This window comes from Drosophila bipectinata, chromosome XL (genome assembly GCF_030179905.1).
Source record: "Drosophila bipectinata strain 14024-0381.07 chromosome XL, DbipHiC1v2, whole genome shotgun sequence".
NCBI classification, from domain to species: Eukaryota; Metazoa; Arthropoda; class Insecta; order Diptera; family Drosophilidae; genus Drosophila; species Drosophila bipectinata.
The window spans coordinates 6,329,612-6,570,447 of NC_091734.1; the positions used below are offsets into that span (position 1 = coordinate 6,329,612).

Below are 240,836 nucleotides of genomic sequence, written 5' to 3' on the forward strand. Positions count from 1 at the left end.
GCAACAACAACAAATGTACACACACGTTGCGGCATCAGCAGCCGCAACAACAACAACTGATAAGACGTCTGCATTTCAAATGTTTACACAAGATGGACATGGAAACCCTTTAAAGCACTCAGAGAAAAAAAGATATTAAGTTTTTTAAATAATATAATATTTAGATATTTGATATTTAAAAGATACTTTGATCTAAATTTGAATTAAAAATTATATATTTTAAAACCCTAAAATACTCCATTATTTTCCCTCAGTGTAGATATCAAAAATCGAACTAAAGTACTGAACTTTTGTTTGTTGTTTGGCTATGGATCGGATACGATCGGCTCGGATTGGTTTGGATTGTGTGAAGAACATGATAGTTTATGGTTTATAGCTATCTAAATATACGCCCGTGTGTGTACTTTTCAGTCCGACTGTGGGGTTCTTCCTCTAAGTGCAACCGAGAAGTTTACATTAATCTGTGAGTGGCCCCTATAGGGTGGGCATGGGGATGGGGTTTGGTACTATTACTGGTACTGGATTGGCATTGAATTCGAAATTTCCAGACGACGGGAAGTTTAAGTTTACTTTTTATAGTGGGGTGGGGGGTGGTTTGGGGGATGAGGTGTGGGGAGGGTCGGTCTCCTGGATACAATTGTTACATTAAAAATTCTCATCAGGTTCGAAGAGCAAAACATTTCTAAAATATTAATGACTTTACAAGGAAGAGATTATATTTTTCTCACTAAATTTCTCCAAGTGTAGTCTAGTGCCAATTCTATGTACAATTTTCCAGCATAGAAAACAAACAATAGGTTTTTTTCGTTTTTATTTTCTTGGAATTGCTATTTTTCCAAATGAAAAATTTCGATTCAACAAATGACCCGCACTTTGACCCTTTGAGTGAATGAAGGGGGAAGAGTGTACGGGTTCGTTGATTAATTAAGACTACGAAATTCTGACGTATTTGACCCGCACAGATGTTCTGAGGGGGGGCTAGTTGGGGGGGTGGTGTATGAGTCTTACTCATGCGTACATTTTTTTTTATTCGATTCTACGCATAGAATTTCTGAATCACATTCATATAGTTTTCTTCTGAGTGGCTCCAGTATCCAGAAACTATGCACACATTACTATACTATATATATACGTCTGTATATATACATACATACATATCCGATTGGATAGTTGAGATACACAGACGCCTTTTGCCGAAGAATTGAAAAGTTTTTAGTTTCGAAAAATACCCGGAGAGGTGCGTACAGGGCTACAGAGTATAAATTTTCATTTTACGGAAAATGTAAGATTAGATTTAATTTAGGTACGGTACCAGTCACCCGAGATATCATTGATTACTTGGGTAAGTTTCTTGGGAAATTGTTTTTCTTCTGTCGCCACAATTCTTCCAAGCTTGATGGCTTTTTTTTTTTTTAGGAAAAATAGTTAGTTAGTTGGTATCCCTAGTTTGTGTATTTGGAAATTCCAAAAAAAAAAAATTGAAAACCGGGAGATCAATGGGGTAAGAGAGAGGGAAATAGGGCAGACGAGTGAGATGGGGTGGTGGGCGGCGGCGGCGGCGGCGGGTGGTGTGTGGTGGGTCGAGAGGGAGTGAAAGAAACAACAAGCTTCGCACCGAATAGGAACAATGTAAACAAAGTTCCCATTCCACAGGCAAATTACCAAATTACCCGATGATGAAGTCAATTGTTGTATAAAATAAAAATTTTGTGTTGTTGCTGCGATGCTCCTCCCGATATATTGTTATTTTTCTACAGAAACAAAAAAAAATTCGAATAAAATTTAATTCAATTTATAAGAAATAATAGAGATAATAGTGACTAATATACAAAAATAGGAAACGTTTAGAAATAGTCTTGTTAAAAAAAAACTTTATGAAATAATAGAACTTAATGTTTTTACCTAAACACTTTAGTTCCTATTACTATTTTATCATACTTTTTTAAAAATATCTTTCTTAACCAAAAAAAAACTTTTTTTTAAAAGAGATAATAAGGTTTATTACGGGATACATGTTCTAGAAATAATACAACTGAAGATTTTTACTATAAAACTAAGATTTTCTATTTAAAACTTCTTAAAAGCGTCAGTTATTGTCTCACAGTAGCTGAATTTCTCTTCGAACTTCTTAAAAGCGGTCATTTATCTCACCAATGCGCTGATTTTCTCCCCTTAACTTCTTCAAAGTGACCTTTTATCCCTTATACATGGTCCTTTTTAATATGCAGTTTTTAAAGCCAAAGAATAGGTTTTGCCAAGCCTTTAAGATTATTTATTGCTTTAAAAATGCCATTATTTTTGGGGTTTCTTATTAATTATAGTTTTACTTAAGGGGATTTGGTATTTTTTTTACAGTGTAATGTTTCTCTGGTGTCCAATTGTTGTTGTTTCGTTTTGTTTTCCTTTTTCGAAAGTTTTTCTAGTTCGCCTGCTGCTTAGACTGGCTGTTTCTTTTTTTTTTTTCTCCCCAATATTTTGTACGGTTTCTCGCTTGGCTGCCTGCCCCAACCATGCCTCCCTCGCCCTCCCCCAAAATTCACAATAGCCGATCCTCACGCCAGCCCCCCCCTGCCATTGGCTATCACCTCCTCCTCTGGCGTATTTTTTATGGGGTGGGGATGGGTGGGATATGTGGGATGTGTGTGAATGCAGAGAATTCAGTTTTAGTACAAATTCGGCGCAGGAACGAGCAACGCGCCCTCTTTCCGACCACAAAGTACCACGCGATGTTCCCACCCAGACCGACCGATCATCTCCAGCTTCCGATCTCCATTCCGATAGCCGCTCACACCCTTCCGGATGCGATTGTCAGGCCGGCTGATGTTGATGCTGATGATTCCATGATCCTGGACAGTCTTGACTTGGAGGCGGATGTCGATGATAGCCGCAAGGAGCTCTTCGAAGGCTACTCGGATGAGCTGCTCACGTTCGCCTGGCTGGCCTGCATAGTCTTCATTATTGTGGGTGTTCCCGGCAATCTACTCACCATCATCGCCCTCTCCCGTGGCCGTCAGACTCGCAACTCCACCGCCATTTTCATCATTAATCTGTCCTGTTCGGATCTCCTCTTCGGATGCTTCAATCTTCCCCTGGCCGCGTCCACATTCATAAAGAGGGCCTGGACTCATGGCGATTTTCTGTGCCGATTGTTTCCCATGTTGCGTTACGGTTTATTGGCCGTGTCATTGCTTTCCGTCTCACTGATCACCATCAACCGGTACATCATCATCGCCCATCCCCGCCAGTACCCCAGGTGAGTGCTCCCGAATCCCAGATCCCCCCATCCAAATCCCCAAGCCATTAAAACCAAAAAGTGTGGACGGAATTTTCGATTTTGAATTTTTATTTCTCAATAATGTTATAGGATCTACCAGAGACGGTACTTGGCATTAATGGTGGCCGGCACATGGATCACCACCTTCTCCATCATGATACCTACCTGGCGTGGTGTTTGGGGGCGCTTTGGTCTGGACGATAGCATCGGATCCTGCTCCATCCTCCACGATCGCTACGGCAGATCCCCCAAGGAGTTCCTCTTCATTGCGGCCTTCATGGTGCCCTGTATTTGCATTGTCATCTGCTATGCCAGGATCTTTCTGCTGGTGAGGAAGGCGGCGATGCGGGCCGGCATGGCCAACAAGAGCAATCTCAGTGAGGTGACAACCCCCAGCTCCCAGAACCAGTCCCAGGCCATGGCTATGCCCAAGAGGCCGGAGAAGGCGAGTACTTCGAGTGGAGAGGTCCAGGCGAGTCCCCAGCAGGAGCCGCGACCCTTTGTGGTGGAGGAGCACTTGGCCTACATCGATGACAATGCCTCGGCGAATAGCCTGCCCATATCCTACAGCATTCGGAGGCGGGAACAGGACCAGCAGCAGCTACCCGTGGACGTCAATGTGGTGTTGAGAGAAAAGGAGCGGGAACGTGAAAAAGAGCTGGAAAAGATTAGCCTGGGAAGGAGTCAGACCCAGCTGGAGCTGAATAAGAATTCCGGGTAAGTCATAGCCTCTTTTCGTATCACTAATATTGACCCGTAATGCCCTCTCCAGTAAAAATCCCATCACCACTTCCCTGCGCACTTCCTTCACCCGGTTCAGTCCCCGGAAATCGCACTACGCCTCCATGGGCAATACCTCGAATGCCTCCTCCATATATCCCGGCAAGATGAGCGCCAAGGATCGGCGACTCCTCAAAATGATACTCGTGATCTTTGTGTGGTTCGTGGTCTGCTATCTGCCCATCACGGTCGCCAAGATCTGGAAGAGTGCCACGGAAGTGCATTGGTTTAATATCGCCGGCTATCTGCTCATCTATCTGACGACCTGTATTAATCCATTGATCTATGTCCTGATGAGTTCGGAGTATAGACGCGCCTATTGGAATCTCCTGCGCTGTCACGGAGCTCCCGATCCCCACAAGCAGAGGCTGGCGAATGCCAAGAGGAAGCACCTGGAATCGAATCGTCAGGCGAAGGCCGCAACGTGATTCCCGACGTTGCTTCCAATTCATAAAATATATATCGTCATTGCCTTGAAAGTCCTCCGTCCGCAGCAGGATATATGATATAATATACTATAATACTATAATATATATAAAATATATAAAGGTTGTATATCAGTAGAGATTTTAAAGCCTACTTTTTGGCATACAAATAAGTGTTATCAAATCTCCAAGAATTTCTCTAAAAATCTCTAGAAAAACTCCCAAAATTTTAAAAACCTTCCTCTCTAGAGAACCAGATCATATCTAGTCACCCATTCAAAATATGAACCTATATCCCTTCCTATATACATATACCATATCATATAAGAAATCGAAAACTATAATGCTTTTTTTTTTTTATACCAAATGACTTTAATATCTGGTTTACATTTTGAATTCCATGTTTAAGAACAATCGATGTTTTGTTGATTTTTTAGTTTTTTTTTTTTGCTTGTCGCTAATTATTGTACCAATACATAATGGATATATCCATATAGGGATATATCCCATCCTATGTCCCCGAATAAATGCTTCGAATAATTGATATATGTAGTTACGTTGTTCTTCGTTTTTTTTTTCTCATTGTTTTTTTTTAGCCAAAAACCCAGTCCACAGGAGGAGGGGGTAAAGGGGGGGTAGGGCATTATAATATAGTAGTGTATAGTGTTATCATAAGTAGAGCTATAGCTTAACGCTATTATTATCAATATACATATTGTATATGTCTGCGTGTTAAACGTACGAAACTTGGACTACTTAATACTAGTAACACAACTAAATCTTGCAATATTACGGTTCGGTATTGATTCTGCTCTCTCCTTCCTCCCGATAAATATATAATATATATACCTATATATATAAATATATATATGGTATGGCTTCTACGCGATCGATCGATGTATGTATATGTTTGTATACGTACGTTCTATTTACACTCAGAAAATCGAAAGGATATTGAAAGGATAATTGAACTTTAAAAAGTTTTTCTTCTTTTTTTAAATTAAGTTTATAAAATTTTATATAACGGCAGTTGTTTTTTTTTAAATTAAATGCTTTATGTTTTCTTTTAAGAACTTTAACCTGCTATTTGATTATTTTTGTAGTTTGACCTTTTTGATTTAAAAAACTTTCTAAAAAAACATAAAATTCTTTAAAAACAAAAATTGAGATCTTTAAATAGAATTTGATGAAATTTCTTCTGAAAAATTCTCTGAGTGTACCTGCTAGTTGTATATATGTATGTATAAGTGTATATCGTATCGTATAAAGATCAAATAATTCATAATTGCGATTGCGAGCTCTTAATAAAATAGTTCTCGGATTAGGATCTTCCTTCAGCCTCCAGCCTCCAGCCTCCTAGCCAGACTCCAGATGCTCGGACAGCTCCAGGATGGGACTCTCGCTGAGCGGCTTCACCAGCGACTGCCAGTTGGGCGCAAAAAGGCTGAGCACTGGCGTGGATGTCTAGAGAGGATCAGGATGGTAAGTTAATGGATTTTGGGAGGATCTTACTCCACGCTTACATGGTAGTCACCATCCAGACTGGCCACTGGCTTGCACTTGACCGCCGTGGGTGTGCCCGGGGTTGTGGACGGCGGTGCAGTGGATGCGCCAGTGGTGCCTCCACCGCCGGATACTCCGCCACCACCGCCTACGGCTCCGCCGCCAGCCCCTCCGTTCGGCATCTGCTCCGACTGACTGATGTAGGTGGTCTTCAGGTTCATCTGGCTGAAGGCGTGTGTTCCCGGCATCGTCATCGAGTGCTGTAGTCTGGGTGTCCCACTCCTCGGACGCTCCAGCAGCGCCAGTTCGTAGAGCTCCTCGGCCAGATGGGATTCCGGGGCCGGCGCCGGTGGCGGTTGGCTGGGCGGCGGATGCCCAAAGTGATGCTGATGGTGGAGCTGCTGCTGTTGCGGATGTGGCGGCGCCTGCGGATGATGATGATGGTGATGCCTTCCGGCCAACTGGGCCTCCAGGGCGTACTGTTTCTGGAACAATTGACGCTTCTGCTGCAGCAGACGATGTTGCAGGAGTTGCTGTTGCAGTGGCGGCTTCTGCATCGGTGACATGGGCATGGCCACGCCCACCCCCACGCCAACGCCCACACCCAGAGGATGATGGGGATAGAGACCGGGTGGGGGCGGCGGCGGGGCATAGCATCCGTGTCCGTACAGATCCCCGCCAGCTGCTGCAGCTGCCGCGGCTGCTGTTTCCAGCATTAGCGGTGGATGATACAGAGGATGATGCTGCTGGGCCTGGAGAGGATTGTGATGATGCGGATGGGACTGATGATGCGCATGCGGCAGAGTCAGCAGCGGATGGTGTTTGCTGGGCAAGGCATAGAATTGACCATTTGGGAATTGACAGAGTTCCTCCAGCCCGTAAGCAGCCGGATGGTGTGATGGATGATTGGGGTGATGGGGATGTCCGTGGACGTGTCCGTGACCATGCCCGTGGACGTGGGCGGCCTCCTGCTGCAGCTGCTGGATCTCCAGCCACCCATGCCGCCTGGCCTGCTCGTGGCGATAGCTTCCGTAGACCCGGCTGGTGCCCAGCAGAGATCCGGAGCTGAGGAGACCCTGGGCCACTAGCCCATCGCTGGCTCGCCGTCCCTCCCGGAAGTGTATGGGTGAGCGCTTGTCCAGGAAGGGTGCACTCGCTCCTCCTCCTCCTGCTCCATTCGGTGGAGGCGGAGGTGTGGGATTTGGAGTCGGCGTCGATGTGGAGCTGGGAGTCAGGCCCAATCCCAGGGCCAGGGCACCCGGCATGTGGATGCAGGAGTTGTGACTGCCGTAGAGGGATCTCTCCGAGGAGTGTTCCGAGGACATGGCCGCCGGTGAGGCGGAGGCCGGCGTGGGCGTGGCCAGCATGGAGCTGGAGCCCATGCAGGAGGGCAGGCTGCCCTTTCCGGAGGGCAGGGCGAAGTCCAAACTGTCGTACGGGCCGCTGCAGTTGCTCTTCGAGGAGCCGCGGCTTAGATTCTGGCTCAAGGACTTGGAGTAGCTGCCCGCGCTGCCGGCAAGGACTCCGCTGGAGCTGCTGCTGCTCGCATACGACCGCATCCGATGGCTCTGGCCGGAGGCAGTGGCTCCAGCTAGGTGGGTCAGATCACTGCTGGAGTGGGAGCCGCTGGGCCCACCATTGGAGTTGCCAACGCCTCCAGTTCCGTCTCCAGCCCCTCCTCCTCTAGCTCCAGCTCCTTCCTCCTGACCCTTGCAACCCTTTGCGTCCTGGGAACCCGAGGCTGGATCATTTCCCTGATCTGTCTCGCAGCCCTCATCCGTGCTGGAGCTTCCTTGGGCCAGGACCTTCTTCTCATAGCGACTGGAAAGGATTCGGAAGCTTTAGTTTCATTCTGACAAGTCCAGGACTTCCAATTACCTGTCTCCGTTCGTCTTCGATTCGTTCATCTCCTGGCCGGAGTCTCCGCCACTGCCATTGGTGCTGGGCAGGTGCCCACGACGTCTACTCCGTTGCTGGATGGGATTAGGAGAATTAATATGGAAGACCACTTATATGGAAGGAATGAAACCTACCTCAACAGGGAGAGGACTCTCCTGAAGAGTCTGGAACAGTTTGGTGGCCTCCGCGGACATCTTGTAGCGGAAACTCTGGCCCAGATTGGCGGTGGAGTCGAAGCTGCTGGAACTGGACATGGCTTTTATTGTCTTGCTGCCGGGTTCACTTGGACAGGAACCAGGACCTACTCCGCCGGACACAGAGCCTGACGCTGATCCTAGTCCTACGGCACTGGATGTGGGGGTAGTCTCCGGCTTTAGTGGAGGTTCATCTTTGCCTTCAGCGATGGCCGTTGACTGGAAAGGATTCAGGAAGGTTATCGCCAGGAACCTGGAGAGGACCTAGGGCTCCCGTGTACTCACCTGTTGCAATAGTTGACGGCAATCCTCGGTGCTCTGCTTGATGATGTACTCGCTGATGGTCTGATGCAGTTGCTTGGAAACCAGTGGGATGCCAGGTCCTCCTCCGCCACTGCCATCCATCATCTCTCGGCAGCGCATGTTGGCCAGCGAGGGATTCTGATCGATGCTCAGGGAAATGGCCACCGGCCGATGGCTTCGCGGCGAACTGGAACTCAGACTGTGTCGTCCCATCCGGGAGGATCCAGTGCCCGCGGATGTGGAGCAGCTGGAGGGAGCGGGCGAGGCAGCTGCCGGCAGGGGAGTGTATCGCATGGGAAGAGGTATTCCGCCGGCGCCAACCATTGACTCCAAGTCCCCGCCAGGCGCTGCTCCGTTCAGATACCCGGCCAGATGGGCGTGGGCGTGGGGCAGGGGCAGAGGTAGTCCTCCGTATTTGGCAAAGTAGGCTGCCGCTGTTGCCGGATCCAGAGCTCCGGATCTTTCACTCATCAGCACCGCCGTCTGGTGGCGGTTAAGTCTTTTGTGAGCCTGATCCTTGGCCAGGATCGAGCTGGTGGATATTGTCTTGGATTGGTTTTGTGGTTCCTGCTTGGAGCTCTTATAGAGCATGCGACTGGCAGCCGAAGCGGAGGCGGAACCAGAGGCCGATGCAGATGCCGAGGAGGAAGTGGATCCAGACCCCGATCCAGCTCCATTGCTCTGCTCTTTCTTGTGGCTAACCCGATCCTGCAGGAGCAGATAAATGGCCGCCACGTGGTCGTAGGTGTTCTTCTTCAGACTCGCCCTCGTCTTGTCCGGACCGATACCCACATACTCCGCCATTATCCGCAGGATGTCCTCGCTGGGCTCCAGGCTGGACTGCCGGTCCGCTCCCAGGTTGTACTTGGCTATCAGGACGTGCTCCAGCAGCTCCGGGCACATCCAGCGATGCCGCTTAATCTGCTCGATGGTGTAGCGCCGTGTCGGCTCCAGGACCAGCATCCGACGGATCAGGTGCTCGCACTCGGAGCTCATGAAGAACGGTATCCGGAAGCGGCCGGACAGCACTCGATCCCGCAGACTCTGCAGCGTGGAGCCATCAAAGGGCAGGGCGCCGCACACCAGGACATACAGGACTACGCCCAGGGACTGCAAGGAAACAAAGGAATCATTAGTCCATAGTCTGCATGTCATATCTTCGGCCGTATCCATCCGATCCTTAAGAGGAATACCTTAAACGATTCTGAAACGATTCTCCACAATCCTGCATCAAAACCTCAAAATAAAATTTCCGATCCCATTTTTTCAAAATTTCCTGATGGACCCCTTACCAAAATGGGGAAAATCAGAAATATCAAAATATGGACCTTGGGAATGCTATATCTCGGCCAATATCTATCCGATTCTTAAAAGGAATACCTCAAACGATTTCTGGGACGATTCTCCACAATCCTGCATCAAAACCTCAAAATAAATTTTCAGATCCCATTTTTTCAAAATTTTCTGATGGACCCCTTACCAAAATGGGGAAAATCAGAAATATCAAAATATGGACCTTGGGAATGCTATATCTCGATCAATTTTCACCCGATTCTTGAGGGGAATACCTTAAACGATTTCTGGAACGATTCTCCACAATCCTGCATCAAAACCTCAAAATAAATTTTCGGATCCCATTTTTTCAAAATTTTCTGATGGACCCCCTACAAAAATGGGGAAAATGCAGAAATATCAAAATATGGACCTTGGGAATGCTATATCTCGGCCAATATCTATCCGATTCTTAAAAGGAATACCTTAAACGATTTCTGGACCGATTCTCCACAATCCTGCATCAAAACATCAAAATAAATTTTCGGATCCCATTTTTTCAAATTTTTTTGATGGACCCCTTGCAAAAATGGGGAAAATCAGAAATATCAAAATATGGTCCTTGGGAATGCTATATCTCGGCCAATATCCATCCGATCCTTAAGAGGAATACCTCAAACGATTTCTGGGACGATTCTTCACAATCCTGCATCAAAACCTCAAAATAAATTTTCGGATCCCATTTTTTCAAAATTTTCTGATGGACCCCCTTCAAAAATGGGGAAAATCAGAAATTTCAAAATATGGACCTTGGGAATGCTATATCTCGGCCAATATCTATCCGATTCTTAAAAGGAATACCTCAAACGATTTCTGGGACGATTCTCCACAATCCTGCATCAAAACCTCAAAATAAATTTTCAGATCCCATTTTTTCAAAATTTTCTGATGGACCCCTTACCAAAATGGGGAAAATCAGAAATATCAAAATATGGACCTTGGGAATGCTATATCTCGATCAATTTTCACCCGATTCTTGAGGGGAATACCTTAAACGATTTCTGGAACGATTCTCCACAATCCTGCATCAAAACCTCAAAATAAATTTTCGGATCCCATTTTTTCAAAATTTTCTGATGGACCCCCTACAAAAATGGGGAAAATGCAGAAATATCAAAATATGGACCTTGGGAATGCTATATCTCGGCCAATATCTATCCGATTCTTAAAAGGAATACCTTAAACGATTTCTGGACCGATTCTCCACAATCCTGCATCAAAACATCAAAATAAATTTTCGGATCCCATTTTTTCAAATTTTTTTGATGGACCCCTTGCAAAAATGGGGAAAATCAGAAATATCAAAATATGGTCCTTGGGAATGCTATATCTCGGCCAATATCCATCCGATCCTTAAGAGGAATACCTCAAACGATTTCTGGGACGATTCTTCACAACCCTGCATCAAAACCTCAAAATAAAATTTCGGATCCCATTTTTTCAAAATTTTCTGATGGACCCCTTACCAAAATGAGGAAAATCAGAAATATCAAAATATGGACCTTGGGAATGCTATATCTCGGCCAAAATCCATCCGATTCTTAAAAGAAATACCTTAAACGATTTCTGGGACGATTCTCCACAATCCTGCATCAAAACCTCAAAATAAATTTTCGGATCCCATTTTTTCAAAATTTTCTGATGGACCCCCTACAAAAATGGGGAAAATGCAGAAATATCAAAATATGGACCTTGGGAATGCTATATCTCGGCCAATATCTATCCGATTCTTAAAAGGAATACCTTAAACGATTTCTGGACCGATTCTCCACAATCCTGCATCAAAACATCAAAATAAATTTTCGGATCCCATTTTTTCAAATTTTTTTGATGGACCCCTTGCAAAAATGGGGAAAATCAGAAATATCAAAATATGGACCTTGGGAATGCTATATCTCGGCCAATATCCATCCGATCCTTAAGAGGAATACCTCAAACGATTTCTGGGACGATTCTCCACAATCCTGCATCAAAACCTCAAAATAAAATTTCCGATCCCATTTTTTCAAAATTTTCTGATGGACCCCCTACAAAAATGGAGAAAATCCAGAAATATCAAAATATGGACTTGGGAATGCTATATCTCCATGCTATGCTATATCTCTATGCTATATCTAAAATAAAATTGCGGATCCCATTTTTTCAAAATTTTCTGATGGACCCCCTTTAAAAATGGGGTCTATGTCAAAATATGGTCTTTGGGAGGCTATATCCCGGCCCATACCCTTCGGACCTTTAAGCGGAATGTCTTAAACACTTCGTATTTAGATTCCCTAGAATTTCCCAAGGAAACTCACCCAAATATCAATCTCCGGACCCGTGTACTGCTTGCCCTCGAAGACCTCGGGAGCGGCGTAGGGCGGGGAGCCGCACCACGTGGCGAGAAGCTCGCCGGGCTTGAAGTGATTGGAGAAACCAAAGTCCGCTATCTTGATGTTCATGTTCATGTCGAGGAGCAGGTTCTCCGCCTTGAGATCCCGATGGACGATGCCCTTCTTGTGACAGTACTCCACCGCCGAGATGATTTGCCAGAACTTGTAGCGGGCCGCCGACTCGGACATGCGACCATACTTGGCGATGTAATCTGGAGAGGATCAGGAATAAGTTGGATGGAGTTTCAGGTAAGTGGAGTACCACATAAATACCAAAAATTTCGCCTTGACTGGCATACTCCGAGACGATATAGATCATGTTTTTGGTCTCCATGACCTAAGAAATGAAGAGGGGAATATAAGAGATTTCTGGAGAGGATTAGGAAGTCGTGAAACCTACTTGGTAGAGCTTGATGATGTGGGGATGTTTCAGTCGCTTCATGATCTCCACCTCGCGGTAGACCTTCTGGAGATTTGTCTGGTCTAGTTGGGATTTGTCGATGATCTTGATGGCCACCTCGTTCTTGGTGATCCTGTGCCTGGCCAGCTTCACGACCGCAAAGTTACCCTTGCCGATGGTCCGTTCGATGTCGTAGAAGCCTACGCGCATGGGTTCCTTAAGCTTACCACTGGCTGCAGCTGCCACTCCGATACTAACCCCACCTGCCATTCCGACGGTGGAGGATGAGGGTCCTGGTGTGGCGCCACCGCTGGCGAAGAGCTTCTGGGCCAGGAGGGCATCCTTGCAGGCCACCAAAGCGTCCAGCGACGGGGCAGCACCACTGGTGTCCACTAGCACCGAACTCCGATTGGCCTCAATCTTGGAACGGTTTTCCTCCGGCGGTGTGAGGCTTTCCCCTTCGCGTTTTCCATTCTGTTTTTCCGGCTGCTTTTGTTTCTCCTGCTTTTGTTGCTTCTCCAGCTTCTCCTCCGGCGGCTGGCCGTCCTCGGACTTGGAGGGACCAGCTCCACCGCCTCCGGCATCCTCGCCAGCGGACGCCGTCTCGCAAGCGCTCATTTTCCGACTGCGCCGCCACCCTTTGGCCGATTCCGGCGGAAGCTCACACGGCGAAGCGTGGCGAGCGTAGCAGAGAGATCGAGTGAGAGTTTGAGATCGGGTTCGTGATCGAGACCGAGACCGAGATCGGGGTGATGGTGCACATGCTGGCAGTGCATGCAGGGAATGCCCGGAGCTCAAGTACCTCCTGCCCCATGGCAGAGATCCTATAAAAACGGTACTATTTATTTAAATAACTATCATAGTTAATAAAACTAAAAATAAATAAGAACTAAACCTAAAAACACACTTAGAGTGTGCTCGAGAGTGAGAAAGAAAACAGCGGAGCTTAGCTTAGAGGGGGAGAGATAGAGGAAAAAGTCGGCGCTTGATAAGAGATTAGCTCAGCTTGTGCGTGTGTGTGAGTGTGTGGGTGTTTGTGCATGTGTATGCCTTGGCTTTGAGCCGTTACAAGCCTCCCACCACTCTCTCTCTCACTTTCTCGCACTGTGAAAGTGATGTCACATGGATTAGAAATGGAACTAAACTAAAAGCTAAAAATATTTTCTAATTAAAAGTAAAAAACAAAAATAGAAATATTTTTTATATTTTTTAGTCTTTTTTTAACTAACTTGTTATAAAATTCACTTTTAAATCATTTAAAAATAACAAAGAAAACTCAAAAGCATAATAACAAAATGGCCACCGACACTTCCGCTAACAAAATGGCTGTTGGGCAGCCATAAAACCGCCAAATGCGCCATCACTATGCTTCTGTGTGTGTGTGTGTGTGTGTGGGTCGTGTGTGCGTGGGTATGTGTGGGTGAGTGTTGGTGAAAAATCAATAAGCAGAGCTGCCGCATCGCGGAAATCAAAACGTTCGCCTTGGCAGCACTTTCAAAGCCAACCATTCTGGTCAGGTCTTATCCCTGATTCACCTCTCTGTGGATGCACTGACTCCTTCAAAGGACAACCAACTCGAAACGAACTTTTCCTACGCACACACACACTACTGCATATTTGCAAATTACCGTTAAACGTGGAAACGTAGCCGGTTGTGGGTTAAATGAAGAGAAATCTTGAGCGTAAGAGGATCTTGGAGAGAGCTGATTCCCGGATTCCGGATGGCTATGAAGATGAGGCGAATTTTGTTGTTGTTATTATAACTGGGTCCGCTTCACAGTTCCATGTCCATGTCGATATCCATTTCCATGTCCGTGTCTATCTCCAAATCCATGTCGTTCGCGACTGCGAATGCGGAATGCGAATCCGAATCCGAATGCGAGTGCGACTGCGAAATGCCGTGGTAACGTGGCTGCCTCCAATCCCGAGCTGCGTCCAACTGCGTCCGTCAGCTCACCAGCCCTCCCACCCCCGGTGGCAGCAAGAGGGTTGCCTAGTGTCTGTTGTGTGTGGCATTCAATCGGGGCAAAGGGTTGCCGAGTGCGCCCCAAAATGGATGCACTGAGCATGCGCCAACATGCGTGGGAGCACGATTTGCATGCCCCATGCTGAACAGAATTCAAACTTGGCGCCCAAATCCCTTCAAGATTGAAAGACTTGTATGTTCCTTCGGTTATTCTCACACATATATATATTTTTTTTTAATAATTATATTATCTCCGCATTCGCGTTACGTCTTATGGAACAAGTTAAAAATTAATATTTTGTACAGTGACGAGACTACCCAGCCACGAGTCTCGTCCTAAAAATTCCAATTAATAATCCCTATATACACGGACCGATACAACATATGTCTCACAATAGCATACAAAAAAAAAAAACAGGCTAAAAGCTCTTATTTCTGTCTGGTTTTAGGTCTCTATCGAGTTCTTCCACCCGAGCGTACGTCCCTGGGAGTTGTACTCCGTGGGATGAGTTTATGCCGCTGGGGATTGGTCAAGTCATTTTTCGCCTTCCTCTGACTGTCGAAGGCCATGTCTCATTTCTCTGACTGCTGCAGTTCCTGGTCTTCCTGGTTATCCTCCTCGCCATAACAGCGACGCTTAAAGTCTCCAAAGAGATCGGGACGCGGTTGCAGGGCACCTCCTCCCCTCTGATTATGATCCACACTCACCGACTGGGTGGTGTTCCTACAAGTTTCAATTATACATGAGATTATGCTTAAGGATTATAAGGATTTCCCACCCACCTGGTCTTTGTCAGCACTGTGCAGCCCTGCTCCATGGCCATGGTCAGGGAGTAGAGCGTGGCCAGGTTGGACAAACTATCCGGCTCGTATAGCTCGATGTCTGGCAACCGAATTTGGGTCTGTCGTGGATCCTGCAAGAATTTGGCCAGTCTCTCGTTAACTCCGGACTTGATACTAAACCCTGGTCTTTCGCCATTGATGCGCCGGCAACCGGCACGTATTTCGCGCACCTCCTGTCCCTGAGCCTGACCGGGTGGCGACGAGGAGAGGAAAGGATTCGATGTTTCGCCGGACATCTCGCTTTCGATTTGACGCGGAGCTGCCGAATTGGTTTCCATTTCCGAGCAAGCACTCTGAATCTCAATCGGCTCGGAGCGTGACAAGTCCTGTAGAGATTCCGGTAGCTGGACAGCTGGAGATTTCGGAGGCGGTGGTGCAGGTTCGGCCATTGCACTTGCCCCGGCTTCTGTGCCCGACATTAGAGTGTCATCCTCGCCGATAGTGTCATCGGAGCGTATTTGTGGCAGCAGCGACTTCTTGGTCAGCTTCCGTTTGGGATCGTAGCGAGCTCCTGGACCGAATTCATTGCCCGGCCAGTCGGTCAACTCGTCGTCGCCCTCGCGATCCGTATCATGGCGACGATGGCCACCGGTTTCTGCCTCGCTATCCGAGCTGGAGCTCAATGAACTGGAGCTAAAGTCATACAGTTCGCTGCACTCCATGGACTGCGATTGAGCTTCCAGCGGAGTTTGGAAGCGACGGCGACGATGCCCGTGAGTCTTCACCTGCCCCGGAGACTTTTTGCAGTGCTGTCGTGGAGCAGATGGCGGCGAGCTAAGCAGCAGGGCATCGATATCGGTCACAGGCACAATGGTATCCATTTTAAACGAATCCAGGTTAGTGGAAACCTCGTCAATAAGATTATTTTCACCGGGCACATCTTTCGCCTTGGGCAGTTCTTCCATCTCCTCCATGTGGCCCTCCTCCTTCTCTTTATCCTTGTTGTCAGTCTTTTGATTGGTTTGCTGTCCCTGGGCAGCCATGCGATTAATCTTCGAGAGCAGTCCCTTATTAAGCGGCAACAGGCGATCGCTCAAGGGCTTCGATGTTGAGGAGTAGCTACGCGGACGCATTCTCTGCTGGTGCTCGGCCTGATTGTGCTGGGCATGCTGCTGCTCAAGTTGCAGTGAGAAAAGTTTACCGGTGTCGTGTTCGTGATACCGGTCTCGATTGGAACGTTTACGTTTGCCACAAAAAAACAAATGCGAACGATGGTGTCCATCGACTTTAAGCAAACGTTTACGTATAGTTCCGGTTGCGGTGCCACTACCGAGCATTCCCGGCTGCAATGGCGATTCCGTGAAGCAGTGAGGCGTGGCATCTTTGCTGAACTCAAACTCCATGGACATCCGTTTGATTTTTCTTTTTCGGCGTGAATTGGGTTTGTAAAATCTAAAAGACAGGGCGGATTAAATTACAGTATGTTAAAAAGTATTTTGAGCTGCCCACCTGGCTGGGCTGAAGGTGGTCTCGTTTAGGGAATCCGATTCTAGGGCGCCCATGCGCAGGGGCAACTTTGAAGGCAACCTCAATGGCAGCATCGCAGCTGCCTTTTCATCCGAGTCGCTGGCTGGCAGCTTTAAATTATGCGTGTCCAGGCCATCCACGTTGGCACTTGGGTGGTGATGATGGTGGTGGTGGCCATGGTGGCCGCCCAAGGCATTCAAGTCCGTGGGACTACTCGACGAATCCTCTGTAGGCTGGGGAGCACAGGCTGAAGCAGAAGGATCTTAGCTGGGGGAAAAACACTGGAGGGAACCATCTGGGAGATATGAGACTTACGCAAATTGCCCGTTGAACGGGTCCTGCGACGCGAGCCCCACCTACCGACGCCACTGGCCCTGTCCATAAGCGAGGTCTCCTCGAGGGCCAGCGTAAGGTCGTGCGAGAATTGATCCATGTTGCCGATCAGATCCGCTATCCGACAGTCCGCCTCTCAATTCCAGAGCATTTATTTGTTATTGCACGTGCGCAGAAATCGCAATATAAAAAAAAAAAATTGAAATGCAAACTTTTTAGAGCTGGAAGCAACATCGATGTGACATCGTTATACCGACTACCAAGTTTTAGGAAAAAATCGATAGACTTATCGAGTTAGGGCCAGTCTTACCACTGGGCCATCTCTAGCCAAAACAACAAACAGCTGATAGCAGGGAGCCAATTGGAAGTATTTTGTGATTTCGCACCGCTAATTCAAAGTCTTCTCCCGGATTTTAGGATGTCTGCCCTGCGCCGTGACGTGTCTCCCTTCTTCCAGCGCCTTCGGGCCTTCCTCCTGGGTGTGAGTATACCGAGCGGTTTGAGTTCTGAAGCCCAGAACGATGAGAACTCTTTGTTATGTAAGATGGAAATAGATTCAGTGACCAATCCACCGTTTTGCCTTACAGCGGGAGCACAACTTGGCGCTGCGCTTCGAGGATGGTTTGGCTGAACGCACCCAGCCCCAGCCAGTGCTCCCCGATGGACCCTCGCACCTGTTATCGGCCAACTACTATTGCCAGCGTGATGGTCGCCGCGAGGTGATTCCCCCCATCGATCTGGTGGCCCAACAGCAGCAGTTGGAGGCTGAAGCCGCCGGCGCAGCTAAGGCATCGACCAGCAAGCTGCCCACTCCCGGCAAGGTGTACTCCTGGGACTAAAGTCCTCAGCCCCATCGAGGCAAAGTCCTACTTTTTTTTTGAGTTGTATCTTGAGACGGTTAAAGCTAATATATAGAATCCATTCAAATCAGTTATCTTTTTGATTTTTTATTGGAATATTTACAGAATTTTTTAACTAAAAACTACCCATTTCCCATAAATAATACTCTTAATAGACCCGCGGCTTGATGCCCACATTAATGCCAGTAGTGGAGCGCAGGATAACGTTCAGAACCGGCTTGACCTCCTCGCCCAGGGGCAGGAATTCAAAGTGCCGGATCAGCTTGCTGATGGTGCTCTTCATCTCCAGCATGGCGAACTTCTGACCGATGCAGTTCCTCGCGCCCGCCGAGAAGGGTGTGTAGGCGAAGGGATTGATCTCGCCCTTGTTCTCGAAACTAAAACGCTCCGGTTTGAATTTCAGTGGTTCTGGGAAGAGTTCCGGATCACGCTGGGCGTGATAGATGAGGATAAGGATATCTGAATTGCCAGGAATAAGCTTGCCATCTGTGGGGAGGGAAAATGTCATTTTAAATCCAGTTCCTTGGAAGAATAATCCCTTTGGACTTACCCAACATGGTGTCCTGGTTGATGTGGCGTCCGATCATCGGCACCGAGGGATACAGTCGCAGCGACTCCTTAATCACCATCTCCAGGTACTTGAGTTCGCCCAGGATCTTCATGTCGACCGGCGTGGACTTGTCATCGCCAATCACGTCCCGGATCTCCTGGAAGACGCGAGCCTGAGCCTCCGGATTGCGGGCCAGCAGATAGCAGGTGAAGGCTATGCTGCTAGTGGTGGTGTCATGGCCCTCGAACATGAAGGTGTCCACCTCCTCGCGAATGTCCTCGTTCGTCAAGGGAGTGCCATTGATGGTGGACTGCAGGAGGACATCCAGCAGGGCCATGCGTCGCTTCTGACCCACATCGTTCACCAAGATTTCTTCCTTGCCTTCGGCAATGGACTTCTGGAGGAGATCTCTGCGTTCTGTGATCACCTTGTTGGTGAAATCGTGCATAGACTTGACGGCGTTGTTCAGCTTGGCGAAGAGTTTCGGATAAAAGATTCTCATGGTGGCGTCCACACGCTGGAGGGGATTCATGAAGCGTTCCGCCAGCATGCTGGAGGCACTGAAAGGATATTTTTCATTTCATTTATTAAGGACATGGTTTAGGACTTAAAATGTGGGCTATACTCACGTCGTCACCGACTGAACGTAGGGGAAGTCGGGCTGGAGCTGGGCATTGATCTTCACGCCCATGGCCGTCTCGGCGATGATGTCCATGGCACAGAGGCAGGCCACCGGGAACATGTTGATCACCGTCTTGCCGTCCGCCCGGCTATACAGCTGCTGGGCCATGATGGCACTCTGCTGGTCGAAGACCTCCACGAAATCCTCGAGGATCTTGAAGTGGAAGGCGGGCGTAATGGTCTTGCGGCGATGGAACCACTTCTTTCCGGTGCTCAGCAGCAGACCATCACCCAGCCAGTTAACCAGCAGACCGTAGAGGTTGTTCTTCTGGATGGTCTGCTGGCTGCTCATGATAGCTTCAATCATTTTGGGACAGGCGGTCATGAATCCGCGTTCCCCAATCATTTGAATTTGGATATTTTTGCCATGTTCCTTGATCAGTCGGAACTGAAGATCAAAAACAGCTAAATGGATAAAATTATAAGATTATACTTTGAAGGACAATAGACTGATGGGTTAACCTACTTTTGGGATTCTCGTTGATAAGCATGGGGGCATTGCCCACCAAAGGATAACGCTTGGGTCCTTTGAATCCGGCGGCGGCAAACATCTGGTTGTGGCGCTTATTGCGCAGATGATCCCAGACGAGGACGGCCGTCACCAGCAGTGCGAAGAGCTCCAAATACATTGTGACTACCAACTGGAAATCGGTTCTATCTGATTGCGAACTTTGCGACAGACTGGCTGGTTTCGCTTTCCGGCGGCCCTGTTTTGTAGCCGGAGCCGGGCTGCGATAAGGCGTCACTATAATCAGCGGACTGCTGTCACCCAACCAAGGTAAAGAGGTCCAAAATTTGGGATAAAAATTAGGTATTTTATGATTCCCATATCTCTTTATATACATTTATAGTTTTTTCTTTTTTAAAAACTCTATTCGAGGTTAGTTTTTAAATGGGTTTTTTGTATTTTATTTATGAATGAATTGGAAAACCCCTCCATCATCATGATGAAGCTTTTCCCGCTCTATCATGTATTCATATTTTATGGGGGCTAACGGTTTAATAGATAGAGACTAAAGGTAAACAAAGTTAATAAAATAAAATATAATTACTTAAGAATAGATTTATTTTCTCAGTTCTTAAACTAGTATCTTGAACTTGGAAAAACTAGTTTAACTGGGTCTCTCAATGCAGTAATTACTTAAATTACAAATATACTCTCAAGTAACTTAAACTTAATCTATAAATAAATAAACTACTAACTTTTATAGTATATGTTTTTATTTTTTTACAAATCGTTTCTCCAAGTTCCAAGATTAAAGTGCATTTTTATGATAAAGATCAGCCATTTAAATGGAATTCCTTAAGATAACATTATCTTTATCAAAATATTAGAACATATTAGTTCTTTTATGTTTGTCTTTATTTTTTAAATCCAATACAATTTTATTTGCTAACTAAGCATGATATGGTATGCCTGATAAGGGTTTCCCCCTGCCTGGTAATCATGATTTGGCCAAACCCAACCCATAACCAAGAGATTATCGAGATATTGGACTATCTTGTGGTTGGAATTACAAACCATTACATGTCTGATAATAAAAATAACAATACTTTTAGTCAGTCGACCATAAAAATCAATTAAATCTTTTATTTTAGATGTCAGGGTTAATAGTTTTTGGGTTCGTTATTAATTTATAAAATGGTTCATTCATGTTTAACAACAGGAACTCTATTAGGTAGAGTTCGATTATCTCTAAAGTGACTTCCCCCCAATTTAGAAAATCAATATAATGATTCTATATAGAATTTCGAAAACCGCTTACTAAGCATGACCCGTGAATTTAATTTTATGAACTTCATGGTGACTGAACAGTCTATAGAATCTAGATTAGAGATATACTATATCCGAGCCATCAAAACTTTCGCCTGATTCTTGGCACCCCCGACAGAGTCCGCTTCGGAGATCGATAAGCGCCCTCAAGTGTGTGGGGCTCTCTTAGAGGCTAGACTAGCTCTCTATGGCTCTCTTTCTTTGTCTCTTGGGGATCTCCAAGCCAGTGGGGGGGTGTGTTCAAACAAGATTGAGAGCGACGGAGATTAGGGTCAGTGCAATAGAGTGAGTCTGTGGAGGTGGACGTGCTCTGATTTCAGTCGTGGATCACCCGTCGTCTGCTGCACATAATGTGGGGTGTTATCGGCCTATTTCTGGCGGCGTTTGCTGCACTGCTGCTCTGGGACTACCTCTGGAGGAAGCGGCGCAATGACATGCTGCACTACATGCCGGGTCCCCGACCGCTGCCCCTTCTGGGCAATGTTCTCATGTACCGCGGTTTGGATGCTGAACGTGAGTCTTCTCCAGATGTGCTTTAATCTTTAAATAATAAATAATATTAATAATTATGAGTGGATTTTATTTAAAAAGAACTATTAATACGAAATCCAAAACGAAGCTTTAAAAAATATCTAGTATAAGATAAATATAAGATGATTTATCGATAGACTTATCGATATTCTCGTTATTCTTTAAATGAAAGTTTAAACTTTATCTTGATGGACTTTGGGAACTTGACTCTGTTTATTCATTTATTTTAATCCGAAATCTTATCTTTAGAAATCATGGACTTTGTGGCCAAGAACCAGGCCAAATATGGTAGAATCTACAAGGTCTGGGTCATCCATCAGTTGGCCGTTTTCTCGACGGATCCCAGGGATATTGAGTTCCTCCTGAGCAGCCAGCAGCATATAACCAAGAATAATCTGTATAAACTGCTCCACTGCTGGCTGGGAGAGGGTTTGCTAATGAGCACTGGAAGGAAATGGCACGGACGCCGGAAGATCATCACTCCCACGTTTCACTTTAAGATTCTGGAGCAGTTTGTGGAGATCTTTGATCAGCAGAGTGCTGTAATGGTGGAGAAACTAAAGTCCAAGGCGGATGGGAAGACTCCCTTCAATATCTTCCCGGTGGTGTGCCTCACGGCTCTGGATATTATAGCAGGTGAGGTCCAAGAAGAAGTCCTATCGAGTCATCTATTTATTAATAATGTCTTCTTTTTCCAGAGACCGCCATGGGCACCAAGATTAATGCCCAGATGAATCCCAATCTACCCTATGTCCAGGCTGTCAATGAGTAAGTATGATTCTATAGTTCCTTTAATCCTTTATTAATAAAACTATCCGATCCCACAGTGTTACCAATATCATGATCACCCGGTTCATCAATGCCTGGCAGCGCGTTGACTGGATCTTCCGTCTGGTCCAGCCCAAGGAGGCCAAGCGACAGGACACGGCCATTAAGATAATGCACGACTTCACCGAAAACATCATCCGGCAGAGGCGACAGACTTTGGTGAGCTCCCAGGACCCGAGCTCCTCCTTGGAACTGGTGGATGATCTGGGCCAGAAGCGCCGCATGGCCCTCCTGGACGTCCTGCTGCAGTCCACCATCGATGGAGCGCCACTGAGCGACGAGGATATCCGGGAGGAGGTGGACACTTTCATGTTTGAGGGCCACGACACCACCACCTCGGCCATTTCCTTCTGTCTGTACGAGATCTCGCGGCACCCGGAGGTCCAGAAGCGCCTCATCCAGGAGATACACGAGATCCTGGGGGACGATACTCAGAGACCGGTCACGCTGCGGGACCTGGGAGAGCTGAAGTACATGGAGAATGTGATCAAGGAGTCCCTGCGCCTGCATCCGCCAGTACCCATGATCGGTCGTTGGTTCGCCGAGGATGTGGAAATACGTAAGTGTGCCTTCTAGAATGTCCCTGAAGTCTTGCTCTTATATACTGGTATCCCCACAGGTGGCAAGCGCATTCCGGCTGGTACTAATTTCACCGTGGGAATCTATGTGTTACTCCGCGATCCGGAGTACTTTGACTCGCCGGATGAGTTCCGACCGGAGAGGTTTGAGGCTGATGTGCCGCAGACTCACCCCTTTGCCTATATACCCTTCTCGGCGGGTCCCAGGAACTGTATTGGCCAGAAGTTTGCCATGCTGGAGATGAAGAGCACTATTAGTAAGCTCCTCCGTCACTTTGAGCTTCTCCCCCTGGGTCCTGATCCGCGTCCTTCCATGAACATCGTTCTGCGGTCCGCTAATGGCATACATTTGGGTCTGAAACCACGTTCCGCAGCTGGAGAGGATTGATCTGAAAGATTTTAGTGTCTGAAATGATGAATTAAAGTCAAGCTGACCTCAGGGAATTGTAAATTTTAGAGCTAAAGTCTTATAATCGATTTTAAAAACAACTTCAATGTAAATATTTAAAAAATCCGAGTTATAATTATAATTTAAAGGAGGTTCTACCACAAAAAGGTGGATAGTTTTCGTGGACCTTGTAGACCGTTTCTAATAGGTCATTAAAACCATTAATGATACGTATCATCATTTAAAATATATAAACTAAATGAATCAAAGTAGTATTCATTAAAACTAGAGTTATCTCTATTAACCCAGTTCCAGGTGTACCCATGAGTACACGAATAGTTTACTTTCCACCTTATCTGGGTACCCTCTCTTATCCAACGGGCCTTGTCATTAAACAATGTTTCTTGTTGTTTCTGTTTTTTTAATTGATTTTCCACTTAGTACCGACTGGCCGGCCAGCTGTTTCTCGCTGGGATTGTGCCTCTCGCTTCACCTGGTGCCCCATCATCGCTGCCGTCTTTGTCGCGCATACCAGAGGCGCATTATTTGAATCGCATTGCTTACATAAACCATCTATATGCTATATATGTCCGGTGGCATTGTATAAATAGGTTTATCGCCGCTTGGGTTAATCCGCGTTAGTGGAGCTAGTGGTACTAGTGATAACCGCCAAGTGGGTCCATGCATTCCTCCAGCTGATACCGTGGACTCAACATGCTAGTGGCCTGGCTGCTGGCACTTCTTGTGGCCCGCGTGGTGGCCTGGCTGATACAGTTGGCGGTACAGGAGCTGCGACATCCGTTGCGCGGTGTAGTGCCACATGTCTCCAACATACCAGTGGTGGGATCCGCCTGGCAGATGCGCTCCTTTCAGCCGGACAGTAGGCATCAACATCTCATTATCCTATTCTCTTAATTATTTATTCTTCTTAGATTTACATGTAAAGTTCGCAGAATATGTCCAGCGATTTGGACGCAGCTTCATGGGCACTGTCTTTGGACACTGTGTGGTGGTCACTGCCGAGCCGCAGTATGTGGACGCACTGCTTCACAGCCAGCAGCACCTGAGGAAGGGCACTCTGTACGGCGCCCTCCGTGGCTGGCTGGGCAATGGACTGCTCCTCAGTCGTGGCGAAGAGTGGCGCACGATGCGCAAGATCATAACGCCCACGTTTCATTTCAGCATCTTGGAGCAGTTCGTGGAGGTGTTTGACAGACAGAGCCGGGTTCTGGTGCAGCGACTGGAGCCTCTGGCTGACGGACAACAGGTGGTGAACATCTATCCCTACGCGGGACTGGCAGCGCTGGATATCATAATGGAAACAGCCATGGGTATTCGAGTGGAGGCGCAAAAGGATGCCGATTCCAAGGTGGTTCAGGCGGTGAAAGAGTAAGAAGAGATCCTAGAACTGTACACTTGGAATATAATGTATTATTTTATATCCACAGCCTCACCAACATCCTGGCCACTCGGTTTATGCGGCCGAATCTCCTGCCACTCTTCCTTTTCCGCTGGTTCTGGCCCAGCGGCTACAAGAAGCAAATCGAGGGCGTACAGTGCCTACATCAGTTCACCGACACCATCATTGAGCAGCGCCGCAAGTTGCTGGAGGAGCATGCGAATGATCCTAAGACGGGGAAACACCATGCCCTCCTGGATACACTGCTGCGGGCCACATGCGAAGGACAACCTCTGACGGACAGACAAATCCGCGACGAGGTCAATACTTTCATCTTCGAGGGCCACGACACCACCACCTCGGCAGCTTCCTTCTGTTTGTATCTGCTCTCTCGGAATGAGGATGTGCAACAAAGACTGTTCGAGGAGCTGAAGCAGCATTATGGCCAGGATTTGGAGCAGCAAGTGGTCTACGGGGATTTCGCCGCCTTGCCTTATTTGAACTGCGTGGTTAAGGAGGCACTGCGTCTATATCCGCCAATTCCAGCGGTGGCCCGGTTTCTGGAAGCAGATTTGGTGATAGGTAAGTGTCATGTTTAAAAAAATAAGCCTTTCAAAACAGGTATTACCTTCCATTCCAGATGGCGGTTATATTCCCGCCAGAACTAATGTAGTTGTGCTGCTCTGGCAGCTCCTCCGCGACGAGAAACTCTTTCCAGATCCCCTCACTTTCCGTCCCGAACGACATTTGGATGTAGAGACATCAAATCTGGCGGCCTATAGCTATATTCCCTTCTCCGCGGGTCCCAGGAACTGCATTGGCCAGAAGTTTGCTCTGCTGGAGATGAAAACCATGGTGATTCAGCTGCTGAGGAACTACCAGTTGCTCAATCTTGGCCCGGACGTAGAGCCCTCCATCAAGATTGTGTTAAGATCACGCAGTGGTGTCAATTTTGGGCTCAAAAGGCGGGAATACTGACTTTAAAGTTTATTTTGTTTTGGTTTTACCGGCGATAACAAAAGTTATCGATATCGAAAAAGCTTTGACTTTTTTTTGGCGCAAAAGACAGCTAATTTGAAAACATCACTCTTTAATTGTAAATAAATTAAATATATATTATTAAAATCATCTGACTCACAAAGCAAAACAAGAGTGTCAGCTTAAGAGAATATGTAAATAGTTTATGTAAGCCGTTTAATCTTCAATGTTGATAAGAAATATAATTAAAGATGAACTGATTAACACTATTCTATAGATTTTGCTTGAAAACAAAGTAGGTCATTGCTTTTCTGCTCACATAGCCTTTCTGTGACTTTTGAAAAATTCTTCCTTGATATTATCTAAAAAATATTAAGAATATTTAAAAGGTATAATTCATAAAATATTATTCCAAAAAATAACATAAAACACAAAGCTTTCTTTTGAGCTTCAATCAGCTGATTGCCTATCGAAGCAACTGTTGAATTCGCGGCTACGGTTTCGGGAGAGTTTTCCGGGTCTTCTTCATTCTCCGAGAGCACCGTGGGGTCTGCACTTGGAATAATGTGTTTCCAGCGCTACCTGGCGCAAGTCCGGACCACTTTGGGTCGGGTGAGTATCTCCTGGTTCCCAATCAGGACCCAAACACTAATAGGGTTTCTTTTTCAGCATCTGACAGAGGCTTCCCCGGCAGCTTGGGCTGCTGTACCGTCACATCCTAACCGGAAATTGCATCTAGTGCTGGGTAATGAATCCTGTGACCTCGATTCGGCCGTCTCCGCCATGACCTTGGCCTTTATTTACGCCCAGCGGTATCGGGAGCACGATTATGTGCCAGTGCTGAACATTCCTCGCCGGGATTATCCCCTGAAAACCGAAGTAGGCCATATGTTTGGCAAGTGTGGTATATCTGAGCCGGTTCTCCTCTTCCGCGATGATCTGCCCAAGGAGATGACCCACGATGTTAGCGTTATTCTCGTGGATCATCATGTGAGTTCGCTGGCGCCAAATGTGACGCAGATCCTGGACCACAGGCCATTGGATGATGGTGCTCCAAACTATAAACTCTTGCCCGCCAGCTGTGAAAAGAATATAGACCCCACCGTGGGCTCCTGTGCCACTCTGGTCGCGGAGCGTTACTTGGCCCAGAATGAGCCACGATCTCGTAACGTAGCAGAGCTACTCCATGCCACAATTGTCCTGGATACCATCAACTTTTCGCCAACTGCCAAGAGATTCGGTCCGCTAGACCAGCGCATGGTGCAGAACCTGGAGTTGGAGCTGGGTCTGGCCGAGGACCAGCGTCCTCGGCTGTTTGATGAACTGGTGGCCGCCAGAGCCGACATCAGCAAGCTCAAGCTGACGGAAGTGCTGCGGAAGGATATGAAAATGCTTTCCACTGATCGTCAGGAGGTTCCCCTCGCGGGAATGCCCATTCTCGTAAGGGATTTTGTGGACAAAAGCGGCGCAGAGAAGGCTGTGAAGGAGTTCGCCGCAAACAGTAATCTCCTAGTGATCCTGGGCATGTATGTGAACCCCAAAGACGGCCAAGTACAGCGCGACGTGGGCCTTATCTCTCTCTCCGCCCAGAGCCAGCTGGTAGATCGCGTCAGGCAGGCTCTGGTGAAGTCCCGCGATCCGGATCTACAACTGCGACCTCACGACGTGGAAACCCACTTCATGGGCGGCTGTTTCCTGCGTCAGGACAACGTGCAGGCCACCCGAAAGCACATCCTGCCAATTGTGAAGGAAGCGCTGCTCGACTGGGAGGCGGAGCATTGCTGCGACTGTGAGGAGGTCATCTATTTCAAGGAGAAGCCCCAGCTGGGCCTCTAGTAGAAAAGACTTGGGTACATCTTTAGTACACCCACTCCCAAAGGAAGTGTTCTTGTTTAATTAATAGAGTTATGTACAGATCATACATGGGTAAAAGATTAAAAAAAAGAAGCTACATTAATAGACAAACTACAACTGTGGCTCGGTCTCCTCGGACCCTTCCTCCTCGCCCATCTCATCGTCGGCGCACTCTAGCGTCATGTCCTCCATCATCTCCTCTAGATTAATCTGGGGAACATCGCTGCCACCAGGTTGCAGATCGATGGGCGCCGTCTTGTTGCTGTCACGATAGATATTGATTTGGCCACGCAGATCCTCATGATCCTCCAGATCGTCGAGGAACTCGTGGTAGTCGTGCTTGCTGCGCTCATCTGTTGCCTCGGCTGCCAGATGCTTGATCTTCCACAGGCGCTGGCTGAGACGCGTTTGGCGATCGTAGTGCTTGCGCACAAGAATCACATCGGGAACTTGCTCGGGCGACAGCTTCTCGAACTCTGGGTCGTTGATGTTCGCCTCGCCGGTGTTGTAGCCCATCACAGAGTCGCCAACCTTGAGCAGATGACCCAGGTGGGAGCGTGTGTGAATGGGGTTGTCGTTGATGCCCAGTTCCGAGGAACGCACCACCCAAATGTCGCAAAGAGCGTGCTTGAAAGATATCTGGCCTTGTCCAGGATAGGTTTTGCGGTCCTTCTCCATGATGACATCAATGTCCATCACCACATACTCCACCAACTGTTTGGGATTACAGATAGCCTCAAAGGGAGCTCTGTAAAAAGTAAGTTAATCATTAATCCTCTAAAGCAGCAAGGATAATTCGGATACCCACCTGAAGTAAACCTGTGAAGTGAGTTCTGCAATCTGTGCGGTCAGGGGATCAATCAAATGAATGCTACTGGAGACACGGTTTACCAAACAGACAGGCGAGAGGTTTCCTAACTGATGGCGCAGCTTCTTGGAGAGACAAACAGCACTGTCTTTGGATACCGGTGCAATCTCATAGGACCAGTTGTACTTGTAGTTATAGTTGTTGCTGTGGATATCGTGCGAGATGAGACGCTTCGAGGTGGTGACCTTGCCGGGCACCATAGTCTGTAGGAAGTCTACCATGCGCCGGGCATGGTTTTCGTTGGCATAGAAGAAATCCAGACCACCGTGCTCTGGCTTGATGCCCAGTGTGTTCTCGTGGGCCTTGTGCTTGAGAATCAGCTGCTCCAGATAGTAGAATGTCTTCTTGTTCTCTGCCCGCTGGCGCACTTGCACCAGACAGCGCCAAAAGTCCTTGGCCTCAGTGCGATGGCAGTCATTGCACATCTGATTCTGAACTGTGAACTCCACGACGAATACCTGTTGCAGTACAGTGCCTCCGGTGATTTGTCCATGAACTGTCAGCTTCACCTTGATGCGCTTCGAGTGCTGCTCGGTCCAGATGAAGCCAGCGTCCACCAGTTTCACCTCCTTCAGACCCTTGAGCTTCTTGAGGCAGACGGCCAGGAGCTCGCGGGACTCGAGGGATGCCTGGATCCATTCGTTCGGCGGCTGGAGGTAGCGTTCGCAGTTGCGACAGAAGTGCAGTACCGCCTGCTTGGGTATGTTCTCGGTAATGTCGACATGGTTGCGCAGACAAGTGACGCACATGTTGGCCGGATTCGATTGGATGGGCACGCCACACTCGCAGCAGAGGATCATGGTGTTGGCGACTCCACTCTTGATCATATCCCCGCCGCCCAGCGGACTGACGCCCTCGTAGTCCTGATCCATTTAGTCCTGGTTAATTCGAAACGCAATAATTTCACAATTCCTTTCCAATAGAGTTTGTCAACACGTGTGGATCTCTGGTGATGGCCTAATAGCGATGTAGGGAACCTACACTATTTCGATAACGATTTTTGGAATTTGGATGGTGGTGTAAAACCAACAAATGTGTATAAAACAACTGAAACATAAACTAAAATCGTTTTAGTTTATGTTGAATTTAATAACCAGTAGACTGAAACAGTTTAAAACATAAAATTCTTTGAAGTAAATATCGAAGATGTTCTAAATTTATCGATAACACATCCGCTACCTCCTTTGGCCACTCTCTCCTCCCTATTTATCTGATTGAATAAAAAAAAACAGACGACCCTTTTTAGAAAGACGGGAATTCCTGGATTTCCGCCATGCAGAAGAAACCCATCAACGCCAACTCTCTGCTGGACAAGCTGCACCGCGGCGCCGTCTATGCCTGCATCGGAGTGACCCTCTACGGAACGTATATTCTTGGCATGCGCTATTACCACTACTACACGGTCATCCGGCCGGAGAAGCAGCAGGCGGAACTGAAGCTATTGGACGAAGGGGCCGCCGACAAGGCCAAGGAGTTGAAATACTAAACACCCCGTTCCTGCATCCCATTTTTTTTGTTTATGTCTGTTAAGAGCAATAAATCGTAAGGAAATGTCGTCGATTTGTTGTTGTGTAACACCAATGAGCAGCTGTCCAGATATCCAGCGCAACGAGCTGCCCGCCGGGGATGGTATATCCAAGATCTGACCCTGGTGGCCAATAACAATAAGCCATTAACCGTAAATCACAACGGCCACAATGGGAAATCAATCAAACAGGCCCCCAGCCCGTCGTCTAGAATTAGCCAAGAATTATAATTTAACTGGCAATCAAAAATGTTGTCATCTCCGATCGTGACCAGTCGTCAGATCCGTTGGCTAAACAGCATAGCTTCCGCTTGCCCAACTGGCTGGCGGGCTGCCTAACTAAAGGGGGGCACCTTGTTTATAAGCATGCCAAAATTACTTGGTTACTTTTCATGCCCTCGGCGGATAATAAAACTTAAAAGGGTTTCCATTTCAAAGGAGGTTTTTAATTTGATTTATTTTGAAAAGATGAAGTAGGCTGTGCCCCCCCCTCGCAAGTAGGTAATGCATTCTCGCGTGCATTCACCCCATCCAAGTCATCGGATTTGAGCATTAATATTAAATGCTGCCAAAGCAAGCCCACTACTAACAATGGATCCAGCAAAGTTGCCACCCACTTTTCGATGACGAGAGACGTCGCCGGTTGTGAAAATGCGCGCTTGCATTACAGATTCATTACAGATTCGGAATCGTCGCTTTTCCATGCTCCATTCAACAATGTTGCCGCCGGCGTTGCTTCATTCATGGCCTGGCTCACCTCTGCTCCTCCGCTATGGGTCTGGGTCTGGGAATGAGAGTGCCAATGGGAGCGGTTGCGCCGAAGCGGGAGCTGGGGCGGCACTGGGCTTGCAATTGCCACTGCGGTCAAGGTCGTTCTTCATAATGGCAGCAAACGGAAATGATGGGACGGAGGTTGTTCCAAATAATAAATACCTAGTTTTTAAGGAATTTACAAATATGGTTTAAAATAGTTTAAGGAATCTTTGTATTAAGGTCTTTATTTTTTATATAGTTTTCCAAACCTTATAGAAGCTTTTAACCCAGTCTAGTATACCCTTCTGTCTCAGCCCAACAGTTCCCAACAGAAATCGTGCAGTTTGGATATTCTTTCGATAAGAGTTTGCAATGGAAATGATCTGGCAGAGATCGCAGCTCGCCGACTCGACGACTGGCTGCCTGGCAGCTTAATTAAAAATGCCAAAATGCTGTAAACGTGCAATTGTTCATAATTTGTATATAATGGTGTGTATATTGTACATGTGGCATCCAACCCACAACCCAGCAACCCTTCCACTGCCACTGCAATTCCCACGGGGCTTGTGGCATTTTAATTTCTGATTTCGAATTTGGCCCAGCTTCTGGGCCTCTATAGTGGTCTCTGGGCTTAGGCAATGCCCTGCCACGCCCACGCCCTAGCTGGTAATGGGATCTGGGCGGGGAGTGAAAGTGTTATACGATATGTACAAGTGCTGTACAAGTGATTGTGGAACGCATAAGTTGCATGTTGCATGTGGATCGTATTGCTTTAACGGAAATATAAAAAAATGGAGGGAAAAAAATATGTAAAAATATTACTCAATTTTCTGAACTAAAACTTAGAATTTCGTTTGTGATTGCAATTATAACAGATATCGTTAGTTGCCACGCCCACTGCTGGTCGCCGGATGAGCGTCTGGCTCGCTGGCTGAATGGATGGATGGATGGATGACCTTTTGGCTGGCAACATAAACAATATTCGATTTCAAGTCCTCAACCCGTCATGCATTCAATTCAGATGCAACAATCGCTGCTGCTGCTGTTGCTGATTGTTGTTGCTGTTGCTGCTGTTGTCAGTTTGCATAATTGCTAACTGTAGCAGCTCAGTAACAATAACAAGCCGGATTGGGGTATATAAAGCCTGGCCAACTGTCTGCCATCAACAAACCTTGCCGGTCATCCAACTCGTCAACTAGCAACATCTGCAGCAGCAACCCGAAGCAGCCTAAACCCTAAAACAGCAGCAACATGAAGTTCTTGGTAAGATTGGAGACTAATCATCGCAAGGATAATAAACCAAAGGATACAAATTGTGTTCAAAGTGCTTGGAAAAGGAGTTTTTGAAACATGAACTCCAGAATCCTTTTTTTTTGAGTGATTATCATAAAGGATACTTAAAAGCTTTCAAAAGTGAAAGGACATATTGGAAATATTTTTTTTAGTGTTTTAAAAATGATATAATATTTTAAAAGGACAAAGCCTCTTAAAAAGTGATCCTAAAATCCCAAATTATATTCCCTTAATATCTCCACAGTGCACTTTCGTTATCCTGGCCATCTGCCTGATGGGAGCCTGGGCGGCAGTCTCAGAGCCCGCCCCTGTAGAGGCCGTAGAACCCGAAGTGGCCTCCGCTTTGGGCGAGAAGAAGACGGAGAAGCGCGGAATCTATGGCTTTGGCTATGGACACGGAGGATATGGAGGCTACGGACATGGACACTATGGAGGATTCGGCTATGGCAGTCCCTACTATGGAGGATACGGCTACGTGCATGCTCCCTACTATGGTGGCCATCACGGCTACTATCCTTACCATGGTCATGGTCACTATGGATTCTACTAAAAACAGAAAAAAAAAACAAAAGAAAATGAAAGGCAGTACAAGGATCATCCCCTCACGGATCATAATGTATATTTTTTTTTCGATCGCTTCATGTTCATTGCTGCACCATCATAACATTAAATATATGTTTCATTTTTTTTCGTAAACTATACACTCAACAAATAAATGTCCTTAAAAAGCTTAAGACTAAAGGTATTTTTTAATAGAACTTCTATAACTTTATACCAGATCCCATCCCATATCCGATAGTGCTTGGAAAGTGATATCTAGAATAGTTTCCAGATCTGGCAATACGTCGCGATTAACTGTTAATAACTTCCATTAGACGCCCAGATTATTTTCTGGAAGATACAAGAGCTTGAGGAAAGAAAATTGGGAAAAATGCTAAAACGCGATCTTCAGAGCATCACCCTGAAGCTCTCCGATCTCAAGGAGTACGAGGTGGCCCGCCAGAAGCGCAAGAACAAGGCGCAAGGCCCTCGACCCCGGCTCTCCATGGATGCCCTGGCCAGCGACGATATACCCTCCACTTCGGGCACGGCCACCAGTTCCTGTTCCCGAACCTGCACTGCAACTGGCACTGAATCAAGTTCTGGATCAGGTTCTGGCTCTGGATCGGGATCTATTTCTTTGTCCGGTTCTGGTCCACGATCGGAGACGCCTTCATCGGCATCCTACACGAATTCTACCACGCCCACGGGCATTACCCAGGAGGAGGTATTCCGGCCCTCGTCGGCAGTTACGGGCACTACTTCCGGATCAATGGACGATGTCAGTGTGGCCGCTGTTGTGGATGACACGGACACCATTGATGAGCTGAGCGACGACAACTGGCAGGATCTGAATGCAGAAACCAATACGGACACCAATGATACCATCGAGGAGGTGATCGAGGAGGAGCAGGAGGTGGAGGGTCGCGAGGAAGGGGAGGAGGAGGACGATGACGAGGAGGAGGACGGAGCCAGGGGAGGCATCTAAATCGAATCCTCATCCTGGGATCCAGTCTCTCTTTTTTCATTACATTCCAATTCACTTTATTCATTCAAACTTATTCACATTCCAATTAATTACTTAAACATATATTTATATCTTATTTATCAACACATTTTGTATACGATACCTTTCAGGTACATTAAAATATTAATGCATGCAATCCATTCAATTCTTGATACTATATTTTTAAAAAAATATTAGAAAATATCGAAACCCTCGGGAAAACATGGATAATGATACTTCCATCCCTTGCGGATGCTATATCTCGGCCAATATCCATCCGATCCTTAAGAAGAATACCTCAAACGATTTCTGGAACGATTCTCCACAACCCTGCATCAAAACCTCAAAATAAAATTTCGGATCCCATTTTTTCAAAATTTTCTGATGGACCCCCTTCAAAAATGGAGAAAATCCAAAAATATCAAAATATGGACCTTGGGAATGCTATATCTCGGCCAATATCCACCCGATTCTTGAGGGGAATACCTTAAACGATTTCTGAAACGATTCTCCACAATCCTGCATCAAAACCTCAAAATAAAATTTCGGATCCCATTTTTTCAAATTTTCCTGCAAAAATGGGGAAAATGCAGAAATATCAAAATATGGACCTTGGGAATGCTATATCTCGGCCAATATCCACCCGATTCTTGAGGGGAATCCCTTAAACGATTTCTGGAACGATTCTCCACAATCCTGCATCAAAACCTCAAAATAAACTTTCGGATCCCATTTTTTCAAATTTTTCTGATGGACCCCCTGCAAAAATGGGGAAAATCAGAAATATCAAAATATGGTCCTTGGGAATGCTATATCTCGGCCAATATCCATCCGATCCTTAAGAGGAATACCTCAAACGATTTCTGAAACGATTCTCCACAATCCTGCATCAAAACCTCAAAATAAAATTTCGGATCCCATTTATTCAAATTTTTCTGATGGACCCCCTGCAAAAATGGGGAAAATCAGAAATATCAAAATATGGTCCTTGGGAATGCTATATCTCGGCCAATATCCATCCGATCCTTAAGAGGAATCCCTTAAACGATTTCTGGAACGATTCTCCACAATCCTGCATCAAAACCTCAAAATAAAATTTCGGATCCCATTTTTTCAAATTTTTCTGATGGACCCTGCAAAAATGGGGAAAATCAGAAATATCAAAATATGGACCTTGGGAATGCTATATCTCGGCCAATATCCACCCGATTCTTGAGGGGAATCCCTTAAACGATTTCTGGAACGATTCTCCACAATCCTGCATCAAAACCTCAAAATAAAATTTCGGATCCCATTTTTTCAAAGTTTCCTGCAAAAATGGGGAAAATGCAGAAATATCAAAATATGGACCTTGGGAATGCTATATCTCGGCCAATATCCATCCGATCCTTAAGAGGAATACCTCAAACGATTTCTGGAACGATTCTCCACAATCCTGCATCAAAACCTCAAAATAAACTTTCGGATCCCATTTTTTCAAATTTTTCTGATGGACCCCCTGCAAAAATGGGGAAAATCAGAAATATCAAAATATGGTCCTTGGGAATGCTATATCTCGGCCAATATCCATCCGATCCTTAAGAGGAATACCTCAAACGATTTCTGAAACGATTCTCCACAATCCTGCATCAAAACCTTAAAATAAAATTTCGGATCCCATTTTTTCAAATTTTTCTGATGGACCCCCTGCAAAAATGGGGAAAATCAGAAATATCAAAATATGGACCTTGGGAATGCTATATCTCGGCCAATATCCACCCGATTCTTGAGGGGAATCCCTTAAACGATTTCTGGAACGATTCTCCACAATCCTGCATCAAAACCTCAAAATAAAATTTCGGATCCCATTTTTTCAAATTTTCCTGCAAAAATGGGGAAAATGCAGAAATATCAAAATATGGACCTTGGGAATGCTATATCTCGGCCAATATCCATCCGATCCTTAAGAGGAATACCTCAAACGATTTCTGGAACGATTCTCCACAATCCTGCATCAAAACCTCAAAATAAACTTTCGGATCCCATTTTTTCAAATTTTTCTGATGGACCCCCTGCAAAAATGGGGAAAATCAGAAATATCAAAATATGGTCCTTGGGAATGCTATATCTCGGCCAATATCCATCCGATCCTTAAGAGGAATACCTCAAACGATTTCTGAAACGATTCTCCACAATCCTGCATCAAAACCTTAAAATAAAATTTCGGATCCCATTTTTTCAAATTTTTCTGATGGACCCCTGCAAAAATGGGGAAAATCAGAAATATCAAAATATGGACCTTGGGAATGCTATATCTCGGCCAATATCCATCCGATCCTTAAGAGGAATACCTCAAACGATTTCTGGAACGATTCTCCACAATCCTGCATCAAAACCTCAAAATAAACTTTCGGATCCCATTTTTTCAAATTTTTCTGATGGACCCCCTGCAAAAATGGGGAAAATCAGAAATATCAAAATATGGACCTTGGGAATGCTATATCTCGGCCAATATCCATCCGATCCTTCAGAGGAATACCTTAAACGATTTCTGGAACGATTCTCCACAATCCTGCATTAAAACCTCAAAATAAAATTTCGGATCCCATTTTTTCAAATTTTTCTGATGGACCCCCTGCAAAAATGGGGAAAATGCAGAAATATCAAAATATGGACCTTGGGAATGCTATATCTCGGCCAATATCCATCCGATTCTTGAGGGGAATCCCTTAAACGATTTCTGGAACGATTCTCCACAATCCTGCATCAAAACCTCAAAATAAAATTTCGGATCCCATTTTTTCAAAATTTCCTGATGGACCCCCTACAAAAATGGGGAAAATCAGAAATTTCAAAATATGGACCTTGGGAATGCTATATCTCGGCCAATATCCATCCGATCCTTCAGAGGAATACCTTAAACGATTTCTGGAACGATTCTCCACAATCCTGCATTAAAACCTCAAAATAAAATTTCGGATCCCATTTTTTCAAATTTTTCTGATGGACCCCCTGCAAAAATGGGGAAAATGCAGAAATATCAAAATATGGACCTTGGGAGTGCTATATCTCGACCAATTTCCATCCGATTCTTGAGGGGAATACCTTAAACGATTTCTGGAACGATTCTCCACAATCCTGCATCAAAACCTCAAAATAAAATTTCGGATCCCATTTTTTCAAAATTTCCTGATGGACCCCCTACAAAAATGGGGAAAATCAGAAATTTCAAAATATGGACCTTGGGAATGCTATATCTCGGCCAATATCCATCCGATCCTTCAGAGGAATACCTTAAACGATTTCTGGAACGATTCTCCACAATCCTGCATTAAAACCTCAAAATAAAATTTCGGATCCCATTTTTTCAAATTTTTCTGATGGGTCCATCAAATGGGGAAAATGCAGAAATATCAAAATATGGACCTTGGGAATGCTATATCTCGGCCAATATCCATCCGATTCTTGAGGGGAATCCCTTAAACGATTTCTGGAACGATTCTCCACAATCCTGCATCAAAACCTCAAAATAAAATGCTATATCTTGGGACCTTGGGAATGCTATATCTCGGCCAATATCAATCCAATCCTGAAGAGGAATACCTCAAACGATTTCTGGAACGATTCTCCACAATCCTGCATCACAACCTCAAAATAAAATTTCGGATCCCATTTTTTCAAATTTTTCTGATGGACCCCCTGCAAAAATGGGGAAAATCAGAAATATCAAAATATGGACCTTGGGAATGCTATATCTCTACCAATTTCTATCCGATTCTTGAGGGGCATACCTTAAACGATTTCTGGATTCATTCTCCACAATTCTGCATCAAAACCTCAAAATAAAATTTCGAATCCCATTTTTTCAAATTTTTCTGATGGACCCCCTGCAAAAATGGGGAAAATCAGAAATATCAAAATATGGACCTTGGGAATGCTATATCTCGGCCAATATCCATCCGATCCTTCAGAGGAATACCTTAAACGATTTCTGGAACGATTCTCCACAATCCTGCATTAAAACCTCAAAATAAAATTTCGGATCCCATTTTTTCAAATTTTTCTGATGGACCCCCTGCAAAAATGGGGAAAATGCAGAAATATCAAAATATGGACCTTGGGAATGCTATATCTCGGCCAATATCCATCCGATCCTTCAGAGGAATACCTTAAACGATTTCTGGAACGATTCTCCACAATCCTGCATTAAAACCTCAAAATAAAATTTCGGATCCCATTTTTTCAAATTTTTCTGATGGACCCCCTGCAAAAATGGGGAAAATGCAGAAATATCAAAATATGGACCTTGGGAGTGCTATATCTCGACCAATTTCCATCCGATTCTTGAGGGGAATACCTTAAACGATTTCTGGAACGATTCTCCACAATCCTGCATCAAAACCTCAAAATAAAATTTCGGATCCCATTTTTTCAAATTTTTCTGATGGACCCCCTGCAAAAATGGGGAAAATCAGAAATATCAAAATATGGACCTTGGGAATGCTATATCTCGGCCAATATCCATCCGATCCTTCAGAGGAATACCTTAAACGATTTCTGGATTCATTCTCCACAATTCTGCATCAAAACCTCAAAATAAAATTTCGAATCCCATTTTTTCAAATTTTTCTGATGGACCCCCTGCAAAAATGGGGAAAATCAGAAATATCAAAATATGGACCTTGGGAATGCTATATCTCGGCCAATATCCATCCGATCCTTCAGAGGAATACCTTAAACGATTTCTGGAACGATTCTCCACAATCCTGCATTAAAACCTCAAAATAAAATTTCGGATCCCATTTTTTCAAATTTTTCTGATGGACCCCCTGCAAAAATGGGGAAAATGCAGAAATATCAAAATATGGACCTTAGGAATGCTATATCTCGGCCAATATCCATCCGATTCTTGAGGGGAATCCCTTAAACGATTTCTGGAACGATTCTCCACAATCCTGCATCACAACCTCAAAATAAAATTTCGGATCCCATTTTTTCAAATTTTTCTGATGGACCCCCTGCAAAAATGGGGAAAATCAGAAATATCAAAATATGGACCTTGGGAATGCTATATCTCTACCAATTTCTATCCGATTCTTGAGGGGCATACCTTAAACGATTTCTGGATTCATTCTCCACAATTCTGCATCAAAACCTCAAAATAAAATTTCGAATCCCATTTTTTCAAATTTTTCTGATGGACCCCCTGCAAAAATGGGGAAAATCAGAAATATCAAAATATGGACCTTGGGAATGCTATATCTCGGCCAATATCCATCCGATCCTTCAGAGGAATACCTTAAACGATTTCTGGAACGATTCTCCACAATCCTGCATTAAAACCTCAAAATAAAATTTCGGATCCCATTTTTTCAAATTTTTCTGATGGACCCCCTGCAAAAATGGGGAAAATGCAGAAATATCAAAATATGGACCTTGGGAATGCTATATCTCGGCCAATATCCATCCGATTCTTGAGGGGAATCCCTTAAACGATTTCTGGAACGATTCTCCACAATCCTGCATCAAAACCTCAAAATAAAATTTCGGATCCCATTTTTTCAAAATTTCCTGATGGACCCCCTACAAAAATGGGGAAAATCAGAAATTTCAAAATATGGACCTTGGGAATGCTATATCTCGGCCAATATCCATCCGATCCTTCAGAGGAATACCTTAAACGATTTCTGGAACGATTCTCCACAATCCTGCATTAAAACCTCAAAATAAAATTTCGGATCCCATTTTTTCAAATTTTTCTGATGGACCCCCTGCAAAAATGGGGAAAATGCAGAAATATCAAAATATGGACCTTGGGAGTGCTATATCTCGACCAATTTCCATCCGATTCTTGAGGGGAATACCTTAAACGATTTCTGGAACGATTCTCCACAATCCTGCATCAAAACCTCAAAATAAAATTTCGGATCCCATTTTTTCAAAATTTCCTGATGGACCCCCTACAAAAATGGGGAAAATCAGAAATTTCAAAATATGGACCTTGGGAATGCTATATCTCGGCCAATATCCATCCGATCCTTCAGAGGAATACCTTAAACGATTTCTGGAACGATTCTCCACAATCCTGCATTAAAACCTCAAAATAAAATTTCGGATCCCATTTTTTCAAATTTTTCTGATGGGTCCATCAAATGGGGAAAATGCAGAAATATCAAAATATGGACCTTGGGAATGCTATATCTCGGCCAATATCCATCCGATTCTTGAGGGGAATCCCTTAAACGATTTCTGGAACGATTCTCCACAATCCTGCATCAAAACCTCAAAATAAAATGCTATATCTTGGGACCTTGGGAATGCTATATCTCGGCCAATATCAATCCAATCCTGAAGAGGAATACCTCAAACGATTTCTGGAACGATTCTCCACAATCCTGCATCACAACCTCAAAATAAAATTTCGGATCCCATTTTTTCAAATTTTTCTGATGGACCCCCTGCAAAAATGGGGAAAATCAGAAATATCAAAATATGGACCTTGGGAATGCTATATCTCTACCAATTTCTATCCGATTCTTGAGGGGCATACCTTAAACGATTTCTGGATTCATTCTCCACAATTCTGCATCAAAACCTCAAAATAAAATTTCGAATCCCATTTTTTCAAATTTTTCTGATGGACCCCCTGCAAAAATGGGGAAAATCAGAAATATCAAAATATGGACCTTGGGAATGCTATATCTCTGCCAATATTCATCCGATCTTTTGGAGGAATAGCTTGATCTGTCCATTGTTTTATTCTACACTTTCACGTACTTGAACCTTGAACCGTTGTCCGCGTTAATCGGATTTATTTGAAGTGCCCGACTATTGACTCCAACAGGTGGAAGAACAAGTGCAACAAGTGGTTGCCAGAAGCTGTTCGAGTTCCCCGTTGGCGTGTACGAACACTAGGACTCACACGTAATCCCCGCCAGAGGTGCCTGTAATCCCCAACAGATGGCAAAGTGCCACCCACCTTTATGATTATATTTTTTCTTCTTTGATTCTAATGGCCGTGTAATCCCAGTCCCAAGCCTCGAGTGCTGATGCAACGTGATTGAACGAGTGCCCACGCCAAGGAGATGGGCGGTGGCATGTGGCAGGGTGGTGGTCTACTGGTGACCCCCTTGGTGGCCGCGATATATCCTATAAAAAGCTTCCAACGGAAAGCCTGCAAAGCTCACTGACGCAGCGGCGCTGCATTTTGAAACCGGCTGGCAAAGCTCCGGCTGGCCAAAAACCAAAACCAAAACACCAAACACCATCATCCTGTCGAGGTCGGGTCTCCGGCCCGGTTACGGTTTCTGTTTACGGCTAGCGGCATTGTTTTTTTTCGCCATTCTACGGGCGCAACGGTCGCTAATTACGGCCGTTTTGTTGTCCGCCGGAGTTGGCTTGCCAAGTGGGATTGCCAATTAATTACGTGACCGCATTCGATTTTTATTTTTCATTTTTCTTCTTTTTTTTGTTTTGTTTTTAAAAGTGAGAGGACCCCAATTTCTTTTTGGGTTTGATGACGTTGACAGTTCCGTATCTGAGAATCTTGTGTCCGTGACCTGCAAGGATCGACCAGGATGTGGTAGCCGGACAAAGCACGTGCCGGTTGAAAAGTGTATGAAAAAATGAGAGATTAGAAAAGGTGAGTGCAAGATAGTCAGTTTTGTGGATAAAGGATGTTTATCCTTTTCTGCCTTTTAAGGATTTTTTTTATATTATTGATGGGGTTTTTATGGTATTGTAGTTTTATTTATTTAAAAAGTTAAGAATAGATATTTTAAAGTACATTTTTAAAAGAAAGAACTCAAATATTATAGAGAGGCTTGCAAAATCTTTAGTTTCAGGAACCTGTATCTAGTATTTTCCAGGAATTATAGGACAAAGACTAACATATTTTAAAATTCTTTTATAAAATATTATTTAAAACTTTTTCTATATTTTATATAACAAGAAATCTATTCTATCTATTATTTTATAGTTTAAGAAGCTTAAACAAGATTCTCTATCCTCCGTTTCGATTGGTAAGGATGTCTTAGGTATGTTTATTTGACTTTATACCCAAGAATCCTAGCCAGTGCGAAAAGGCGGATACCTTTCTCCAGCAGAGACTCCATTATCCTGTGTATCGCCCATGTCCTGTCCCAGTGCATCGATATAACCACCTGTCACACACACACGAGACGCGCCACGTGCAGCTCTGCCACAAAAAAAAAGAGGCGGAAACAAAAGGTACAAAGTGAGCTGAACAAAAAAAATCGAGATAATATAATAAAAGCAAGGAAGTGAAAGTGAAAACTAAAGTACAGTGTACAGTGTTACCTCTCAATGGAATATAATGTCCTGGTACTTTGTTTTTGGCAATTCTTTTTGATATTTTACTGTAAACTCTGGTGTTTTCGGTCGAGCGCGCATGCCTTTCATTAGCCGTGCATAATTAGCGTTCACACACACCATCACACACTCACACATACCGTCACACACACTGTCACACTCACGTGGCAGAAGGAGGCCAAATGCGCCACACCTGAGGCTGAAAAATTAGCACTTGACACGAGATCCAAGATTACAGAGATAGATCGCATATGATTGCCAGCATTTGTTATAAGACTAATTAAATTTAAATGGTTTTTTGTTGTTTTTTGGGTAAAAAAAAACAATTTAATAAAAAATAGGAATTAAAACACAAACAATAAATTTCATTTGTTTTGTTTTTTAATAAGAAACTTAACCTACAGTAAACAAAAGGATAAGTGTATCTTAAAATCTGTCCTTATGGAAAGAAAAAAAGTATAGCATACTTATGGGGGACAACAATTTGGTTAACCCATAAATGTCTAAAATAAGCTTAGAATCCAAATTTCTATATAATTCTTATTAAATAAACTTAAAACTGCTTAAAAACATATAATATATGCTTAAATAAACTCTATTTCTTATAAAATATACCTAAAAATTCTTAAATAATACATGTACTATACTTAACAAGAATAAACTTACTAGTCTTAATACTAATTATAAAATAAATGTAAAAAATATATAAATACGTAATATATCTAGAGTAAAGTTGTCTTAACAAGACCCTATATGGCCCACCCCGCCTGTAACTGCAGTACCTTTTAGGCAGAAAGTGTTGCAGTGCTATATGTGTCTGTGTTTGAGTGTTTGAGTGACTGGGCATATCTGATTGCCGCCTCAACAGGTTGCCAAAGGAGTTGGCCCGCCTAGGAGGCCATCTGACTGCCAGGGGCACAGGCCCCGCCCCCCGGATCGACTTGGCCTGCAATATTAATGCCGCCCAAACGAGCGAGAACGCGAGCGCCACGACGAGTGCATGTTAAACAGAAGGCGGCGGCAGTGCAAACGACCCCACAGACACAGATACTAATATCTGAGATACGGTTCTACCTCTTTGACCTCCGGCCCGCCCCAAACCCGTTCTTGGGGAGGCTTACTTTTCGCGGCCTTTGCACTTGGCATTTGGCTTTTTAACCAGTTCTTCTTATACCATCTATATATGTAGTCGGCTTTTAGGCTGCGGCCTGAAAAATGGCAATGCGGCATGTAGTTCGTGTTGCTCGCTTCCTCGCTCGCTTTTCCGTGTCCTTTAAGCCGTGAAAAGTGCCAGCAAAACAAAATGGCCGTTGGATGATAGTTGTTTTTTGTTTTGTTTTTGTTATATTCTGAATGTCAATCTCGTTTTGTCAGCTAATTTGCATTTGCATGCATTTTCAAGTTGGCACATTATTATGGCATCGCCTTGGCAGTTCAATTTTCCCGACTTCTGACTTTGACAACAATCAGTCGAGGTGAGGGGAGTACCTTCTGTCTTATAATGGCCTCCCCCCCACACCAGAGCCTCAAACATAGACAATTAAATCAATAGTTTGCCCTAAACTGGGTAATATAATCGATTTGAAAGGCCTCCGTGGGGATTACCAGGTACTAGATATAAAAAGGTAAAAATAAAAGGTTTTTTTGAAGAATTGGTAAGAAAATTAATATTTTAAATTCAGTTTTAATTCAAGCTGCATAATATAAAATATTAAATTAAGCTTAAGAAGGTTCAGAGCTAAAAACAAACTATAATATCTGAAGCTATATGGTTTATTTAAAGATATCTCTTAAAGGTTTAAAGATAGAATCAATACGCGATACTTATCTATCTGTTTTTATCTTCATTTCTATATCTTTAAGATTCTCTTAATAGATCTACTAAATTATTCCCGAAATTTAAAGTTCTATCTCCAGGTAGAACCTTTGAAATCCCCTCCATAACCTCATACACTTGGCACTCTCCAATCAAGTTTGATTACGAGGTTGGTGAATGCACCTATTAACACTCTGGCGCAACCAAAAAAACCTCGAAATTAATCCATATATGTATATAGCTAAAAGGTATTTGACATTGATAAGACAGGTCGTTGTCCAGTATATAGTCTAGAATCAAAGACCGGATCAGAAGTACTATATATCTAAGCTTAAGCCAATGGAATTTTACACTTGAAGAGCGACTCGGTACTCGGGTCTAATTTTATTTTTTGGAGATCATAGGATCGGATCGTAGACCCTGTGTGTAATGGGTGAGTTGTGGGCTGAGATTCGGGATTATCATAACACTGTTGGGCATTGTTTCAACTTCGCTCGAGAGTAACAAGAAATAGAACGAATAGAAATAGCGAAGTTGAAACAAGTGGCCCAGTCCGAGTCCGAGTCCGAGTCCGCATCCAATGCGGTTAAAAATAGTAAGATGTGTTTTTATAAATAACTTGAAGTACCCGGGTGCTTGCGTGCTAGAGTCCGGGAGTCAGTAGCGGAATTAAGATTCAGTTTGTATAGCCGTGGATACACAGCTTAGCCGCCACTTGATTCCACACGGTTCCGGGCAGTGGGTTGCAGGGTGGCTCTTGTGTGCCCAACCCAGCTTTAATCGCCGCAATGGATAAGTTGAGAACTCCAAGTTCACGTAAACAGGCCGTTCCAAAGGCATAGGCACTGTGTAAGAGAGAACCGACCAAGATAGCCTTCTTCAGCAGGCTACCCCAGGAGATTTTCTCAAGATTCATTGGTGTTGGTGGCTCTTTTAGCGGCAACCTGCGTAGTCGCTTCGGCATACCCGACACCTGAGTGGAGGCGGTTTTCTTCGGAGCATCTGGATTTGATTTTTTTGCAACCTCAGTCTGGCTGCCCAGGGTGACCTGAGTGGCGGCGGCTTTTTTCGGAGCATCTGGATTTGATTTTTTTGCAACCTCAGTCTGGTTGCCCAGGGTGACCAATCGCCTGTCACAGCAGCCCACGGCCAACTTCACCGCCTTGGCCTGCATTTCATCGGCATAAAAGTTCCAGGGCGGCGATTCGTCCTCCAGCTGTGGAACGTCCTGGGCGTCGATCCATTGCAAGACGTCTTCCGGGTCCAGATTCCCCGAAGATCCTTGGTCCATTTGATCCATCACCAATTTATTAAAATATACGTTTTCTAACCGAAAAGCAATACTGAAGAGTATCTGAAAGTTAGGAAAACAAAAAAAAATATTCCAAAAAAAAATTTTAAAGTATAAAATATGTAAAAATTAATTTTCAACTTACATGTTTTACTTCCCAGATGATTGTGAGAATGAAGTTTAGGTCTGAATGGCATTTGATTTTTAAATTTTGACATTAAAATCAAAGGTATCCCATATTGCCATACATTATTAAGGGTTGAATTCTATAGAGATCCAGCCCTGGTGCTCCAGAATCCACCATCCATAATCCATTGTGCTATCATCGAAATTGTAAATGGGGCGTGGCAATAGCTGGCACTATGCGGAATTAATTCCCAGTCCCGTTTTCCGGCCTTATCAATATGCCCATTCAATTGGTTATCAATATTGTCGCCTAACTAAATAATAATACTCATAAGGGGGTTATTAGTGATAGCATGTAGTGATAGGTTGGTGGTGATCATCAGCATTCAGCATTACGATCCGATCACGGGTTAGACTATGAGAATATTCATCTTCAACCTGTGACCGATCGGGGTCTTGAATGTGTATTTATAGCATTTATTTGCTCAGCAAATTATGCGATCAGTGTTAGCCGATTTCCAATGTTGATCCATAGATGCGATGACTCTACCAGCTTCCAGTTTCAAAGGGGGGGCATGATCAAGAAGCGAAAGTTTCATATTTGTATGCTCTAATTGGTTCCATATTCTTTGGGGGGTATGATTGACTTGTGGCTTTTATAATTCTCAAGTGGTTTTAGTATTTTTGAGGGATAAGAAACTTGTATTATAAAACACAAAAAATATATTTTTAAAACCCAATAAAAAATTAAAAGATTTTCTTTCATTCTCAGCTAGTTCAGGGCATTTTGTTTACATTCTTAGGGTCTGAAGCCCACTGTGCCTTGTACTTCTCCCATGGATACAATTTAAAAAAGGAGATTTGGTCAAACCAACTTAAAAAAAAATAAATATTAAATTAATATTAATTAATAAAATTGTTAAGCCCTAGTTTCTTATAATTAAAATATTTTTTAGGGTATCAATAATCCGAAAAAGAAATAGTCCCCACGATTTTTGTTTATTTTGATTTCGTTTCACGCACTAAGCTTAAGGCGAACAAAAATTTGTTAATTAATATTTAACACTAAGCCCAGATAGGTGTAAGCAAAACCCCCCTCCATACCTCCCACCCCCCGCTTTAAGCCAAATCACTCCAACCTCTTGGCCACCAAAATTGGCGTGTTATTTGCTTTCGGACAACAAAAAAATGGCAACAAAAAATGACAAACAACAACAAAATATATGAACAAAATCGTGGACTGATAAGATTTTCTATAATTCGATCACTCTGTGTGTCTCTCTTGGTCCCTCTCTTAGTCGCCACTGCTCGGCACCCGTTACTCCCCCCTTTTTTGGAGCACCCTTCTGGCTCTGGCTCTGGCTCGCTCCCTCCCATCCTGGGCCGTGTGTTTTTGTTGTATGCTCCAAACTGATAAGAGTTCTAGCCGGAGCGGTGAGCGGTCGTATAATGAGTGGCAGTCGGGAGAGAGAGCATTTCGTGGTCGCCGTTCCTCGAGCGCTGCTTCTTCCTCTTCTTCTTGGCAGTCGCCGCCGTATTGCACGGCACAGAGTTCGCATTTTTCAATTTTTATTCGGCTGCCCGCTAACAACGAATTCGGTTCGACTCGTCCCGCTAAAAATCAAAAAAAAAATTCTAAAATTCAAAAAAAGAATTCTTTTTCCAGAAAACAAAAACACCCAAGAATATATGAAACTATGAAATAAAGTAGAAAAGGGATTACAAGACCCCATAAACCGTTAGGCCATAAAAATAATAGAGTATCGTAAAAGCTCTATAGAAAGCGCGTGCAGTTTTGGTAATCGATGATACGGTTTTGAACTCGTGCAATCCCGTAATCTCTATGGCCGGACAATTGCAACTGTAACCTACAAAAACAACATAAATTGTCAACAAAGTAATTAAAAAGATTCGCCAACTCAGGCAAAAAAACAAGAACAACAACTCTTTTGAAAATCCAAAAAAAATTAATAAAAAAGAGAGTGCGTCAAGTGCAATAAATTAATTAAGAAATAAAAGCAAAGCATTTAAGCATTATTGCCAAAAGGTAAGTCGTTTGGATCAGATAAGAATCATAATTCTTCTCATCCACTCGAAAAGAGATATACATACATCTATCCTATCTCCCGAAATGCAATTATCTGGAAAGTTATTTAGAAAAACATCCACAACCTAAATGTTGAAACTATTTTTAACATTATTTGGTGTTTATTTTGTTTTATATTTTTAGTTTTTTGGTTTTGTTGGTTCTTCTATCTGCTAGCTGTTTGTGTGTTTCTCAGAAGAAAGCGAAAGTGCATTCGATTTTATAAATACTTCATCCCCCTTATCATTCAACAAGTGGCCGTGATTCCTTGGGAGGGGTCTTCGATATTTATATTGATTTTTATTATTGACTAAATCGAAGGTGACAAGAATCTTGAGCAATTGATTGATTGGAGGTGGCAAGATTACACACTCATTATAGAAACAAGGGTTTAGTCCCGGGCTTATGGTGTAAATATTTTGTAGAGATTTGTATACCCTTTTCCGAGGGTATTTATCAATTTTTGTGTTAAAGTGTGGGATTTTTGTATAAAAGACATATTTTTGTCTAAGATATTTTGTATATTTCTTTATTAAAACTTTTTTGATAAGCCTTAGGCATCTGGTTAGAAGCCAATAATAGCTGTCCGTTATTCTCTTAATTTTAAAGTTATGGTCTTAATTTTTGTAAAAGACATTTCTGCGATTATAAATTGTATATAATTTTTATTAAAACTTCTTCGATAAACCATTTTATCAGCTTAGGAGTCTATAAAAGCCTGTCCGTGTGTCCGCCAATTTGTCTTTTTCGGCTTTAGACCCTGATTTTTAAAGCTATAGTCTTCAAATTGGGTATCCTAGCTTATTTCCTTGCTAGAAATAGATAATTTCACAGATGTTATATAAATAAAAACCCTATTTTTTTTATTTGTCATATTTAAAGCTAGAATCTTTTAGTAAGAGTATTTTAATTTTGTCCCCTCTAAAATCTCATCATTTTTCGTGTGAAAACCAGGTAATCCTTGGTGGAAGTTGGATTTTAGTTTTGGTTACAGATTCCTTCTAAATTTCCCTCCCCTCTAAGGGAAAGTCATCCACTAAAGTAACTGCAAGGCCAAAGCAATTAAAAATCTCTGACCGCAAAAGCTGAAATTCATTTAGTGACAAGCAAAGTGAATTAATTTCATAATAAACTCAGCCAATGACCGACAAAGGAAGGGAAATGAAATAAAGATGAACTTTAAGATTTAAGCAAGGATACCTTTAAATATATGTGTTGTATATATTCAGGAATAAAGAAATATATGTATATTCCATAATGTTCCCTCATCCTTGCCCTTGCATGTGACATGCAAGTGTTATCTATAACTTTTGAAATGATATATATTTTTTGTTATTTTGATTATTATTTTCTGCTGGATGGTTCAATGGACTTTTGTGAACCATTTTAGCACCAACAACAAACAACAATAATCAAGAAAATAAGACACAAAAACCAAACAAAGCCAGCTAACACGTAATCGGGTTGCTATTGGTATTAAATTCTTTTCATATATGTATGATGTTTGCTGATATTGCATTTTGGTTATTGCGCATATTTCAAAAATTATTCATATATAGGTAGGTCAAGGGCAAAGTCTGTTTCATGATATTAATGGATGATTAATTTTGGATAAAGTGTGAAATAAACAATTTAAAGGGGCGGCTATGGGCAGTAAACGATTAGAATTCACTTGGTAACTTGACACTTAGTCTTTATAATGAATTACTCCTCTGTAACATAACTTAGAATATCTGTAGCTTATTATCTTTTTGTTTTTCCACAACATTTCCATTTAAATGTATAAACTAGAGTAAACTGCAATCAGTGTCTAGAATTGCTTTGTTGCTTTCGGAAGTGGGCGGACCACGCGGCGTATACGCAATATTTCCTTTGTCGGTAAACATTTTCTAATTTTTCTAATTAAGTCTAACGATTTGCCAGATTTAATTTGTAAACTGAGGAGACTGCGTGAATGTCAGGGCTAAATAGATTTGATTTGTTTCTTTTTTTTTTTAAGATTTAATTGTTGCTGATTGCATAAAAGAACGAAAAGCCGACAAATAAATAAAAATGAATCATCATACAATCGAGTTGGAGATGCGTTTCCGTTGTGATTTGATTCTGCTCTAAGACAGCCCCCCCCCGCTTTGTGTTACGCCCCTGTTCGTGTTTAATCAATTTAAGGTTGAGTTTAGCTTTTGTTCTTGTTCGAATAACAAACAATGGCTCTGGCATATGAATATGAAATACTTTCCGATATTTCCATTGGAAAAAAGTGTGTGATTCCGTTTATCATGTCACAATTATCATTTGCTTTTTTTCTTCAGCTGCCGCTGTTGGTGCTGCTGGTGCATTGTTGCAACTTTTACGCTTTTGTTTTCACATTTCATCCAGCAATAACAACCAAGAGATATATGCACTTATTCGTATATATATTATATCCTATACGGTCCATATCTGCATATCCGAAGAAGCTCGAACAATAAAGCACAAAACAATAAACGAAAACAATTCACACCTGGCAACAAAGTGATTAGAGTTGTCTGTTCACAATAAAAATGTTTTCTTTTTATTAAATTATTTATGAAATTATTTATTAAATTATAAAAATATATTTTAATAGTAAAGGCTTCTAGAAATAAAGGTCTTGGAAAATGAGTATCTAGGCAAGCCAAATAAGTTGTAAAATTTTTAAACAAGTCCTGAAATGTTAGAAAACTTTTAGAAAATATTTCAAAAATAGCGATTCTTTAAAATTATTTATTTTAAAAGCTAAGAAATTTATTTAAAATTTGTATACCTATTATTGTATACTGAATTTAATATTATAACTATTTTTTTTAATAATCTAAAGTATGTGCCTGGAACTTCTTTGTGTTCGTGATTCTTGCGCCGTATAAACACTGATCGCTGGGGGGTCTGAACGCCAAGCAGATCAGTTCAGCTTGAATCCGCCGTAGTCGTCGGACGTAATTATTATTTTATATATACACAAATAAAATAAAAATATATATATAGAAAAATAAATATATATTTTTGAGCCAGGCCTGATAAGCCACGTTCGACGTGATATTCTCCGGCCCACCTCCCCTTTCTCTCTATCTCCATCTCTTGCTTTTCCCCTATACCCATCCCGCTCTTCGGCTGTAGCTCCCTCTCTATCCATCGGAGCCCCTAGTTTTTGTTTTGTTCGAATCGCCGGACAATGGAATTGTAAACGGAATCTGCCAAATAACTTTTTGCTGATTACGTCTTATGTACGACGGACCAGGAGGCGGGGGGCGGCGCCAGGAGGGGCAAGAGGGGTGGCGAGGTAAGGTCCATGGGTTGGCCGAGAAGTTCAAGGGGTCACCCGCCAGCCTGATAACCGCTTTGATTTGGTTTAGCTTCGCCTGACGTCGCCCCATCCAGCCCCGAGGGTCTCCTCCGCCGTTCACTTTTTCCTTGAGATGTGCAATGATCCCGGGTCTCCATAGACCCATAGACCCGTATACGGTTCTAAATTTAACACTTATTTGCCTTCGTACAGTGTATTTGCTATATCGGCACAATGCTAACCCAGCTTTTCTTTTGTCACAAACAATGACGATGCTGAATCATATTCCTAGACATGGGGATTTTCTAATCGGTTCGAAAGTCTTCTGGAAATAATAGCTATATATGGAGGTGATGGGCTGTATATGTTTTACAATTAAAGAGGGAATTAATAGCTTATTAGTATATGATATCCGGTACCTTTCTTATACCCTGTACAAAACAATATATATATTTCTTTAATTTAATTAAAAAGCACTAAACCACTAAGGCACTCAAGACTAAAAACAAGCACTAAATATTATCATCTGCAATTAATAACTTTAATAACCCAAGGTGATAACAAATTAACACCAAACAGCACTTAAAAATAATATAAACTTTTTATTATAATTATGCTCCCGACATTAAACCATTTTTTGAAATAGCTCTCGAATAATCTACAAGTCTTGGAACGCCCTGACTAAAAAAAAGTGTCCATAGAAACAATCTGTTTTGGATTGTCTTTTGGGTTTCGTGATAAGAATTCCAAACAAAATAATTTTTTAGCAAAAAATAGACAACATCCTCTTCATCACGTGTTTTCGAGTCAGTGGCTCTAGTTTCTATATTTTTTTTTAAATGTTTTTATTCCACCAGACAGCTGCTAATTGCCACACAAAAACTAACCCCTCTCGCCTGTTCTTCATTTTTCAGTTTGCAACATGCAACAGAGCTAGGAACAGCATTAAGCTCACACCCACTTCCACAGGAGTAGGAGGAGAAGGAGACCTGGTGTGGACGTAACCAGAGTATTTTAGCCCGGGGGCTATAGTCATCACACCAAAGCATACAAAATGGTACACGGACCGCCGGCACGCAGAAAATCACAGCAGCAGCAGCAGCAACAAAATGCTCCATGCGAAATGGAGCTGGAGCCACAGCCCACTCCGCCGGACGGAGGATGGGGCTGGGTGGTGGTCTTTGGCTCCTTTATGATCCACATTGTCAGTAAGTATGGGGGACCAATTATTCAAGGGGCATGATGGATTAGGTTATTCCAGGGGGAGTTTGGTTTTGTATGATGGAGGAGGTATTAGAGAGAGACTAACTGTTTATGTTTTCAAATACTAATACCTGGTACTTTTGAGAGTTTATTTTGGTTTTTATATAGTAGAAGTTTCTTTAAATTTCTATAAATAGAGTTTCTGAAAGTTCTGGGCTTAAGAAATAGTAGAGTTAGCTGAGGAATTGAAGAATTACTCTCTTAAGAAATCAAAGTATTTAAGCCCGGTACTTTTATAAACTTCTTAAGAAAATTTTACTCCTAAAGAAAAAGAAATATAAAAACTTTAAAAAGGGGACCTCGACCAGGTATCATCAAGTCGCATCCCCTCTTAGAACTCAACCCTTTGGTTTTAGTTTTCAATTACGACATGACTCTGTGTCCAGTGACTTTGTGCGTGTCCGGGTGAGCTTCTCCCCTTTTTTTGGGAGGAAAAAGCCAGCCACAGTGACTGGAGTTCTCCCACCAAAAAATGTGGAACAAGAACACCTTTAGGAGTGCCATAAATCAAGTCCCATTTGCCTTGGACTAACCCGGCAACAACCCGCCTCGATCGGCGGGACATCGTAAATATTTTGGGCCAAAACTGATGGAACTTAATCTTTGGAAATCAAAATGCTTAGCACCGGAAAGATTAAGCCGGGCCGTGGTCCCGGACGACAAGGTCCACTAATATACTCATATACTGATATAGTCTATGAATTTACGAGAAGTCGCGGTGGGAGTTGGGCCACTTCAGCGGTGCAACTATCAATTGGATGATAATTGTGTCCAAGTGCCCACGGGCAGGTGATAATCTTATCGCCACGAAATAACTATACCGATACTATAACTATACCTCCTAATACATAATGGCTGATAAATGAATTTTTTTTATTTGGAAGCACGTAATTAATTGGCCAACTAAACTGATTTATGACAACTGCCAGTTGGAGATCCAGTTAAAACGAATTATTTTTGGTTTTCAATATCAGTAATCCAATGAATACTCTTTTATTTTATAGCCGATGGCATGACCTATTCCTTTGGCATTTTCTACAATGAGTTTCTGGAGTACTTCAACGAGGGCAAAGGTTATACGGCCTGGATAGCCTCGATAATGGTCGGTGTGACCTTCTCATCGGGTGAGTAACTATATTTATTATCTTTTTAGAGGTTCTAAGAACCAGAAACTAGATTATAGATCTAGAACTAGATCTGTCCTTTTCTCCTCTTATTGAATAGCTTATTAGCTGGATAGATCGGCTGACTATATCCTGTCTCTTCCTTTCCAGGACCCATTAGCTCTTCCTTTGTGAACCGCTATGGCTGTCGAGCCGTGACCATTGCTGGGTCCATTCTGGCAGCCAGTTGCATCATCGTCAGCATGTTCGCCCAGAATGTCCTCACCCTGATCATCACCATTGGCTTCGGCACGGGTCTGGGCTTCGGTCTCATCTACCTGCCGGCCATTGTCAGTGTGACGCAGTACTTCGAGGCCAAGAGATCCCTCGCTACGGGAATCGCTGTCTGCGGCTCGGGATTCGGCACCTTTGTCTTTGCCCCGTTGACAAAGTATCTCATCGAGAGCTTTGGCTGGCGGGGAGCCATGCTAATCATCGGAGGGATCGTGCTGAACTGCATCATTTTCGGAGCAATGTTCCGGCCACTGGAAGTGGAGGTGGGACCTTCGCAGACGCCGCCCAATACTCCGAGTACTCCCAATCTGGGCAAGAAGTCGGCCATCATTGATGAGAACACCACGCCGGCAGAACTGGAGCCGCTGAAGATCTTACCTAAGACGGATCAGTACTTGCAACTGCCGCAGGGCGGGGCTGGAACAGGAGCCGGAGCAGGACTCTGTCGCTCCAATAGTGTGGGCCACAACCTGAAGCCCACTAGTCTGGTGAGTTGTGGGATTAAGATATCCTGATCTTATAATCCTTATATATCGTTTCCAGAACAACAACTCGAATGGAGCCATCAATGGCCAGGGACCCACCACCCTGGTGACCCCGCCCACTGCCGCAGCGGTGACCAAGAGCACCAGCAACGATGACATTGCTCGTAAGTGCCACAGCCAGTTGCAACTGACTCCGCTGAGGGATGCCCATCGGAGTGCCAGTGGCACTATGTACCGCCCAGATGCCCTCTACCAGGTTTGGATATACTCCTACTTCTTGCATAATCTTATATTCTATTAAAACCTTTTTTTTGCAGGGTTCCCTTCACAATATCCCCGATTATGTGAGTTCCAGGAACGATCTGAACAGGTCCATCTCCGGTTCGGGGGTTATCAAGCGTTATGGATCACTGCGTCAAAGCAACAACATATCCCAAAGTCAGGTGAGTTGTGAGGATGTTAAGGATTGGTCTTAGAAGTAGGATTAGGAAGTCTTTTTGTTTAGAGCCTTTTAATTACTTTTTCATTTGGTAATTTTTATTTTGAAAAACTATAAAGTAAGATATTCTAAAGAAACCGTAATAGCCTCATACCCAAGAGAAATCCCTTATTATCGATGAGCCCGTAAGTCTCAGCCAAGCAGCCCACAAGTAGCGTCCCAGGGCTCTCAGTTTATGGCGAAGATCTATAAAGCAGCTGGGTAGAGTCTCGGGATTTGCGTCAAGGTATATCTGGTTGAAGGGTATTCCAAAAGCCAAAGATTAGAAGCGAGAAGATCAACCATTGAATAAAAATAGCATACCAAGTTGGCTTCTAATGGTGTCTGGATTTGGCGGAGCAGACGGTCCTCCATTTGGACATTATTATACTCCTTGGAATAGTGACTACGCAGCCAATTACCCCACACCATAGCAAACTCCATTATGTTTGTAGAGAAGCTTTGGATATAATTTGTAATTATTTCTAGTATATTTCTCCGGAAGGGTTATGCTTCTGTATCTGGCAAAGCCTACTACGAATGAACTATAATTATTAAAAAAAAAAATGATTGGGAAAGTTATTCTTAAATCTAGATTTTAGAAGAACTCTTTTAAGTAACTGCCCCAAAGCCAGCGTAGAATCTTGTAGAGCAGAAACAGACGTAGAGCCTGGTACAGGACAACCTTGCTGCAAAGGAAGATATAGATAAAGTATCATTCTTAGAAGATTCCTCTATCGGGACTCACATTTTCAAAATACGTTGCGATCGCTTTAGGGTCCTGGGATCCTCGTGAAGTAAATGGGTTCGAATACTATGCACCATGTCCCTGCTGGCTCTGACTACCAAGGAATTAATATCCGGGTGATTAAATGCATCCAAGTGGAACTCAGTACTGCAAGGAAGAAAAAGGATATTATAGAAAAGAAAAGTCTAGAAAAGGACATCAATATCTACCCCTTGTTTTCATTGGTTAAAGTCTCCTTCTCCGTAACGCCAGGACTCTCGTAATTATTAAACATGAAAGGCTGCATAACCTCCAGGGTCTGATAGGCCTTCCTCACGATGCCCATGAGGACTGGCTTCTGGCCGAAGATCGTCAAGAGACCATCGACCAGAATGGCCGGCAGGATCTGTTTGGTAAAGACCAGGAAGAGGTACACCCACCTCCTGTCCGTGTAGTGACATCCGGGTATCATCAGATTCTTTTCGAACGCGGCATCGCCCCACAGATCAAGGATGTCCATCTGCTCGGCAACCTGGGTGAAGGTGTGAGGGACGTGGGTGCAGGACGAGGACATGTAGACGGGCAGCTCCTTGGGGGCATCCTTCTGCTGGTAGAGGTCCGAGCCCTTCTGGGTGTAGCACAGCATGCTCTTGATGCCCATGTCCTGGGGCGTAATGTCCAGACGGATGTCCCGGCCCAGGTAGACGGTCTTCAGGATTCCAGCTCCCACCAGAGCAAAGAGACCCATGGCCCCCATTAGGGAGGGCGAGAAACCAGGCGAAGGATCATCCACAGCAAAAAGGACTACGTATTTGGAAGTCCTTAGTGATGTTTTTGTTTTTCCAAAAATAATAATTACCAATGGAAGGACGATAGACTATCAGGGGCAGCCGATGGCGGTAATCGTTCACCAAGGACTCTGCCAGGTTCTTCGTGAAGGTGTAGGTGTTCGGAAAACCCACATGTAATCTAAAATGTAGGACTTATTACTCCCCAAAACACGGATCTCTCAGTGTACGTACTTGCGGGTCAGGGCATCGAGTAAATTATCATCGCGGACTTCGTCCAAAAGCCTCAGGCAAAGTTTCCAGTCCATGGGTGAAGAGTAGTACTGCGGAGAGTCCAATGAAATACACTCGAAGAAAACTAGATCTTAGATAGTACTACCTTTGGTTCCACCCTCTTCAAATACGGATTACTGTAGAAAGTCGAGACGTGCACGAAAATCCGTAGCCTTGGCAGCTGCTCGGCAAACTTCAGGGCCTCCAGGGTACCGGCCACATTCAGCCGGAGGGCCACCCGCAGTGGCTCGTCGAAGCGCACCGTGGCGGCGCAGTGATAGACCACGGACACGCCCTTCATCTGGGCCAGCCACTCTGGGTGGATGCCCAAACCGGGGTGGGAGACATCCCCGGGCACGGCCACCAGCTTGTCGAGCTCCTGCGGCCGCTCCTTGGCCAGGACATGGAAGATGGTGGCCTGTCGGAGTCGGGTGAGGCGCTGTTCCGCCGTAAACTGTTTCTTGGGCCGGAGCAGGACGTAGATCCGACGCACCCGGGTGGACCGAAGCAATTTCTCGATGAGAGCCTTGCCCACCACACCGGACCCGCCGGTTATGAAGATCTCGGAGTCCTCAAAGAACTCCACCACGTTGCACATTCTGTGTGTCCTGTATAGCTACTTGTGGTCTCAAGTGGTGTCTTCCTACTGAAGGCACATTCTGTTCATCACTTGGTTTTTTTTAGCGAAAAAATAATTTGAATTACATGAGCTGTGGAGCACTTACCCTTAAAACTTAATATTATTTCCATGCTAATTCTGGGCACGGGCTTAAAACTTATTTTAATTTATTTTTAAATGGGCGTGGGCTTGGGCTTCTGTTGGTCATAGTAGTTGACTTAGTAACCCCCTGATTGCTTGAATATATTATGTATGTGCTCTTTAGGTTTTGTAAAATAATTTATGTTAAATAAATAACAGAAACCATCTATGAGGTTTCAGGAAAGGATAGTCTAAGAAAGGATAGTCTTTTCAAGAGTTTGAAACTTCTTTTTTTTAAAGGCCATATTATTCTTCAAGGCCTTACCATTTATTTTCTTTATTTAAAATAATACTTTTATTATTCTAATCCCCTTCAGGAAGTAGCCAAATGCTGCGGCTGCATCACCTGCTCTAAGGAGACTCGCGACACCTTCGCCGAGATGATGAACTTCTCGCTGCTCAAGGACGTGGTCTTTGTCATCTTCTCCGTGTCCAACTTCTGCACCAGCATCGGCTTCAATGTCCCCTACCTGTATGTGGCGGCCTATGCCGAGATCCTGAAGCTGAGCAAGTCGGAGGCCAGCTACCTGATTGCCACCATCGGAGTGGCCAACACAGTGGGCAGGATAGTGCTGGGATATATCTCGGACAAGCCCTGGGTGAATCGTCTCCTCGTCTACAATGTCTGCCTGACAGCCTGCGGTGTGGGTGAGTATTGGATTCAAAAGATTTCTATTCCTAATCTTTACTGATTTCGTGAATTATTTTTAAAGCCACTGCCATGGTGCCATTGTGCCTGAACTATCAGACCCTGACTTTGTATTGCGTGGTCTTTGGCTTCACCATTGGCGCCTATGTGGGTCTCACCTCGGTGATCCTGGTGGATCTCTTGGGTCTCGATAAGCTCACCAATGCCTTTGGCCTTCTGCTGCTCTTCCAGGGAATCGCCAGCTTTATCGGCCCACCCATTGGAGGTAAGATTTGTTTTTGATTTTTCCCTCTCAAGATAATACTAATATTGTGATCTGTAGGTTGGTTGTTCGACCTCACGGGGTCGTACTCCCCGGCATTCCTGATGGCCGGACTGATGATAGCCATCAGTGGCCTCGTGATGTTCGTCATTCCGCCGCTCCAGCGTTTCCAGGCCCGTAAATCGGAGCAGAAACATCACGCCGAGCACCTAGCCTTAAGTTAGTTATCCTCCGGACAGGACTCCCTATCCTTTCGGTTTTTTTTTTTTTATAAAACCATCCCTGTTTTTTTTTTGTTTTTGTACCATAAACTATAAAGATATATAACATCTTGCATACGATTAGTTAAGGCCCTAGACATCATGAGAGATAATTTATGTAAAAGAAAAGATATGTGTGTCTGTTCTAGAGCAATTATAGTTATCCTGATACGACTGTGCGTGTATATAGTCCTCCAGCCATTATATATATATATATGCGCCATTAAAGCTTTTCCACAAAAAAAACGTAGAGTTGTATTGGAAATCGATTCGAGGGAAAACCACATATGGTTTTAAATATTTCAACAGGCTAAGTATACGACTAAATGGGGAACAAAAAAGTTGCTGGAGAAGAAAAACGTTTTTTTTTTTGTAGCTAAAAATAAAATATAAATTTAAACTCTAATTGTAAATCAAACGTATTTTTTTATATATACTCTAAATGTGTAAAGAAAACCCAAACAATAAACTTTATTCGTTAAACTTTGTAAAGTCAAGGCAAGTCTTAGGAATTCTTTATGGCTACTACTACCAGTAAGTATATTCTTTGAAAGAGAAATCCCATTGATAAATATCCCCATTCTTTAGTTTTGCTTATAAAGTTTAAATAAATTACATTTATAATTGTTCCTCGACTGGTTGCCAAAACAAAAATCAAAATTTGTCAAGAAAATCTCAAGATCTCTGAACAGAAATCTTTGAGGCTGGTTGGCTTTCTAAAGAAATATTCTCATGAAAAAAAGGCAGAGGCATCTCCCGAAAGGGTAAATAAATTCTTTTTTAGGTACATACATTAAGATATTTATTTTTGGTATTCCCTTAATTAAAAATAGAATAACAAGAACACTCACTTTCACTCAAACGACAACACTCACTCACTCACATAAAAAAATTGAAAAAAAATTGTATTTATTTATATTATTCACAAGTGGAGGGCACAGGCTCGTCACTGGATCTCCCCGGTGATGAGTTTCTTGAGAGTGCACTCGCCAGCCCCGAGTTTGTGGAGAATGGCCAGGATGTCCTCCCGGTAGCGATCCTTGTGGGCCACCTCCTCCGGCGTGTACTGCTCCGGATCGAAGCGCGTCATCCGCCAGATGACATTCAGCTTGGCCTCGATCAGGACATAGTTCGAGGGGGGACAGAAGCGCGGACACAGGTCGTTGATGAAGTGGATCATGTCCCGGACACTGCTGGTATTGATCCGGTTGTTGATCGTGTTCAGGGCAAAGTCCTGGTATCGGGCCATCTTCGAGTGCGGAAAGACGTTGTTGCAGGTGATGCACTTCCAGTCCGGCTGCAGGGTCCGGGTCTGGACGGGAATCACCAGGCCACGGCAGCCCTGCTCCCGGCAGAACAGCGCCGACAAGTAGGTTCCATTCTCCTGGAAAACATGATCCAGAATAAGGCTATGTAGTGAGTGCGAATCGAAAATCTACTAGGGGGTTCAATCACCTCCGTCTGTTTCCGAGGTTTGTTTTTTTTTTTTTTTTGTGGTCAAAATTAGCATAATGGAAATTTTTGGGGGTTTTCGGTTTTGTTGAGGGGGTGTGTGCATATATTTATATAGATGTCTATGTGGGTAGGTTAGTAACCCCAAATAAAACTAGGGGCTTGTAGAACTTTTCAAGTGCTTTGTGGTTTGGGTTAGTAATAGGGTTTGAAATTCTTGTTTTTTTATTTTAGTTTTATATTTTTTATTAATAATATTCTGAGCCCCCTGAGCCTATATATATTTAAATTCCAATTTCCAGCTCTATTATCTCTTGGGATTATTTGTTTTTCTATATTCCTGATAAGAAGGTCTAAAGAATACTATATATTCCCCATCACAAATTCTTTTGTTTATTTCAAAGTAATCTTTAAAGAATTAAAAAAAAAACTAAGTATAGCTGTTAAAGTATTAATTAGAATTTTTTATGACTAACACTATTTAACCTTCCCATTCACTATTAATTCGATTATTATGCCTTGATGGTCGGCAGACCCCCTTTGAGCCACTTAGGGCGCCCATGGGACGCGGCTCATGCAAATCATAGAACTAATTTAATTAGGGAAACGCATTTGTGTGGCAGGTAGAGGCCATTATTCAACTTATCCCGACGACTCGACCGCAGAAACTGGCTAAGACCAAAGGCCAGAGAAGCGCCAAATGGCCGAAAAGATGAAAACTAAAAGCCCAAAGTGCTCTCGACATGGTCCATTATGAGCATAAATAGCTATATATGCTTGTAGGTACAAATGGATCTCTATCTCTGGGATATATATACCCATATCCCATACATTATGTAGTCAGCCGCGAAACGAAAATCAAATTAAAAGAGAGAGTGCCACGTTGACATCGATGTTGGCCAAGAAATTTGGCCAAAAATTCAAGTAAAATTAAATTTGTGTGTGTTGTGTTTTTTTTTGAGAATTTTTAAGATATGGCATGTGTGACAGAAAATATGTAGCTTTTTTTGAATAGAGTGGGGGTTTTAAGGGGTTTTGATAAGGTTTTTAAATAATATTTAAAGTAAGGACGAAAAGGAAAAGGTTTTTCCTTAAGAGGAGTAGCGGGAATCATGCAGTTCAGGAGGAAGCTAAAAAAGCCAAGCTTTGTTGTTAAAATTTATATATATTTAAATATATATATATATATATATATATATATATAGTTTATCAACAAAAAATTTAACAACTTTAAGGTTAATATTAAAAAAAGCAAAAAAGCGCGGGAATAAAATAACCAAGTCTTCAATAATCCCAATCTCCCCTCTCTAAACAGATCATAGAAATCCCATCCAAAGGACAAACCCCAAAAGAAGTAATATATATCCAGAACTCACTGTATTATCATTACACCGGACACAGTCGCAGGTAAAGTGTTTCGTCATCTTGAGAAAGATGTTCCTGGTGAGGTTGCCCCAAAGGATCTTGGTGTAGGTGGTGGTTATCTCGCCACCCTTGGGAATGTCCCGTGCCGCCCGCACCACCGCCAGAGTACCATTATCGAAGTAGTGACTGGCATTGGGAGTGCACTCGTGATTCATGATCGCCGTCAGCGGGAAGAGTCCACGAAGGAGGACCTCATGGCCGCCAGAACGGCAAGGTGCCTCAAAGGCGTTCGTGTTAAGGACACCCACGATTCGGAATAGCTGATCCATGAAATTTCGATCCGTGGTGGGAAAGTTGCGGAAACACTGGGCCGCCTTGATGATCTCCTGGCGGTAGCCGCGCTCCGCATTCGCCTGCATGGCGTCCACCAGATGGCGCGGCTCCTTGGCCAGGTGGAAGACCCGCACCGCTGTCAGGATCCTGAGGGAGAGCGGATTCACTTGCTCTAGTTCCTCGTCCGCGTCCTTGGGCTGCCAGCGCCGGAAATGTTCGCATTCGGCGCGATGGATTTCCGCATCCGAGCAGGCGGCACAGACGGGCAAGGTGCAGCGGTGGCGACACAGGAAGCCACTCTGTGGCAGCATCTGGTGGCAGCAGACGCACGAACTGAGCTGCCCCTTGCGGGCTGTGGGTCCGGTGACGAGCGCCCGTTCCCGGAAGATCAGCTCGCCGGCGGCAATGTTCCGGGTGGCGAACACCCCCCGGCCGGCCACCTTTGAGGAGTTAATGGTCCAGTTGGGCTCCTCCTCGCGCAGATCACCCAAATGGCTGTCTATCAGCGCGGCCAGTTGCTCGGCACTGGTGTCCTTGTCAGGAGCCATGTGCGCCACCATGGCAGCCGTGGTGTCCATGTCCGCGAGGGGTGAGGAAATACGGATATACGGTTACGGTTACGGTTACGGACACACGATTACGGACGGAAGTGCGAGCCAACCAGAGCGACGCGCGTTGGGTCGGCGAGTGATGATGTCTCGCGGTCTACAAGGGAATTGCTGCGACAGCAGCAACGCCGGCAGCAACAGCAGCAGCAGCAGCAACACCAACAGCAACAGCAACAGCAATGCCGGCAGCAACAGCAGCAACATGAGCAGCAACAGCAACAGCTAGTGAGACAGCAATAACAACAAAACGTTTCATATCTACAACATGACCAGAAGCAACAACAACAACAACAACAACCAGAGCAACGCTTATGACGTGAACGCCGACGCCCTCGGAGAGCATTAAATACAGCAGAAACCAGGAGGAAAGGGGGCCACTAAGATACTGGTAAGTATGGCAACTATTCATACCCATTACTTGGTGGAGGAATTATATACCAGAAATACTAGAAGGAAGGAATACTAGAAAGGATCAATTTCTTAAGTCGCAGGACCTTTAGTCATGGAACATTAAAAAAAGTTGAACTAAGAATATGAGCTTCTTATTTTTATTTAAAAAGAACCTTTGTTTTCTTCGTCCTTTGTTCTTAATATAATTTCTAAAGTTTTCTATACTATACTAATATACCTATACTATTTATAATCTCTCTCAATAACTCTTCAAATATTATCAATAATATTCTATCTATAAACACTTTTATAAAATCCACATATTCCCTCTTAAGTCTAGTCTAGTACGAGGTATAAAAAACACAAATTAGAGGCAGCAAGCTAGAGGGTGAGGTTAAAAGGGGGGAGGCTAGAACAACAGCAACAAAAACAACAAATAAAAACAACCACAACAACAACCACAGGAAAAACAAGCGCCATAGGAGACAACAACGACAAAAGTCAAATATGATTTTTTCCAAAAGCACACGCACACGGGAAAAACACACATTTCCCAAAGTTCCGATTTTCAAAATCAAAAATGAAGAATTTTAATATTTAGAATAAAAGATGAATAATTTAAAAAAAATTACACAATTAACTAATAAAGATTTCTAATAATTATAAGAATAATTAAGAGAGGAAAAAGCTCAAACACATAACTTATTTTCGGAGTTATGAATCGAGAAACTTTTCGATATAAATTCTTTTAAAATAAGTATATATTGTTTTAAGCTCCTTAATTGATTTCTCTTCTTAACCTTTTTATAAAGAATCTTAACAAACATCTCAAAAATAATTTCAAGAAATCGAAGAGAAATGGGAATCGGGAATGGGACGGTTGTACTTGAAGTGCTATATGCCACTGGGACGTCGCAAAGCGGATTTTGCTTTCGACTCTTATTCAATTTGTGCTTGAGTTGTTGCTGCTGCTGCTGCTGTGGTTCCCATTGTTGCATTCAATTGGATTTGAGGAGGGGGTGGTGAGGTGAGGAGGTGTGAGGCAGCACCTCAGAGGCAGCACGAGGCAAGAGGCAAGAACCATTGATGCAGCCCAGTCATTCACTAATCAAAAAGCATTTTCCGCTGTCAATTTATATGGCGAAACACCTCAGACGACGGATGGGCTATCAGTGGCTACTCCAGCGCCTCCATCTGCCCGGGAGGAGGCAGTACTCCACCTCCTGGTCTATCACATTTCCCTGCCATGTGATGTCTGCGGTTATGGATGGCATAAAGTGGAAGCTATAGAGGGACAAGCCCCCAACCCAAACCCAAACCCAAACCCGAACCCAACCCAATCCAAGCCCACATGGCGCCATCACCCTCGGCAATCTGAGCAGCTGGAAAAATTATTTGCCGAGATGCAATGCCACCAATAAAAGGCGTGGCACTAGCCCACATTAATGCACTGTAAAAAAATGTAGTAACCAAAAATAAGAACATTTTTAAAGTTAAAATAATAAATTTTTGGAACAGTGTAAGTAACTCAATAGAATCCATAGAAAAATAGTATAATTATTAGGTTTCTATATGGTATACTAAAATTAATTATAACCTATCACTTTCACAATCTCTCCGGGCATTATCAATATTGGGGTTTTTTTTTTTGTACAGTGAACTCTGGCTAAATGTGCGTGTGGCTGGGACATAAATTAAGACATCGCCGGGCGAGGAAAAATAAGTTGCGTGTCGGGGACACAAAAAAAAAAAAAAAAAAATTGGGTACAATGCCATGGGGAAAAAGCAGGTGAGAGAGCCATGACACGTGACCAGGTGGGGATGGCTCCATTTACCGGTGGTAACAACTACTCTTACCCCCCCTCCTTTCGGCCCTTACCTCGTTTTCCGGATCATTTTCCGGCGCGACTGTCACGCATTGTCACATGTCAGCTTAACCTTCTCCAAACCCCGAAAATAACAGTCGTAACTCAGTTGTAAACCTTTATGGGGTCTCGTTTTCACAGGGGACACTATAAACCCATAGTCTCCGTCCGGATTCCACACCCACATGGCTTTATTTTAAATCTATTTTCACTTTTTTAAGCGAATTTTATTGCCCCAATCGAAGGAAATTAAAACTGGAAATAGTTCTTAGTTTAAAAGAAAAGATATATCCCCGACATATCCAGTTCTTAATAGTATGGATATATAAAAATATATAACATTTTTTATTACTTTTTAATTAAAAAATGAAAAAATACTTTCCAATTCCGCTTTTCGAAAACGAAAACTATCTGGCAAGCGAAATACTCGAAAAATTTGAAATGTTTTTCGGCTTTCTGAGGAATTTTTGTGCGCAAAAATATATACATATGTATGTGTTTTGTATATTTGAACAACGTCAAAGAAAATATAGATTTTTTTTTGGGGAATAAACAAAAAAAAAGAGGGCGGGGCAGGGCAGCCGATCTTTGACAGAAAATTGTAGAATTCTGTGCCAGCTGAAGCGTTGGAATGAATGAATGCAGTGGGTTGCTAGTCTTTATATACATATCTGTGTATTTTTTTATTATAAAGAATGGGAGTACTTGAACTAGTAAAAAAAAAGGTGCAAGGGAGGAGAAAAGGGGTGTGGCATCTCCATTTTTAATTGGAAGTTTGCCAAAAAGTAAAAGTCTTAAAAGATCAATGCAAAAAATATGAAAACAAACAAGTGTCATTTAGTTAAAAAAAATATGGGTTTTGTTTTTGAAAAACTTTCAAGGTTTTGAAAGTGTCTAGAAAGTTGACTCTTTTGTGAGTATTTTTCATGATTTTTTAACTAAAACGTTTTTGTAAATTTTCAACACTACTCACGGGTTAATCCTTAAAGATGATTTTACATTTTTTAGAATAATTTTTTCGGCCAGCTGCCTTGTTTCAATCATTCACTTGGCCTTTGATTAATTACCCGACGTATTTTGGCTTTAAAACACATAAACACGCTACTAACAGGGGCGTAGTTTCCAAAGGGGATTCAATAATAATAATAATAAATTAAATAAAAAATAAATAAAAATACATATATTAAAACAAGCCACAAAAATTGAAACCCCTTCCTCTACTACGCCCTTGTTTTTAAAACTTTGTATAACGAGCACATCTATTTTAGTGCATCGATTGCGACACACTCTCCGCCACTGCCTCAAGGGATGCAGTTTTCCGGACTCACCGTCGGATCCTGGCAGCGGACACAGTGGCACATGAAGTGCTTTGTCATACCGAGGAACATCTTCCGGGCCAGCGTGGACCAGAGGAGCTTGGCGTACGACATGGTGATCTCGGCACCGGACGGAATTCGTTCCGCGGCGCATACCACGATCGTCTCACCGTCCTCGAAGTGATGGGCGGCGTTGGGAGTGCACTGATGGTTGAGTAGCCCGGCCAGGGGGAACAGGGCCCGCACCAGGACCTCATGTCCTTCCACTTGACTCCGGCTCTCAAAGGCGTTCGTATTGAAGGCGCAGATGGTGCGATAGAAGTAGTCCAGCATGTCCTGCTCCTTGGGGAAGTGATGAAAGCACTCGGCCGCCCTCTGCACCTCCTTTATGTAGTACCGATCAGCATTCGCCTGCATGGCGTAGAGAAGCTTCCGCTGCGGCTCGTCCAGGAAGAAGCAGCGCACCACGCTGAGGATACGCAGGGCACGCGGCTCGATCCGCTGCGTATCCAGAGGCTGCCACTTCCGGAAGAGCTTGCACTCCAGCTGATGGCGATCGGAGTTACGGCACTCCTTGCATACCGGCAGCCCGCAGCCCGCCGGACAGAGAGCATCCACATCCGTGTCCCCCGGAATCAAACAATAGCACAGGGTACAGGTGCGCAGATTTGTGGATCGATGGGCAGTCGGTCCCACCAGGAGAGTGTGCTCCCGAAAGAGCTCCTCCCCGGGCGCTATGTCCCTGGTAGCGAAGATGCCCCGCCCGGAGATCGGGGAGTCCGCCACCTGCCAGGCCGGGTCCCGCGGCCGCAAATCCCCCAAATGAAGGTCTAACAGTTCGGCCAGCTCCTGGGTGGAGGCACTTATCGTCATCTGCTGCATCGGCTGGATCTTTGGGCGCTGCTCCTCCGGATTCTCACTTGGCTGCTCCGACATTTCGTGATTGGATAACCGCAACTCTCTTCCGATAAAAAACTAGGTGTACCAAATGAAAAAACAAAAAAAAAAAAAGTGTCTCACTCTCCGCCGGATGATTATCGGAACACAACTGACCGTCGCCGCAGATGGCAAACTCTCTAATTTTCCGACTTTTCCCCGATCGCTCTCCGATTCCGATTCCGATTTGCGATCTACGATCTGCTCAATCGGCCCACCATGGAGTGCCCGGCCAAAAATAGCCGTAATGGCCCTGCCGGCTCTCGGATTGCCCGCTAATTTTTTTCTTGCTGGACTTGCCGTTGCGGTTGGAAACACAAACAAATCCCAACCGGAACATGTAAATTAAACAACAATTTAGAAACAAATACCATCCTATACTCCCGCCTATAGGCATAGCCTATAGACACTTCTTTATACACGAAATCTAGGCATTAAGCCTTAAGGAATTTTAATTTATTTCATTTTTTAAGGCCTATTTATATTTCAAATAGGCTAAAAAAAGCATATTGCTCCTGGAAAAGCGCTTCTCCTCCGCCATGAACTGCATCACATCGTGAACGTTTACGTTTTTGTTTCGCATACGTTGTAGACTACCCGGTGGTTGGGCACCTGAGGGTTGTGCCCCTTGGCCAGCGACAGGAGGCTTCCGTCCAATAGCATTGAGAGCGGTAGTATTAATTGCATCCATTTTCATACTGGGAATGTTCTGACCTCGGGAATCCCGTTTGCGATGGAAGTCATCATCTTCATCGGGGGATCCACATTGGGCCTTTTTCAGATCATTCAGAAAGTTCATCGTCGGTCGCATTTCGTTCAGCATGATACACCTTTTGTCGTTGAATAAAAAATAGCTAGTCCGATGTTCGCACTGCTCTATAGACTTTTGAACCGTAAACTTCATAAATGTCTCCAAGCCGGCCATGAACCCTTCAATAAGCGGATCATCACATTCGATTTTGAACTCCTCGTCGGGGCATTCTTGGCCCAAAACCCTCAATAGCCGTTTTAGGACACAACTACGATTGAAAAATGAAGGTCTAGCCTTGGATGTGCTGGACGAAGTATCCGGAATGGGGAGATCCTTGATCAGGAGCAGAGCGCCAGCATAGGGCTGCATAGGCACTTCGATGCCACGCTCCGCCATTATCTGGAGGATAATAGCGATAGTAAAAAAAAAATATATATTCGACAAACAAATCACTCACCCAGGTTGACAGCTGCTGTTTGCCTATTTTTCGCCAGGGCTGCCAAATGGCAATAATTAAAATATATATAATATTTGATTATTTTATTTTTCGCCAGGGTTGTCAAATGCCAATAATTAATATATCTATAATATATGATAAATTTATTATGTAATAATTAAAAAATAATAAATTATTTCCTAAGCGTACCCTTACAAAATTGTGGGTTTTCCCAGTTTTCCCACTTTTGCTCCTTCGGATGGCCATAGCTCTGCCAATTTGTATCCGATCAGGATATAAAGTACCATTTAGTAATCAGCGAACCAAGAAGCGACTTTCCTTATTCAAAACATTGCCTAAATATCGTTTTTTAATTTTTCGAATTTTTTCCTAGGGGTACCCTGACAAAATTGTGGGTTTTCCCAATTTTCCCACTTTTGCTCCTTCGAATGGCCATAGCTCTGCCAATTTGTATCCGATCAGGATATAAAGTACCATTTAGGATATAAAAAACCATTTAGTAATCAGTGAACCCAGAAGCGACTTTCCTCATTCAAAACATTGCCTTAATATCGTTTTTTAATTTTTCGAATTTTTTCCTAGGGGTACCCTCACAAAATTTTGGGTTTTCCCAATTTTCCCACTTTTGCTCCTTCGGATGGCCATAGCTCTGCCAATTTGTATCCGAGCAGGATATAAAGTACTATTTAGTAATCAGCGAACCCAGAAGCGACTTTCCTCATTCAAAACATTGCCTAAATATCGTTTTTTAATTTTTCGAATTTTTTCCTAGGGGTACCCTCACAAAATTGTGGGTTTTCCCAATTTTCCCACTTTTGCTCCTTCGGATGGCCATAGCTCTGCCAATTTGTATCCGATCAGGATATAAAGTACCATTTAGTAATCAGCGAACCCAGAAGCGACTTTCCTTATTCAAAACATTGCCTAAATATCGTTTTTTAATTTTTCGAATTTTTTCCTAGGGGTACCCTCACAAAATTGTGGGTTTTCCCAATTTTCCCACTTTTGCTCCTTCGGATGGCTATAGCTCTGCCAATTTGTATCCGATCAGGATATAAAGTACCATTTAGTAATCAGCGTAAACATTGCCTAAATATCGTTTTTTAATTTTTGGAATTTTTTCCTAGGGGTACCCTCACAAAATTGTGGGTTTTCCCAATTTTCCCACTTTTGCTCCTTCGGATGGCCATAGCTCTGCCAATTTGTATCCGATCAGGATATAAAGTACCATTTAGTAATCAGCGTACTCAAAAGCGACTTTCCTCATTCAAAACATTGCCTAAATATCGTTTTTTAATTTTTCGAATTTTTTCCTAGGGGTACCCTCACAAAATTGTGGGTTTTCCCAATTTTCCCACTTTTGCTCCTTCGGATGGCCATAGCTCTGCCAATTTGTATCCGATCAGGATATAAAGTACCATTTAGTAATCAGCGTACTCAAAAGCGACTTTCCTCATTCAAAACATTGCCTAAATATGGTTTTTTAATTTTTCGAATTTTTTCCTAGGGGTACCCTCACAAAATTGTGGGTTTTCCCAATTTTCCCACTTTTGTTCCCTCGGATGGCCATAGCTCTGCCAATTTGTATCCGATCAGGATATAAAGTACCATTTAGTAATCAGCGAACCCAGAAGCGACTTTCCTCATTCAAAACATTGCCTAAATATCGTTTTTTAATTTTTCGAATTTTTTCCTAGGGGTACCCTCACAAAATTGTGGGTTTTCCCAATTTTCCCACTTTTGTTCCCTCGGATGGCCATAGCTCTGCCAATTTGTATCCGATCAGGATATAAAGTACCATTTAGTAATCAGCGAACCCAGAAGCGACTTTCCTTATTCAAAACATTGCCTAAATATCGTTTTTTAATTTTTCGAATTTTTTCCTAGGGGTACCCTCACAAAATTGTGGGTTTTCCCAATTTTCCCACTTTTGCTCCTTCGGATGGCCACAGCTCTGCCAATTTGTATCCGATCAGGATATAAAGTACCATTTAGTAATCAGCGTACTCAAAAGCGACTTTCCTCATTCAAAACATTGCCTAAATATGGTTTTTTAATTTTTCGAATTTTTTCCTAGGGGTACCCTCACAAAATTGTGGGTTTTCCCAATTTTCCCACTTTTGCTCCTTCGGATGGCCATAGCTCTGCCAATTTGTATCCGAGCAGGATATAAAGTACTATTTAGTAATCAGCGAACCCAGAAGCGACTTTCCTCATTCAAAACATTGCCTAAATATCGTTTTTTAATTTTTCGATTTTTTTCCTATGGGTACCCTCACAAAATTGTGGGTTTTCCCAATTTTCCCACTTTTGCTCCTTCGGATGGCCATAGCTCTGCCAATTTGTATCCGATCAGGATATAAAGTACCATTTAGTAATCAGCGAACCCAGAAGCGACTTTCCTTATTCAAAACATTGCCTAAATATCGTTTTTTAATTTTTCGAATTTTTTCCTAGGGGTACCCTCACAAAATTGTGGGTTTTCCCAATTTTCCCACTTTTGCTCCTTCGGATGGCTATAGCTCTGCCAATTTGTATCCGATCAGGATATAAAGTACCATTTAGTAATCAGCGTAAACATTGCCTAAATATCGTTTTTTAATTTTTGGAATTTTTTCCTAGGGGTACCCTCACAAAATTGTGGGTTTTCCCAATTTTCCCACTTTTGCTCCTTCGGATGGCCATAGCTCTGCCAATTTGTATCCGATCAGGATATAAAGTACCATTTAGTAATCAGCGTACTCAAAAGCGACTTTCCTCATTCAAAACATTGCCTAAATATGGTTTTTTAATTTTTCGAATTTTTTCCTAGGGGTACCCTCACAAAATTGTGGGTTTTCCCAATTTTCCCACTTTTGTTCCCTCGGATGGCCATAGCTCTGCCAATTTGTATCCGATCAGGATATAAAGTACCATTTAGTAATCAGCGAACCCAGAAGCGACTTTCCTCATTCAAAACATTGCCTAAATATCGTTTTTTAATTTTTCGAATTTTTTCCTAGGGGTACCCTCACAAAATTGTGGGTTTTCCCAATTTTCCCACTTTTGTTCCCTCGGATGGCCATAGCTCTGCCAATTTGTATCCGATCAGGATATAAAGTACCATTTAGTAATCAGCGAACCCAGAAGCGACTTTCCTTATTCAAAACATTGCCTAAATATCGTTTTTTAATTTTTCGAATTTTTTCCTAGGGGTACCCTCACAAAATTGTGGGTTTTCCCAATTTTCCCACTTTTGCTCCTTCGGATGGCCATAGCTCTGCCAATTTGTATCCGATCAGGATATAAAGTACCATTTAGTAATCAGCGAACCCAGAAGCGACTTTCCTTATTCAAAACATTGCCTAAATATCGTTTTTTAATTTTTCGAATTTTTTCCTAGGGGTACCCTCACAAAATTGTGGGTTTTCCCAATTTTCCCACTTTTGCTCCTTCGGATGGCCACAGCTCTGCCAATTTGTATCCGATCAGGATATAAAGTACCATTTAGTAATCAGCGTACTCAAAAGCGTATTTCCTCATTCAAAACATTGCCTTAATATGGTTTTTTAATTTTTCGAATTTTTTCCTAGGGGTACCCTCACAAAATTGTGGGTTTTCCCAATTTTCCCACTTTTGCTCCCTCGGATGGCCATAGCTCTGCCAATTTGTATCCGATCAGGATATAAAGTACCATTTAGTAATCAGCGAACCCAGAAGCGACTTTCCTTATTCAAAACATTGCCTAAATATCGTTTTTTAATTTTTCGAATTTTTTCCTAGGGGTACCCTCACAAAATTGTGTGTTTTCCCAATTTTCCCACTTTTGCTCCTTCGGATGGCCATAGCTCTGCCAATTTGTATCCGATCAGGATATAAAGTACCATTTAGTAATCAGCGAACCCAGAAGCGACTTTCCTTATTCAAAACATTGCCTTAATATGGTTTTTTAATTTTTCGAATTTTTTCCTAGGGGTACCCTCACAAAATTGTGGGTTTTCCCAATTTTCCCACTTTTGCTCCTTCGGATGGCCATAGCTCTGCCAATTTGTATCCGATCAGGATATAAAGTACCATTTAGTAATCAGCGAACCCAGAAGCGACTTTCCTTATTCAAAACATTGCCTAAATATCGTTTTTTAATTTTTCGAATTTTTTCCTAGGGGTACCCTCACAAAATTGTGGGTTTTCCCAATTTTCCCACTTTTGCTCCTTCGGATGGCCACAGCTCTGCCAATTTGTATCCGATCAGGATATAAAGTACTATTTAGTAATCAGCGAACCCAGAAGCGACTTTCCTCATTCAAAACATTGCCTAAATATCGTTTTTTAATTTTTCGAATTTTTTCCTAGGGGTACCCTCACAAAATTGTGGGTTTTCCCAATTTTCCCACTTTTGCTCCTTCGGATGGCCATAGCTCTGCCAATTTGTATCCGATCAGGATATAAAGTACCATTTATTAATCAGCGTACTCAAAAGCGTCTTTCCTCATTCAAAACATTGCCTTAATATGGTTTTTTAATTTTTCGAATTTTTTCCTAGGGGTACCCTCACAAAATTGTGGGTTTTCCCAATTTTCCCACTTTTGCTCCTTCGGATGGCCATAGCTCTGCCAATTTGTATCCGATCAGGATAAAAAGTACCATTTAGTAATCAGCGTACTCAAAAGCGACTTTCCTCATTCAAAACATTGCCTTAATATGGTTTTTTAATTTTTCGAATTTTTTCCTAGGGGTACCCTCACAAAATTGTGGGTTTTCCCAATTTTCCCACTTTTGCTCCTTCGGATGGCCATAGCTCTGCCAATTTGTATCCGATCAGGATAAAAAGTACTATTTAGTAATCAGCGTACTCAAAAGCGACTTTCCTTATTCAAAACATTGCCTAAATATGGTTTTTTAATTTTTCGAATTTTTTCCTAGGGGTACCCTCACAAAATTGTGGGTTTTCCCAATTTTCCCACTTTTGCTCCTTCGGATGGCCATAGCTCTGCCAATTTGTATCCGATCAGGATAAAAAGTACTATTTAGTAATCAGCGTACTCAAAAGCGACTTTCCTCATTCAAAACATTGCCTAAATATGGTTTTTTAATTTTTCGAATTTTTTCCTAGGGGTACCCTCACAAAATTGTGGGTTTTCCCAATTTTCCCACTTTTGCTCCTTCGGATGGCCATAGCTCTGCCAATTTGTATCCGATCAGGATATAAAGTACCATTTAGTAATCAGCGAACCCAGAAGCGACTTTCCTTATTCAAAACATTGCCTAAATATCGTTTTTTAATTTTTCGAATTTTTTCCTAGGGGTACCCTCACAAAATTGTGGGTTTTCCCAATTTTCCCACTTTTGCTCCTTCGGATGGCCATAGCTCTGCCAATTTGTATCCGATCAGGATATAAAGTACCATTTAGTAATCAGAGAACCCAGAAGCGACTTTCCTTATTCAAAACATTGCCTAAATATCGTTTTTTAATTTTTCGAATTTTTTCCTAGGGGTACCCTCACAAAATTGTGGGTTTTCCCAATTTTCCCACTTTTGCTCCTTCGGATGGCCATAGCTCTGCCAATTTGTATCCGATCAGGATAAAAAGTACCATTTAGTAATCAGCGAACCCAGAAGCGACTTTCCTTATTCAAAACATTGCCTAAATATCGTTTTTTAATTTTTCGAATTTTTTCCTAGGGGTACCCTCACAAAATTGTGGTTTTTCCCAATTTTCCCACTTTTGCTCCTTCGGATGGCCATAGCTCTGCCAATTTGTATCCGATCAGGATATAAAGTACCATTTAGTAATCAGAGAACCCAGAAGCGACTTTCCTCATTCAAAACATTGCCTAAATATCGTTTTTTAATTTTTCGAATTTTTTCCTAGGGGTACCCTCACAAAATTGTGGGTTTTCCCAATTTTCCCACTTTTGCTCCTTCGGATGGCCATAGCTCTGCCAATTTGTATCCGATCAGGATATAAAGTACCATTTAGTAATCAGCGAACCCAGAAGCGACTTTCCTTATTCAAAACATTGCCTAAATATCGTTTTTTAATTTTTCGAATTTTTTCCTAGGGGTACCCTCACAAAATTGTGGGTTTTCCCAATTTTCCCACTTTTGCTCCTTCGGATGGCCATAGCTCTGCCAATTTGTATCCGATCAGGATAAAAAGTACTATTTAGTAATCAGCGAACCCAGAAGCGACTTTCCTTATTCAAAACATTGCCTAAATATCGTTTTTTGATTTTTCGAATTTTTCCCTAGAGGTACCCTCACAAAATTGTGGGTTTTCCCAATTTTCCCACTTTTGCTCCTTCGGATGGCCATAGCTCTGCCAATTTGTATCCGATCAGGATATAAAGTACCATTTAGTAATCAGCGAACCCAGAAGCGACTTTCCTTATTCAAAACATTGCCTAAATATCGTTTTTTAATTTTTCGAATTTTTTCCTAGGGGTACCCTCTCAAAATTGTGGGTTTTCCCAATTTTCCCACTTTTGCTCCTTCGGATGGCCATAGCTCTGCCAATTTGTATCCGATCAGGATATAAAGTACCATTTAGTAATCAGCGAACCCAGAAGCGACTTTCCTTATTCAAAACATTGCCTAAATATCGTTTTTTAATTTTTTTGAATTTTTTCCTAGGGGTACCCTCACAAAATTGTGGGTTTTCCCAATTTTCCCACTTTTGCTCCTTCGGATGGCCATAGCTCTGCCAATTTGTATCCGATTAGGATATAAAGTACCATTTAGTAATCAGCGTACTCAAAAGCGACTTTCCTCATTCAAAACATTGCCTAAATATCGTTTTCTAATTTTTCGAATTTTTTCCTAGGGGTACCCTCACAAAATTGTGGGTTTTCCCAATTTTCCCACTTTTGCTCCTTCGGATGTCCATAGCTCTGCCAATTTGTATCCGATCAGGATATAAAGTACCATTTAGTAATCAGCGAACCCAGAAGCGACTTTCCTTATTCAAAACATTGCCTAAATATCGTTTTTTAATTTTTCGAATTTTTTCCTAGGGGTACCCTCACAAAATTGTGGGTTTTCCCAATTTTCCCACTTTTGCTCCTTCGGATGGCCATAGCTCTGCCAATTTGTATCCGATCAGGATATAAAGTACCATTTAGTAATCAGCGTACTCAAAAGCGACTTTCCTCATTCAAAACATTGCCTAAATATCGTTTTTTAATTTTTCGAATTTTTTCCTAGGGGTACCCTCACAAAATTGTGGGTTTTCCCAATTTTCCCACTTTTGCTCCTTCGGATGGCCATAGCTCTGCCAATTTGTATCCGATCAGGATATAAAGTACCATTTAGTAATCAGCGAACCCAGAAGCGACTTTCCTTATTCAAAACATTGCCTAAATATCGTTTTTTAATTTTTCGAATTTTTTCCTAGGGGTACCCTCACAAAATTGTGGGTTTTCCCAATTTTCCCACTTTTGCTCCTTCGGATGGCCATAGCTCTGCCAATTTGTATCCGATTAGGATATAAAGTACCATTTAGTAATCAGCGAACCCAGAAGCGACTTTCCTTATTCAAAACATTGCCTAAATATCGTTTTTTGATTTTTCGAATTTTTCCCTAGAGGTACCCTCACAAAATTGTGGGTTTTCCCAATTTTCCCACTTTTGCTCCTTCGGATGGCCATAGCTCTGCCAATTTGTATCCGATCAGGATATAAAGTACCATTTAGTAATCAGCGAACCCAGAAGCGACTTTCCTTATTCAAAACATTGCCTAAATATCGTTTTTTAATTTTTCGAATTTTTTCCTAGGGGTACCCTCTCAAAATTGTGGGTTTTCCCAATTTTCCCACTTTTGCTCCTTCGGATGGCCATAGCTCTGCCAATTTGTATCCGATCAGGATATAAAGTACCATTTAGTAATCAGCGAACCCAGAAGCGACTTTCCTTATTCAAAACATTGCCTAAATATCGTTTTTTAATTTTTCGAATTTTTTCCTAGGGGTACCCTCACAAAATTGTGGGTTTTCCCAATTTTCCCACTTTTGCTCCTTCGGATGGCCATAGCTCTGCCAATTTGTATCCGATTAGGATATAAAGTACCATTTAGTAATCAGCGTACTCAAAAGCGACTTTCCTCATTCAAAACATTGCCTAAATATCGTTTTTTAATTTTTCGAATTTTTTCCTAGGGGTACCCTCACAAAATTGTGGGTTTTCCCAATTTTCCCACTTTTGCTCCTTCGGATGGCCATAGCTCTGCCAATTTGTATCCGATCAGGATATAAAGTACCATTTAGTAATCAGCGAACCCAGAAGCGACTTTCCTTATTCAAAACATTGCCTAAATATCGTTTTTTAATTTTTCGAATTTTTTCCTAGGGGTACCCTCTCAAAATTGTGGGTTTTCCCAATTTTCCCACTTTTGCTCCTTCGGATGGCCATAGCTCTGCCAATTTGTATCCGATCAGGATATAAAGTACCATTTAGTAATCAGCGAACCCAGAAGCGACTTTCCTTATTCAAAACATTGCCTAAATATCGTTTTTTAATTTTTCGAATTTTTTCCTAGGGGTACCCTCACAAAATTGTGGGTTTTCCCAATTTTCCCACTTTTGCTCCTTCGGATGGCCATAGCTCTGCCAATTTGTATCCGATCAGGATATAAAGTACCATTTAGTAATCAGCGTACTCAAAAGCGACTTTCCTCATTCAAAACATTGCCTAAATATCGTTTTTTAATTTTTCGAATTTTTTCCTAGGGGTACCCTCACAAAATTGTGGGTTTTCCCAATTTTCCCACTTTTGCTCCTTCGGATGGCCATAGCTCTGCCAATTTGTATCCGATCAGGATATAAAGTACCATTTAGTAAACAGCGAACCCAGAAGCGACTTTCCTTATTCAAAACATTGCCTAAATATCGTTTTTTAATTTTTCGAATTTTTTCCTAGGGGTACCCTCACAAAATTGTGGGTTTTCCCAATTTTCCCACTTTTGCTCCTTCGGATGGCCATAGCTCTGCCAATTTGTATCCGATTAGGATATAAAGTACCATTTAGTAATCAGCGTACTCAAAAGCGACTTTCCTCATTCAAAACATTGCCTAAATATCGTTTTTTAATTTTTCGAATTTTTTCCTAGGGGTACCCTCACAAAATTGTGGGTTTTCCCAATTTTCCCACTTTTGCTCCTTCGGATGGCCATAGCTCTGCCAATTTGTATCCGATCAGGATATAAAGTACCATTTAGTAATCAGCGAACCCAGATGCGACTTTACTCATTCAAAACATTGCCTAAATATCGTTTTTTAATTTTTCGAATTTTTTCCTAGGGGTACCCTGACAAAATTGTGGGTTTTCCCAATTTTCCCACTTTTGCTCCTTCGGATGGCCATAGCTCTGCCAATTTGTATCCGATCAGGATATAAAGTACCATTTAGTAATCAGCGAACCCAGATGCGACTTTACTCATTCAAAACATTGCCTAAATATCGTTTTTTAATTTTTCGAATTTTTTCCTAGGGGTACCCTCACAAAATTGTGGGTTTTCCCAATTTTCCCACTTTTGCTCCTTCGGATGGCCATAGCTCTGCCAATTTGTATCCGATCAGGATATAAAGTACCATTTAGTAATCAGCGTACTCAAAAGCGACTTTCCTTATTCAAAACATTGCCTAAATATGGTTTTTTAATTTTTCGAATTTTTTCCTAGGGGTACCCTCACAAAATTGTGGGTTTTCCCAATTTTCCCACTTTTGCTCCTTCGGATGGCCATAGCTCTGCCAATTTGTATCCGATCAGGATATAAAGTACCATTTAGTAATCAGCGAACCCAGAAGCGACTTTCCTTATTCAAAACATTGCCTAAATATCGTTTTTTAATTTTTCGAATTTTTTCCTAGGGGTACCCTGACAAAATTGTGGGTTTTCCCAATTTTCCCACTTTTGCTCCTTCGGATGGCCATAGCTCTGCCAATTTGTATCCGATCAGGATATAAAGTACCATTTAGTAATCAGCGAACCCAGAAGCGACTTTCCTTATTCAAAACATTGCCTAAATATCGTTTTTTAATTTTTCGAATTTTTTCCTAGGGGTACCCTCACAAAATTGTGGGTTTTCCCAATTTTCCCACTTTTGCTCCTTCGGATGGCCATAGCTCTGCCAATTTGTATCCGATCAGGATATAAAGTACCATTTAGTAATCAGAGAACCCAGAAGCGACTTTCCTCATTCAAAACATTGCCTAAATATCGTTTTTTAATTTTTCGAATTTTTTCCTAGGGGTACCCTCACAAAATTGTGGGTTTTCCCAATTTTCCCACTTTTGCTCCTTCGGATGGCCATAGCTCTGCCAATTTGTATCCGATCAGGATATAAAGTACCATTTAGTAATCAGCGAACCCAGAAGCGACTTTCCTTATTCAAAACATTGCCTAAATATCGTTTTTTAATTTTTCGAATTTTTTCCTAGGGGTACCCTCACAAAATTGTGGGTTTTCCCAATTTTCCCACTTTTGCTCCTTCGGATGGCCATAGCTCTGCCAATTTGTATCCGATCAGGATAAAAAGTACTATTTAGTAATCAGCGAACCCAGAAGCGACTTTCCTTATTCAAAACATTGCCTAAATATCGTTTTTTGATTTTTCGAATTTTTCCCTAGAGGTACCCTCACAAAATTGTGGGTTTTCCCAATTTTCCCACTTTTGCTCCTTCGGATGGCCATAGCTCTGCCAATTTGTATCCGATCAGGATATAAAGTACCATTTAGTAATCAGCGAACCCAGAAGCGACTTTCCTTATTCAAAACATTGCCTAAATATCGTTTTTTAATTTTTCGAATTTTTTCCTAGGGGTACCCTCTCAAAATTGTGGGTTTTCCCAATTTTCCCACTTTTGCTCCTTCGGATGGCCATAGCTCTGCCAATTTGTATCCGATCAGGATATAAAGTACCATTTAGTAATCAGCGAACCCAGAAGCGACTTTCCTTATTCAAAACATTGCCTAAATATCGTTTTTTAATTTTTCGAATTTTTTCCTAGGGGTACCCTCACAAAATTGTGGGTTTTCCCAATTTTCCCACTTTTGCTCCTTCGGATGGCCATAGCTCTGCCAATTTGTATCCGATTAGGATATAAAGTACCATTTAGTAATCAGCGTACTCAAAAGCGACTTTCCTCATTCAAAACATTGCCTAAATATCGTTTTCTAATTTTTCGAATTTTTTCCTAGGGGTACCCTCACAAAATTCGAATTTTTTCCTAGGGGTACCCTCACAAAATTGTGGGTTTTCCCAATTTTCCCACTTTTGCTCCTTCGGATGGCCATAGCTCTGCCAATTTGTATCCGATCAGGATATAAAGTACCATTTAGTAATCAGCGTACTCAAAAGCGACTTTCCTTATTCAAAACATTGCCTAAATATGGTTTTTTAATTTTTCGAATTTTTTCCTAGGGGTACCCTCACAAAATTGTGGGTTTTCCCAATTTTCCCACTTTTGCTCCTTCGGATGGCCATAGCTCTGCCAATTTGTATCCGATCAGGATATAAAGTACCATTTAGTAATCAGCGAACCCAGAAGCGACTTTCCTTATTCAAAACATTGCCTAAATATCGTTTTTTAATTTTTCGAATTTTTTCCTAGGGGTACCCTGACAAAATTGTGGGTTTTCCCAATTTTCCCACTTTTGCTCCTTCGGATGGCCATAGCTCTGCCAATTTGTATCCGATCAGGATATAAAGTACCATTTAGTAATCAGCGAACCCAGAAGCGACTTTCCTTATTCAAAACATTGCCTAAATATCGTTTTTTAATTTTTCGAATTTTTTCCTAGGGGTACCCTCACAAAATTGTGGGTTTTCCCAATTTTCCCACTTTTGCTCCTTCGGATGGCCATAGCTCTGCCAATTTGTATCCGATTAGGATATAAAGTACCATTTAGTAATCAGCGTACTCAAAAGCGACTTTCCTCATTCAAAACATTGCCTAAATATCGTTTTCTAATTTTTCGAATTTTTTCCTAGGGGTACCCTCACAAAATTGTGGGTTTTCCCAATTTTCCCACTTTTGCTCCTTCGGATGGCCATAGCTCTGCCAATTTGTATCCGATTAGGATATAAAGTACCATTTAGTAATCAGCGTACTCAAAAGCGACTTTCCTCATTCAAAACATTGCCTAAATATCGTTTTCTAATTTTTCGAATTTTTTCCTAGGGGTACCCTCACAAAATTCGAATTTTTTCCTAGGGGTACCCTCACAAAATTGTGGGTTTTCCCAATTTTCCCACTTTTGCTCCTTCGGATGGCCATAGCTCTGCCAATTTGTATCCGATCAGGATATAAAGTACCATTTAGTAATCAGCGTACTCAAAAGCGACTTTCCTTATTCAAAACATTGCCTAAATATGGTTTTTTAATTTTTCGAATTTTTTCCTAGGGGTACCCTCACAAAATTGTGGGTTTTCCCAATTTTCCCACTTTTGCTCCTTCGGATGGCCATAGCTCTGCCAATTTGTATCCGATCAGGATATAAAGTACCATTTAGTAATCAGCGAACCCAGAAGCGACTTTCCTTATTCAAAACATTGCCTAAATATCGTTTTTTAATTTTTCGAATTTTTTCCTAGGGGTACCCTCACAAAATTGTGGGTTTTCCCAATTTTCCCACTTTTGCTCCTTCGGATGGCCATAGCTCTGCCAATTTGTATCCGATTAGGATATAAAGTACCATTTAGTAATCAGCGTACTCAAAAGCGACTTTCCTCATTCAAAACATTGCCTAAATATCGTTTTCTAATTTTTCGAATTTTTTCCTAGGGGTACCCTCACAAAATTGTGGGTTTTCCCAATTTTCCCACTTTTGCTCCTTCGGATGTCCATAGCTCTGCCAATTTGTATCCGATCAGGATATAAAGTACCATTTAGTAATCAGCGAACCCAGAAGCGACTTTCCTTATTCAAAACATTGCCTAAATATCGTTTTTTAATTTTTCGAATTTTTTCCTAGGGGTACCCTCACAAAATTGTGGGTTTTCCCAATTTTCCCACTTTTGCTCCTTCGGATGGCCATAGCTCTGCCAATTTGTATCCGATTAGGATATAAAGTACCATTTAGAAATCAGCGTACTCAAAAGCGACTTTCCTCATTCAAAACATTGCCTAAATATCGTTTTTTAATTTTTCGAATTTTTTCCTAGGGGTACCCTCACAAAATTGTGGGTTTTCCCAATTTTCCCACTTTTGCTCCTTCGGATGGCCATAGCTCTGCCAATTTGTATCCGATCAGGATATAAAGTACCATTTAGTAATCAGCGAACCCAGAAGCGACTTTCCTTATTCAAAACATTGCCTAAATATCGTTTTTTAATTTTTCGAATTTTTTCCTAGGGGTACCCTCACAAAATTGTGGGTTTTCCCAATTTTCCCACTTTTGCTCCCTCGGATGGCCATAGCTCTGCCAATTTGTATCCGATCAGGATATAAAGTACCATTTAGTAATCAGCGAACCCAGAAGCAACTTTCCTTATTCAAAACATTGCCTAAATATCGTTTTTTAATTTTTCGAATTTTTTCCTAGGGGTACCCTCACAAAATTGTGGGTTTTCCCAATTTTCCCACTTTTGCTCCTTCGGATGGCCATAGCTCTGCCAATTTGTATCCGATCAGGATATAAAGTACCATTTAGTAATCAGCGAACCCAGAAGCAACTTTCCTTATTCAAAACATTGCCTAAATATCGTTTTTTAATTTTTCGAATTTTTTCCAGGGGTACCCTCTCAAAATTGTGGGTTTTCCCAATTTTCCCACTTTTGCTCCTTCGGATGGCCATAGCTCTGCCAATTTGTATCCGATCAGGATATTAAGTACCATTTAGTAATCAGCGAACCCAGATGCGACTTTACTCATTCAAAACATTGCCTAAATATCGTTTTTTAATTTTTCGAATTTTTTCCTAGGGGTACCCTCACAAAATTGTGGGTTTTCCCAATTTTCCCACTTTTGCTCCCTCGGATGGCCATAGCTCTGCCAATTTGTATCCGATCAGGATATAAAGTACCATTTAGTAATCAGCGAACCCAGAAGCGACTTTCCTCATTCAAAACATTGCCTTAATATCGTTTTTTAATTTTTCGAATTGTTTGAATTCGGGTTTTTTTGAATGGGTTTGTTTAAATCTCTGTCATTTTCCAACCGATCGGGAAGCAAAGTGCCATTCCTGAATCAGGACCTTGTTGTCCTTCGAACTGCATCATAGAATTTTCGTGAAATCCGGATCCACATCGTAAATGGCGATGCTGATTCTTTTCTAAAATATGATGGCCGGTCGAAATGTTGTTTTTGGATTTCGAAAATCCTTTGATGCAGATCGAAGGATGCTTATGTCCTGATTCAACAATTATATTCCATGCTAAGATCGGTTTAAAAAAGACCAAGATATAAGCAAACCAAAGATGGAAATAAGTTTCCAAGCCAAATTTCGTTACCATTCGATCTTAACTTGGCCAATACCAGATTTTAATAGCCATATGGACGGGTCGTATTTTTCTGCATTTTATGACACCCCACAATCCGGGCTTAGATGCCAAATGGCAGAGTTATTCACAAAAAACAGTCACGGATTTAACTTGAAACTTTTCAAAAAGCTTTGGCGGGCGGGAACTTTTTTGAATTTGAATTTAAATGAAACGGATCGTATTTTGGATCCACAGGCGCGGGCGGGAAACTTATTTTTTGAATTTGAATTTGAATTTAACGGATTTCGATTAACTTACAATCCACACATGACCCACATAGGATCCACACAGGTCCCACATAAGTTCCACACAGGCCCCACATAGGATCCACATAGGTCCCACATAAAATCCACATAGGATCCACATACCACCAAAGACACGAACCGGTTCAGCCAAGACACCACCCACGTGGATCAAAGCTCAACCCGTGACGTCACGGACTTTCGAGGCTGAACATTTTTAAGTTTCCGGCCGCTACCAGGCTCGGAGTACCAGGCGAACAGAAACGCATAGTAGGTGGATTCTGTTTTTTGAAACTGTTTTTTGTGAATAACTCGGCCATTTGGCATCTAAGCCCGGATTGTGGGATGTCATAAAATTCAGAAAAATACGGGCCATCTACCTGGCTAACAATGTCTGGCATTAGCCAAGTTAATAAGGAGTGGCTAACAAATTTGTTTTAGATATTTATTTTTAAAAGTTCGTTTGTTTATAACTCGGTCATTTTCCAACCGATCGGGAAGCAAGGTACCATTCCTGAATCAGGACCTTAATGTCCTTCGAACTGCATCAAAGGATCTTCATGAAATCCTGAAATGGCGATACTGATCCTTTCCTTAAATATGATTTTCGCTCGACACTTTGTTGTTGGATTTCGAAAATCCTTTGATGCAGATCGAAGGATGTTCATGTCCTGATTCCAAAATTATATTCCATTTTAAGATCGGTTGGAAAAGTCCCGAGATATAAGCAAATCCATTTATAGAAATATATTTCTAAGCCAAATTTCTTTACCACTCCGTGTTAACTTGGCCAATACCAGATTTTGTTGGCCAGTTAAATGGGCCGTATTTTTCTGCATTTTATGACATCCCACAACCCTGGCTTAAATTACAAATGGCCGAGTTATTCACAAAAAACTGTTAAAAAAATAGAATCCACCTACTACCTGTTTCTGTTCGCCTGGTACTCCGCGCCTGGTAGCGGCCGGAAACTTAAAAATTTTCAGCCTCGAAAGTCCGTGACGTCACGGGTTGAGCTTTGATCCACGTGGGTGGTGTCTTGGCTGAACCGGTTCGTGTCTTTGGTGGTATGTGGATCCTATGTGGATTTTATGTGGGACCTATGTGGATCCTATGTGGGGCCTGTGTGGAACTTTTGTGGGACCTGTGTGGATCCTATGTGGGTCATGTGTGGATTGTAAGTTAATCGAAATCCGTTAAATTCAAATTCAAATTCAAAAAATAAGTTTCCCGCCCGCGCCTGTGGATCCAAAATACGATCCGTTTCATTTAAATTCAAATTCAAAAAAGTTCCCGCCCGCCAAAGCTTTTTGAAAAGTTTCAAGTTAAATCCGTGACTGTTTTTTGTGAATAACTCTGCCATTTGGCATCTAAGCCCGGATTGTAGGGTGTCATAAAATGCAGAAAAATACGACCCGTCCATATGGCCAAGTTAAGATCGAATGGTAACGAAATTTGGCTTGGAAATATATTGCTACAAATTGGTTTGTTTATATCTCGGTCTTTTTTAAACCGATATTAGAAAGGAATAATTTTTGAAATCAGGGCATAAACATCCTTCGGTCTGCATCAAAGGATTTTCGAAATCCAACAACAACATTTAGACCGGCTATTATATTTTAGAAAAGGATCAGCACCGCCATTTTCGATATGGTTCATGATTTTACGAAGATTCTATGATGTAATTCGAAGGACAATAAGCTCCAAATTCTGGAATGGTTTTGTGTTTCCCGATCGGTTGGAAAAAGACCGAGATATAAACAAACCCATTGAATTACCAAAAACCCGAATTATTCAAACAATTATTCGAAAAATTAAAAAACGCCATTGAGGCAATATTTTAAATGAGGAAAGTCGCTTTTGGGTTCGCTGATTACTGAATGGTACTTGATTTCCTGATCGGATACAAATTGGCAGAGCTGTGGCCATCGGAAGGAGCAAAAGTGGGGTAATCAGGAAAACCCACATTTTTGTAGGCTGACCCCTTGGAAAAAATTCGAAAAATTAAAAAACCATATTAAGGCAATGTTTTGAATGAGGAAAGTCGCTTTTGAGTACGCTGATTACTAAATGGTACTTTATATCCTGATCGGATACAAATTGGCAGAGCTATGGCCATCCGAAAAAGTGGGAAAATTGGGAAAACCCACAATTTTGTGAGGGTACCCCTAGGAAAAAATTCGAAAAATTAAAAAACGATATTTAGGCAATGTTTTGAATAAGGAAAGTCGCTTCTGGGTTCGCTGATAACTAAATGCTACTTTATATCCTGATCGGATACAAATTGGCAGAGCTATGGCCATCCGAGGGAGCAAAAGTGGGAAAATTGGGAAAACCCACAATTTTGTGAGGGTACCCCTAGGAAAAAATTCGAAAAATTAAAAAACGATATTTAGACAATGTTTTGAATAAGGAAAGTCGCTTCTGGGTTCGCTGATTACTAAATGCTACTTTATATCCTGATCGGATACAAATTGGCAGAGCTATGGCCATCAGAAGGAGCAAAAGTGGGAAAATTGGGAAAACCCACAATTTTGTGAGGGTACCCCTAGGAAAAAATTCGAAAAATTAAAAAACGATATTTTGGCAATGTTTTGAATGAGGAAAGTCGCTTCTGGGTTCGCTGATTACTAAATGGTACTTTATATCCTGATCGGACACAAATTGGCAGAGCTATGGCCATCCGAAGGAGCAAAAGTGGGGAAATCAGGAAAACCCACAATTTTGTAGGCGGACCCCTTGGAAAAATTTCGAAAAATTAAAATACAATATTTTGGCAATGTTTTTAATGAGGAAAGTCGCTTCTGGGTTCGCTGAGAACTAAATGGTACTTTATATCCTGATCGGACACAAATTGGCAGAGCTATGGCCATCGGAAGGACCAAAAGTGGGGAAATCAAGAAAACCCACAATTTTGAAGGCGGACCCCTTGGAAAAATTTCGAAAAATCAAAAAACGATTTTTTGGCAATGTTTTGAATGAGGAAAGTCGCTTCTTGGTTTGCTGATTACTAAATGGTACTTGATTTCCTGATCGGATACAAATTGGCAGAGCTATGGCCATCGGAAGGACCAAAAGTGGGGAAATCAGGAAAACCCACAATTTTGTAGGGGTACCCCTAGGAAAAATTTCGAAAAATTAAAAAACCATATTTAGGCAATGTTTTTAATGAGGAAAGTCGCTTCTGGGTTCGCTGATTACTAAATGGTACTTGATTTCCTGATCGGATACAAATTGGCAGAGCTATGGCCATCCGAAGGAGCAAAAGTGGGGAAATCAGGAAAACCCACAATTTTGTAGGGGTACCCCTAGGAAAAATTTCAAAAAATTCAAAAACGCCATTTAGGCAATGTTTTTAATGAGGAAAGTCGCTTCTGGGTTCGCTGATTACTAAATGGTACTTTATATCCTGATCGGACACAAATTGGCAGAGCTATGGCCATCGGAAGGACCAAAAGTGGGGAAATCAAGAAAACCCACAATTTTGAAGGCGGACACCTTGGAAAAATTTCGAAAAATCAAAAAACGATATTTAGGCAATGTTTTGAATGAGGAAAGTCGCTTCTGGGTTCGCTGATTACTAAATGGTACTTTATATCCTGATCGGACACAAATTGGCAGAGCTATGGCCATCCGAAGGAGCAAAAGTGGGGAAATCAGGAAAACCCACAATTTTGTAGGCGGACCCCTTGGAAAAATTTCGAAAAATTAAAATACAATATTTTGGCAATGTTTTTAATGAGGAAAGTCGCTTCTTGGTTTGCTGATTACTAAATGGTACTTGATTTCCTGATCGGATACAAATTGGCAGAGCTATGGCCATCGGAAGGACCAAAAGTGGGGAAATCAGGAAAACCCACAATTTTGTAGGGGTACCCCTAGGAAAAATTTCGAAAAATTAAAAAACCATATTTAGGCAATGTTTTTAATGAGGAAAGTCGCTTCTGGGTTCGCTGATTACTAAATGGTACTTGATTTCCTGATCGGATACAAATTGGCAGAGCTATGGCCATCCGAAGGAGCAAAAGTGGGGAAATCAGGAAAACCCACAATTTTGTAGGGGTACCCCTAGGAAAAATTTCAAAAAATTCAAAAACGCCATTTAGGCAATGTTTTTAATGAGGAAAGTCGCTTCTGGGTTCGCTGATTACTAAATGGTACTTTATATCCTGATCGGACACAAATTGGCAGAGCTATGGCCATCGGAAGGACCAAAAGTGGGGAAATCAAGAAAACCCACAATTTTGAAGGCGGACACCTTGGAAAAATTTCGAAAAATCAAAAAACGATATTTAGGCAATGTTTTGAATGAGGAAAGTCGCTTCTGGGTTCGCTGATTACTAAATGGTACTTTATATCCTGATCGGACACAAATTGGCAGAGCTATGGCCATCCGAAGGAGCAAAAGTGGGGAAATCAGGAAAACCCACAATTTTGTAGGCGGACCCCTTGGAAAAATTTCGAAAAATTAAAATACAATATTTTGGCAATGTTTTTAATGAGGAAAGTCGCTTCTGGGTTCGCTGAGAACTAAATGGTACTTTATATCCTGATCGGACACAAATTGGCAGAGCTATGGCCATCCGAAGGAGCAAAAGTGGGGAAATCAGGAAAACCCACAATTTTGAAGGCGGACACCTTGGAAAAATTTCAAAAAATTCAAAAACGCCATTTAGGCAATGTTTTTAATGAGGAAAGTCGCTTCTGGGTTCGCTGATTACTAAATGGTACTTTATATCCTGATCGGACACAAATTGGCAGAGCTATGGCCATCGGAAGGACCAAAAGTGGGGAAATCAAGAAAACCCACAATTTTGTAGGCGGACCCCTTGGAAAAATTTCGAAAAATCAAAAAACGATATTTAGGCAATGTTTTGAATGAGGAAAGTCGCTTCTGGGTTCGCTGATTACTAAATGGTACTTGATTTCCTGATCGGATAGAAATTGGCAGAGCTATGGCCATCCGAAGGAGCAAAAGTGGGGAAATCAGGAAAACCCACAATTTTGTAGGGGTACCCCTAGGAAAAATTTCAAAAAATTCAAAAACGCCATTTAGGCAATGTTTTTAATGAGGAAAGTCGCTTCTGGGTTCGCTGATTACTAAATGGTACTTTATATCCTGATCGGACACAAATTGGCAGAGCTATGGCCATCGGAAGGACCAAAAGTGGGGAAATCAAGAAAACCCACAATTTTGAAGGCGGACACCTTGGAAAAATTTCGAAAAATCAAAAAACGATATTTAGGCAATGTTTTGAATAAGGAAAGTCGCTTCTGGGTTCGCTGATTGCTAAATGGTACTTGATTTCCTGATCGGATACAAATTGGCAGAGCTATGGCCATCGGAAGGACCAAAAGTGGGGAAATCAAGAAAACCCACAATTTTGTAGGCGGACCCCTTGGAAAAATTTCGAAAAATCAAAAAACGATATTTAGGCAATGTTTTGAATGAGGAAAGTCGCTTCTGGGTTCGCTGATTACTAAATGGTACTTGATTTCCTGATCGGATACAAATTGGCAGAGCTATGGCCATCCGAAGGAGCAAAAGTGGGGAAATCAGGAAAACCCACAATTTTGTAGGGGTACCCCTAGGAAAAATTTCAAAAAATTCAAAAACGCCATTTAGGCAATGTTTTTAATGAGGAAAGTCGCTTCTGGGTTCGCTGAGAACTAAATGGTACTTTATATCCTGATCGGACACAAATTGGCAGAGCTATGGCCATCCGAAGGAGCAAAAGTGGGGAAATCAGGAAAACCCACAATTTTGTAGGGGTACCCCTAGGAAAAATTTCAAAAAATTCAAAAACGCCATTTAGGCAATGTTTTTAATGAGGAAAGTCGCTTCTGGGTTCGCTGAGAACTAAATGGTACTTTATATCCTGATCGGACACAAATTGGCAGAGCTATGGCCATCCGAAGGAGCAAAAGTGGGGAAATCAGGAAAACCCACAATTTTGTAGGGGTACCCCTAGGAAAAATTTCAAAAAATTCAAAAACGCCATTTAGGCAATGTTTTTAATGAGGAAAGTCGCTTCTGGGTTCGCTGAGAACTAAATGGTACTTTATATCCTGATCGGACACAAATTGGCAGAGCTATGGCCATCCGAAGGAGCAAAAGTGGGGAAATCAGGAAAACCCACAATTTTGTAGGGGTACCCCTTGGAAAAATTTCAAAAAATTCAAAAACGCCATTTAGGCAATGTTTTTAATGAGGAAAGTCGCTTCTGGGTTCGCTGAGAACTAAATGGTACTTTATATCCTGATCGGACACAAATTGGCAGAGCTATGGCCATCCGTAGGAGCAAAAGTGGGGAAATCAGGAAAACCCACAATTTTGTAGGCGGACCCCTTGGAAAAATTTCGAAAAATTAAAAAACAATATTTTGGCAATGTTTTTAATGAGGAAAGTCGCTTCTGGGTTCGCTGAGAACTAAATGGCACTTTATATCCTGATCGGACACAAATTGGCAGAGCTATGGCCATCCGAAGGAGCAAAAGTGGGGAAATCAGGAAAACCCACAATTTTGTAGGGGTACCCCTTGGAAAAATTTCGAAAAATCAAAAAACGATATTTTGGCAATGTTTTGAATAAGGAAAGTCGCTTCTGGGTTCGCTGATTACTAAATGGTACTTGATTTCCTGATCGGATACAAATTGGCAGAGCTATGGCCATCCGAAGGAGCAAAAGTGGGGAAATCAGGAAAACCCACAATTTTGTAGGCGGACCCCTTGGAAAAATTTCGAAAAATTCAAAAACGCCATTTAGGCAATGTTTTTAATGAGGAAAGTCGCTTCTGGGTTCGCTGATTACTAAATGGTACTTTATATCCTGATCGGACACAAATTGGCAGAGCTATGGCCATCGGAAGGACCAAAAGTGGGGAAATCAAGAAAACCCACAATTTTGAAGGCGGACCCCTTGGAAAAATTTCGAAAAATTAAAAAACGATATTTTGGCAATGTTTTGAATGAGGAAAGTCGCTTCTGGGTTCGCTGATTACTAAATGGTACTTTATATCCTGATCGGACACAAATTGGCAGAGCTATGGCCATCGGAAGGACCAAAAGTGGGGAAATCAAGAAAACCCACAATTTTGAAGGCGGACCCCTTGGAAAAATTTCGAAAAATTCAAAAACGCCATTTAGGCAATGTTTTTAATGAGGAAAGTCGCTTCTGGGTTCGCTGATTACTAAATGGTACTTTATATCCTGATCGGACACAAATTGGCAGAGCTATGGCCATCGGAAGGACCAAAAGTGGGGAAATCAAGAAAACCCACAATTTTGAAGGCGGACCCCTTGGAAAAATTTCGAAAAATCAAAAAACGATATTTAGGCAATGTTTTGAATAAGGAAAGTCGCTTCTGGGTTCGCTGATTACTAAATGGTACTTTATATCCTGATCGGACACAAATTGGCAGAGCTATGGCCATCGGAAGGACCAAAAGTGGGGAAATCAGGAAAACCCACAATTTTGTAGGCGGACCCCTTGGAAAAATTTCGAAAAATTAAAAAACAATATTTTGGCAATGTTTTTAATGAGGAAAGTCGCTTCTGGGTTTGCTGAGAACTAAATGGTACTTTATATCCTGATCGGACACAAATTGGCAGAGCTATGGCCATCCGAAGGAGCAAAAGTGGGGAAATCAGGAAAACCCACAATTTTGTAGGGGTACCCCTAGGAAAAATTTCAAAAAATTCAAAAACGCCATTTAGGCAATGTTTTTAATGAGGAAAGTCGCTTCTGGGTTCGCTGAGAACTAAATGGTACTTTATATCCTGATCGGACACAAATTGGCAGAGCTATGGCCATCGGAAGGACCAAAAGTGGGGAAATCAGGAAAACCCACAATTTTGTAGGGGTACCCCTAGGAAAAATTTCAAAAAATTCAAAAACGCCATTTAGGCAATGTTTTTAATGAGGAAAGTCGCTTCTGGGTTCGCTGATTACTAAATGGTACTTTATATCCTGATCGGACACAAATTGGCAGAGCTATGGCCATCGGAAGGACCAAAAGTGGGGAAATCAAGAAAACCCACAATTTTGAAGGCGGACACCTTGGAAAAATTTCGAAAAATCAAAAAACGATATTTAGGCAATGTTTTGAATAAGGAAAGTCGCTTCTGGGTTCGCTGATTGCTAAATGGTACTTGATTTCCTGATCGGATACAAATTGGCAGAGCTATGGCCATCGGAAGGACCAAAAGTGGGGAAATCAAGAAAACCCACAATTTTGTAGGCGGACCCCTTGGAAAAATTTCGAAAAATCAAAAAACGATATTTAGGCAATGTTTTGAATGAGGAAAGTCGCTTCTGGGTTCGCTGATTACTAAATGGTACTTGATTTCCTGATCGGATACAAATTGGCAGAGCTATGGCCATCCGAAGGAGCAAAAGTGGGGAAATCAGGAAAACCCACAATTTTGTAGGGGTACCCCTAGGAAAAATTTCAAAAAATTCAAAAACGCCATTTAGGCAATGTTTTTAATGAGGAAAGTCGCTTCTGGGTTCGCTGAGAACTAAATGGTACTTTATATCCTGATCGGACACAAATTGGCAGAGCTATGGCCATCCGAAGGAGCAAAAGTGGGGAAATCAGGAAAACCCACAATTTTGTAGGGGTACCCCTAGGAAAAATTTCAAAAAATTCAAAAACGCCATTTAGGCAATGTTTTTAATGAGGAAAGTCGCTTCTGGGTTCGCTGAGAACTAAATGGTACTTTATATCCTGATCGGACACAAATTGGCAGAGCTATGGCCATCCGAAGGAGCAAAAGTGGGGAAATCAGGAAAACCCACAATTTTGTAGGGGTACCCCTAGGAAAAATTTCAAAAAATTCAAAAACGCCATTTAGGCAATGTTTTTAATGAGGAAAGTCGCTTCTGGGTTCGCTGAGAACTAAATGGTACTTTATATCCTGATCGGACACAAATTGGCAGAGCTATGGCCATCCGAAGGAGCAAAAGTGGGGAAATCAGGAAAACCCACAATTTTGTAGGGGTACCCCTTGGAAAAATTTCAAAAAATTCAAAAACGCCATTTAGGCAATGTTTTTAATGAGGAAAGTCGCTTCTGGGTTCGCTGAGAACTAAATGGTACTTTATATCCTGATCGGACACAAATTGGCAGAGCTATGGCCATCCGTAGGAGCAAAAGTGGGGAAATCAGGAAAACCCACAATTTTGTAGGCGGACCCCTTGGAAAAATTTCGAAAAATTAAAAAACAATATTTTGGCAATGTTTTTAATGAGGAAAGTCGCTTCTGGGTTCGCTGAGAACTAAATGGCACTTTATATCCTGATCGGACACAAATTGGCAGAGCTATGGCCATCCGAAGGAGCAAAAGTGGGGAAATCAGGAAAACCCACAATTTTGTAGGGGTACCCCTTGGAAAAATTTCGAAAAATCAAAAAACGATATTTTGGCAATGTTTTGAATAAGGAAAGTCGCTTCTGGGTTCGCTGATTACTAAATGGTACTTGATTTCCTGATCGGATACAAATTGGCAGAGCTATGGCCATCCGAAGGAGCAAAAGTGGGGAAATCAGGAAAACCCACAATTTTGTAGGCGGACCCCTTGGAAAAATTTCGAAAAATTCAAAAACGCCATTTAGGCAATGTTTTTAATGAGGAAAGTCGCTTCTGGGTTCGCTGATTACTAAATGGTACTTTATATCCTGATCGGACACAAATTGGCAGAGCTATGGCCATCGGAAGGACCAAAAGTGGGGAAATCAAGAAAACCCACAATTTTGAAGGCGGACCCCTTGGAAAAATTTCGAAAAATTAAAAAACGATATTTTGGCAATGTTTTGAATGAGGAAAGTCGCTTCTGGGTTCGCTGATTACTAAATGGTACTTTATATCCTGATCGGACACAAATTGGCAGAGCTATGGCCATCGGAAGGACCAAAAGTGGGGAAATCAAGAAAACCCACAATTTTGAAGGCGGACCCCTTGGAAAAATTTCGAAAAATTCAAAAACGCCATTTAGGCAATGTTTTTAATGAGGAAAGTCGCTTCTGGGTTCGCTGATTACTAAATGGTACTTTATATCCTGATCGGACACAAATTGGCAGAGCTATGGCCATCGGAAGGACCAAAAGTGGGGAAATCAAGAAAACCCACAATTTTGAAGGCGGACCCCTTGGAAAAATTTCGAAAAATCAAAAAACGATATTTAGGCAATGTTTTGAATAAGGAAAGTCGCTTCTGGGTTCGCTGATTACTAAATGGTACTTTATATCCTGATCGGACACAAATTGGCAGAGCTATGGCCATCGGAAGGACCAAAAGTGGGGAAATCAGGAAAACCCACAATTTTGTAGGCGGACCCCTTGGAAAAATTTCGAAAAATTAAAAAACAATATTTTGGCAATGTTTTTAATGAGGAAAGTCGCTTCTGGGTTTGCTGAGAACTAAATGGTACTTTATATCCTGATCGGACACAAATTGGCAGAGCTATGGCCATCCGAAGGAGCAAAAGTGGGGAAATCAGGAAAACCCACAATTTTGTAGGGGTACCCCTAGGAAAAATTTCAAAAAATTCAAAAACGCCATTTAGGCAATGTTTTTAATGAGGAAAGTCGCTTCTGGGTTCGCTGAGAACTAAATGGTACTTTATATCCTGATCGGACACAAATTGGCAGAGCTATGGCCATCGGAAGGACCAAAAGTGGGGAAATCAGGAAAACCCACAATTTTGAAGGCGGACCCCTTGGAAAAATTTCGAAAAATCAAAAAACGATATTTAGGCAATGTTTTGAATAAGGAAAGTCGCTTCTGGGTTCGCTGATTACTAAATGGTACTTTATATCCTGATCGGACACAAATTGGCAGAGCTATGGCCATCGGAAGGACCAAAAGTGGGGAAATCAGGAAAACCCACAATTTTGTAGGCGGACCCCTTGGAAAAATTTCGAAAAATTAAAAAACAATATTTTGGCAATGTTTTTAATGAGGAAAGTCGCTTCTGGGTTTGCTGAGAACTAAATGGTACTTTATATCCTGATCGGACACAAATTGGCAGAGCTATGGCCATCGGAAGGACCAAAAGTGGGGAAATCAGGAAAACCCACAATTTTGTAGGGGTACCCCTAGGAAAAATTTCGAAAAATTAAAAAACCATATTTAGGCAATGTTTTTAATGAGGAAAGTCGCTTCTGGGTTCGCTGATTACTAAATGGTACTTGATTTCCTGATCGGATACAAATTGGCAGAGCTATGGCCATCCGAAGGAGCAAAAGTGGGGAAATCAGGAAAACCCACAATTTTGTAGGGGTACCCCTAGGAAAAATTTCAAAAAATTCAAAAACGCCATTTAGGCAATGTTTTTAATGAGGAAAGTCGCTTCTGGGTTCGCTGAGAACTAAATGGTACTTTATATCCTGATCGGACACAAATTGGCAGAGCTATGGCCATCCGAAGGAGCAAAAGTGGGGAAATCAGGAAAACCCACAATTTTGAAGGCGAACCCCTTGGAAAAATTTCGAAAAATCAAAAAACGATTTTTTTGCAATGTTTTGAATGAGGAAAGTCGCTTCTTGGTTTGCTGATTACTAAATGGTACTTGATTTCCTGATCGGATACAAATTGGCAGAGCTATGGCCATCGGAAGGACCAAAAGTGGGGAAATCAGGAAAACCCACAATTTTGTAGGGGTACCCCTAGGAAAAATTTCGAAAAATTAAAAAACCATATTTAGGCAATGTTTTTAATGAGGAAAGTCGCTTCTGGGTTCGCTGATTACTAAATGGTACTTGATTTCCTGATCGGATACAAATTGGCAGAGCTATGGCCATCCGAAGGAGCAAAAGTGGGGAAATCAGGAAAACCCACAATTTTGTAGGCGGACCCCTTGGAAAAATTTCGAAAAATTCAAAAACGCCATTTAGGCAATGTTTTTAATGAGGAAAGTCGCTTCTGGGTTCGCTGATTACTAAATGGTACTTTATATCCTGATCGGACACAAATTGGCAGAGCTATGGCCATCGGAAGGACCAAAAGTGGGGAAATCAAGAAAACCCACAATTTTGAAGGCGGACACCTTGGAAAAATTTCGAAAAATCAAAAAACGATATTTAGGCAATGTTTTGAATAAGGAAAGTCGCTTCTGGGTTCGCTGATTACTAAATGGTACTTTATATCCTGATCGGATACAAATTGGCAGAGCTATGGCCATCGGAAGGACCAAAAGTGGGGAAATCAAGAAAACCCACAATTTTGTAGGCGGACCCCTTGGAAAAATTTCGAAAATCAAAAAACGATATTTTTTTTTTATTTATTTATTTGTGTGCTTTATTTCCTAAAAATTTATAAATTTCATTAAAGCTAATGTTACAAATTTTATTTTTACAGAGTTATAGCATATGCTTTTCAACTGAAATATATTATAATATTTTATTCGTTTGGTTATTTATAACATATAATTATTTCAAGGAAAAATTGGATTAAAAACAAAAACGATATTTAGGCAATGTTTTGAATGAGGAAAGTCGCTTCTGGGTTCGCTGATTACTAAATGGTACTTGATTTTCTGATCGGATAGAAATTGGCAGAGCTATGGCCATCCGAAGGAGCAAAAGTGGGGAAATCAGGAAAACCCACAATTTTGTAGGGGTACCCCTAGGAAAAATTTCAAAAAATTCAAAAACGCCATTTAGGCAATGTTTTTAATGAGGAAAGTCGCTTCTGGGTTCGCTGAGAACTAAATGGTACTTTATATCCTGATCGGACACAAATTGGCAGAGCTATGGCCATCCGAAGGAGCAAAAGTGGGGAAATCAGGAAAACCCACAATTTTGTAGGCGGACCCCTTGGAAAAATTTCGAAAAATTAAAAAACGCCATTTAGGCAATGTTTTTAATGAGGAAAGTCGCTTCTGGGTTCGCTGAGAACTAAATGGCACTTTATATCCTGATCGGACACAAATTGGCAGAGCTATGGCCATCGGAAGGACCAAAAGTGGGGAAATCAAGAAAACCCACAATTTTGTAGGGGTACCCCTAGGAAAAATTTCAAAAAATTCAAAAACGCCATTTAGGCAATGTTTTTAATAAGGAAAGTCGCTTCTGGGTTCGCTGAGAACTAAATGGTACTTTATATCCTGATCGGACACAAATTGGCAGAGCTATGGCCATCCGAAGGAGCAAAAGTGGGGAAATCAGGAAAACCCACAATTTTGTAGGCGGACCCCTTGGAAAAATTTCGAAAAATTAAAAAACAATATTTTGGCAATGTTTTTAATGAGGAAAGTCGCTTCTGGGTTCGCTGAGAACTAAATGGTACTTTATATCCTGATCGGACACAAATTGGCAGAGCTATGGCCATCCGAAGGAGCAAAAGTGGGGAAATCAGGAAAACCCACAATTTTGTAGGCGGACCCCTTGGAAAAATTTCGAAAAATTAAAAAACAATATTTTGGCAATGTTTTTAATGAGGAAAGTCGCTTCTGGGTTCGCTGAGAACTAAATGGCACTTTATATCCTGATCGGACACAAATTGGCAGAGTTATGGCCATCGGAAGGACCAAAAGTGGGGAAATCAAGAAAACCCACAATTTTGTAGGGGTACCCCTAGGAAAAATTTCAAAAAATTCAAAAACGCCATTTAGGCAATGTTTTTAATGAGGAAAGTCGCTTCTGGGTTCGCTGAGAACTAAATGGTACTTTATATCCTGATCGGACACAAATTGGCAGAGCTATGGCCATCCGAAGGAGCAAAAGTGGGGAAATCAGGAAAACCCACAATTTTGTAGGCGGACCCCTTGGAAAAATTTCGAAAAATCAAAAAACGATATTTTGGCAATGTTTTGAATAAGGAAAGTCGCTTCTGGGTTCGCTGATTACTAAATGGTACTTGATTTCCTGATCGGATACAAATTGGCAGAGCTATGGCCATCCGAAGGAGCAAAAGTGGGGAAATCAGGAAAACCCACAATTTTGTAGGCGGACCCCTTGGAAAAATTTCGAAAAATTCAAAAACGCCATTTAGGCAATGTTTTTAATGAGGAAAGTCGCTTCTGGGTTCGCTGAGAACTAAATGGTACTTTATATCCTGATCGGACACAAATTGGCAGAGCTATGGCCATCCGAAGGAGCAAAAGTGGGGAAATCAGGAAAACCCACAATTTTGTAGGCGGACCCCTTGGAAAAATTTCGAAAAATTAAAAAACAATATTTTGGCAATGTTTTTAATGAGGAAAGTCGCTTCTGGGTTCGCTGATTACTAAATGGTACTTTATATCCTGATCGGACACAAATTGGCAGAGCTATGGCCATCGGAAGGACCAAAAGTGGGGAAATCAAGAAAACCCACAATTTTGTGAGGGTACCCCTAGGAAAAAATTCGAAAAATTCAAAAACGCCATTTAGGCAATGTTTTTAATGAGGAAAGTCGCTTCTGGGTTCGCTGATTACTAAATGGTACTTTATATCCTGATCGGACACAAATTGGCAGAGCTATGGCCATCGGAAGGACCAAAAGTGGGGAAATCAAGAAAACCCACAATTTTGAAGGCGGACCCCTTGGAAAAATTTCGAAAAATCAAAAAACGATATTTAGGCAATGTTTTGAATGAGGAAAGTCGCTTCTGGGTTCGCTGATTACTAAATGGTACTTTATATCCTGATCGGACACAAATTGGCAGAGCTATGGCCATCCGAAGGAGCAAAAGTGAAAAAACTAGGAAAACGCACAATTTTGTAGGGGTACCCCTAGGAAAAAATTCGAAAAATTAAAAAACGCCATTTAGGCAATGTTTTTAATGAGGAAAGTCGCTTCTGGGTTCGCTGATTACTAAAAGGTACTTTATATCCTGATCGGACACAAATAGGCAGAGCTATGGCCATCGGAAGGACCAAAAGTGGGGAAATCAGGAAAACCCACAATTTTGTAGGGGTACCCCTAGGAAAAAATTCGAAAAATCAAAAAAAGATATTTAGGCAATGTTTTGAATGAGGAAAGTCGCTTCTGGGTTCGCTGATTACTAAAGGGTACTTTATATCCTGATCGGACACAAATTGGCAGAGCTATGGCCATCGGAAGGACCAAAAGTGGGGAAATCAAGAAAACCCACAATTTTGAAGGCGGACCTCTTGGAAAAATTTCGAAAAATCAAAAAACGATATTTAGGCAATGTTTTGAATAAGGAAAGTCGCTTCTGGGTTCGCTGATTACTAAATGGTACTTTATATCCTGATCGGACACAAATTGGCAGAGCTATTGCCATCGGAAGGACCAAAAAAGGGGAAATCAGGAAAACCCACAATTTTGTAGGGGTACCCCTAGGAAAAAATTCGAAAAATTAAAAAACGATATTTTGGCAATGTTTTGAATAAGGAAAGTCGCTTCTGGGTTCGCTGATTACTAAATGGTACTTTATTTCCTGATCGGATACAAATTGGCAGAGCTATGGCCATCCGAAGGAGAAAAAGTGAAAAAACTAGGAAAACGCACAATTTTGTAGGGGTACCCCTAGGAAAAAATTCGAAAAATTAAAAAACGATATTTTGGCAATGTTTTGAATGAGGAAAGTCGCTTCTGGGTTCGCTGATTACTAAAAGGTACTTTATATCCTGATCGGACACAAATTGGCAGAGCTATGGCCATCCGAAGGAGCAAAAGTGGGGAAATCAGGAAAACCCACAATTTTGTAGGCGGACCTCTTGGAAAAATTTCGAAAAATCAAAAAACGATATTTTGGCAATGTTTTGAATAAGGAAAGTCGCTTCTGGGTTCGCTGATTACTAAATGGTACTTGATTTCCTGATCGGATACAAATTGGCAGAGCTATGGCCATCCGAAGGAGCAAAAGTGGGGAAATCAGGAAAACCCACAATTTTGTAGGCGGACCCCTTGGAAAAATTTCAAAAAATTCAAAAACGCCATTTAGGCAATGTTTTTAATGAGGAAAGTCGCTTCTGGGTTCGCTGAGAACTAAATGGTACTTTATATCCTGATCGGACACAAATTGGCAGAGCTATGGCCATCGGAAGGACCAAAAGTGGGGAAATCAAGAAAACCCACAATTTTGAAGGCGGACCCCTTGGAAAAATTTCAAAAAATTCAAAAACGCCATTTAGGCAATGTTTTTAATGAGGAAAGTCGCTTCTGGGTTCGCTGAGAACTAAATGGTACTTTATATCCTGATCGGACACAAATTGGCAGAGCTATGGCCATCCGAAGGAGCAAAAGTGGGGAAATCAGGAAAACCCACAATTTTGTAGGCGGACCCCTTGGAAAAATTTCGAAAAATTCAAAAACGCCATTTAGGCAATGTTTTTAATGAGGAAAGTCGCTTCTGGGTTCGCTGATTACTAAATGGTACTTTATATCCTGATCGGACACAAATTGGCAGAGCTATGGCCATCGGAAGGACCAAAAGTGGGGAAATCAAGAAAACCCACAATTTTGAAGGCGGACCCCTTGGAAAAATTTCGAAAAATTAAAAAACGCCATTTAGGCAATGTTTTTAATGAGGAAAGTCGCTTCTGGGTTCGCTGATTACTAAATGGTACTTTATATCCTGATCGGACACAAATTGGCAGATCTATGGCCATCGGAAGGACCAAAAGTGGGGAAATCAAGAAAACCCCTAAAATTGTGGAATTTTTTTGTGGAAAATTTTTTTAAAATTACTTTTAATCAATATTTGATTAAGGAAAATCGCTACGCGTTTCGCTAATCCAGAATAGTTACCGCAATTTTCGATCGGATACAAATCTGCAAATGAAAAATATGCAAAATTTTTTGTTCTCGTTAAATTAAAAAAAAATATATATTTTCGGCAAAGGCGTAAATAGTAAAATATATTAGAATGCCAAAGTCCTTGTCAATCTTTTGGAAATAGTTTTGACCTAATTGATTTTATTTTTTATTTACTTATTGGTAATTGTCAATTTGTTGTAAACTAGAGTCAGGTTCGGGATATGCGCCAGGACTTTTGCAGCGCTTGCTTAACCAGCTCGTCCGGAGAAGGTGTGTCGAAGCGGAATCGTTTTATTTGGGTGCCATAGTCCTGCCGAACACATAACTTCAAGTGCTGACGCTCCACCACAGTCCCTGCATACTCTAGCTGTGGTCGTCTTGGTGCTGGGTAGCCCACAACGGTGTCGAGCATGCTGCCAACCGAACTTGGCTCTTCTTTTATTTCAAGGATTTCCCCTTTCTCCGAATCGCCTAGCGTCTCATCGTGCTGGGAGCGCCTTTGATCAGCGAGCAAGCCCCCGGAGAGCTTGCTCCGACGAACCGGATTGCAAGCGATGAATGGAATCTCAAAGTTCTCAGTGTGTTGTCTTTTCTGTTTCTCCTTCGCTTTGGTGGCGGACTCCTTGGGAGGTGCATCCTTTATTCCGGCTATTACTGTGGATGTGAGGTCAATAAGGGTAGTCGGTCCAGTAATTGGTGGCATCGACACCAGCATTGTGTTACCCGCTCTGTCACCGTCTCCGCTGCTTATCTGTAACTGGCCCACACCTTGCTCCAAACGGCCCAAAAGCGGTATGTTAAGCTTGGTCTCTCCCAGAGGTTCCCCGGGCACAGCTCCCAACTTGGGTATTATAAAACCAGAAGCGTTGTTTTCGTTTTCGCTGCATTGACGACGGCGTTTAATCTCGTTGAGAAGTTTTTCATTTCTAACATCCGCTGCTTGCCGCAAACGCTCCTGGGTGGCTATATCCTCAGGTACCCGCAGCTGTGGTATGACAAACTGGTGGCTCTGCAGGGGAATTGAATTCGTTTCAGGATCACAAAATAATTTTGAACTGCCACCTTCGCAGGCACTTATCAAGCCAAATTTCTTCTGGATCGCCTGGTGGAGAGTTTGACTCGGATTATTTTCCATTTTCCCGTATTCTCCAGCTGGCAGTGCGAGAAAGTGTCAGTTTTAGTGTAAATTTGTTATGTTGTTTCGATTTGGTTGCTTGTTTGTTTTTGTTTCCAACTTTCTTTGTAGTAGCTGATGACATCGCCTGGAGCTGCCAGACCGCGAGAACTAGATTTCTATACAAACAGCTGTTTCCAATTAGTGTTGACTAACACCAAATTATTTAAACTATTGCCGCAAAAAACATATTTGTTTTCTTTTTTTATTTATAAATATTTTTGGGTTGGAACAATCGTATAAAAAAAAATATATATTTTCGTCGAAGGTTCTAAACATGATCAAGCCGGCATATCGGGCCCTCCTCTACCATTTTCAGATCCACCTTAGGACCTACCAGATCGCGGATGTTGTTGATCCCGTACTTAATCATGGTGGGACGCTCCAGTGACAAGCCCCAAGCGATCACATTAACGTTCTCCGGCAGTCCCATGGGCAGTAGCATTTCCGGGCGGAATACTCCAGAGTTTCCAACCTCAATCCATTTTCCAAGTCCAGGATGGTAGCAGAAGATTTCCATGCTAGGCTCTGTGTAGGGATTGTAGGCCGGCTTGAACTCAAGCTGCGTAATGCCCAGCTTGCGGAAGAATTCATAGAGAGTACCGATCAAATCGCCCAAGGTCAGGCCCACATCGGCAATAACTCCCTCAACCTGGTGGAACTCTGCCAGATGGGTGGCGTCCAGTGTTTCGTTGCGGAACACTTTGTCTATGCTGAAGTACTTGGCGGGCTTGAAGCCACCCTCCTGGTTTGCAAGTTTATACAGCATCCTTGCCGACACGGCCGTAGTGTGGGTGCGCAGTAGATTCTTCTGGGCCTCCTCCACTTTCCAGTCGTAGCCGTATCCCTTCGATCCGTAGCCACCCACCGAATGGACCTTCTTCACACGCTCCAGATATTCCTGCGGGAACTTATGGCTTTTTGCGGGATGATTCACGAAGAAAGTGTCGTGAGCATCACGTGCCGGATGCTGTTGCGGCTGGAACAAGGCGTCAAAGTTCCAGAAAGACGATTCCACGTAATTGTTGGTGGGCATTTCGGAGAAGCCCATCTCGAGGAATATCTGCCGGAACTCAGTGCGTACTTTCAGCAACGGATGCAGGTGACCGCGCGATGGTGGGGCACCTAAGGCATCAAAGTTATATGACTTGAACTTGAGTTGTTCCCACAATCCGCTGGAAAGCATTTCCACCGTAAGATCCGTCTCCAGTTTGGTCAAGGTAGTCGCGAATTCCGGACCACGGCTGAGTACAAAGCTTTTGGTGGTGGTCTCCTGAAGAAGCTTGCGCTTTTTGAAATCAGTAACATCCTTTGAGGGCAAAGCATCGCCCTTGCCGGCCGCCACCTGCTTTAGTTGCTCCTTAACCGAATCCGTTATCTTTTCCACCTTGCGGCGCACGAGAGGTGGAGTAACAGTCTTGTCCACGAGAATCCATCCCTGGGACATGGCCTTGCTGAAGCCCACCTTGGCGTTAGGACCTCCAGCTGTCATCAAAGCGGCCTGGGCAATGCCCTCCTCCGGAACGGCAGCGTAAACCAGCGCTTCGTGACTGCCATGCTCCACTACAGATCGCCCTTCATCGGTAAGGCCGAGGCTCTTGTGGGTAGCCACCTCAGCGTTGACCAGTTCTCCGTGAGCTTGGATGCTCTTCAAGGCGCCGACGATCTTCTGGTGGTCCACGGCGAATTTTGCGGCCAGGTCCAGAGTGTCCACCTGGTCGGCAGTCTCCAGGTGCTGGAGAATTCGCTCCGTGAGATCAGGATGCATCGCTGAAGGATCTAGCGGCTATATGTGATGATAATTTCCGATATTTGGAATCGGAAACAAGAATCTCGTGTTGCCACAACGCAGGAAGAGGAAGAGTGCCGGTGGTGTTGGAAACCTTAAAAGCTGTCAGTGTTGGTAGTGAACGGTGTCAGAGGGGAGACCAGTGTTGGCCAACACCTGTGGCCCCCAATCAGCTGGTTCAAGCACAGCCTCTCGAAAAGTTTGCGTGTTGTGGCTTCACGAATATTGGAAAAAGAAAGGAAATCCTGGCGAGGAGTGGACCGCAGGCAGCAGCACCATGCTCAAGTCCCTCAAGCCGGACACGTACGCCGGAATGGCGAACGCCAAGTGCGGAGAGATCTACTTTCAGAGCCTGAACAGCTTTCGCATTGACTGCACCTTCTGCGAGATGAAGAGCTTCGTGTTTGGTGACTTCCTGCTTCACGTCCAGAACGTTCACTTTGAGAACGGCCTGCTCAAAACGGAAACGACAGAGACGGAGCTGAAGCAGGAGCAGCGAGATAGCCTGGCGGATAGTCAAGCATCTCCCGTGCCGATTGTAGCGCAGGTGAATCCTTTTGCTTGGTACGAAATCGGTGGTGTCGAGCAGGATGAGAGCGACGATGAAACGGGAGCGGCAGCAGCAGCAGACGCAGAGGAGCTGCCTGGAAAAGCTATCATGAAGTGGGATAACTCCAATTACGATTGCTTGCGCCAGGTTAGAGCTTTAAAAGTCGACTACAAAGAGGACTCTGACCAGGAGTGCGACGACCTTTCATTTCTGCATCTGGAAGTAGAGAGCCAACAATCTGCATCTCTCAAATCGCCCAATCCTTGTCCATATTGCTCGAAGACATACCAGAGCCGCAAGACTTTAGAACGGCATATCATGCGGCAGCACAAGAATGTGGCTTCGTTAGAAGCGGACAGCGATGATGCTGACTATGAGCCACCCAAGGAGACCAGCACGAAACCAGTCCAGGAGCATAAGTGCAAGCACTGTGGGAAGATCTACCATGGGAAGTACAGCCTGCGACAGCATTTAAAAAGGGATCACGATGTCCCGGGTGACGAGGGAACCACGAGCTTCACATGCCTGGAGTGTGATACCCAACTGCCCCGCCTACGATTACTGGACGAGCACATGGTCGAGGCACATGGTGGGGTCGCGTGCGTCGTCTGCGGCAGGCGGTATAAGACACGACACGAGCTGAAGCGACACCAGACGAAGCATGCCACGGAAAGAAACGTGCCTTGTCCGCACGCAGGCTGCGGGAAGCGATTCTTCACTGTCCGCCACATGCGAAATCACTGCAAGGTGCACACGGAGCAAAAGAACTTTGTGTGCGAAAGTTGCGGCTACAGCTGCCGAAATAAGGAGACGCTGCGCGTCCACATCCGCAGCCACACGGGTGAGAGGCCGTTCGGCTGTCAAGTGTGCAACAAGCGTTTTCCGTCACATTCCGGCCTCCGGGAGCACATGGCCATGCACTCGACGGAGCGACCTCATGTGTGCGGTGTTTGCGGGGCCACCTTCTCACGCCAAAAGGGCCTGTACCATCACAAGTTTCTACATGCGGACACCAAGCAATTTGTTTGCAAGCTTTGTGGCAACGCCTATGCCCAGGCAGCAGGACTGGCGGGACACATGCGGAAGCACCGGAACGACGAGCTCAACGGCTAGGTGATGGATGTATGATAGAGAAAAATCGTTTAAATCTTCCAATTTCGAATAATTTTAAGAACTCAGGCATAGACTATAGGACAAACCGATCACCTCTCCTCTGGATGGGGTATAAATAGGGGTTTGTTATTGTTTCCTATTGTTTTTTTTTTTGTATTATGATTAACACGTCCGTTCCACTTTCACCCAATCTTAAAAACTGTTGATGAAATACGGTGATTTGAAAGTATCTTTTTTTAAACTCTATCTTAACCCTTTAGTTGTAAGGACACCTTTGTTAGACAGTATAATCATATAAAATACGGATAGTATTTATTGAATTTAGGTATTCATCTAATTCAATGACTTTTTTGTACAGACATATATTATTTTGAACAACTTTGTGACAGGGAACACCGCGATATTGATAATCGAATCGGAAATCCTCGCCAGACGGATTTCAACAGTTAACATCTTTTTGTATTGATAAATATAACTGAATCTGAATTAGCGGCGCTCTCTCGGGAGGGTCGTGTTTAAAATTAAATTTAGCCGATTTGGTTTGACAACAATTAATTGGTCGGGTGGCGGCATCCCAAATGCCAAATGGTAAAACGTGCGTCTAACAATAGTGCCGCCGATTAGATTTGGCACACGCAGTGCCCGATCATGGCAGCGGATGAACCAAACCGAGACCAGAGCCAAAGACGCCAATATAGGGCGAGGATCACCAAGGACGCGAATGCGGATAGCCCGCTGCTGATGTGTGAGTTTTGTGGCTACCGCACTAGGATACACTGGAACCTGACGATCCACCGAAGGCGGCACACCGGTGAAAAGCCCTTTAGTTGCGACAGCTGCCAAGCCAGCTTCGCGGCGAGATATCAGTTGAAGACACACTTGGAGCGACACCAGGACATCGGTGAGCGGCGGCGGCGACACATCTGTACTGACTGCAATCTAGGATTCTCCAGCTCGAGAGCTTTGTATCACCATCGTCCACTGCACGAGGATGGAAAGCGGTATAAGTGCTCCCAATGCGACAAGTCTTTTGCCCAGGCCGCAGGATACGCCCAGCACAAGAGGTGGCACCAGCAGAAAAGACAGCGAGCTACAGATGTTAAGAAGAATGTGTAGTATCCTTGATTGTTATTCCAGAAATAAAAATTGAACCAAAAGCTAAACGCGCCTTTGAATTTGAATTCCACTGCAGGCGAGAGTGTGACCACACGGTACAATGGCGCAAGTTCAAAAGCTCTGAAAAATCCACTGGGGCAGCATGGCCACACTCCTGTGGAGTCTTTTTTAAGATAACACGGTCAATCGGACTAGATTTTTTTTATATTTTGTAGGTTTTTGACGCAAAAGAAGGTAGTGTTCTTAAAAAAAAACCAATAGTGAGGTTTATTTATGCAACAATACATTCGTGTGATTTATGCGGAAAAAGGTGTCGAAAAAATGCTTTGAGGAAACAGAAATATATTATTTACAATTAACTGATAATCGATTTCGATATTAAACAATAAAAAGTCACTTAGTATTGACATTTATTAAGTTTAAATTTAGCGCACTTTGAATCCTATCCTACTGTAGGATTTTTTAGTTGGTTTTAAAAGCTTGACGGGGTTTGGTCGGAAATCCGATTCGGCCATCTGGCAACACTGGAACAAATCGCAAAAGGCAAAAAGACGCAATTTATTTAACGCACATTCAGCAAAAATCGCGAGAAAAACTCACAACGGGCAATTGGCGGCGTCGGGAAGTGACAAAAACAGCTGTGGCGGTGGAAAGGGAACTAGAAAAGTATCCGCGGAAAGTGCGAAAGGTCAGCGGAAGAAGCAGACGGCAAGGAGCGTAAAGTAAAATAAAAATTCTCAGTTGCTACGGTGTGCGTGTGTGTTGTGTGGATCTAGCTGTCACTTTCTGGCGCGCACTAAAGATATACACAAATCGAGAACGGTGGACACCACCCCCCACCCACTATCTCCATCGCCACCAGTGCCACCCCCCCCCCTGGATGTGTGCGCCCGGTTCCGGTGCCGTTTGCTTACCGTTCTTCCACTGCAGCAGAGCGGCAGAAAGAGTGAGAGTGCCACAGGAGGAGGGAGTGGGACCTGCATCGAGAGAGGCAGCAGGAGCTGAGCAGGAGCCGGTGCCGTTATACAGGTAATGTGGATACTTGGATACATTCAAAAGCTCTGGCGCGCGCGTATGTGTGTGTGTGTGCGTTTGTATCTGTGGGCATGCAATTTCTTTTCATGTTTCTTGCACATTTCGTTATTGTGGTTTCCGCCCCCGTCTCCTGTCGCCGTCGCCGCCGCCGCCAGCCCCCCGCCTGGTTTTATTTATTGCCGGTGACTATTCATCCCCGACAGAATTCAACCTTCGATAAGGTTAAAAATTCCAAACAGCCTACAGCTAGTTTCTTGTCTTTCTTCTGGCAGCCCAGAAGAACGGCTGCTGTAATTCAACAGCACCAGCACAAGCACTAAAAAAAAAATAAGCCCAATCGCCGACAACAACAATAGAAAAAAGCGTCTGCAAACGCAGACATTTGACCTTGTTGGGGAAACGGACAACAATAAGAACAATAACAACAACGCAGACGACACTCGCCCACGCAGACGATTACATTGCGAGATTCTCGAAATCGCAATCTTGAGGAGAACTGTTAGATTACCAACCCATTCCGATTCCCTATCGCACTATGTATGTATTATATAGAGAGAGACCGTTAATGCCGTTAAGTTTGTGGTTACAGATACAGGTCTAGAAGTCTAGTTCCATAATATCCATAGCCTCTTCTTAATCTTCAACAAATGGTCTTCATAAATCAAGTTATTGATTCTAATAAGAATGGCTAGAGATTTCCACAAACTGATTTCGATTCCGGACTCGACAGAAACAGAAACAGAAACCGAAACCGAAGCACAAACACACACGCGCTGGCAATTATCACAAACATCGCCGTCACCAGGGTCGGGCTTTTATCAGATCCAGCCGGCTGGAGCAGAAGCAGAAGCAGAGGCATCAGCAGTAGCAGTAGCCGAAGCCGAAAGCCAAAGCTACAGCCAGGGGAAGTAGGAAAGGGGTTGGGAGGGCCAATCAGACATCATCACACACATGCATGCCAATTATCAGGTTTTAATTGCCACAACACGCACTAAAAAATCAAAAAAAAAAAAAAAATAAAAACAAACTAAACTTATATCAAATATTTTAGAGACGCTGACATCAAAAATCATCCAGGAGAAACAGGAAAACAGCGACAAAGAAAAGAAGACGAGGAGAGGTCAGGAGCATTCCAAGGAACACGAGGAGCAGCTGGTGCGGCGGAGCTGAGCCCGGAGAGATCCTGAAATGTTGCCATTCACACCGCAGGTGGTCAAGCGATTATTAGCACTCAAAAAAGGCAGCGAGGACAACAGCGTCGAAGGCAAGTGGTCGGAGAAGGCCGTCAAGAATCTTGTGAAGAAGATAAAGAAGAACTCGCAGTTGGAGGAGCTAGAACGGGCAATATCCACGCAGAACTGCCAGACGCGGTGCGTGACGGTGCCGCGCAGTAAACCCGCACCCGCCGGTGAGCATCTGCGGAAGGGTTTGCCGCACGTCATCTATTGCCGTTTGTGGCGCTGGCCGGATCTCCAGTCTCAGAATGAATTGAAGCCCCTGGACCACTGCGAATACGCCTTCCATCTGCGCAAGGACGAGATCTGCATCAATCCGTATCACTACAAGAAGATAGAGTTGTCGATTCTGGTGCCAAAGTCGTTGCCCACGCCGCCCGATTCCATTGTGGACTATCCGCTGGATAACCATACACACCAGATACCCAACAACACCGACTACAATGCTGCGATAATCCGCAGCGCCTCACTGAGTCCGCCGCAGTATATGGAATTGGGTGGCTCCGGCTCTGGATCCGGTGCTGCCACCTCCAGCTCAACTTCTGGGGCACCATCTTCCTCTCCCTCATCCTACCAACAGCAGCAGCAGCAGCAGCTGTCTTTCGGCCAGAACATGGACTCGCAATCGAGTGTGCTGAGCGTGGGCAGTAGCATTCCCAACACGGGCACCCCGCCGCCCGGCTACATGAGCGAGGATGGCGATCCGATTGATCCCAATGACAACATGAACATGTCCCGGCTGACGCCGCCCGCCGACGCCGCACCAGTGATGTACCATGAGCCGGCCTTCTGGTGCTCCATCAGCTACTACGAGCTGAATACGCGCGTCGGCGAGACCTTCCACGCCTCGCAGCCCTCAATCACCGTCGACGGCTTCACCGATCCCTCCAACTCGGAGCGCTTCTGTCTCGGCCTACTCTCCAATGTCAACCGCAACGAGGTGGTCGAACAGACACGCCGTCACATCGGCAAGGGTGTGCGGCTCTACTATATCGGCGGCGAGGTGTTCGCCGAGTGCCTGAGCGATTCGTCCATCTTTGTGCAGAGCCCCAATTGCAACCAGCGCTACGGCTGGCATCCGGCCACCGTCTGCAAAATCCCGCCCGGTTGCAACCTGAAGATCTTCAACAATCAGGAGTTCGCCGCCCTGCTGTCCCAGTCCGTGTCGCAGGGATTCGAGGCGGTCTATCAGCTCACGCGCATGTGCACCATCCGGATGTCGTTCGTCAAGGGGTGGGGAGCCGAGTATCGCCGCCAGACGGTCACCTCGACGCCCTGCTGGATCGAGCTGCACCTAAACGGGCCGCTCCAGTGGCTGGATCGCGTCCTCACCCAGATGGGATCGCCGCGGCTGCCGTGCAGTTCCATGTCATAAAGCGGTGACCGATTCCTGTTTTTAAAATGCAAACCACAAAGAGCGGCGAGCGCTGTAGAGTGCTCCCACATCGGAGCTGATCGGAGACCGCAGCCCTCCGAGTATCTGAAGAGTAGCCCTTAAGTCTTAAAGTTTTTTAAATCGATTTCAAATGTACAAGATTATTATTTTTATTTTTAGTCAGTCCTTAAGGAGAAACTATTGTTCAGATGCCCCGTGAAGGCTTGGAGGCGGGAGAAATCGTAGACAAGAAACAATGCCATTTGTCTGGGATTTCTCACGTCCTTTGCTTCGATCCAGATCCGATTTTGGGGCACTGGGGGTGTCGAAACGAGAAACAATGAATGGGAAGTGGTTTCCAACAAACAAAAAAAACCAAGAAAAATTCTGAGAGCACATATGAAATAAGTTCAGGCAAATTATATATACGAGTGGTATAAATGAAAACCCGATACAAGAAAATAGATGCAACAGATATATATATATATCTATATACAAAGAGCACACATATATCTTTACAGGCGTATATGGGCGTTACAAGTTTAGGAATATATACATATATATACATGTATATTATGGAACGTACGTGGAAAGTTACATTTTTCGATAAGCTATAAGATGGAGCAGCTCCGAAACAATTTTTTTGAAACATTTTACACACAAAGTGACGACCATAGAAATAAAAAAAAAAAGAAATAACACTGAATGAAGCCCCCCCCCCACGGATGATCTGTGTGAGTTGATAACGAGAGAGATTCAAAATTCTTTGTGAAAGAAGCAAAACATACAACGGTGATTTGGAACTAAACAAAAGTAAGAAGGATAACAGCTAAAGGATAAGCGAAACAGGAACTGGGATTTATCAAGCTTGAAGCTTACACACACACCAACACACACACACTCGGATACCATACATTGCAAATGTACATAAGACCAAAAAAACCAACAAGAAAGGATGGATATATCTTCGGGCGGATCCGAAGTTGATATACCCTTGCAGTTGAGTTGGAAAGATATGGTAGCCCCTGCAAGGGTGTATAACCACACCTCCACAGGACCTCCACTTGATCGAGCATGGGATATATATGCATATATATATCTGTTTATGATGATGGTTGTTAAACGTTTCGATTTTCGCTTAGTATGTGTGTGTTAAAATTTGTCAACTCCCAAAAAAAACCAAAATCGGCCGATTAAGCAGCTCTTGTTAGTCGTAATATCCGCAGAATGCGATCGTATATATATATACATGTATGTAAAGCACTTGCCCAACAAAATCACAACTCAGGCCTAGTCTCCATACACCCAGACCTCCCCCCAGAAGAGGTCCAGCTTCAGGAACTGCATTTAAATCTTAAAGAAAAAAAAAAGATACCAATATCTGATATACCGATTAGACTCGTTTTTTTTTTTTGGAAACAATAGCTCAAGTGTCAATTACAGCAATACATGGCATGTGCATGTATTAGAACCAATTGCAATATGATATAGGGCCGGATTTTGATCGGCAAGTGCACGTTTTTCTTGGGTCTAGATCTTAAGTCTATATATGTAACGAAATTCGCTAGCTTATCTTGACATTTTACCAATTTTAGACCAGCGAGAGCCGAAAGCAGCTTCTGTTTTTGGCTTCATTTCAATATCACCGCTGATTAAAGTTAACTGATTACTGATTATTATAATTTCTTGAATTGTCATTCGCTGTTACAACCAAAAATAACTATAGTTTAAGTTTTGTCTTTATTGATTCTATTATAATATACCATTATAATACATGATTTTTTTGTTGCTTTAAACTCTCACGCGCCGGCTATCCTGCAGAGGTCTCGGCCTCTTAGCGATAGCCTCCAGTGGGTGGGTATACCGATTCGGTCTCTAGTAGTAAAGCTAAATTTTTTTTTTTTTATTATCGCTAATCATGTAATGTAATCCTTAAGTTATGCCTAAACGAAACAGAACAAACGAACAACAGTCAGCGTCAACAGTCCTCGGATCTGAGAGCCAGAGAACCCAGCAACCCGTACCCGTACCCGCTCCCGTACCGTACATCTATGAAGTATAAATACAAATACAAATATATACATATATCTAATATGCAAGCATGCAGATAAAGACAAACACAAATCGTATATTTAAATAAACACTTATATTATTAAACAGAAACCCCTTATAAATGGGAGGAGGGTATGGTATGGAATTATATTCTTTGGAACTGCTTGACTGCTTGTTTGGCAAGCGTCCGATTTCAGGTGGGGATCAGGTTTTCGCCAACGTTTATCTTCAAGATTCATGATTCATGAATACTCCCACCTCACCTCTCTTCGTGCACCTTGAGGTGTTGCTTGAAGTTCGACTTCCGGAGGAAGCGGGCGCCACACAAAGGACACCCGAAGGGCCGCAGCTGGGTGTGGGCGATCTGGTGGTGCTTCAGCTCTGAGGCACTGAAGAAACGCTTGCCGCACTCCGGATGCGGGCAGGCGTAGTCCCGCTGGTTGTAGTGCCGCTTCAGGTGAGTGCTCAGGTAACACTGGTCGGTAAGGACCCGGCCACACACCGGACAGGTGTAGCTGAGGGAGGAGGTCTGCTCCTGCTCCCGGTTTCGGTCCACCGAGTGCCTAAGCTTAGTGTGGATGCGGCGAGCGTGGACCGAGTGGAAGGTGAGATCACAGTTTTCTGCCTGGCAGGGATACGGCTTCTCGCCGGTGTGGAGGCGCCGGTGGACGGATAGGTAATTGGCGTAGCGGAATCCCTTCCCGCAGATGTCGCACTTGTGGGGTCGATCCTCGGTGTGGGTGACTGCGTGGATGCGGAGCTTGTTCAGCTGCCGGAAGCCCTTGCCGCACTCCGGGCATCGGTGGGGCTTCTCGTCCGTGTGGGTCATCTTGTGGATGCGCAGGTTGTAGGCCTCCGAGAACCGACGCCCACACACGTCACAGGTGTGATCGCTCACCGATCCCCGAGAGCGTTTCTTGGCTGGCACTGCCTTCTGACACTTCTGCTCGTCCTGGAACGGGGATGGTTCTATCTGCCCGAAGTCCATCTCGAGGAGATCCAACTCAGGGCTGGAACTAAAGAGCTCTCCCGACAAATCATCATCCAGCTGGGCGAATAGCTTGAACTCCTCCAGGCAAACGCCGTAGTTGCTGTTGTTGTTGTGATCCAACTCCTCCATGGTGGTGGCTTCGCCCTCGTCCGGTTTGCTGAGTTCGATTTCGCCAACTGTTGCCCAAGACTTCCGCCGCTGGTGGCACCACAACACCACAAACGGAAAAAAGACCCGAAGTCCACGATAAGATTACGCCTTGTTTAATTATGTAGTATATTATTACAGGCTGTAGTAGTTGGCCCTGGGAATCAGAAGCGGCCTCGAAATCGGACTCGGACTCGGACTCGGGAATCCGGCGAACCTTCTGGGTGACGTTCTTTCTATTTTATCGTCCGCTGTCTAATAAAATTTGCCGATAAATGAGTGATTAGTCCCCCCCGGTGGTTTGCTTTGCACTTTGAGCCACTTGGGAGGGGGACTGGTCCCATTCCTACTACCACATACCCCTACTACTACCTCAGAATCCACAAAAGAACTATCTATCTGATCTGATGGGGATTATGATTATCTGATCTGGGCTTCGAGACACACCAGTTTCATTTTTCTGACATGAGCGGAGGAGACAAGGGTACAAGTCTTATAAGCATTAAGGTCTACTATATTTATTATATTTTATATATTTTTAGAAGGAATTTCTATAAAAAATATGTTGTTTTTAGTTTAACAAATATTTGGATTACATTATTTTAAGATTTGGAGACTAATCCCCCTCCCACAGCCCCTGAAAAGCTAAGCAATGCCTGGTAGAGGTAGTTCCAAAGCTTTTTCCCAGATTAGAACGAGAGGAAAGATCTAAAGCGGTGAAGACTCACCAAGCTGAGGACACCCCAAGGGAGACAAGTATAGGATGAACTTAAAGAGCCAGACTAGGGCACAATTATAATTTTCATTAAACAGCAAAGGGTTGGGGTATTTCAGGTGGGTGGCTATGGGTTTCCGGTTAGAGATCGAGCCTAGACCGTGAACTTCTGGAGAAGGTGGCGCAGCTCCTCGTTCTGGCGACGCAGAAAGACCACCTCGGCATCATACTGCACCCGCATCTTTAGCACCTCGACGTAGTGGTTCAGTCCGTGCTCCAGAGTCTTCCAGAGCTTGCACTTGGAGGCCGGAAAGCAGGCGGAGAACTGTCGCCAGAACTCGCGGATCTGGTTGTCCGAAATCTGGATGAGATTAACGGCGTTCGTGTTGCTGCCCGGCTCGTGCTCGTACATCTGCTTGTGCATCTTGGACGTGAATAGGTTCATGGCGTGGAGACACAGCGCCGGCTCCATCACCATGTAGTGGTTGTGGCACTTTTTGGCCATCTCCTCGCGCTTTTTCTGGAAGACCTCATTGCGGTCGCTCTCGCGGTGGTCATGGTGTACGCCCCCATCCGATGCGTGGTGCAGTCGGTTGGGTTTCTGGTCCTTCATGAACACCTCGGCGCACTTACGCGGACTCAGGCCCTGGGGCTGGCAGTTCGGACAGTACGTGTACGGCATAAAGACCTTGGTCAGCTCCTTCACGTCTCGCAAATGACGGATACGCAGTGCGGCAAAGATGTTGTCGATCCTCACGAGGCACTTGTCCTCCTCGGAGTAGGGCTCCAAGATCTTCAGCAGGCGCTCCTCGATCAGGAATCCGCCGCGATCGGACAACTTCCGAATGAGGTTGCGCATCAGGCGCAGCGACTCGGGCGGCAGCTCCTTGATGTCCGGCCGGTGCTTGGGACCCGTCTTGCTCACCACGCGGTTTTTGGGCACCCGACCTATTCGCATGTCAAACTTCTCCAATATGTTGTTCCGCTTCTTTTTGGACTTGTTGATGTTGGGAATCGGTGCCACCGGGCGGCTCCACGGCATCGCCAGCTGCTGCTCGTGGATGATGCGATCAATATGGTAGACACGGTCCACTAGAAGGTTCAGTTCCTGGTAGTTGATCTCCCAGATGCGGTCGAACTTCTCGCGGTTGTTGAGGCGCGCCTGATGGGCCTTCGACTCCATGTCGTTGATGTTTGCGTGCAGCTTGTAGATGTCGGAGGAGAGGCGGGCAATGTTCCGCTTCCCGGTCAGATAAAGGTTCTTCAGACCACGCCTGGTGCGCCCAATGGCCTCGTGCAGCCTGGCCACCCGTCGCTTCTGCTGGTTGTTGATGATCACGTTCTCCTCGTTGCGTTTCTGCAGCACCTGGTAGTTGTAGTCGAGCTTCTCGGAGTTCATCAGCACATTGTCCCGAGTTCGACGCAGCTCGAGCTCCAGCCGCTCGCACTCCTTCTCCAGCCGGATGCGCGTGCTCTTGGTCAGCTCCTCCTGCGACTCGTTAATCTGCTGGGTCTGTCGGGCATAAAACTGCTCCCTCGCCCTCACCAGGCTGGCCTTCTCGTCAAAGTTGGCGTTCATCGCATCGAAGAAGGTGCGCCACTTCTCCACGGCGCTAACGGCAAAGATCTGGCGCTCCTCCTCGATGGTGTGTCGCAGCATCTGCAGGTGCTGTTTGTAGGCCTCCTTCAGCGTCTCCACCTGATGATCCACGCGCTCCACCAAACAGCACAGGTCCTGCGCTTGGCGCCCGCGGTCGAACTCATATTTGGTGTTCATGCGATCGACCTCGGCCTGACAGGCGGCAATCATCTCGTCCTTGCGGGCCATAATCTCGGCGATGCGCTTCTTCTGCTCCTCGATCTGGTCCCACAGCATCATCGGCTCGTTGATCTCCTCCAGCTCCGTCCAGCGGGCCTGCAAACGACATAAAATTGTGTAATTCGTTCACTTTTGAATGGAAATCTTACCTTTATGTCCGAGAAACGGGCCATGGTCTCCATACTTTCGCGCTGAAGCTTCACCTGCACCTGGTTCTTCTGCGTGGCCTCGAAGAGGCGACGATTCAGTTCGCGCCGTTCGTTGGCTACCCGGACATTGGTCACCAGCTCGTTGCCGAAGCGCACCAATTCGTCCAGGCGCTCGCTGGACTGCTCCAGTTGCTGGTCGATGGGCGACTTCTGGGCCTGGCAGCGCTCCACCACGCCCTTGGGCGCCTCTCGGAACTGCTGGCGGACTCGGTTGAGGATCGCCAGCCGGCGCTCGTCCAGCTTCTTGACCGACTTGTCGCAGTGCTCATTGTAAATCAGGCCGTCGATGCGCTCATTGAAGGACTCCCAACTGGCCATGGGGCCGACTTCCTGCTCGATCTCCTCCTCCTCCTCGCCGCTAAAGTCACTGAGCAGGTCCTCCTGGTGCTCCTCCAGCTCGTCCTCGTTGTCGTCCATGGTGGCGATGAAAAATATATGTTGTACAAACTGAAATCCTTGTTTTCAATTTCCGGTTGCTCTCGGCTGGGGTCTGTGGCTGCGTTTGATTCGAAAAGTTTGATCGAAGGATCCTGGATTGCCATGGTGGCGTTTTTCATATTAATTTCCTGAATGGGTGGGTGGTTGGTTGAGTTGTTTGTTGGTAAACATTCCAGCCCCCAGCCCCCCAGCCCACAGCCGCGTCCACTTAGCGATTTATCGATGGGCAGTAATCGACATGCTCTCTCTCGCTCGTACAGCTCTCTGTTCGGTTCCGTGACGTCACCTGACCTTGCCAATTGCAAAATGAATGGAAATTTTCCACTCTGAACGTGACCTTGTCACCCGTACGTTGCAACGGCCTGAAAGCCGGTGCAAGGCACCGATTAACCTTTACTTAAGACCCTGCGCCCCCAATGGTTGCATTCAACAGATTGATGTCCCACAAAATACATCCCTGCGCGGGAAATTCAAAAAAATATACAATATCCGGCATATATGTTATATGTATGTATATAATTGTTTATAATGTATTGTTTACATAGTACGCAATTGAACGCAATCGAATTGAACCTATTTAGAGCTCAGAGCCAAAATTATGGAAGGGAAGGGGGTTTCGGGAATGGGGAGCCGCACTTAGTTATCCTCAGTCTTAAGGGTGATTTCATATATCAGCTCGTCGTTAAAATGGTGACTCTGGTTGGGATTTTGCTGCAGCTGGAGTTGCTGCTGTTGCACAGCCTGGATGTATTGCTCCTCCGTGAGCAGCTCCTCCCCCACCTCATCGTCGATATCCTCCTTAATTACCACGTTTTCGACCAGAAGGCGCTGGTCGTCGTAGTCTGATATCTGAACATAGTGCGGTTCCCCCTCTACCGTGGACAGATAGTGCTGAACCTCTTGCTGGGGCTGGCCATCGTCCACCAACAGACCCGCATCCTCAACCAGCTCCTCGTCATCCAACAGGCCCAAGGGGGCGGCTTCGCCCGGCATATCGCCGGTAACTGAACCCGGTAACAAGCCCGGAGCATCTACGTCGGGATCTTCGTCGCCTACCAGGCGACGGGTGTTGCTGCGACACTGAATGGACCTCTTGTGGGCATCGAAGTAGTTGATGTCGGTGAACTCTTCGTGGCATAGGTGGCACACATAGGAACCCTGACTCAGATGCATCTCCTTGCGGTGACGGGCCATCTTGTGAGCGTCGCGACACTGCATGCCACAGAACGGGCACTTCAGCATGCGCCTCATGCCCATGTGAACGTTGCGGATGTGCTCCTGCAGCGAGAAGTTCTTGTAGTAGGCCTTGTGGCAATACTGACACTGGTAGCGGCGTTTCTTCTCGTGCGTCGTCTCCCGGTGACGCTTTAACTGCGTGTTCTGGGCGAACGTCTTGCCACACATCTCGCAGATGTGCTCCTTCTCGAGATGACGACGCTGGTTGTGGACACGCAGGTCCTGCTTGGTGGAGAAGTACAGCTTACACACCTCACACACGTACGGCCGGATGCCCATGTGGCGACGAGCGTGTCCGGCAAGGTACTTGCAGTCACGGTACGTCTCCGAGCAGTACATGCATGCATAGCGGTTCGTCCCCGCCACCAGGTGAGTCTTCTGATGTTTGGAAAGCTTGGACTTGTGCATCACATCGGGACAGATTCCACACTCTACCGGCAACTTCTCATCCAGGATACTGCTGATCATTGAGAATTCGACGATGGGTGTGTTCTCGTCGTCAAAATCCACAATAGTGGCTACCAGGTCATCGAAAAGGAGGTAGCGTCGCGGGCCCTTAAACTCCTCTAGCATCTTGTCGCTAGGCTTCACTTCGTGCTTTAACTCCTCCTCTTCATCGTGTCCAGTGAAACTGCGACGGCTGATTTGCAGTGCGGGTTGAGGTTTCGTTGCAGGCGGCTTAACTGGCGGCGGAGATAGCGATGGCGAAGGAAACTCCTCTTCCTCTTCCTCCTCCTCGTCCTCGTATTCTTCGGGAAGCTGTGAGCTATACTCGAGACCGAAGTCATCCTGATCCACTTCTACTAGCTCATCCACTTCAGACATTTCGGTCACCACAAATTGCTCGTCCAGGTCGTCTGGGTGGTATTGAAAATGCTGGTCGCCGGGAACGGGCATCCGCGGGGACCCGGCGACCAGCAGCTCTTGGCAACTTTCGAACTGCTGTAGCTGCATTTCATCCACAAGAAGATCGCCATCGACGCCGTCCTCGCTAATTATTAGGAACTCCTCGTCGTACTCGTTGCCCAGCCCGTCCAAAACCACGTAGGTAGTGGCATCATCGCTATCCACGACCCCTACACCACCTACGCCAACAACCCGGGATCCACTTACGACGCCACCATCATCCTCGTCAGAATATTCGCCCCTGGAGGGTAAAACGAACTCAATTGTATCCGACATATCCAGGTCCATCGTGGGCCGGCAGGGTTGTTGATAATATAAAAATATAGGAATAGATGAATAGAAGTATCAATTTATCGATATTCCTGATATCGCCACAAGATGTTGTTTAGGTATCGATAACACAATTATTTGCTTTGTTTTATATTATTGCCGACTTTTGAATTAGTTCGACAGGGCCCACCGGACAATCACGACAAAGTATGTCACCGTGGGCCGCTGTACAATTTTCGTTCACAACAAGAAAAATAAATTTAATTATGAATGAAATTTCGGTATTTTCTGTTTGGCCACACGAGCTGGAAATGGCAGCTAGAGATGACAGCTTGAAATGGCTCCTAGAGATGGGCAAACGAAAATCGACAGTAATGGGTAACGTCTTCAATAAGTTATCGCAAGGCTATTTTCGCGCCCTACGGCTCAATGAAGAAATATTTAAAAATGTGATTCCTTTTAAATGAATATGCCTCATTTATCTTTTAATTCCCTGCTCTTTTTAGTAGGTAAATTCTTTATTAAAATGAAAATACATTTAACAAAAGCTCAGTGCTCCCGTCAAATTTATTTTTTTAGCTTTTTGGCGCTTGGGCCGTCCACCTGGGGGTTACGCTGAGGATCTTCGTCTTCCAAATGTCGGCGGTAATTCACCTTCCTCTCAGATTCAGATGTATCCACACCATTTTCTTGCATTTCGTTTTTTTCCATTGCGGCAGTTGCGGTAATAAGATAGTCAATACTCCATTTTTTTAAAAGATGATAGATTGCCCTGGCAGTTAATTGAAGTTCTAGCTTTGTTGCTGGCTCTGTCAGATTGTACTTCACTTTCTGCAACTCTTGGTGTTCTGACCCCTTCGTCGGCTCCTGATCCGGAACATTGACAATACTCATTACATCTAAAAGTCTGTCAAGGGCCCCCATAGCCATTTTAATTCCTGGAATTAGTCCTTCTTCGGTTGGCGGAAACTTCTCTGCATCGTACAGCTCCTGATTCTGAACATCGTCGCGATTCCATTTATTTATAAGTATTAAGATGACAGGAGCAGCAGCTCTAATTTTTGCCAATCTTGATGGCTCTATCATAGCAAATAGCGCTTCGTCCTCTAAATCGTGCGGCTCCTGATCCTGAAAATAGTCAATATTCTGATTCCCGATACGTTTAGAGAGGACCGCCGCAGCTAAGTCAAACAGGGAAGGTACTTTGGGTGTTTCGGGCGGTGTCGCCGAAGGAAATGCAGTCGGTTGCCAACGTAGGATCTGATCGACATCCTTCTTAAATTGCTCAAAGTCCAGCATGTTGTCTAGATAACATAATGTATTTAAAGTTTATAACAAAATGGCTAAAATTTTAACTATAAAAATAAATAAATACCTTTGGAACGGTTTTCTCTGAACTAACTTCGGTAAAAGACGAAAATTGACAATTGACAATTTTGACAGTTTCTTTTCTCCCTGCCTTCTTGGATAAAGAACGGAAGAAATTTCCATTTGTCATTCATTTTGGCATACTGCGTCTTCTCGTTAGTGAAAGCTTGCTCCGTCCCTGGAGTTTCCGATAGACCGATAACGATAATTGGCGCCAAATCAAAAATCAGTGCGCATGCGCGGCGGCCTCTTGTGGGCCGCGACTAACTAACTTGGCTAACTTCTGGAATTGGCCCGGTCGGTGGCACACCGGCAATGCATTGCATCTGCAAACTCGGTGGCGCGCGCTCGTCTTCAGCTCGAGTGTTAGTAAGCTTAGCTCGTTTTCTTCAATATTTTTTTTTTTTTTTGCAAATTATTTGATTCTTGCTTTGGCATCCGAGAGCGTGTGAAGCTCGTGCATGCGTAATTGGTGTTTATTAACCAATTTAAAAAAGTTGCGGTTCTACCTCGAGGTTGTGCAAGATTTAATTTTATTTTTGTTTCTGTGTGAAAATTAAACGGCAGCTTATAAAGGATTCTGACGGGAATCTAACATCCTTCTGAAAGGATTTGATCGTAAAGTGAAAGGATACGATTACGAGATAGGATTACATCCGCAAAGGTCAGGTAAGCTTTCGATGGTGACTTTGAAAGGCGCCCATATTTGCTTTTTATTGGCATTCATTGGGCTTTATTGTTAATTGGGCTGATTACAAGAGATGGAAGTCACAAATAAAAACAGCAAACAACAAAATATATGGTAAATAACAAGCGGCCGAGCATCGGAGCTACAACATCAAATAGGATTACGCAAAGTTGCAAACGCTTTATGCTGATGTTGATTTAAGCCCTGATGTCTGGCTGTTTATTTATTTGTCGGCTTGGCTTGGCTTATTTGTTCGCCGTACTGCCGTGCTGCAACATCTGCCTCAATCAACAAATATGGGCCAAACTTGACCCGCTTTCAGCACGGAATTGGCATCTCTCGGGAAGGGCCCCTTCCCAATGTGATGGCCTCTCGTTTATTTGGCAATTATAAATTATACTGACATTATACAATGGCCTGACATCCCCTTTCTACTATTTGCTCTCAATGGCTGATTACCTTTCGGCCAGTTATGGTAGTTTTCCGGATCTTTGTTGGCTTTTGCGGGAAAAATATTCACAATTGGCAATAAAAACTTGGGAATGAAAGTAATTTCGGTTTAGAAACTTACCCAAAATCAATTTTTTTTTCCATTTTGCAGACTAGATTCTTGGCCAACTCGGAGTAGGTCAATTAAGACAGGCAACAGTCAGCAGGCAGCAGGCAGCAGGCGGCAGGCCGCAGGTGTTGCAGTGGCAACAACAGCAACATCATCAACAAGTGGCATCGTTTTGCGGTTATTTTCGCATCGTTCATCGGCGGGCGGGTCTGGGCCGGGAACGGGAAATCGGAAACATGTTCTTCTTCTTTACTGGCCACCACCGATCCCCCAATACGAGTCCCGGCTGCCTCCACTGGCTACGACTGATGGCCGTTGTCGGAGTGCTGCATCTGCCGCAGTTTGTGTGTCATGCTGGCTGGGCAACCAGAACGCCAGTCAACGCCATCGACGCCTCCTCCTCAACCTCCTCCACCGCCACTGCCCCCTCCAATTCTATGCAAATCCATGCACTCCAAGTCAACTGCAGTCGGGATCTCCTCGAGATGCAGCTGGAACTGAGCCGTCCATTTCGGGGCCTGCTCTATGCCAAGGATTTTCCGCTCGAATGCCGCACTCGCGGTCTGGACTCCACCCACCTGAACCTCCGTATCCCCACCTCCGGCTGTGGGGTTCGAGCCGAGCCCTTGGATGATGGTAGTATGGAGTACTCGGTCCGGGTAATGCTCCAAATGGAGCAGAAACTGCGTCAGAGCACCGACATCCTCAGTTCCGTGAGATGTCAGCTGCCGGCCACCGAAATGGGCATGTCGCTGCCCTCCTGGCGAGCGGAAAATGGACGCGAAAGGTAGGATAGCCTGGAATGATAATATATTAGTTTCCTACATTATTTCCTTCCCCCGCAGAAATGCAAGAATGCGGGCCTTGGCCGCCGCCACAGGTGGTGCCCCAGCTCCTGCCCAACATATGGAGACGCCACGTGTCAGGATATGGCTAGAACTGGGCGGTCCTAATGGCACCGGCTCCGTTGAGGTTGGCGTGGCCACCACCCTGACCGTGCGCGCCATCGTTCCGGGCACGATCGGAGTGCGGGTGGTGGACTGCGCCGCCCTGGACGGACTGGGAGAGTCCTCGCAGCAGCTTCTCGACGCCCGGGGCTGTCCCATTGACGAGCAGGTGAGTCCATACATTTGCGTAACATTAGTGCCTGCCGGGCAACATTCTGCGGTGGACCGTTAGCCGGGAGAAGAAACCAAAGATCGAATAAAAAAAAAAAAAAACAATCTAAAAAAACAAACGGAAAGTCATTAATTAACCTGCTGAGATGGCTGATGGCTGAGATGCTGTGGGGCGATCTTGGATTGATCGCATTTAACTTTCATTTTTATAGACAAGAAATCTAGAGGGTAGCCTGACTGAAATCCACTGATTTTAATATTTTTGGGAAACGCTACAGATTCACAAAACAGAAACAGGTTCCAGAAATTGCATTTTCAAAATTAACGGAAAGACATTGAAGAAATGGTCAGAAGACAGTTTTAGAAGACAGCGTCTTCAAGCCATAAAAAGTTATTCGGATAGTTTTTAGCTTGAAGTTGTCACAACTCAATTTGGCCAAGACTTTTGGCTAACTTTATGGCCTTTTAGACATCTCTTACTTATAGGCTATATCCAATCGGTAAGATCGAATCTCAAAAGGAAAGTGAAATATTATATATTAGAATAGTATAGAATCTCTTGCCAACACTCCTTACCGGTAATGGGAGGGAAAACGCCTCATTAATTGTAACAGTTATTACAGCACCGACTTCTAGAAAAAAAAAGGAAGCCAAAACTGTTAGCCGTAATTATGCGATCATCGTTAGAACAGTTTTCGTTGCTTAGCCAACCCAACAAGCCCAGCCAAAAGTCATTAAAAACACGAAGAAAAATACAAAAAAAAAAAAAAAACACTAAAAACTACAACTAAGCCTGCGAACTGTTCTCTCAGGTTCTTCAGTTCTTCGGAGGTTCGGTTCGGTTCTTCAGGGGGTTCGGTTCTTCTTGAGTAAATTAGGAGGTCACAACAATTAGCCAACAGTGAAATACATAGAAATATTTATCGTTTAGCATTTTGACGTGCCCCTGTTGTGGTTGCCTCATCATCGCCGTCTCCGACTCCCTCCCTTTGGGGGCACCACAATCTTTCAATCTTCCACCCATTGACCACCAAATACAGTGGTTGGAATACCTTTTTTTTTAACTTAAAAAGGGTTTTTCAAATTAATTCGACTCTTAGACGTATGATGTTTTTTAAAAATCTTGTAACTTAAACCTTAATCTTATTATTCTTCTATAGTTTATAAATAAAATTCCATTAATAAGATTAAACTATGTTTTTTTAAACTTCCTTTATTTGTTTTCTAAAAACCGTATAAAATCACATTTATTCTTTTAAGACTTCTTTTTAAAATCTTAAAAAGTTATCTAAAGTGTTGGTTAGAACACCCTTTGTTCTTTGTTCATTTGAGGAATAAATCTTATTTTTGAGTAACATAATCTTGAATGCATCCCACTGTGCCACAATGGGCCATTGCCATTGCCATTGCCGGGCATTTGCATTTGGTGGTGCACATGTCATTCATTTTCATTCACGGTCCCAAAATGGGTCAAACAAATCTTTCGCTGACGCTTTTGGCTCTGGCTCTGGCTATGGGTCTTTGCTCAGATACATTTGTATCTTTTTTTGTATCTTTTTGTTGTTGCTGATGGTCAGGGCAGAGCTGTAGAGCTAGAAAAATCACACGGCTTAATTTCTGTTTTATTTGGAGAGGCATTTGCATTTGATGTTTGTTTTATTGTGCCTCGGCCCCCAGCCCCAGTGCCTTCCGTTTTAGCACATTTCATTTTCTTTGGCATTCGCATCTGCGTTTGTTTATTGTCTGGCCCCCTTTCTTACAGTTTTTTTTTGTTGTTGTAGCTGTAGCTTCTACCTGTAGAAGGCACAGTAGACACCTGTAGTAGTAGGATGCGATTGCAAATTTATGCGCACACCCATCACGGGTTGATTTGTTTGGTTTAGAAACACTTCTGGGTCAGAGCGTGGAGGAAAAGTGATTTAGAAGCCAGTCGCCCCGTCTTCGCCCAGTCTTTTGTCTTCTGGGCCCCGTCTGCCAGTTCTGGCCTCGCTCTTCTGTTGTGAGTCTTCTGTCTTCTTCAGGCTGTTGTCTCCCCAGATGCGGCGACCCACTTTCTGGGGCAGAATCTCTAGAATGTGAATCTGTGACCCGAATTCGAATCCAAAGGCGGATGCGTTGCAAGAAGAGTGGAAATACTGGTTTTTCAAAGGCTATCCTACATTATATTTGACTTTAAAATTAACCAAACATCCTGGTATTTATTTAAATTCCAAAAAAAAAGCCACATATGACCGCCATGAGGAAGCTTCCAGCTCTCCAGATTGGTGCATTTTTGCACGTGAACTCGTTTGAACTTCCGCAGCAATTTCACGTTATTGTCTCAAGTTTCGCACCCACCAAGTCACCCACGACACACACATGGCTCCTCCACGTGCTCCACGTGTGTAAATTGAATCCGTCGGAGATCTGCCTTCCGTTTCCAGTTACAATGGAGATCGTAAATCTACCAGCCAGTCTTGTAATTTTATATATGCATCATGCATCATATCTGCATCTCCCACAGAGTATCTAGATGATACACCGAGTATCTGTATCTGTATCTGTATCTGTAACTGTGCCCGGGTTTTTTGTTGTCATTGAACTTGGCTTTGGCCGAGGTTTCTTGGTATATGACCCGCTAACGGAAGTGGCTACTGGCGTCGTGTGAACGTATGTACTTTTGTCACCCAAATATTATATAATCCCGTGGCCCGTAAAGAGAGAAGGCGGGGAGTGAATGAGTGGCGGGGAACAGGTTTCAGGTTCAGGGTCAGGTGGCAGGTTGCAGCTGGTTCTGGTACGTTTAAGTGGCCATAACTGTGACATAACTGGACGACTATATGTATATTCTAATCACTTTCCAGGTAATGCCCGCCCTTCACACCCACCACCGGCCGGCGGAGGAGGGCTGGTCAAAGCAGCTGGAGGAAGACCTGGTCGAGCGGACGTTCGCCGCCACATTTCCCGCCTTCAAGTTCCCGGATCGAGAGCGGCTCCACGTCAGCTGTGGCGTGCAGCTCTGCAAGGGGAAGTGCCCGTCGGTGAGTAGTATGCAACCAGTGCAACATTTCAGCTCCGCATTTTTTATGCATCTCAATTAATTGCAACGAAAACGAAAGTGTTGCCTTGCTACCTCCTTTTCGAGCTCGCTGGGCTCTGGTCTTTGTCTTTGTTTGTGGCTTCTGCCCAGTGTAGCGTGTTGTTGCGTCTGCTAATTAATGTGGTTATTGCACCGAAAGGCATCCAACTGGAGCCGCGCACCCACTTAGCTGCCTCCTCCTCGACACTACCCAGTACGGAAGAGGGGTAGCTCCTCCGGTGCAGCTGGTTGTCACCAAATCGAACAAATTACAGTCCTCTAAAATGTTTTGAAATGGAATTGCAGCTTAATTGCCGACAGAAGAGTCCGGGACAGGCGCCGCCATCCCTCAGTGCGGATCAGCACCTGGCACGGATCGAGGTCTTCAATTCGCTGGCCGTGACAGCTCCCCAGATCGAGGTGGACCGTCTCCGGTACGACAGGCGCCACAACATGAGCCACGGTGAGTCACGGATGCCAGAACACCCAAACACGAGTTCCCTAAAATAACTCAAATGTCTGGAAAGCTATAGACCCACAACTCGGATTTCTCCGATTCCGAAAATCTGTCCTATGTTCGAACTGTTTAGATCGCTGCCCTGGCTATTGAAGCCCGATACTTTAATATCCAAATGTTACCTTTTTTTTAAAAACTTTTCCAACCCTTCTTTCAGGAGATGATTATCCAGCGAATCTGCGTGGACAAGTCCTACCGGGCGAGGGCACCCTCTGCCTCTCCATCTCTAAGCTGGCCATTTCCTTCTGTGTCCTGGGACTGATCTTCCTGGTGGCCGTGGTGGTAGCTATTTTCTCGCTGATACGGGCACGTCGACGAGAGCGGCGCCACGGCAGTGGACTGAGGTTGGGCCTTGGACTGGGACTTGGAATCGCGGGAACGACGAGCACGTCGAACAGCAGTAGCCGGTTGCACCGGGATCGGGCCGACATCTGCACCTCCATGTTCTCCTCGAGTAGCGAGTCGGCACAGTCGCAGACCCGGTTCGGCGGCAAGTTCCTGATGCCCTACTACCCCAATACCCTGCCCTACGGACGGGTCTATTAGCCCGAGATCCCAAACGAGGAAGGGGCCTCCCAGAAGAGACTGACGAACGTTCGTCTAACGAGCGTTCGTGTGGTACCAAAATAAGGTCTAACTTAACTATTCCTAACTATAAATGTTTGCCCGAAAGGATCTTGAAATCGTTTTGTTTGCCGCCCAAAATGTGTTTTAATATCTTTTCGGTTTAGTTTTTAAGTCGCAACTGAACAAAACGAAATAATCAACGAATTCAAAACTACATAATTAAATATACCACCTAAGATATATGTTTTTTTGTTTACTACTTTAAATAAAAATATATTACAAAACAGAAAAGCTTGTTTCATTTCAAAATTTAAATTCTTATCGATAAATTGCACAAAGTTATCGAATAATTGGGAAACAGCTGACTCCCTGGACTGAAGAAGAAGAAGCAGCACGTGCACGTTGTTGTCAAATTCAAAGAGGCTACTTTGTTTCTAAAACTAGATTTTAGAATTATTCCACCAACAGAGCCTTTAAAATGACCAAGACAGCGCCGAAAGGGCGCCCTAAGCCCAAGACAACCTTTAAGCGCTACTTTGACTCCAAGAAGCCGGAAAACAATGACCTGGAAGCGGTAAAACCACTGAAACGCAAGAGCCAACAGAACTTTGTTGGCGATTTCATCAAAATGCAGAAACAAATCAAAAAGGACAATCCCAAGAAGGCTGCCCTAAAGCCCAAACCCAAGGAGAAGCCGACGGAGGAAGCTGAGGAGGAGACACACTTCAAGAGAAATCCCATTCCCCAGGAGCTTCTGGACAAATACTCACGCGGCGAGAAGGTGGAAGCTAAGGGTGTGAAGACGCGGCACTTTAAGGAGCAGCAGACACGCCGGGAGAAGTACTTGGAGTATGCCGTCGAACAGGCCGCACGTACGGAGCTACTCCTGCAAGAAACACCGGGCCAGATCGAGGCCGATGAGGGCGAAGTCACTGCGGAGTACCGGCAGGGGCAGATAGCCCAGAACGTGGATCTCCAGTCGGCGGCAAAGCACTTTAGTCTCAACATGGAATTCGGTCCGTACCACATGCGCTACACCAAAAACGGGCGGCATCTGCTGCTCGGCGGAAGACGTGGACACATCGCCGCCTTCGACTGGGTGACGAAGAAACTGCACTGCGAGTTCAACGCCATGGAGAGCATCGAGGATGTCCAGTGGCTGCACGTTAACACGATGTTCGCGGTGGCCCAGAAGTCTTGGGTCTATTTCTACGATAACAAAGGCACTGAGCTGCACTGCGTCAAGCGGCTGGCGCGGGTGAATCGTCTCGATTTTCTGCCCTACCACTTCCTCCTCGCCGCTGGCAACACGGCCGGCTACGCCTCCTGGCTAGACGTCTCCATTGGTGAGCTGGTGGGCAACTTCCAGACCAACCTCGGCGACATTCGGATAATGCGCCACAATCCCAGCAACGGCGTGCTGTGCATAGGCGGTGGCAAGGGCGTGGTATCGATGTGGTCGCCCAAAGTGCGTGAACCGCTGGCGAAGCTGCTGTGCCATTCTACTGCCATGTCGGCGCTGGCGGTGGATCCTCGAGGCCAGCATTTGGTCACGGCTGGACTGGATCGAGCGGTGAAGGTGTGGGACATACGCAACCTGGTGCAGGACAAGCCTCTGGCTCACTTCCAACTGCGTCTGCCAGCCAACGAGTTGGATGTCTCGCAACGCGGCATGCTAGCCCTTTCGCAAGGCACCTACCTGGAGACGTACGCAGATCTGCTTTCTGGCGGCGGCACCGGCCATTTTGAGAAGCTTCCTTACCTCCGGCAACGATGCGATGCCTTTGTCCACGGCCTGCGCTTCTGCCCGTATGAAGATGTGCTGGGCGTCTCCACGGCCAAGGGCTTCCAATCGCTGCTTGTACCCGGCTCGGGTGAGCCCAACTTCGATGCCATGGAGGCCAATCCGTACGAGACATCGAAACAGCGTCGCGAACACGAAGTGCACGCTCTGCTGGAGAAGATTCCGCCCGAACTGATCACTCTGAATCCGCACGAAATAACCGGAGTAGATGCGCCGACGCTGCAGGAGAAGATCGATGCCAAGAGGAAGCTGTTCCACCTTAAACCGCCGCAAATCAAAATGAAATCCCGCCACAAGATGAAGGGCAAAGGAGGCAGCGCCAATGCGGCTCGCAACAAGCAGATCGTCAAGGACCTCAAGCGCAAGGTGAGCCGGATATCGGCCTGGTATTCCAACAAAATATTAATGTATTTGTTTCCCATTTCCGCAGGAGTTCATTGCCGAGGTGAGGGAGGCCAAGAAGGGCGTCATCGAGGAGCACACCGCCAAGGAAGGCGGTGCTGTTGTGAAGACCAAAAAGTCCAAGCCCTCCGTGTTGGATAGATTTAAGCCCAAGCCCCCGAAAAAGCAAAAATCCTGAAATTTCACTTAGGCTAAAGAATATAATACATATTTACAGAGTAATCTTACATTATTTTTATATACAGGGTCCTTAAGGGTAGGATTAAGCTATGTTCTATGAAAAGGTTAAGGATAATTAATCTAAGAAAGCTAGTTGCTTTCTTTGTTGATTTGTTGCACGGCTGACAGCCAGAATATGCGGGAGTTCCACATAAAAGAGTAGGATTAAACTATATTCTATGAAAAGGTTAAGGATAATTAATCTACGAAAGCTATTTGCTTTGTTTGTTGCACGACTGACAGCCTGGAATATGCGGGAGTTCCACATACAAGTCTTAAGCCAACCTTAAACCTAGAAACTAAGATAGTTACAGTCACTTAAAATCTAAAATTATCTTCCTAATTGAAGCTCAACACCGCCTTCAGATAGCTGGCGGCTTCTTGGCTTCCGTCTTGCTCCACTTTCCTTAGGGCCTGCTCCAGTTTGCGGTGCTTGTCCAAGTCCCTCGCGTAGTAGAAGAGATTGAGGACGCGCTTCTGGTTCTCAAACTTGTCCTCGTCCTCCGCGTCGCCGGTGACTTGCAATTTTCCCAGGTGGTCGACCACTTCCGGGGCAGCCTGGATCAGGGCGGACATGAAGAGTGCGTTTAGCTGCCGGCACAGAGTGGCCATGGCGCGCAGCGTTCCCTCGCCCACAGTCGGCTTAAGGAGCAGTTGAGGCAAGTAGACCAGGAACGAGCCAAACCGTTCGGCGCCTCCGTAGCTGTTATAGAGATCCGCACGTTCTATGATATCGCAGAACAGGCTAAGAACCCGGGAGGCCACACCCTCGCGCGTGGTGTACTTCTGTCCCACGTAGGCATTGATGGAGGCGGTCAGTAGATTGGTCAATGGTTCGGGCACAATGTCCAGTAGGACTCTGGCGTTATCCAGGAGCAGCGGGCGCTGGGCCTCAACCAGCTGGAGCTGCTGTTCTGGTGGCATCGATCCCAGATGCTGCAGACTCTGCTGCAGGTAGTTCACAAGGTGGCCAAAGAGCTGGGCCTGTTTCTGGGTAGGATTGGGGTGGAAGTGGCAGGTTAACTGGACGATGCCGAGATTTTGCGGCAAGCAGAGCTCCCCACCATCGGCTGGACCCTTTTCCTTCGAAGACTTCTTAGCCGGGCCAGGGATCTGTTGGTAGGGAAAGCGACTACCGTCCTTGTCCAGAAAGTTGAGGAGGAATTTCTTGGCGTAGTTGGTTCTCAGCCATTCGCTGAGGTCGGTGGTATTATTGGCGGCTTCATGCTGGCCAATCAGCGTCCACAGCAGGGTCATTAGGCCCACGACAACGTGGAGACTGGCGGCAGCATCCTGGGAGAGCAGTGGCTGTTGTATCTGCGGGCGCACCTCCAGCCAGTTGTCTTGGAGCAGAGGCATCAGCTGCTCGACGTAGGTCTGCAGACGGGAGCCCTCGGCGCTTAAGCTGCTTTCGTTTAGGATAGCGTGCAGGTCTCGCAGGTCCTGGCGATGCGGAGCCAGAACATTGTAGAACTGAGGAAGATGCTCCTCGAATGTTATCAGTCGGTTCGGGACGGATTTTTGGTTCTTGCCGCCTTGATGAGCCAGAGTGCCCAGTATCTGGTGCAGGCGGATCAGTACTTTGGTGCGCCACTTCACAGTGGTCTGCTTTCCCTGGCCAAGATTCAGAGTCAGTGTGCGATTGGCCTTCTCGTTGTCGTGGCGCGAGCGGGATATCATGTCAATGAAGTTGCCGATGATGACGCTGGCACTGCGCTCCGCCAAAAGAGCCGGTGGTACCCGCTGGAGCAGCACGTCTAGCATTAGTAAGGAGTCTTCCTGGATGGCGGGAAGCACGTGGGTCATGGCACAACGCAAGTATGTGGCGATCACATGGAAGAAGGGAGCCACTGCCGATGGCTGCAGTGCCTCCAGAAGCACGTCGAGAGTCTTGAACGATTCCTGTCTGGCTGAACGCTCCATGTCCAGTGCACCGGCAGCAATTCCCTGGAACAGGTCGTTGAGGTGGCCGATCAAGTGATCAGCATTGCCAGCCTTCACCGAGTCCCTCACGTTACGCAGCGCATCCTGACGGAACTTGACGCTGTGGTGCTTCAACCGGGAGAGGGTCTCCTTGAGATTGAACTGCCGCAGACCGGTTTCCGTGTATGAGGACTCCTTTAACTGCTCCCGAATCTCGATCTTGCGCACCTTGAAGTCCGTTTTGGTCACGTTCAGGCCCTTGGGGAGTTTGGCGCCTTTTAGCTTCACTTTGGCCTTCTCCGCCCGCAGGTTCTTCTTGTGGTGGCCGCCCATGTTGGCGGCTTGTTTGGTTTCAAATCGGTCAAATTATTTTGAATTTTGCACCCAAAGCCCAGAACTAACATTCACCATGTGCTTCAGCTATAGAGATGGACCGATTGCCGGCTCTAAAGTTATCAACTTTGTTATCGGTTACCAACACTAGAAGCCATCAGCTGTTAAGCAGTAGGACCAGCTACCCGCCGCTTCGAGTCCAAGGCTTTGTGTTCTCTTTGCGTCGAACCACCGGGACACTTAAAACATACGTTTTAGTGATTTGCGAACTAGTTTGCCTCCTTTTGTGTTAAAATTGTTTCCTAATACAGTGCCACAAACCCGGTAAGTTCTGAAACACAGAATATTAGAATAAGACTCGGAGGGCGGCGAGTCCGTTCATGCAGCGTTTTTGTTTGGCGTCACTTACGCACACACGCGTGTAAGACCTTTCGCACACTTTTGCACCCAAAGGGACAAGTTTGCAAGTCGCCGCCAACAATAAACGCAGTAACCAAGCAAAATGGACAATAATTACTAGCTGGAAAGCGCAATTTCACGGGGGAGGGGGGGGGCGCCTAAAATGCCAATATGCGTTGCAAGCACTTCCCGGGAAGTGGCGCGACGAAACCGTTAGAAGGGCCCGCTTCGTTCAGGTTTCCCCCTTTCATTCGAATCGGCGGAAGTTTCAAGAAAAACAAACACCGTCTTGCATACGAAGCGTAAATCTAGATTCTAGAATAAGCACATGCTAGGTCAAGATTTGTTGAGGCTGTCTCGGTCCCCCACACACACACACACACATACATTGGCCTGCAGCTTTCGGCAAGTTGCATGCAGAATTCACAGTACAGTTCGCATTGCTTACAAGCAACAAGCCGAAATCGAATCAATCACTGCAGACGTGCTAGCGCGGGACAGAAAAACCAACCCTCACTCACTTCTGTTTCCGCGAATCTCTTCCAGAGCGCCATGAGCTCGCCCGACGACATCCCCGGACCGTCGAAGTCAGACCCCAAGAAGCGCGAACATTCCTCCTCGCGCAGCTCCAGCATCGAATTTCTCCCCGATCGCCCGGCCACGGCCAGCAACGGACATGGTCAGGCCACTTCGCCCGGCTATTTTGGCGGCAGTAGCCCCAATGATGCTCGCAGCCCATTTGGAGGCCGCAGTCCCGCCGTCGGCATGGGACCCAGCAACATGCGTGACCGCCTCCTGGTGGCCAATGCCCTGGCCAGAGAAAAGTCCATCAGCTCGGACAATGAGGACTCTTCTAGCTCATCATCGTCGCTCATAAATGGTGAGGAAAATGGCGCCATAAATGGTAGGTTTTTGCTTCTTCTTTCCACAAATTCTCATTAAAAAAAAATTGTGTAATTCCCCGAATAGGTGGTAAGAAGAAGAAGAAGAGCAAAAATGCGCGCGAACGCTTGCTATCGGGAGACGCTGCTCTCATCGGCTGGACCGGGGGATATCCAAAGCTTTCCACCTCGCACAGCGTCGACAGTAGCTCGGACCAGGATTCGCAGGTGAGTACCGGGGCAGGCAGAGCCGGGCGTCCGAAGCTTGAGGGACGAGACACCGCTCGTTCCATCTCTCTGATTATATCTCGTGGCAGTGGCGAGGCTTGTTAGGCTTATCCTGAATGTGGGAATAGGGGGGGGGGGGGGGGGAGCTGTTTCTGGGTGTCCAATATAAACACTGGAAGAATTCGATATGGTAGCGCTTTGTTGTCTGTTGGATGAAGCTGAGACGCTGACTCGCTGACGGTCTCGAATCTGTTTAGACAGAGCCGATCGCCGCCAGACATCCGAGTCGGCGGTGTCCAGTGGGTGATGCCCGGCGCCTGTTTGTTTCCATTTAATGAGTGTCTGCTTTGGCATTGTGTTAGTAGAGAGTTCTATAGAATGCGAACAGCACTTTATTTGTTCTGTTTGTTGTTATTGTATGTGCCCGTGCCTGTGCCCGTGCCCGTGCTTGTGCCAATCTCAACCCAACTCGAACCGAATCGAATCGAATCTCCATCTCCACCTCCACCTCGAACACAACCCACCAACCAAACGGCCAATTCCAATCGAACACCAGACGGCAGTCGAGCTGCGTACGCTCGTCAACAGTGGTCTACGGGTGTTTCCCAGAGAAGCGTTGCACGGACCTGAGATGGCAGAGCCAGCTGAAGGCCAAGTCCAAGTGGGTGCCTCAGTGGATGATGAGGAGATGAAGGTGGAGAAGCCGCAACAGCATCAACACCAACCGCAGTCGCAGCCTCAGCCGCCGCCGCCACAGCCACACCAAGAGCAGCCACAGCAGCAGCAGTCGCTTGCCACGCCTCCATCGCCGGAGTCCTCTTTGTCCTCCAGCTTCGATTCAGAGCGAAATGGCATGGCGACAGCAACGCCGCCCGCTACTGAAGCCCAATCCGATCGGGAGTTGAAACCAACCGATCAGGAAACCCAAACCGAGCCCGTGCCAGAACCAGCACCAGAGCCAGTACCAGTACCAGAACCAGAAGTTCAAACAACTAGTACAAATGTGACAACGACTAACTCCAACCCGACGCCACAATGTCCAACCAACATGCAACAAACAGAGTTAGACAACCAGGTGGAGACCCCAACAAAACTTTTATGCTTAACGCCGGGAATATCACGTATCCACTAACCCTTTGACCTTCTCTTCGCTTGTGTCGCCCCATTAGGATGAAGATGAGAATGAGCCGGAGCAGGTACCGAAGCAGGAACCGAATCAGGAACCGGACCCACAGCCACAGTCACAGCCGGAGATCCAGCAGGTCAAGATGGAGAAGCAGCCAGCCGAGAAGGAGCCGCAGCCGGACGAGGAAGCCAATCAGGCAGAGCTGGAGATTGTGGAGGTGCCGAGCCAGGCAATGGTCATTGAAATCGATGACGACGACGACGACGTTGATGATGATGAGGAGGTGGTTGAGGTTGTGTCACCAACTCGTGTACTGAAGCGCGCCGCTAGCTCTCCTTATCAGAGTTTCGTAAATATGGAGCCAGTTCTGGCCAAGATGCCCAAACGTCCCAGCCAAGGAGATGTTGCCACTGCCAGCGGCTTGGTGAAGCGCGACATGTCGCAGAGCACTCAGAAGTCCAACCAACTGGCTCAGACCGAGCCAGTGTCTGATATGCAACCGAAGTTCCGTAAGGAAGCCCCACGCCCACCACCTCCGAAGGTGGAGCTCCACCTGGCTCTGACCGGGCATGTGCCAGAGTTGGAAATGGAATTTCGTAAGTTAGCCCAAGCCCAGGCCCAGGCCCAGGCCGCCGCGAAGGTGGAGGCACCTACCACCCCGTTGGGAAACCTGAAACTGAAGGCCACCGACGAGTTCTATCGTCTGCCCTTCGCTTACGGCTGGAAAAGGGAGCTGGTGCTCCCCAGCAACGGAAATCCGAAGCGTCGCACCGGCGATGTCTTCTTCATCGCCCCCGGCGGCAGGAAGCTGCGCTCCCGCGAGGACATCATTCCGCTGCTAGAAGGTGAACTGACCATTGAGCATTTCTGCTTTCAGCGACAGTCGCAGGAGGTGGGTCCGGAGTTCGAGCTGGTGCGTCGGGCCACGCCCGCTCCGCAGCGTGCCAAATCCCTGGCACTACCGCTGCCCATACCGCCCTTGCCCATGCCCGTGACAGGAAAGCGTGTCTCCAAGCCGAAGGTGCCGAAAGGTGCCAGTCCGCCGTACGAGGGCTGGACCGCCACCAGCGCGGTCAAGGGCAACGCCAGGGTCTTGGCAGCCAGCAACGGAAGCGGTGGAGCAGCCGGAGGAGGCGCTGCAGCTGGGCCATCGGGATCGGCCACTGCCCGCAAGCGAAGGTACATAGTTGACCATAAAGTCCATCTCACAATCTCCTAATCCTTCTTCTTCGCAGCTTCAAGACCCCGATCAAGGGTCCGAATTGCATAACCTGTCTGGGACCACTGATGCTGCCCAAGCAGCTTGGCGCCCCCAAGAGTAACATCTGTCTGGTAAGTGGAGATCCTAGTCCCTGATCCGAACAGAAACCCTTAAACACTCTTCTCGCAGAACTGCTGGAAGTCCAGGCTGGTGAAGAAACCTGCTGCCGGCGAGGCAGTGGATGTCGATGTGAACTTGACGCATGCCCACGCATTTTCTCCGGACCAAGAGGAGACTGTCAGCGGTTCCAGCTTGATGGAGATTTCTGAGGAGATCAAGGAGCCCGGCCAAAAGCCGCCGGCTCAGCTACTCACCGATGCGGAGCCGCGTTGCCGCTCGCCCCGCGAACAGGATGTGGTGGTGATTGGCGGCCGCAAGGCCATCGCCATTCGCGCAGACCCGCCACGTCCGCGCATGAAATTGTGAGTCGGTTCAGTTCCATAATCCTGGACGGCACTGTCATAACCCATTTCGGATGCTAAACATGGTTATATTTTTCTCTACAGGAAACCGAATCCTCCGGACTTGACCAGCTACGATAGAATCTACAACAAGCGCATTCTGTCGAAGAAGCCGCGCATGGACTTGGTCTCGTCCCTGGCCGACGCCCAAACTGGCTGCCAGGTTCTGACCGCCATCATGAAGACCATGAGCCTGCAGGTGAGTTTCCACGATTCTCCCGATATTCTCCCATCCAATCTAGGCCTTCTTTTCTCCCAGGATCGGTCCAACATGTCGCGCGTGTGCAAGACCTGGGCCATGGTCAGCCGCGAGATGAGCGTGTGGAGCTCGGTGTCCCTCCGTGATACGGTGGTCAACAACTGGCTATACTTGCTGCGCGAAATGGCGCGCCATCGCACCCGTGAGCTGGACATGATGGGTGTGATAATGAAGAAGCCCCAGATCCGAATGACCGGAGATATGCGCGTCCTGCGGGCCATGCGTGTGCTGCGCACAGATTCATGCGATGCCGAATTCCTGCAGCTGATCTTCAAGACTCTGACGTCCCTTTTGGAGCTCCGCACGGTCTGCACCAGCAACACCCTGAGCTTGGCCAATCTGGACCGCATAGAGGGACTGCGCATCCTGCGCCTGCGCATGGCTGACCCGAAAGGCACGCTCGCCTCGTTCACCACCCTGGCCAAGATGAAGCACCTGCGGGAGCTGAGCCTGCGCGGTGTGACCAACTTGGGAAAGATGCCGCTGCAGCTGCTGAAGACATTGCCGGCCCTGGAGGTGCTCACGCTGGGCTTCGGCAAGGGTATTGACTGCGTGAAGCTGGGCAGGGATGTGCTGCCGGCCATGAAGGCCTTGCACACCTTCCGCCTGGAGAACGATCATCGCAGCATGTCCCTGTTCCCGGTCGACGACATTATGAGTGGCCTGGCCCGCATCGGAAAAATTAAGCGCCTCGAGTTGCTGAACGTGGACGTGGACGACTGCTTCACTGACATGCTCGCCCGCTGCCCGACCATCAAGTGGCTCCTGCTGACCCCCAACTGCATGCACAATGCCGCCAACATGATCAACGCCGTGATGCAGGCCGTCAGCCGCAACAGCGACCAGCTGCGTGTGTTCCGCCTGGGATTGGTCAACCAGCTGCTGAGCGTCACCGGTAACCTGTACAGGGGTACCGGCAAGGATGTGATACCTGTACGCCGTCCAGTGCCCGGCATTCCAGCCAACGATCCCCTCAATCGCTGCACCCCAGAGGACAACTGCCAGGAGACATCGGACCACTCGCAGTGCGTTGCCTTCCTGCCCGTTGAACGTCTCGAGGCCATACTGCACCACATGGTGCCCCAGGCCTGGCTCTCCGTTGCCAAGGTGGCCATGTGCGACACCACCAAGCTGCAGTTCCTGCCGCATCCGCAAGACACCCCCAACCCAGGGCCGGGTACCTCCTCAGGGAAATAGTTTTTAGCTCATAAGTACCACCTATACCTACACCTAAACCTACAGAAAAATCCAAGACTGAGTCTTCGAGAGTCATCACAAAAACACAAAAAAAAAAAAAAAAAGCGAAAAGGAAAGCGAGAATCTTATGTTAAAGTTCAAGAATGAAAGCATAATCACGGAAGGAAGGAAGAAAGGAAGGAGCGGAAGTGGAAGTGGAAGTGGAACCGACAGAACGGTCAGAGTATTAGTTAGTTTATTTTGTGTTCTTTACCCAGTTAGCTGCAAGGTGGCTATAAAACAGGGAGTTTATGTATTTTTTTTTTAGTTTTTTTTTTCAGTTTTTTTTTTTCTTTTAATATGTTTCTTATATATGAATATGTAAAACCCACTTGGGAGTCCCGCGTTCCTTCCGCATGAAGGAACCAAGAGCGAAGCGTTGAAAACGCTTGTTCCGCTCTCTGCCTCCCAATCACACTGAAGTGACAAAGTGACACCACCCACTTAGAATATGTTATGTCTTTAATCTATATATTATAACTGTAAAGCGGTTTGATTACAAAATAAAAAGAATGAGCAAATAATCTTTACTTTACTTTTATTTGCATTTAGATGTAAAAGTCTTAAAATAGATCTCAAAAAATATACAATTCCAAAGATTGGTTTTATTTTTTTTTTTTTTTCAAAAAAGATTATAGAATAAAAATCGACGAAATGCAACTGAGGTTTGGGTCAGTGTCGGTTCCAGCATCATTTCGCGGCGTCATGTAGATCGAAGATATATATATATATATATCATTAATATATAATTATAGGCACCTGCGATACACCTGCGATCGATGTACGGTACGAATGGGGGAGAATAAATTACGTAGGCACATGGTCGGCGTTGGGAGCGTTCCTCGGATCTGTACTGTGTGCGTGTTTCCGCATCCCAAAAGCGCACTTTGGATGGGCTAGAAAGGCTATACATAGCTAGGGGGACCTTAGGGCTAACGGCTAACAGCTAGCAGCTAGCGGCTAGAATGGCTAGTTGTACTCCTGCTTGGGGAAGTAGTCCGGCACAAAGACATGTATGATGATGCCGGTGGTCATGAGGGCGAAGTAAACGATAACGGCCACCCACCAGAGAATGCGCTCCCAGCGACGCACTTCCAGGTTCCGCAGCACCCCAATGCCCACCAGCAGGCCGGCCACGGCGCCAGACAGGTGCGCCACGTACCCGATCTGGTCGTACTGGTCGGTCAGGTGGCGGTACACTGAGGTGCCCAGATCCGTGAAGCAAAACAGCAGGAAGGCCAGCAGTTGGACGATGGCGTACTCCATCTCCGAATAGTTCTGAAAGGAGAAACAAGGATTAGGGATGCCCATAGGGATTCCAATGAGATCTTCCACTCACCATGATGATCGTGGCAATGTGGGCGGTTATCAGGGCGTACACTCCGCCGGAGGCTCCCGCCAAGAAGATCCTCGGGCTGGTCAGCGAGGTGCCCATGGAGCCGGCCAACACACCCGCCAGGTACACGAGCGCCACGCGCCACCAGTGATGCACCAGCTCGAGGGCAATGCCGAGGAATATCTGGATGATCAGGTTCATCATCAGATGCATGATGCCCACGTGGACGAACATGTAGCTGACGAAGCGCCATCCCTCGTACCGCTTGTAGGGATTGTAGATGAACAGCGTGGCCGCCGGGCCGCTGGTGCTCTCACCAATCCTGTCCTGGTGGTTGGGGTCGTCTCTGCGGAAAATGATACGTTTTAGAGTTGATTCTTTGGAACTGTTTCCTCAAAACAAAGGTATTCTTGGAAAGCCTTTCTTGGGAACTGGAATGGAGACTCTGCGGATCCATTACCCCCAGTTTCCAGGTGAGGACTGAAACCGGAGCCTCCTCCCATTACCGTCTAGAGTCTAGACGGTAGAAGAGTACTCACTGGAAATGAATGACGTCCACCAGGAACATGATGATCTCGATTATCGAGAAGAGCACCATGGTGAGGGGCGGCGGGCAGATGGACATTTGCTTCTCGTAGGCGCCGTCCGGCTCATCGCCCTCCAGCGGCTTGGGTGGCGGCACCACGTAGCGGCAGTAACGGGTGAGGAGGTTGCGAATCATCCACTTGTGGTGCAGCGACATGGTGTAGAACTCCTCGAAGTCCAGGTGGCCGTCATTGTCCTGGTCGGCGCGCTTCAGGATCTGGGCGGCAATGTAGGCGGGTATGTCCCGGCAATAGCCGTTCGAGATGAGCTCCTTCAGCTCGTGGGTGTTGATCATGCCATCGCGGTCCGAGTCGTGCTGCAAAGATGAGGAAACAGCATGAGTTTTTGGATCCAAGTAGTCCATGGAATATTCAAACCAATCCCCAGTAGGCTGTGCCTGGCACTTTAAAAGGCAGGCCCTGGGGACGGGCTGTTCGGAGCTCAGTTCTCAGCCTTCTCTCGAGCTGAGAGGACTAATCCCCCCGACCCTAGGCTTCATAAAAATCCCCAAAATTAATTGTAAAAATATAAAAAATCGTCGATCGCCAAATATAACCAAATGTGACACACCGGACCAGTAACCCCCCATACCAATGACACGACAACTACAATACTACCACTAGCCACGACAACCAGACCAAATTTAGGAGCCAGGAAGCAACCAAATTTAGGAGCCAGGAAACTGTAAGACTTGCAGTAAGTATGACCCGGAAGGTGCTGCTCCGACGAGATGTGTAAGTAACGAAACTCCTCCTCCCCATCCAGTTAATAGGAAACCACACACATCCGGAATGCTGCAGCTGGTGCAGATGACCCGCCATGCAGCCACCTGGCTTGGCTGGACTCCCGGTCCGGTCAAGGCCGGTGGTGCCGGCTGCGAATGCCTTCCGGCGGACGACGAGTTAGTCCAGGAGTCGTCCGGTCTGGCCACCGTCCTCATGCTTTACGTGGCCATAGCGGTACTCTTCCTGGTCGTGAATCATTGCACGGGACGGGCCAAGCCGGAGCTGGCGGCGCTGGAGAGGCGCCAATTCCAGACCGCCCGGCGCAGTAGCAGTGTGCGTCGGAGTGGAAGCCCCAGTGGAATCGCCCCCGCCGCCGGCCGAATGCCGCACGCCCCGGAATGGCTGGCCACCCTGCCGGACCTGATCCGGCAGGTGGCCGCCCCCAGACGACCAACGACCCTGTACCGCCAGCGACTGCGTCAGCAGGATGAGCCCGAGCTAGAGCTGCACCGGGACCAGGACTATCTCAGGCAGGAGCAGCTCCAGGAGAAGGAGCAGGACCAGCTCAACGCGGACTGGCAGGATGCGGTGGACGAGGATCCGCCATCGTCCGGCCAGGCCCCTGCCCAGCTGGTGTCCCTGCCACAGCGTCAGAACTCGATATACTTTGACTTGCCCTCGGAAGCCGAATAGGAGCTTCGACTCACAAATGCGTTACACAATCAATCCAATCACCAATTACGAAATAAAACTAAAAACTAAAAAAAAAAAACAAGTGAGTTTGTGGTGCAATTACAGGCTCCAAAGCGGACTCCAAGTTGTGGCCATAAAAGGCCCGGAATCCGAACGAGAATCTCGCCAAAAGGGGCAGTTTCAATGCCGACTATGTTGCACAACTGGATGGTCAGAGGAAGCTATGGTTAGTGGTACCTAGTACCCTAATGGGCCTACCCTAATCGAAAGCCAATTCTACCTTTATCTCGACCTTAGTTTTTGTTTTTTGGGGAAGTCCATAGTGGAAGTGACACCTTCCGAGATAACACAGCAGTCCAGGCCGTTTCAATCAAACCCCCGACAGCTCTGGACACCATATATGGTAGCTTTATTTCAAAGAAACCGCTCGGACAATTAGCACATTTGATTAAATCATAGAAAGGCAGTGGAACATCCGACTAAGCACAAAGATATAGATACTAGATAGTGCTACATGGGTTGGGCTTCCATCCCCAGAGAGAGATTCCCGACACGGACTAACGTATTTACTCATTAAATGCTTGCGCCTCCCGGCGATAAGCAACCGAGTATGATTTCTCGCGGGGATTGGAGCTTAGTCATTGTCACTTGATGGCTAGCGCTGTGTGTACATACCCCTAGTATAGTTACCAGGTCTTAGGGGGCTCTAAAAATAGCATCAAAACAGTCTGAAGACTCCCCAGCCCGAAGAGGAGGGCTTGATGTCATTGGATTGTACTTTGGGAGCATAAGAGGTGGGTCCGATTAGATTGTCAAACTCCAGAGGGCCTGGGAATGTGATTCGGATTCCGGATTCGCGGAGAAAGCGGTTCTGTTATGCTAATGGGGGAGGGGGTTTACGTTCTCGACCTAGAACTGGTTTATAATTGCGACCCGAGAGTATCCGAAAATCGACAAGTCCAGATAGCAAGGTGGGTGGTGGTGGGTTGGCGGGTTCACAGACCCCGACGGGCGGTCGGGGTGGGTGGGAGGTCGTCATACGGAGGGGGTTTAGTGACTAACGCCACACAAATGCCCGTCAACGCTAACACGAAAAAACGAAGACAGAACTCAAGCGAACAAACAATAATTTATAACCGGTTTTTTTTTTTTTTGTATTTTTTTTTTTCGCTCTGCTGTCACGATAAGAAGTCCCCCCATTCCCGGGCCCACATTTCCAAGATTTTTCAATGTGAGGAAAACAAACTGCTGCAGAAATAAAACACACAAGGTGCTGGCTTGAGTGGCAAGTGGCTTTGGGAGGGGTCAGGGCGGCAGTGGATCGATGCTCGGCATGATTCATTCACGAAAACCAAAACAATGAACGCAGAGAACACCCAACTTTCTCCAAGGGCAGAACATGGACCAGCCCTGCTACTGGCGCCGGTTCGAATTTCATGCTTTTCTTATAATTCCCCAGAATCTGTAATTTCGCAATATTTCCGGCTAGCTTGCGGGTTTTCGTTGGAATGCCTCCACTCTGAAACAATGGCTAGGCATTGTTTTAGAAACCAAAGCCAGGGGAGCCACCCCACAACCCCATGGGAGCTCTACCTTGTCGAAGATCTCGCGCATCTTGCGGCGATCCTCCGGCTCCTGGGAGCCGTTAGTCTGGTTCAGCGGGATCTCCTCCATGTCGACGGTGTCCTGGCGCAGAGTCTGCGGGCGTGAGGGCGGCGATCGGCGCTCCGGCGGTATGGTGGGGTACAGCCCCGTCTCCACATCCCGCTGCTGCTGCATCTGGAGCTGCTGGGCAGGCGATTGGCTCTGCTGGCGATTCACCGTCTTCACGGGCATCTTTGGGCTTTCGATTTTTGGGATGGTCCTTTGTCCTTGGCTTGGCTTAAGTTCTGGGTGGGATTAGGTCTCTCTCTCTCTCTGGGGGGAGAGGGGTTTGCGAAATCGAACTGCTGCCGAAATTCAATTACACTTTGCGCTTCGACTCATGCCCGCGGTTTGATTTGCGATAAGATTAAGTACGGCCGTAAAATAGCGGACGGAGTACAGGCAAATGGAGTATCTAATGGACGGCTGGCGACGCCGCCTGGCCGAGAGCCGTACAGAAACTAACTACAAAAAAAAATAATAAAAAACAATTCACTAATGCCAGCAGCGGAGCGCGAAAACACAACCGTTCCGAGTGAGTAGTAGCGGTGGAGCTGTTTGGAGCTGTTGGTGGAGCTGCGGGATATTGAACAATTGACGGTTTGAAGAAGTGACCAGTAGAGGTGGATAAATATCGATGTCGATGTCGATATAATCGATTCTTCCAATTCCTTTTATTAAATGTTATTTATCAAAATAGAGTTTAAAATACTTGAAAGACACCACAAAAAGAAGACGCCCTAACAACGCTCTTGGAATATAATTATTTCTTCAAAATTTGAGGGTAGTTATCGATTGTAAAGCACGATCGATAGAAAATGAGTTTAAAAAAAAAACGTTACCCCATCATGAAATTAAAATCTATTAGAATTTTATTAGACAAATTTAACAAGAGCTTAAATTAATGTTAAAATTAGAGGAAAACGGTGAGATAATACCCCACACAAGTGGGAAACGGGTGAAAACACTTCCCTGCGCGGTTTCTGTTGGCCATCTGGCAACTCGGTGGCCAGCAGTGTTGTTATCAACACTGGCAAAACAACAAAGACAAACAAACAGTGTCGATTTTTGAACCGTTGAGCAATCAAAAAACAAAGACTAGACCACGGACGACGAGTGCCAGCGGAAGAGGCAAAACGGGCTAACCGAGAGTGAAATAATGCACAGATCGCGGTCGGTGCTAACAACAATGTGGAGAAGTATCGAAGCGTAAAAATCGAAGGCGGCCGCCAGCCATCATCACCCCACCACGGAGCACCCAACAACAGCAACAGCAACAGCAGCAGGAGCAACAAACAACAACAACATATACAGCGACCACAGAAATACACACAAAAGAGAAATCATAATAAAAGGTACAGAATAAGATCGTGTGTGTATGTATAATTGTTTCACGAAATAGAATTACTGCATTTTTTATATGGCCAAGGTTTGAAAATTCTCATCATTTTGGTAGTGGGTGAGTGAGTGTGTCTGCGTCTGTGTGTGTGTGTGTTTGCTGATAAAAGCAACAACCACAACAACAGCAGTTTCGACCCCCCCGCACAGCTGTGAATGTTTTGCCATTTCCACTAGCCGTCGCTCCAACTCTCCCCTCCCACCATTTACCACCCCCCCTCCCCCTCAAATTGCTTCCAAAATCAAATTCAAAGTTCGACTTCCAGTGCACATGCCTGCCTCTCTGTCGCACTTGCTCTCCTGCTCTTGATCCCCCACCTCCCCCCTCCCACATCTTATTGTTTTTGCCAGTAAGTGTGTGTCGTGCCAAGCCAAAATAGCAATTGTTATTTACTCTATTTCGGTCTTTTTCGTTCGGTCGGACTACTCAGTAAATGCACCCTGTCCACCGTTAGTAGTTGGCATTTCTTCAGCTCTTATTCCTGCTCCTGCCTGCCCTTAAGTCCCGTTAGGTGGTGCAGGCTTTCTTTGTTGTGCTGCTCCCCCACTTATCCTCCACTCCCCTAAACTACGCACTTTGCTTTTGGCCTGCTTATTGCGTTGTGTTTACCTATTTCTTTTCGCTCCCTCCCATCCCCCCCCTCCCGAATCGGTCTCTCTCGCTCTCCCCCTGGCTTTGCTTTTGCGTTTTAAATCTTATCAGTATAATTAAATGCACGCTGGCGTGCTTGAAATGTGAAATGCGAACTCAAAATATATACAGACATGTGGTTGTTGTATATAAAAACACATTTCAAAAGATTTGCTTCCTTTGGGCAATGTACCCATACTTGTATATATGTATAATGTGCAAATACATGTACGAAAGTCTCCCCTTTGGACACACACACACAAGCACTGTAATGCGCAGTCAATGACCGAGTGCATGTGCGTGTGTAGGCGTGTGTGGGAGAGGGGTGGCGAGGGGGATGTTGCAAAAACAATCACAAAGATGTCTCCCTAATTTTGGCTTTGAATTTGATTTGCATTATTTTTAACCCTCTAGCTGGCTGCAGTTGACCTCGTTCGGAACAACGTTCGTCCTTAAACAAGCTCTGAATTTATTGCTAGAATGCACACACACGCGTGCGTCATGGCAAAATCACAATTTTGAAGGGCATCGGCACTTCGGCTTTGTTCAGCCTCTCCCCTCGTTTTCAGTTTCTCCATTCGGCCCCCCCCCACCAGTGGCGTTCGCAGGGGGGGTCGTCTGTTCCGCCTTCCTCCCCTGTAGGGTCACAGCCTTTCTCATAGAAAAAAGTCAATTTAATGAATATATTTTTAAACCACAAATTCCCCCTCAACTCTACACCACTGGCCCCCCCCCCATTTCTTTAGATAGCTTCTTTCGTTGCATTTTGCCTTTGCACTGGCTTTGCTGCATTTTGGCTTTGATCGCAGGTGTGTGTGTGTGTGTGTGTGTGTAAGGTTGTGTGCATGTGACTTTACAGCTGTTCCTTTGCTCTCTGACAGAACGATTTTTGTTGCTGTTTCTGGTTCGCGCTCTCCTCTAATTTCGCTTTGTTATTATGATTTTTCTTTCTTGCATATGCTTTGAAGGGTAATCGTTGGGGAGGCGCTTGTGGGTGGAGGGGGGAGGTAGGGTATGCGAGGGACAGGTGAAGGGGCACTGCAAGTTCGCTCTCCGTATCACTCACTATCACTGGCGCTTTTGGCGCTCTCCTCTCGCTTTGTTGTGTGTGCGCAAGGTTTGCTCTCTTTATGCTGCTGCTACTGCTTCTGCTGCCTGCTGCCTCGTGCTCTCCAACGTGCTGCTTCTGCTTTCTGCTTTCTGCTGGGGGCTCGAAACTCTGTTGCCAGTTAATTTTCAGTAACTAGTTGAAGTAGACAACAAAACGAGCGAACCCCACACGCACACACCATCCACTATCCACTTATATGCATAACGGAGTCGGAGCAAACCCAACACCAAAGCTAACAGTTGCAAGTAAATAACAAAATCCAAAAAAAATCCAAAAAAAAAATCAACAAAATATATAGACAAATTTCATAATTATGTATTAAAGAAAATATTTGTGGTCGATGTGATAAACAAGCAAAATGTGTTCATTTTAAAAGTTTTATCTGGCCTTTGTGTTTTTTTCCCCCCCCCAAACGTACAACGCATAAAATGGGCGATACCAAAAATACTAAAAATGAGACAATCTTATTTTAATAGAGACACCAGTCAGGGTCTTTCGAAAAGCACAATAACAACAATAGACAGCAACGTCCAGCAACAACAAATTCTCCAATTGCAGCTGACTCTCGATTTGGTGTACTTTTGTTTTTGTTATTGTTATTGTTGTTGTTGTTGATCTTCCATGTGGGCGCATCAAAAGCGCGAACACACACACACAGACACACTGACAAAAAGTAACGCCAATTACAAAAGCCCCAACAACCACAGAGCAAGATGGAGCCTACAGTATTACTTCGCTTTTTTCCCCCCAACAACAGCAATTCTCCACACGCCAACACACACACACACACACGCACACACAAATCGAAAACGAATCGAAAGAGAATTTCACAATTTGTTAAACTAACGAAGCCAAACCGTGGCAAAGACACAAAAAAAAAAAGAAACGGGAAGACTTTGGTAAGAGGGGGTGTCCATGGCAGTTAGGGGGCGCGGGCGAGGGAGTCCGGGCAAGAGTGCGAAGAGCGCAGAATTAGCTCATCCCAAGGAGAGGCCAAGTGGATGATGGAGGGAAACAAGAGAGAGAGAGCGCGCCAGGTCTCAGAACGGGGACAGAAGTTGGAGGCACAGTGGGGCCACTCGGGCTTTTGCAGGCTGAATCCATTTTTGTGGCGCTCTCCACTTCCGGTCAGAATTCTCCGTATTTGGCAAGATTAGCTCCAAAGTGAGACTAGTTGCCGTTATCAAAATAGTTGGGAGCCCGTCTTGAATTTCACAGAGCTATCAACGTGTATTTATCAACCTGATACCACGTTGACCCCACTGTATATTTGTTGATTTCAAGACTATTGGGGAGATGCCTCTCGCGGGAGCCCATTCGCTCACTCTCACTCACACTCTCTCTCTCGCCAGCTTTCTCTCTCCCGCTCTGCGTGACTTTCAAGCGAGCAACAACATTAAACAGCTGAGCTTGTTTGAAAACAACAGCCACCTAACCATCTGACCTCCCCCCCCTCGGCCACATACTTGCGCTGCCACACGATTCTGAAATTGAACCCAAGTCAACCAGAATAAAGGCAAAAACCAAAAGAAATAAAACAGCCATGAGATTGGTGAGGATGGAGCAGGAGGCAGTAAACATGGAGTAGGGAGGAGCTGTGTGAGCTTAACGGTATACTCCCAAAAGTATGCAGCATAAGTCCGCCAAGAAAATCCGCTTCGAAGGACAACAAATTTTTGCAAACGGCAATGACGTAGTAGAGAGCGCGACAAGCTCGAGGGTGGAGAGAGGGTGGTTTGGAGGCAACTACGTCACAGATTTCTGACATAGTTTCCTCATTTAGGCCAAGTATGCAATGTCTATATGCAAATATGTAGGATTGTGTGTGTGTGTGTGTGTGTGTGTGCAAAAGCGAGTCAAGAGATTCGCTGGGCTTGGTATGACCTACATTGACATGAATATAAATATATATATAGAGTATATAGATAACTCAGAAGGCGCAACGACATCCTCCGGATCGTATCGCAGTCAAGCCATCTTATATTATATTCTAAAAAAAAAAAACAAAACCATGGTTGTTGTTATTTTATATCCTTTGGAATTCCACACTAAAGTCCGATTTCTTTTTTCCAGACAGCTGACTAATTGCTCTGGACCCTGCCAATAAGAGTTGACGAATGCGGAGGAGTTCCCGAAGGTGCCGGCGGAGCTGAGGAGCTGAGCAACAGGACGTGGATTAGCGGAGCCACCAATAGCAATATACGGGAGAAACGGAACAAGCTTAAATATATAGAAGAGAACACCGCCCCAGCCTTAGATAACTGACAACGAGGAGAGTGCATCCACAATCAAGATTATCATCTTCAGTCTTTGCCCCCCCCAAATCTCTCTACAAGCAACACAATGTCCTCGCCCAGTGCTGGAAAGCGTCGCATGGACAACGATGTGATCAAGCTGATCGAGTCCAAGCACGAGGTAACCATCCTCGGCGGCCTGAACGAGTTCCATGTGAAGTTCTTCGGCCCCACAGAGACGCCCTACGAGGGCGGTGTATGGAAGGTGCGCGTCTACCTGCCCGACAACTATCCGTTCAAGTCACCGAGCATCGGATTCGTGAACAAGATCTACCATCCGAACATTGACGAGTCCTCCGGCACCGTCTGCCTCGATGTCATCAATCAGGCCTGGACGGCGCTGTACGATCTCTCCAACATCTTTGAATCGTTCTTGCCGCAGCTGCTTACCTACCCGAATCCGGTGGATCCGCTCAATCGTGACGCGGCCGCACTGTACCTGCACGAGCCGGAGGAGTACCATCGCAAGGTGGCCGACTATGTGCAGCGATATGCCACCGAGGATGCGCTGCGGGCGGCGCAGCAGGAGCGCGAGAGCAGCGACAGCGAGTCCAGCATGTCGGACTATAGCGAGGACGAGGCCAGGGACATGGAGTTATAATATCGGTTGGATCCCACGACGACAGAGTTACCGCTAAAGCTAACGCTGACTACAGCCTAAGAATGTGCGACAACAACAACAACAGCAACAAGCAACAATATATATATACATAAACACACACACACACACACCCATATATATATATATATTGACTTATATATATATATATATATGGTAATTGGATTTTAAGATATAAAGTGATTGGATGATGGCGTGTGGATCTGCGCACCCACGCACATACATATAAATATATACATTTGCATATATATATATATATATACACATATATGTATATGTGTCTACTAAGTTAAGCGAAAAAAACAAGATTTGAAAACTCTTAGTTTAGCCATCAGTAGCTGATAACGGAAGGAGAGAATAACAAAAGCTCTTGAGAGAAAGAGTGAGCTGGAGAGAGGACGAAGATCGGTGAAGACCCGAGAGGAGAACAAAATGGAAACAAAAAACAGAAAACAGAATAGAAACAGTAATAGTAACAGTAACAGTAACAGTAACGTAACCGGAAACGGAAACAGAAACAGAAAACAGAAAACCGAAAGTTAAAATAGATGCAAACGCAATTAATTAAATATAGAATGGTTCTAGAAAACAAAAACAAAAAAAAAAATAAGTAAAAAGTGCACAAGCACATGCAATATATGTATGACGTGCGATCGTATAACAAAATCGTATTGCTTTTGGCCTTGATCTGGCATTAAACAGACGTCGATGCCCGTTCTTTAGAGTTAAAAAAAAAAAAGTTAAGAAATAAAAAAATGTATCTTTACAAGACACACTCAGACACACACACAAAACACCAACAAGTACCACCACAGCAAAATGAAACCCAGTTTTTTTTATCGAGATCATCGAGTTTTCTATTTTGTTCTCCCCGAAAACTTACGATAAATGAATCCAATTTATTTCGCATCCAAGAAAGTTATAATATTAGAAAGTCTAACTGCAGTATAGTAAAGCGCCCATCTGACGATCGAAACTAAATATAACTAATATTTAAAGAGAAAAGTTAAAAGTAAAAGTAAAAAAAAATAAGACAAATCCTAGAGGAAGCATTCGCGAAGGAGGAGACCGTGACCAAGACGGAGACGGAGATGGAGATGGAGATGTAGACCGAGACGAATACAGATTAAATGTTGCAGTTCTTTTTCTTGTTAATTAATATTATTGTACGGTTATTATGTAATGTTTTAAAATAGGATTCGAATTGATCATGTAATTAAATGCAATAATTCTTATGTCTAACTTATGCCACCCGTGTTTAAACCAAGTCCAATTATGTTTTTTTTTGTTTGAGTTTGTAATTATTATTACTTATATTTTATAAATTATTATAAAGAATACATTTTTTTGATTTACACCTAATGTTTACCCCATTATATTTGTCTCTCTCTCTCTCTCTCTCTCTATCTATCTATCTATCTATCTCTCAAAGATTGTTAATCAAAGCTAGCTTGGAGAAGGAGACCCCGTTTGGAGGAGAGACTGGATCTGGGATCTGTGATCTGGAAAGGATGGCAAGATGGCGGCTCTAGTGCGGGCGAGGGGGACGAAATCAAATTAAAGTGCAGATTTATAGACATTACGATCTACTCTGTACTATGTACTAACACTATAACAATACGTACGCCTAAGTCTAACAGCAGAATTAAAGTTTAACGAGTAATATCTGATAGTTGTATATAAGTACACACACACAGACACAAATACACGCCTATATATGCATACATACATACATAAATACATACATATAATCAGGACACACAATAATTAATTCGTAATCCAAGCAATCGAAGTCACTCGGGACTCAAGCGAGTCCAAAAAGCAAGTGAAATCTAACAAATAAAAGCGGAAACAGAACAAAACTAGAACCACCATCAGACTATGTGCTCTATGTCTTGGCCTTGTTTTGTCAATAGTTTGATTCTAGCACCAGGCACTGCCACCAGGTCTCATCGAGGGAGGTCCTGTGGCAGGTGCGAGTGCGGTTACGGGTGCGGGACCCTTACCTATTCCAACTGACAATGAATGGGGATTGTCAACACATTCGGTGAGGGGCGGTGTGGGGCACGCCCATCTGATGACAGCGCTCCTTGGAAACTCCTTTCGCCAATTCCTCGGCTCAGCCGTTTGTTGATTCCTTTGTTTTTTGTCGAGGGACACGGTTTAACGCTCTCTCCTGCGTGGAGTTAATCGCGCCATCAAAACAACAACAAGGATACGACATGGGTATCTACTTTAAAGATCTATTAAAAACAACAACAACTAGAGTGTGTGCTTGGGTGTGCGAGTGGTGTGTGTGTGTGTGTGTGTGTGCTGGTATTTGTTGGCAAAAATTGTAATTACAGCTCCTGGAATTGCAACCGCCCTTTTTGCCAATTCCATAGCATACTTTGCAGCGCCCGCAGAAAGTCCACAAAGTTTGTGGAACTCCAAAAGGGCGGAAAGTTTTGTTATCCTTTAGGCCGAAACAAATGGCAAGTTTGAATCCTGGAAAAGTTAACCCCTGGTGGCTCATTACCTTTCCAATTTCCTGCGGTGATGTAATATTAGTTCCAAGAAAGGGGTCGAAAGTATCAAGTATTTGTTCGACTTACCCTCAGTGTTCTGCAGGATGTGGCTCAAATGATGACTTAAAAAGTGTACAAGATTCCCTAAAATATACTCTATTTATAAAAGAATAAGATGTAGAAAAATTAAGCTCCTTTTAAAGCAGTTTAATTTAACAAAAACTCAAAGTAAAGACACCTTTTCTTAAAGTAAACAAAATGTTGTCATGGCAATTGTGATTTTTAAAGCCAATATTTACATAACAATAAAAAAGTTTTATGTTTTAAGATCCTTAATAAATATAAAACTAAAATAAACTACAAAATCTCAAATTAAGGCCCTTAATCGTCCAAGGATTACCTTTATTGCTGTCCAACTTAATCTCGAAAAGTCTAAGAACGCCAAGTCCTGGCAGCAACAGAATCCATTCTATTCCTTTGGCTTGCCAATTGGCAACTGAATCGTTATCCTGGCAAGACAATCATTGGCCAATAATGCAGAATGGCAATAAACATGTATAGAAAAAGAATAAAGAAAGGACAAAGCCCGGCCAGGATGCCCCGCCTGTCACATATGTGATGGAATAATGGCTGGCAAGGCGGTGCAGTAGCAGTATGTCAGGTCCAAACATTCTTGACTTGGCCAATTGGAAAGGAGGGGGTGGGGTGGGGCCATGGGTCCTTCTGCCTTTGCGGCAACCGAGCAACCGGGCAACCCCGATATCAACAAATTAAACGATAGCTCCATACATGCTCCATCATATACATATATGTAGGGAGCACGCATCCCCCTTCGAAATGCTAATAAAATTATAGTGCCTGGAAGGCAGACAGCCGGAGGGCTAGACCCGAGGACCTCCATGGAGCTCTACTTATATGGGTAATCACCAGATAATAACATTTTTCTCAAAACCGGGCACGACACAACACAAAACAATGACAGGAGCAGGCGGAGGAGGTCTTAGATTGAAATCAAAGTGAACACAAAAGTAAATGAATGCACTGAGAAAAAAAAGAGGTATATCCATTACTAATCATTACCAGCCCCTAATAGAGCTTTTTCTCAGTGCACTTTGAATCGCAATCGCCGGCTGAAACAATTTATTGGGCAGAATGTGAACGCTATTACCCATTTAGATGGGCCATGAATGGGCATGGAGTGGGTCCTAGGACTGGCTAGGATGATGGTGTGGTATAGTCTGAGCTCCGCGTGGAGCATTTGCATTTCGGGCCTTTTGTTTGCTCTGCTCCACATACATATTTGAAGGGCTTTTTCCGTGGAAGTGCCTGGTAGGTGGATGGATGGATGGGTTTGGCGGGTAAGCGTGTCGACTTTGACACATAAAACAGCAACCCACACACGCACCGTCTAGGATACACTGCAAGAAATGAGGTAACACTAATGGGAAGGATTATTGTTTGAAGCTTTCACGATTTTAAGTAGTTTTCCTCAAAGTAAGAGTTTGGGACCTTTTAGGGATCTTATTGCAGTCGTATAGCAGGATATCTTATAGAAGTCATATAGGATCCTACACCCCTTTCTTCCTGTGTACATGTAGTGGAAATTTTGTTGCAGGAAAGGCGGGCGCCGGCAAGGGTCGTTCGCCAACACCAACCGCCGCCAGGAGTGGGGAGCCAAGTGGCGCGGCAGGAGGCGGAGCTGGAAGCGGAGGAGGAGGTGCAGCGGCATCCACAGCAACAGCAGGAACAGGGACGGCAGGAGGCAATGGCAATGGCAGCGTCGGTAGATCCACACTACATGCCAACAAAACGATACTGAAAACGGTATCCGTGTTCCTCGCCAGCGGCAAGCGCAACTCGAGCAACCAACAGTCGAAGGACAAAGCCCTGCAAAACAAACGGCAACAGCGGCAACGGAGGATGGACGAGCTGAGCGGCAAAATCAATCCCAAACTGCTGGAGAGTCTCCGCAAGAAGACCCGCTTCACCAAGTAAGTAAATCCCAACGAGAAGCTCTTAAGAGAAACTATAAATTCCAAGCAGGGACGAGCTGGATGCCCTGTGCAGGATCTATCGGAAACTGGTCTCCAACTGCCAGTACGCGGCCAAGACTCTGGCCTCCAGTTCATCCAGTGCTGCCATCGCGAAGCCCCATGCCGCCGTGGAGGTCTGCATCCTTCCCCCAGTTTATCCTTCATAATAACTAATGAAAACCCCAATCAGGGCATCGATCGGATTGTTTTTAGGGAGCTCCTGCACAGCACCTTCGACATCGTGACGGAGGAGATCCTCATGGAGCGAATCTTCTGCAGCTGGGACAAGGCCCACGAGGGACTGCCCCTCCGGCTGGAGGGCTGGCTCATCGGCCTCTCCACCTTCCTGCGAGGCACTCCGGCGGAGAAGGCGGCCTTCTGCTTTCGCGTCTACGATCTGAACACCGACGGCTTCATCACCAAGGACGAAATGTTTACGCTGCTCCGCAACTGTCTGATCAAGCAGCCGCAGGACGAGGATCCGGACGAGGGTGTCAAGGACCTGGTGGAGATAGTACTCAAAAAGTTTGATCTGGACAAGGATGGCAAGGTGTCCCTGGAGGATTTTATGGGCACTGTGACGGCGGAGCCGCTACTGATCGAAGCCTTTGGGCAGTGCCTGCCCACGGACAGTGCTGTGGTCTCATTTTTTTCCACTCTTCAGGTTTAGGATTCTAACTATCCTATCCTATCCCTACCTGGATCTAAATATATGTTGACTTGTTTATTTATTAACTAAAAGGTGTGAGAAAATATTAATAAAACGTTGAAAGATAATAGATTGTGAGTTTTGGTTTTAGGAGAGAGTATCGGGTATCGCATTGTTTTTAGTTTGTTTTTTTATTGAGGATCTTTAAGGTTGAGAGAACAAAATAAAAGATACAAGATATTTATTTATCTATTTATTTTTAATGTATATTTATTCCAAAGCAAGTTATGATTGTCAATAAAAGTTAACAGTAATTATAGTGGACTGTTAACAAGGGGTCAATGGGTGACCTCGAACTATGATGACGGCAGAGATGCAATTTGCTGCCGGCACTGGATTTGGATGCGGATTGGGCCGGGGCATCTTACAGATACAATTACACAGATGCTAGTTGCAACTAGACGGCGATTTCAAGGCGTCGTCATATTTGTGCAAGTGTCGAGCGAAAACAATAAACCAGTCAACCGGTCCGGTAATGCGAGCTAATTTATTCGATTAGCCAGCCAGCCGCATCCACACACAAATGCACCCAAAAACCAACCAACACATATAGACCGAGATGTATCTAATAGCTAGAGATTGAGATACAGACACTCGGAGACTGGAAACAGACGAAATTGTCACGAATCATCTCCATCTATTGAATGCATTCATGCAACGCCCAAAGCTCGTTCCATTCGCATCATTGTTTTGTTTCATTGGGTTCCTCCATCAAAATTGTGTCCCCCTGCCAGTTTGGCCGCCACACGTGAGTGGAAGGTGGACTGGATTGGCGGAGAACCGGAATGACCGCCACTTACACACAAATATCATTTTCATCTCCAGCATATATGGCAAGGTATCCAAGATCAAACTACCAGGAACGGGCTGCCCCCACCAGTGCTGCATATTCTATATATACTTATACATGTCATAATATGGAATTATATATTATTAGTTACACAATCGATTGAACTAGAACTTGAAATGGTTTATATATTTAATCTGGCATTATAATAATCCAAGGCACTTGAGCTGCAGTATATTAAAACCAGAACTCGCCTGGTTTCTCGCTTGAGGTTAATATTCTACCCCAACGGCGCCAATATCTTCCGAATGATACATCCGATTTTGAAGCAGAATACCTTAAAAGATTACTGGATCGATTCTACATAATTCTGCATCAAAATCTGGAAATAAAATTTTGGATCCATTTTTTTCGATATTTTCTGATGGACCCCCTTCAAAAGTGGGAAAATGCATGGGGTTGAAAAAATGGTCCCTTGCGGAGGCTATATCTCAGTCGATATTGATCCGATTCTCAAACGGATTACCTTAAACGATTACTGGATCGATTCTACATAAATCTGCATCAAAATCTGGAAATAAAATTTTTGATCCATTTTTTTCGAATTTTTCTGATGGACCCCCTTCAAAAGTGGGAAAATGCATGGGGTTGAAAAAATGGTCCCTTGCGGAGGCTATATCTCAGTCGATATTGATCCGATTCTCAAGCGGATTACCTTAAACGATTACTGGAACGATTCCACATAATTCTGCATCAAAATCTGGAAATAAAATTTTGGATCCATTTTTTTCGAATTTTTCTGATGAGCCCCCTTCAAAAGTGGGAAAATGCATGGGGTTGAAAAAATGGTCCCTTGCGGAGGCTATATCTCAGTCAATATTGATCCGATTCTCAAGCGGATTACCTTAAACGATTACTGGATCGATTCTACATAATTCTGCATCAAAATCTGGAAATAAAATTTTGGATCCATTTTTTTCGAATTTTTCTGATGGACCCCCTTCAAAAGTGGGAAAATGCATGGGGTTGAAAAAATGGTCCCTTGCGGAGGCTATATCTCAGTCAATATTGATCCGATTCTTAAGCGGATTACCTTAACCGATTACTGGAACGATTCCACATAATTCTGCATCAAAATCTGGAAATAAAATTTTGGATCCATTTTTTTCGAATTTTTCTGATGGACCCCCTTCAAAAATCAAAAAATGCATGGAGGTGAAAAAATGGTCCCTTGTTGAGGCTATATCTCAGTCAATATTGATCCGATTCTCAAGCGGATTACCTTAAATGATTAGTGGATCGATTCTACTTAATTCTGCATCAAAATCTGGAAATAAAATTTTGGATCCATTTTTTTCGAATTTTTCTGATGGACCCCCTTCAAAAATCAAAAAATTCATGGGAGTGAAAAAATGGGCCCTTGTGGAGGCTATATCTCAGTCAATATTGATCCGATTCTCAAGCGGATTACCTTAAACGATTAGTGGATCGATTCTACTTAATTTTGCATCAAAATCTGGAAATAAAATTTTGGATCCATTTTTTTCGAATTTTTCTGATGGACCCCCTTCAAAAATCAAAAAATGCATGGGAGTGAAAAAATGGTCCCTTGTGGAGGCTATATCTCAGTCAATATTGATCCGATTCTCAAGCGGATTACCTTAAACGATTACTGGATCGATTTTACATAATTCTGCATCAAAATCTGGAAATAAAATTTTGGATCCATTTTTTTCGAATTTTTCTGATGGACCCTTCAAAAATCAAAAAATGCATGGAGGTGAAAAAATGGTCCCTTGTTGAGGCTATATCTCAGTCAATATTGATCCGATTCTCAAGCGGATTACCTTAAATGATTAGTGGATCGATTCTACTTAATTCTGCATCAAAATCTGGAAATAAAAATTTGGATCCATTTTTTTCGAATTTTTCTGATGGACCCCCTTCAAAAATCAAAAAATGCATGGGAGTGAAAAAATGGTCCCTTGTGGAGGCTATATCTCACTTAATATTGATCCGATTCTCAAGCGGATTACCTTAAATGATTACTGGAACGATTCCAGATAATTCTGCATCAAAATCTACAAATAAAATTTTGGATCAATTTTTTTCGAATTTTTCTGATGGACCCCCTTCAAAAGTGGGAAAATGCATGGGAGTGAAAAAATGGTCCCTTGTGGAGGCTATATCTCAGTCAATATTGATCCGATTCTCAAGCGGATTACCTTAAACGATTACTGGATCGATTTTAGATAATTCTGCATCAAAATCTGGAAATAAAATTTTGGATCCATTTTTTTCGAATTTTTCTGATGGACCCCCTTCAAAAATCAAAAAATGCATGGGAGTGAAAAAATGGTCCCTTGTTGAGGCTATATCTCACTCAATATTGATCCGATTATCAAGCGGATTACCTTAAACGATTAGTGGATCGATTCTACTTAATTCTGCATCAAAATCTGGAAATAAAATTTTGGATCCATTTTTTTCGAATTTTTCTGATGGACCCCCTTCAAAAATCAAAAAATGCATGGGAGTGAAAAAATGGTCCCTTGTGGAGGCTATATCTCACTCAATATTGATCCGATTCTCAAGCGGATTACTTTAAATGATTACTGGATCGATTTTACATAGTTATGCATCAAAATCTGGAAATAAAAATTTGGATCCATTTTTTTCGAATTTTTCTGATGGACCCCCTTCAAAAATCAAAAAATGCATGGGAGTGAAAAAATGGTCCCTTGCGGAGGCTATATCTCAGTCGATATTGATCCGATTCTCAAGCGGATTACCTTAAATGATTACTGGAACGATTCCAGATAATTCTGCATCAAAATCTACAAATAAAATTTTGGATCAATTTTTTTCGAATTTTTCTTTTTTTCCCCTTCAAAAGTGGGAAAATGCATGGGAGTGAAAAAATGGTCCCTTGTGGAGGCTATATCTCACTCAATATTGATCCGATTCTCAAGCGGATTACCTTAAACGATTACTGGATCGATTTTACATAGTTATGCATCAAAATCTGGAAATAAAAATTTGGATCCATTTTTTTCGAATTTTTCTGATGGACCCCCTTCAAAAATCAAAAAATGCATGGGAGTGAAAAAATGGTCCCTTGCGGAGGCTATATCTCAGTCGATATTGATCCGATTCTCAAGCGGATTACCTTAAATGATTACTGGAACGATTCCAGATAATTCTGCATCAAAATCTACAAATAAAATTTTGGATCAATTTTTTTCGAATTTTTCTGATGGACCCCCTTCAAAAGTGGGAAAATGCATGGGAGTGAAAAAATGGTCCCTTGCGGAGGCTATATCTCAGTCGATATTGATCCGATTCTCAAGCGGATTACCTTAAACGATTACTGGATCGATTTTACATAGTTATGCATCAAAATCTGGAAATAAAATTTTGGATCCATTTTTTTCGAATTTTTCTGATGGACCCCCTTCAAAAATCAAAAAATGCATGGGAGTGAAAAAATGGTCCCTTGTGGAGGCTATATCTCACTCAATATTGATCCGATTCTCAAGCGGATTACTTTAAATGATTACTGGATCGATTTTACATAGTTATGCATCAAAATCTGGAAATAAAAATTTGGATCCATTTTTTTCGAATTTTTCTGATGGACCCCCTTCAAAAATCAAAAAATGCATGGGAGTGAAAAAATGGTCCCTTGCGGAGGCTATATCTCAGTCGATATTGATCCGATTCTCAAGCGGATTACCTTAAATGATTACTGGAACGATTCCAGATAATTCTGCATCAAAATCTACAAATAAAATTTTGGATCAATTTTTTTCGAATTTTTCTTTTTTTCCCCTTCAAAAGTGGGAAAATGCATGGGAGTGAAAAAATGGTCCCTTGTGGAGGCTATATCTCACTCAATATTGATCCGATTCTCAAGCGGATTACCTTAAACGATTACTGGATCGATTTTACATAGTTATGCATCAAAATCTGGAAATAAAAATTTGGATCCATTTTTTTCGAATTTTTCTGATGGACCCCCTTCAAAAATCAAAAAATGCATGGGAGTGAAAAAATGGTCCCTTGCGGAGGCTATATCTCAGTCGATATTGATCCGATTCTCAAGCGGATTACCTTAAATGATTACTGGAACGATTCCAGATAATTCTGCATCAAAATCTACAAATAAAATTTTGGATCAATTTTTTTCGAATTTTTCTGATGGACCCCCTTCAAAAGTGGGAAAATGCATGGGAGTGAAAAAATGGTCCCTTGCGGAGGCTATATCTCAGTCGATATTGATCCGATTCTCAAGCGGATTACCTTAAACGATTACTGGATCGATTTTACATAGTTATGCATCAAAATCTGGAAATAAAATTTTGGATCCATTTTTTTCGAATTTTTCTGATGGACCCCCTTCAAAAATCAAAAAATTCATGGGAGTGAAAAAATGGGCCCTTGTGGAGGCTATATCTCAGTCAATATTGATCCGATTCTCAAGCGGATTACCTTAAACGATTAGTGGATCGATTTTACATAATTCTGCATCAAAATCTGGAAATAAAATTTTGGATCCATTTTTTTCGAATTTTTCTGATGGACCCTTCAAAAATCAAAAAATGCATGGGAGTGAAAAAATGGTCCCTTGTGGAGGCTATATCTCAGTCAATATTGATCCGATTCTCAAGCGGATTACCTTAAATGATTAGTGGATCGATTCTACTTAATTCTGCATCAAAATCTGGAAATAAAAATTTGGATCCATTTTTTTCGAATTTTTCTGATGGACCCCCTTCAAAAATCAAAAAATGCATGGGAGTGAAAAAATGGTCCCTTGTGGAGGCTATATCTCACTCAATATTGATCCGATTCTCAAGCGGATTACTTTAAATGATTACTGGAACGATTCCAGATAATTCTGCATCAAAATCTACAAATAAAATTTTGGATCAATTTTTTTCGAATTTTTCTGATGGACCCCCTTCAAAAGTGGGAAAATGCATGGGAGTGAAAAAATGGTCCCTTGCGGAGGCTATATCTCAGTCGATATTGATCCGATTCTCAAGCGGATTACCTTAAATAATTACTGGATCGATTTTACATAGTTATGCATCAAAATCTGGAAATAAAAATTTGGATCCATTTTTTTCGAATTTTTCTGATGGACCCCTTCAAAAATCAAAAAATGCATGGGAGTGAAAAAATGGTCCCTTGTGGAGGCTATATCTCACTCAATATTGATCCGATTCTCAAGCGGATTACCTTAAACGATTACTGGATCGATTTTAGATAATTCTGCATCAAAATCTGGAAATAAAATTTTGGATCCATTTTTTTCGAATTTTTCTGATGGACCCCCTTCAAAAATCAAAAAATGCATGGGAGTGAAAAAATGGTCCCTTGTTGAGGCTATATCTCACTCAATATTGATCCGATTATCAAGCGGATTACCTTAAACGATTAGTGGATCGATTCTACTTAATTCTGCATCAAAATCTGGAAATAAAATTTTGGATCCATTTTTTTCGAATTTTTCTGATGGACCCCCTTCAAAAATCAAAAAATGCATGGGAGTGAAAAAATGGTCCCTTGTGGAGGCTATATCTCACTCAATATTGATCCGATTCTCAAGCGGATTACCTTAAACGATTACTGGATCGATTTTACATAATTCTGCGTCAAAATCTGGAAATAAAATTTTGGATCCATTTTTTTCGAATTTTTCTGATGGACCCCCTTCAAAAATCAGAAAATGCATGGGGTTGAAAAAATGGTCCCTTGCGGAGGCTATATCTCAGTCAATATTGATCCGATTCTCAAACTGAATACAGTAAAAAATTCTATAGTAGATATATATCTTTTAAAATGGAACACTACACCCTTTTTTAACTTAAAAAATTCTTAAACCTAGTTACATATATGTAATTACTTGCAATTTTCTACCATTTAGCAATCACTGTTATCCAACTGGTGCATTTCTTACTAAAGTTTTATTTGCACCTGTAGAAGGGTAGTAATTCCACATTATAAATATATATGAGGCTGGTTTGATTAATCACGAGCCTTATCGGACGGGTTGAGTTCCGTTCGGTTGAGGTTCAGACTGGGAACTTAATACTTTGACCCCTCGATCGACAGGAAAGTGACTAATCACGGTGAGTGATCATATATTGCCTCATCGATAGCCAGGACTCTAATCTCGAATAGTGATTCAGGGGTATTTTGGATTAGTGTATGTTCTATTAAAAGTTTGGGGTATTGTTCAGAGCTTTTGTTCCACTTCCTGGGGATCAGAAGATCAATCCTTATCTTTGAAAGCCCCATCTGGAAATACGTGGCGGCATCTGCTTTGCGAAAGTGCCTCACAGTGAGTATCTTTGTATCTGAATCGTTGTATCTCGGCGTTCAGGGGGTCGCAAACTATATAAATATAAATTCTGTTACGTTATGTGGGGGCAGGGCGGGGTATTACATGGAAGTGCCCCCCCATTAGCTGGCGTATTATTATCGAAGTCTGATTAACCGAAAAACAAACACTAGAACGGAAACCATTGCGCAAAGAACACTTGAAAAAATGTCATAGAACTTTAACTCCCAGTTTTCTAAATCAAAGAACCTTTTTTAGTTCTAGTTAATAGTAATAGTTATATTATATATATTTTATTAAAAATTATTGGCCTTTAAATACTTTTGGTGCCGTGTACATGTAGTATCGTTGTCGTTCTATATAGATCGGATCGGATTGGATCGCCCATTGGACATGTGTTGTAGAAATGTTTATAGAACTCTGATGCCTCTGCCACTGACGCTGCCGCTGCTGCTGCCTCAGCCGGCGTTCCCTATCTGTATCTATAGAGCACTCACTGTATATTTGTATCTGAAAGTATGAGAGCCGACTAGTGTGCGAGTAGATTTCAAATAATAACTCATACGACCGGCGTGGCGGTACGGTACGGTGCGTACTGTTTACTTTACTGAAAAATCAGTCCGAATTCGTTAACAGCCGCTAACGGTTTACGGTTTTACGGTCTCCTCCGAATCATAAAGTAGTGCTCTGATCCGATCCGATCCGATCTGATCCTTAGAATCAAATATGTCGAAAGTGTCGCAAAGGTTAGTAGAAAAAAAAACAGACGATTCCTCAAAAAAAACAGAGTTGGCAACAGAGAGTGTGATTGCTTATCAGTGGAACAGATATATAATACATATAGTGAGCTATAGTAATTACCGGCGATAACATAGAGCTTACGGCTTATCGAAGAGTCCAAAAAAAAAGGAACCCAAAAGTGCCAACTCCCAAGATCAGGGTTCAATAGGGTTTCCTGCTATACGGGGCTTCCATACAAGGGTTAACCCCTATATAGGGGTTACTATCTGAATGCAGTTCCCTGATTGTTGGAACCTTTGAACGCTGTGCAATCAAGAAATCTAGAATCTATAATAGGGATTAGTTGAGATAAGCTTGGCCCCTGGTCCATATATAAGGTATATAATATATTGAAGCCTTTATAGACCCTGTTCGAAGATCGTTTTAAAATTATTAAGCTCCAATAACTCATCAAAAACATGATCAGAAATATCGGAAAAATATGACTTATAAAGGCATCATGAAGATCGGCTGTTGGGCTATAGAAAGTCTTCCGATCTGCTATAAAAATAGCATTCCAAAGTGATAAGAACTATCTCCGGGGAGTGAAGCATGGTCATGGTCAGGGTTGGGTCTCTCCATACCTATATTACGACACCGATGGGTGTATATATTCCGATTTTTTGTATGCCCCATTTGTGCTGATCGTACATACGTAATACAGAAATAAAACTAAAAATAAAACACAAAACAGTTTGAAATTATCAAGATCTCACGCAACTGCAGCTGGAAAGCTGAAAAGTAAAGCCAAAGCTGTATAATTACAAAAAAAAAAAAAACAAAAAAAAAACTGAAAGCGGCTAAAAAGCGCTGACCTAAGATCGCACCCCCAACCCCAGAAGACCCACCAAAAAAAATATAAATAAATACATATTTGTATGAATATAAAAAAAAAAAAAACACAAAAAGCCATAGCCACAAAAGTATTTAAGAGGAGATGCCAAAGGTCAGGCCGATTGTCGGTTGTTATATATATTTTTTGAGATAATGCCCATGGGTCATGCAAGAGTTACTGGGCCGGATTAGGTTCAATTCCTCCATAGATGCCCCCATCTCTAGCCGCTAATGATGATGAAGTGGATCACGCACTTAAAAAGGCGATTAAAACCGAGCATGTTCACAAAAATGTGTAAAGTTTTTAAGAGAATTTTAAAAACAAATGCCTCATACACAGTTCTATTATGGCATCATCTCGGCTTTATTATCCAGATTTTTGTTTTTAGTTTTTAGGTTCCCAGCTTGAGTCATAAAATAAAAACTATGACAGTTTAATGGCCGCATAAAAAATAAACAAAAAAATGCTTTCCCTTTTTCAATTAACTTTGTGACAAAATACCGTTATTCAGCTAATAGAGACTATATTGTTCTTCTCCGGTAGTGCTGGGAGTCCCCAGAGCGGTGCCCCCCAGAGCAATGACGTCTACAATATTGTGCTCCTGGTGGTGGACATCCTGGTGCTGATCGCCAAGTTCTGGTACGCCATCGCCGAGGCTATTGTCGGACTCTTCCGTCCCCCGCCGCTGGAGGAGGTGCGCGGCAAGGTGGTCCTGATCACCGGCACCGGACACGGCATGGGCAAGCAGATGGCCCTACAGTACGCCCAGCTGGGCGCCACCATCCTCTGCTGGGACGTCAACGAACAGACCAACAACCAGACCGTCAAGGAGATCCAGGCCAAGGGCGGCAAGGCCTTCGGCTACGTCTGCAACGTCACCAAGCGGGACGAGCTCATCGAACTGGCCCAGAAGGTGCGCAAGGAGCACGGCTTTGTCTCGGTGGTGGTCAACAATGCCGGCATCATGCCCTGCCATCCCCTGCTGGAGCACACCGAGAACGAGATCCGTCTCATGTACGACATCAATGTGGTCTCCCACTACTGGGTAGGTATTCTTGATGGAATCTCTTCGGGTTTGGTCTTAATCCTCTTCCTTGGCTTCCACAGATCATCCAGGCCTTCCTTCCGGACATGATTGAGCGCAACGAGGGCAGCATCGTGGCCCTCTCCTCCTGCGCCGGACTCTTCGGTCTCGTCAACCTGGTGCCCTATTGCGGCACCAAGTTCGCCGTCCGCGGCTACATGGCCGCCCTGGCCGAGGAACTGCGTCGGAAGAATCCCCAAAACAACGTAAGACAGTAGTGTTTCATCCTCAAGAGACAGATCCTTATTCTCCACTCCATCCAGATCAAACTCACCACCATCTTCCCGTACATGATCGACACTGGCCTGTGCAAGAACCCCCGCTACCGCTTCCCCAATCTGTTCAAGCTGATTGCTCCGGACGTGGCCGCCGCTTCCATCATCGAGGCCCAGCGCCAGGGCCTGGAGGAGGCCTCCATTCCCCGCCACTTTGTCAGCGTGGAGAAGGTGGGTCGCCTCATTCCCCGCAAGGCGATGCGTCTCGTCAACGACTTCCTCGACACGGGCGTGGACACCGACAAGCAGTAGAGGGCTGGCGAGGAGCTCTCTCATCCTGCAGAGCTCCGAACACACAGACGACATGTCTGCATAATTTTAAATTGTTTTTTTTTTTTTATAGATTTTGTTTGTTTCGTCGCTGTTTAGTGTGATTATCTGCTTTTAATTGCTGTGTAAATGCAACTACTCGTAATTGCTGTATGAAAGTGAACTTAGTCAGCTCCACTTGGATAATTAAGACTTAGAAAGGTTGTTACTTAATTAGGGCCGTGTGTGTGTGTGGGTCGTGTGGGTACGTAATAAAGTCTCCAAAGAGTACTCCGTTTAAGATGACGAAATGGTTCACTTGGGGGGTCAGGTGGCTCACATCGCTGCGGTCGTCAGGGAAAAAAAAAGATTACTTTTCCTACTTTTCGATGGAGGGGAAGCTCTAGACTCACCTGTGCTGTCTACCCCTTGGTGGAGTCTTGGGCCTGGCCTGAGGTCCTTTGGCTGCCCCCCTGTGGCGGCTGTTCCGGGGCCGGGGCATCCGTTGGCGAGCCATACACCACAGGCAGGCCCTTCAGAAGCTCCTCATCTGCCTCGGCCAACTCGAAGACGGTGCGCTCCATGATGACCTGGCGCTTCGAGCGCTTCCGTTCCACGGCCAGAATCATGTCCTGGAAGTCGCTAATGGCCGTCCGAAACTGCTCGTCGCCCTCGATCATCATTACGAACTGATCGGGGTTATCCGGATCGAGTTCGAGGTCCGGAGAGACATCCAGTTCGCGTCGCAGGCGATCCTCCTCCGCCTGGAGAATGGTGCGCCTTTTCAGCTTCATCTCCTCCACGCGAGCCTCCAGGATCTTGCTCCGGGATATCTCCCGCTCAAACATCTGTGAAAGACATCTTTAGAGTGTTCCCTGAAATCCCCATCCCGTCTTACGGCCGCCATGAGAGCCTTCTCCTTGCCTGTGGCCTGGCGCATGGCCTCGTCGAGGGTTAGGATGGCGGTGTCCCCGTTCTGGAGGGCAATGGCTAGTAGATCGCCATCGGGCCGGAAGACGACATCCTTGATGGGCACCTTGAAGTCGATGGAGAGAATGGGCTTGCGCTGGTGGAGCAGCAAGTCCCAGAAGTCCACGACGCCCTTCATGTCCCCCGTCACGAACATGGAGCAGCGGCCCGTGCTCCAGGCCCCGCAGGCGATCTGGGCGTTCTTGCGGAAGTACATGGTGCTGGGCCCGTCCTTGGCCTCCTCCGACCAGATCCTGGCCCGCCAGTCGCCTGTCACCAGAAAGTTCTTCACGAAGAACGGATTGCGGTTGATGCTCCGGATGGGACCGGCGAAGAGAGGATAGTGACCCAGCAGGGTCTCTACCGGGGTCATGCCCTTACGATTTCCCACAAAGACGTGACCCATGTCGCTGCAGATGATGAACCGAACGGGAATGGTGTACTCGAACTCTAAAACCGTGACTCCATGGGCGTTCTCCCTCGATTGACGCTCCTGGGGCTCCGGTTCGAGGAGCAGCTCCTGCACGGGCATCGTCAGATCCCGGGTGTCCCAGTACTTGACAGAGCCGTCCAGCGAGCCTGAGTAGAACTCCGTGTTGGACTTGGAATGAACCCAGCAGAGGGCCGAGGTGGTCTCCCTGTGGGACGCCTCCAGCGGACAGGTGCGCAATGGCATCCCGCTCCGGAAGGTGCCCCACAGGCAGACCTTGCCCGAACAAGTGCCTCCCACCATGTTGTTCTCGTCCTTCGGGCAGATCTTGGCCAGCGACACGGACTCGTTGGAGTCATAGAAGAGCTTCGGCTTGAGTGGATTCTTCACGTCCCAGGTGTAGAAGGCGTTCTCCCCTCCAAACGGCTCATCGGTGAGCAGCCGGAGTCGATCCTGGCCCTGCCGGAATTGATTCTTGAACTGGGCCATGAACTGGCGTTCGTTGTTGGGCATCCACTCAATGAGGTTCATCTGGCGGGGCGGCAGGAACAGATCGTGGAACACGTTCGCAATCCGCGCCCTGTACCTCATGCGGATGTCGTGGCCCACATCCGGCGGGATATCCGAAAAGAATTCCTGATATATATTGATGGCGTTGTTCTGCTCTGCCACCCCCATCAACGACCTGATCATCGAGAGCACCTGCTGCCCCCAGCTGTCCTCGCGCTCCACCTTCTTGCGGTGACGCAGCGTCTGCTCCTCGTCGTTAATGTTCACCTCACGGGGCCACCCGCCCTCGTAGTGAAACAATCCGTGGTGGTCCAGGGTCACGTTCTCCGTCTCCATAATGGTCAGTGCCATCTGGCTGCTCAGCTGGGTCTGGTGCACGCTGGGATTGCGGAGGATGTACTTTAGTCGCTGTTTCCCGCTCGGATTAACGCTAACCATCAGCTCGTTGCGATCCTGGAAGAGGCACTGCCTCCCGAAGCGACGTCGCTCCCGGGAGTAGATGAACTGGTTCTGGTACATGGCGGGCGTGAGGATTAGGCGTTGGAGGGTAAAGGGTTAAGGGCCAGGAATCAAGTGTATCTGAAGAGTGTCCTTTGTGTGTCTTCAGTGGTGTTTTTTTTTTTTAGTTTTTAAGAAGATTTTGTGTTATTGTTTATGATTTTTGTTTATTTTTGAAGTGAAAAGAAAAACAAAGAGTTCAGTAGTAGTTTAAGCATTTTATTTTAGTATTAAAATTAAGAAATTAAAAAATCTTTCCTTCTTCCCCTTGTGCTTGATATTTTCTTACGTATTACGATTAAAACTTTATGGAAAAATTAAAAAAAAATATATCAACTATTTTAAATAAATTCCTCATTTCATTATCCTTAACCGGAAATGGTTCATAAATCCCGGGGAAAACCCTGGACTGGAAAAGCGGAAACCGCTGCACAGTGTGACCATTCGTTTTGCTTTTCGGGATTTTTAGAGACGGCCAAAAGAGCGAACGGCCACACCAGCATGCTCTGGGGAAGGCAAGAACCAAAAAAGTAAAACGAAACTAAACAGATGAAATCGAAATACTCGAATTGAATTTCAAAATTGAGAAGTCGACGCGTGCGTCCTGTAAAAGGTAACCCTCGAACCGGAAAACCGACTCCATAAGATCGGAATCCGAGTACAGCAGCGTCGTCGTCCCAAATCCGAGCCAAGCTGCCGAGTTGCCGCCATGCATGCAAGCAATTCGACAACCGCCGCTGCCAGCGCAACCAAAACAACAACAAAGCCGGATGCCACACCGTCGGATGACCCAGGCAAAGATGAGCCACCGGCGGCCACCGTCCCAGCTGAGGATTCCTCTGCACTGCACGGAACAGCCGGAGATACGGAAGCGGGTATATCAACCGTTGACGAGGCCGTCCAGGAGGCGGAGGAGCGCGAGGAGCTGCAACAGTTCGTCCAGGAGCTGAGCGACAAAATCGAGAGCAAGCGCCAGCTGCGCCATCAAAACTCCGTCTTCGAGCTGCCCGGGGAGGAGCACTTTGCCCGCCTCGACTCCAATCTCAAGAAGAACACCGCCTTCGTGAAGAAGCTGAAGCTCTTCACGGCCACCCAGCTGGATGCGCTGCTCAAGGAGCTGTCAGCCCTAAATCTCAGCAAGTACATCTCGGAGATCTGTGCCGCCCTGGCCGAGGCGAAGCTCAAGATGACGGATGTGCCGGCGGTGGTTACACTGGCCTCCAGGCTGCACTGCACCTACGCAGACTTCGATGTCCAGTTCCTGGAGGCCTGGCAGAAGGCCCTCAACATCAAGGCCACCGAGAAGATCAACAATCCCAGCAAGCTGCGCGTCGATCTGCGCCTCTTCGCCGAGCTGGTCAGCTCCGGCGTGATACAGATGAAGCCGGGCCTGGCCCAGCTGGGTGTGGTGCTGGTGCATCTCATTGCCCAGGACAAGGAGGACCACAGCAACTTCTCCATCATACTGTCGTTCTGCCGGCACTGCGGCGAGGAGTACGCCGGCCTGGTGCCGCAAAAGATGCAGCACCTGGCCAACAAGCACGGCGTGGAGCTGCCCAAGTCCGATTTCCTCTCAGCCGACAAGCAGCTGAACCTGCGCAACATGCTCAAGGGCTACTTCAAGGTAGGATTAGTCGCGAGTTAGATATTCCTATGATCTATAATCCCAACGTTTCTTTCAGGCGCTGTGCAAGCACGTCCTGGCCGAGCAAGCGGAGCTGATGAACATGACCAAGAACATTCGACGCACCATGGAGTGCAAGGGCGAGATCTCCACGGAGAAGCGGGAAAAGTGCGAAGTGATGCAGGCCAGCTTCGACAAGCTCCTGGCCTCCGCTCAGTCCCTGTCGGAGCTGCTGGGCGAGCCGCTGCCAGAGCTGGCCAAGGAGTCGGAGTGCTGCAACCCGGGCACCGTCATCGACAACATGCTGGACAGTGCCGCCTTCGGAGTTCTCGACCCCTGGGGCGACGAGGAGACGCGCTCCTTCTACACGGACCTTCCGGACTTGCGACAGTTTCTGCCAAACTTTTCGGCGCCCAAGGTGGACCTGGAGCAGATGGAGGAGCCCAGCGAACTGACTGAGGAGGCCATTGATGCCAATATCGATGCAGAAATGGATCTTGACGATCCTCCTTCCACCGCATCCGACTCGGCCGACAATCCCCCAAGCGAAGAATCCCCAGCAGCAGCAGCAGCAGGAGGGGCCCCAGGACCCACTACGTCCATCAGCGAGGAGGTGAAGCCCCAGAAGATGGGCAGCGCCCTGATGGAGCTCGGACGGCAGCAGCAGAATCAGAATGGGCAGACCCAGAACCAGAATCAGACCCAGCTGCGGCAGCAGTTCGACACCTTCCTGGTGAATCTCTTCAACTGCGTCAACAAGGAGCTGATCGACTCGGCGGCCATCGAATTTCTGCTTAACTTCAACACGAAGCCCCAGCGCAAGAAGCTGACCAGGACGATCTTCTCCGTGCAGCGCACCCGACTGGACATCCTGCCGTATCTGTCGCGCTTCGTGGCCATCGTTCACATGTGCAACACGGACGTGGCCGCCGATCTGTCCGAGCTGCTGCGCAAGGAGTTCAAGTGGCACATCCGCAAGAAGAACCAGCTGAACATCGAGTCGAAGCTGAAGATTGTGCGCTTCATCGGGGAGCTGGTCAAGTTCGGTCTCTTCAAGAAGTTCGACGCCCTGGGCTGCCTGAAGATGCTGCTGCGCGACTTCCAGCACCACCAAATCGAGATGGCGTGCGCCTTCGTCGAGGTCAGTGGCGTCTATCTGTACAACTGCCGCGACGCCCGGCTGCTGATGAACGTCTTTCTGGACCAGATGCTGCGCCTGAAAACGGCCACGGCCATGGACTCGCGGCATGCAGCCCAAATCGAGAGTGTCTACTACTTGGTGAAGCCGCCGGAGTCGTCGAAGAAGGAGGCTGCGCCCCGGCCGCCGATGCACGAGTACATCCGCCACCTGATCTTCGAGGAGCTGTGCAAGCAGAATGTGGAGCGCTGCATCAAGATGCTGCGGCGCATCAACTGGCAGGATCCGGAAACCAGCAGCTACGCCATCAAGTGCCTCAGCAAGGCCTACCTGCTGCGCTTCCCGCTGGTGCGCTGCCTGGCCGATCTCGTCTCCGGGCTGAGCTCCTACCAGCCGCGCGCGGTGACCATTGTGATCGACAACGTGTTCGAGGACATCCGCGCCGGCCTGGAGATCCACTCGCCGCGAATGGCCCAGCGACGCATCGCCATGGCCAAGTACCTGGGCGAGATGTACAACTACAAGCTGGTGGAGTCCACGCACATCCTCAACACCCTGTACTCGATCATCTCGCTGGGCGTGTCGATAGATCAGAATGTGGTCTCGCCGCTGGATCCGCCGGACAGCCTGTTCCGGCTAAAGCTCGCCTGCATGCTGCTGGACACATGCGGGCCCTACTTCACCAGCCAGGCGACGCGCAAAAAGTGGGTTACCCTGTCCTGCCCTGCCCCACCCAGACTAACCAGTACTTTCTCCCCTTTATTTGCAGACTGGACTACTTCCTGGTCTTCTTCCAGCACTACTACTGGTTCAAGAAGTCGCACCCCGTGTTCAGCAAGTCCGAAAACACCTCCGACCTGTTTCCCATTCTGGTGGATCACACCTACCGCGACTGCCTGACCAGCGTGCGTCCCAAACTAAAGCTCTACAAGAGCATGGAGCAGGCCAAGGCCGCCATAGACGCACTCCAGGAGAAGCTTTACCCGCAGCTGAAGACCAACTGCAACCAGGACACTGCCCTCACCACCATCAGCGAAATCAGCGAGCTGGACGATGCCGTGAGTTTTGTGATTCCCTCAAAGAATTATCCTTATTTCACACACTTTTTTCCACTCAGGCAACCGACGAGGATTCGGGCTCGTCCAACGATCAGAGGGAGCGCCAGGTGGCGGGCCAGGAGCCGGAGCAGGGCAACGACTGGACCGAGAACGAGACGGAGCCGCTGCCAGTGCAGCCGCTGCCAGTGGAGAAGTCCAAGGAGGACCTGGAGTTTGAGCAGATGTACGAGAAGATGACTACGGACTCGTACCAGGAGCGGCTGAAGGAGCCGATCAAGGCCACGCCCAAGGACATACCCGTGCCGATGACGGCCCGCCTGCAGAAGAAGTCCTACGAGCAGTTGACGAACTGCAACGCCTCCACCACTGCATCGCAGCAGATCTCAAAGGCAGACGGCGGTAACGGAGGCGGCAGTGGTACGCCCAGTTCGCCGGGCACTGACCCGCCGGAGTCTGGCAAGTCTGGCAATGGCGGCAATAGCGGAGCCGTGCCCTTCGTCCTCATGGTGCGCGGCAACAAGGGCGGCAAGCAGCAGTTCAAGTCATTTGTGGCTCCGTCCGACTCGCACCTGGCCATCAACCTGAAGCTGCAGGAGCAGAAGATCCGCGAGGAGAAGGAGAAGGTGAAGCGGCTGACGCTGAACATCACGGAGCGGATCGAGGAGGAGGACTACCAGGAGTCACTGCTGCCGCCGCAGCAGCGAAACTTCACACAGAGCTACTACCAGAAGCCCAACAAGCACAAGTTTAAGCACCAGAAGGGCGCGCCCGATGCGGATCTGATCTTCCACTGAAGGGCATCTCAAGATGGTGACTAGGAGGGATGCACCCAATCCTGGCCAGACGCCGCCTGACCAGCCCATCGATGCTGACTGCTGACTGCTGACTGCGATTGTGCTGACACATTACTCGGAATCGGAATCGGTATCTGAGACGGATACAGGATACAGATACGGAAACTTAAACGGAATCTGAACCGGAATCGAAGATGAAATCCAAGTCGAAGACGGAAATGGAAAAGGAAATGGATATGGAAACTGAAAGGGAACCGGAAACGAAAACGGAAACGGAAGAGCGCCGTGCTCCAAGAGCCAATTGCTGCGATGTCCTGGGAGGACGAGGCACAATCCAGGAGACACAAATCCGACTCACATCCGACTTAAAGCCACAACCCACACCAAATGCAAGAGCTGTACTTAAAGCTAGAGAAGCCATCACCACAGTCCACACACTCAAAGATGATCACAGACGCGAAGAACCACTGACCACCACCATCGCTTCGTCCTCGGCCCGGATATTTTGTCCTGTACATACACAACCATATACTCTGCCGCTCCCAGTTCAATGCCAGATCCTAGCGAGCCGCCCCATTTCCCGATCCCAGTTCTGATTTAAGATTAAAAACACTACCTAGTACGTACGATTTGCCTAGACTTGTTTCGAAAACAAAACTCTTGTGTACAACGATATATATATATTAGATTTTAAAGTGCGAAAGTATATATATGTACCAGTATATACATACATATGTTGTAAGGACATCCGATTTATTGGCCCGGATGATCTCTGTTCCGAATGCAGAATACTAATACAGTCTGAGGATATGACTTTATTTTGTTTTGTTTTTTTTTTTTACTTTTTCAACGGCCCCCCAAACTCTTTATTTTTCTTTTTTTTTAAATTTTTTTTCATTTTTTATTCACTAAAATTAGCTTCAAACAGTTATCTTTTTCAATTTTTTATATTTTGTATATTTTTGCCAGTGTTGCCACCTAGTTTTGTATTCGGGTTTTATTTCAATAAAATTATGAAAAATGTTTATCATTTTTTTGTTTTTGTATTACACTCCTTTTAAAAATTGTTAATCAGTAATCAGTACAAATGGCAAAAGATATATATTATTACATAGTAGTATTAATTTACTATTAATGGTCGAAATTCAATAAAACAAAACCCACACACAAGAGACTACGAATATGAAACACTCATATCCGGTCTTTCCGGAATCCGGATGTGTGTGTTGGTCTTCCGGGCGGGCACTCTCTTGCATTTCGAATTAACAATTACAAGCTTAAATGTTAATATGCTTAACTATTAAATGTAAAGTTAGCTTTAAAAACAAGTAGAAAAAAAAACACACATTTAGAAAAACACATAGTTTGGGGGCGGGGGGGTACATAGATAGATCAGTTGGGGATTCCCCGGGCATCTTTAGGTTTAAATACATTTTCGATTGCAGTTTCGGACGGGGTTCGGAAGTATTTTAAATTAAAATAAAGGTAAGGGGGACCGAAAACATAAAAGATTACAAAATAAGAGTACAAAAATAAAATACAAATTCATGTGCTGGCTAAAAAAAAAAAGAACACAAAAATCATAACTACAACTAATCTTCGTAAATCTTGGCTCTTGATTCTTTGAATAATAGTTCTTCTTCCACACTCTTCTTCAATTTTCTTGCTGCTGCGTGTTTGTGCGTGTCTGTTCTTGTTACTCCGCTCAAAATTTCCTCATCATCTTTTTTTTTAGCATTTTTCAATATTTTTGTATACATATTTAGTCTAAAGTATATATTGCAAGGCACAAAATCATTTGCTCGTTAAGTATACACATTGTATAAAGGCTGCCCGTGAGGGGATTTGTGTGTAAACGTATATATAAATATATATATATATGTATTTAGATATATTTAGATATATATAGGGTTGACTTAGTTTAGAACGCGTTTCAATGGCAGTTGACTTCCGTGGTGGCGGGTCTCTCCACCCGGGCATAGCAGCTTTGTCGATGGATTCGGAGTCGATACAAGGGGTTGGGTTAATTTTTGGATCTTTCTGTTTCGTTATTGGTTGGATTTCTAGATTTTTGGATTCTTCTGGTTTCTGGTTTTGTGGTTTGTGGTTTCCGGTTCAAGCACAGACAGACATATAATATTCACTAATATTTAGTTATCTTGGGAGCGCGCACTTATTTTCCCGCATACATGGGATTCTTGAAGGTGGAAGTGGCCTGCTTATAGATGGGATTCTCGCCCTGAAATGCACAGATTATATAGCATCAACAGATATCATAGAAGGAATAGACTTAAACGATCACTTACCGTATCCCACTTGGCGTTCATGCGCTCCTTCTCGAAGCGGGCAAACTCGCGGCGATCATGGATCGTGGTCAGCAGCTTCCAGAGCAGCAAGATGGCCAGACCCACCAGCACAATGGCCGCAATAACGCCCAGGACAATGCCCAGCATGAAGACCTTGGGCGGGCACTCCTTCTCCTCCTGGGCGTGCACGATCAGCTCACCCTGTTCGCTGTACTTGAACTCGAACCGGCAATCGTCCTCGTCGAAGAACGTGCACATCTGCTCGTCCTTGCGCTCATCGATCTCCACCTTCTCCACGCCGATGGGGGTGAAGGTCGTGCAGTTGCGGGCACAATCGTTCACGTCCTTGAGCACGCCGGTGTGGTACATTTGGCACTGGACGCAGTCCTTCAGCTCCTGACAGCGGCCCGAGCACGTCGGGCACTTCTCGCAATGCCGGCCGGAGTAGCGTCCCTGTTCGTTCACTGCACACTTGCAGACGCCGCACTCGCAGACACCGTGTCCGGAACAGATCTCTCCGCCGCCGGGCGGCATGCAGGTGTCGTTGGAGGCCTGGCAGGCGCAGCTTGTGCCCGTCCAGCCGGGCTTGCAGATGCAGCGGCCACAGTCGCAGGTTCCGTGATCGGGGCCGGAGCACAGCTGGTTCTTGTTCCGCTCACAGCTGAAGTTGTCGCACTCGCAGAAGGGGCCGGAGACCACCTCCTCCGGGTTGGAGCGCTTGAAGCACTCACAGGCTCCGCACACGCAGTTGCCCCGGCCGGAGCAGTCGGTCGTCGTGGTGTTGTCCGCCCGGCAGCTGGCGTCGTTGTTGATCGTCGAGTTCATGTCCGAGACGGAGCACTCGCAGCTGTTGCCGAAATGGTGCTCGTCACAGTCACAGATGCCGCACATGAAGGTACCGAAGTTGTTGCAGTGCCGCGAGTGCACCTCGTAGCCGGTGGAGCCGGGCTGTTCACAGGGACAGGCGCACAGCATCTCCAGCTGGATGAGCATGCTCTCGTTGATGCCGACGGGGTAGATCTGGATGTGCTGCGTCCAGTCGCGCGGATCCTCGGGGCACTTGAGCACCTGGATCTGGGCCGTGAAGCTCACCTGCTGGCCGACCGTCAGGTTGTCGCACTTGGAGGTCTGGATCTCGGGTCCCCCCGTCAGGCAGGAGGAGAAGTAGGTGATTTTTACATCGCCGGTGGCATTGTCCTTCATCTCAACGGAGGATGAGATTTTCTGGGATAGAAATGGTCAGAAATGAGTAAGAACTGGTGGGTCTGGTCATCTTCAGCACTTACAGCGTACTCCTCCTTGACCAGGTCGACGACGTTGGAGGAGTCGTTGGAGAGCACGGCGGCCGAGGAGCCCTGGATGTGGCCCTTGAGCTTCTCGTAGACGGAGAACTGGTTGGAGGTCACCGCAAAGATAATATTGATGGCGTTCTCCTTGACCTTCTGGTTGATCTGCGAAATGCTGGGGTAGTCCTGCAGCACCGAGTGCGTGTACATGCCCTGGGCGTTCAGATGGCACTCGCCGTCGTTGGGGGCGATCACTCCTCCAAGCTTGCCGTCGCCGGCATAGTGGAAGCCGGCGTCCGTGGAGAAGACCAGCAGGCGACGGGCCTGCTCACGCCAGCCGACCTGCTGCCGGCAGGCGATGGCCTGCATGATGGCATCGAAGCCACCCTCGGGTGCGTCCAAGTTACCAGATACGGCGGCATCCTTTACCTCGTTCTGCCAGAAAGATAAACGATTAGGAGGTGGACTTTCAAGCGGCTGGAGGATTAATTGCCCGGGTTAGGAGGGTAAGGAGGAACTATTGACTGGCACTCTCCAGATCAGTTAGGGTGTGGTCTATCAATGTTAGTCAACAGATAACGACGACTACCGATAAGATATGTACAGTATTTTCGCCAATTTATGATTAACGAGGAAGATTCTTGGAAGGTTTCCAAGTCTGGATGACTATTTTGGATCGAGATTCCTCGAAAGGTAATACTTTTAGATCATTTTTGGAGAGAGTTACTCACCGGAGGGTGCCAGTAATGGTTATTATAAGGAGGGATTAAGGGTTCAAGACACAAGCACCAAGCTAAGATTATGCAAGACCATCTAAGGAACTCCACAACCAATACGGATCAGTAGACACAACCACAACAAGTCGTCAATTGGGATTAGTAGCATGCACCATAACCATGTTAGAAGTAACCAAGAAACCAAATCAAAACTCAAAATCCCGAAATGAAAACTGTGTTAGGATGGATGAGGGTTTGGCCGAAATGCTCAAATATTGGATGACGGAACGATCGGATGGGGATGACGGTGACGGTGACCACTTACAGAGAATCTATAGGTGTCCGTGCTCAAGCCCATGATGTTTCGATAGCCGTAGGGAGCATCGCATTTGGGGCACGGCTCCTGCAGGCTAATTTTGGTTTTCGAATTTCAAGCAACGGGTTGAAACAATTTTGTTTTTCAGGACGAATACGATATATATCGTATATATATATGGAGGATATATATAGTTATAGATGGAGTATAAGAGATGAGATCACAATGAAGCAAATAAATAAATATCGATAGAGGAAGAGAGAGAAAGAGAGAAATAAAAATATAAAAGATAAATAATGTTCGACGACATCGAGAGGTGCAGATAAATTACGATATAGATACAGATACAGATACAGATACAGATACGGATATATATGCGATGTGCTGTCCAATCACCTGGATGGCAGCGTACAACATTAAAGCACACAGGACACGACTTATGACTACTTAGGACTACTAGAGAGAGGTGCACACATGGGATACATCATATCATATACATAGGTGATGGCATAGGTGGGGCATAGGTGGGGAGGCATGCTACTGAGGAGCTAATGGGGAGCAGGACAGGCACAGAGACAGATAGATAGAGTAGGTAGGGATAAGTGGACAAGTGTGATTGATTAATCGTCTCTTACAGAGAAGCTTTCGGTGTTATTGTTGAGTGGCATGTGATTGCGGTAACCATAGGGAGCCTTGCAGTTGTCGCAGGGATTCTCGAGTCTACAGAATCGGATTAGAATCGGTTGTCGGTATTCGGTTGTCGGTGATGTTGGTGTTCATGGTGTGGTTGTAAGTAAATTGGATAAAATTAGCTTCAGAATTGGCATTAATCGTTTAGACGTAGACGTACACAGGGTACTTTGAGAGAACACTACAAAAAATAAAGGCTAAGCGGCGCAATGATTTCGAGAGTGGGTTATCTATACTATACTATACTAGGTAGGTGACCAACCGGTTCGGTCATAACTCTATCGCGTCTCATTACTCATGACACGACGGCGGGATCGCTGACTAAGCCGGTATCCGATGAATCCACTGCTTACTAACTATTCTTCTTAAAAAATAAATACAATTTCGATTTCACAAAAAAAACATAAATCCTTAAAAACAAAATAAAGAGTAACCCTAGGAGATGGTCCGGCTTGGGACGACACCCGGAACCGTACTCACTTCTTGGGAATGGTCGAGACATAGGGCATCAGCACCTTGTCCACAAAGGAGCCGAAGCCCAGGCGGAAGTTCGAGGTGATGCTCTTCATCGTCTCCGAGAGCTTGTCGCCCAGGGCGGAGAGCTTCTCCTTGTCGTCCTCCATGGACTTGGACAAGTCCATCAAGTAGTACAGATCCACGGGATAGCCCTCGGCCTGGGTGTAGCTCACCTTGAGGTCGTGCTTCTGGTCTAAAAGGGAAGCGGGAGAATGAGTTTCTTGAAGAGATTGGCCCTGGATATCCCAACTTACTAATACGCAGCTTCAGCTTCACGGACTGGGGCTTGATCTGGACGATTTCTGAGCTGGAACTGGCCGACCAGCCGGCAGAGTACTCCGATCCATAGGAGCCGGACATGGACGACGAGGAGGACGAGTGGTAGTGGCTGGAACTGGAACTGCTGCCGGAAAGATAGCCACCACTGGCGCCACCGCCAGCTCCGTAGCCCGCTGCTCCATAGCCTCCACCTGCTCCGTAACCGGCGGCTCCGTAGCCAGCTGCCGACGATCCGCCGGCCACCGAGGCCAGGGTCAGGTTCTTGTTGAGCAGGATCTGCTCGGAGGTGTCCGGATTCCAGACAAACTCCTCGGGGCACACCTTGCTGGTGTGCTGGAAGCATCGTGACTGTCCCTTAAAGTCGGGCTGCATGCACCAGGCGCAGCTCTCCGTCTGGATGCATGTGTGGCACTTGTCCTTGGCTCCGCACGGGTTCTGGGTGAGTTTACCGGCCTTCTGTCCGTTCATTGGGCCCACGACGGCGGCCAGAACAATGGCCAGTAGGATGGCCCTGCTCCCAAGGATCATGGCTGCTGTCCGCTGGGAGGATGACTGTGTGCGGGGGGGTGGGTGTGGGTGAGTGCAGCGGGTAAACCGTGTACTGTGCTCTCTCTCTCTCTCTCTCTCGCTCGCTCTCTTGCCTTCTCTGTCGCTTTAGTGCGCGGCTGTAATGGAAATATGGAGTTCTGATTAGCTTTAGCGATCGGATTGGAATGGAAACCCAGTCCCAGTCTAAGATGCCAACTAAATCATGTAAAATATATTTCCCAATAAATCACAAAAATTCATTAAAAGTGCTGACCCCAACTGTGGGTCATGTGTGTGTGTGTGTGTGTGTATCTGCTCCAAGTGGCCTCACATCTGCTGCCCCTGTTTCTTTGGCTTTCTGCTTTTTTGTGCTTTTCTCCTCCTACCTTGTACCCCGTACCTCTTACCTCTGCTTCTACCTTAATGTTTAATTTTATTTTCTCATCAACTTGGCCAGAGAGATGACTCATCTCACCTACAAAACCACACTCACACACACACACACGCACCAGGGCTCGGTCTCGGTGATTATGTGCGAGATTATGTAGGTGGTGGCGTCAAATCCAACAAGAAGAAGAGACCCAAGCAGGAAGAAGGCAAGCAAGGAAGCAGGCAAGGAAGGAAGGAAGGAAACAAGGAACGGTGATAAACATGGCAAGCTGTCAATAAGCACCGCAAATTACTCATTCGAGCACGTTCCGTTAGCACTCTCCCCCAATACTCTCCCACTCTCTCATATGTACGTGTGGGTCTCCTTCCGAAATGTAAACAAAGGCCAAGGGAGCGGGACAATGACTACTCATTGTTGATTTCCGTTGAATCGGCCCGAGGCTCAAATGATTCACTCAATCAGGCAATCATAATTTATTAATAAACCCAATCGCTTGAAAATTGAAGATGTAAGATTTAAGAAGGGCTAGATCCTCTTGCTGCAATCTGTTGGATGTACAAACATATATCTATATTTAGACGCCTACGCACACACACACACAGATACAATTTGCATAAAAAACCAAAAATATAAAACGAGATCTGCAGCATAGAGTGATCACTGTGTGTGGAGGGACGCCCACTATCGGTGCGAGAGACCAACATCTGGGCCGCCCAGATGTGGGCGTACTGGTTGCCCGCCCCCCTCTAGCCACCTAGACATTGGGAAGTGGGTGGGGGGAAGTGGCACACTACCAAGGTAGTTGAAAGTTTGTTGCCAACTGTATGTATTTATATAGTATATACTGGCTACTGGTAATTGAAAACCCATAATTGATAATATATCTTTCTTTCAGTCGTGGAGGACTCATTTTTATTTAGCTCAACAAACACAGCACACTATGGAACACCCAACAGTGTTCCGAGATAGCACAGTGTGCGTGTGTGTGTGTGTCGTCACTGGGAATGAAATCATCAAAGAGCGCTCTTCTCGGTGACTTCGTTTCGCTTTTTTTTTGGCCAAATGCAGCCGGAATCCATTGATTTCTTACGTAACCCGCCTCGCCCCGCCTTATTTCAGCCGCACTCTGGCCCCTGAAGGGTTCCACGATAAGCATTCATCACTTTTTCGCTGGCATTTCGCACAATCAATTTCCATCAGGGCGGTTTAATGCCTTTTCTTATTTTGATTGCTCTCACACACTTGTGGAGTTCCACACACACACACACACACACACACTCGCGATATGGGGGGACACACGCACGTCCCGGAATCCCCTGAATAAGGCCTCGCCTGTGTTCTTCCCCCTTTTTTGCAAGTTTAGTCACCAACTTTTACCGTTTGCCACTCAAAAAACAATATCTTGATCGGAAACCCACAGACAGAAAAATAATTACTTTGTCGTTCGCTGTTTGCCGTTCCGTGCAGTGTTACCAACTTAGCTGCCTGCCCGTAATGTGGCCAGTGTTTTATAGTTTTGATAAAAGCGGCCACATTTTGGTAGAGGTGCCAGATTTTTTTTTCACTTGTTTAGAGCTGCCAGATTTTTCAAGCATATCTTGAAAATTCCAAATTTCCAAACTATTAAAAATTAAACAAGAAATTCATTTTATTTTCAACTACAGTCGAATCCCGATAATTCGTACCCCGCTAAATCGAAAATCGCAATAATTCGTAAAAAATTTTGACCCCTTGAAAAAAACTCGTTAATTCGTAAAAATTCCATACATTTTGGTCCTCTCGTTAATTCGTAGTATTTGGCGCAACGCAAATAATATTGAACCTCTTAAAAATCGTAATATTGTTTCGTAACCTCTTATAAATCGTAATGCGATGCGAAATTTTTTGTAGTTAAAGCACCTTTATGTTTTCGTTTTTCGTTTAGTTTTCTGTTACCAATTATTGTTATCAAAAATTACCAATTATTTTAAAGCTTGAATTTTTTTTTTTTATAATTTAATGTTTCTGCTTAATTGTTTAATTTTTTATTATTACAATTTAATGTTAATGTTTAATTTTCCTCTCATTTGAAAAATGTACATACATATAATGTTTGTTTAATTTTAATAAAGTTAAATACATATGTAAACATAATGTGAAATGTAAAAACCCCGTTTATTCGACTCTTTCATTTTTGAGCCTCGTTAAATAGAAATCTCGATAAATTGATTTCCCGTCTAATTCGTAAAAAAAAAAGATCCCCTTGCCATTTCGAATTATCGGGACTCGACTGTATATATAATTTTCATTTTTTATTGGCGGTAATCTTTAAAAATCTTAGTGTTGAAAATTCGATAACAACTCTGTTGAAAATATCGATAACAAAACGAACTTAACAGCGCTGCTTAACACTGTTAAAGCGAGGTGTTTTTCAGTGTTACAAATGGTCGAAGGTAACAAAAATTTTCTGAACTATTTTCCCCGGTAAAAAACGTGGAAAACTGCCTAAAACCGCGATAATCGCGCTGGGGAAAGATCAGGTCGTGGATTTCAGATGGAAGATCGTCTCCAATGCGCCAGACGAACGTGGAAAAAGACCGGGAAACCGCACGACGGCCTCCACGCTCCGCTCAGCGCCATTTTGTTTCGCTTTTTTGCTGTTACGCCGCTGTTATTCATCGTGCATTTTTTCATGCGCGCTCGCTTACACGTCGATTTTAGAAGAGAGACTACTCTCTCCCACGCTCTCTCTCTGTTGCTCTCCACACCACCACACATATGAGACTAGCGCTCTCTCCGCTCTCACCAGCAGCGCAACAATGGCCGTCTCTCTTCCACGCGGCCAGCCGGGACCGCGAGTTAGAGCGGTGCAGCAGTAGGCAGCAGGCGCGTGCGCCTCGTGCCCGAAATGAGCATGTGTGCGTGTGTATTCGCATTTCAGTAATTTCGAAAAAATTTTTGTATATTTGATGGCGACAGCGACGGTTCGGCTGCTTTACTCACAAGAAACGCGCGTTTGTCGAAAATCGTAGCGCGTACGTATATCGGTGTGTAGAAATTACTAAAAAATGATGGTAAAACTCGCCAAAAATTATATAAATTTGTGATCAGTGTCAAGTGCTAATTGCGGGCCATCCGATGCGTATCGAAAAAGTCCAAGAAAAGGCCGATTTTAGCGCCAAAAAATGATTTTGAAAAATGTGAGACTTCAATGGACATGACAATTTTTTTTTTCTTTTTTTTTTTTTCATTTTTTTTTCGGTGGTGGAACAAAAGCAAGCAGCGAACGAACGAAGAAGAAGCAGAGGCTCTGACGATTGAGTGTGTGTATGTGTGAGTGTGTGAGGACGGCGGCGGCGGTAGCATGAGTGTGTGTGTGTGTGTGTGTGCAGTCACCAAGTGAATAATATTAACAAAAAAAAAAAAAAAAAAAAAAGGGAAAAAAAAAGAGGAATACACACGCAGCACATAGAGACGCGCGCCAAATGCGAAAAAAAAAGTTTCACTCGCGGTGAATAAAAAATGTAGTAGTAGTTGCTTGTTTTTCCTTCCAACCGAAACGCGTACTACCACCATACTTTGGCTATATTGTTATTGTAATATTATTATTATTATTATTATTTTTGCGGTTTGTCGGCGCCGTGTCAAGTAACGTACATATCTCGGTATCTCGCATCCATTTCCGTTGCTGCCCTGCGTTACGTTATGGGTTACGTTACGTTCTCCTCCTTCTTGTCCATGTTCTCGCGCGCGAAGAAACTCCCCAAAAAGTGTTTCCCCTAAAAAAAAAAAAAATTATTAAAGAGTGCTAAATTAAATTAAATTATTTTTGTTTTTGTTTTTTTTTTTTTATATTTGTTTTTACAGTTGCACTTATAACAGTACAATCTGAATGTTGTATATGTTCAGTTTAAATACAACATACAACAATAACAACAACAACAACACAAGCAACATCATCAACAACAACAACAGTTTTTACCAAAAACCGACAAAACACAACAAAACACAACAATAATAACAACAACAACAACAACAATACTACGAAAGCCAAAAACTTGGCTCCATTCATAAAGTAAATACAAACAACGACCAGAATCAGAATCGGTTGTTAACCAAGTGCACTAGCCGGATATTGGATATACACCTATATATCGGATATAAACAACAACCACAACACCACCACCAGGAAAAGTAAGTTGTGGGCGGAAAAGTAAGCGCGCACGTGGCGTTTTCAAAACAAAAACTTATTCGAGGGCTTTTCCTGAAGAAGAATTCTCCTGTAGGAGAATAGGGCACTAGGATCTGAGCCACCCCATCGACATCTGCTAATAGACTGCAATGCAACCCTTTATGGAGAGTCTCAGCTGCGATCGATTTGCATCTTGTATCTGTGTATCTGCAACTCTCGGCATCTTTGAGATTCGTATCTAGTCTCGGTCGGTTTGGGTCAGTGTCAGTTAGTTGCCGGCTACTATTAGAGATTCAGTTTGTTTTTGTTTCTTTGTGGTTTGGCGCGTAAATAGCCAACACGGTAATGGTAATGGTAACTGTAACGGGAATGGAAGTGCAAATGGCATCGCAATTCGTTTGTTTACTTCAAGAAGACGTTGTTTATCGCAAAAAAAAAAAAAAGCTGAAAAAGCAAACTGGCTAGCTCTCTTGAATCGATTTCATTGATGCTTTTTGGGTGAGATGCGCACTGCCTCATACTGCATGCTGCATGCTGCATGCCTCATGACAGTGCCGTGTTGTTGCCATGTAAACCGGCTTTAAATTCGTGCCACTATTAGCACGATTTATTAACCTAGCTTGCCCCAATCTCTCTCGGCCCCCTGTTCTCCCTGTATCTCTTGGATGTGTCGGCATACTTGCAGATACACAGCGGCGGCAACAACAACAACAAATCTCCTATGGCTCTGCTGTGCGCTCTCTCTCTCTCTCTCTCGCTCCCTCTGCCGCCTGGTGTGTGTCGATATGCCGCCATATTTGCATTTGGCCCTACTGTTGTCTCGTTTTGGCCCACGCTTCTGAACCATCGGCAGCAGCAGCTGCAACATGCCAGTATGTGTGTGTGTATGTAAGAATGTGTGTGTGTGTTCGCCTCACTTGAGGATTTTATTTATTTAAATAAATTTCATGTTTGCCCGCCCGTAGTTCAAGTGCATGTTAGCGAAAACAAAAATAAAAAAAAATATTTAATTAATTCCACTCCTCAATGAATTCGAATTTCCCGCGCCATTCTCCGTAGAAATGGTTCTGATTTCCCCAGCTACGTTTTTCGATTGCAAATCGCTGACCTTTGTTTATTTGCGAGGGAGGAAGTGAACTCTAGGTTCGGATTGTAGTAGGTGGCTCATATTGGGCCTAATCCTTATGTATTGTATGGCTGGCGGTTAAAAATTAGTTATTAAGTCACTTGACTTGACTCCCTTCTCCATTTTCATTTCCATTTCCATTTCGGTTTCGATTCCTTTTCCTTTTCCGATTCTCAATTTCCAATTCCGTTTTCAATGCATGCCATTGCTCTGCTTCTTCCTCTGCTGGCTCTCTCTCCACAACCACAATTCTCTACGTAAATTTCAACAGAAAACTCAAAACTGTACTACATAATTACAACCGCACGTTCGTTTGCTCACACTCCCTGTCTCTCCCGCTCTCTTTCTCTCTCTGTGTGTGTGTGTGTGTGCCAGTTAATGTTTTGTTTTGTTGTGAGAGCAGAGAGAGCGAGAGAGCACCGCCCGCTATTGCAGTTTACCTTCTGGTGTTGCTTTCGGATTTTAATATTTGTTATTTCAAATATTCCAATTTCAATGGGAAATCTACTAGAATGTGGAATACGTCATATATGTCGCTAGCTAGGTGGCTGGTTAGCTGGCTGGCTGGGCTGGCTGGCCTTGCTGTCTGTGTCCGATCACCTAGCCTCAGCCTCAGCCTCGCCTCATTCTTCTTCCGTTTTAATTTTGCGTCACACTCGCACGCACACACACATCCATGCCAGCCAGCCAGCTAGCCAGAACACGTACGTACTTGGCAACTAACAAAAACACAGTGGGCCAGAGCGTGTTATTAATCGCAGCTTGAATCGCCAGCCGGCGCAACACATGCTAACTGTAACTATTTTCTGCGCCCAAAGTGAAAGCGATAAAAAAAATAAATAAATAAAAATAAACACAAAGAGCGGCAAAAGTTGTTTGCGTTTGCCGGCCGGCAGCACACATGTACCATGATTTTTGCTTGTATGTGCCAATCTGTCAGTGCCAGAGTGTAAATAAATTCGCCAGCCAACTCTCCTAGTCAGCTTTTGCTCAATAAACAACTTGGGGGGGAGAAGATATACTATCAGAGTATTAGCGATAAATATTTATATGCTTGTCACTCGATCCATAAATAAATCAAAAAAAAAGTAAACAACCATCCCTATCACTATCCTAACTGTACAATAATGATTCTGGCTAGAATGCAATTTTCGTTCCACTGTAAACTATTCGCCGCCCATCTGTGTGAGTTGGAAGTGAGTGTTTCTGCACTGGTGTGTGCGCGTGGCTCTCCTCACCTCACCCACCAAAGCCAGCCAGCTAGCCAGCCAGCGGCCCCATCGTTGTGGCGTTTTTAGTCGAGGGTGTTAAAACGTTAATAACGTCGGAATTACGTGCATAATATTGCCTTTTGGTATGGTGTTCCCATTTGCGTTGGTGTGTACAACAACAAAACAACAACAACAAGAACAACAATAGCAATAACAAACAAAGCGAGTGAATCATGCTGAGCTGTGCGACAAGAATTCAACTTGAAATGTGCGGTGTGGTGAATTCAGACATCGTCCATTGCAAACACAACACACGCCACTCACTCACACACACACACACATACATGTACTCATAATCTGTGTGTATGGGCCGAGTGTGTGAATTGGCTCGAACATATTGGCCTGAACGATTGCATTAATGGATATTCATTCGGTTTATGGAAGTTTCTTAATGTTTTAACACCGATTGCAGAAGTCTTTGGCACCTTTAGCCCAGCGCTTTTCAGCTTCTGGCTGGCCCTGGTACATTTGATAACGCCGCTAGTGAGGGGGAGTGGGACAGCTGTATTGTCAATGCGCTGTACAGCTGTGTGTGAGTGTAAATTGAGAGCGAGAGAGAGAACCGGGTGCTGGTACTGGCTCTCTCCCGCTCTTCGAAACTCTCTCGATTGGACACTTTTCGAAGTTCGAAAACAGAGGCCCTCTCTGGTCGAGTGCTGGGCTCTTCTCTATTTTCGCTGTTGAGTGGCAAAACGGCGGCAAAGTAACTACGCGACAAACGGTGGAAGGGAAACGGCAAAAACGGCAAAAAAAACAGCAAAATAAAGGGCAAAGCCAGCGCGTAAAATAATAAATACTAATTCTCAAATATACACGGAATAGTGCCCAGTCGGGATTTGATATCGTCCGATTTATGGGGATAAAGTGTCCGGATTGTTTTGCATTTTTTGGTGTGTAAGTCTTCGATCTTCTCCGCCTCGGCGGTGTTCTCGGTTTTCGGTTTTTGGTTTTCGGTTCTGCTTTCTGTCGTTCTGTTTTGTGTGTGTTTTCCGTCCGTTTGCGGCCATTCCACATATTCGCTGTCGTCGCATTCGCATTTTGTTGTTTATGGAAAGCCAAAAAGGAAAGAAAAACGCCGCCGACCGATTACCACCGATTCGATTGCAGAATGTAAATTGTTGTTTCGGTTTTTTTGTGGTTTTTTGCGGCTTTTTTTGGATGATGCTTTGGGGCTTTTCGGGATGATGGGGATGCTGCCCCCGCTAATTTATAATTTCTAATTTCTTATTTATTTGTTGTTTATGTAACCCGCGAGGAGTGTTGTGAAATGTGCAGATCGACCAGAGTTGCAAAATATATACATATAGATAGTTCCCGGCAAAAAAAAAAAACTGATTTATTGTTGTGATTTTTGCAGACTTGTCGCCTTCGTCTTCAACACCGCCCCCCAGTTGGTCCGTAATTGGAGTCGTCTATGGATCGGAGTAATATAATTAAGGAAACAGAATGCCTCCAGTAGTAGCACTATTGCCGGCCCTTGGAGCAGCATCTGTTGTCGGCTCCCGCGCCTTCTAAATGAGAGCCGGACCCGGAGCGCTCAGTATCTGGATCAGGGGTGGTAAGTAGAGTATTACCCTATCGGGGATTGTAGTATCCGACTAATGCCGCCCATTTCTTCCTTCTTCCAGTGAACAGATATTGCCGAGCATGAAGCAACGGACTGAAGCTACGCAGCACTATCCCTCAATCAGCAGCCGATTAGTATCAATCACAAGCCGTATAGCAGGAGCCGGAGCTACAGAGACATTTGGAATAGTCAAAGGAACAGGAGCCGGAGCAGGAGTTGGAGCACCTGGTGGCATAGACAGATTCGCCAGTCAGAGGAGGAGGAGGTGGTGGTCGTCGGCCACATAAGACTAAATCCTTTCCCCCCCCCTTCACCCCCCATCCCACCCAAACGGCAAAGGAGGAGCACAAGGGGCACGGAACTGCACAAGGAGCAGGAGCTGCCGGAGCTGCCGGAGGAGCGGAGCGGTGAGGAGACGGAGACGGCCCGGGCGTGTGTGTTTGTGGCTCGTGAGCTTGTGTGTGTGCCCAGTGTATGAGCGTGTGTGTGTTGGCCGTCTCAGTCGAGCTCGAAACAGCAGCAACATCAACAGTCAAACATCAAGAGTATATCAGGATCTCCTCCAGATTCTTAATCAATTAAGAAGATTGTGGAAAGAAAAATCGTGAGAGAAGGAGAAAGCAACAATTGAAGCAACACCACAACCACAATCACAATCTCCTTTAGAACTCCAACACAAGCCATCTGAAGCATCTGAATCAGCATCAGCACCACCAGCATCATGTCGTCCAGTGAGCCACCGCCCCGTTACGAGCCACCCGTGGAGCCAGTCAATGGCATTGTACAGCCACCGGTGGTGCCGCCGGCGGAGCGCCCCGGCCGCAATACGAATCAACTGCAATATCTGATCAAGACGGTGATGAAGGTGATATGGAAGCACCACTTCTCGTGGCCCTTCCAACAGCCCGTCGATGCCAAGAAGCTCAACCTGCCCGACTACCACAAGATCATCAAACAGCCCATGGACATGGGCACGATCAAGAAGCGGCTGGAGAACAACTACTACTGGTCCGCCAAGGAGGCCATACACGACTTCAACACCATGTTCAACAACTGCTACGTCTACAACAAGCCGGGCGAGGATGTGGTCGTGATGGCCCAGACCCTCGAGAAGGTCTTCCTCCAGAAGATCGAGCTGATGCCCAAGGAGGAGCTCGAACTGGAGCCGGTGACGGCCAAAGGTGGCAAGAAGAAGCAACGAGCACCGGCCACACCCAAAGCCGCATCCTCGGGCTCGGGAGCAGTCGCTCCGGGTGCGGGGACGGTCAGTAGTGGCGGCGGCAGTAGCGCGAATAAAGTATCTGCCGCCTCATCTGCGCAACAGTTGCCGGGCATGGCGACGGGAGCCGGTGCCGGATCAGCGACACCCGGTGGAGCGGGGTCCGGCGGCGGAGCGACTGCCTCCCGACCCGTATCTGCCATGGGCGGCACGGTTTCATCAACGGCCGGCGGAGCACCGTCCATACCACCGATTAGCACAATGCCACCGCACACGGTGCCGGGCAGCACCAACACCACTACGACGGCGATGTCCGGAGCAGGAGCCACTGCTCCGGCAGCCGCCCTCATGGCCAGCCTCCTCAATCCCGGCCAGGTCGGTGGCTATCCCGGCCAGACGGCGGTCAACAATGCATCGCTACTGGACCCCAACAGTGTAGCTGCGGCGGCGGCAGTGGCAGCAGCAGCAGCGGCGGTGGGAGGCCCACCCGGCTCACTGGGAGCACCAGGCGCCGGCGGTGGAGTCGGTGGAGCTGGGGCGGGCGGAGTGACAATACCAACGGCTGCCGTGAACGCCGCCAACGCGGTACAGGCCTATGTGAATAGTACGGCGGGAGTGGGTGTCGGCGTCGGAGTCGGGGTCGGCGTTGGAGTCGATGCCGTGATACCGCAACAGCCCACCAAGGTGAAGAAGGGTGTCAAGCGGAAGGCGGACACCACCACGCCGACGGCCAATGCCTTCGAGTCACCCTACGCCCAGATGGACTCCAAATCGGCCAAAATAGCGACGCGGCGGGAGTCGAATCGTCAGGTAATTGGCAAGAAGGTAAGAGTAAAGGGCACTGCCAGTCGTTGTATGAAGTATTGTATTTGAAGTATGAGTGTGCAACTAGTCCAGATCAGATCCCCCAATCCTCGCCAGCTTGTAGATAAATAAGAGAATCCAAGATTCATATCATTTTGTAAATATTGGAAGCTTGACTTCTCAATCATGTTTGCTCATAATGTTCTTGAAAGAAAGTGTGATGAATAAAGTGGAGTCATCTAATAGTCAGTCTCCTAGTCTCCTAGTCTCCTAGTCTCCTAGTCTCCCAGTCTCCCAATGCACAGAAACAGAAATCAAGTCATACACAATACGCTGCCTTGCCTCTTACTCTTAAACCATTTCATGAACCATTTTCTGATCTGATCGGAATGGTTATCCAAGGAGGACCTTCTTGGGTAACTAGTCCAGGCCAGGATCCTGTGGATAGCTGCGGGTGGAGCTCTCCAGCCTGCCTGCAGCCTCCATGGAATCACTCGATTTTGATTTTTTTCGATACTAACCTTCATTTCGCTTTGCTTTCTTTATGTCTTTTTCTTTTTTGATTTCGATTCTGCCCCGATTTTGTTTGCACCTCCAACACCATCACCACCACCACGTCCACGACCATCATGTCCACCAACCACCACAACAACAACAACAACAAACAACAAAAAAAAACAAACAATCCACATCCATTCGACGGATAAAACGATGGGAATCATCAACTGAAAACAGGATCTTACATTCCAGGGCTCGGGCTATACCATGTCGCCGCTGGGCGTTGCCGGTGTACCCGGAATGGGCGGCATGGGAGCGGGTGGAGTGCCCGGTGTGGCGATGGCCAAGTCCAAGGAGAAGCTATCCGATGCCCTCAAGTCCTGCAACGAGATCCTCAAGGAGCTCTTCTCGAAGAAGCACTCCGGCTATGCCTGGCCCTTCTACAAACCGGTCGACGCCGAGATGCTCGGCCTCCACGACTACCACGACATCATCAAGAAGCCAATGGATCTGGGCACGGTGAAGCGGAAAATGGACAATCGCGAGTACAAGAGCGCGCCGGAATTCGCCGCCGACGTGCGATTAATATTCACCAACTGCTACAAGTACAATCCGCCAGATCACGATGTCGTCGCCATGGGCCGGAAGCTGCAGGACGTTTTCGAGATGCGCTACGCCAACATACCCGACGAACCGGTCGCCAATGCGGCCCACCATCATGGCCACGGCCACGGGCATGGGCATGGGCACGGTCATGGACACGGCCACGGGCATGGAGGCTATGGCGGCGCATCCATCAAGCACGACGCCAGCGATTCATCCAGCGAGGACTCGAGCGACACCGAGAACGAGTCCAATTCGGACGAGGAGCGCAGCGCCAAGCTGAAGATGCTCGAATCCAAGCTCCTGGGCCTGCAGGAGGAGATCCGCAAGCTGTCCGAGGAGGCCTCCGCCAAGAAGAAGGCCAAGAAGAAGCTCAAGGAGAAGAAGAAGTCGATGGGCCCGGGCTCGGGCTCTGGATCGGCTGCCTCGCACCAGGGTGTCGGCGGCATGGGCTCGGGCGTCGGCGGCGGCGCCGGCGGACATGCGGGCGGTGTCAACATGCCCGGCGGTGTGGGCTCCCTCGGACCCGGAGGAGCGGCGGGCGCCAATCTGTCGGCTCTGCTCACCGGATCCCTGGTGGGCGCTGGCGGAGCTGGCGTTGGCGGCGTACCCGGCGCCGGTGGAGCGGCCCTCCACAGTCAGGCACACGACGTGGCCATGGCCTTCGGGCAGCTGGCGGGCGGCGGGGCCGCCGGAGGTGCTGGCTTTGGCACTGGAGTCTCGGCGGTGGGCGGAGCGTCGGGCGGCAAGGCCGGCAGCCTGGCCAATGCCTTGGCGGCGGGTGCAGCGGCGGGCGCCGGCGGCACCCCGGCCGGTGGCGGCAGCAGTAAAGGTGCTAAAAGCAAGGGCCAGCGCGGCGGCAAGGGCGGCGCGGGCGGCATCGGCGCAGGTGGCGGCGGAGCTGCTGCGGGCGGTGCTGCCGGTGGAGCGGCAGGAGCAGCAGCCGGCGGCGGTGCAATGGGTGGAGCGGCCGGTGCCGGCGGTGCAGCCGGCGGCAATGCGTCCAAGCGGGCCAAGGGCAGCGGATCGGCGGGAGCCGGCGGTGCCAGTGGCGGGGCGAATGCCGGCAGCGGTGCGAATGCCGGTGCCCGCGGCAGCAGCAAGAAGAAGCCCAGCCAGGTGATGAACTTTGACTCCGAGGAGGAGGACACGGCCAAGCCAATGTCGTACGACGAGAAGCGTCAGCTCTCGCTGGACATCAACAAGTTGCCAGGTGAGTGATCCGATCGACCGATCTCCAGCTGAGAGCTTCTAGAACTAGAACTGGAACTAATATTCGATCTACGATTCGCAGGTGACAAGTTGGGCCGTGTGGTGCACATCATTCAGAACCGGGAGCCATCGCTGCGTGACTCCAATCCCGACGAAATCGAGATCGACTTTGAGACGCTGAAACCGTCGACGCTGCGCGAGCTAGAAAGCTATGTGGCGTCGTGTTTGCGCAAAAAAACACGTAAGCCATATTGTAAGTTTGTAACTAAACCGAGACCACAACCAGCAATGAGCAAGACCAAGAGCAAGACCAAGAGGAGACCCAAGCCAAGAGTTAGGAAGCGAATCCGAGAGGAGAGAGGCCAGGCCCCTCCCTCCCTGAATATCTAAAGACCCAAGATCATGATTTTGGCTCTGCTGTCTGTGCTTTCCAAAACAGATTCCATAGTGGTCGTGTTTAGTTAGTTAAACTAGAATATCCCCCTAGGATTAAGCCACACCGAGGCCCCCCCCCCATCTGTCCGTAGTTTTGCTATAAAGTGCATGTAAAGAGACCTTCTCCCATTTGAAACCCCCCCAATTCCCTTAACCTACCCCCCCACCCGATACCCGATAGTAGCTTGTGAATGCTGTAGAGAGCAGAGATTCCCCCCCCTCATCCCGCAGTGAGAACTACTTTTTGTTGAGCATGACACCCGAAACTATCGACTTGCTTCCCACCACACCGACCAGGATGAGATCACAGTGCCTAACCCATGACCACTTCTATTCGCAGACAAAAAGCCTTCCGGCAAGTCCAAGGACGAACAAATGGCCGAGAAGAAGCAGGAGCTGGAGAAGCGACTCCAGGATGTCACTGGCCAGTTGGGTGCCAGCAAGAAAACCTCCAAGAAAGGTAATCTATATCTTTAAATCTAATGTTATTATAGTTACTAAATGTTGGTTGGAAAAATTCTAGATGAATCGGCTTCGAACAAGGTGGAGGCAGTGCAGCCGGCAAATCCCGTATCGTCGAGTTCCAGTTCCAGCGATTCATCGTCGTCGAGTTCGAGTGATAGCAGTTCGAGTGACTCGAGCGACAGTGAAGCAGGTTAGGACGCCGATTTGTTTGTTTGTTTTATTTTATATATAACCATTGATTATATAATTTTTTTTTTTTTATTATTCTGATTAGTCTACAATTAGAAGTATGCATATATACAATACGAAACGAAAAAGTTAAGAAACCAACAAAAAAAAAAAACAAAAAATATTATATATATATATATATATATAGATGGATGATGCGTTGTTTTAGGAAGCACAAGCAACGGACGGATACGAGAACGAGAACGCGTACTAAACAGTTACAGATACATAGATAACAGATACATTTACAGTTACAGTTACGGATACAGTTGCATTATGATTTATCTTTTATCCTTTTTTATTCGTTTTATCGTTTAGCCTTCTAAGCCGAAAGTGTAAGTGGGAGGATGAGGAGGAGCAGGAGGAGGTAATTGGAACCCGAAGATAGTCAGAGAACAGAGCATTATGAGAGAAATCAATGAACAGCTTAGGTTTAAGGATTAGGATCTAGGATCTAGGATCTAGGCGAGGATTATGATGTATAGATCCCGAGATTTGAACAGAGCGTAGCGAGTAGAGTTTTAGAGTTTTAGGGCTTAGAGTTTGCTTAATTAATTCAATTGGATATAGGTTTATCTAGTTTTATATAAAACCACCCCCCTCCCCACATATATATATATATATATATATAGAGTCTAGAGTTATTCCTGTGTTTACATTTTTCTAAACTTAGTTTATGATTTTGTAAGTTAGCTACAAAGTTTTAAATAAAAAAAAAACAAGATCAGAGGAAAGTAATCCCCAACACAGATACACGAAACACCAATACACACAGCTGAAATAGAAAGAGATAGAGAGAGCGAGAGCGATGGAGAGAGCGAGAGGAGAGCATTGTTGTTAAGTTATTGTCAGGATATGGATATGAGATATATATAGTGAGGGATATGGAATCTGGGATCTGGTATCTGGGGGTTATGAAGGCATCCCCGGACCAACCGACCGGCACATCTTTTTTTAATTTATTGAATTTAGCGCATTTTGTTTATGTTTTTTTGTGCTAAAAAAAAAAAAAAGGAACAGAATATGAATTAAATCTTAAAAAATAAAAATCACTTTTGTAGAATTCAGAACCTAATCCGACTCTGATTTGTGGATCCTTGGCAGTTTTGTGCATTCTTTTCTTTCGGAATTTTTATTTGTTTTATTTTTCTTAATTTTTTTTTTTTTACGATATAACTATATATATTTTTTTTTTGACAAAGAACCAAGTTCATGGAAAAGTGCAATATGCATTTTAATCTAAGAAAGAAATGCGCAAAAGGTTGGGAGAAGCGACTAAAAAATAAATTGAAATAATAATTAATAATTGATAATTGAATTAGTTTCGAGTTAATTTTTATTGGAATCTGTCAGCACACACACACACACACCCATCATTAAGCTTGAAAGTGCAGAATTGTTTAACAAATTTGCTGTTGTTTCTGTATTAGTTCCGGAAATCCCAATCAGAGTTTGGAGCACAAATCATAGACAGTTCAGGAAGATGCACTAGAATACCCCCAGACCCTCTCCAGGTTCGCAATCCCATAGATACAAGATACAGACGCGAAACAAACGACCAACACGCAACGGCAAAACTTGATATAATCTATATATATATATAAATATATATATAACAAATAGGTCTATAGTATATACTTAATTATATATACAACACAACCACACACACAAACACACCCGTATATATATATATATATATATATATATATATGAATCATATATATCTATAGACATATACACACACATATATGCGAATAGATATTGTATTTAAGCATTTTTAGGTATTAAACGAATTGTATTTGTAAATGAAAGAACAGAAACAGAAAAGAAAAACAATTATCTTAAACACACAACATACACACACACAACTATCTAAAACAAAAAAAAAGAAAACAAAAAAAAAAAATGAGAATAATAAGAAAACCAGCTTACCACAAGCACTTTACTACTTTAAGTCTCTTTTTTGAAAAACAAAAAACAAAAAAAAACAAAAATTTTTAAAAAGAACAAGAAAAGAAAACCTTATTATTACCAATATTATGATTATTATGATTATTATTATGATTATTATGAGAATATGCTGAAAAAATCGTGAAGCAATTGTGTATTGGGGGCAGCCAATCTGAAAAGCAAAGCTAATGAATTCCAACTCCAACTCCAACCAACCAATCGAACCAATCAATCGAACCAATCAATCAATCAATCAATCAACCAATCAAACCAAAACTCTCCATCAAATCTATAAAAAAAATAATAAAAAAAAAAAAACAGCAGCAGCAGAGCAACAACAATGCATGATTGACAAGGTCAATGAATAAATCGAAATAAAAAAAAAAACACATCATCCACCATCCCACACACCCACACTTACACTCACACTCACGCAGTCCAAGGATGCACCTGTCATGATCCGATCAGAGAGCCTAACCTCTAGTCTCCACCCACCACCCACCACCCCACTTACCACCCCACTTACTATCCATGGAGAACTGAAATCTCTTCCCCCCGACTTCTGTGCCAATTCCATGCTGAGTTTCTAGTCTTAACTTCTCGATGCATCCTAACCCACATGACCTTTCGTGTTGACATGACCTTTGTTATATGTATATATTTATAAATATATATATATTACGTAATATGTAATGTAATAATTTTTTTTTTTTTTTTTGAGTAAGTTATTGACACACATCATACCTACACAACACAACCTCACAGAACAACTCGTCGTATGTGTAAATATAATAATAATAATAATGAAAAAAGTAACAAAAAACAATAACAGTAAAATAATAGTAAAACAAAGGCAAAATCAATAAAAAAAAACAAAAAATTCACAAAAAATTCAAATGCAGAATAAACGACCAAAAATGCAAGCAAAATTACCATATACAATGTCTAAAATATGCAAAAAATCATTAAAATCATTAAAAAAAAATAAACAAAAATGATATGAAATTCTCGATACACTTGCAGACAATGTGTAAAAACAAAGAAAGTATGAAAAGCTTGGAAGATCAGAAACAAAGTCAAGAACAAAAACAAAACAAAACCGAAAAAAAAAACACTAAAAAGCGTAAAGTGTAATATGAACGTAAGGAGCGACGATACGTAATACGTAAGAGAAGTAATCGTAAAGTCTGACGAAGAAAGCACGAGACAGAGATGCGTTGAGAGAAAGCGAGAGAGAGGCAGATAGAGAGAGAGAGAGAGAGAGAATTAGAAAAGAGGGGTACTGATCATGTAGCAACATTGATTAATTCGTATTTATTATTATACTTCTTATTTAAACTGTGTAAAACGCCATAACGAAACGTTATCATTTCGACTACGTAAAACTGTCATCCACATAAACAGAAACCAGTCAAAAAAAAACATGCAGAAAATAAAAGAAAAATCAGAAACAGAAAAGCTTCCAGCCATCTTCCAGTATAAAAGACCGTTAGCTTTTATTTCGATTTCGGGAGGGGGGCGGTCTTGCTCTCTGGCTCTCTCTTGTCCTCGCTCCCATGCGCCCCATGCGGCGGCGCCCATGCGCATATGCGACCTTGCGCTTTGTGTGTCCTTGTCACTGTCTGTCTCTGTCTGTAGTTGTATTAATAACGGTTAATTCGGCAGGAGAGGAGCGGAACGGAACAGAACGGGTATGAAACAGAGATAACAGATCGAAACTTTAGATAACTCCAAAGCGAGAAGCGTTACGTTACGTTTAGAGTCCTTTTTGCTCTATTTGCTGAACTCTCAAACTCAAACTCAAACTAGTTCTATATACTATATACATAGCTATATAGGTGTACATATATACATAGAGACGTATGCTATATACATAATAACATGATGAGGTATAAATAAAAAAAAAAAAAAAAAAAACTAAGAAAAAAAAAGAAAAATAATTAAATGTATTTTGAAAGCATTTTATTATTTATTTTTCGGCTGTCGGCTTTCCCCTTTACACATTGTTTGCACGTTTTTTTCAAAATAAAATTAAAAAAAAAAAAAAACAAAATATATATATACGAAAACATACAAAAAAGAATGCATAGAAGAGGAGAATTGATGATGAAGATGACGATGATGATGATGATAATGCAATGGAAATAAAGAAAAAATTAACAAAACGAATTGCATAAAATTTAAATATAAATTTTTACTATTAAAACATGAGATAAATAAATCAATTGAAATCACAAAGAGAAAATGCAAAAAATAATAATAATAATGAACGACAAACAACAACAACAACTTCAGCATCCAACAACACACGAGATTTATATTAAAAGTCAGATTTTAATTTTTTTTTTTAATTTTTCCTAAAAACGCAACACTCTTGAGGGCTCTGTAGATGAATTATCCATCAAAGTTGATATCTTTTTTAATAATTTTCATAAATTTGTTCATGTTCATGCATGCACAAAATGGATGCAGACTCTCTTGTGTTTTCTAGGATAATCAGGCATCGCAACATCGCGCGATTCACGTTTCAACTCCCTTCCGCATTGCATTGAGATTGTTTTGTTTCTAAGTGTAGTCTTTTTTTTTAGCGTGTATGGTAGTTCGAAGGCTCGTCGAGGCAGATCAGAGAAATGCAATAACACCCTTGACCCTTGACACACACACACACAAACACACACACACACATGTAAACACGCTCAAAGGTCTTGTAAGAACGTTGTAAAAAAAAAAAAAAACAAAAAACCAAAATATTAAAATCAAAAAACGAAAAAAACATAAAACAGAAAAAAAAAAACAAAATGCATTTTTGGTTTCAATTCGCACAGAACGACGAGACGAGACGAGAAGAAAGATAGAGAGAAAGAGAGAGTAGGGGAAAGCCGAAATAAAATGAAATATAAAATAAAATAACCGCAAGGATAAATAGTGAAAATCTTAGGGAAAGGTAATGGACGAGGACGAGAGCAGCAGAGATACAGATACACCAGCTACAGTTACAGATACAGTTACAGTTACAGATACAGATACAGATACGGATACGGACACCTGAACTGAACGGAACGGAGCCCAACATGAACACGAAACATGAACTAAAATTAAATTAAATTAAAATACACACACAAACACACCTAAAAACACACACATCTAGCATTATGAGAAGCATACATTTAAATATTTATAGTAAAAACAAATAATAATAATATTTATTATTACAAAATGGCATCAGCTGCAGCAAAACAATAGACAACAACAACAACAACTAAACTAAAACTAAAACTAAAAAAGAAAAGAAACAACTGCATTGAATACAACAACAAAACAAACAAAAAAAAATGAAAGAAGAAAAAAAAAAAAGAGAAAATGTTTATTAAAAAAAAAAAAAAAAAAAAAAAACCCCTCTGTGTTTCCTCATTCCCACCAAAAAAACAAAAAAAAAAAAATAGGTTCTCTAGATAGATGTATCTGAGAGGTTGGTTTCGAGTTCGGTTTCGGTTGCGGATTGTTGGTTTTCAAACGGTTCTTTATTGCCAATTTCCTCCCCCAGGACTTGGCTTTCAGGCATTAATAAATAAAAAAAAAAAAATAAATAAATAAACAAATATTGGCTGCCCCCGTTGCGGTGGTGCAACAGCAACGGCGGATGGAATGGAATCTGAGAACCGGAGATTAGATTCTCGGGGCGAGAGAACTGCAATCTCGGCAGCTGGGCTCTGGTGGCACTTTTCTTTCAGTTCCCATAAGCAAGTAACTAAACAGTAATGAGACCGGGATGTGGGGTTGCGTGGGCAGAGGTAAACACCATCAGCTCTCTCAGCTCTCACCTCTCAGCAGCGTATCCGTAACCGCCGCCATGCATCCACCACGCCACCAACACAATTGTTTCATCGATCGATTGGCTCTGTAAGAGGTATTTCCTGATACTATACTGATCTATATACTGTACATGTACCATATATACTGTATGCTTTGAGCTTTAAACTCTTGTTCTGTCTATATGTTTATATAAGTATGATTTAAGCCGTTACTTTCTGTCACTTTCCGCCCCACTCTCCCCCTCCCACTATTGGATGGATGACCTTCATCTGAGAGTGGAGAGCTCCTCTCCATGCTTGCCTTCATTTCTGCTGCCCGTCTTCAGCTTTCTAATCCTTCTTTAAACGTATTGGTCTCCACCTGCTCCACCTGCACATCTTGACCCTTGGCCATACTTGTATTTAACCTTTAACCTTTCCGTTTTCTTGGCTCTCCCCTTTTCCCAGGTGACGGCGACGAGAGACCGCCGCGCAAGAAAAAGTCCCGCGACTCCAATGGCAGCAATGTGAGTACCAAATGTCGGGTTACAATAAACGTTCCTGGGCCAGGTTAGAGGCTGACCACGGAGGGGGGATCTTTATCTTGGTACTGGTATTGTTATTGAGGTGATATATCCCCTCCCCATGGTCAGATCAGATGGCGGCATGCTGTGATTACTAGACTCTGTGTTAAACCCATTTCTATTGCCCTTCTCTTCCCTTCTCATCGCTCCCGCCCTCCTCCGGCTCGCATTCCCATCATTTTGGCCACGAATAGGTCAATAATCCGAACCTAGGCGGCGGCCTAGACGGCATCACCTCGACCCTGCTCATGAGCCTGGACAATGTGCTGAATCCCAATGCACCCACATCACAAATGTGTAAGTATCATCGCCACCGAATAGTGCGTCCGTCTCTCCTTCAAGTGACTAATTTCGATACCCATCTTCCATGTCTTCCATCTCTCCCCAAATGCCCCCCCCCCGTGCCCGAATCCTTTGCCTCTTGTAGCCATGCTGGGCAATGCCAATCCTCTGACGGCGGCTGCCATGCTCAACAACAATAACAAGCTGCCGGGCAGCAATTTCGGTGGGGCGACCAGCGTGCCCAACATGCTGCACGCTCCCTCGGTGGCCGGCGGTGCTGCAGGCGGTGTGGCGCCCCACAAGAACGGACCCAACGATCTGGGCAAGGTGCCGTCTTCTGTCGTCGGCGCTGCAGCCGCCGCTGCCGCCTCTCTACCCCCGCACAACTTCCCAGGAGCTGGAGCCGGAGCTGGCGGCGGCGGCAGCGGCGGCGGCGGAGGAGGCATTCGGATAGCCAGCAATCTGCACAAGCAGCCCGGCGATCTGGGAGACCACCATGCAGCACTGGCGGCTGCCCTGACATCCCTGAGCGGCGGCAATGGGAACAACAATGGCAGCACCGGCAGTAGCAATCCGCTGGATTCGCTCGCCGCCGGCCTGAAACAGATTCCACAGTTTGATGATCCCGTGGAGCAGTCGCTGGCCTCGCTAGAATTCAGTGCCGGCACCGGCTCCACGGGCAAGTCTTCCGCCGCCGCGCTGACAGATAGTTTTCTGATGCAGCAGCATCCCATGCAGCAGCAACAGCAGCCGGCATTCGGAGGCCACCAGCAGCTGCAGCAGCAAGGAACCCAACAGCAGCAGCATGGCATGGACTATGTTACGGAGCTGCTGACCAAGGGGACGGATGGTGTGGCCGGGATGAATGGCAACCACCTGGCAGGCATCAACTTCAATATGGACATGGCGGCGGCTGCCTACCAGCAGCAACAGCAGCAGCAACAGCAGAAGCATCCCCAACAGCAGCAGCAGCAGCAGGCGCACAACAACGGATTCAACGTGGCCGACTTCAGTATGGCCGGATTCGATGGTCTCAGCACGACGGTGGCCTCGGCACTAATGGACCTGGAGCACACCCTCCAACAGCAGCAGATGCAGTTGCAGCAGCAACAGACGCTGCAACAGCAGCAGCAGTCTCTCCAGCAGCAGTCGCTTCAGCAGCAGCAGCAGCACAACCAGCAACTGCAGCACCAGCAGCACAGCCAACAGCTGCAGCCACACCAACAGCAGGGCCAGCATCAGCTCCAGCAGCAGCAGCCCCAGCACATCCACCAGCTGCAGCAGCAGCAGCAGCAACAGCAGCAGCAAGTGGCCAACAAGATGCTCATCATACCGAAGCCTATCGAGTCGATGATGCCCAGTCCGCCGGACAAGCAGCAGCAGCAGCAACAGCAGAAGGTGCTGCCGCCCCAGCAGTCGCCATCGGACCTCAAGCTGCATCCCGGACAGGCGGCTGCAGCGGCGGCAGCAGCAGCTGCGGCGGCGGCCGCCCAGAAGAACCTGAAGAACGCCAGCTCGTGGTCGTCGCTGGCCTCGGCCAGCTCCCCGCAGAACACGTCGAGCAGCTCGAGCAGCGGCAAGACCAAGCCGGCGATGGACTCATTCCAGCAGTTCCGCAACAAAGCCAAAGAACGCGACCGCCTCAAGCTGCTGGAGGCGGCTGAGAAGGAGAAGAAGCACCAGAAGGAGGCAGCCGAGAAGGAGCAGCAGCGCAAGCATCACAAGTCCTCCTCGTCCTCCAGTTCCAACTCCAGCTCCTCGGCCGCCCAGGCAGCTGCCAATCAGTCGGCGGCCTCCCAGGCAGCAGCCTCCCAGGCGGCAGCATCCCAGGCATTGGCAGCAGCAGCGGCGGCAGTAGCGGCGATTGCCTCTAGCGGAGCGAATCCCTCCGGCAGCAGCTCCAGCGGCAGTGATCGGGACAGGGAACGAGAGCGCGAACGGGAACGGGAGCGGGAAAGAGAGCGAGAGCGCGACCGCGAACGCTCCGGCAGCGGCAACGGCAGCAACTCGGCGAATAGCAACGGGCCCGGCAGCGCAGGAAGTGACGGCGGCGGCGGAAGGTCGGCTAGCGGCGGAGGCAGTGGCCCGAACAGCGCTGGAGGAGCCGGCGGACCAAACAGCGGCGGCAACGCCGGAAACAACAGCAACAGCGGCCCAGCGCTGGCCAATGTCAGCAGCAACAGCAACAGTGGCGTGGGCAGCGGCGGTGCTGCCAGCAGTAACAGCAACAGCAGCGTGGGCGGCATCGTGGGCAGTGGCGGCGGCCCAGGCTCCAACAGCCAGGGCAGCAGTGGCGGCGGGGCCCTCGACTACGGTCAGCAGGTGGCCGTCCTGACACAGGCCGCGGCCCAAGCCCAGGCCCAGCATGTGGCCGCCGCTGTAGCTGCCCAAGCCATACTGGCTGCCTCGCCTCTGGGCGCCATGGAAAGCGGAAGGTAAGTGGTTCATTAACCCCATTTTCGTGGAGACACCTGATTCATGTTTTTCGTTTGGCAGGAAAAGCGTTCACGACGCACAGCCACAGATATCGCGGGTGGAGGACATCAAGGCGTCGCCGGGCGGGCAGGGACATAGCTCGCCGGCGCAGCAATCGCCGCAGGATCGGGCGGCCGCCAAGCGCGCCGAGCAGCGGCGGGCCGAGCAGGAGCGGCGCAGGCGCGAGGCAGTAAGTTTCATCCGAGTATGAGATGTATGGGGAGGGACTAATTCCTGTCTATTATTCCAACAGATGGCTGGCCAAATCGATATGAACATGCAGAGCGATCTCATGGCTGCCTTCGAGGAGACGCTGTAGGCCAAGGCCCTGCGAAGGGTCAGCTCTAAGACGAAGTCGAACTCGTCATCCTCATCCTGCACCACTACCACCACTACCACCACCTGCATCTCCGCCGGAGCCCAAAAGAAGCAGCGCCGTTTCAAGCGGCACCAGCATCAGCATCAGCATCACTGAACCGAAAACCAAGGACAACAGCTGCGATAGCAAACTGGCTAGGACAACGACGGCAGTTCCAAAAAGGAATTGTTAAAACAAGCAAGATACCAATACCAATACCAACCAATCAATCAATCAATCAATGATTGGTACCAACCAAGTAACCATCCAGGAAATAAACAAAAAAAAAGCTAATAAGCGAGAGACAAAGAAAAAAATAAGCAATGTTCTAAGGCGTAATTAAAAAATACGTACATTTAGTGAGTATCTATATATATGCATGCCAACATATACGGAAGAGGAAGAGGAGCAGGATCAGCAAGGATGCAAGGACCCAGCAGCATGAGGAGCAGCCACAGCAGCGGCAACATTAACAGAAAAAGGCAAATTTCCTTTGGTTAGCAATTGATTCTTCACATAACATATATATATATATCTATATATATATATATGAGTTTTTTTTTTTTTTTTAACACATAACTTACGATTATTAAGATTACAATGATCATAACGATAATGTTTATAATTATGATTAGCATGATGATGTGAGGACCGTGGAGATCCCAATGCTTATTAATGTTTAATATTATTGATTGCCTAGGCATGTTTAGTTAGTAAGTTTAAAGTCTAATTGAAAAAGAATATTTTTTTTTTTCCTAATTGTATCCACCTACACACACACACACACACACCTCTATGCTTAGAATTGTTAACTAATTTAAACACACAACAAAACACAACAACAACAAAAAAAAAAAAAGAAAACAAAACAAAACCACAGTCTTAAGAAAAATCAAACAAGCGAAATCCATTCGAGATATAGGGGATGCGAGAGAAAGAATTGTTGTCTGTAAACAATCCAATAATGTTAACTTTTAAAAATGTCATATGCTATATATAGTCCACCTCCTTCTACGACGAGTATCCTCCCCCACCTCCTCCCATCCCGATCAGGATCATCGTGGCCACCTCCCCAAGAAAGATGCAAAGAAAAGCACACACAGGCCCCCAGAATCCCCGAGAGACTCCTCCTCGAAGAATAGCTGACTTCGCTTCTAAGTAGCAACAAAATTTTTATAAACCCCCCTTGGAAAACCCCTGAAGACAAAAGGATACACCGAGAGAAAAAGATACAGAAACCGAAACCATTGCAGTGACAATTCAGTAAAGTTCAGCCAGTTTGTGGCGTCTTCCAAAAAAAAACAAACAAAAAAAAGTAGTAGTACTATACATATGTAGTTGGCCCCTTTCGAGTCCTTGTCCTCATCTTCGTCCTTAGGGATGTGTGCATCCAGAGTCCCTGTACATAGGTCATAGGTCGACGAGATCCTTTTTTTATTTAAAAAAAATTTTTTTTTTGTTTTAATTTGTTTGTCAAAATTGCTTCTTTCTTGGACCATTAGCTCTGGACTCTGACTCTGATTCCTGGTGTGCTGTGTGCTATGTGGGATGTCCTTGTATATACAGGCAGTTGACTCTTCCCCCTCCCCCCACGTATCCTTATGTTGTTATCCCCTCGCCCGCATCCATCTCCGAAGACGTCATTTCGTTTCGTGTAAATTAGTTTTATGAAAAGCGATAGAGAAGCCGGATGGAAGGAGGAAGGATTTTACAAAAGAATCCCCCAATCTATAAATTAATGATTAACTATATATAAAAGTAAATAAATATATATATATATAAACATATATATAGAGCATACTACAACAAAAAAAACAAAACCACACAAAAAAAAAAAAAACAAAACCTATACGAAGGAGCAAACATTTTTTTTCTACTCTTAGTTTTAGCATTTAATTGAAAACTATAACAAACAAAAACAAAAAAAAAACCAAGAAATCAACAAAAAAAACAAGAAAAAGGCGTAAAAAAGAAGAATGTATGAAAATAAAAATTGGGAAAACCGAAAGAAAAAAAGAATCGATTAAAAAACAAAACCCCTCCACAGTTTTTAATTCACCCCGATTCAGATTTGCATCGCTAGCCAGGGATAATGATAATGAGATCTACGGATCTGCGGGGCTACTGAGGAGATGCCGATGCTTCATTTTGTCCAGTTCGAGGAGATGCATTTTGGCATTTTAGATATTAATTGTTGTACTTTTGTTGTTAAATAACGTAAAGCACGAATCATGAGAATTCACTAGAAGGAGGGACGATGGATCAGGATCAGGAACAGGATCAGAAGAGTATGTAATATATAGCAAAAACTCACTAAAGAATCACTTTTCTATTATGTAAGCGACGATCTTAGCCTTAAGCGCCTATCGCTAAACCAAGAAAATAAATCCAAGCACTTACCGGAAGCGTAATGCAACAACTTATATTAATGAAAATTTAAACAAATATATATATATAGTACATAACAAAAAAAAGGATTAAGAAAAAAAGCGGGGGGCATAGAATGAGGAATGTGGGGGGCTGTGTAGTCAGTCGTGTGCATGCCAGGTCGATGCCAATACAAAAGTCCATCACGCGCCCCATCAATGGCTCCTCCAATTGTAACTTGTTCGGCTCCTAGCCCCGCCCCGTTTAGCATTCACTAAATAATTAAATATATACACCACTTCATAGTAAGCCTACTTATAATAAATTGATGAAAGGGGAGACCGAAGGAAACCAATTAACAAGTAAAACGTAAACAAATATTTTACCTTTAATGCGTACACTTAGTGTTAATGAAAGGGCCGTCAAGAGCGAAGAACTACAAACAAAATAAAAGAAAATTTAAGAAAAGTATAAAACAAAAAATTTAAGAAAAAAAATTTAAACAAGAAAACCAACAAAAAAATAAACAAAAGTTCATAAAAAAATATTTCATTTAAGTGTTTTATTTTGACTCGGGGACTCTCGAATTTTTCCAACATATCATTTTTAAAAACCAGAATTTTAAAATCTGAATCTAAAGATTCTGAAATAAAAGAAATATATGACCATTTAGTTAAAATATAACAAATCGGACCGCTTAGGCTATTTAGAAACATGTTCTTTTAAGGCAAAGAAAAAAAACATCGAAATTTCCAAAAATTCTTAATTTTTTTGAATTGAAAAATATGCATTACTTTCCAATAATATCCAGTATTTGGTCCAATATTTTGATTCAGATCGAAGGGGATTGGAACTCTGATTCATAAATGGTAATCTGTTTTTGAATCGGTTTCGAAATACCGAAAATGTCCGCTAAGAAGTGAATACAAAATTTATATTTTGAAAAAAGTTAAAAAAACTGATAAGTTTACTACAGCTGATTCTATGTATATATATTCTTATTATTTATTATAATTGCTTTAGAAAATATAACATATATGTACATAATACAGACGAATGAACTGAAAAGACCCACGGCGATAAGCTTCGAATAGACATCGCATGAAATTGTAAAAGTTTATATATTTATTCTTATCGAGTCCATCCCAGAGCTGGAATACGGGGAACTCCACGAATTGTTGGCCCTCCAAGATCAGTTTTCGCGTATAAAAACAAATAATAGATTTGTTTAAGTTACATACACTGATGATGAGGCGAAGATTAAGCCGGACATATGTATATAGGCACATGCAAATGGGTACAATGTTGCAATCCCATACAGCGATAGCCGTATCGCTCCATCAGCAGTTCCTTTGGGCTATAAAAAGCCTCTCGCCATGCCATTCAATCAGTATCAGTTTGTGAATAAAAGTCGTCGCGATGGTCCGGTTACCATATACCATACTAGTGAGCCTTTTCGTCCTGTCTGGCCAGCCGCAGCGAGCATTGGCAGGATGCTCGCTCAAATCCACCAGCAATCCTCCCGTTGTAACCACCAGTTTCGGGTCGAAGCTACTTCTGTCTGAATCTTCCGGCTCATACGAACGAGAAGAAGGGGAGGAAATTAATATTTTTTGTGGCAGTGGATTTGACATGAATTATAAGTTGAGTTTATATTGACTTAATTAATATAAAAAACTATTTATAGTATTTATTTTGCATTTTTACATATGCAGTTACAATGGATATGATCGTCAATATAGTAGTGCTGACCCTCAAATTACGTTAAAATGTGATTCAAGTTATTTCCGTTTAAATGGTGAATTTGAAAGAGCTAGAAATTTGGAAGTTAACTGCAAGGGGCGAGTCTCTCAAATGTTTGAGAGTCGCACCAGCTTACCGGAGTGTAGCAACTACATGACCCTCGTGCTGGGCTACGACTTCCAGGATAAGGGCACTATTAAGAACGCTGCCATGTGCTATGATATTCTGGAGGCCCAGCTCAAGTACATCAGCTATACTTCATTTTCCACCAGAAAGCGAATAATCGAGGAGGTATTTCTATATATATTTTGATAACCTTCCCAGAGTATATACATACTATAGGGTATGTATTTAACACTTTAAATGATTCTCCATTCGTATATAGAGCCAAGCAGGGCAGCTGAACAACCTGGGACTTGACATTAGCGTGGCTTATCGGAAGAATCTAGTTAAGAACTTCGGGTACGTTTTCAATAATACATATATTTAATTAATAATTAATATAAAATCAATACTTGTGTTGAGTAGTCAGGATGACATTGACACGTATCTGGACAAGGAAAGGCACCTGTCCGAATTGTTCGGCAACGGGATATTTGAATACAGAAACCTGGTACAGGACGAATCGGCTGGAAAGGCTCTGGTCGGCTACGAGGACATGTTCAATACCATCTGGTTAAAGAACTTGCGAACTGGTAGCTGGAAGCTCTGGCTCAACGCCCTGCGAGCTGCCACAGAGGCGGGAACCCAGTTCGACATTCGGCTTGGCGTTTCCGGAACCTTGCATCTGCCGCGGACCTCGACGAATCCTTGCATGAATTACACCGAATATCTGGTGATTCAGCCGAAAGCACCTGGTACCGGCTCCGTTCCGGTACCCGCCTACATTTGGGCCCACGTCTACTCCCTTAAGCCGACAGGACATGCAGGGGACCAGGACGAGTTCGTAATAATTGGCCACAATTCGCCCTTCGTAAGTGTTCGTATTTTCCTGCTAAGAATACTCTGACTTTCCATCCCATTCCAGAGCGTTAATGCCACCGAAGTTTGTTCCTCGATGTGCCATCAAGTGTCCTGGCTGAAGGATACGCTGTTCGCCAAGCTCCGTGAGTTTCCGGCATACGGATTGGTTCAGTGCTGCCATGTGAAGGACGTGGCTCACAAGTTGGACAACTTCCCGGGAGCGTTCGCAGCTGAGACGGCTAGTCCCACCGCCGATGCCGCCTCCACCACTTCCACTCCTGTCCCAGACTCAGTGGTTGCCTACGTAGGCGAGGGTGGGCTGTGAGACCCACAGAGCCCCTAAGTGGTTACTCCGAGAAGTTCCTCGGAGTCAAGGGAGTAGTATTTTTAAGGAATTCCTTCCGTTTTTTTTCCTCAAAAATACAATTTACTCTTATCAGTGCAACTATGTATGCCAGCTTCCTTAATAAAGCAAGTAACAGCAGAAACTGCAGTCTATAGCAGTCTATATATATCTTTCTATTTTCACCCGATCTATTAGCAAGATTTTCCTTGGGAATACCTTGAAAGATGCCTTCAAAAGTGGGAAAATGCATGGGGATGGAAATGTGACCTTTTCTGGAGGCTATATCTCAACCAATATTGATCCGATTCTTACTTTAAACGATTACTGGATCGATTCTACACAAATCTGCATCAAAATCTGGAAATAAAATTTTGGATCCATTTTTTCAAAATTTTTCTGACGATTCCATGGGGATTCCTGACGAAAATGCATGGGGATGCAAAAATGGCCCCTTGTGGAGGCCATATCTCAACCAATATTGATCCGATTCTCAAGCGGATTACCTTAAACGATTACTGGATCGATTCTACACAAATCTGCATCAAAATCTGGAAATAAAATTTTGGATCCATTTTTTTCAAATTTTTCTGATGATTCCCCTTCAAAAGTGGGAAAATGCATGGGGATCCAAAAATGGCCCCTTGTGGAGGCCATATCTCAACCAATATTGATCCGATTCTCAAGCGGATTACCTTAAACGATTACTGGATTGATTCTACATAAATCTGCATCAAAATCTGGAAACAAAATTTTGGATCCATTTTTTTCAAATTTTTCTGATGATTCCCCTTCAAAAGTGGGAAAATGCATGGGGATCCAAAAATGGCCCCTTGTGGAGGCCATATCTCAACCAATATTGATCTGATTCTCAAGCGGATTACCTTAAACGATTACTGGATTGATTCTACACAAATCTGCATCAAAATCTGGAAATAAAATTTTGGATCCATTTTTTCAAAATTTTTCTGACGATTCCATGGGGATTCCTGACGAAAATGCATGGGGATGCAAAAATGGCCCCTTGTGGAGGCCATATCTCAACCAATATTGATCCGATTCTCAAGCGGATTACCTTAAACGATTACTGGATCGATTCTACACAAATCTGCATCAAAATCTGGAAATAAAATTTTGGATCCATTTTTTTCAAATTTTTCTGATGATTCCCCTTCAAAAGTGGGAAAATGCATGGGGATCCAAAAATGGCCCCTTGTGGAGGCCATATCTCAACCAATATTGATCCGATTCTCAAGCGGATTACCTTAAACGATTACTGGATTGATTCTACATAAATCTGCATCAAAATCTGGAAACAAAATTTTGGATCCATTTTTTTCAAATTTTTCTGATGATTCCCCTTCAAAAGTGGGAAAATGCATGGGGATCCAAAAATGGCCCCTTGTGGAGGCCATATCTCAACCAATATTGATCCGATTCTCAAGCGGATTACCTTAAACGATTACTGGATCGATTCTACACAAATCTGCATCAAAATCTGGAAATAAAATTTTGGATCCATTTTTTTCAAATTTTTCTGATAGACCCCCTTCCAAAGTGCGAAAATGCATGGGGATGCAAAAATGGCCCCTTGTGGAGGCCATATCTCAACCAATATTGATCCGATTCTCAAGCGGATTACCTTAAACGATTACTGGATCGATTCAACATAAATCTGCGTCAAAATCTGGAAACAAAATTTTGGATCCATTTTTTTTCAAATTTTTCTGATAGACCCCCTTCCGAAGTGCGAAAATGCATGGGGATGCAAAAATGGCCCCTTGTGGAGGCCATATCTCAACCAATATTGATCCGATTCTCAAGCGGATTACCTTAAACGATTACTGGATCGATTCTACACAAATCTGCATCAAAATCTGGAAATAAAATTTTGGATCCATTTTTTTCAAATTTTTCTGATGATTCCCCTTCAAAAGTGGGAAAATGCATGGGGATCCAAAAATGGCCCCTTGTGGAGGCCATATCTCAACCAATATTGATCCGATTCTCAAGCGGATTACCTTAAACGATTACTGGATTGATTCTACATAAATCTGCATCAAAATCTGGAAACAAAATTTTGGATCCATTTTTTTCAAATTTTTCTGATGATTCCCCTTCAAAAGTGGGAAAATGCATGGGGATCCAAAAATGGCCCCTTGTGGAGGCCATATCTCAACCAATATTGATCCGATTCTCAAGCGGATTACCTTAAACGATTACTGGATCGATTCTACACAAATCTGCATCAAAATCTGGAAATAAAATTTTGGATCCATTTTTTTCAAATTTTTCTGATAGACCCCCTTCCAAAGTGCGAAAATGCATGGGGATGCAAAAATGGCCCCTTGTGGAGGCCATATCTCAACCAATATTGATCCGATTCTCAAGCGGATTACCTTAAACGATTACTGGATCGATTCAACATAAATCTGCGTCAAAATCTGGAAACAAAATTTTGGATCCATTTTTTTTCAAATTTTTCTGATAGACCCCCTTCCGAAGTGCGAAAATGCATGGGGATGCAAAAATGGCCCCTTGTGGAGGCCATATCTCAACCAATATTGATCCGATTCTCAAGCGGATTACCTTAAACGATTACTGGATCGATTCTACACAAATCTGCATCAAAATCTGGAAATAAAATTTTGGATCCATTTTTTTCAAATTTTTCTGATAGACCCCCTTCCAAAGTGCGAAAATGCATGGGGATGCAAAAATGGCCCCTTGTGGAGGTCATAGCTCAACAAATATTGATCTGATTCTCAAGCGGTTTACCTTAAACGATTACTGGATTGATTCTACACAAATCTGCATCAAAATCTGGAAATAAAATTTTGGATCCATTTTTTTCAAAATTTTTCTGACGATTCCCCTTCCGAAGTGCAAAAATGCATGGGGATGCAAAAATGGCCCCTTGTAGAGGCCATAGCTCAACAAATATTGATCCGATTCTCAAGCGGATTACCTTAAACGATTACTGGATCGATTCAACATAAATCTGCATCAAAATCTGGAAACAAAATTTTGGATCCATTTTTTTTCAAATTTTTCTGATAGACCCCCTTCCGAAGTGCGAAAATGCATGGGGATGCAAAAATGGCCCCTTGTGGAGGCCATATCTCAACCAATATTGATCCTTGTGGAAAATCTGAAAATAAAATTTTGTATTAATATTTTTAGAAATATTATAAAGCACCCTTGAGATAATCGCTGGTTTCAAATATGATCCCAAGGCCTGGGTTTATCTTGGCCAGTTTGTAGCTCTTTGGCTAATTTAATGTATTTGGCTTTATGACTCTCCGCTCACCTACCGCTCCTTGGGGGGAATTTATTTCAAATGTCCATCCGGAGACGCTGGTCCGGGGGGAGTTGGCTCTTCTGTGGGTATGGGGTCAAATGGACTGTCGCTGTGTGGTAACGGTTATTGCGAATTCCGGCTGCTGGTAACTGGGAAGGGGAGACGGTAGGAAGGTAGAAAGGGAAGGGCAGGTGGTATGGGGCTGGGGTTAGAGGTCAGCGAATACAACTGCCAGCCACAAGGGGCGGAATGTCAAGTCACTTTCATTATCAACAAAACAAAAGATGGGCGAACGGCAAGGATTGCACGGAAACGAATGTCAGGATACGCTGTTTGGGTGGAGAGGCAAAGGGACTTTTGGAAAATATTGTATAAAATTAAGGACTATCTTTTGAATTTTATATATTCTTTGATTCAGATTTAATAGAAGTTATCATGTGTTGGTTTTTTTTTCTTTATTAAACCTTCAAAAATTAATAATTGAGGTGTGCTAGAGGCCGAAATTCGCCGGCGATACCCTTGCCCGCAAAACCAGGACGTGCCAAAGGCCACAATGGGATCGAGGGCCATTAACACAGTGCCAGGACGGAGAGAGGGTGGCAGGGGCAAGGCACAGAGTTCTGTGGTAGAGTCAAAGGCAAACGGAATTTCTTGATTAAGTAATAGGAATGTCGGGTCGGGACTAAGCGAAGCAAAACCAGAAATGTCAGCGTGCCTTTTGCAGAGCCGAGTTTTATCCCCCGACTTTGACATTTCGCCAATGGGCCAATGGGTGTCCTGGCGGCAGGACTCGCAATCTCCTCAATTCTTTATGCCAGTGACCGACCAGCGGCAAGTCAATAAAGCATACTGATTAATGTCAATTTGTACTTGGATATTTTGCATAAATTATGCATAAAAACAAAAGCGACAACAACGCAAAAAAATGCTAACAATCCGCAATTGCTCCCCAAAGTCTCATCCCAGGACCCTCAGACCCTCAGACCCTCAGACCCTCAGTCTCTGTTGATTGGAGGGCAGAAGGACATTAAAGCCGATTTAAGTCGCTTAATACCCTCACACACACACACACACACACGAACTGCCCTCCTAAAGGCATCACTCATACGCACTGTTGGACCTCAAACCAAAAAAACAAATTAAATAAAAAACACTTTAAATTAAATAAAGTTACATTGTTTCATTATTTAATAAATATTCATTTAAGCCAACACCTTATCAAATCACCTTATCAACAAATCTGAAACTTGAACATTTTTATTTTTCATCTAAATATTTTAAAAATATTTTAAAGTTAAAAGTATTTAAATGCTCAATTATTATGAACCTTTATTTTCAATGCCAAAAAAAATCGGAAAAGCCTTCATAAAATGAAATGAAATTACCACAGGCTGTGGAGCCAGGGCCCTTACCAAATATGTTGAATCTTTGTACAAATTTAATTTGCGGCGCTTTTTCCTCCTTGTTTCGGTTTTTAACTTTTTCGACTTTTCCTTTACGCTTTTCACGCAAAACCCCCCCCCCCCCCCCCCAAAAAAAAGGTGGAGAAAAAAATAAACCTTCAGCGAAAATGTCACATAATCAAATTTTTAAACGCAAGCGATTTAAGAGTTGTGGCCGCTTACCGGGAAAAAAGGATATTCGGGAGAATCGAAAGGTGGACGAGAAGAGGCTGGAAGAGACTGATGAGGTGGCTGTGGGGGAGCGGTGCCTCCTTTCCATGACATATGAAATATTAACAAGAACACTCGCTCAAAAAATGTTCAATGCAAGAAAAGTAAGTGCGTATATAGGGGCTTTGGGGTTGGGGGGTTTATAAGGGGTAATAACTGGGGAGGTAGGGAGGGGGGTAAGGGGCCAGGGGGTCGCGCGATTCGCCATCAAGCGTGAAAACAAATTTACTTTAACGATTCATGGCCAGGGCGAGGGGCATAAAGAAGCTTTATTCTCACCCCCAATAATAAATTATTCTACAACGAATTATCAATACACTTTCCTTAAAAATAAAGGTGTTTTTATGATAAATGTATTTTAGAAAAATCTTAATTGGTTTTATTTATTTTAAATAAAAGGTAGGTTTTTTTTTTTAACAATTTTGAAGAAGTCTTTGATATTAGTCTGATATATCTGTCCTTTTGTATGTTTGTATATAAATTAGAACACATCAAAAGTTTGTGACATTAAATTTGGTACCCGCCTTACTCCAGCCACGCCCAAACACACACACACACACATACGAGTGCGATTGGGCCGCAGATAAATGTTTAAGCAGAATGAGACTGCGGTTGGCTAAAAGGCGGTAGGAGTGGGTACGTGGGGTTATAAGGGAGAACAGGGGTGTACAGGGGCGTACGAGATGGTACCAGGGAGTACCAGGGGCCATGGCGAGGTACTAGGACTCCGGGAACCAAGATGCCGATGACAGTAATGATGTTACGCGGGCGCGAGAATTCCGAACCAAGCAACAACCTCAACATATCTACAGACGAGCTTCCATAATATGGATTGGATAGAAAAATATGGGTGTTCCCATTAAACATTTAATTTAAAATCAAAGAGAAATATAAATCTCTAAAATAGTAAAATATAATAATAATATAATAATAACGTTTAAAGGCTTCACTGTACCAAGAACCTGTAACGTTAACCAGAAAAAAGGCGGTCCAGGTGAAGGTTGGGTTGATTAAATGTTTTGCCTTCGTTCGTGTGCTTGTGTGTGTGTCTGTGGGAGCGTGAAAATGCAATGACAACAACCCGAAACAGGAGATTACACACGCACACACACTCGCACACAAAGATACGCAAAATTCTGGGCGAGTCCTTCACGTACGCCATTACGTTACGCATACGCCGCGTATGCCACTTGACTTTTTTGGTAAAGAAAGGAATGTGGAAAGGAAAGTCAGCGCGCTTTGTTGGAGCCAAAATTTGAGACTGCTGCCATTGCAACACTTTGACCGAGAAATTAAAAAGAAAGCCAAGACCTCGAAAATTCCTCTCTTTTGGATGAAATTCGAGGGTTTTTTAAAGGACATTTAAAGGCTTCCTCTGAAGAAGTCTATATCTTAGGTAATATACACCCAATTCTTAAACGGAATATCTCAAAAGATTTCTATTAGATTCATTTCATATAAATCAGAACTTAAGGCAAGCCCATGATCATCCAAACCATGTCTTCATTTTGGGCAGTAAACATCCAGTTCTTAAAAGGTATACCTCAATAGATTAGTTCCTAAAACTACTATTTAATGGCTAAACTTTAATTAAACTTAAAATTTAAAATATTCCTTTTTTAGCAGGCCAAAGTTCCTTAATTTCAGATTACATATTTATGTTTCAATATGTTTTTTGGAGAAACCCCACCATGCACTTTTTAGTGTCTGGGGGTCGTTCCCGTTCTCTACCGTTTTTCAATGGGGTTTCTGGCTTACCCCTTCCTCGGCTTTCATCCCCCTCCCCTTCTCCTATTTTGGATAAAATATTTTGGTATGTGAGCTGGTTGGACGGCGCCAATGAATATTAAAATATTTGTTGTTTCGTTAAAAAGTTTTAATTGGATTGCAAGCGTTTTTAATACTCTCATGACTGTCGCTCAGCCCTCGACCATCGTCCATTGTCCTTCGTCCTTCGTCCTGATTTCCATTCCCCTTTATGTTGGTCACAAAACTGAAAAATCAATTAAAATCGCCGCTTGTCCGTCAACTCGTTGAAGGATAAAATATTCCATAATAATAAAAGGCAAAAACAAACATTTTTAAGCGCTTTCGACACTTTTTTTTAATCCTCCCGAAAAATCACAAAGCATCGCGATTTTGTAAAATAATCCCGTTTGAAGGATATTCGATTACAATTCCCGTTAGCATCCAGCCCATCCTTGTAACCTTTTGAGAAGAATTGCATTTTTAATAGACAAAGTCACATTTCTGGTATGGTGGTCAGTTTTTTATTAGATAAATTATACATTTTACTTTTTTTTTGTCTCTGCTTTTTGTGGTTTTGCGTATTTTTTAATTTTTTTTTTTTTTCGATTTTTCCGCTTGCCGTTTTTATAAATATTTCATCTACATAGTTTATATATTTATGTGTATATATATTTCTTTTATAGCCATAGAACAATTATCACATCTTACATATGTTGGCTACACTTACAAAAACGTATCCATTACATGTTTACTCATATGTATGTTTGTGTTTGTGTGTGAGTGTGTGTGCGAAGGATATCATAAACAAATGAATGATAACTAATACAAATAGTAGTGGCTGCTTCGAATTCAAATGAAGGATCGAGGGCTCCTGGCTGCTGGTAGCCCATCTTCCATGTCCTGTCAACTGCCAACTGACATCCCAGTAGTGGCCGAAAAGTTTCCACATTTCCGCTCTACACTCGAAACAAAATTCCAGCTATTTCTCAACAAACTGCAGTCTGGAGCAGACTTCTTTTGGCTCAGTGCCCTTTTCTTGTGGGGCTTCTTGGTAATTAGACTTGGCTGCTGGAAAAGTTTGCTCATTTATTTTGTATAAACAGCGCCATTGGCCTTTGGCATGGCGGAGGGAGGGGCGGGGAGGGGTCTTGGCCTTCGTTTTCGACGGCTTTGGACCATTTCCTTTGCTTTTTCCGTACCGTTCCTTTTATTCGAGTTGGCCATTTAATTTTTCAGCTGACGCTGAGAAGTATGCTACAAATTTCGTATGCACTCTAAAAATAATGCTATTCGATCTTAAGGATATGTGAAATAAATAACCAGAAATATAAAAATAATGAAAGGAAAACACAAGTCAAAGGTTAAAACTATTTTCAGTGTACTAGGTTGTGTGCGTGTGTGTGGGTGGTGCTTTTGTGCGTATGCATATGTATGTGTTTGCAGGGATGTGTGAGTGTGTAAGCTGCTTTGTATTAAACGTTTAGCCTGGCGGCGCTGTCAGTCGGCAAATTTCAAAGGATGGCCAGGACAACAAGGGCAAAGGGCATATCATAAATGCTAAGGACTAAAAAAGGGATGGAAGGAGGGGTGGAGGGGGCAAACAGGTGGCCCAAAGGAGGCGTGGCTGGGCAAATGCATTAGTTATTCAAAAAGAGTGAAAACATTTGTTTTGGCCAACAGCTTTCACTTGGCGGCTTTGAAAAAGGATAGCCACAGTGAAAACTGGACAGGATGAACTTAAAAGGATAACCGGAAACATGTCTACATATTCCTTAACTCCCCGTTGATGTGAAATATTAGTTTCCAAGGATGAAAGAGGTTCGACTGCGGCCCAAAATTAAAAGTGTCCTTCTGTTATCCGTGCAATTGTGCGAGTGTGTGTGTGAGAGTGCCTGCATTTAGTCACACAGGATCGATTAATAGCTGTGTGGGTGTGTGTGTGTGTGTGAGATGCCATGCCCTCGCCAGATATCCTCCTTAGTGGATCCCTAGTAGATGCACTCGCCGAGCAGATCGCAGTCGCCCTTCTCCAGCGGCTTCAGCCAGAGGGGATTGTAGTTGGGACAGAGCTTCCGGTGGATGGGGATCCTGATTTGGACGGGCGTCGGGGCCACGCCCTCCCAATTGGGCCCCTCAAAGCGGGCCCCATCCGACCTGTTGCACTGCATGCTGAGCGGCTCCTGGATGTACATGGTGTACAACTGGTCCACCCTGGGCTGGCTCCACTCGATGCTCCGGTAGTTGGCGGACCTGGCTCCGTTTAGGTGGATGCCGTGTTGGTGCTCCTTGCTGTGAATACGAAGTGGGGGATAAAAATGAGGAATTAGTTTGAGATTTTTTTAGAGCTATCTTTTATTAGGATGGAGGATGGCTTGGAATCCTTAAATCCTTCTCAGAAAATCTGCCTCAGTTAGGGAAGATTAAGAACCGAGAGGAACTGGTAGGTATTACCAACAATAGCTTAACCTTTTACCAATATCTTGGTTGGCCATGAATACGGCTCACGATGCTCAGAACTCGCAGGACCCTCAGGACTCCACGCATTCTAAGGATGCCTCATTGCGGTGGCCCTAATCTAATGTAAACTTTTGGCCCGATCCTGCTTAAAGTTGGCAATTAGCGAACACCTTTTGGGCCAAATGCTGGCAAATGGTGGGCAAGGGGGATGGTTCAAGACGGAGGGCCCAGGAGGGCTGGGGGGTGTGGAACAAAAAGCATTTTGCCGTTATGAATGCGCCAAGGAATCGGGCCAAAAACGATGAAAGCCAGCCGAAAAGGAATGCCGAAAAGTTTGTCTTTGATGCACAAGGAACAAGGAGTAAAGGACGAGGGGGCATGGGTAGGCATGGGTAGGACTTGGAGGTGGCATAAACCCCTTAATGAAAACCCACAACGTTAGCCCTTCCCTTCCTGCCCCCCTCGTGTCATCTGTCGTCGGTTCCGCTGCGTAGATTAAAAAATATTTCTTCCATTAGCGAGCAAGGAAAATGCCTGCGGGACGGATGGGTCCTGGTCTGGTCCTGGGATTAGATGGACGGGCAGGGGTATGGAAAGGAATGTAATGGGTAGAATGCCTCAAATGCGCCTGGGCGTTTATAATTGCTGAATAACCGGGTACGCTTTAAAGGATCTGCACTTGAGTTACCGCTTCATGTAGATGAAATAGTTCTCCAGCGTCTCCTCGGAGACGGAGCTCTTGCAGACCTCCAGCTTGGTGGCCGGGTAGTAGTGGATGTAGTTGACGCACATCTCGTCGCTGATGGAGAATCCACCGAGGGCGGCGCTCTTGTCCTGGAGCGTGTTGTAGTAGCAAGTGGTGACCAAAGCATCTCCCTGAAAAGGACACAAACAGCTAGAGCAACAAACCAAAACCGGACTACGGAAGACTTATCCCCTACCGGCAGGACACGTGGCTTGTAGTGCAGGGTGCGCATCTCCTGGAAGTGATTCGAGTAGTAATCATCCCGGTTCACCTCGCGCAGCTCCTGCTCGCCGCGAAAGTGCCGGGTGAGGACGCGAACGCCCCGCAAGTGGGTGTGCAGCTGGGAGCCGAAGATGATGATGCCGGTGGATGGCAGGGCGGCCCGGGTGCAGTCCGCCACACAGTAGCCGCTAAGCGGAAAGGCCGTTTGTCCCGGCGGGATGGCCATCTTGTCGGTGTACTCCAGACCCAGTTCCATAACAGCCGCATCGTACTGCCGCAGTCTCTTCGACATCTTGATGCGGAAGCCGGAGTTGTCCACGAGACCTGTTCCACAAAATAGAGGCGATATAGAAGCCCCCTAAAATCCCCCTGCCTCGTACCCACCTGCTTGTCTGTCCGGATTATTGAAGTGAACCTCCAGCCGGACGTAGGGATTGAAGCCGGGGCCGCCGATGGGCAAACCCGCCTCCGGGGGATAGGTAAAGGTACTGGCCCCCATGGCCCACAAAACCATTACCTTGGAGCAGACCTTGGCTCGCGGGGGAAGCTCCTTGCAGTCGCCATTGTATAGGGGGATCTCTTCGTGCTCCCCGGCCTCGCAGTGGAACACCTCCATGTGGTGGACGATGCCGGGCGTCTTGATCAGCGGCTCGAACTGAACGATGTGGTGGCGTCGCTGGATAACGCTGTCCAGGCGCTGGACATGGCACCAGTAGGTGGTCTCCTCGGCGGGAATGGGCGCATCCTTCAGGGTGATCTCAAACTGGTCCAGATCGCTACGAATACGCCGTGAAAAGAAGCAATCAAAGCACACATCCGCGTCCACTTACTTTTCGGGAATTAGTATCTTGTCGGCGCGGAGCAACTGCAGCATCTTGACGCCGGCCTCATGGGGAGCCGTCACATTGGGCAGGGCAAACTGGTGATCCTCCAGAGCCAGCTCGGACTCGCCCCGGGCCCACACCACGTACATGGTCCCTTCCTAATTGTCTTCACTTTAGAATCACTTCGGAAATTACGTTTTTTTGGGACTTACATGGAGTCGCAAATCCAGGGGATCGCAGGTGTCGAACTTCCGCTTGAAGGCCAGTGTAAACTCGTCCATCTTGAAGACCTCACAGTCCTGTTGGTAGTCCCGGCGTACCCAGCCCCCGTCCGGGCTGGTGTAGGTGTCGGTTACAGCATTGAAGAATCCATTCTGATTCTCGAAGAAGCAAATATCCGCATCGGCCAGACCGCCGCGCTTCGAGAATCCCAGATAGAACCATCGGTGCTGCTCATTGAAGGCGTTCTGCAGGTGGAAGAGCACCTCCTGCTTGTACCAGTCCACCATCCAGCTCAGCTTGATCTCCTTGTCGTCCAGGTAGATCTCGTGCAGCTTCGTATCCGACAGACCTGTTGGCAAAAGAGAATCAAGAAGAGGTCCTGGTTCAATTTCTCACAAAGATTAATTACTATGGTGAGGATTAAAAATGTTGTGCGGAGCCGTTGCTACTCCGGAGTTATGACCATGCCATTAAGCTGGCTATGCTGCTTTGGTTACCCTCAACCTCAGTCAGAGCAGCAGTCACCCATCCTCCAATCCTTCACCGTCGCGATAATCAAGTTGCCTTGTCCTAATTACCCAAATAAAACGAAGAATCTGCCAGCTCCTGCTCCTGCTGATATGGCTCCTGCTCTTACTCCAGGCTCTCCACCTCCTCGTGCTTTCAGGAATTCAGAGCAACTCGGACACTTGGCAACAATTGGTAGAGTAAAGTGGGAGCACTTGGAATGGGCCGTGGAGTTTGGCTGTGGATTTATGTTGGCAGGAGGCATCAGGATCAGGATGTCCGGGAGGGAAGCTGGAGGGAAGGACATCAATTACAGCTGCAGCCAGTCGGGCAGGACAACAAGAACAACATCAGCCATCGAGCAGCCAGTGGAACGGCAGTAACGAGAGCGAAAGAAAACCCAATAAAATGTCAAATCCAATTGGCAAACACACGCCGAGATCGAGGACGCAGGACGCAGGTTACACAGGACACAGAACAAGGCAAGAGTGGGGGGGATGAAGAGGAGGTGGTGGGGTAGGGACGCGAAACGCAGGACGATGGACAAGACGTGGTGTGATGGCACGTGGATGTGGATGTGGATGTGGCTTTGCAGCACAGTTCGTAAAGTATATCAAACTGTTTGTCAGTGAACATGCACTGGGAGAAAACAAAACGACCTAATTATTACCTGAAATGTGATTCATAAAAAAATATAAAAAAGCTAAGAAGACCGTACTACCGAAGCCAATAAGAAGAATAAACAGATAGGTTCCAACAAGATTATATTTCTATAAACTGCATCGCTGTGTCTTCTCAAATACAATGTATTTTCTCCAAGTGTAGCTAGATGAAGACACAGAAGGAGAAGCCAAAGGATCCAGGACGAAAGCCAGAACGAGAGAGCGACAATAAAAACACTCGATTACAATCAAAAGTGACAGGGGTTCGTGGTTTTTTTTTTTTTTTTTTTACACGATACCCACCCCACAAGGGGGTGGGCCTAGCATGGCTAGGTGGTGGGGTGAATGGGGTGTGGGCCATGGTAGACTCTCCGGGCAATGGTGCGTTGATGAATTTCGCTTTCCGCTTGCTCGCTGTCCGGGCCAGAAAATGTAGCAGTTCAATCAAGTTCAGCGGAAGTAATATGGCCCAAACGAGATTGGGGAGTTTGGCTGTCACCCCCCTTGCCTCGCCAATGGGCCCCATCTACTACCAAAAGAGTGTACGAGAATGTGTGTGCTGGCCACTAAAATTGATTTGTTACCGTACATATGTCTCACTTCACGTTTTACAGACAGTTTTGCCCGTAAACCCGTAAACATTTCGGCCCCGTAACCGCAGAAACCCCAACGAACCGTAACCCTAACCCTTTCATACCCCCCCCCAGCTGCTAGCTGCTAGTTGCTCTGGAAAAACTTTGGTAATACGGAACAAATCGGTTAGGTTGTTGTTGCTCCTTTTTCCGCTTTTCCAATTGTTCCGGGCTTTTCCAATCGAATTGGAATCCAATTCGGATACGAATGCGGATACGGATGCGGATGCGGAGAACTAGAAACTCATAATTGGCCCGTTGATCGGTAATTATTGGCCATTTTTCGTTTCGACATTTTTGGCCAAATAATAGTTCTTCCTGGCTTTCAATTCGAATTCGAGGGAATGCTTGAGTTTTGAATGCATTTATTAGAATAAGCTCTGTTAAATAGCCGTATTATGCCCGAAAGGATAAAAGGACCATCAGATCCGTTCACGTAGGTAATTCAATTTGGGTTGCCTGTTATATAGCCTGGTTGTGTTGGTACTGGCCCAGTTCATTGTAGATTCCGCCGGTGGCCAAATTGATTTGATTTCGCATTGATTGGACAGGAAATGGCTAGAGGCAGGTCCTTCTCTCAACATATCCTGACCTGCTGCCGTTTTGGCCCTCTGGAATTTAACACTTTGTCTGGCCTTTTGGCCATTTGATTCGACCCACAAACAATAATGCCCGATAACATGGAGTGTGATAAAATTTAATAAACTTGAAGTTTATTGCATTTGCTCGACTGCTCTCCACGCCGCCTTTCCAATCGAAAAGTTTCCCCATCCCATCCCATGGCTTGTGCCAGAAATGCCAGTGAGGAGAAGGTCCTTTTGGGTGGATTCAGACTCTCATTGTATGGATGTGAGCCGCATAGTTCTCATGATGAGAATGATGAGGATGTTTGGCGCGGAAATGCCAAAGCGCACAGGAATTTTCTTATTATTTACTGCAAGCGAACAAACGCGACTCGAAGGCATGTCCTTCTGCTATTCCGCACTTCAGTAAAGTCCTTTGAATTTTTCCTAAGCACATCATATCATTAAATACATATTTTTATCGAGTTTTTAAATATTCATTCTAAAGCTTCTCTAATATCCTTTTTTTGCAGTGTCCTTTCTTGCATTTTGTTCGCTGAAGGATAATGTCATTATAATAATGTTATATGCACAAATCGACTATCGGTTTGGCCTGCAAACGATTTAACTCGGCTTTTCGGTCGAATGTCCTTCTTCCGCTATTTCCGGCAAAAATTTCCCGCCACATTTTCCGCCATTTTGCAGGCCACTCCATGTTCCCCAGTCCAGTCACCCCACCCCGAAAATGGCGCATTCCGTTTCCGATTCCGATTCCCATTCGTACATTCAAATTGCCGCTCAAGTGACGCAAAAGCATCTTGGGAATGAAATGCTTTCGTGCCTTTGGCTTGCTTTGGCTTTCTCCACTTTCTCCGCTCCCCATCCCCATCCCCACCCCACCGCTTGCCGCTTGCCCCACTTAACACTTTATTGAATTCCTTTTGTGTGCCTGTTCCTGGCCCCTGTACTCCCTGTCATTATCCGCGCTCTCATCTGTCCATGTCCAGGACATTGGCTCATAATATAAATTGAGTGCCACCTGCCTTCGTCCTGCGTCCTTTCCGCTTTCTTTTCTCCTGTCAGCTTGAGTTATGAAATGGCTTAAAATGCGACAAAACTTTACGTCTAAGAAGACCTCTTCAAATACCTCTTAGGACTCAAGATTTCCAATACTTTCTAGTACTGATTTCATATTAATTTTTTACTTTTCTTTTATGGGTTATATTTAATTTATTTATTAAATGAAATCAAGGGGTAAGTCGAGTTCGTCTTCCTTTGTAATGTGATGCCCTTTCTCTGATTGAGACAAATATTTGTACAAATTTCTCCTTCGCTTAGACAAACTTTCTCCTGTCTCCGGGCCAAAATCGGAGAAAATGTGGTCGAGACTGCAAATAAATTATTGGGGATTTATGGTTTGCACTGCTTACACCTTACACTTCCTTATATTGGCACTTTGATAGACCTACCCCTGACCTCCGCCATCGCCACACGCCCCAACACACACTGTTGTCTATCATAAGGCTTATTTATGGCCAACACTTTGTGCCACCTTTCGATAATGATAATTTCAACGACTATAATAATAATGACGAACGATCCTGAAAGGGGGGGGCGGAGAAGGGTGTATTCTGGGGCAAACTTTTCGCTTTTCGAGGGGGGAGGCAGGAGGGTCCTGCGACCGCAACAAACTGTCATGACACATTGAGTAATGACACTCTCAAGTCGATAATCCATTAAGACAGCCAACACTGAGCCCCATGAATCCCTAATGCCTCTCCGGAGATGAAGCCGTTTAGTTTTCGGGGGCGGGACAAGGATGTGGAAATTAAAACCCATGTCCTTATAATCCTTCCGTTTTCTTAAACAAAAAACTATTCGGTTTTCGGTGTATTAGTAGTTTAAAAAAATACAATTCCAGGATTGATCATAAATTCCTAGTTTTTTTTGCGTTAATTTTGTTTTCCGTTTTTGTGGAGTTGCAGCGAAGCATATGGAGAGCCCCCAAAGGCGACATTTGGCATGGTCGGTTGAGGGAAACAGGAGCTGCATATGCCGAGTGACCAGTGACCAGTGTCCAGTGACCAGTGTCCTGTGAGCTGGATGAAGGACGAGGAGGAGGAGGCAAAACGCACGTGAATGTAAACAGCCGCAGGCTGCTGCATAAATAACAAAGCCGCCAAATTGCCACGGCCACAGTTGGCCAAAAAAAAAAAAAACTGAAAATAAAAACATAGAGCCTAAAAAAAAAAAAAGCTCAAAATGCGGTGGCGACTGCGGCCTCTGATAAATAAATTAAAAGGCACACGCAAAACAGCCCAGGAATGGCCCAAAAACGTTACCCTCCTTCCCATCTAGAAACTGGAACCTAATAAAGCTGACCAGCGGTTAGGTTGGGTAGTCGGGGGATCAGATCGGTGGTCCAGGGGCAAGGCACATGTGTGGCCACAGCCAGGGAGCCGACAAAAAACCGCCAACGCGTGGCCACAGCTCGGCCCAAAGCGGGCAAAAGTGGCAAAAACGAGACAGGGCCATGGTCGCAAGCGAAGCTGCAAAGCCACAAGCCCTAAACAAAAATTGATAAATCTGGAAAAAAATATGGTCACCACAAGGTGCTAGGCGAATCTAAGAATACTCTACTATGGTTGAAAGTTAATAAAATTATTTTATTTTAATTAATGCAGTCTATCAAAATTAAGGCAGTTACAAAAAAAAAAAAAAAATACAACAAAAAAAAATATTACAAAAAAAAATTACAACAAAAAAAATTACAACAACAAAAATTACAACAAAAAAAATTACAACAAAAAAAATTACAACAAAAAAAATTACAACAAAAAAAAATTACAACAAAAAAAATTACAACAACAAAAAATTACAACAACAACAAATTACTACAACAACAAATTACAACAACAACAAACTACAACAACAACAAACTACAACAACAACAACAAGCTACAACAACAACAAACTACAACAACAACAAATTACAACAACAACAAACTACAACAACAACAAACTATAACAACAACAAACTACAACAGCAACAAATTACAACAAAAACAAACTACAATAATAGCCAATTACAACAATAAAAAGAAAATCACTTTTTTTAAAAAAATAGTTTTCCCGGCTTTTCAGGCTCGCTTAGGTGCCACCTATGAGAATCGAGGAGGAGGGCGCTGTTTTTTAATTAATTATTATTATTTTTTTTAATAATAAATAATAAAATAATAATTTTATTTTTTCCGATTTTTGTCGCCCTCCTCCTCGATTCTCATAGGCTTAGGTGCCACCTATGAGAATCGAGGAGGAGGGCGACAAAAATCTGGGCCAGAGCTCCTTTTTTTGTCAATTAATTTTTTTATTTTTTATTGAGTTTCGATCAAATTAAAAGAACTTTAGCAACATAACTGTAATTCAAATAACGGTAAAAATCTTCTCTTTAATTAGAAACTGCACATCCCTCCCAGGTTTATCTGGCAATATTTGTAAATACATATATTTCTTAAAAACCATGTAAGTCTAACTGTAACCAATAGGAACTGTAGTGTTAGAGTATCCTGGCATTTTGAGGGCATAAAGAGCCATGGCTAAAAGCCGTAAGGATAAGAGGGAGGTGCAGATACCACAAAGTGCAAACGTGCTGGAGAAAAAAATGGAAGAGAAAAAAAAAGCACAGAATCATGGCCATGTTTTCATTCGGTTATTTGACGCCAATGGCCGAAACGTCGAAACCGGCTAAGAGGCTAAAAGAAAACAAGTCAAGTTCGAGGGAGCAGTTATTAAAAAGATATTGAATTTTGATGGCTATATACGAATCGGAAGTGGACCTCGAGCTAATTAACTTTTCTTGCTAATTAAAAATTAAATATGGCTTTTAATGGCCGGAGTTTCTGGGCTTTAAGGACTCCATTATTTTCCCTCTCGAAGCCTCTGATGTGAACTTTCATTTTATTTAATTTTTTTTTTTGGGATAATCTCTTTAGCTTGCAACTGGATTTGGTTTTATGATGTATCCCGAAGTCCTGAGTCCTCTCTGCCTGATGTGGCAGCATGGCAGCACTCGCACAAGAAGTTAGGGGGGTAAGAGGGCCAGGACCTCTTATCAGTTCGTGGCTGTGTGTGTGTGGGTTTGGGTTTTGGGTCTGTGTGAGTGTGCGTGCTGGGTAAATTAGGTTTCATCTTTGGGCAATTTTCCTTTTGCTATTTTGCTGCCTTTTTTGCACTCTGTTTGCAAACTAATTTACCGTTAGTTATTACTCGACACAAGCACGTGTATGTGTGTGTGTGTGGATGTGTATGTGTGTGTGTGTATGTATTAGTGAAAGCGTCTATCTCAGCATGCATATGCCGGCCATTTGTCTGCCACGCCTTGACCATAAATAACACGTTCTTTAGGGTCCTGGATACACAGGTCCTTGGGACACGGATACGCACACACACACACACACACACATTGAGAGAAAGTTGTCACTTATAAATGTGCAGCTATTTCCATTAAGTTGTTGTCATCACTAACATTCCTGCGAGCCTCATTTGACCAACGCCAAAGGCACTTGGCCAACAAAAAAATACTTTGCCCTAGCAGACTTAAAAATACTTTAACTTTTGGTAAGATAATAATATAATATTTAATTTAATTTATAAAAATATTAAAAACTCCTCACATGAAGTATGGTGGTATATATTTTATCTTTAAGTATAAGGATCCTTTGAAAAGGGTATCAAGTCTGAGCTCGAGTCCTGCTCTTCATTTTGTCTTATTTTATTTTATTTTTTTTTGGTGTTCAGTTTGTTTAGGCCCGAGGAGAAAGTTCGGGAGAAAGGTCAGAAAAAAAAACAAGTCGCTAGGTAATCTACGGCTAAACGGAAAGTGGGTGGAGGACTACAAGTATCTTCCAAGGAGGTGTCGGCCGGAGGGGTGGGGCGTTGCGGGTAACCGACTTAATCACAAGAAAACGACGTCACAGTATCCTGGCCTGTCCTAGCCAGGATATGCCCGTCCTCCCTTTTTCTACAGTGCCACTTGCTCCTTCCATTCCAGTCATTCGAATCTGCAGTGTCAGCCATTCATTTGGTTAATGACATTGTGGCGGTTGCTGCGCCAAAAGCCACAAAAAGGGAGCCACAGTGGGACCAACGGGAGGGGAGGGGGACGACAGCGGGGGGAGAGGCTGTGAGGGCGAGAGGGAGACAGCGTGCATGACTAAGAAGGAGGCAAGAAAGTATCTCCAAGATACTTTTCAACTGACACATAAAGTTTTCAAACAGCACGGCGAAGAATAGGTGTGGCTCTAGGATATTTAAAAAATGTGGCTTAAAAATAAAACTAATTTATTGTTTAATAGCTTAAGAACATAACTTAAAATATTTAAAGTAATTTATATTTTAGAAAAATTCAATTTTTTTTTTATTTCTTTCCTAGTTCTCTATGTAAGTCCTTGTCATTAATTAATTAACAACTTTGCTAGATTTTCTGGCAGTGTAGGCATGTGTTACGGTGTGTATTTTGATGCTCATGTTACCGCTTGTCTGTGCATATGAAAGTTGTTTTCCCGCCGCCCTGGCCGCCCCCCCACAGATCCTTCGCTTATCCTTCCAGCTAACCACCGAGTCTGAGCTCTGGTTGAATTATTTTAGCAGCAACTGTTGTCTGTGGTATTTGTTGTTGTAGTTGTTCTAGTTGTTGTTGTTGTTGTTGTTGGCTTTGTGCTAATGCAGCAGGATGCTGCCCATTCACATCTGGCCGTTGTGTCGCCTTTTCATTCGTTTCTTTCCTCCCCAGAACAACATTTCAGCCTCTTGGGTATTTTCTGGCAAGCAAGCAAGAAATGTAAATGAAATATAAATTAAAAAAAAAAACATAAAAATAAAATTAAAATAGACAAACAAAGCAAGAGCCTTTCAAATGTAACTGAATTAAATTATACAAACACACACACACATACACACAGTCATATGCAAATGCAGGTCCTTTGGCTATGGAATTATTGAAAAAGCTTATAAAGAGTTTGCATTTCTGGGTCTTTAGCGCAAGGATGACTTAATAATGGTCGAAAATTTGCATACAGAGAACAGACACACACCAGCACACACACACACACACACATCCTTGATTCAATTTCGTTGCAATGAAGACATTGACACGCCCCCGATCCAAGCACAGGACCCAAAACCCACTCACCCACACACGCTGAACTCTCACTAATGAGTTTCAAATGGAAAGTACTCAATGAAAGTACCCAGTGCCACTCCCATTAAACGTCCACAGCCCCCCCTAAAAATCGCCCAAAACAAAAAAAGGGAAAAACCCAAAACCATATCCTGATTTTTGTACCATTCTTCCAAACTGCCGCTGGACTCTTTTTTTTTTGGGGGGCACTTGCCGCTTGATGCATGGCACTCGAACGGTGGCAAGGATGTGCCTTCAGAGGTTCGGTGTTTCGGATGATTCCCGATTTCCAAATGCTTTGCCGTCCCTCTTTAATGTGGACGCCACATAGTTGACCCAAAAAATTTGGAGGACCTTCTACTCCACCAGGATTCGTTGCCTCATTTTCAATTTCTCTTTTCTACAAAAAGGGGGAAGACCCACAACTACGAATACCAAAAAAAGTTCTCTACCGAAGACCCACCAATATCGTTTAGAAATTTATATATTCCGTGGCATTTTTAATTATTGTAATTAAACCATTTAATTTGTAAAGTTTTTACAGTTAAAATGGGGGTTTTTAAAACGATTTAAAATTGGTATAAAGCTTTGTATTTTTTGGTAATGAGTTGCGAACATGTTTCACAGAACGGAATGAAGCCCGGCGGCACTTTGTAATTGGCTCGCCGAAAAGGACGCGGCAGGACCTAGGATGGGTGGGTTGGTGCTATTCAAAAATGAAATTATATACCGCAAGGACAAGCCCTAACGGGGGTGTGGAACGAGTGCCTGGAGGGAGGGGTATCCTGGCAACGTGGCTCAAGCAAACTCAATTTAATCAGGCAACGAAAATCAATTTGAAATAGATTTGCTTCGTCGCACTAATTGAGGCAAAGAAGAGGCATCCTTGGTGGCAGCTACCACGCCCACTGCCCACTGCTCCCTCCTTTCTACGGCTACTCCCTTGAGGCAGTGGGGGGGGTTTTGAAAATTAACAAATATTTGTCGAAAACTAAACGCGGCTATATGGAGAGCAGTTAGTTAATTAAACGCTTTTCAACGCCCTCGCAAACAACAACAACAACAGTAGAGGCGGCCAAAAGCGAAAACAAAAACAATAACAATAACAAGGCGATAACAAGAAAACGTAACATAGCAGCCGTGGCAGCAACACCAACAGCAACAATAAAAGTTGTTTAGACATAAGTAAATTACTTGGAAGCGCCATTTTGACACTTGGCTGGCGGCGGCAATTCCACTCCTCCTCGCTCACTCCTTCCGGTCTAGGCCAAGCCGGGAACCCCCCTAACCAACCCCCGTCCCATCTCTCTTTCTAGTGGCTTTGATGGATTTAAGTTTCAAGCGTAAATTGTAAACAAAGTGGTGATCTAGCAACTAATAAATACCCTGCGATATGTGAGTAAAATACTCTATAAGAATATTTACATTATAGAATATAATAGAGTATATAATTAGAAAAAAAAAGATTTCGAATATATAGAATGCAATCTTAAAGTTTAAGATTATGTCACTTTTCAGCAAAGGTGGCGTATACTTTATCTTAAAACGTAAAATTAAGTATACGCCACGTGTACTTAAATACACAGCATACATATGAGTTAGTAATGAGTTAAGTTATACATACATATGTACATATGTATAAATGGAAGATGTTAATTTGAATCATTAATTTCCAATCCTCATCTAGACAAAAATATATATTTTTGGTTTATTGCGAACTTCATAACTCGGCCAAAACTGGTCCGATTAAAGAATGTCATACCTTCCCCAGCTTAGTTCTTTGAATATAATCATGCTACATCTAAACCTGGAAATAACAATTCTCAACCATTTTTCTTAATTTTTCCAAGGGGTACCATCAGGACTTTTGGCAAAAATTTTGAACAAATTTTTTTTGCTCGATATTTGTAATATTTGGATACAGATATATGGAGATTAGAAACCTGATTCAAAAATGGTATTTCGTTTTGGAATCGGTTGAGAAATGAGTAAAATATTTATTAAAAAGTCCATAAAAACTTCAGATTTTGAAAAAAAATAAATCTTCAAAAACGTGTTTCCAATTTTTTTAATTTTTGGAGAGGAAAATGTGTATATCTTGGCTAATACTTATCAGATTCACAAATGTTATACCTTTCCGAACTTAGAACTCTCAGTAGAATCATTTTCTATCAAAACCTAGAAATAAAAATTCTGAACCATTTTTCTCAATTTTTCAAAGGGGATTTCCATCAGGATTTTTGACAAAAATTTGGACCAAATTTTTTTTGTTCAATATTCTTTATATTTTGATAAAGATCGATGGAGATGAGAAACCTGATTCACAAATGGTATTTCGTTCTAGAATCGGTTGTAAAATGAGTAAAATATTTGCTAAAAAATGCATCAAAAATTCAGATTTTGGAAAAAATAGAAACTTCCAAAACGCGTTTCCAATTTTTTAAATTTTCTTAAAGAAAAACTTGTATATCTCGGCTAATTCTGGTCAGATCCATAAATGTAATACCTTCCCGAACTTAGAACTCTCAGTAGAATCATTTTCTATCAAAACCTGGAAATAAAAATTCTGGTCCATTTTTCGCATTTTTTCCAAGGGGTACCATCAGGATTTTTAACAAAAATTTGGACCAAATTTTTTTTGTTCTATATTCTTGATATTTTGATAAAGATCGATGAAGATGAGAATCCTGATTTACAAATGGTATTTCGTTTTGGAATCTGTTGCGAAATGAGTAAAATATACGCTAAAATGTTCATCAAAAATTCAGATTTTGAAAAAAAATAAATCTTTCAAAACGCGTTTTCAATTTTCTGAATTTTCTGAGACAAAAATGTGTATAACTTTGCTAATACTTGTCAGATCCATAAATGTAATACCTTCCCGAACTTAGAACTCCCAGAAGAATCATTTTCTATCAAAATCTGGAAATAAAAATTCTGGTCGATTTTTCGCAATTTTTTTAAGGGGTACCATTAGGATTTTTGACAAAAATTTGGACCAAATTTTTTTCGTTTTGTATATGCTATATTTTGATGCAAATAGAAGGTAATTGGAGCTCTGATTCATAAATGGTATTCCGTTTTGTAATCGGTTGCAAAATAGGCTAAATATCCACAAAAACGTGCATCAAAAAACGAAAAGGTGTAACTAGGCTTGATTAAAATATGAATGGTTATTAATATTAGTTTAGTTAAGAGGTTTAATGCTTAATAGCATTTATTAATAGAGATAGAAGGGTAGAAATTTGGCCATCTACACAAAATGGAGACATCCTGTGAAAGGGTATCAAGCCGTCAAAAAGAAACTAAGAAGGAGCGAGATGATAGCGGGAGAAGATGGCCAAAGACGAAGGCCGAGGGATAAAGAGAAAGAAAAGGAAAAAGCAGCAGCCAAGTGCCCACAAATACATTCAAATTTAATTGAAATACAAATTGGCAGCTTTTGTTGCCAATCGTCCGCATAAAGCCCGAGCAAAAGTGGAAGCCGAGGCGGAATAACAAAGCAAATAAACAAACAACAAGGGAAGTGGCCAAAAGTGGGGGCCCAAAACCGGCAGGATCTGAGGGGCGGGCATAAAGGGGGCTAAGGGGGATAAGGCAGCGAAACGGCAGAAATTCGCAAGTGGAAAGCAATTTGAATTGAATCTAAATATTTATGCAGCAGTTTGGGGTGCAAAAAGTAATGAAAAGTTTCTTACGAGCGAATAAAATAACCAAGTAGCCCAAAAACCAAAAGATTTCAAAATTTCAATATTAAGCATTTCACTTCGTGCCGATGGCCAATAAATATATTAAAGTGAAGGCTATCAGAATGCCAATTTAGTCAATCGAGTGGGAATTTCACTTGGAAAGTCGGAAATTAGAGAGTATTCTAATCCTATAACTGGAACTTAATAAGATCCAGCTTTTGTGGAGCATATTCTTTTGTGGACAAGATGTCCTTGGAGGGGCTTTCGCTATCTAGCATCCGCCGGATGGCAATCCGTGAAGGTTTTCGCGGTTGACGAATCTTTCCTTTCCTTTCTGGTCATCTTAAATCGCATTAAAGTCTCCTTCGCCAGCAACAGAGTCCTTAGCACAACACCCACAACCAACCCACACCCTCTTGGATTAAGCTGCATCAAATGATTTGCCCAATTTAAATTGCTGACATAAGTGTCTGCATATATAGAAGGATATATATATACATACATATGCGAGTTAGCTTGCCGGGGTTTTTTTTCTGAGCGGACAAAACATTTCGATTCCTCCACTAACTGGAGCAAATTCAAAGAAAATTTCCCCCAACAGCTTTGGCTTGCTTGAACGCATTTCAAGTGGCGTTTGGCTTCAAGTCGCCTGAACACACACACACACACACACATCCTGCTGCTGCTTGAAAACACACTCCTTACAGGGGGGGCACATTGGCGGAAAGTCATGGTGGAAAAAGCGACATGGCGGGCAAGTCCGGAAAATGCAACACAAAAACTAGCGAGACGCTTAATAAAGCCACACGGAGCGGAAATGAGCGTGTAATGTAAACGGAAATGCGTTGAATGACGCCATATTTGCTGGGATTCGTTCTGTGATTGGTATTGGTATTGGTATTGAAGTCCTGTCCTGGGGTATAAAGATTCCCAATCCGAATCGATGCTGGTGCAGAAAACAAGAGCAAAAGTTATCCCTAGTTATCCCCCTGAGCAGCGACAAAGTGTTAAATTGTGTTCGCCAAAGAATGACAGAATGCTGGCAAGACAACGGAGATTGGGCCAATTCCCGCTGCAGGCAAGCCAAGGACTCAAGGACTCAGCGACAGTGTCTTGAATATTATTTTTTAATATATCCTCTGGCTAACTAATCGAATCTGAAAGGCTCTTGAACAAGATTCATTACTCATACGCCCCGTCAGTTTTCGTTTTTCTAATGTCCTTTTTTTTCTAATATCCTTTCGTTTGCGCCATTTTGTTCCACTGTCCATACTGCACTCATGGGACAGAGTTCCGCAAGTGTGTGAGCGAGACATACATCATTGGTTATTTATTGGTTTCCACTAAATAAATCGAACTGAAATTGGCAAACGTCGCAGAATGGCCATCATTGGCCTCTCCTGACCTGGTCCGGTTCCTGCTACTGGTGCTACTGCTACTGCTGCTGCTGCGATATCCACGTACACCTCACGTAAGCCCCACAACATATTAGGGTTGCCAAAGTTTTCTCCACGCTTTCGGCCAAGTCAAGTCACTCCACTGAATGTTGGCCCCAAAAAACTTTTCGGTTCGCCGTTTATTATTTATTCAGTCAAGTTTTCAGCCTGACACCAAAATCCAATACACGTCCATCCATCGTCTCCCAATGTGTGGCTTCATTTTATGGCTATCTATATGCTCATTAGCTTTTAGCCTTCTCTCCTTTTTTTGCGTCGCCTTGGCGAATGATTTGTTCCGATTGTCAACTGATTGCAGAGGGTCGGATGAGTAGGCCAAAATACTACAAAGTACGCAAAGCAGGGAGCCCAGGTGACTGGGCTTATCCAAAAGTGAGCAAGGAAATTTGCTGTCAGGGGAATTCGCTCGGCTTTTGACTCGAACACACTCAAAGAAATCATATAGACTCTTATTATTATGACTTTTAAATATTTATTTATTTAAAATTATATTTTAAATAAGAGAGAACATAGGGACCTGCTATAAATAATATTTTTAAATAAATATTTCATTGTATATTTTGTCTGAAAGTGTTTCAGCAAAAAACGATTCGGCCGATAAGAAAGGTAATAACTTTTAAAATCGCTCTGGGCCATCGCAGGTGGCAGGAAAAAGGTGGCCAGGGAGCAGTGCTTTTTGGCCAAATCATTTGCCATTATATCCTGGCGTTGGCTTAGATAACTGTTTCTGAAATATTCACAATATGCCAGCAATGATAAATGAAACAATTTCAAATAAACGACCCAGAGGTTTCAGGTGTTCTGGCGACTCGAATTGATATATCGTAAATATTAATTGCTTATTTGCTAGTGTATTAAATATTGCGGCAGCATCATTAATATTGATATTTGGCGAGAATCCTTTAATTTGCATATTCACATTTACTGTAGCATACTTTTATGGGACGGCGGAGGGCTGCCATTTGGGTTTGCGATTAAAATTAATGACATTGTGCTTTGGCTTTGATTCAAGCGATAGAAGCGAACAATGACACTGCTGATGAGCAAATTTAATAAAAATATATTGAAAGGGTATGGCAAGGTCCTTGCATATGGCACATGTTCCGGTTCTTGTCTCCTGCGAGACATCTTTTCTCGACCTCCAGTCCCTTAATTCCAGTCCAGAGTCCAGAGTCCAGTCCAGTCGAGTCAGCTTAGTGCCGGGCCAACAAAAACACTAAATAAACCAACAAACGGCAGCACTTTGCACACAACAACAGTCTCCAAACAATAACAACAACTAAATCAACACTAAAACAGGGCCAAAGCACAAAAAACAACAACAATGGGGCTGCAGCTGAGCACATAAAACAAAAACAATACACCAAAAGAAATAAAATATACAAAACAACAACAAAGTTAAGCTCAAACAAAGGAGCAGTTTAAAAAAAGGGGTGGAGGACAAAGACCGAGAGAGAGAGAGAGAGAGGGGGAGAGTGAAAGAGCAAGACAGACGAAAGGATCGGACCTCAAAGCGTGCTGCTAAACGCTCGTAAAGCTTTCAATTAAAATTAATAAAAATTTACGCGAATTAAATAAACACAGACGCGACCAGGACGAGTGGCAGACCGAGTCCGAGCCCGAGCCGGAGCTGGAGACGCAGTTGTTGGCCAGGACAGGTGAGCGAAAGGTGAACAACAAGGATGGGGCAAATGCCAAAGGTTGGGCTCTCAATTCGATGGATGGCCAGGATTCTTTTAATTTGCGAATTTAATTATTTAGAGTATTGCCGAGCAAGCACTATTAAAAACAAGTATTTCTTTGGAGGCAACACTGCGTATACTTGATTTAAATATGAAGATGGAGAAGAACTATCAATAACACTAATAGGTAGGCATTTAAAAAAAGCTAAACTAAGGCTCTTACAAGGATTAAAACTATTTTATTGAAATAATTCATCTAACAAAGCCCTTTCTTTGCAGGCAACAGTGCGTATACGTGATTTCAATAGAGGAAATCCAAACACGTAAAAAAAATCTATAAATATTTGTAAAAAGTAGCTTATAAAAAAATCAATTAAAGCCTTAACTAGTAAAGCCCTCCACGTATTTAAGCCATTTTTTGAAAGACAACAGTGCGTATGCGTGATTTAAGTGTAAATTTTAATCTTTACTGCAAAAATACTTAAAAAACATAAGGAATTAAAGTATTGGTATTGATTCCAAAGACAATCCAGCCAAAACTAAATGGATTTGGCAATTAAAAATAGTTTTGTGCCTTTTTTTCGTAGCAGGGACTGACAACACGATTTTTGGGAGACTTTAAAACGCTCCTATCATCAGATTTCACCTCGTACAGAGGGGTTTTCAATTGATTCAGAATTCAATCAAATGTACGTTTACATAAAAAGGGCTATATGCGCGGCTGGGGCGTATGAATGGCGGGCGGGGGGGGCATGCAACTTTGCAACTTTGAAGGCTCAAAAGGCAACAGTAACAACAACAACAACAATTACAAAAAAAATAAATAAAACGAAGGAAAGCTGTATGTAACACGCATCCGGTTACGTGATACGTTTAACGTGACATTCGCATCCTGCTGTTGGCCAGGATAGCCTTGGATGGCCAGGATGGCCAGGACGGGCAGGACGTCTGTCGGTGACACATTAACCGGGACTGGAAATGGAATTGGAACTGCCTGGAACACTGTCCATTGGATTATATAAATTGAATTGTTCGGTAAGCAAAATGCCCAAGCGAAACGTCGAGGACGTGTGGGGCGTCCAACGCTACATAAACATATACATACGGATATAAATTCTATCCTGGATGGGGCTTCCGGGAAAGTGGCGTCCCGCTGACGCAAATCTCTCCTAAGCCGACCGGGGCATACGGAGTACGGAGAAAAAGGAACTAAAAAGCCGGACAAGAAAAGGAAGAGAAAACGAGGGCTTTGTCAGTTCCTTATGGATTTATGAGTCCGAAGGTAAATATGTAGAGTGGATTCGATCGGAGAGATTGGAGAGGCGCCCCAGCACTAATCAGACACTTGTGTCGGATTTGGGACCACACATCGTATACGTAATTTGAGCGGAAGATATCGAGGATGGGGAGTGAGGAGGACGACATAAAAATAACAAATTATTTTGCTTATTTCCATGTTTACGATACGGATTCAAATTTTTTTTTATAGACAACCAATGAATGGCCAATACTGGGAACACAAACAAACATCTACACTAAGAATAAATGCGAGACCTCTTCTCATAGCCTCAAGCCGCCTTTTTTTTTGAATGTTTGGTAGTCTTTCTCTCAGTGGTTCATATGGGCAGACCATCTAGGATGGCCATTAAGAATGTTTGTCCCATTTATGATTCATGAATGCTCTTTGTTGCTGTCATCCGACCAATGAACTGTCCCCAAATGGCAAACGAAACTCGAGCGCTTCACCAATTTGGACTTGTTGCCTTGGAATCGATGTTTGGGCATTTGGCGGGAGTTTGCATAGCATCGCTCGAGTGACGCTCCTGACTGTCCAGTAAATGGATTTTCTTTAACTTACCGATATGTTTACCAATAGTTAAGTGAATGGAGTTGTGGCTTGTAAGGCGGAGATTATCGTAAGCCTAATGGATTCGCTTCAAATTTAAGAGGTATTCCTGATGGAATTTCGTTTTTACGAGTCCTTTTCTCAAGGATCTGTTAAATCTCTGGACCGATGACGTTGGAGCACCTGCACCTGTCCTCTGACGGAATCCCTTGTCGAGTTGCCGGGCAGTGAAGCATGGAGCCAGTTATTCAGTCAGTCAGTCAGCCATTCTGGCTGTCAGCGCACAAATGGCGCCACAAATGTTTTGCCCTTTTTGCCGAATGGAAGGATACATTTGTAACTTCTATTGATTTTTAATGCACGCTTTCTGCTGCCAGCCAAGGCGTCGACTCCCTCGTAGTCGTAGTCGTAGTCGTCTGTAGAAACAAGCCACCAAGCCATGAACTTTACGAGGAAGCCACCTACTCAGCCAGCCGGAGACTGCTTCTCCTCTGCTCCGACCGGCTTCACCCTGGCTTGTCCTTGCTCCTGGCCGCCCCCCCCTTCGGCACAGAATCCCTGCGAATTTTAATGCTTGTAGCGGAGAAACAAACAAACATGTCACAGTCGAGAGGAGAACAGAACTGGCCGCAAATCCGCCATCTTCTTTGGCGATGCCATTCCCATCGCTCCACTTGATAACTTAATGCCCCACGCATGCTTCCACATCCCCACACACACACACAAACACACGCAATTACCCATATACACACACACACACAGGCGAAGGGAGTGATGGGAGGGGGGAACAGATAGGCATCCATCCGGACGGACAGCTTTATAAACAAGCAGGCAAACAACGGAGTGAACTTGCCGGAGTGCCGCCTATGCATTTGCGTATTGGAGATGGAAGCGTGAGCTTTAATCGAAAACATCGATTATCGATTACGCTGAAGATCAATCGAAATTATACAGCTCCTATGAGCGAACCCTACCATGGAAAATAACCTAAAAACCAAGAGGGTAATATTTTAATAATATGTATTTTAATAATATAATTAACCATTTATAAATATTTATATTCTATTATTAAGAGATTAATGTCTTAGAGTATATTATTTTATCCTTAAAACACTACTTACGATTGGAAATAACGCAAAGTGGGCGAGTGAGAAGCGTTGCCATCAGCAGGAGCAGCATCACTGGCAGCAACGGCATCGAGTGTCCTTGAAGGACTTGGCTTTGGTCCTGTCTCAACTTTGGCTTCGACTCCTGGCCCTGGTGGCGATGCTGGCGATGGTGATAAGCCTGTTGTTGGACAGGACAAATGCCATTTTGGCTGCTCAACTGCACCGTCATTTTCAGCTTTTTAACGAGATTGAGCCTGTCCAATGGAGTGATCGTTTCTTTATCGTTTATCGCTTATCGTTTTGTCGCTTATCGCCTATCGTGAACCGTTGACAATTCCTTGCAGTCACTAATGCTGTGAATGTTGATGTTGCGATTGGAAAAAAACCAATTTATTCGGAAATCAAATCTGTAATGTATGCCACAAAATATACTCTTCATGCGAAATCGAAAAAAAAGGAAACATAAATGTAACGAATCAACTATACCTTATAAATAGGGTTATACCAAAATAAAAAAGGGGGCTATCACTTTTTAGTAGCTAATCCCCCAAAAGGCTGGGCCCCAAGTTTAATATTTAAAAGTGTCATTAGCCGGAAAAACCATCATCCATCATACCCTCGGACATGTCGCACAGCGGGAGTAATAAAACAAATCCGTGTTCAATTTAAATCAGACCAATGACAGATTTTAAAATTGACAACAACGAAAATGTAAGCACATAATAAATGTTTACACGTTCATTGTATTGTATTTACATGACAAATTTATCTGCCACAATCGAGATGGATGGATGGATGGCTGGATGGATGGGTGGTGGGAGGTTCGGTGGCATGGGAGACAAAATATTAAAGAGATGCCACAAGGAAGGTGGAGGGAGGTGGTTTCTTTTATTGGTGCCTGACTGGCTGTATTTAAAATACGAGTCTTTGGTGGGGGCATACTTTTTAGCATCGCCCCGTTTTACGACTTGCCACATTCCGTGTCCCGTGTACATCCTTCAACTTGTTCCGCAAAAAGTTTTCAACGTGCCAGCAGCTACGTGTGACGACAACAGCAGCTAAGTAACTCACTTTCACTCACTCACTCACTCACTTTCTTTTGCAGCCTTTGCCTCCTTGTGGCAAAGTTGCGGAAATTGGGCTACACAACGGTGGATTTGTTGGGCATAAATGGCATTAATCAGTTTGCGGTTTACTTTCGCAAGTCATCCATCCAACTTCTTGCCTCTCATATCAAATTGTAACTTTATGGTTTTCGGGGACCAAACTTTCTGCCAAAAGCCGCACCACTGTCATCCAAATGCAATGGACAAGATATATATCATATATATCACAAAGAAATTACTATTGCTTCCAGCATTTTTACATCCGGTTGTCTGGTTTTTCGCTTTTGCTTCCTTCTGGAACAAAGTCCCGCAAAAGTATGCTATATTTTTTGTATAGCATTATTGAGACACCACGTGTCCTGGTTTTTAGGGATTTACCGAGAAAATAATAGGATTTTCTGAACACAGATGCAATGTATCTAAAAAAAACACCACGTGATTAGGATTCTTACTTGGAAAATACACATTTTTAAACAAAATGTTATAAACAAGCTTTGCTGTTGCGTTGGAGTTTGGCCATTATTCTATTCGAGTCCTGTCACCGTGCCAAGATTAGGATCTGCACATTTTTTGTCAACTCGGGCATGAGTTAAGCAATCCTGGAGGCATTAAGTCGCACCCCTCCTCCAGTCTCCAGTCTTTAGCCGTCTGTCTCCTGTCTTCTGTCTCCTGCCACTTGGTTAGACCAAATTGAAAACGAATTAAAATGAAATTTCCAAACGCTTTGTGCCAAAAGTTTTCGGCCATCTTCTCTCTGAGCCACACGCCGAGCGAAATACTTTTCCAAAGTACTTAAATTCCTTTTTTTTTTGTTTTTTAAGCCAAACTTGCAAACTTCTGTACGAGTGCGAGTATTTCTTTTTGATTTTAATTTTACGTTGGCGCTTCTCAGCCCCTCCCCCCCTAATAGAGAATGCATTTCCATTTTGATTAGTTGATTCCAAAAAGTCTCTAGCCAGATTTCTGGGCATTATAAACTTTCGAGAATGAGATCCCCAAAAAAGGATCTTCCTGACACACTAGTGCCCGAACTTCAAAACTCATTAACCCTAAAAAACCTGTCAGACTAAAACAATATCCATAAAATATATACATATATATGCACAATATGCCATTGAGTAAAGTGTTTTTAACGATTATTTTCACTTCTGGAGTTGGCCAGACATTTAACGAGATTCTCCACTTTGCATTGTTAAGTGGCGGAGTGTCAAATTGACGGCAGAAAGTGCTAAAAACATAAATGTTTAACGCAGGTGTTCGTAATGCCCCTGCCACAGTCCTTATGGTTTAACGCTATTTGAAATATGCTTGTAAAAATGTATCTAATAGGGAGGTGGGGAGGTGAGGAGCTGGGTGAAGCATACTAGCTAACATGGCTGATAATGTTGAATTTTATATTGATATCACGAACTGCACTAAATCATCAATTAAATGATTTTATGATGCCATTTGGGGTATTTTTTGCCCGCCAGGCACACTCGACTGCGGTTTCTGCTCTATCTCTTCCAGGCGGAGGTCGACCTCCAGGCAGGTCCTGTCGGATCTGTTTTTTGTAGCAATTTGGATACAGTGGAGCTTCAATACAGGTTCCCTTCCCATACTTAAATAATAATGTAAGATAAGATATTAACATGCAAAACTAAATTAAATTTTTAAAAAAATATAAATTCTTTTTAAAAAAAAGTAAAAATAAAACGGAAGTGACTCTACTGCCATTTTTTTTTTTTTGTTGTGTGCCAATTGTTGGTAACACCTGCGGCCATTTTTTCGCCAAGATGTTAACGGTAATGGAAGGGAGAGACTAAAACAACAAAAACAACAACACTGACAGCAACAGAGACCACACACACAGTCTTCGCTGAGAAGCGACGGAAATGCAACACTTTTCCTTTTTTGCGTTTCCGCTTTTTGTTTTGTTTTGGTTTCTTTTTTTTTATACTTTCTTTAGCAAAATTCCCGTTTATTTTACTAGCTTTTGTTCCTGTTATTTCTTTGGCACTGTTTGTATAACAACAACAACAATAACATCAACAATAACAAATAGAGGAAAAAAAAAGTGCAGACGGGAGGGAAACACAAGAATTACCAACATCAACACAAACACAAACAAAGCGCCCGCCGTCGGATTTATAATGGCAAAGTAAACAAGCTTACGCGAGATACGCGCGCGACTTTAGTCCCGTTAGTTAGTTGGCTTTTTGTTTTTGCGCGCGCTTTTTGCCGCGCCAAACAATGAGACGCGCTTGAGAGCAAAGTGAGTCGGAGAGCAGCGTCCACCGCCGCCGAACGCAGAATGCAGCCGACAGCGCAGTCAACAGCGGCTTTTATACGCCGCCATTGAGCCGAAGCCTCGGACTGGGGCTCGGCCGAGCTTCGGGTCGGCAGGATTCGAGTATGGCGGAAGGCGAGCTGGCGAAGATGGCGAGGGCGGGCCAAGGAAGAGGAAGGAGAGCCTGGCTTCGGTTCGTTTAGCATATGTCTGATGCCATCGACTACTGCTGGTACGTACACGTGCGCCAGTGTGTTGGTGAGTGTGTTTGCATATTTGCTTTATGAATGTGTTTACCAGCAAACTTTAGCGCGCGAAGGGGCATGCCATGGCCTGGGATGGCCTGGCATGGCGAGTGGTGCGTAGGCGAGAGCAAGAGGCAAGGTGCGTGCGAAAGTGCCAACACTCGCATTAATGACGCCCAACAACAACGGCATTGGGAAAGGTAACGGTAACGGGAGCGGGAACAACAAAAGGCCGCAATTTGAATTGTAAGCCAACAGCTCAATTAACTATCCGTCCGGGTGTACTGTGTCTGTGTCTCTCCGGGTGTGTGCTTCGAGTGTGTGAGTGTCTGTGTGTGTGTGCTTATTTGACTTTCTCATAGGCATAATTCCCATTATTTTGGCAATTACAAGGATGTTGTAATGGCAATTGCATATGTCTGATATTATTTAACCCTTAAGTATGCCATTCCAGAGCTCCTGTCTTCTGCCATCTACCATCCTTTTCTCCTGTCTCTGGCTCTCTCTCTGTTTCCCCGCGCTCAGGTGAATGTAAATATGAAAAATGCATCGCAATGCTTGCATTGTCAGGATCTCAATTATTCATGCAACGTTGCATACATACAGGCGCATCTTCCTAAGATCGATTTTCAATGGTTTGGTTTGTGACTTAATTCCTTCGTAATCTCAACATAATGCATTGCAATAAACCAATTAAGGTATTAAAGTTTTAAAGAAAAAATATCCCTGTTATAGCCATTTTCAGAATTACAACTGTATGTCCTTTTGTGTGCCTGTGCATCCTCCATCCTATATGTATTCAACATAAAATGAGCAGCAAGTAATTTACATGTAAACAGGTTAAGGGATAAAGTTCATCACATGTAAATGGATATGCCTGATTAATGGCAAATATAAACGACACAAGCAGAACGGACATCTGCATTTTTGCCTTTTGCCGGATTGCTGAGTGCTTTACGAGTGTTCACTTTATGCCATCACAGCCAGGCCTTATGACAGCCCAGCATCCTGCCACTAAAAGGATAACCGAAACATCAAAAACTTTTTTATGCCACAAATACCTTAATGATACTACTAATTGATGGCAATATTCGAAGGTGCCTTGATGCATAAAAAAACCCAGAGACCACTCAAACTTGAACTTACAGCGCCAAGTCCTGGCCAAGTTAGTTCCATAAGCGACCTCAAGCTGCATGGCTCAAACTTGAACTGCTTCCGAACTGAGGTAATTGAGATTGATCCCGTACCGGCTTCAAGTGGGTGGTTGGGTGGTTGGGTGGTTGGGTGGTTGGTGGTGCATCTCGCGGCAACACGCAACAAACACTTGCTCCGGATATGGCTGCACTTCGGCCCGGAGAATGTTGTGTCACCTGGCGGAAACGGTGAGACGCAGGTGTTCCAGGACGAGACTGACATGCCCCGACATTCCTTCGATACCTCAAATTGGGCTGGTTCTTGTGTGTGCACTTAGGAAAATAAGGATATATTTATAACCTGAACTTGCACCTTGTTTATACTCACGAATGATGAAATATTCAATACCATATGCAACCCTTTATCCATTTTATTAATTTTAAATGATCCGCATATATTTCTCTAAATGTACATAACTTGTGCATGGCTGGGACAACTTTTGGGTTCATTGACAATAGGACAACCCCCCCCCCTGCACCCTGCACTCCTCGGGCCAACATATCTTGCCAGGACGAAGCCTCAAGGATTTTCGGGGGACATGTCTCGCATTTCACTTTCACAACTTGCCAACTGGCAAGGCAGGCAGATGAGATAAAGAATTCATGAAATATATAAGTATATATGTATGTATGGGTATGATAAAAAAAAAAAAAAAACGAAGGACCGTGGAGACGGGGAACAATTTGTATTCAAACGATTTGAGAGCTCTCCTGAAAGTAACATCATTAAAAAATTCTCCATCATCATCTCCATCTCCATCTCCATCGTCCTGAGTAGCTGCCGAAGAACCTTTTGGCGTTGCAGAGTGAAAAAAAAGATAGCCCCCCGGAGGATAGCGTCTTCCAGCTCCCAACTTATATCCTGCGATCCCCGGGGAGCTTCATTCAAATGCAATATTTTGTATTGTGTACATATAGAACGGTGACATTTCAACGCGAAATCCTATGCCGCGTTTATGCTACGAAATTCATGATTCCTTCGGTATGCCCCCCCTCTATGCAACCGCGCTCCGAGTCATGGACTGTTTATGCAAAATTAATGAATTCACATGATAAATTATGCAAGCCCATGGAAGTGTAAAAAGACAAAGCAGAATGTTGAATTCAAAAAATTTGTTCATTCCCCTGGCATGGTTAATTTCTGAATAATAGAGACAGAAACTCAATGATATTCAATTACGTGTGAAAATGCATTGGGAAAAGTTTTCATAGCTAATCGATCTCATTTATTGACATATGGATTGGAAATAAATGGTCCGGCTTTTTGTACTATAGTCTATGTATAGTATGCAGTTTTTTGTTACTATGTACGAACTTAACCAACAGTAAAAACAATAAACAACAGACATTAAAAAAATAAAATAAAAAAAGTAGCAAAAAAAAAATATTATAGGTGTTAAAAACCAGATAAACTTTGGGTTGAAGTATATACATAAAAAGGACATTTTAAAGCTTTTATTTAATAAAAGGACATTTGCAGAATATGTCTAATTTTTTCACAATTCAATAAAAAAAATAAAAAATAATTTATTAAAAAACAGCGCCCTCCTCCTCGATTCTCATAGGTTGCACTTAAGCAAGCCCGAAAATTCGGAAAATTATTATTTTTTTTTTTTAATTTTGTTAATTTTTTGGGATTTATTTTTGTTGTTTTAATGTTTTTTAGTGCTTTATTGTAATGTTTCCTTGGTGTAATGTGTTAAGATTATTGCTGTATTTTTTTTTAACACAATTTTTTTTGCAATTTTTTAAAATTTTTTAATTGCGTGTGAAAATGCATTGGACAGAAGGGAAACGTAAAGTTTTCATAGCTAAACGATAAGTTTTTCGTTTTGAAATTCCATCACAAAGTTGGGAATTCGAACACGGGGCAAATAAAATTTTTGTTGCATACATTTATGGGCTTGCAGTTAGGGGAAACGAAAGTCTTGAACGTATAAACTCTGGCTGAAGCCGGGCTGAATCGAAAGAGAAACCAATCCAACCCCAAATCCAATCGAATGATTCCCGCTGCAGGCTGTCAATCGAAGTTTACACGGGATATCGATACCAGGCCAGGACTTGCCAGGACTCAATCGAGTTGGGTGGCTAGGTGGCTAGATGGCTGGCGAGGGTTTGGAAAAGTGAATCCAAT

At 44.4% G+C, this 240,836-nt stretch overlaps 40 protein-coding genes and 1 long non-coding RNA gene across 63 annotated transcripts; 22 read left to right on the top strand and 19 right to left on the bottom strand.

Annotated features, from left to right (window-relative positions):
* Positions 1 to 1,236: 1,236 nt before the first annotated feature.
* On the top strand, positions 1,237 to 4,918 carry LOC108124815 (G-protein coupled receptor moody). Of its 2 annotated transcripts, XM_070277463.1 has the most exons (4): positions 1,237 to 1,342; positions 2,782 to 3,253; positions 3,365 to 3,991; positions 4,047 to 4,918. In XM_070277463.1, the coding sequence occupies exons 2-4, from the start codon at positions 2,841 to 2,843 to the stop codon at positions 4,480 to 4,482; spliced, it is 1,476 nt and encodes a 491-aa protein (XP_070133564.1). In that variant the 5' UTR covers positions 1,237 to 1,342; positions 2,782 to 2,840; the 3' UTR covers positions 4,483 to 4,918. The 2 variants fall into 2 exon arrangements, with proteins under 2 accessions (XP_070133564.1, XP_017096153.2); XM_017240664.3 differs by lacking the exon at positions 1,237 to 1,342 and having other exon boundaries at positions 2,662 to 3,253; positions 4,047 to 4,849.
* An 85-nt stretch (positions 4,919 to 5,003) lies between these two features.
* Sik2 (Salt-inducible kinase 2) lies at positions 5,004 to 14,453 on the bottom strand. The gene is made up of 9 exons (XM_017240662.3): positions 14,111 to 14,453; positions 12,483 to 13,306; positions 12,356 to 12,419; positions 12,008 to 12,294; positions 8,361 to 9,488; positions 8,016 to 8,294; positions 7,861 to 7,955; positions 6,003 to 7,803; positions 5,004 to 5,943 (listed from the first exon to the last, which is right to left on the bottom strand). The coding sequence occupies exons 2-9, from the start codon at positions 13,098 to 13,100 to the stop codon at positions 5,836 to 5,838; spliced, it is 4,380 nt and encodes a 1,459-aa protein (XP_017096151.2). The 5' UTR covers positions 13,101 to 13,306; positions 14,111 to 14,453; the 3' UTR covers positions 5,004 to 5,835.
* A 193-nt stretch (positions 14,454 to 14,646) lies between these two features.
* Positions 14,647 to 17,346, bottom strand: LOC108124814 (uncharacterized). The gene is made up of 4 exons (XM_017240663.3): positions 17,074 to 17,346; positions 16,741 to 17,005; positions 15,232 to 16,683; positions 14,647 to 15,172 (listed from the first exon to the last, which is right to left on the bottom strand). The coding sequence occupies exons 1-4, from the start codon at positions 17,189 to 17,191 to the stop codon at positions 15,022 to 15,024; spliced, it is 1,986 nt and encodes a 661-aa protein (XP_017096152.1). The 5' UTR covers positions 17,192 to 17,346; the 3' UTR covers positions 14,647 to 15,021.
* A 56-nt stretch (positions 17,347 to 17,402) lies between these two features.
* On the top strand, positions 17,403 to 18,021 carry ND-B14.5A (NADH dehydrogenase (ubiquinone) B14.5 A subunit). The gene is made up of 2 exons (XM_017240671.3): positions 17,403 to 17,572; positions 17,679 to 18,021. Exons 1-2 carry the CDS (start codon positions 17,510 to 17,512, stop codon positions 17,928 to 17,930), a joined length of 315 nt encoding a protein of 104 aa, XP_017096160.2. The 5' UTR covers positions 17,403 to 17,509; the 3' UTR covers positions 17,931 to 18,021.
* A 12-nt stretch (positions 18,022 to 18,033) lies between these two features.
* Positions 18,034 to 19,853, bottom strand: Cyp4d14 (Cytochrome P450 4d14). Its single transcript, XM_017240666.3, has 4 exons — positions 19,649 to 19,853; positions 19,131 to 19,587; positions 18,502 to 19,061; positions 18,034 to 18,437 (listed from the first exon to the last, which is right to left on the bottom strand). Exons 1-4 carry the CDS (start codon positions 19,809 to 19,811, stop codon positions 18,100 to 18,102), a joined length of 1,518 nt encoding a protein of 505 aa, XP_017096155.1. The 5' UTR covers positions 19,812 to 19,853; the 3' UTR covers positions 18,034 to 18,099.
* A 1,376-nt stretch (positions 19,854 to 21,229) lies between these two features.
* Positions 21,230 to 23,550, top strand: Cyp4d2 (Cytochrome P450 4d2). The gene is made up of 5 exons (XM_043209968.2): positions 21,230 to 21,469; positions 21,737 to 22,123; positions 22,186 to 22,255; positions 22,315 to 22,874; positions 22,935 to 23,550. Exons 1-5 carry the CDS (start codon positions 21,307 to 21,309, stop codon positions 23,279 to 23,281), a joined length of 1,527 nt encoding a protein of 508 aa, XP_043065903.1. The 5' UTR covers positions 21,230 to 21,306; the 3' UTR covers positions 23,282 to 23,550.
* A 290-nt stretch (positions 23,551 to 23,840) lies between these two features.
* Positions 23,841 to 25,927, top strand: Cyp4ae1 (Cytochrome P450 4ae1). The gene is made up of 4 exons (XM_043209970.2): positions 23,841 to 24,161; positions 24,214 to 24,670; positions 24,730 to 25,262; positions 25,321 to 25,927. The coding sequence occupies exons 1-4, from the start codon at positions 23,996 to 23,998 to the stop codon at positions 25,656 to 25,658; spliced, it is 1,494 nt and encodes a 497-aa protein (XP_043065905.1). The 5' UTR covers positions 23,841 to 23,995; the 3' UTR covers positions 25,659 to 25,927.
* Positions 25,928 to 25,992: 65 nt separating this feature from the next.
* On the top strand, positions 25,993 to 27,629 carry pn (exopolyphosphatase prune). The gene is made up of 2 exons (XM_017240667.3): positions 25,993 to 26,270; positions 26,328 to 27,629. Exons 1-2 carry the CDS (start codon positions 26,223 to 26,225, stop codon positions 27,492 to 27,494), a joined length of 1,215 nt encoding a protein of 404 aa, XP_017096156.2. The 5' UTR covers positions 25,993 to 26,222; the 3' UTR covers positions 27,495 to 27,629.
* On the bottom strand, positions 27,514 to 29,492 carry Nmd3 (60S ribosomal export protein NMD3). Its single transcript, XM_017240665.3, has 2 exons — positions 28,321 to 29,492; positions 27,514 to 28,260 (listed from the first exon to the last, which is right to left on the bottom strand). The coding sequence occupies exons 1-2, from the start codon at positions 29,250 to 29,252 to the stop codon at positions 27,624 to 27,626; spliced, it is 1,569 nt and encodes a 522-aa protein (XP_017096154.1). The 5' UTR covers positions 29,253 to 29,492; the 3' UTR covers positions 27,514 to 27,623.
* A 75-nt stretch (positions 29,493 to 29,567) lies between these two features.
* Positions 29,568 to 29,935, top strand: LOC108124823 (uncharacterized). Its single transcript, XM_017240672.3, has one exon. The coding sequence runs from the start codon at positions 29,654 to 29,656 to the stop codon at positions 29,864 to 29,866; it is 213 nt and encodes a 70-aa protein (XP_017096161.1). The 5' UTR covers positions 29,568 to 29,653; the 3' UTR covers positions 29,867 to 29,935.
* Positions 29,936 to 31,834: 1,899 nt separating this feature from the next.
* On the top strand, positions 31,835 to 32,670 carry LOC108124821 (uncharacterized). Its single transcript, XM_017240670.3, has 2 exons — positions 31,835 to 31,921; positions 32,196 to 32,670. Exons 1-2 carry the CDS (start codon positions 31,910 to 31,912, stop codon positions 32,499 to 32,501), a joined length of 318 nt encoding a protein of 105 aa, XP_017096159.1. The 5' UTR covers positions 31,835 to 31,909; the 3' UTR covers positions 32,502 to 32,670.
* Positions 32,671 to 32,802: 132 nt separating this feature from the next.
* Positions 32,803 to 33,652, top strand: LOC108124820 (uncharacterized). Its single transcript, XM_017240668.3, has one exon. The coding sequence runs from the start codon at positions 32,883 to 32,885 to the stop codon at positions 33,477 to 33,479; it is 597 nt and encodes a 198-aa protein (XP_017096157.2). The 5' UTR covers positions 32,803 to 32,882; the 3' UTR covers positions 33,480 to 33,652.
* A 10,316-nt stretch (positions 33,653 to 43,968) lies between these two features.
* Positions 43,969 to 45,188, bottom strand: LOC108124810 (uncharacterized). The gene is made up of 2 exons (XM_017240659.3): positions 45,060 to 45,188; positions 43,969 to 44,977 (listed from the first exon to the last, which is right to left on the bottom strand). The coding sequence occupies exon 2, from the start codon at positions 44,921 to 44,923 to the stop codon at positions 44,300 to 44,302; it is 624 nt and encodes a 207-aa protein (XP_017096148.1). The 5' UTR covers positions 44,924 to 44,977; positions 45,060 to 45,188; the 3' UTR covers positions 43,969 to 44,299.
* A 1,385-nt stretch (positions 45,189 to 46,573) lies between these two features.
* Positions 46,574 to 58,263, top strand: Mct1 (Monocarboxylate transporter 1). 3 transcript variants are annotated; one of them, XM_017240719.3, is made up of 9 exons: positions 46,574 to 47,087; positions 51,339 to 51,632; positions 52,692 to 52,811; positions 52,962 to 53,572; positions 53,628 to 53,825; positions 53,887 to 54,012; positions 56,913 to 57,243; positions 57,309 to 57,509; positions 57,567 to 58,263. In XM_017240719.3, exons 2-9 carry the CDS (start codon positions 51,479 to 51,481, stop codon positions 57,728 to 57,730), a joined length of 1,905 nt encoding a protein of 634 aa, XP_017096208.2. In that variant the 5' UTR covers positions 46,574 to 47,087; positions 51,339 to 51,478; the 3' UTR covers positions 57,731 to 58,263. The 3 variants fall into 3 exon arrangements, with proteins under 3 accessions (XP_017096208.2, XP_017096209.2, XP_070136084.1); XM_017240720.3 differs by lacking the exon at positions 46,574 to 47,087 and adding an exon at positions 48,984 to 49,000; XM_070279983.1 differs by lacking the exon at positions 46,574 to 47,087 and adding an exon at positions 48,988 to 49,004.
* Positions 54,586 to 56,810, bottom strand: FarO (Fatty acyl-CoA reductase in oenocytes). Its single transcript, XM_017240721.3, has 6 exons — positions 55,942 to 56,810; positions 55,797 to 55,885; positions 55,634 to 55,743; positions 55,005 to 55,578; positions 54,796 to 54,942; positions 54,586 to 54,736 (listed from the first exon to the last, which is right to left on the bottom strand). The coding sequence occupies exons 1-6, from the start codon at positions 56,431 to 56,433 to the stop codon at positions 54,646 to 54,648; spliced, it is 1,503 nt and encodes a 500-aa protein (XP_017096210.2). The 5' UTR covers positions 56,434 to 56,810; the 3' UTR covers positions 54,586 to 54,645.
* Positions 58,264 to 58,544: 281 nt separating the features above from the next.
* On the bottom strand, positions 58,545 to 66,197 carry SmydA-8 (SET and MYND domain containing, arthropod-specific, member 8). 2 transcript variants are annotated; one of them, XM_070280734.1, is made up of 3 exons: positions 66,116 to 66,197; positions 65,108 to 66,056; positions 58,545 to 59,150 (listed from the first exon to the last, which is right to left on the bottom strand). In XM_070280734.1, exons 2-3 carry the CDS (start codon positions 66,029 to 66,031, stop codon positions 58,713 to 58,715), a joined length of 1,362 nt encoding a protein of 453 aa, XP_070136835.1. In that variant the 5' UTR covers positions 66,032 to 66,056; positions 66,116 to 66,197; the 3' UTR covers positions 58,545 to 58,712. The 2 variants fall into 2 exon arrangements, with proteins under 2 accessions (XP_070136835.1, XP_017096220.2); XM_017240731.3 differs by lacking the exons at positions 65,108 to 66,056; positions 66,116 to 66,197 and adding an exon at positions 60,595 to 61,667.
* Positions 66,198 to 66,468: 271 nt separating this feature from the next.
* On the bottom strand, positions 66,469 to 67,279 carry LOC108124812 (transcription initiation factor TFIID subunit 4-like). The gene is made up of 2 exons (XM_017240661.3): positions 67,240 to 67,279; positions 66,469 to 67,181 (listed from the first exon to the last, which is right to left on the bottom strand). Exon 2 carries the CDS (start codon positions 67,176 to 67,178, stop codon positions 66,507 to 66,509), a length of 672 nt encoding a protein of 223 aa, XP_017096150.2. The 5' UTR covers positions 67,179 to 67,181; positions 67,240 to 67,279; the 3' UTR covers positions 66,469 to 66,506.
* Positions 67,280 to 98,708: 31,429 nt separating this feature from the next.
* LOC108119517 (uncharacterized) lies at positions 98,709 to 99,909 on the bottom strand. Of its 2 annotated transcripts, XM_017232734.3 has the most exons (2): positions 99,370 to 99,909; positions 98,709 to 99,300 (listed from the first exon to the last, which is right to left on the bottom strand). In XM_017232734.3, exons 1-2 carry the CDS (start codon positions 99,779 to 99,781, stop codon positions 98,855 to 98,857), a joined length of 858 nt encoding a protein of 285 aa, XP_017088223.2. In that variant the 5' UTR covers positions 99,782 to 99,909; the 3' UTR covers positions 98,709 to 98,854. The 2 variants fall into 2 exon arrangements, with proteins under 2 accessions (XP_017088223.2, XP_043065828.1); XM_043209893.2 differs by having other exon boundaries at positions 98,710 to 99,908.
* Positions 99,910 to 100,011: 102 nt separating this feature from the next.
* alpha-PheRS (phenylalanine--tRNA ligase alpha subunit) lies at positions 100,012 to 101,692 on the bottom strand. The gene has a single exon (XM_017232738.3). It carries the CDS (start codon positions 101,586 to 101,588, stop codon positions 100,092 to 100,094), a length of 1,497 nt encoding a protein of 498 aa, XP_017088227.1. The 5' UTR covers positions 101,589 to 101,692; the 3' UTR covers positions 100,012 to 100,091.
* A 67-nt stretch (positions 101,693 to 101,759) lies between these two features.
* On the top strand, positions 101,760 to 103,802 carry LOC108119521 (zinc finger protein 260). Its single transcript, XM_017232740.3, has one exon. It carries the CDS (start codon positions 101,887 to 101,889, stop codon positions 103,270 to 103,272), a length of 1,386 nt encoding a protein of 461 aa, XP_017088229.2. The 5' UTR covers positions 101,760 to 101,886; the 3' UTR covers positions 103,273 to 103,802.
* Positions 103,803 to 103,881: 79 nt separating this feature from the next.
* Positions 103,882 to 104,429, top strand: LOC108119523 (zinc finger protein 660). Its single transcript, XM_017232742.3, has one exon. It carries the CDS (start codon positions 103,921 to 103,923, stop codon positions 104,386 to 104,388), a length of 468 nt encoding a protein of 155 aa, XP_017088231.2. The 5' UTR covers positions 103,882 to 103,920; the 3' UTR covers positions 104,389 to 104,429.
* A 447-nt stretch (positions 104,430 to 104,876) lies between these two features.
* On the top strand, positions 104,877 to 109,811 carry Smox (Smad on X). The gene is made up of 2 exons (XM_043209850.2): positions 104,877 to 105,417; positions 106,475 to 109,811. The coding sequence occupies exon 2, from the start codon at positions 106,612 to 106,614 to the stop codon at positions 108,031 to 108,033; it is 1,422 nt and encodes a 473-aa protein (XP_043065785.1). The 5' UTR covers positions 104,877 to 105,417; positions 106,475 to 106,611; the 3' UTR covers positions 108,034 to 109,811.
* Positions 109,812 to 109,861: 50 nt separating this feature from the next.
* LOC108119522 (zinc finger protein 689) lies at positions 109,862 to 111,615 on the bottom strand. The gene has a single exon (XM_017232741.3). It carries the CDS (start codon positions 111,203 to 111,205, stop codon positions 110,345 to 110,347), a length of 861 nt encoding a protein of 286 aa, XP_017088230.2. The 5' UTR covers positions 111,206 to 111,615; the 3' UTR covers positions 109,862 to 110,344.
* A 169-nt stretch (positions 111,616 to 111,784) lies between these two features.
* On the bottom strand, positions 111,785 to 114,608 carry LOC108119528 (dynein regulatory complex protein 1 homolog). The gene is made up of 2 exons (XM_017232747.3): positions 113,907 to 114,608; positions 111,785 to 113,853 (listed from the first exon to the last, which is right to left on the bottom strand). Exons 1-2 carry the CDS (start codon positions 114,381 to 114,383, stop codon positions 112,093 to 112,095), a joined length of 2,238 nt encoding a protein of 745 aa, XP_017088236.3. The 5' UTR covers positions 114,384 to 114,608; the 3' UTR covers positions 111,785 to 112,092.
* A 291-nt stretch (positions 114,609 to 114,899) lies between these two features.
* Positions 114,900 to 117,135, bottom strand: LOC108119529 (uncharacterized). The gene has a single exon (XM_017232749.3). The coding sequence runs from the start codon at positions 116,832 to 116,834 to the stop codon at positions 115,041 to 115,043; it is 1,794 nt and encodes a 597-aa protein (XP_017088238.1). The 5' UTR covers positions 116,835 to 117,135; the 3' UTR covers positions 114,900 to 115,040.
* A 158-nt stretch (positions 117,136 to 117,293) lies between these two features.
* On the bottom strand, positions 117,294 to 118,330 carry LOC108119518 (uncharacterized). The gene is made up of 3 exons (XR_011444291.1): positions 118,192 to 118,330; positions 118,020 to 118,120; positions 117,294 to 117,944 (listed from the first exon to the last, which is right to left on the bottom strand). It is a non-coding gene; the product is annotated as an uncharacterized lncRNA (long non-coding RNA).
* Positions 118,331 to 118,478: 148 nt separating this feature from the next.
* On the top strand, positions 118,479 to 124,969 carry cyr (cypher). Of its 2 annotated transcripts, XM_043209886.2 has the most exons (7): positions 118,479 to 118,549; positions 118,752 to 118,853; positions 119,474 to 120,218; positions 120,277 to 120,547; positions 123,393 to 123,569; positions 123,914 to 124,070; positions 124,282 to 124,969. In XM_043209886.2, exons 3-7 carry the CDS (start codon positions 119,668 to 119,670, stop codon positions 124,668 to 124,670), a joined length of 1,545 nt encoding a protein of 514 aa, XP_043065821.1. In that variant the 5' UTR covers positions 118,479 to 118,549; positions 118,752 to 118,853; positions 119,474 to 119,667; the 3' UTR covers positions 124,671 to 124,969. The 2 variants fall into 2 exon arrangements, with proteins under 2 accessions (XP_043065821.1, XP_017088243.2); XM_017232754.2 differs by having other exon boundaries at positions 118,481 to 118,853.
* A 96-nt stretch (positions 124,970 to 125,065) lies between these two features.
* On the top strand, positions 125,066 to 127,119 carry LOC108119532 (uncharacterized). Its single transcript, XM_017232753.3, has 2 exons — positions 125,066 to 126,861; positions 126,926 to 127,119. Exons 1-2 carry the CDS (start codon positions 125,170 to 125,172, stop codon positions 127,073 to 127,075), a joined length of 1,842 nt encoding a protein of 613 aa, XP_017088242.2. The 5' UTR covers positions 125,066 to 125,169; the 3' UTR covers positions 127,076 to 127,119.
* On the bottom strand, positions 127,105 to 129,472 carry LOC108119531 (testis-expressed protein 10 homolog). Its single transcript, XM_017232752.3, has one exon. The coding sequence runs from the start codon at positions 129,370 to 129,372 to the stop codon at positions 127,456 to 127,458; it is 1,917 nt and encodes a 638-aa protein (XP_017088241.2). The 5' UTR covers positions 129,373 to 129,472; the 3' UTR covers positions 127,105 to 127,455.
* A 76-nt stretch (positions 129,473 to 129,548) lies between these two features.
* Positions 129,549 to 135,300, top strand: LOC108119530 (uncharacterized). Of its 2 annotated transcripts, XM_017232750.3 has the most exons (9): positions 129,549 to 129,696; positions 130,318 to 130,675; positions 130,741 to 130,880; positions 131,437 to 131,955; positions 132,050 to 133,185; positions 133,242 to 133,338; positions 133,397 to 133,689; positions 133,774 to 133,927; positions 133,988 to 135,300. In XM_017232750.3, exons 2-9 carry the CDS (start codon positions 130,324 to 130,326, stop codon positions 135,182 to 135,184), a joined length of 3,888 nt encoding a protein of 1,295 aa, XP_017088239.2. In that variant the 5' UTR covers positions 129,549 to 129,696; positions 130,318 to 130,323; the 3' UTR covers positions 135,185 to 135,300. The 2 variants fall into 2 exon arrangements, with proteins under 2 accessions (XP_017088239.2, XP_017088240.2); XM_017232751.3 differs by lacking the exon at positions 131,437 to 131,955.
* A 444-nt stretch (positions 135,301 to 135,744) lies between these two features.
* Positions 135,745 to 140,822, bottom strand: rho-4 (rhomboid-4). The gene is made up of 4 exons (XM_017232743.3): positions 140,156 to 140,822; positions 137,099 to 137,460; positions 136,563 to 136,905; positions 135,745 to 136,501 (listed from the first exon to the last, which is right to left on the bottom strand). Exons 1-4 carry the CDS (start codon positions 140,396 to 140,398, stop codon positions 136,193 to 136,195), a joined length of 1,257 nt encoding a protein of 418 aa, XP_017088232.1. The 5' UTR covers positions 140,399 to 140,822; the 3' UTR covers positions 135,745 to 136,192.
* Positions 137,580 to 138,621, top strand: LOC108119526 (uncharacterized). Its single transcript, XM_017232744.3, has 2 exons — positions 137,580 to 137,840; positions 137,910 to 138,621. The coding sequence occupies exon 2, from the start codon at positions 137,936 to 137,938 to the stop codon at positions 138,560 to 138,562; it is 627 nt and encodes a 208-aa protein (XP_017088233.2). The 5' UTR covers positions 137,580 to 137,840; positions 137,910 to 137,935; the 3' UTR covers positions 138,563 to 138,621.
* A 423-nt stretch (positions 140,823 to 141,245) lies between the features above and the next one.
* UbcE2H (ubiquitin conjugating enzyme E2H) lies at positions 141,246 to 147,505 on the top strand. 2 transcript variants are annotated; one of them, XM_017232745.3, is made up of 2 exons: positions 141,246 to 141,561; positions 145,420 to 147,505. In XM_017232745.3, the coding sequence occupies exon 2, from the start codon at positions 145,690 to 145,692 to the stop codon at positions 146,239 to 146,241; it is 552 nt and encodes a 183-aa protein (XP_017088234.1). In that variant the 5' UTR covers positions 141,246 to 141,561; positions 145,420 to 145,689; the 3' UTR covers positions 146,242 to 147,505. The 2 variants fall into 2 exon arrangements, with proteins under 2 accessions (XP_017088234.1, XP_017088235.1); XM_017232746.3 differs by lacking the exon at positions 141,246 to 141,561 and adding an exon at positions 143,451 to 143,591.
* A 238-nt stretch (positions 147,506 to 147,743) lies between these two features.
* On the top strand, positions 147,744 to 151,469 carry LOC108134001 (calaxin). The gene is made up of 4 exons (XM_017254145.3): positions 147,744 to 148,485; positions 150,382 to 150,757; positions 150,810 to 150,933; positions 150,990 to 151,469. Exons 1-4 carry the CDS (start codon positions 148,482 to 148,484, stop codon positions 151,467 to 151,469), a joined length of 984 nt encoding a protein of 327 aa, XP_017109634.2. The 5' UTR covers positions 147,744 to 148,481.
* A 7,726-nt stretch (positions 151,470 to 159,195) lies between these two features.
* On the top strand, positions 159,196 to 162,168 carry Ldsdh1 (Lipid droplet subset dehydrogenase 1). The gene is made up of 4 exons (XM_017253762.3): positions 159,196 to 159,390; positions 160,803 to 161,304; positions 161,367 to 161,549; positions 161,607 to 162,168. The coding sequence occupies exons 1-4, from the start codon at positions 159,371 to 159,373 to the stop codon at positions 161,868 to 161,870; spliced, it is 969 nt and encodes a 322-aa protein (XP_017109251.2). The 5' UTR covers positions 159,196 to 159,370; the 3' UTR covers positions 161,871 to 162,168.
* Positions 161,176 to 164,458, bottom strand: LOC108133714 (dynein intermediate chain 3, ciliary). Of its 2 annotated transcripts, XM_070277882.1 has the most exons (4): positions 164,212 to 164,458; positions 162,766 to 164,155; positions 162,281 to 162,715; positions 161,176 to 162,211 (listed from the first exon to the last, which is right to left on the bottom strand). In XM_070277882.1, the coding sequence occupies exons 2-3, from the start codon at positions 164,125 to 164,127 to the stop codon at positions 162,290 to 162,292; spliced, it is 1,788 nt and encodes a 595-aa protein (XP_070133983.1). In that variant the 5' UTR covers positions 164,128 to 164,155; positions 164,212 to 164,458; the 3' UTR covers positions 161,176 to 162,211; positions 162,281 to 162,289. The 2 variants fall into 2 exon arrangements, with proteins under 2 accessions (XP_070133983.1, XP_017109250.3); XM_017253761.3 differs by having other exon boundaries at positions 162,766 to 164,457.
* Positions 164,459 to 164,755: 297 nt separating this feature from the next.
* Upf2 (UPF2 regulator of nonsense mediated mRNA decay) lies at positions 164,756 to 170,511 on the top strand. Its single transcript, XM_017253756.3, has 4 exons — positions 164,756 to 165,898; positions 165,957 to 167,740; positions 167,806 to 168,094; positions 168,154 to 170,511. The coding sequence occupies exons 1-4, from the start codon at positions 164,984 to 164,986 to the stop codon at positions 168,886 to 168,888; spliced, it is 3,723 nt and encodes a 1,240-aa protein (XP_017109245.2). The 5' UTR covers positions 164,756 to 164,983; the 3' UTR covers positions 168,889 to 170,511.
* mys (position-specific antigen beta subunit myospheroid) lies at positions 169,971 to 177,444 on the bottom strand. Of its 3 annotated transcripts, none has more exons than XM_070282565.1 (7): positions 177,353 to 177,444; positions 174,973 to 175,662; positions 174,683 to 174,911; positions 173,522 to 173,606; positions 172,481 to 172,915; positions 171,195 to 172,418; positions 169,971 to 171,127 (listed from the first exon to the last, which is right to left on the bottom strand). In XM_070282565.1, exons 2-7 carry the CDS (start codon positions 175,523 to 175,525, stop codon positions 171,062 to 171,064), a joined length of 2,592 nt encoding a protein of 863 aa, XP_070138666.1. In that variant the 5' UTR covers positions 175,526 to 175,662; positions 177,353 to 177,444; the 3' UTR covers positions 169,971 to 171,061. The 3 variants fall into 3 exon arrangements, with proteins under 3 accessions (XP_070138666.1, XP_017109247.2, XP_017109249.2); XM_017253758.3 differs by lacking the exon at positions 173,522 to 173,606 and adding an exon at positions 174,148 to 174,232; XM_017253760.3 differs by lacking the exon at positions 173,522 to 173,606 and adding an exon at positions 174,148 to 174,232 and having other exon boundaries at positions 177,294 to 177,401.
* Positions 177,445 to 178,293: 849 nt separating this feature from the next.
* On the top strand, positions 178,294 to 201,869 carry fs(1)h (female sterile (1) homeotic). 12 transcript variants are annotated; one of them, XM_070279811.1, is made up of 13 exons: positions 178,294 to 178,348; positions 179,763 to 180,089; positions 183,842 to 184,042; positions 184,113 to 186,080; positions 186,810 to 188,388; positions 188,470 to 188,640; positions 189,163 to 189,282; positions 189,346 to 189,477; positions 195,725 to 195,783; positions 196,035 to 196,137; positions 196,268 to 198,557; positions 198,619 to 198,787; positions 198,851 to 201,869. In XM_070279811.1, the coding sequence occupies exons 4-13, from the start codon at positions 184,773 to 184,775 to the stop codon at positions 198,914 to 198,916; spliced, it is 5,997 nt and encodes a 1,998-aa protein (XP_070135912.1). In that variant the 5' UTR covers positions 178,294 to 178,348; positions 179,763 to 180,089; positions 183,842 to 184,042; positions 184,113 to 184,772; the 3' UTR covers positions 198,917 to 201,869. The 12 variants fall into 12 exon arrangements, with proteins under 12 accessions (XP_070135912.1, XP_070135919.1, XP_043065942.1 ...); XM_070279818.1 differs by lacking the exon at positions 178,294 to 178,348 and adding an exon at positions 178,389 to 178,969 and having other exon boundaries at positions 184,113 to 186,095; positions 186,825 to 188,388; XM_043210007.2 differs by lacking the exon at positions 178,294 to 178,348 and adding an exon at positions 178,389 to 178,969 and having other exon boundaries at positions 186,825 to 188,388.
* Positions 201,870 to 202,703: 834 nt separating this feature from the next.
* On the top strand, positions 202,704 to 204,523 carry LOC108128744 (uncharacterized). The gene is made up of 5 exons (XM_070280034.1): positions 202,704 to 202,965; positions 203,038 to 203,356; positions 203,451 to 203,527; positions 203,594 to 204,038; positions 204,093 to 204,523. Exons 1-5 carry the CDS (start codon positions 202,742 to 202,744, stop codon positions 204,351 to 204,353), a joined length of 1,326 nt encoding a protein of 441 aa, XP_070136135.1. The 5' UTR covers positions 202,704 to 202,741; the 3' UTR covers positions 204,354 to 204,523.
* Positions 204,524 to 211,607: 7,084 nt separating this feature from the next.
* Tbh (Tyramine beta hydroxylase) lies at positions 211,608 to 234,212 on the bottom strand. Its single transcript, XM_017246596.3, has 7 exons — positions 233,902 to 234,212; positions 215,555 to 215,913; positions 215,349 to 215,500; positions 214,903 to 215,294; positions 214,493 to 214,842; positions 214,240 to 214,427; positions 211,608 to 213,383 (listed from the first exon to the last, which is right to left on the bottom strand). The coding sequence occupies exons 1-7, from the start codon at positions 234,116 to 234,118 to the stop codon at positions 213,083 to 213,085; spliced, it is 1,959 nt and encodes a 652-aa protein (XP_017102085.2). The 5' UTR covers positions 234,119 to 234,212; the 3' UTR covers positions 211,608 to 213,082.
* Positions 234,213 to 240,836: the final 6,624 nt, after the last annotated feature.

Bases quoted from the DNA above. Each gene is read 5' to 3' on its own strand.
- LOC108119530 (XM_017232750.3), top strand. From the start codon at position 130,324: ATGAGCTCGCCCGACGACATCCCCGGACCGTCGAAGTCAGACCCCAAG. The intron at 131,956-132,049 runs GTGGAGACCCCA...TCGCCCCATTAG, and splicing joins AAACAGAGTTAGACAACCAG to GATGAAGATGAGAATGAGCC. The intron at 133,690-133,773 runs GTGAGTCGGTTC...TTTTCTCTACAG, and splicing joins CCACGTCCGCGCATGAAATT to GAAACCGAATCCTCCGGACT.
- LOC108124815 (XM_017240664.3), top strand. From the start codon at position 2,727: ATGTTCCCACCCAGACCGACCGATCATCTCCAGCTTCCGATCTCCATT. The intron at 3,254-3,364 runs GTGAGTGCTCCC...ATAATGTTATAG, and splicing joins CATCCCCGCCAGTACCCCAG to GATCTACCAGAGACGGTACT. The intron at 3,992-4,046 runs GTAAGTCATAGC...TGCCCTCTCCAG, and splicing joins GAGCTGAATAAGAATTCCGG to TAAAAATCCCATCACCACTT.
- LOC108119532 (XM_017232753.3), top strand. From the start codon at position 125,170: ATGACCAAGACAGCGCCGAAAGGGCGCCCTAAGCCCAAGACAACCTTT. The intron at 126,862-126,925 runs GTGAGCCGGATA...CCATTTCCGCAG, and splicing joins TCAAGGACCTCAAGCGCAAG to GAGTTCATTGCCGAGGTGAG.
- Cyp4d14 (XM_017240666.3), bottom strand. From the start codon at position 19,811: ATGTATTTGGAGCTCTTCGCACTGCTGGTGACGGCCGTCCTCGTCTGG. The intron at 19,062-19,130 runs GTGAGTATAGCC...ATATCCTTTCAG, and splicing joins TACGTTCAGTCGGTGACGAC to TGCCTCCAGCATGCTGGCGG. The intron at 18,438-18,501 runs GTAAGTCCAAAG...CCCTCCCCACAG, and splicing joins CAACCAGGACACCATGTTGG to ATGGCAAGCTTATTCCTGGC.
- Sik2 (XM_017240662.3), bottom strand. From the start codon at position 13,100: ATGAGCGCTTGCGAGACGGCGTCCGCTGGCGAGGATGCCGGAGGCGGT. The intron at 12,420-12,482 runs GTAGGTTTCACG...TTCATTTCTTAG, and splicing joins ACATCATCAAGCTCTACCAA to GTCATGGAGACCAAAAACAT. The intron at 7,956-8,015 runs GTAGGTTTCATT...AATCCCATCCAG, and splicing joins AGAGTCCTCTCCCTGTTGAG to CAACGGAGTAGACGTCGTGG.
- Ldsdh1 (XM_017253762.3), top strand. From the start codon at position 159,371: ATGTCGAAAGTGTCGCAAAG. The intron at 161,305-161,366 runs GTAGGTATTCTT...TGGCTTCCACAG, and splicing joins ATGTGGTCTCCCACTACTGG to ATCATCCAGGCCTTCCTTCC. The intron at 161,550-161,606 runs GTAAGACAGTAG...CACTCCATCCAG, and splicing joins GGAAGAATCCCCAAAACAAC to ATCAAACTCACCACCATCTT.
- SmydA-8 (XM_070280734.1), bottom strand. From the start codon at position 66,031: ATGTCGGAGCAGCCAAGTGAGAATCCGGAGGAGCAGCGCCCAAAGATC. The intron at 59,151-65,107 runs GTGAGTCCGGAA...CATGTTTTCCAG, and splicing joins TCCGCTGCCAGGATCCGACG to GAGAATGGAACCTACTTGTC.
- LOC108124823 (XM_017240672.3), top strand. From the start codon at position 29,654: ATGCAGAAGAAACCCATCAACGCCAACTCTCTGCTGGACAAGCTGCAC.
- LOC108119528 (XM_017232747.3), bottom strand. From the start codon at position 114,383: ATGGACGACAACGAGGACGAGCTGGAGGAGCACCAGGAGGACCTGCTC. The intron at 113,854-113,906 runs GTAAGATTTCCA...TGTCGTTTGCAG, and splicing joins CCCGTTTCTCGGACATAAAG to GCCCGCTGGACGGAGCTGGA.
- rho-4 (XM_017232743.3), bottom strand. From the start codon at position 140,398: ATGCCCGTGAAGACGGTGAATCGCCAGCAGAGCCAATCGCCTGCCCAG. The intron at 137,461-140,155 runs GTAGAGCTCCCA...TCATCTTTGCAG, and splicing joins TGCGCGAGATCTTCGACAAG to CACGACTCGGACCGCGATGG. The intron at 136,502-136,562 runs GTGAGTGGAAGA...TTCTCCTTTCAG, and splicing joins ACATTGCCACGATCATCATG to AACTATTCGGAGATGGAGTA.
- LOC108134001 (XM_017254145.3), top strand. The intron at 150,758-150,809 runs GTAAGTAAATCC...AATTCCAAGCAG, and splicing joins AAGAAGACCCGCTTCACCAA to GGACGAGCTGGATGCCCTGT. The intron at 150,934-150,989 runs GTCTGCATCCTT...AACCCCAATCAG, and splicing joins AGCCCCATGCCGCCGTGGAG to GGCATCGATCGGATTGTTTT.
- Cyp4d2 (XM_043209968.2), top strand. From the start codon at position 21,307: ATGTGGGGTGTTATCGGCCTATTTCTGGCGGCGTTTGCTGCACTGCTG. The intron at 22,124-22,185 runs GTGAGGTCCAAG...TTCTTTTTCCAG, and splicing joins GGCTCTGGATATTATAGCAG to AGACCGCCATGGGCACCAAG. The intron at 22,875-22,934 runs GTAAGTGTGCCT...GTATCCCCACAG, and splicing joins CGCCGAGGATGTGGAAATAC to GTGGCAAGCGCATTCCGGCT.
- Upf2 (XM_017253756.3), top strand. From the start codon at position 164,984: ATGCATGCAAGCAATTCGACAACCGCCGCTGCCAGCGCAACCAAAACA. The intron at 165,899-165,956 runs GTAGGATTAGTC...CGTTTCTTTCAG, and splicing joins TGCTCAAGGGCTACTTCAAG to GCGCTGTGCAAGCACGTCCT. The intron at 168,095-168,153 runs GTGAGTTTTGTG...TTTTCCACTCAG, and splicing joins TCAGCGAGCTGGACGATGCC to GCAACCGACGAGGATTCGGG.
- Cyp4ae1 (XM_043209970.2), top strand. From the start codon at position 23,996: ATGCTAGTGGCCTGGCTGCTGGCACTTCTTGTGGCCCGCGTGGTGGCC. The intron at 24,162-24,213 runs GTAGGCATCAAC...TATTCTTCTTAG, and splicing joins GCGCTCCTTTCAGCCGGACA to ATTTACATGTAAAGTTCGCA. The intron at 24,671-24,729 runs GTAAGAAGAGAT...TTATATCCACAG, and splicing joins GTGGTTCAGGCGGTGAAAGA to CCTCACCAACATCCTGGCCA.
- LOC108128744 (XM_070280034.1), top strand. From the start codon at position 202,742: ATGGTCCGGTTACCATATACCATACTAGTGAGCCTTTTCGTCCTGTCT. The intron at 203,357-203,450 runs GTATTTCTATAT...ATTCGTATATAG, and splicing joins GAAAGCGAATAATCGAGGAG to AGCCAAGCAGGGCAGCTGAA. The intron at 204,039-204,092 runs GTAAGTGTTCGT...ATCCCATTCCAG, and splicing joins TTGGCCACAATTCGCCCTTC to AGCGTTAATGCCACCGAAGT.
- LOC108119521 (XM_017232740.3), top strand. From the start codon at position 101,887: ATGCTCAAGTCCCTCAAGCCGGACACGTACGCCGGAATGGCGAACGCC.
- LOC108119522 (XM_017232741.3), bottom strand. From the start codon at position 111,205: ATGGAGGAGTTGGATCACAACAACAACAGCAACTACGGCGTTTGCCTG.
- Nmd3 (XM_017240665.3), bottom strand. From the start codon at position 29,252: ATGGATCAGGACTACGAGGGCGTCAGTCCGCTGGGCGGCGGGGATATG. The intron at 28,261-28,320 runs GTGGGTATCCGA...TACTTTTTACAG, and splicing joins ACTTCACAGGTTTACTTCAG to AGCTCCCTTTGAGGCTATCT.
- Mct1 (XM_017240719.3), top strand. From the start codon at position 51,479: ATGGTACACGGACCGCCGGCACGCAGAAAATCACAGCAGCAGCAGCAG. The intron at 51,633-52,691 runs GTAAGTATGGGG...TTTATTTTATAG, and splicing joins CTTTATGATCCACATTGTCA to CCGATGGCATGACCTATTCC. The intron at 53,573-53,627 runs GTGAGTTGTGGG...TATCGTTTCCAG, and splicing joins ACCTGAAGCCCACTAGTCTG to AACAACAACTCGAATGGAGC.
- LOC108119529 (XM_017232749.3), bottom strand. From the start codon at position 116,834: ATGGACCTGGATATGTCGGATACAATTGAGTTCGTTTTACCCTCCAGG.
- UbcE2H (XM_017232745.3), top strand. From the start codon at position 145,690: ATGTCCTCGCCCAGTGCTGGAAAGCGTCGCATGGACAACGATGTGATC.
- LOC108119517 (XM_043209893.2), bottom strand. From the start codon at position 99,781: ATGGAAAATAATCCGAGTCAAACTCTCCACCAGGCGATCCAGAAGAAA.
- FarO (XM_017240721.3), bottom strand. From the start codon at position 56,433: ATGTGCAACGTGGTGGAGTTCTTTGAGGACTCCGAGATCTTCATAACC. The intron at 54,943-55,004 runs GTAGATATTGAT...TCTTCCTTGCAG, and splicing joins TTAACCAATGAAAACAAGGG to TACTGAGTTCCACTTGGATG. The intron at 54,737-54,795 runs GTGAGTCCCGAT...CTTCCTTTGCAG, and splicing joins TCGCAACGTATTTTGAAAAT to CAAGGTTGTCCTGTACCAGG.
- LOC108133714 (XM_017253761.3), bottom strand. From the start codon at position 164,295: ATGTACCAGAACCAGTTCATCTACTCCCGGGAGCGACGTCGCTTCGGG. The intron at 162,716-162,765 runs GTAAGACGGGAT...TGTCTTTCACAG, and splicing joins AGAAGGCTCTCATGGCGGCC to ATGTTTGAGCGGGAGATATC.
- LOC108124820 (XM_017240668.3), top strand. From the start codon at position 32,883: ATGCTAAAACGCGATCTTCAGAGCATCACCCTGAAGCTCTCCGATCTC.
- LOC108119523 (XM_017232742.3), top strand. From the start codon at position 103,921: ATGGCAGCGGATGAACCAAACCGAGACCAGAGCCAAAGACGCCAATAT.
- mys (XM_070282565.1), bottom strand. From the start codon at position 175,525: ATGATCCTTGGGAGCAGGGCCATCCTACTGGCCATTGTTCTGGCCGCC. The intron at 174,912-174,972 runs GTAAGTTGGGAT...CTTCCCTTTTAG, and splicing joins GAAGCTGAAGCTGCGTATTA to ACCAGAAGCACGACCTCAAG. The intron at 172,419-172,480 runs GTAAGTGCTGAA...TTTCTATCCCAG, and splicing joins TGGTCAAGGAGGAGTACGCT to AAAATCTCATCCTCCGTTGA.
- alpha-PheRS (XM_017232738.3), bottom strand. From the start codon at position 101,588: ATGCATCCTGATCTCACGGAGCGAATTCTCCAGCACCTGGAGACTGCC.
- pn (XM_017240667.3), top strand. From the start codon at position 26,223: ATGTGTTTCCAGCGCTACCTGGCGCAAGTCCGGACCACTTTGGGTCGG. The intron at 26,271-26,327 runs GTGAGTATCTCC...TTTCTTTTTCAG, and splicing joins TCCGGACCACTTTGGGTCGG to CATCTGACAGAGGCTTCCCC.
- LOC108119531 (XM_017232752.3), bottom strand. From the start codon at position 129,372: ATGGGCGGCCACCACAAGAAGAACCTGCGGGCGGAGAAGGCCAAAGTG.
- cyr (XM_043209886.2), top strand. From the start codon at position 119,668: ATGTTCTTCTTCTTTACTGGCCACCACCGATCCCCCAATACGAGTCCC. The intron at 120,219-120,276 runs GTAGGATAGCCT...CTTCCCCCGCAG, and splicing joins GCGGAAAATGGACGCGAAAG to AAATGCAAGAATGCGGGCCT. The intron at 123,570-123,913 runs GTGAGTAGTATG...ATGGAATTGCAG, and splicing joins GCAAGGGGAAGTGCCCGTCG to CTTAATTGCCGACAGAAGAG.
- Smox (XM_043209850.2), top strand. From the start codon at position 106,612: ATGTTGCCATTCACACCGCAGGTGGTCAAGCGATTATTAGCACTCAAA.
- LOC108119526 (XM_017232744.3), top strand. From the start codon at position 137,936: ATGCTGCAGCTGGTGCAGATGACCCGCCATGCAGCCACCTGGCTTGGC.
- LOC108124812 (XM_017240661.3), bottom strand. From the start codon at position 67,178: ATGGCGGAGCGTGGCATCGAAGTGCCTATGCAGCCCTATGCTGGCGCT.
- ND-B14.5A (XM_017240671.3), top strand. From the start codon at position 17,510: ATGTCTGCCCTGCGCCGTGACGTGTCTCCCTTCTTCCAGCGCCTTCGG. The intron at 17,573-17,678 runs GTGAGTATACCG...TTTGCCTTACAG, and splicing joins TTCGGGCCTTCCTCCTGGGT to CGGGAGCACAACTTGGCGCT.
- LOC108124814 (XM_017240663.3), bottom strand. From the start codon at position 17,191: ATGGATCAATTCTCGCACGACCTTACGCTGGCCCTCGAGGAGACCTCG. The intron at 16,684-16,740 runs GTGGGCAGCTCA...CCTGTCTTTTAG, and splicing joins ACCACCTTCAGCCCAGCCAG to ATTTTACAAACCCAATTCAC. The intron at 15,173-15,231 runs GTGGGTGGGAAA...TGAAACTTGTAG, and splicing joins ACAGTGCTGACAAAGACCAG to GAACACCACCCAGTCGGTGA.
- Tbh (XM_017246596.3), bottom strand. From the start codon at position 234,118: ATGACGGTGCAGTTGAGCAGCCAAAATGGCATTTGTCCTGTCCAACAA. The intron at 214,843-214,902 runs GTGGGTACGAGG...TTTGTGGAACAG, and splicing joins TAATCCGGACAGACAAGCAG to GTCTCGTGGACAACTCCGGC. The intron at 214,428-214,492 runs GTAGGGGATAAG...TGTCCTTTTCAG, and splicing joins ACAAGCCACGTGTCCTGCCG to GGAGATGCTTTGGTCACCAC.
- LOC108124810 (XM_017240659.3), bottom strand. From the start codon at position 44,923: ATGGATCAAATGGACCAAGGATCTTCGGGGAATCTGGACCCGGAAGAC.